Source organism: Oncorhynchus mykiss, chromosome 11 (assembly GCF_057628025.1).
Source record: "Oncorhynchus mykiss isolate SJ-2025 chromosome 11, ASM5762802v1, whole genome shotgun sequence".
Taxonomy (NCBI): Eukaryota; Metazoa; Chordata; class Actinopteri; order Salmoniformes; family Salmonidae; genus Oncorhynchus; species Oncorhynchus mykiss.
Window position 1 is genome coordinate 11,012,505 of NC_143032.1, and position 288,358 is coordinate 11,300,862.

Sequence of the window (288,358 nt, forward strand, 5' to 3'; positions counted from 1 at the left end):
GAAATGTTTTTGTATCCAAATCCGGCTTTAAACTTCTTCACAACAGTATCTCGGACCTGCCTGGTGTGTTCCTTGTTCTTCATGATGCTCTCTGCGCTTTTAACGGACCTCTGAGACTATCACAGTGCAGGTGCATTTATATGGACACTTCATTACACACAGGTGGATTGTATTTATCATCATTAGTCATTTAGGTCAACATTGGATCATTCAGAGATCCTCACTGAACTTCTGGAGAGAGTTTGCTGCACTGAAAGTAAAGGGGCTGAATAATTTTGCACGCCCAATTTTACAGTTTTTGATTTGTTAAAAAAGTTTGAAATATCCAATAAATGTCGTTCCACTTCATGATTGTGTCCCACTTGTTGTTGATTCTTCACAAAAAAATACAGTTTTATATCTTTATGTTTGAAGCCTGAATTGTGGCAAAAGGTCGCAAAGTTCAAGGGGGCCGAATACTTTCGCAAGGCACTGTATCCAGGTGTTAGAATGGCCAAGTCAAAGTCCAGACCTGAATCCAATCGAGAATCTGTGTAAAGAACTGAAAACTGCTGTTCACAAATGCTCTCCATCCAACCTCACTGAGCTTGAGCTGTTTTGCAATGAGGAATGGGAAAGAATTTCAGTCTCTCGATGTGCAAAACTGATAGAGACATACCCCAAGCGACTTACAGCTGTAATCGCATCAAAAGGTGGCGCTACAAAGTATTAACTTAAGGGGGCTGAATAATTTTGCACGCCCAATTTTTACGTTTTTGATTTGTTAAAAAAGTTTGAAATATCCAATAAATGTCGTTCCACTTCATGATTGTGTCCCACTTGTTGTTGATTCTTCACAAAAAAATACAGTTTTATATCTTTATGTTTGAAGCCTGAAATGTGACACAAGGTCGCAAAGTTCAAGGGGGCCGAATACTTTCGCAAGGCACTGTATTTTTATTATACTGGCAGTGGTAATATCCCTGAACAATATGGCTATAATGGGTCGGATTGTGACAACCAACCTGACATTGTTTTATAATGGAGTTGATAGTGACAACCAACCCCACATTCCATGTGACATCCATCCCCAACCACCCCCCAATGCTAATGAAGATGCTAGTAACCACATGGCTTGACTTAGTAACTCAGAAATAGGTTTGAAATACAGCACTCCCTTTCCTATTTTCAACAAACATAGTTGTTCATAGATACTCCCATAAAGTAAACATATAAAAAGAAAATACCAATATATGTTTATATATTTTCTTTTACCTTTGAAAAACAAATTCCCCTCACTTCAATATTTTGTCACGCTCACATGAATTGAGTTCTTTCAAAGAATTCATCAATTTTAACCTTCAAAATATTACACAGCTCCATTTAGATTGGAAGTAATTAGCACTGTGAGACAACCAACCCAGGTCTCCCCTATGCACATCGACCAGGCATGGTAAACTTTGATAGGAGTGGGGGCCACAACATTTTTCATTAATCATTGAGGGGCTGCAGTTGCTCCCGGGTCTGTGTACCCACATCCATACTCCCACACTGCGAGCAAAACATTTTAGTGGCCCCTTATTGACAGCGCAGAATTTGAAAAAACATTTTAGTGGCCCCTTATTGACAGCGCAGAATTTTTAAAAACATTTTAGTGGCCCCTTATTGACAGCGCAGAATTTTTAAAAACATTTTAGACTTCATTTTGTGCAATTCTACTCACGTTGTCTTGGAGTGTAGAGAAAATGTTGCAGTTTTAAAGCAAGTTTTCTACAATTCAACACAGCAGGGCAGGGTTAGCCTAGTGGTTAGAGCGTTGGACTAGTAACCGGAAGGTTGCGAGTTCAAACCCCTGAGCTGACATGGTACAAATCTGTCGTTCTGCCCCTGAACAGGCAGTTAACCCACTGTTCCCAGGCCGTCATTGAAAATAAGAATTTGTTCTTAACTGACTTGCCTGGTTAAATAAAGGTTAAAAAAAAATAAAAAATTTGCCATGTGGCAGAGAGAAGGGTTAACAATTTTATAACTAAATTCATGCAATTCTACATATTTTGAAATAGGGTGGAGAAAAATGTTTGCAGTTTTATTTAATATGATATCTGAGTGAGACTGACTAACAAAATCAGTGGGTGTCACCCCAGCCGGTACTTCAACCATGATAACAAGTTTAGATAGCTGGCTGCTAAACTAATTTAGCAATCTAAAAAATGTTAGCTGACATGAGCTATCAGTGTGTCATGACCGTTGGCCTGGGGGTAGGTTTATGACAGTCATAAATAGCTCTCCCCCCTTTTTCCTCTCTCTACCCTACTGATGTTACATTTGAAAACCCCTTGGTTAACATAGAGATTCTGGGAACATCAGAAGGTGGGGGGAAATGAACTATATTCTGGTAATCCGACCAATTGAACAGAGACATAGGTTGTAAACTATGAAACACACCCCTTTTCTCCCTCCACTATATAAGCCCTTGACGAAAATTTAACCTCCTGTTCCGAGGATGTGAGGACGACGGTCCGATGTCAGAATGGTTCAGATAATAACTACAGAACGAAGCCAACATCAGCGTGAGCTTTGGTTGCGAATGGTATGAACTTTGAACTCTTATTCACTACAGAAGTGATACCTCCTAGCCGTTGAGTTAGCAACAGCAGCTGCAAACGAGGGTTAGGAAGGAACAGACAGAGTATCCCGTCTATCACACAACGACGTTAATACAACGTATTCAATTGACCAGCAGAGACGTTCTTCAAAGGACAAAGGACTCGGTTTGGCAACACGGCCTTCCATCTACCACCAACCTACCGAAGCGCAGCTCAGAGTAAATATGTATTGCATTTTCCTTTTCCAAATGGGCGGTAATTTAGAATGCATAAAATACTGTATTTATGATAGCACAGCTTCTTCCTTTGGTCCTCAGTCTTCCCGCTCTTTCACTCAACCCCAGCCCTTTTCTTTTGTGTATCCAGCTGTCATATCTGTTCCGCCCGCTAGGGACGTTTTCCTTTATGACGTCATTTCTAATCAAGGTATGATTAATTCTGTGTATATGTAATTCTGTGTGATTAGTTAGGTATTTACTAAATAAATAATGAAACCCAATTTTGTATTGCTGATTCAACTTGTTAGCCAGGGTTAGTGCAGATAACCAAGAATTTACAACTTTCAGATGAGACTGAATTAATGTGACGATTAATATTGACTGCTATTGATGTAAAATATTACTAGGTCTTTAAGAGTTTATTCGGAAGATAACACCTCTATACAAATTATTTAGTGGTGCCCCGACTCTCTAGTTAATTACATTTACATGATTAGCTCAATCAGGTAATATTAATTGCGGATAAATTATTTTATAGAATAGCATGTCATATCACTTAATCCGGCATAGCCAAAGACACGACAAGTGTAACAAGGGGAAAAGTGTTGATGCACAACCACATTTTGAAACTCTGTGAATTCTTACAGAGTGTACTCAAGTGTAAGGATCTGAATGGAGTACACATTTAAATGTTTCTTCACGGACGATCATAATAATTTTAGCCTGCCAGTGTCAGTAGCCCAGTATTCCATTGTCAGTATCCCATGAGTCGAATAGAAACCCATCACATCGCCAATCACACTTTAGATGAGTGTGTGTGTGTGTGTGTGTGTGTGTGTGTGTATGTGTGTGTGTGTGTGTGTGTGTGTGTGTGTGTGTGTGTGTGTGTGTGTGTGTGTGTGTGTGTGTAGCAAGTGAGTGAGCGAAATAAAGGAAGAGAGAAGATGAAGGGAGCCCTGAATCCTGTTATTACGGGCTGTTCTGGCAGGCAATATAACCAGACGTGATAATGACTGTACAGACAAAATGTACGACTGTTTCCTGAGAGCAAGTCAGCATGGCACTATGTTCGTTTAGAAAACACTTGATGAATTTCATATCGTAAGCATTCCATGTCATGCTATTGATGTATTGCTGATGGGGTCGTATCCATCTGCTGCCAGCAGGATACTGCCATGTAATAGTGTGAAGAGGCTGTGGGAGAGAGGCTAAATCAGATTGTGCTGAAGTGGTGCCCAAGGCTAAGAGAGCCACTCTCCAGGGTCAACCTATAACAGGGCTAAAACACCATCACTTTCTCTTACCTGAGAGTATAGGCCGGGTAATCGTCACTTAGCCTCTCCAAAAAAAAAGCCCTATACACAAATCATCTGTTATCAACGAAATACATCAATTATGTCTCAAATTCCTCAACGTGTTAGTGTGGTCCAAGCACAGATACAGTATCCCGCTGTCAACAACATTCTATCAACATTCAATCAACATTCAATACCTCCCAACTGCCCTAGAAGCTGCCCTTTCCCTTGATGATTACACTGTCTCTTCACACCCTGCAGAATCTGTCCAGCCTATGACCAATCCAGACACACATTGTCCAAAACTGTGATTTAGCCATTGGATTACAGCTAATCTGGATGACTGTAGTAAACCCCCAATCCCTCGCCACCAACAGATTAGTGTTCCATTTCAAATGAACACAGTCACCTGCATTACTGTTGCACACTACTGTGCCCTTAATGTCAAGGATGGAAGCAAGAATGAAATGAAAAACACATCAGTGTGTCAGTAATACCAAGATTTGTCTGATAAACCAGGAGGACTAGGATCCATTTTGTTAGACTAAAACCTTTTGACACAAACAGTGACAAAAACTATTTGTGGCCCATGAGGGAATCAAACCCACAGGCCTGGCATTACCAGCACAATGCTTTAACCCACAGGCTTGGTTACCAGCACCATGATCTAACCCACAGGCCTGGTTACCAGCACCCTAATCTAACCCATATGCGTGGTTACCAGCACTATGATCTAACCCACAGGCCTGGTTACCAGCACTCTGATCTAACCCACAGGCCTGGTTACCAGCACTCTGATCTAACCCACAGGCCTGGTTACCAGCACACTGATCTAACCCACAGTCCTGGTTACCAGCACTCTGATCTAACCCACAGGCCTGGTTACCAGCACTCTGATCTAACCCACAGGCCTGGTTACCAGCACTCTGATCTAACCCACAGGCCTGGTTACCAGCACTCTGACCTAACCCACAGGCCTGGTTACCAGCACTCTGATCTAACCCACAGGCCTGGCATTACCAGCACCATGATCTAACCCACAGGCCTGGCATTACCAACACCATGATCTAACCCACAGGCCTGGTTACCAGCACCATGATCTAACCCACAGGCCTGGCATTACCAGCATCCTGATCTAACCCATATGCCTGGTTACCAGGATCCTGATCTAACCCACAGGCCTGGTTACCAGCATCCTGATCTAACCCATATGCCTGGTTACCAGCATCCTGATCTAACCCATATGCCTGGTTACAAGCACCATGATCTAACCCACAGGCCTGGTTACCAGCACCATGATCTAACCCACAGTCTTGGTTACCAGCATCCTGATCTAACCCATATGCCTGGTTACCAGCACCATGATCTAACCCACATGCCTGGTTACCAGCATCATGATCTAAACCATATGCCTGGTTACCAGCATCCTGATCTAACCCACAGGCCTGGTTACCAGCATCCTGATCTAACCCACAGGCCTGGCATTACCAGCATCCTGATCTAACCCACAGGCCTGGTTACCAGCATCCTGATCTAACCCACAGGCCTGGCATTACCAGCATCCTGATCTAACCCATATGCCTGGTTACCAGCATCCTGATCTAACCCACAGGCCTGGTTACCAGCATCCTGATCTAACCCATATGCCTGGTTACCAGCATCCTGATCTAACCCATATGCCTGGTTACCAGCACCATGATCTAACCCACAGGCCTGGTTACCAGCACCATGATCTAACCCATATGCCTGGTTACCAGCACCATGATCTAACCCATATGCCTGGTTACCAGCATCCTGATCTAGCCCATATGCCTGGTTACCAGCACCATGATCTAACCCACAGTCCTAGTTACCAGCACCATGATCTAACCCACAGGCCTGGTTACCAGCACCATGATCTAACCCACAGGCCTGGTTACCAGCACCATGATCTAACCCATATGCCTGGTTACCAGCACCATGATCTAACCCACAGGCCTGGTTACCAGCACCATGATCTAACCCACATGCCTGGTTACCAGCATCATGATCTAACCCACAGTCCTGGTTACCAGCACCATGATCTAAACCATATGCCTGGTTACCAGCATCCTGATCTAACCCACAGTCCTGGTTACCAGCACCATGATCTAACCCACAGTCCTGGTTACCAGCACCATGATCTAACCCACAGTCCTGGTTACCAGCACCATGATCTAACCCATATGCCTGGTTACCAGCATCCTGATCTAACCCACAGTCCTGGTTACCAGCACCATGATCTAACCCACAGTCCTGGTTACCAGCACCATGATCTAACCCACAGTCCTAGTTACCAGCACCATGATCTAACCCACAATCCTAGTTACCAGCACCATGATCTAACCCACAGGCCTGGTTACCAGCACCATGATCTAACCCATATGCCTGGTTACCAGCACCATGATCTAACCCACAGTCCTGGTTACCAGCACCATGATCTAACCCACAGTCCTGGTTACCAGCACCATGATCTAACCCATATGCCTGGTTACCAGCACCATGATCTAACCCATATGCCTGGTTACCAGCACCATGATCTAACCCATATGCCTGGTTACCAGCACCATGATCTAACCCATATGCCTGGTTACCAGCACCATGATCTAACCCACAGTCATTTAAACCACAACTAATACAAAAAAATGAAGAATCGGTAAGAAAGTGTAATATCAGGAGCGACAGATTGATTCGCTAGATGAAGGGAAGGGAAAGCCACAGGGCCATAAAACAACATTACAGACTGGTCTGCTTCTCCCATCCATCCTCTTTATGGACCCAGCAGCTGAACTGGTGTGTTAGAATTCTCCTCCTGTCTTCACGAGACTGGACTCCATTCAACCAACACACCACCACCACCACCATGCTTAATTCACGAGTTCAATGTCCCATTAAGTAATGCATTACACTGACTGTACATGGCTATTTACATACTGTTAGACTGATAAAGCATCACTCCTTGTCTCCTCTCCTTGTCTCCTCTCCTTCATGTTGACTGAAAAACACAGGATAAGTCAAAGGAATATCGAGAATGATCACCAATTTACTTTCACCTATCTTGTGCTTGAATGTCACTGCAGAGGAAAGGACTGGTTAAATAGATCCTCAATTATTCACAGCGTGGGGCGAGTCCAGCACAAAGCAGACACGTGTCTTCATTCAACAAAGAGAGAGATGATAGCTACTGGCTGATAGTGATGTAATCGGTAATCTGTCTGTCTGTCTGTCTGTCTGTCTGCATGGTGCGTACAGAAGAGATGACACTGTCTGTCTGTCTGTCTGTCTGCATGGTGCGTACAGAAGAGATGACACTGTCTGTCTGTCTGTCTGTCTGTCTGCATGGTGCGTACAGAAGAGATGACACTGTCTGTCTGTCTGTCTGACTGTCTGCATGGTGCGTGCAGAAGAGATGACACTGTCTGTCTGTCTGTCTGTCTGTCTGTCCGACTGTCTGCATGGTATGTACAGAAGAGATGACACTGTCTGTCTGTCTGTCTGTCTGTCTGTCTGTCTGTCTGACTGTCTGCATGGTGCGTACAGAAGAGATGACACTGTCTGTCTGTCTGTCTGACTGTCTGTCTGTCTGACTGTCTGCATGGTGCGTACAGAAGAGATGACACTGTCTGTCTGACTGTCTGTCTGACTGTCTGCATGGTGCGTACAGAAGAGATGACACTGTCTGTCTGTCTGACTGTCTGTCTGTGTGTCTGTCTGCATGGTGCGTACAGAAGAGATGACACTGTCTGTCTGTCTGTCTGACTGTCTGTCTGTCTGCATGGTGTGTACAGAAGAGATGACACTGTCTGTCTGTCTGACTGTCTGCATGGTGCGTACAGAAGAGATGACACTGTCTGTCTGTCTGACTGTCTGTCTGTCTGACTGTCTGCATGGTGCGTACAGTAGAGATGACACTGTCTGTCTGTCTGTCTGTCTGTCTGCATGGTGCGTACAGAAGAGATGACACTGTCTGTCTGTCTGTCTGTCTGACTGTCTGTCTGCATGGTGCGTACAGAAGAGATGGGACTGTCTGTCTGTCTGTCTGACTGTCTGTCTGCATGGTGCGTACAGAAGAGATGACACTGTCTGTCTGTCTGTCTGTCTGTCTGTCTGACTGTCTGTCTGTCTGTCTGTCTGACTGTCTGTCTGACTGTCTGTCTGTCTGACTGTCTGCATGGTGCGTACAGAAGGGATGACACTGTCTGTCTGTCTGTCTGTCTGTCTGCATGTGCGTACAGAAGAGATGACACTGTCTGTCTGTCTGTCTGACTGTCTGTCTGTCTGACTGTGTGTATGGTGCGTACAGAAGAGATGACACTGTCTGTCTGTCTGTCTGACTGTCTGGCTGTCTGCATGGTGCATACAGAAGAGATGACACTGTCTGTCTGACTGTCTGTCTGTCTGCATGATGCGTACAGAAGAAATTACACTGTCTGTCTGTCTGCATGGTGCGTACAGAAGAGATGACACTGTCTGTCTGTCTGACTGTCTGTCTGCATGGTGCGTACAGAAGAGATGACACTGTAGGTCTGTCTGTCTGTCTGTCTGTCTGTCTGTCTGTCTGTCTGTCTGTCTGTCTGTCTGTCTGTCTGTCTGTCTGTGTGTGTGTGTGTGTGTGTGTTTGTGTGGTCCCCCCATGTAGGTACTGCTGTTGAGTCAGTCAGAGCAGACATGGCCCATGGTGAGGAGGAGTGGAGTAGCTCAGTGTCACGTTCTAGGGATGGTTACACACACAAGCTTAGTCCCACACACACTGACTGAGGTGATGGAACACTCCTCTTCCATGCTCCAGACTTCCTTTTATTTCTCCCGGCACTCTATCTAATAAGACAGAGACTATAATTGCTTTGCTGAGCAAATGGGCTCTGGCTCTGGCAGCCCCTCAACACAGACCACCTTTAATGATGTCTGAAACCTCCAACAGACTTTTACAGTGGACTCAATGTGAAGAGTGGGCACAATTTGTTGGAGAGAAAGCCAATCACAGCACAGCCAGCCAAATGAGAAGTGGAACCTACAGAGGATCGTCAAAACGCCACGACGTGTGTGTCTCGACAAAGTAGGCTACCCCATCCTCTTTCTGTATTAATAAAATATCTATTAAAAAGTAAAGTCCACGAGGACTGCCACTCCTAAAAGAAAAGTGTGTTTTTGTCACGAACATCCATCTAGAGTACCTATTTGCATTCATTATGTAAGCTCTCCAAGCAGCTGAACTGACGCTGAAAAGCTTTTTGAGTTGATCTAGTCCACAGCTAAGGATACCAATGTTTACCCATTCACCACTAAATACACAACAGGCTACCCAGGCATCATTCTACAGACAGGGGCACGTCGACAGTGGGGTTATGTCATTAGTGCTTCCCTGTACTTTTCTGTTTCTCACGCGCGATTCCTGTTTTAACACAATAATCCCAGCTGTTGGTGAAACCTTCGGCCCTGATGTCAGACCCAGGGGCTTGAGATTTAGTGAGGTCAAGAGCTCATTCGCAAAATCCCTAAACAGTTCAAGAACTTTCACATGCTATTTGGAGAACGGCAAAAAACAAGCAAAAATCACCATTACCACCTTGGCTGATGTAGGTTCCTTCACCTCAGTCCATCTATAAACACATAGCCTATTACCTACACAATTGTGATGTTGTACCGCTGAAAAGGAGGGGGAAATAGGAGAAATTATTCACATCAGCGAAGAAACGAAAACATCGGAGATTTTTACGACTGTGTTATTTGCGTGTTGATTGGATTGTAATGTCGACCTATAGGGAAGATAGGCTGGAGATGTTCATATTGAAACATACAGTAGCTTATTTTCTTAAGGTCCTGAAATGTTTATTAAGTTTGAGAACCACTGTACTAACCTCTCTCTCTGTGTCTCCTCTGCTTCCTCCTACATGCATCGCAGCTTCACCACTGAGCGCCACATCACTGTCTGTCTCAATAGCCTCAGTAGTATTATGAGATATCATTAGCGTATTTCTTGCTCCCGCTGAGGTGGGCTTTGTTTAACATTAGCTTCTTACCTCATCCTTCTAGCTGGCTACAGGGCCTTCAGAAAGTATTGATACCCCTTGATATATTCCACATGTTGTTCAAAATGGATAAAACAAATGTATAATCATCTCTAACCCATCTACACACAATACCCCATAATGACATCACAATACCCCATAATGACATCACAATACCCCATAATGTCATCACAATACCCCCATAATGACATCACAATACCCCATAATGACATCACAATACCCCATAATGACATCACAATACCCCATAATGACATCACAATACCCCATAATGACATCACAATACCCCCATAATGATATCACAATACCCCATAATGACAAAGTGAAACATGTTTTTAGACATTTTAGCACATTTATTGAAAATTAAATACAGAAATATCTAATTTACTTAATAAGTATTCACACCCTTTAGCTATGACACTCCAAATTTAGCTCAGGTGCATCCAATGTCTTTTGATCATCCTTGAGATGTCATGACAACTTGATTGGAGTCAATTCCATTGTTTGAACATGATTTTTTTTTAAACACACCTGTCTATATAAGGTCCCACAGTTGACAGTGTATGTCAGAGCAGAATCTATACCATGAAGTATAAGGAACTGTCCGTAGTTCTCCAAGATAGACATGTGATGAGGCATATATCTGGGGAAGGGTATAAAATCATTTCTAGAGTGTTTAAAGTTTCTAAGAGCAAGGTGTCTGCATCATTGGGAAACGGAAAATATGGAACTACCCAGACTGCCTAGAGCTGTCCGTCCGACTAACTGAGCACGTGGGCAAGAATGACCTTGGTCAGGGAGTTGACCAATAACCCAATGACCACTCTGACAGAACTACAGAGTTCTTTGGCTAAAATGGGAAAACCTGCCAGAAGGTCAACAGTTTCTATAGCAATTCACCAATCTGGGCTTAATGGGAGAGTGGCCAGATGGAACCCACTCCTGAGAAAAGGGCACTTGACAGCACACCTGGAGTTTGCAAAAAGGCATGTGAAAGACTCTGTGGTCTGATAAGACAAACTTTTAACTCTTTAGTCTGAATGCAAAACGCTGTCTGGAGAAAACCAGACACAGCTCATCACCCGTCTAACACCATGGTGGTGGCAGCATCACACTATGAGGACGCTTTTCAGCAGCAGGGACTGGGAGACTGGTAACAATAGGGGGAACAACGAACAGAGCCAAATACAGGCAAATCCATGATGAGAACCTGCTTCAGAGTGCAAACGACCTCAGACTGGGGTGAAGATTTACGTTCCAGCAGGACAATGACCCCAAACATACAGCCAAAGAAACGCTGGAATGGCTTCAGAACAAGAATATGAAAGTCCTTGAGTGGCTCAGCCAAAGCCCAGACCTGAATCCCAATGAAAATATGTGGAAAGAGTTGAAGATTGCTATTCCCCACCACTCCCCATCTAACTTCAGCTTGAGAAAATCTGCAAGGAAGAAAATCCTCAAATCCAGATGTGCACAGCTGATACAGACAAACCCAAGACAACTCACAGCTGATACAGACAAACCCAAGACAACTCACAGCTGATACAGACAAACCCAAGACAACTCACAGCTGATACAGACAAACCCAAGACAACTCACAGCTGATACAGACAAACCCAAGACAACTCACAGCTGATACAGACAAACCCAAGACAACTCACAGCTGATACAGACAAACCCACGACAACTCACAGCTGATACAGACAAACCCACGACAACTCACAGCTGATACAGACAAACCCAAGACAACTCACAGCTGATACAGACAAACCCAAGACAACTCACAGCTGATACAGACAAACCCAAGACAACTCACAGCTGATACAGACATACCCAAGACAACTCACAGCTGATACAGACATACCCAAGACAACTCACAGCTGATACAGACAAACCCACGACAACTCACAGCTGATACAGACATACCCAAGACAACTCACAGCTGATACAGACAAACCCAAGACAACTCACAGCTGATACAGACAAACCCAAGACAACTCACAGCTGATACAGACAAACCCAAGACAACTCACAGCTGATACAGACATACCCAAGACAACTCACAGCTGTAGTCACCACCAAAGGTGCTTCTACAAAATATTGACTCAGGGGTGTGAATACCTATGTAAATGAGATATTTCTGCATTTCATGTACAAACATTTATAAAAACAGTGTAGATGGGTAAGAATAAATGCATATTTAATCCATTTAGAATTTAGGCTGTAACACAACAAAATGTGGAATAAACCAAGGGGTATGAATACTTTCTGAAGGCACTGTAAGTAATACTAGCCAGAGCCCATCAACATTACTGCAATAGAGGTCTCTGCCAGCAGCTAGCCACCTGACTGACAGACATATCTAGAAGCGACTATTTACCAGCTGTGCAGTCATTCTCCAAAAGCCAGGTTTGGTTTGTTTGGGGGATGTCTGTAGACACGGCAGGAATCCCAGGACGGTTTTAAAATGGCCTTTTGTCCATCATCTCGCAAACACACTGTCAGCCCCATCTCAAGTTGCTTAATGCAAGCTGGGGCGGTTTGTTTTAACAGCTCAGACTCTCGTCCTGTGCGGCGAGAGGGCGGAGCTAGCCAGCTGAGAGGGCGGTGAACGTGCTGCTAAAAAGGCCAATCCGGGGGACGCAGCCAAACATAATGAACAAACCCCTGTTCATGTTTCCACTAGTTTGTAAAGAGGCAGGAGCTATTAGGACTCAGTCAGATCGATAATAGAAGGGTTCTAAGCATTGATCAATGCTGGGAGCAATATGTACATGTGACCCGTCATTTATTTTCTTTATTGTGTACTAAATATATTTTTTATAATGTTATGTATTTTTTCAAATTAGAAAAGAAAGTACAGCGGTCCGGACCTTGGTATCCGGACCTTGGTATCCGGACCTTGGTATCCGGTCCTTGGTATCCGGACCTTGGTGTCCTCATATGTAGCAACGGCCATGGTCAGACCTCCAGTGTGAATGACAAGTCAAAAGACCCAAAATCAATGAGCAAGTCGGGCTACTTATTCTTACCCTGTTAAGCATCATCATTGAGACCGCTGACACCAATTGTTCGCTTGACTTGGAACAATATTCTTTCAGTCAATGATATAAAATCCCAGAGACAGCAGAAGGACCAATATCGACTCAGGAGATGAGCTTTTCATCATGGCCGAGTACATCGACAGAAGAGAAGAGCTTTTCATCAAAGCCGAGTACATCGACAGAAGAGAAGAGCTTTTCATCATGGCCGAGTACATCAATAGTAGAGAAGAGCTTTTCATCATGGTCGAGTACATCAATAGAAGAGAAGAGCGTTTCATCATGGTCGAGTACATCGATAGAAGAGCTTTTCAATCATGGCCGAGTACATCAATAGAAGAGAAGAGCTTTTCATCATGGCCGAGTACATCAATAGAAGAGAAGAGCTTTTCATCATGGTCGAGTACATCGACAGAAGAGAAGAGCTTTTCATCATGGTCGAGTACATCGATAGAAGAGCTTTTCAATCATGGCCGAGTACATCAATAGAAGAGAAGAGCTTTTCATCATGGCCGAGTACATCAATAGAAGAGAAGAGCTTTTCATCATGGCCGAGTACATCGATAGAAGAGAAGAGCTTTTCATCATGGCCGAGTACATCAATAGAAGAGCTTTTAAGGTCCAAAAACGGCAGACATGGTCAATGAACAAACAAATAATTATTACTGTTACAGTCAATGTGCAACACTCATCACACAGTGTATGACAAGGACCTCCACTGAGTCAGCTGAGAGCACCTACCCACTGGGCACATTTGTCAGTTCAATGTTCACTTTTGATAAAGATTTGATAAGACTTAAAACTGAGTCAAATTATTGTTGCTCTTTGGTTTGATGCTGGGGGGGTGGAAAAAGGTCTGTTGATGAGCATTTCGTTTTCCATTAGTAGCCGAAATGTGTAAAACATGAACCCCTCCCTCCGCAACTGGATACTGACTTCCTGACGGGTTGCCCCCAGGTGAGGGTAGGCAACAACACATCCGCCACGCTGACCCTCAACACGGGGGCCCCTCAGGGGTGCGTGCTTAGTCCCCTCATGTACTCCCTGCTCACTCACGACTGCACGGCGCACACGACTCCAACACCATCACTACGTTTGTTGACTACTCAACGATGATTGGCCTGATCACCGACGACAATGAGACAGCCTATAGGGAGAAGGTCAGAGACCTGGCAGTGTGGTGACAGGACAACAACCTCTCCCACGATGTCAGCAAGACAAAGGAGCTGATCGTGGACTACAGGAAAAGAAGGGTCGAGCACACCCCTTCCACATCGACTGGGGTGTAGTGGAACGAGTCGAGAACTTCCAGTAAGGAGTTATCATGGTTCACACACATGGACCATGATAATATAGAGGTCCCTACCATCCAGGATCTCTATACCAGCCAGTGTCAGAGGAAGGCCCCTTAAAATTGTCAGACTCCAGCCAACCAAGTCGTAGACTGTTCTCTCTGCTACTGAATAGGAAGTAGACTGTTCTCTCTGCTACTGCACAGGAAGTGGGACCGATGCACCAAGTCCAGAACCAACTAAATAATTAGTTAAATAGTTAACCAAATAGCTACCAGGACTTTCTGCATTGACATTTTTTGCACAAATTATTTTAACTCATCACATACGCTGCTGATACTGTTTATTATCTATCCTGTTGCCTAGTAACATTTTCCCTACCTACAGTATATGTACATATCTACCTCAATTACCTCGTGCCCCTGCACATCGACTTGATACTGGTACCCCGTGTATATAACCAATTTATTGTTACTCATTTTGTATTTATTCTTTGTTATTATTTTCCTATTCGTCTCTCTGCGTTGTGGGGAAGGGCCCATCAGTAAGCATTTCACTGTTAGTCTACACCTGTTGTTTACGTAGACAGGTCCCCCTAAACATGTAATTTTATCCAGAATGATCACAAAGGCTAAACTGATACTATATCAGCACTCTTACTCTGAGACCCTTTGTGAATATGGCCCTTACCTCTATTCATTGCAGTTTTGTTCACCTTTTTAAATGGACTCATCGATGCAACATGCATATAGCCCCGAGTCCAGGGTGAGAGGAAGTCGACTTTCAGTGTACAATAGTCACTAGTAGATCTATGATTCATTGAGTAGACCAGTGTATTGTGAATGGAATGATCTTGTCTAGTGTGAGATGTGGCAGATTTTATAATATCAAACAACACGTGGAGGCCTTCTCTGGGTGCTGCTGGTGCCGACTGTCATCATTTCTGAGTGTTAGTGTGTGTGTCTGTGTCTGTGTCTGTGTGTGTGTGTGTGTGTGTGTGTGTGTGTGTGTGTGTGTGTGTGTGTGTGTGTGTGTGTGTGTATGTGTTTGAAAGCTAAGATGACAGGAGAGATGAGGGAGTTGGTTTGTGCATAGCTTTGTGCATAGCCCTGCTGGTTCTTCTAACTTTGATGAGGGAGAGCGCAGTGCAAACTGAGATTTTATGTTACAATCTTAAAAAGGAAATAGAACTATTTCATCAGTGTATAACGATCTTGCACTCAGAAGCTCAGGTTACCATACAGTATATTACTTTACCAAAAGTAATCATTTGAGTACAGAAGGCCTTGCACCAGAGTTGAATTACAAAGAATACAGGCACAACAGTGGTTGTTTTCTCCCAATCTACAAGGCAGGGAGCAGGAACACTGGAATAGGCCTAGCCAGGGTATACCAGTGTAATATTTACATCATGCTGAACCGGCACTTTGACAGCACTTGAGCATTCAGAATCATCCCATAGGTTTTGCTATATTAAAAATGTCTGTTCAGTCATTCAAGTAATGGAGCGCTTTATGACTTACTGCTGGGAAAGAAGACTAAGTCTGATTTATACCTGCAGATAAATAAGGATTACAGGAAAACACTGTTCTGGGAGAAAGAGAGAGAGAAAGAGAGAGAGAGAGAGACAGAGAGAGAGAGAGAGAGAGAGAGAGAGAGAGAGAGAGAGAAATGGTAGGGAATAAGTTACAGGGAAACTGGAGAGAGAGAGAGTAAGAGAGAGAGAGAGAGAGATGGTAGGGAACAGAGAGAGACAGAGAGAGAGGGAAATATTGGAGAGAGAGAGAGAGACATGGGAGGGAACAAGTTACAGGGTAATATTGCCGAGAGAGAGAGAGAGAGAGAGAGAGAGAGAGAGAGAGAGAGATCGTTGTGCAGTTGTACCCTACAGTATATCCCACAATTTGTTGACAGGTGACAAGGGCTGACTCCTCAACCAGGTAGTTCATTTTGTGAGTAAATGTAGGAAGTATGTATTTGTACTCACCATGACAGGTCATATACAGCACATCCAGATTCCATCCACAATTCCATTCAGGTTGATCCGGAGCAGTGTGGGGGAGAAAATGGCATAACAACTCAGTAGTCCAACACTCAAAGTGTAACATGTCATAACATGCCAACAACATAACCCAGAGATCAAATATACCAGTATAATTTTTTGTCAAACAGTTATAATTTAGTCTACACCAATATTTGTACAGCAGTGCTTATTCCAAGCTGCAACCAGAACACCAATGTTTTTGATAGTGTGCACAACAATCACGGCATGTCAACATTCTTGCCTGCGCAGAGACTAATATTCTAATCTAATATTTTCTCTACAGTCTACTGCCAAAGACCATTGTGCTGTGGCTGATATTAAAGGGATACTTCAGTATTTTAGCAATGAGGCCCTTTATCTACTTCCCCAGAGTCGGATGAACTTGTGGATACACATTTTATGTCTCTGTGCCCATTACGAAGGAAGTTAGAGGTAGTTTCGTAAGCCAACGCTAACTGGCATTAGCACAATGCCTGGATGGGTAGCCTAGTGGTTAGAGCATTGGACCAGAAATGCTCTGGATCGAATCCCCGAGCTAACAAGGTAAAAATCTGTCATACTGCCCCTGAACAAGGAAGTTAACCCACTGTTCCCTGGGTGACGCAAGATGTGGATGTGGATTAAGGCAGCCCCCCGAACCTCTCTGATTCAGAGGGGATGGGTTAACTGCGGAAGACACATTTCAGTTCAAGGCATTCAGTTGTACAACTGACGAGGTATCCCCTTTCCCCTTTCTAAACATAGATGTCTATGTTTGGGCCAAATCAAGGCTGGTCCAGTCTGTGGAAATGGAAATCAAAGTCGGTCTGGACAGGACCAAAAAAAGACTGCTAGTCTGGACAGGACCAAAAAAAGACTGCTAGTCTGGACTGGACCAAAAAAAGACTGCTAGTCTGGACAGGACCAAAAAAAGACTGCTAGTCTGGACAGGACCAAAAAAAGACTGCTAGTCTGGACAGGACCAAAAAAAGACTGCTAGTCTGGACAGGACCAAAAAAAGACTGCTAGTCTGGACTGGACCAAAAAAGACGGCCAAAAGACCATCTGTCTGGGGTGTAGCCTACCATGTCGGCCTGCAATGGAATGTTATGAATGCCCATCCATGTGGTAGGACCACCGTTTGTAAAACAGGCTGTTGCATTGGCTTAATTAATTAGTCCTAATTCCTGTGACTTAATTAATTTGGCTATTTAAGCTCTGAATATCAGCTACCCGACTTTATCAGGAGTTATCCTGAGACGATTTGCAACGGGAAATGCAGAAGTTTTTTCTTCTCCGCTCATTTTGACAGATACAAACTTGAAACCACTGATCATGACAATTTAGCCGATGGGGTGAAACTCCTGGACAGCAGCTGTGAGTAGCCTGATCATCCATTCCGTATGGTCCTATTTAGTTTGACCGGTCCTGTTTATAGGATATGTTGTTTGTTAACATGTCAGCACATTTTTTTTATTTGATTGGGAGCGATGCAGCATACCCGCAGCATACCACCCTGCATACCACTGCTGGCTTGCTTCTGAAGCTAAGCAGGGTTGGTCCTGGTCAGTTCCTGGATGGGAGACCAGATGCTGCTGGAAGTGGTGTTGGAGGGCAAGTAGGAGGCAATCTTTCCTCTGGTCTAAAAAAATATCCCAATGCCCCAGGGCAGTGATTGGGGACACTCCCCTGTGTAGGGTGCTGTCCTTTGGATGGGATGTTAAATGGGTGTCCTGACTCTCTGAGGTCATTAAAGATCCCATGGCACTTATCGTAAGAGTAGTGGTGTTAACCCCAGTGTCCTGGCTAAATTCCCAATCTGGCCCTCAAACCATCAAGGTCACCTAATAATCCCCAGTTTACAATTGGCTCATTCATCCCTGTAACTATTCCCCAGGTTGTTGCTGTAAACGAGAATGTGTTCTCAGTCAACTTACCTGGTAAAATAATGGATAAAAAAATGTAGGTTAGGCTAATTGATCGTAGCAACTTGCATGATGTAATTGTCATACATGTTATCTCCAGCCTGTAGGCTACTGAAAAAGCCACACTCTCTTTCTACCATATACTGTCTGCTACATGATTTATGTTAGATTATTTTGAGGACAGAACGTTGGTGGAGGGCTGCAGCAATAGGTCTCCAACAGCACCCTGGAGAGGCGCGCTGGGAATGGACACTAAATATTTTTGACAAATTGAGCACTGCTTATCACAGGGAGGCATCAGCACTCACTTTAAAAAAAAGCCCATATGCCACTGGTTGAGAGACGTTGTCGTTGTTTTTGGGCAGAATTATGTGGAGTTTTTTTGTGTTGTTGGTGTGTCTTGGTCAGTTTAGCTGCGCTGCAGAGGTCTATATCGGTCCGCTAATGGCTTTTTACAATACCTTTGGATTCCTCAAGTCTAACTCATTGTTGGAAAAGTTTAGTACAAATCGGATGTTGGGTACTAGATTTATTGAGTATTATATGAATCATATACATTAAAATGGCCAAATTGGGTGCAAACAATTAGCTTAATTTCTCAGCAAAATAATGTTGCAGGAATGCTATCGTATCTTTCTCTAATAACAGAAAGAATTTCACAACAGCCTGTGATGGTGGGTGTCGAAATCCTGACCCAGTAGCCAGTCTATTCTCAAGGCATTAAAGCAAATTATCTGCGACGTTACGCACAGAATACTTTGTATAACCAGCTGTTGACGTCATGGAGACAGGATACGGTCAAATACAGTAGCATATCAATACAATTATCAGTCAAGAGAAAAAATGGCATTTTCCTCGCGTACGGATGTGGGATATTGTTTTATCAACAAGTCATTTTAGCAAATAACGAAATCCGCAATAGGCAATACAGTTACCTCGAAAATGGTTTGACTACTTCTAAAATAAAACTGCAACAAAGTACACTTTTAAAACAACAGTTGATCTTCACAGTAAAAACACTACTGTGCAGTGACCAAAACAAAACCGAACAGATGTTACTCTCATTCATGCACTGAAGTCCGTCCCGAATAAAACAAGCATAGGGACACTTCATTTGTAAAGATATGTTTACCTGATTCCTATAGATGTACTGTCCTTTCCAGCCCTCTGATACGATCCTCTAAGATAAATAGCGTTATTTCTGAAACGTCTGGTTGGCGGGACGACGTAAATCCAGTCCAGGACAGCGTAGAGCGCCTCTCACACCTGCACAACAGTCCTCTCGCTGTCCACTAACAGTCGACGCTACAACCGAACCATCGCTCCTCACAGACACGCCCCTCTATTGCGCAATTGGTCATCTTCCACACAAGCCATTCCCAGCAAGAGAAGTCACACCCATTCTGGGCAAAGCCTCTTTCCATAACGGGATAGGTCAATCCTCATAGGTCAATGTTACTGTCAGTTAAAATATTAATCACATATGTGGGCTGGCTGTTGGCTCTCCAATCCAGTGGCTTTTATTGAGTGAGATAAATGCTGCTTAGTGTCCCTCTGAGCAAGCCTAATGCTGCTACTGTCCCTCTGAGCTAGCCTAATGCTGCTACTGTCCCTCTGAGCTAGCCTAATGCTGATACTGTCCCTCTGAGCTAGCCTAATGCTGATACTGTCCCTCTGAGCTAGCCTACTGCTGCTACTGTCCCTCTGAGCTAGCCTACTGTAGTCAGAAAAATGTCACTGCTGCTTCTTTCTGCCTAATGCAATGGCTGGAAGGATAGTCTCTGTAATGGCTATTATAATGGGTTTGCATGCACCAATGAATAACTAACCCAAGATAGTAGGCCAGCTGGTTTATTGCATGGCAAATGTTTATTTCAGTCTCTATCTCTGATTGTATAGTCTTCCAATGGGACATAATCAGATTAGACCCTATCTCTGAATGTCAATCATCATTGGAGAAGGCACACAGAAGTACTGATTTTCTGATGAGTTTACGGCTTGATTTTCAGCCACTGATTTAGAGGGAAATTCAGAGGCAAAATGCTGGGAGTTGATAAAAAATATGTTTAGGCTATTAACAGACCAACTTGCTCTGGGTATGATAATATATTGGCCATATACCACAAACTCCCGAGGTGCCTTATTGCTATTATAAACTGGTTACCAATGTCACCACGGCTGTCAGCCAATCAACATTCAGGGCTCGAACCACCCATTTAATAATTCCCTTTAGACAATTAGAATGTGATGAGAATTACAAAGGCTGTCACCAGGACACATACTGTCAGTAGGGCTACATCTTCTTAGTACACCTCAGACCACACTCATCTTTACCCGCATCCCTTTGAAGGGTGTGTTCCAACTTTCGTACGAATTATTGAAAGTAAATCTGTCACCTGGAATAAATTGATGCCTCTCGGCCCCCTCCCACAGCACAGACGTGGTCTGCAAAAGACAAGAGAGAGATTTAATCTCTCGAAGTACAAAACTTCTCCCGTCATGTGGGGCCTAGATACAATGTGATGCAACTTTATTAATCCAATGAAACAGTGATGTGATCTCTGGAAAGTAATTATTTATATGACGGATCACTACAGTAGCCATAATAGTCTGACCTGAAATGTCAGTCCAGTATACTCTTTTATTAGGACGTACCACAAGGAGTTCTGGTATATAAATGGCTGTAGTGTGACAAATGAAATCAGTGTTGTAACAGAAGATAGATTCAGCCGGTATAAATCATGTGCGGTCATTTTGCAGTCACATACTCATTGGAGCACATTGTGCTTTACTGGCATTGTGTCTTACAGACTCACACTATGGTGTGAAGTGTAATACTGTCTTCATGTGGCTACGATTGGAAGTGCAACTGCAAACAACTTTTCACACAGACAATTCTGATTTATATTCATGAATTATATACATAGAACAAAAGACAGCTCTTCAATAACATTGACACCAGTTTAATAGATCATTAAGCAGCATACCATCCTGCGTCCCACTGCTGGCTTGCCTCGGAAGCTAAGCATGTTTGGTCCTGGATGGGAGACCAGATGCTGCTGACAGTGGTGTTGGAAGGCCAGTAGGAGGCACTATTTCCTCTGACAATTATTATTTTTATCCCAAGGCAGTGTTTGGGAACATTGCCCTGTGTAAGTTGCTATCTTTCAGATGGGACTTTAAACAGGTGTCCTGACTCTCTGTGGTCACTAAAGATCCCATGGCACTTATTGTAAGAGTAGTGGTGTTAACCCCGGGGTCCTGGCTAAATTCACAATCTGGCCCTAAATACCCTCATTGCCACCTAATCGTCCCCAGCTTCCAATTGGTTCATTCCTCTGCCCTGTAACTATTCCCCAGGTTGCTGGTGTAAATGAGAAAGTGTTCTTAGTCAACTTACCTGGTAAAATAAGGGAGAAAGAAAAGAAAACAAGAAAATACCAGTCAAAGGAAAAATAAAGATACAAATCTGTGCGGAGAAAAAGTATTTGATACACTTCAGGGTTCACAGGTCACAATTTTACCACAGGTACACTTTTTTTATTATTTATTTTTGTACGTTTATGTAACCAGGCAAGTCAGTTAAGAACAAATTCTTATTTTCAATGACGGCCTGTTCAGGGGCAGAACGACAGATTTGTACCTTTTCAGCTCAGGGGTTTGAACTTGCAACCCTCCAGTTACGAGTCCAACGCTAACCACTAGGCTACCCTGCCGCCTCACTTCAACTGTGAGAGACGGAATCTAAAACAAACATCCAGAAAATCACATTGTATGATTTTTAAGTAATTGATTTGAATTTTATTGCATGACATAAGTATTTGATCACCTACCAACCAGTAAGATTTCCAGCTCTCACAGACCTGTTAGTTTTTCTTGAAGAATCCCTCCTGTTCTCCACTCAACCTGTATTAACTGCACCTGTTTGAACTCGTTACCTGTATAAAAGACACCTGTCCACACACTCAATCAAACAGACTCCAACCTCTCCAACATGGCCAGGACCAGAGAGCTGTGTAAGAACATCAGGGATAAAATTGTATACCTGCACAAGGCTGGGATGGGCTACAGGACAATAGGCAAGCAGCTTGGTGAGAAGGCAACAACTGTTGGCGCAATTATTAGAAAATGGAAGAAGTTCAAGATGACGGTCAATCACCTGGGGGCTCCAAGCAGATCTCACCTCGTTAGGCATCAATGATCATGAGGAAGGTGAGGGATCAGCCCAGAACTACACGGCAGGACCTGGTCAATGACCTGAAGAGAGCTGGGACCACAGTCTCAAAGAAAACCATTAGTAACACACTACACCGTCATGGATTAAAATCCTGCAGCGCACGCAAGGTCCCCCAGCTCAAGCCAGCGCATGTCCAGGTCCGTCTGAAGTTTGCCAATGACCATCTGGATGATCCAGAGGAGGAATGGGAGAAGGTCATGTGGTCTGATGAGACAAAAATAGAGCTTTTTGGTCTAAACTCCACTCGCCGTGTTTGGAGGGAGAAGAACGATTAGTACAACCCCAAGAATACCATCCCAACCGTGAAGCATGGAGGTGGAAACATCATCCTTTGGGGATGCTTTTCTGCAAAGGGGACAGGACGACTGCACCGTACCTCCTTCCCTCAGTAAGAGCATTGAAGATGGGTCGTGGCTGGGTCTTCCAGCATGACAACGACCCAAAACACACAGCCAAGGCAACTAAGGAGTGGCTCCGTAAGAAGCATCTCAAAGTCCTGGAGTGGCCTAGCCAGTCTCCAGACCTGAACCCAATAGAAAATCTTTGGAGGGAGCTGAAAGTCCGTATTGCCCAGCGACAGCCCCGAAACCTGAAGGATCTGGAGAAGGTCTGTATGGAGGAGTGGGCCAAAATCCCTGCTGCAGTGTGTGCAAACCTGGTCAAGAACTACAGGAAACGTATGATCTCTGTAATTGCAAACAAAGGTTTCTGTACCAAATATTAAATTCTGCTTTTCTGATGTATCAAATACTTATGTCATGCAATAAAATACAAATTATTTACTTAAAAATCATAAAATGTGATTTTCTGGATTATTGTTTTAGATTCCGTCTCTCACAGTTGAAGTGTGCCTATGATAAAAATTACAGACCTCTACATGCTTTGTAGGTAGGAAAACCTGCAAAATCTGCAGTGTATCAAATACTTGTTCTCCCCACTGTACTTAGCATTATAAACTGTGTGGTTCGAGCCCTGAATGCTGATTGGCTGACAGCCGTGGTATATCAGACCATGTAGCATGGGTATGACAAAACATTTTTTACTGCTCTAATTACATTGGTAATCCGTTTATAATAGCAATAAGGCACCTCAGGGGTTTGTGGTATATGACCAATATACCATACCTTCTTCAGGTCTTATTGCTTAAGCAAAGTATAGCTTCAATAGTCTTCCCCGTCTCCCTGCATTGTTCATTCAAATATAAACCCCTTTATGTCTCATCACTGGCTTTTATTCCCAGTTCAGTTTCTCCAATCAGGTTGCACAGAGAGTGAGGCAGCACGTACGCAGCGCTGCCAGGTTCTTTGTCCTGGTCAAAGTGTGGTGTTATACCCATTACAATGCAAAGCTATTCTCTGAGAAACAGCCAATGTGGTGCATCGCTGGAGGAGACCTGCTGCTCAGTGGATAGTGATAGCATCGTGCAGTGGGGAAAATCACCATGAATAAAACATGTTATTAGTGTGGCTTCTCTTACTATTTTGGTCAAAGTGAGTCAGACAAAGCAATAGCTCTTTTGTGAAACTAGGAGAAAATCCAAACACAGATGTGGCTGAAAGTGTTAGGTATATAATTTTGCACGCCCAATTTTTCAGTTTTTGATTTGTTAAAAAAGTTTGAAATATCCAATAAATGTCGTTCCACTTCATGATTGTGTCCCACTTGTTGATTCTTCACAAAAACACAAAGTTTTATATCTTTATGTTTGAAGCCTGAAATGTGGCAAAAGGTCGCAAAGTTCAAGGGGGCCGAATACTTTAGCAATGCACTGTATATTAACCTTAGAGAGGACCCAGCCACAGAGAGACTCCTTACAGAAAGGACATTACTTATTACAGACAGGTTTGCCATGTCCGCGGATTTACCGCGAAATTTGGATACTTTAAAAACGATGTCACATCCACGTGAAATATCAGAGAGCTTTGTAAGGGCTAGATACTAGTATCCACTGGGCATCTATTTGTTGAGTCAATTTGTATCGAAAGGGGAAAATCTAATCCCTTGTGCTACATTCCCGTTCGTGACTCATTTAGACTCACACTTTATAAAAGAAGCTAGGATTAGCTGGTTAACGTGAAAGAGCTTCAGACATCAGATAAACAGGAAATAGTACATGGACATGTAGGCTGGTAAAATAACTCAGTGTGGAAGAAAATGTGGTGATCCTGCCCCCCTGTGGTCAACACCCAAACAAATACGGTCCCTGTCTGTGCTGAGTGTGGTTTGAAGTTACCCCCACTAATGATTAAGGTTAGGATTGGGTGAGGAGAAGTTGAAACTTCCCCCAGGAGCGCATGGCTGCAGTGCACATTTGTGACACGATCACAACAGCTGAAACAGGCGAGGCCACTAGAACAGGCTCTTTATGTGTATGATTTCTTCAATGGTGCAGTTGATTGGACTTGTTAGGAGAAATTCTGCAAGCATTTCATTTAACCGAAATTAATGATGTCCCGAAAGGCAATGTTAGATACGTAACGTTTGCCTTTTAATCCAGGTTTATCCAAATGTAGTTCATCTGTAACGTCTTTTAATCAAATTAATCAGAATAATGATTATGATATGCGTTAGCATTTTGTATTTTGTGCATTAGGACAGGGTGCTGCTTGTGTTTTATGGTTTAGGACAGGGTGCTTTAGGAAAGAATGTTGTATTTTATGGTTTAGGACAGGGTGCTGCTTGTATTTTATGGTTTAGGACAGGGTGCGTTAGGACAGAGTGTTGTATTTTATGGTTTAGGACAGGGTGCTGCTTGTATTTTATGGTTTAGGACAGGGTGCGTTAGGAAAGAATGTTGTATTTTATGGTTTAGGACAGGGTGCTGCTTGTATTTTATGGTTTAGGACAGGGTGCGTTAGGAAAGAATGTTGTATTTTATGGTTTATGACAGGGTACGTTAGGAAAGAATGTTGTATTTTATGGTTTAGGACAGAGTGTTGTATTTTATGGTTTAGGACAGGGTGCGTTAGGAAAGAATGTTGTATTTTATGGTTTAGGACAGGGTGCGTTAGGAAAGAATGTTGTATTTTATGGTTTAGGACAGGGTGCGTTAGGAAATAATGTTGTATTTTATGGTTTAGGACAGGGTGCGTTAGGACAGAGTGTTGTATTTTATGGTTTAGGACAGGGTGCGTTAGGACAGAGTGTTGTATTTTATGGTTTAAGACAGGGTGCTGCTTGTATTTTATGCGTTATGACAGGGTTGTTGTGTCTTTGGCTATGCCAGATTAAGTGATATGACATGCTATTCTATAAAATAATTTCTCCGTAATTAATATTACCTGATTGAACTAATCCTGTAAATGTAATTAACTAGAGAGTTGGGCACCACGAAATAATATTTATAGAGCTGTTATCTTCAGAATAAACTCTTAAAGACCTAGTAATATTTTACATCAATAGCAGTCAATATTAATCGTCATCTTAATTCAGTCTCATCTGAAAGTTGTAAATTCTTGGTTATCTGCACGAACCCTGGCTAACAAGTTGAATCAGCAATACAAAATTGGGTTTCATTATTTATTTACTAAATACCTAACTAATCACACCAAATTACACATACACAGAATTAATCATACCTTGATTACAAATTACGTCATAAAGGAAAACGTCCCTTGTGGAACAGATATGACAGCTGGTTACACAAAAGAAAAGGGGCTGGGTTTGAGTGAAAGAGTGGGAAGACTGAGGAACAAAAGGCGAAGCTGTGCTATCGTAAATACAGTATCTTATGCATTCTAAATTACCGCCCATTTGGAAAAGGAAAATGCAATACATATTTACTCTGAGCTGCGCTTCGGTATGTTGGTGGTAGATGGAAGGCCGTGTTGCCCAACCAAGTCCTTTGTCCTTTGAAGAATGTCTCTGCTGGTAAATTTAATATGTTGTAGTAGCGTCGTTGTGTGGTAGACGGGATACTCTGTCTGTTCCTTCCTAACCCTCATTTGCAGAGGCTGTTGCTAACTCAACGGCTAGGAGGTATCACTTCTGTAGTGAATAAAAGTTGAAAGTTCATACCATTCACAACCAAAGCGCACGCTGATTGTTTTCTGTTGTGTCTGTCACCTTACAGAACTGTTTAGTTTCTCCTTTGTTAGTTTGTTTTGTGTTCTGTGTTTAATAAATATAATGATGAACACTTACCACGCTGCGATTTGGTCCTCACCTCATTCCAATGACGAGCGTTACAGACAGGGTGTGTCTAGTATTTTCTGCATTACAACAGGGTGCGGCCCGTATTTTATGTGTTAGGACAGAGTGTTGCTCGCAAATGTGTTAGGACACAGTGTTGCTAGTATTTGTTAAGACAGAGTATCGCTAGTATTTTATGTGTTAGGACAGATTGTTGCTAGTATTGTATGTGTTAGGACAGTGTTGCTCGCATATTTTGTGTTAGGACAGAGTGTTTAGTATTGTATGTGTTAGGACAGTGTTGCTCTCATGTGTTAGTTGCTTGTATTGCTTGTGCTTGCTTGTATTGCTTGTTTAACATATTGCTTGTGTTAGTTGCTTGTTGCTTGTATTTTGTGTTAGGACAGGTTGAAGCTAGTATTTTATGTGTTAGGACAGTGTTGCTAGTATTTTATGTGTTAGGACAGAGTGTCGCTAGTATTTTATGTGTTTGGACAGAGTGTTGCTAGTATTTTGTGTTAGGACAGTGTTGCTAGTATTTTATGTGTTAGGACTGTGTTGCTAGTATTTTATGTGTTAGGACAGAGTGTTGCTAGTATTTTATGTGTTAGGACAGAATGTTGCTAGTATTTTATGTGGTAGGACAGAGTGTTGCTAGTATTTTATGTGTTTGGACAGAGTGTTGCTAGTATTTTATGTGTTAGGACAGAGTGTTGCTAGTATTTTATGTGTTAGGACAGAATGTTGCTAGTATTTTATGTGTTAGGACAGAGTGTTGCTAGTATTTTATGTGTTTGGACAGAGTGTCGCTAGTATTTTGTGTTAGGACTGTGTTGCTAGTATTTTATGTGTTAGGACAGAGTGTTGCTAGTATTTTATGTGTTAGGACAGAGTGTTGCTAGTATTTTATGTGTTAGGACAGAGTGTTGCTAGTATTTTATGTGTTAGGACAGAATGTTGCTAGTATTTTATGTGTTAGGACAGTGTCGCTAGTATTTTATGTGTTTGGACAGAATGTTGCTAGTATTTTATGTTAGGACAGAATGTTGCTAGTATTTTATGTTAGGACAGAATGTTGCTAGTATTTTATGTTAGGACAGAATGTTGCTAATATTTTATGTTAGGACAGAATGTTGCTAGTATTTTATGTTAGGACAGAATGTTGCTAGTATTTTATGTTAGGACAGAATGTTGCTAGTATTTTATGTTAGGACAGAATGTTGCTAGTATTTTATGTTAGGACAGAATGTTGCTAGTATTTTATGTTAGGACAGAATGTTGCTAGTATTTTATGTTAGGACAGAATGTTGCTAGTATTTTATGTTAGGACAGAATGTTTCTAGTATTTTATGTAGTAGGCCATTAAATGAAAAAACAAAGAGACACTTATTTTCAAAAGTCACAACTAGCCATTAGGGCAACTAGTACCAACTTCTTTTTTGTTTTTTTATTTGTAGTTCACATCAATGAAAATAATTCAATTTACTGTCTTTGACTGCGGAGGATGGGCTCACTTTAATGGCTGGAAAAGTATGAATGCATCAAACACATGCAAATGAAACTAAAATTATCATTACGCGCACGCACACACGCACACACGCACACACAAATACTATTATCCATGAGCGCTGTAAAGGTAAAGATGACACCATGACAGCAGCTTGGGAATATATAGTAGGCCCACTTGAAGCGCTGCATGAAAAAATCCTATATATATATATATATATATTCTTTAACATACCACTAGATGGTGCAAAAAGACAGCATTGTGTATTTATCGGAGCCTACACAGCCATTTGATACAGCAGCCAATGCATGGTCATGAGGTGATCTCAAAATGTCATGCTTTACCTCCCAATTACTAGGCCACATGTGACTCACATCATTAGATGTCCACATGTCATTCTGTGCGCACACCTTGTCACATTGATATGGGTTATACAGTAATGGAGCTGGGTATGACTAAGACGAGGAGTCATATATCTTATTTGTGGACCTGGGGGGAGGGGGCGCCCCGGCTCACTGATTGTTATTCAAGTTAATGTGTGGGATGCTGAACGGCTTTTTCACCTCCGAAAATGGAAGCTGTAAGCTGTGCTTGGACAGACCTACGAGCTGTTGCGCTGCACTGATGCGCAAGTGATGGTGACAGGGAGAGAGAGCGGTACAGAGAGATGCTGCTAGATGTTTGGGCGTGTTATATAAACGGCATCTGTCGTTACATAATCCAACTCCGGTCTTAGCAGAAACATCACTCTGCATCTAACCCCTTTTCCTTTTAAAGGTGAACATGGGTTAACTCCTTCCACGGTTAACACTTTCTCACTAAGCGACTGTTTTGATGATGCATAGGTTGTTGATTCTACTCGCCCGAAGTCTTAAGTGTCACATTCCTGATGGTAACACAGTTCCCTGAAAAAAATATTCTATTAACATAAACACTAACAACACACTGGTGTGGGTGGAAATCTCAGGTGGAAATGCCCACTTAGTGAACTGTTCTGATGTTTTTAAAGTTGTCTTGGCCTACAAAAATATGACAGGCGGGCCTACCACTGGAAAACAGGGCTACATACCTAATCAGACCCATATCTGTGGTTCAGAGCCTACCTTATAGTAAGTCATGTGATCATACTGTAATATATTCATGCTTCCTAATTTATTCAGACTTGATTTCCTCTGAGTCACTGACACTAAATAGTTGAATGCAAATGTTTACCAGGCTTTCCTAATACTGTCAACATGAGGAATCCAGGCTTATTTTATTTTTCAGCACGATGTGCCTGCTATGATGATAAAATGTCTAAAACATTTTGATTGGTCCAAGCAGATCCTCAATGTCATTTACAACAAGTGCAGTAAACTTGATTTGGCATGTCAGTGGCATGTCAGACAATCTGTCATGTAGATCAGATGTTCCTGACAGACATGGGATGTAAAACAATGTGACTGTCGATACTCTCATTGCGTCACGTCAAATTTACTGAGACGAGCTGAACGTGGGATAGATGTGCCGCTTTTATCAGTGTCAAATAAATTCAGATGTAGAGATTCTCGAAGGAAATGTATTACAAATCCAGAATAGTAGGTTTAATGAAGACAATAGTATATAGTATAGTAAGGATTACCTGTGTGCTGTCCCTGTATACCTTGGTGAACATTAAGATGAAGTACTTTTGTTTGTATATCTTATCTGAACATAAACGGGGCCAGGGAGAGGATGTTGGAAAGGGGTGGCAATAAGCCTACGGTTGAGATAAAAATGTAACATGAGGAATGTATTTCTCTTCCAGGTGAAGAAGCCTATATGCCATCGGTCTACACTCTATGTATTTCTCTTCCAGGTGAAGAAGCCTATATGCCATCGGTCTACACTCTATGTATTTCTCTTCCAGGTGAAGAAGCCTATATGCCATCGGTCTACACTCTATGGCATTGGATTTGGTCTTCAAATTGGTATTAATGCTAGACATCACTTGAGAAGTTGTTGTAAGTAGGCTCACTTTAAAAACAATCGTCAAGAGGACTCACAGCTCATTATCTTAATGAGCAAAGAATCACCACATCAGCTGAAAAACTCTAAGGGAAGACTAGAGGAAAGCCGTCACCTGAAGAGAGGAACAGGAGACTGACTACACCAAGTACATATCACCTGAAGAGAGGAAAAGGAGACTGACTACACCAAGTACATATCACCTGAAGAGAGGAACAGGAGATTGACTATACCAAGTACATCTCACCTGAAGAGAGGAACAGGAGACTGACTATACCAAGTACATCTCACCTGAAGAGAGGAACAGGAGACTGACTACACCAAGTACATATCACCTGAAGAGAGGAACAGGAGACTGACTATACCAAGTACATATCACCTGAAGAGAGGAACAGGAGACTGACTACACCAAGTACATATCACCTGAAGAGAGGAACAGGAGACTGACTATACCAAGTACATATCACCTGAAGAGAGGAACAGGAGACTGACTACACCAAGTACATATCACCTGAAGAGAGGAACAGGAGACTGACTACACCAAGTACATATCACCTGAAGAGAGGAACAGGAGACTGACTATACCAAGTACATATCACCTGAAGAGAGGAACAGGAGACTGACTACACCAAGTACATATCACCTGAAGAGAGGAACAGGAGACTGACTATACCAAGTACATATCACCTGAAGAGAGGAACAGGAGACTGACTACACCAAGTACATCTCACCTGAAGAGAGGAACAGGAGACTGACTACACCAAGTACATATCACCTGAAGAGAGGAACAGGAGACTGACTATACCAAGTACATATCACCTGAAGAGAGGAACAGGAGACTGACTACACCAAGTACATATCACCTGAAGAGAGGAACAGGAGACTGACTACACCAAGTACATATCACCTGAAGAGAGGAACAGGAGACTGACTATACCAAGTACATATCACCTGAAGAGAGAAACAGGAGACTGACTATACCAAGTACATATCACCTGAAGAGAGGAACAGGAGACTGACTATACCAAGTACATATCACCTGAAGAGAGGAACAGGAGACTGACTACACCAAGTACATATCACCTGAAGAGAGGAACAGGAGACTGACTACACCAAGTACATATCACCTGAAGAGAGGAACAGGAGACTGACTACACCAAGTACATATCACCTGAAGAGAGGAACAGGAGACTGACTATACCAAGTACATCTCACCTGAAGAGAGGAACAGGAGACTGACTACACCAAGTACATATCACCTGAAGAGAGGAACAGGAGACTGACTACACCAAGTACATATCACCTGAAGAGAGGAACAGGAGACTGACTATACCAAGTACATATCACCTGCCGTTGGAAGACAACTGAGCATTTCCACTGTTAATTAGAAGTAGTAATTAAACATTGATGAGAAACCCAGTTTAATCTGAACCATAAGGGAATAGGTGATGCTATGACATTGAGAATAAGGAAGAGTTCTGTGATATGTGAGTTAGAGGCGGAGGGTTTAAAAGAGATGTTGAAAGATTCAGAGCTCACTGCAGGCCATAGAGCGAGAGCGGGAGAGAGGGGAAAAAAAACCTTCAAGCCTTCACACATCTGCCTTGGCTGGCTGAGAGAAAGGTCAGACAGGTAAAAAAAAAAAGGAGAGAAGTCAAGTCAGAATTTGGCGGCATAAATGGGTTCAGTGTATATAATCCGTTTCAGGGTTGAATTTATGTTGCTCTAGGATTCCCATGAACTATAGTAAATGAATACATGTTCGAAGAGCACACACAAAGACCCTGGAAAGACTGCAGAGAAGAAACGTTAGGTGTCCTATCCACAGGAAGGTTACATTCAATCCATAATGATCATTCATAAAACTGAGTGGCCACGTTTACATAAGACGCCGACAGCTTGACGATTGGCACTAAAACACAGGGAATTAGTTTGCTTGTAATGGAATACACGCTGCCTTTTTTTTCTGTCTATATTAAAGCTCCTTCTCCCCATAAACAGATGGAAACCTCGCTCTCCCGACTCCCAAGAACCAGAATTCTATACCAAATGGGTTTCACTTACACTCTACTCTCTATCATGTTCTCTCTCTCTCTCTCTCTCTCTCTCTCTCTCTCCCCCTTGGGTTGATAACTTGATTGACAGAATGTCAGAAGGTCACCAATTACAGATGGTACAGATAATGAGACAGCCTAGTATGTTTATTTGAAGACTGATTGACCCATAGGACGACCATGGGATGTTTGACGTGACCATGGTAACCAGCAACAATTGGAATACAATACATACTGCAGGTTTGTCATTGAACAACAGCCAACTACAAAAACAACCCAGCTGCTTTTGCACAGGAGAACATTGATTTGATATTTGTTTTCTACACGGATGGTTACTTGTGGTAAGGTAGTTATGCTACTTGTACCGAGATACAAGTATTGTGCTGTGAATTGTGCTAGTCAGTGTGTGGTTCTCAGTTTCCCTCAGGCAATAGCGATGGCAAAGATATAGATTCCTTAACAAGCAAGTCAAAACTGTTCTAAAAAACTAAACAATAACATATGTCTTGTTCAGAGAATTTTAAGAGACTGGCAAATATGCCAACACTGTGATTACCCACAAGCAAACAGAGATGGTCAATTATGTATTGCTATTAAAGTTTGAATTCAAACCTTCCTCTGGCAACTGACAAAAACGGTGCAAGGACATTGCAGTATAAAATACATGCTGTTGAGACAGCAACTCTCAATCAATATACTACCACAGTATCAGTAGTGACAGTGGGTGGAACAGCCACAATTATATTTCTACACATTATATAAACTATTACATCTAGTGGATGGTACAGTATCTGTACAGTCACCATTTAAAAACGGGCCCTTTTTGGTTAACGTTATCTTTTTGCTGTGAAACTCATTCTGTTGGGCGCGATGCTTCCAACCTACACAAACAAACGCTTGACAAAATACTACTCACACACAGTCTTTACTTTTCATAGCCCACCAAAGACCATGTTAGTTTTTTTGGTCATGTATCGATAATTGCATTTGCAATGAACAGCAAGATACTCTAGATTTCAGATCCTATACAGTTTGTTGTAATAGTCATAATTGCTTGAGCCTGTTGTCAGGTGTCTTTGATCAACACCCTGCCAGTTATCCCGTGTTCATTTTGTTCAAGTAAACTCATTACGCTATTCAGTAATCCGCCAATCAGCAATTATCTAATCAGCAATCGTCCAATCATATGTCTGTGCTCTCCACCTCCTCATCATCCAAAACGGAGTCTGACTGAGAGATCATAAAAAGTTTATCTTTGTTTGAGTATCGCCTTGAGCCCCTGTCCTGTGGTTCCCCGGATCTGATCTCCTGTTCATTGGCTTCTCCTCCATCCCTCTGACACTTAGCCAGAGCCTCCTCTGAGGTCACTTGGCTGAAGGCAGTCATCTCACATGACTCCCTTGACTCAAATGACTCCCCCCCTAGGTTGCCCAGTTTGATGTACCCACCGCCTCCCAGTACTTCTAGGCGAGGGCAGCTGAGTCGCCGAGAACGTTCCACTTTCCAATCGGTGGGGGTGGATGGAGTGATGCCCAGGTCGATGGACCGGGAGTATTCCGTCAGTGCGCTGAGGGACAGGTGGGAGCCTGTCACTCTGTGTCCGGTGGGGGAAGAGGGGAGTAGCTGCACCTGTGAGCCCTGCGGCGCCCCCTGGAGGCTACCACTGCTCTTGTATACTTCTACCGAGTCTTGAGGCAAGAACATGGCCGTCCGCAAAGTCTCTACCTTGGCCTGAGTGGTGGTTTCTGGAACTACGTACCCCACCCGAGCCTCATTGTCTTCCTCCCCAGAGTCGCACAGCGCGGCTCTGCTCCTGCCTGCCTCTGCTTTGGCCGAGGGCCTGCGCTGGTGCTGGTTGGCCCGGTGGTTGGGTTTGGTCATGGGGAGAGTGAAGGCGTTGACCGAGGAGGCCACTATTGTCTTGGTCTCCCACTGTTTGGGGATGGGAATAGGGCTGCTCTGCTGGCCGGCCCCGCTGTGTCTGGAGATAGTGTAGACTGTGTCGGTGAACGTCTGCCTCTCGAGTGACGAGACCCTTGACCTGGTCAGGGAGTGGCATCTGGAGGGGCCCCGACTGCCCTCATCCGGCGAGCCCCCTGAGGGCCAGGTTCCTTTGGCCAGCAGGGCGGCGGTATACGCAGCACTAGGGTTCCCTTCCACGCCTTTGGACTGCACATAATTCACAAAGCCATTGAGCGGCGTGTTCTCCTTAGTCCGCAAGCTGTGGATGTCGATGACTGTGGAGTAGATGTCCCTCAGGTTGATGACTTTGGTCTTCTTGTCGCGGTTCTCGTGGAGCACCGCGTTGGCGCAGATGAACAGAAAGATGCCAATGCCCATGATGAGGGGCCCGAACACCTTCAGCTTGTCTGAGTACAGATAATTATCCAAGAACTCGGCCAGGAAGCCCATAGGAGGCTGCTCTAAACCTGTGCCGTTGGAACGATTGTTACTGACCAAATCCCTATCCATGTGAAATCCGACCTTTGCGTTGTTTGTCCAGTTGCCTGTCAGCCCTGACTCTTCCTTCTTGTCGTAAATCCTTTGGGTATGGCGCGGCGCAGGGTATAGTGGGCTCTCCCTAGGCCAGTAGCCCAGTATGGCCATGGAAATGCCCACCAGTAGGATCAGAATCCCAATGGCCGCCACTACCCCCGAGATGGAGCATAGATTCAGCTTGCCCTTGACCACCACCACCTCGTTCTTCTGCTTCTTCTTGGCTTTCCTCTTGCGCTTGTTCTCGGCGCGGCTCTTGGAGCGCAGTGAGTCCTGCCTCCTGTTGATCCGCAGCAGGCCTCCGGTGGCGATCATGGTTGGGATGCAACGGATGGACGGACAGCTCACTCACTCATCCTGAGGCCAGAGAGAGAGAGGTGAGGGGGAGAGATAAAGGGGGGAGGAAGAGAGGAGGGGAAGAGTGAGAGATAGGCAGGGAGAGAAAGAGGAAAGGTTTGATAATAGCTCTAGATTAACAATATCGATGATGATACTCAAGCAGTCCATAATAGTTAATGCACTGCTGAATTTGCCAGTCCTATTCAGTTGAATAGAGCTACACCTCTGCTGTGCTCTGACTAATTTAGATCATCCCAGGGAAATATGCTAAGTTCTGCTCTTTCAGGATGAAGGAGGAGGGAAACAATAAGAATCAATGCAAAGTGAAGCCTGTTTCCCAGAGGCACTTGCTCACTGGGTGACAGCTCGAGATGTGTGGGAGTGATGACATTTCTGCCACAGCACAGGGAACAGAGTAACAGAAATTAATGTGCACACACAAGTCTGGACACACACACACACACACACACACACACACACACACACACACACACACACACACACACGCTCTGGGGTGAATGCACCAAAATGACAAGGCGGCATGGCAGAGCGGGCGAGGTAGACATTCTGTGGCTTCACAATACACTGTTCTAAGATCAACAGGGGATATAAATACACACATCTTAAAGCCTAGCGGACTGTGAAGAATGAAAACAACTGGCCATCCCACACTGCCACACCTCTCCTCTTTCTAATGTAAGGGGCGAGAGAGCAGAAACGCCAGGTAGCACCGTTACTAAGCTGCATAGAGAATCAGGATCACCCTATAGAAAACACTGAATACAGGAAGAAGACTGTCCCTTAAAAGTCTTCACAGTGTGTGTAGTGTACTTGCTGGATCTTGCTATGCACAGCACATCAGGAACGGATTTGAGACTAAACCTTGGGGGACTCCTGGAGTTGAATGATAATTTTTTATTTAACCTTTAACTAGGCAAGTCAGAACAAATTCTTATTTACAATGATGGCCTACCGGGGGAACAATGGGTTAACTGCCTTGTTCAGAGGCAGAACGACAGATTTTTACCTTGTCAGCTCGGGGATTCAATCCAGCAACCTTTCGGTTACTGGTCCAACACTCTAACCACTAGGCTACCTGCCGCCCCATTGGGCCGGACAAGTTTTAAAACTTTGAACTAGGTACATCGTCACTATCAATAGCGATACCAAAAACAATGCCAATACCTAAACAATGAGAGGAGGAAAATCCCCTTGAGATAGAGGCAGATAAGGAGATAAGTAAAAGCATCCAGTGACCAGCAATGTGCCTGTAAAGGTGTTCTAAAGAGTGTTGTGTTACAAGATTGAGATTATATTGATGTTATTGTGCAATGAGTGATGATGGTACACATATGGTGAGCTAATGCACCACCTTGAAGCAGCCAAGCAGCTCTCCATTGAAGAAGGTGACTACAGATCTCCTCACCTAAACCAGAGAGGAGTGAGAGAGGAGAGGAAACTCAGACATGGCTGCTGCGGCAGACCTAGCCCCTCGGCAGACCTAGCCCATCTGACCTGGATGTGAGTCTGATACACTTTGATACAAAGAGCTTTACCATCTGTGGGAGTCGTTAAAAAGATTCTCTCTGCTCTCTGACTACTCTGCTGACTACTCGGAAGAGCCAGTCGAAGCGTGATTCTCCATAACACTGGCACATCTACCACCCCAGGAGGGCATATTCTGATACATAATCCAAGACCTAAATCTTGACCACAAATGTTAATTGAGATGCATGGAGATTGGTGCGCAATGCAGTTACCAGCTGGAGCGAGTGACTCTCTCATGGCGTGAAACAGCCAGTAGCCTCATATTTACTCAACAGCGACCCCCAGCGTTGAGCTGAGTGCAACTGTATATCCGGACCACGGCACCACTCTAAAGGATGTTGCGCTGCTTGCTTAGCGAGTACCGCTTCCTCCTGATTCGGCTCACACGAGGCTCAAACCCAGGACCTCTACCTTGCTAGCACAGGTGACTGCCCTCCTGAAGCATCTCACCAGTCGGCACCATGCGAAAAGCTAGCTATACGCTGGCGCAAGTGGGGACACTTCCGGCTGAGGAGTAAGTTTCACACACCCCCAATGTGTTACATGCACACTTCCCTCTGCTCCCAGGTGTTTCGTTGGCTCACAGACACAGCTGATTATTGATGGCTACCAATTATGACATTGGAACAATGGCTTCAGTGTAACTAATGACCAATAGTCCACGAAAAAACAAACCAAGATATAAGGGTTCAATAAATCAATCACAAATAAATAATTAAATTGTGCAATACACCCTGCATGTGCAACACAAAATATGTTGATTGCTCATCCTCTATCATAAAATGATTATCTTACAAAAAATAGTGAGAGAAATAAAAACACACCACATCCCTGACATATGATCATTTGGTAAAGTGTACCTTAATAATAAAGACTTAAGAGGAAACAGCTCTTTAGAGGGCTAATAAAAAAACAAGCTCCTGGGTGAAAACTAAGCCTCTTTTAATACTCCCCTGGCTGGCAAACAGACGGAGCAGAAAGAAGCACCTGGTGTCAGAGATAATTCAAAGAGACAAGCCAAATGGCTGCTGGGCCCACAGGAGCACTTTCAGGGCTGTACCCCTGCACGCGGCATCCACCCAGCTGAGACTTCTACACACAGCTAGCATAGCGACTAGTGGATGGAGGAGAGAAGAAGCTAGCTGGTAGCTAACAATTTCAGGCAGGCACAAGTGTTTGTGTTGGCATTTTTGCATTAACCCTTGATCATAGAAGGTCAGTCCAATTAAAAAGGGCTAGCTGTGTGTAGGCTAGCTCATTTAGCTTCATATGATGGCTTCAATGTTAGCATCGGAGGGAAAAACTGCCTTTTTTCTCGCAACTCACAAATGATGAGGACAAGGAACTGTCCAGTGAGTTTGACAGCTCACAAATGATGAGGACAAGGAACTGTCCAGTGAGTTTGACAGCTCACAAATGATGAGGACAAGGAACTGTCCAGTGAGTTTGATCAGATTGGCGCTATTACCGGTGAATGGCAGTAATATTTAAATCCATTTTGTTTTATGCGTAGCTTGCAAGTGTAGAGCACACAGGGGGGGGGGGGTATGCCATAAAATGTAAATATCCATCAATCCTAAATCAGCAGGGAGAGAGAGAGAACAGACAGTGCTGACATTTGGCCGGTGACATTTGGCCAGGAATAGCCTCCTGGTTATACATTGCAGCTATAATTCTTCATTTGTGATGACAAATGTACTGTCCAGTTGCAGGTCTAATTAAACCGTTGTTGCCTGAGCATTTCTCTCACTTAGACTAATGAATGGACTGCATAAAGGCACAGGCCTACATCTTACAATAGGGAAAATATACAGTAAGGTTGAAGGCATGCTTTGTTCATTGTGTGTGAGCCACTGTTGCCTGGTGCCTAGGGGTGTAGCTAAAGCAGTGTGATCAAGCTGGGTATTGTGTCAATCCATTAACTAATGTACTGTAACCCTTCACCACATTCACATCACCAGTTACTTTCTGTTCCTGCTCTTTCACGTCACAATAACCCTCAGTAAATCCTATTTCATACCACAGGATAATTCAGTCTTGACCATAATGTCAAGCGCATTATTGAGGGCGGGTGTGGATTGCAGTCTCTGCAAAATGCCAAGTGGAATCCAAGGCAACCCCAGATGAACGCCCACAGCTAGCTGAAATGGATTTGTCTCGGCCAGAATCATTGGCTATTGATGGATCACCGTGTTATATGAATTATAGTACAGTTTTACTCCTGGCAATATATTTATTCTCTGGTATCCAACTGAATTGCTGTCTGCTTCAAAGAAAAATGACAAGTATTTCTCCTCTTTTGTTGAAGGATGCTAGATGGTGTAAAGAACATGGGTTCTCTGTCAGGAGGAAGAAGAATGTCCAGTAGCGATTTGCTTTTTTACAGGCCACAGTTGCCATTTTTAATTATCACTGGCAGTGGCCAATCATTAGAGAGAGCATGAAGTAGCAATCAATTACGTATATACTTGTTAACGCAGTTATAGTTGACAACTTTGAGCTAATTAAAAGCTACAATACAAGTCAACCAATTTTTCTGGGATTTAATTAAACCTGCATTGTGGAAAGTAACATTGCTTTATCTTATGTTGAAACCCCCTATTTCAAATAAGACATTACGTGCATTGTGTTTTTCATGGAGTGTGCTTTCTGCAGTGGGGGTTTGATTGAAATTCAAACTAAAACTGGTGTGACTAAAAAGATACATCATGTCAGTTAAATTAACAACCCCAAGAAAATATCAACACAACCCCTGACTCCTGATTACATTTTTGTACATTTACCAAAGAAATAATTGGACATGCACTGTGGACAGCAAAATGTATTGAGGAACCGAAGCATAACAGGGTTGTATTGTCATCCTCCTGCGAAGTCGATAAGGCATTTATGATCAATGAATTAACCTTTGAACTGTAAGCTGACATGTAACCTCAGTGTCACACACACACACACACACACACACACGAGGGACCTATTCTATGCTTAATGTAAAATAAGAGAGTAGATAACCGTTTACTCCTGCCGTACGGCGGCCTGGCTTCACACACATTCTCAGGGCTGTAGAGGCACGCTGAGGCAGTAGTAACCATTGGATACATCTCTCCATCATCAATCTTGAATGACTCTATAACAACGGCATCATAACTTGATCTCTCCTCCGTTCTCCCAGGACTGGTACATAAGCATGGTGAAATAGTACATACACATGATGATCTCATAAATGGTACATACACATGATGATCTCAGAAATGGTACATACACACGATGATCTCAGAAATGGTACATACACATGATGATCTCAGAAATGGCCACTGAAGTGTTGAAATTAATGATCAGCGCCGGCATGGACTCACTTAGGCTGTGGTAAATTTCAATGACTCGGGGAAAGTTAACAGGCTTGAAGTAAAAATGACATTCTGGTGATGTGGCAATAGCAACGAGGTGCAATTGAGTTGCTCCTTTGATTCTGCCGACCTCCTGGGCAGCACTATTCTCTACCTGTCTCTCCAGTACACCTTAGGGGCCTTCATAATTGGTTATTTTTATATATACATCAATACACACTACCGTTCAAAAGTTTGGGGTCAATTAGAAATGTCCTTGTTTTCCATGAAATTAGTTGCAAAAGGAATAGGAAATATAGTCAAGACGTTGACAAGGTTATAAACAATGATTTCATTTAAATAATAACTGTATCCTTCAAACTTTGTTTTTGTCAAAGAATCCTCCATTTGCAGCAATTACAACCTTGCAGACCTTTGGTATTCTAGTGATTCTATTCTAGAGATTCTATTCACCCCATACTTCCTGAAGCACCTCCCACAAGTTGGATTGGCTTGATGGGCACTTCTTACGTACCATACGGTCAAGCTGCTCCCACAACAGCTCAATAGGGTTGAGATCCAGTGACTCTGCTGGCCACTCCATTATAGACAGAATACCAGCTGACTGCTTCTTCCCTAAATAGTTATTGCATAGTTTGGAGCTGTGCTTTGGTTATTGTCCTGTTGTAGGAGGAAACTGGCTCCATTTAAGCGCCGTCCACAAGCTGTGGAATGGTGTTGCAAATAGGAGTGATAGTCTTCCTTCTTCAAGATCCCTTTTACCCTGTACACATCTCAAACTATACCATCACCAAAGCACCGCCAGATCATCACATTGCCTCCACCAGGCTTGACAGATGGCGTCAAGCACTGCTCCAGCATCTTTTCATTTTTTCTGCATCTCACGAATGTTCTTCTTTGTGATCCGAACACCTCAAACTTAGATTAGTCTGTCCATAACACTTTTTTTCAAATCTCCTCTGTCCAGTGTCCGTGTTATTTTGCCCATCTTAATCTTTTCTCTTTATTGGCCAGTGATATATGGCTTTTTCTTTGCAACTCTGCCTAGAAGGCCAGCATCCCGGAGTCGCCTCTTCACTGTTGACATTGAGACTGGTGTTTTGCGGGTATTATTTAATGAAGCTGCCAGTTGAGGACATGTGAGGCGCCTGTTTCTCAAACTAGACACTCTAATGTACTTGTCCTCTTGCTCTGTTGTGCACCGAGGCCTCCCACTCCTCTTTCTATTCTGGTTAGAGACAGTTTGCGCTATTCTGTGAAGGGAGTAGTACACAGCGTTGTACAAGATCTTCAGTTTCTTGGCAATTTCTCGCATTGGAATAGCCATCATTTCTCGGAACATAAATAGACTGACGAGTTTCAGAAGAAAGTGCTTTGTTTCTGGCCATTTTGAGCCTGTAATCGAACACACAAATGCTGATGCTCCAGATACTCAACTAACTAAAGAAGGACAGTTTTATTGCTTCTTCAATCAGAAAACAGTTTTCAGCTGTGCTAACATAATTGCAAAAGGATTTTCTAATAATCAATTATCCTTTTAAAATTATAAACTTGGATTAGCTAACACAACGTGCCATTGGAACACAGGAGTGATAGTTGCTGATAATGGGCCTCTGTACACCTATGTAGACTTTACATTAAAAAAAGGTGCCATTTCCAGCTACAATAGTCATTTACAACATTAACAATGTCTACATGGTATTTCTGATCAATTCGATGTTTTTTACTGGACCAAAAAAATGCTTAAAAAAAAAAATAAAAAAATAAAAAAAGGACATTTCTAAGTGACCCCAAACTTTTGAACAGTAGTGTGTGTATATACAGTATGTACAGTTTATTTAAGGTCTGCTATTTATACCCACCTCTAAACTCCTCTTCGCAGATAGACATAACCACCTTTAAACTCCTCTTCACAGATAGACATAACCACCCCTAAACTCCTCTTCACAGATAGACATAACCACCAACACACCTCTTATCCTCCATCTCTACATAAATAGCAAAATACCTCGACAGCCCTCAGCTTTTCTACTGCAGTATATTGGTCTTTCTACCATGTCTCCTCAATAGAGTTGGATACAGTAGATGTATCACTATGGTATCATCCCCCTCTGACGAACACAGAGACTACTGTACTGTGCCCTCAAACTAATTCTCATCCCCCTCTGACAAACACAGAGATGGCTGTACTGTGCCCTCAAACTAATTCTATGAACATCCTTCCCCATTTGGTGCCGTGCGTCAGGGTCACTATAGGTCCACAACTCTATCCATCCTCATAGTGGTGAAGTATCAAGCTCTATCAGACTAGAAAACTCTCAACACTCCACATTTCGGTTCCTGGACTCTGCTTGTCTGTTGAAAAGCACATTAGCCAGCTAATTTCTGACCCAGAGCAACTCTTCAGGTCTAAGGAAAGCTAAGGTCACCAAACCACCTCTGTTACAGGAGCATGCTGAAACATGCCCTGGGGTTCTACAGGAGTCATTGTGATGGGGAGGTGAAGTGTCACAACCTGTGTTGTAGAATAGGAAGAAACCTGTTTCTCAGAATTCTTTATCTGTGTCTGTGCTTTCTGTTTATCTGAGGGATGTTCAACATGCTTTTACTTATGATCCCTGAGGCAATGACCAAACACAATTGCCTATCTTATCAGAATTATATTTACCATAGGAGAACATTTGATAACCATGCATTGACATTGCACCAATTTATAACTATTTAGCAGGTTATAGAATCATAAGATTTCAATGTCAGCTGTTTTCCAAACATAATCCTAATATTCTTGTTTATGTTCAAAAGACAATTTCAACAGACAACTGAAGCACATTTGAATAATTGATTACATAATCAGCGTTATAATGACGAGTTTAGTGCAGGGGAAGTACTGCAGGGGCTCCATGGCCAGATAAAAAATGATAATTTACATGAATATTACACACAGATTAAACAACTATTGACAAAGGGATTGTTTAATAAGTTTAAAGTGTGGAATACAATGTGCTATTATGTTGTTAACCCTGGGAAACATGGGTCTGGGAGGTTCACAGGGATATTACTGTAATCCAGCAATTATACATTTCCGTAGTTCAAAGCTATCCCCAAAAATGTTTTTTAAAATGCACTGTAATTTAAGCTTAAAAACGGCAAAGTTTTCTCTCTGCCTCATCGCAAAATGTGTAGAATTGAAGGATATTAGGTTTAAAGCTGCAAAAACAACAATGTCTGCTCCATGACAAAATGTGTAGAATTGAAGGATATTAGCTTAAACTGCTAAATGTTCTCTCCAATACTAAGAGGTGACCTTTTAAATATTATTTCCCCGGGTCTGACACTTGGTTCGTCCAGCCACTGCATACATCATAGTAAAACTATATATTTTTTATTGCACTCGAGTTGTGTTGTAATTATGAGGGGTACTTTATGAATTTGCTATCAAAGGGGTCCCAGAACAATTTTGGGGGAAGAACCCTGGTTTAGCACACTCAGTTGGTAACTGATCTACAAATTGCTGTTAACAAAAGTGAGGTTTCTGATTATGTGAATGCCCCCTCTTACCTTTCAACTGCCTTCAGTCACAATGTATAGTGAACCTTTAAACCCCGCTAAACCTTCACTGCCCCCCCCCCCCCCGCACGCACGCGCGCACACACACACACACAGAGCGACACAGAGGCAGGCACACACACGCACAGAGACACAGAGGCAGGCACACACACGCACACAGACACAGATGATGATGATAATAACAGTTTCAGTTAAGAGGAACACTCAGGTGCCCATGGCAAGGCATATCTATGACCATGCCACAGAAACAGACTGATGAGAAATGCACCTATTGTGCCATTAAACGATGTTCACTTGATGCTGAATAGGAATTTAAATGTAAACTAAACACAGAACAGACATGTCTACTGTAGCAGAATTAAGATTTTAAAAACTATTCAGTAGCCTACATAAAAAATGACGAGGACAGTTATTTAGGCTCGTCGATTTCTGAGTAGGCTATGCAATAATAACAGATGCGCAATGGCCAGTGTTTTTACTGTCTCCACATCTAAACGCATGACGTGTGTCAATTATTCATTCATCCAGTCCTTGGACAGGCAACTGAGTATTCATAAGTGCAGTTGATTAATGTTCAGTAGGCTATTCAAGGATATGATAACATTACAGGTATTGATAGACATGTATGAATTGTCAGATATTGATATGGTGCATTAGGTCCAATACATAGATAAACCCCCCCCCCCACCACCACCATCACAGAACAGGAGCAATTAAATTATGTTCAATTTATGCGGTCGTGACAGGAGCCATCTACAGTATAACGCATAAACAAGCACAGTGAAATTGCATGAAATTCAGATGAGACGCTTATTCTAGCCCTAGTTCTTCAATATTATATCAAAACACCTATAACGAAAAGCTTACCATAGAAGACAGGCAAAAACAACCACATCTTAAACACTAAAATAAAGTTTAGATTCCTGGGCGTGGATATCTCATGTCCTAAAAGGAAACTCTGTTCATTCCATGTAATTCCATTTTGGCATAGGTTTAGCGATCTTCAGCAAGGACAACCAGTCACAGTCACTAGGCGCTGTAGTTTTCATCGAGGCTCAAGCTTTTCCAAGTCATCCTGCATCTGGGTGAAAAGCGTATCCCTTTTATTCGGCGTACTCGCGCTCCTCTCCAGGGAGTGTCTTTTCAGCGAGCAGCGCGCCGAGTTTCTAACGGACAGTTTTGAGCTTGCAAGGCAGTGGGTGAGAATGCTGATGTTTCTCTAATTCTTGGGTGTTGTTGCTATGCTACCACCACAGCAGTCATCGACTGAAATTTCGGCAGGATTTTAATAATTGTGTTCTTAACTATCCTCTCGTTAACATAAAGTCCCCATCCATGGTTGGATGTGCAGGTGCGCTGAAAGCGAAGACCAGTCGTGCTGTGCTGCGGTCAGAGCGCGTATGGTGAGACCTTTCCAACGTTTTCGGCTAGAAGTAGGACCAGTGGACTATTGTTAGTGACGCCAACTAAAATGCGCAAGGCACCTGGCGCATTTAGAAACATAATCTATCCAGAAACATAATATATCCAGAACCTTGTATATCTGCCGCATCACATATGCTTCCAAAATTCCTGCAAAAAAACATACCTGTAAATTGCGCGCCTTATTTATGCCAGATACAACGGTAATTATTTTCTGCCATTGAATCTGATTCCACTGGTCACACACTGGTTCAATCAATGAAATGACGTTGAACCAACGTGAAATAGACGTTGAATTGACGTCTGTGCCCATTGGGGTAGGTCTAACTGTCCATCAAAATGTTAAATGAAAAATGATGTTTATATGGGAAGAATGGCTAGGTTAGTGGCTTACCAATAACAGAGACCAAACAGAAATGTGCATTGCACATACAGTATAGTATCTCTTCTCATTCCCAAACAGATTCTGGGGATGAGGAGTACACATTTTGATCCAACATAATCTCACACTCAATTCGTGCAAATATGTACAAAAAGTATTAAAGCAGATGTAATGTGTTTTTGTGGATATTTTCTCTGCAGGTGGAGAAAGTATCTTACTGAATGAACAATTGCACCTGAGGTGTTAGGCTATGTAACAGTAATGAGTATTTCCCAGCACCATGCCGTGCCTACCTACAACATGCACTATGATTTTGATGAATTCATTCTGTAATTATGTGATGTAGCATATATCTTAAAGAAATGCATCCATCAAATGCATATGATATATATATTTTTTTAAATACAGGAAAATTTACTTCATATGTTGCCTTCTATAAACGGGTTTGCTGACAACGTCAGGAAAATGATACACACGCAACAATGTGGCCAGAATGTGTGCATTGTGCCTTCAGAACAGTGCCTTCAGTCAGTAAGTATTCAACCTCTTTGTTATGGCAAGCCTAAATAAGTTCACGAGTAAAAATGTGCTTAACAAGTGTTGAATATGATTTTTGAATTACTACCTCAGCTCTGTACCCCACACATATCATGATCTATAAGATCTCTCAGTTGAGCAGGGAATTTCAAACACATTCAACCACAAAGACCAGGGAGGTTTTCCAATGCCTTGCAAAGAAGGGCACCTATTGGTAGATGGGGGGGAAAGACAGACATTAAATATCCCTTTAGCATGGTGAAGTTATTCATTACACACAAAACTTGTGACAAAGCAATTCACTTTTTGTCCTGAATACAAAGTGTTATGTTTGGGGCAAATCCAATACAACACATTACTGAGTACCACTCTCCATATTTTCAAGCATGATGGCTGCATCATGTTATGGTTATGCTTGTAATCGTTAATGACTGGGGAGTTTTTCAGGATAAAAAAAGAGTGGCGCTAAAGATAGGAAAAATCCTAGAGGAAAACCTGGTTCAATCTGCTTTCCACCAGACACTGGGACATGAATTCACCTTTAGGCAGGACAATAACCTAAAACACAAGGCCGAATCTACACTGAAGTTGCTTACCAAGAAGACATTGAATGTTGGCCAAGTTACAGTTTTGACTAAAATCTACTTGAAAGACCTGAAAAGACCTGAAAATGGTTGTTTAGCAATGATTAACAACCAATTTGACAGAGCTTGAAGAATTTGGAAAAGAATAATGGGCAAATGATGCACAATCCAAGTGTGGAAAGCTCTTAGAGATTTACCCAGAAAGACTTACAGCTGCAATAGCTTCCAAAAGTGCCTCTACAAAGTATTGACTCAGGGGTGTGAATAGTTATGTAAATTTGATATTTCTGTGTTTAATTTTCAATCATTTACCAAAAATGTCAAAACACCTGTTTTCACTTTGTCATTATGGCGTATTGTTTTTTTATTTTATTTTTTATTTCACCTTTATTTAACCAGGTAGGCCAGTTGAGAAAAGTTCTCATTTACAACTGTGAACTGGCCAAGATAAAGCAAAGCAGTGCGACAAAAACAACACAGAGTTACACATGGGATAAACAAATGTACAGTAGATAACACAATAGAAAAATCTGTATGCAGTGTGTGCAAATGAAGTAAGGAGGTAAGGCCATAGTGGCAAAGTAATTACAATTTAGCAATTAACACTGGAGTGATAGATCTGCAGATGAGGATGTGCAAGTAGAACTACTGGTGTGCAAAAGAGCAGAAAAACAAATATGGGGATGATGAAGATAGTTGGTTGGATGAGCTTTTTAAAGATGGGCTGTGTACAGCTGTAGCGATTGGTAAGCTGCTCTGACAGCTGATGGTTAAAGTTAGTGAGGTAGATGTACAGTTGAAGTCAGAAGTTTACATACACTTAGGTTGGAATCATTGAAACTCGTTTTTCAACCACTCCACAAATTTCTTGTTAAAACAAACTATAGGTTTGGCAAGTCGGTTAGGACATCTACTTTGTGCATGACACAGGTAATTTTTACAACAATTGTTTACAGACAGATTATTTCTCTTATAAATCACTTGATCACAATTCCATTGGGTCAGAAGTTTAAATACACTAAGTTGACTGTGCCTTTAAACAACTTGTAAAATTCCAGAAAATTATGTCATGGCTTTAGAAGCTTCTGATAGGCTAAGTGACATCATTTGAGTCAATTGGAGGTGTACCTGTGGATGTATTTCAAGGCCTACCTTCAAACTCAGGGAGTCTTTGCTTGACATCATGGGAAAATCAAAATAAATCAGCCAAGACCTCAGAAAAAAATTGTAGACCTCCACAAGTCTGGTTCATCCTTGGGAGCAATTTCCAAATGCCTGAAGGTACCACGTTCATCTGTACAAACAATAGTACGCAAGTATAAACACCATGGGACCACACAGCCATCATACCCCTCAAGAAGGAGACGCGTTCTGTCTTCTAGAGGTTAACGTACTTTGGTGTGAAAAGTGCAAGTCAATCCCAGAACAACAGCAAAGGACCTTGTGAACATGCTGGAGGAAACAGGTACAAAAGTGTCTACATCCACAGTAAAACGAGTCCTATATCGACATAACCTGAAAAGCTGTTCAGCAAAGGAAGAAGCCACTGTTCCAAAACCGACATAAAAAAAGCCAGATTACGGTATGCAACTGCACATGGGGACAAAGATTGTACTTTTTGGAGAAATGTCCTCTGGTCAGATTAAACAAAAATAGAACTGTTTGGCCATAATGACCATCGTTATGTTTGGAAGAAAAAGGGGGATGCTTGCAAGCCGAAGAACACCATCCCAACCGTGAAGCACGGGGGTGGCAGCATCATGTTGTGGGGTTGCTTTGCTGCAGGAGGGACTTGTGCACTTCACAAAATAGATGGCATCATGAGGTCGGAAAATTGTGGGTATATTGAAGCAACATCTCAAGACATCAGTCAGGAAGTTAAAGCTTGGTCGCAAATGGGTCTTCCAAATGGACAATGACCCCAAGCATACTTCCAAAGTTGTTGCAAAATGGATTAAGGGCAACAAAGTCCAGGTATTGGAGTGGCCATCACAAAGCCCTGACCACAATCCTATTGAAAAATGTGTGGGCAGAACTGAAAAAGCATGTGCTAGCAAGAAGGCCTACAAACCTGACTCAGTTACACCATCTCTGTCAGGAGGAATGGGCCAAAATTCACCCAACTTATTGTGGGAAGCTTGTGGAAGGCGACCCGAAACGTTTGACCCAAGTTAAACAATTTAAAGGCAATGTTACCAAGTACCAATTGAGTGTATGTAAACTTCTGACCCACTGGGAATGTGATGAAATAAATAAAAGCTGAAATAAATCCCTCTACTATTATTCTGACATTTTACATTCTTAAAATAAAGTGATGATCCTAACTGACCTAAGACAGGGAATTTTTACGTGGAATAAATGTCAGGAATTGTGAAAAACTGAGTTCAAATGTATTTAGCTAAGGTGTATGTAAACTTCCGACTTCAACTGTAAGTCTCCAACTTCAGTGATTTTTGCAATTTCTTCCAGTCATTGGCAGCAGAGCACGTGTAGGAAAGGCAGCCAAAGGAGGAGTTGGCTTTGGGGGTGACCATTGAAATATACCTGCTGGTGCGCATGCTACGGTTGGGCGATTCTATGGTGACCAGTGAGCTGAGATAAGGGGGAGCTTTACCTAGCAAATACTTATAGATGACCTGGAGCCAGTGGGTTTGGCGATGAATATGTAGCGAGGGTCAGCCAACGAGAGCATACAGGTCGCAGTGGTGGGTAGTGTATGGGGCTTTGGTGATAGAACGGACGGCATTGTGATAGACTGCATCCAATTTGCTGAGTGGAGTGTTGGAGGCCATTTTGTAAATGACATCGCCGAAGTCAAGGATCGGTAGGATAGTCCGTTTTTTATGAGGGTATATTTGGCAGCATGAGTGAAGGAGGCTTTGTTGGGAAATAGGAAGCCGATTCTAGATTTAATTTTGGATGGAGATGCTTAATATGAGTCTGGAAGGAGAGTTTACAGTCTAGCCAGACACCGAGGTATTTATAGTTGTGCACATATTCTAAGTCAGAACCGTCCAGAGTAGTGATGCTAGTCGGGCGGGCGGGTGCGCGCAGTGATCGGTTGAAGAGCATGCATTTCATTTTACGTGTGTAGACGGGTGAGAAAAATGATCAATTGAATCCAATTTTAATTCAGGCTATAACGCAACCAAATGTGGAATAAGCCAAGGAGTAACAATAATTCCTGAAGGCACTGTAGCTAGCAACAATGACAAGAAGCTGCCTTCTGGGGAATCGTATGTGACTCGTTTCATCTCAGTATATCTTGTTATTGATACCATGTCTCGTATTGAGGTTTTTTGACTGATGTCATGTCTATGCTAATATCAGCTAGCTAGCTGACCAACAACTGTTACGATATATTTCAGACACAACAAGTGCTCATTGTGCAAATGTATTTATGTTTTCAATAAACATTGAGACTAAATATAGTTTAGATATTGTCAACAGTCTAAGCCAACCCCGTCTGTTTTGCCCCATAGTTAAGCAGGTGTAGGTTTTTGTTGCTCGACATCATACCCGTCTACTGGTATTGCAGTATATAGCCATTGGAATCCATTGGTGTACAGCTAAACATGTGATCGCTAATTAGTTTAATCATTCATATGCACTACCATGATGGCATAGCAGTCAGACGTCCTTTGTCCTCGTCTTGTCGTGTCCTGTGTATATATACAGTGCCTTGCGAAAGTATTCGGCCCCCTTGAACTTTGCGACCTTTTGCCACATTTCAGGCTTCAAATATAAAGATATAAAACTGTATTTTTTTGTGAAGAATCAACAACAAGTGGGACACAATCATGAAGTGGAACGACATTTATTGGATATTTCAAACTTTTTTAACAAATCAAAAACTGAAAAATTGGGCGTGCAAAATTATTCAGCCCCTTTACTTTCAGTGCAGCAAACTCTCCAGAAGTTCAGTGAGGATCTCTGAATGATCCAATGTTGACCTAAATGACTAATGATGATAAATACAATCCACCTGTGTGTAATCAAGTCTCCGTATAAATGCACCTGCACTGTGATAGTCTCAGAGGTCCGTTAAAAGCGCAGAGAGCATCATGAAGAACAAGGAACACACCAGGCAGGTCCGAGATACTGTTACAAAAATATTTCCCAAGCTTTAAACATCCCAAGGAGCACTGTGCAAGTGATAATATTGAAATGGAAGGAGTATCAGACCACTGCAAATCTACCAAGACCTGGCCGTCCCGCTAAACTTTCAGCTCATACAAGGAGAAGACTGATCAGAGATGCAGCCAAGAGGCCCATGATCACTCTGGATGAACTGCAGAGATCTACAGCTGAGGTGAGAGACTCTGTCCATAGGACAACAATCAGTCGTATATTGCACAAATCTGGCCTTTATGGAAGAGTGGCAAGAAGAAAGCCATTTCTTAAAGATATCCATAAAAAGTGTCGTTTAAAGTTTGCCACAAGCCACCTGGGAGACACACCAAACATGTGGAAGAAGGTGCTCTGGTCAGATGAAACCAAAATTGAACTTTTTGGCAACAATGCAAAACGTTATGTTTGGCGTAAAAGCAACACAGCTGAACACACCATCCCCACTGTCAAACATGGTGGTGGCAGCATCATGGTTTGGGCCTGCTTTTTTTTCAGCAGGGACAGGGAAGATGGTTAAAATTGATGGGAAGATGGATAGAGCCAAATACAGGACCATTCTGGAAGAAAACCTGATGGAGTCTGCAAAATACCTGAGACTGGGATGGAGATTTGTCTTCCAACAAGACAATGATCCAAAACATAAAGCAACATCTACAATGGAATGGTTCAAAAATAAACATATCCAGGTGTTAGAATGGCCAAGTCAAAGTCCAGACCTGAATCCAATCGAGAATCTGTGGAAAGAACTGAAAACTGCTGTTCACAAATGCTCTCCATCCAACCTCTCTGAGCTCGAGCTGTTTTGCAAGGAGGAATGGGAAAAAATGTCAGTCTCTCGATGTGCAAAACTGATAGAGACATACCCCAAGCGACTTACAGCTGTAATCGCAGCAAAAGGTGGCGCTACAAAGGATTAATTTAAGGGGGCTGAATAATTTTGCAAACCCAATTTTTCAGTTTTTGATTTGTTAAAAAAGTTTGAAATAGCCAATAAATGTCGTTCCACTTCATGATTGTGTCCCACTTGTTGTTGATTCTTCACAAAAAAATACAGTTTTATATCTTTATGTTTGAAGCCTGAAATGTGGCAAAAGGTCGCAAAGTTCAAGGGGGCCGAATACTTTCGCAAGGCACTGTATATTTACATCTTTCTTCACATATCTTTTATATATTTTATTTTCCAAAAACTCAACTTCAAAACACTCTCCTGCAACCCGCCTCACTAATTAAAAAAAAAGTATTATTTACCTCAAATCTGAAATCCACAATAGAAGCTAGCCAGAAGCTAGCCAGAAGCTAACCAGAAGCTAACCAGAAGCTAGCCAGAAGGTAAACAGTTTACTGGTTAACGTTAGTATTCAGCTAACCATGGTTTGTGGTCATCAGCTATCCTTTAGCTCGAGAAGCTATTGCCAGATCTATTTTTCTCTCCATATCCCCGGATTTCAACCGCAAGCTCTGGACATTTATACCTGGATCTTGCAGCTAGCTAGCTTCTATCCGTGTGACTATTGGCTTACGTCGATCCCTGAGCAAACATCAATTTTTCTGGAGCTAGCCAGCTGAAGAGTTCCATCAGCCACTCCTGGGCTACAATCACCTATTCGGACCCGTTTTACTGCCGATGCAGAGCCCCACCGGGCCTTCACGACTGAACAACCGACGTTATCTGCCCAAGGGAGTTATCCAACTGGCCCCTCCGTCACAACGTTACCTGAACGCCAATCTGCAGCCCAATAATCGTTAGCTGTCTTATTGGCTGCTATCTGAATAGGTCTATCGGAAAATCTTTCTTGGGTCACTATAACTATATCTATTTTGCCAATTGGATTGATCCCCTCTACCACAAGGAAACCCACTAATCTACAGACGGAAACGCACGAGGTGGCTAAACACAGATCTCCAGCCTATGCTAGCTTGCTACCGATGGCCCGGCTAGCTGTCTGAATCGCCGTGACCCCAACCAACCTCACTACTCACTGGACCCTTATGATCACTCGACTAAGCATGCCTCTCCTTAATGTCAATATGCCTTGTCCATTGCTGTTCTGGTTAGTATTTATGGGCTTATTTCACTGTAGAGCCTCCAGCCCTGCTCATATATCTCAATATCTCTCTCATCATCACTCAATACCTTATCCAACCTTTCAGTTCCACCACCCACACATGCGATGACATCACCTGGTTTCAATGATGTTTCTAGAGACAATATCTCTCTCATCATCACTCAATACATAGGTTTACCTCCACTGTATTCACATCCTACCACACCTTTGTCTGTACATTATACCTTGAAGCTATTTCATCGCTCCCAGAAACCTCCTTTACTCTCTGTTCCGGACGTTATAGACAACCAATTCTCATAGCTTTTAGCCGTACCATTATCCTACTCCTCCTCTGTTCCTCTAGTGATGTAGAGGTGAATCCAGGCCCTGCAGTGCCTAGCTCCACTCCAATTCCACAGGCGCTCTCTTTTGATGACTTCTGTAACCGTAATAGCCTTGGTTTCATGCATGTTAACATTAGAAGTCTCCTCCCTAAGTTTGTTTTATTCACTGCTTTAGCACACTCGCCGTGTCTGAATCCTGGCTTAGGAAGACCACCAGAAATTCTGAAATCTCCATCCCTAACTACAACATTTTCAGACAAGATAGAAAGGCCAATCTACTGTAAAGATAGCCTGCAGAGTTCTGTCCTACTATCCAGGTCTGTACCCAAACAATTTGTACTTCTACTTTTACAAATCCACCTCTCTAAAAACAAGTCTCTCACCGTTGCCGCCTGCTATAGACCACCCTCTGCCCCCAGCTGTGCTCTGGACACAATATGTGAACTGATTGCCCCCCATCTATCTTCAGAGCTCATGCTGCTAGGCGACCTAAACTGGAACATGCTTAACACCCCAGCCATCCTACAATCTAAGCTTGATGCCCTCAATCTCACACAAATTATCAATGAACCTACCAGGTACCAACACAAAGCCGTAAACACGGGCACCCTCATAGATATCATCCTAACCAACTTGCCCTCTAAATACACCTCTGCTATTTTCAACCAAGTTCTCAGCGATCACTGCCTCATTGCCTGCATCCGTAATGGGTCAGTGGTCAAACAACCTCCATTCATCACTGTCAAACGCTCCCTGAAACACTTCAGCGAGCAGGCCTTTCTAATCGACCTGGCCGGGGTATCCTGGAAGGATTTTGATCTCATCCCGTCAGTAGAGGATGCCTGGTTATTTTTTTAAATGCCTTCCTCACCATCTTAAATAAGCATGCCCCATTCAAGAAATTTAGAAACAGGAACAGATATAGCACTTGGTTCTCTCCAGACCTGACTGCCCTTAACTAACACAAAAACATCCTATGGCATTCTGCATTAGCATCGAACAGCCCCGTGATATGCAACTTTTCAGGGAAGCTAGAAACCAATATACACAGGCAGTTAGAAAAGCCAAGGCTAGCTTTTTCAAGCAGACATTTGCTTCCTACAACACAAACTCAAAAAAGTTCTGGGACACTATAAAGTCCATGGAGAATAAGAACACCTCCTCCCAGCTGCCCACTGCACTGAGGATAGGAAACCAATAAATCCACCATAATTGAGAATTTCAATAAGCATTTTTCTACGGCTGGCCATGCTTTCCACCTGGCTACCCCTATCCCGGTCAACAGCACTGCACCCCCCACAGCAACTCGCCCAAGCCTTCCCCATTTCTCCTTCTCCCAAATCCAGTCAGCTGATGTTCTGAAAGAGATGCAAAATCTGGACCCCTACAAATCAGCCGGGCCAAACAATCTGGACGCTTTTGAAATTGTTTCAACCCCTATAACTAGCCTGTTCAACCTCTCTTTCGTGTCATCTGAGATTCCCAAAGATTGGAAAGCAGCTGCGGTCATCCCCCTCTTCAAAGGGGGGGACACTCTTGACCCAAACTGCTACAGACCTATATCTATCCTTCCCTGCCTTTCCAAGGTCTTCGAAAGCCAAGTCAACAAACAGATTACCAACCATTTCGAATCCCACCATTCCTTATCCGCTATGCAATCTGGTTTCAGAGCTGGTCAGGGGTGTACCTCAGCCACACTCAAGGTCCTAAACGATATCTTAACCGCCATCGATAAGAAACAATACTGTGCAGCCGTATTCATTGACCTGGCCAAGGCTTTCGACACTGTCAATCACCACATCCTCATCGGCAGACTCGATAGCCTTGGTTTCTAAAATGATTGCCTCACCTGGGTCACCAACTACTTCTCTGAAAGACTTCAGTGTGTCAAATCGGAGGGCCTGTTGTCCGGTTCTCTGGCAGTCTCTATGGAGGTGCCACAGGGTTCAATTCTTGGATCGACTCTCTTCTCTGTATACGTCAATGATGTCGCTCTTGCTGCTGGTGAGTCTCTGATCCACCTCTACGCAGACGACACCATTCTGTATACTTTCTGGCCCTTCTTTGGACACTGTGTTTACAACCCTCCAGGCGAGCTTCAATGCCACACAACTCTCCTTCTGTGGCCTCCAATTGCTCTTAAATACAAGTGAAACTAAATGCATGCTCTTCAACCTATCGCTGCCTACACCTGCCCGCCCGTCCAGCATCACTACTCTGGACGGTTCTGACTTAGAATACAAATACCTAGGTGTCTGGTTAGACTGTAAACTCTCCTTCCAGGCTCACATCAAACATCTCCAATCTCCAAAAGTTAAATCTAGAATTGGCTTCCTATTTCGCAAAAAAGCATCCTTCACTCATGATGCCAAACATGCCCTCGTAAAACTAACCATCCTACCGATCCTCGACTTTGGGGATGTCATTTACAAAATAGCCTCCAATACCCTACTCAATATATTGGATGCAGTCTATCACAGTGCCATCCGTTGTGTCACCAAAGCCCCTTATACTACCCACCACTGCGACCTGTACGCTCTCGTTGGCTGGCTTTTTTTGCCTTTACCTCCCTTATCTCACCTCATTTGCTCACATTGTATATATACACTTACCTTTCTACTGTATTATTGACTGTATGTTTGTTTTACTCCATGTGTAACTCTGTGTTGTTGTGTGTCGAACTGCTTTGCTTTATCTTGGCCAGGTCGCAATTGTAAATGAGAACTTGTTCTCAACTTGCCTACCTGGTTAAATAAAGGTTAAATAAATAAAATAAAATGTATCTTGTTAATGTTGAGAACCCAGTTCTTCTCCAAGCACCATAATATAAAAAAGCACTCCATCAGATCAACGTATAGGCAACATATCTATGTAAATTGCGATGAGTGCAGCTAACTTCTAAGCAATTGATGGTATGTGTATGGTGTATGGTCAACTGGGGCAGCTGATATCTACTATACATAGATGATTGACTATTGGAGATGCATTACAATATCCATAGTTAAGACCTAATTGGGTAGGATGGAAATGGGTCTCCCATATCAACATCATATTAACACATTTGAAGTGGGGTCTCTCAATAGAATACATTAAAAAAAATCCATATTGATGCTTGTAGCCTATACTACTACACTTAACATGTTATCCACTGTGTGATAAAACATACAGCACCTACAGCGAAATAATTTTAAATTCATCTCCGCATAGCAGCAAGCCAGCAAATTTCTCAGATAAGCTTGGATTCAAAGATAAAGCAGTTTGCTACTAACAAGGCCCATCGTGTTGAACCAGCCACTCGTGCTGAGAAAGCCCCATGTGTGCCTGGAAAGATCTTTAATAAGGAGGAAACCTCCTCTGCCTTTGATGTGAGCAGCTTCTGCTGCAGCCTATATAGTGAGTGTACAAAACATTATGAACACCTGCTCTTTCCATGACAAACTGACCAGGTGAATCCAGGTGAAAGCTATCTTCCCTTATTGATATGACTTGTTAAATCCACTTAAAATCAGTGTAGGTGAAGGGAAGGAGACAGGTTAAATAGAGACATGGATTGTGTATGTGTGCCATTCAGAGGGTGAATGGGAAAGACAAAATATTGAAGTGCCTTTGAACAGGGTATGGTAGTAGGTGCCAGGTGCACTGGTTTGGGTCAAGAACTGCAACGCTGCTGGGTTTTTCACGTTCAAACGTTTCCCGTGTGTTTCCAGAATGGTAGGCCGTCATTATAAATAAGAATTTGTTCTTAACTGGTTAAATAAAATAAAATGGTTCACCACCCAAAGTACATCTAGCCAACTTGACACAACTGTGGGAAGCATTGGAGTCAACATGGGCCAGCAGAAGGGGGTGCAACTTGATATTAGGAAGGCGTTCTTAATGTTTTGTACACTGTGTATAGCCTCCGTCTGTTGGAACATACAGAGCCATGAATCCCTTTCATTTTCCTGCTCCCAGCAGCCCTCAATACCTCCAAGAACATGCTTGGGTACGCACGCACACACACAGCATTGCACACACACTCAAAGAGCATGTGTCACCACACACTATTATTTACCATGGGAGGTACGCTGTTAAAGAGGCAAAGAGAAAACCCTCTCGTCATCCGTTAGTGTCACAAGACATACAATGATTTGTTTGGGGAGCTCTTCTACAGGCACGCACGCACGCACGCACGCACACACACAATGGGTCCCTCTCCCTGAGGAGTTTTGTCTGCCTTGCCTTTCTTTCCACTAAAGCACCTGGGTCCATCCGGTCCAAGTTAAAATGTGCTTGGTCTGGTGCCTTATAGTACTGTTTGACTGCTGTACTCAAATCACTGGCTCTTTCCTCCACTTCCACACAACCATGGTAGAGAAGAGAGAATTAAAATGCTCTGCGACAAGAGTATCCCCATAACACTCCTAGAAAGAACTAAAGCAGCAGACCATCTGCTGATGACCAGGGCTGGAGCATTAGAGGGGTTTGCTTGCCCATAGGGAGGCTGCTGCTGTTGTTCATGTTTTAAAAACCAAGGGACTTTTGGCAGGGCGCTTGTCATATTCGGATGCCATTAATGGGTTGTTAATGTGGTGTGTGTGTGTGTGTGTGTGTGTGTAAGAGAATGAGAAAAAGTAGAGAGGGGGGAGAGAATAAGAGGACGGGGGGGAGAGAGAGAGTAAGAGGACGTGGGGGGACAGAGAGAGTAAGAGGACGGGGGGGAGAGAGAGTAAGAGGACGGGGGGACAGAGAGAGTAAGAGGACGTGGGGGGACAGAGAGAGTAACAGGACGTGGGGGGACAGAGAGAGTAAGAGGACGGGGGGAGAGAGAGAGAGAGAGAGAGTGTTCCCAGAGGCAACAACAGGGAATATTGCACTGAGCGAAATTGCACCAACAATTTCCCTACTTTACGCCCAGAGTCATTTATTTCCACTGTTATTATACCGCCGATCTTTAACCCACAGATGAAAAAAAAAAAGTGAAAACATTTCTGATCACTATAAAACCTACCCGTATATTTTCTACCAGTGGTAAGAATATATACTGGATCTGCATTCTCAGTTGTACATTAATCAAATGAACACTGCAGTAACTAGATCATTACCTGTAGTGCAGAGAGTTAAAAGGAACCTTCTAATTACAGTTTAAGTCAGTGGGGAGATGGTAATACATCACATAGACTTTGTTTCTCAAGCTACCATTTCCAGTACTGTGCAGAGCATAACTGCATCCAAACACACTTTAAGAGACACCCATCCACAATGTCTATAAGGGTTCGTTACAATGATCACATCAATATAGATTCGATACATAGGCTTACTGCGCACTCTACATCAAGAGACAGAACATAAAAGACGGATGGTTTAGAGGATGACGCCTGCACATGATGTGGGATGTGCCTCCATATACTCTGCTGGGTTACATCAAAACACTCCATACCAGCCATGATCACGTGCATCTATTTTGTTCAGTCAGTGTGTTTGCGTGTAGGTATTTACATATTCAATTATAATGGCGCCGTAGGGGATGGCTGACGTTTTACAGGCTCCTAACCAACTGTGCCATTTTGTTTGTTTTTTCGCATCGTTTGTAATTCATTTTGTACATGATGTTGCTGCTACCGTCTCTTATGACCGAAAATAACTTCTGGACATCAGAACAGCAATTACTCACCTCGAACTGGACAAAGATCAGTCTGACGTGAACGATATACCATTTGTCAAGACAAGGCCCAAATCACCGTTATCAGCGTGAAGAAAAGCCAGAGGAAAAGGGGAGGAGGACGGGGTGCCTTGTAAGAATTTGCCATCGAGTAGATAAACCACCACTACCCTCCGTATTATTGGCCAACGTGTAATCATTGGGGAACAAACTGGACAATCTACGATTAAGACTTTCCTACCAACGGGACATTAAAAACTGCAATATCTTATGTTTCATCGAGACGTGGCTGAACGACGACACAGATAATATAGAGCTGGCTGGCTTCTCCGTGCATCGGCAGGATAGAGCAGCTACGTCTGGTAAGACAAGGGCGGGGGTGTCTGTCTATTGTCAAGAACTGCTGGCGCGCGATGTCTAATATTAAAGAAGTCTTGAGGTATTGCTCGCCTGAGGTAGAATACCTCATGATAAGCTGTAGACCACATTATATACCAAGAGAGTTCTTATCTTTATTATTTGTAGCCGTCTCTTTACCACGACAAACAGATACTGGCACCAAGATCGCACTCAACGAGCTGTATAAGGCCATAAGCAACCAAGAAAATGCTCATCCAAAAGCAGCGCTCCTAGTGGTCGGGGACTTTAATGCAGTCAAACTTAAACCGTTTTACCTCATTTCTACCAGCATGTCACATGTGCAACCAGAGGGAAAAAAATATTCTAGACCACCTTTACTCCACACACAGAAACGCATACAAAGCTCTCCCTCGTCCTCCATTTGGCAAATCTGACCATATTTCTATCCCCCACTTGCTCAATACATCATGCCGGAAACTCTAGACCCTCTCCAATTCGCATACTGCCCCAACAGATCCACAGATGACGCAATCTCAATCACACTCCACACTGCCCTTTCCCACCTGGACAAAAGGAACACCTACAGTGCCTTGCGAAAGTATTCGGCCCCCTTGAACTTTGCGACCTTTTGCCACATTTCAGGCTTCAAACATAAAGATATAAAACTGTATTTTTTTGTGAAGAATCAACAACAAGTGAGACACAATCATGAAGTGGAACGACATTTATTGGATATTTCAAACTTTTTTAACAAATCAAAAACTGAAAAATTGGGCGTGCAAAATTATTCAGCCCCCTTAAGTTAATACTTTGTAGCGCCACCTTTTGCTGCGATTACAGTTGTAAGTCGCTTGGGGTATGTCTCTATCAGTTTTGCACATCGAGAGACCGACATTTTTTCCCATTCCTCCTTGCAAAACAGCTCGAGCTCAGTGAGGTTGGATGGAGAGCATTTGTGAACAGCAGTTTTCAGTTCTTTCCACAGATTCTCGATTGAATTCAGGTCTGGACTTTGACTTGGCCATTCTAACACCTGGATATGTTTATTTTTGAACCATTCCATTGTAGATTTTGCTTTATGTTTTGGATCATTGTCTTGTTGGAAGACAAATCACCGTCCCAGTCTCAGGTCTTTTGCAGACTCCATCAGGTTTTCTTCCAGAATGGTCCTGTATTTGGCTCCATCCATCTTCCCAGCAATTTTAACCATCTTCCCTGTCCCTGCTGAAGAAAAGCAGGCCCAAACCATGATGCTGCCACCACCATGTTTGACAGTGGGGATGGTGTGTTCAGCTGTGTTGCTTTTACGCCAAACATAACGTTTTGCATTGTTGCCAAAAAGTTCAATTTTGGTTTCATCTGACCAGAGCACCTTCTTCCACATGTTTGGTGTGTCTCCCAGGTGGCTTGTGGCAAACTTTAAACGACACTTTTTATGGATATCTTTAAGAAATGGCTTTCTTCTTGCCACTCTTCCATAAAGGCCAGATTTGTGCAATATACGACTGATTGTTGTCCTATGGACAGAGTCTCTCACCTCAGCTGTAGATCTCTGCAGTTCATCCAGAGTGATCATGGGCCTCTTGGCTGCATCTCTGATCAGTCTTCTCCTTGTATGAGCTGAAAGTTTAGCGGGACGGCCAGGTCTTGGTAGATTTGCAGTGGTCTGATACTCCTTCCATTTCAATATTATCACTTGCACAGTGCTCCTTGGGATGCTTAAAGCTTGGGAAATCTTTTTGTATCCGAATCCGGCTTTAAACTTCTTCACAACAGTATCTCGGACCTGCCTGGTGTGTTCCTTGTTCTTCATGATGCTTTCTGCGCTTTTAACGGACCTCTGAGACTATCACAGTGCAGGTGCATTTATACGGAGACTTGATTACACACAGGTGGATTGTATTTATCATCATTAGTCATTTAGGTCAACATTGGATCATTCAGAGATCCTCACTGAACTTCTGGAGAGTTTGCTGCACTGAAAGTAAAGGGGCTGAATAATTTTGCACGCCCAATTTTTCAGTTTTTGATTTGTTAAAAAAGTTTGAAATATCCAATAAATGTCGTTCCACTTCATGATTGTGTCCCACTTGTTGTTTATTCTTCACAAAAAAATACAGTTTTATATATTTATGTTTGAAGCCTGAAATGTGGCAAAAGGTCGCAAAGTTCAAGGGGGCCGAATACTTTCGCAAGGCACTGTATGTATGAATGCTGTTCATTGACTACAGCTCAGCGTTCAACACCATAGTGTCCACAAAGCTCATCACTAAGCTAAGGACCCTGGGACTGAACACCTCCCTCTGCAACTGGATCCTGGACATCCTGATGGGTTCCAGGTGGTAAGGGTAGGCAGCAATACATCCGCTACACTGACCCACAACATGTGGATCCATCTGGGGTGCATGCTCAGTCCCCTCCTGTACTCTCTGTTCACCCACGACTGAATTGGCACGATTCCAACACCATCATTAAGTTTTCTGACGACACAACGGTGGTTGGCCTGATCACCGACGACGATGAGACAGCTTATAGGTGGGTCAGAGACCTGGCAGTGTGGTGCCAGGACAACAACCTCTCCCTCAACGTCAGCAAGAAAAATGAGCTGATCGTGGACTACAGGAAACAAAGGGCCGAACACGCCACCATTCACATCAACGCGGCGGTAGTGGAGCGGGTCGAGCTTCAAGTTCCTCTGTGTCCACATCACTTAGCACCTATTCATGATCCAAGCACATAAACTCCGCTGTGAAGACGGTACAGCAACGCCTCTTCCCCCTCAGGAGGCTGAAAATAATTGGTATGGGTCCTCAAAGACTCAAAGTTCTACAGCTGCACCATTGAGAGAATCTTGATTGGCTGCATCACCGCTTGGTATGTCAACTGCTCGGCAACCGACCACAAGGCGCTACAGACGGTATTGTGTACGGCCCTGTACATCACTGGGGCCGAACTCCCTGCCATCTAGGACCTCTATACCAGGCGGTGTCAGAGGCAGGCCCTAAAAATGATCCAAGACTCCTGCTACCGAATCATAGACTGCTCTCTCTTCTACTGCACGGCAAGCGGTACCGGAGCGCCAAGTCTGGGACCAAAAGGCACCTGAACAGCTTCTACTCCCAAGCCATAAGACTGCTGAACAATTCATTAAATGGCTGCCCAAACTATTTACTTTTATTTATTTCATCACATTCCCAGTGGGTCAGAAGTTTACGTTCACTCAATTAGTATTTGGTAACATTGCCATTAAATTGTTTCACTTGCGTTAAACGTTTCAGGTAGCCTTCCACAAGCTTCCCACAATGAGTTGGGTTAATTTTGGCCCATTCCTCCTGACAGAGCTGGTGTAACTGAGCCAGGTTTGTAGGCCTCCTTGCTTGCTAATGCTTTTTCAGTTCTGCCCACACATTTTCTATAGGATTGAGGTCAGGGCTTTGTGATGGACACTCCAATACCTTGATTTTGTTGTCCTTAAGCCATTTTGCAACAACTTTAGAAGTATGCTTCGGGTCATTGTCCATTTGGAAGACCCATTTGCGACCAACTTCCTGACTGATGTCTTGAGATGTTGCTTCAATATATCCACATAATTTTACCTCCTCATGATGCCATCTATTTTGTGAAGTGCACCAGTCCCTCCTGCAGCAAAGCACCCCCACAACATGATGCTGCCACCCCCGTGCTTCACAGTTGGGATGGTATTCTTCGGCTTGCAAGCATCCCCCTTTTTCTTCCAAACATAACTATGGTCATTATGGCCAAACAGTTCTATTTTTGTTTCATCAGACCAGAGGATATTTCTCCAAAAAGTACAATCTTGTCCCCATGTGCAGTTACAAATCATAGTCTGGCATTTTTATGGCGGTTTTAGAGCAGTGGCTTCTTCCTTGCTGAGTGACCTTCAGGTTATGTCGATATAGGACTCGTTTTACTGTGGATATAGATACTTTTGTACCCGTTTCCTACAGCATCTTCGCAAGGTCATTTGCTGTTGTTCTGGGATTGATTTGCACTTTTCACACCAAAGTACGTTCATCTCTAGGAGACAGAACGCTTCTCCTTCCTGAGCGGTTTGACGGCTGCGTGGTCCCATGGTGTTTATACTTGCGTACTATTGTTTGTACAGATGAACGTGGTACCTTCAGGTGTTTGGAAATTGCTTCCATGGATGAACCAGACTTGTGGAGGTCTACAATTTTTTTCTGAAGTCTTGGCTGATTTCTTTTGATTTTTCCATTTCCTATTTCCCAGTTTGAAGTTAGGCCTTGAAATACATCCACAGGTACACCTCCAATTGACTCAAATTATGTCAATTAGCCTATCAGAAGCTTCTAAAGCCATGACATCCTTTTCTGGAATTTTCCAAGCTGTTTAAAGGCACAGTCAACTTAGTGTATGTAAAATTCTAACCCACTGGAATTGTGATCCAGTGAATTATAAGTGAAATAATCTAAATTTTGGGGAAAAATTATGTCCTTGTCGACTTGCCTAAACTATAGTTTGTTAACAAGAAATTTGTGGAGTGGTTGAAAAACAAGTTTTAATGACCAACCTAAGTGTATGTAAACTTTCGACTTCAACTGTACATACTGTATTACCTCAATTACCTCATACCCCTGCACATTGACTTGGTACTGGTACTCTTTGCATACAGCCACATTATTGTATTTGTGTTACTGTTTCCTTTTTTTATTTCGCAAATATTTGTCTTATTTTCTAACTCTGCATTGTTAGGAATGGGCTCGTAAGTAAGCATTTCACTGTCAAGTCTACGCCTGTTGTATTCGGTGCATGTGACCAATAACATTTGATTTGATTTGCACAGCAGTGTTTCATTGTCAGTCTGGTTGTGCAGCAGTGGATGACTCATTTGCTGTCAGAACTGAACGTGTCACACCACACAGGACTGCCAGTATCCAGATCAATTGTCGACTCCGTCCACCAGAACACGCTGCTGTGCAAATCAAATAGAAAGTGGTCTTCAAAATAGCACTATCTGCAGATGAATAACTCCCGGCCACAGTACATTTATTTCCATTTCAGTACATAACAATAATGTCAAAGGGGGACTTTGAAAGTTAGAATTCAGTTTGGGCTTGAGGCTTTGCACTGCGGTCGTCCAAAAAAGTATTTAAATAATGCTGAATTAGCTTGAGAAGAAAAAGTTCCAGAGACAACAGGGCCTTTGCACTGTTTATTTGGGTTGTGAAATCACGTAATATGAATCCATCGAGTTGTACAAAGTGTTAATTCCGTGTAAGAAACAGGGTTTACAAATATGTACAGCCCATATATTCACGGTTAAATTAGTTGTCATTTTCATAGATAAGGGAGCGATAAATGAAGGTAGATATCACCCCAAATAGATTGTGAGTCTCCTAAATATGTTTCGGTGGATATCTACCTCCATATTGGAGGTTGTACCAAAATTAAGCGGTATTTTCCATGCACTAAAACAGCAGTCTGACACATTAAAGCAGTAAGAAAGACAAGCAGCATCAGAATAAAATATACCTTTCTGTATGCTCAACATTTTGGGATAGAGAGAAAGTCCCTATAAGGAAAAAAAAAATAGCAGAAAGTACAGTGAAAAGTTTCTTCACATTCCTGAAGTTTCAATGGAGTTTGGTTGCATTTTAGTAGCAACATGTATATGAAGACTAGAGAGCAAATGATAGAGCATTTGTTTCAGTATATAGCTTAAATTCCAAGTTATAGCAAAATATAAGATTAAACTCTTAAATTGTGCAGAAGAGCAAGTATGCTGTTCTTCAATAATAAGAAAACACCTTCAACCTATTGTGACTGTGAGAGAACTTACCCCCAATGGTAAAATGTAAAAACTAAACAGACAATATTGGTCCTGGTCTATCCGAATGGAGCAAAGAGTTCATAAAGACAAACATACATGTTAACTGACTCTAGAGTTACAGTTTCCACAAAAAGTAAGTCTAAGATATCTCAACTAATAAAACATTATAATAACAGAAATTATACTTATTTAGATTATCTTCAGCTCAAAACTATCCCATGGTTTTACATTTTCCTTAAACGTAAATTATTTTTCATTCTTCTAATATGCAAATTAAATAATATTATCAAATTAAATAAATTCTGAATTTAAAACAAAAACCCTTTTGATATTTTCAAAAACAATTTGCTCATATATAATATATTAATTTCCTTCAACTATGCAAACACCTAGATATTTTTCACAATAAATATAGGTGAGTCCATACAAGTACTGTAACATATCATAATTAACATTCATACAAAATAGAATCAAAATGGCAGACACGTTTACAGTATGCATCTCAGTTTGAGTCGGTAGACAGAGATCGTAAACTGGTACCAGAGGTCAACTCCCGTACTGTGATGTAGACTGTTTGTATTCGGAATACACGTAGCACCGTGATGACCCAGAAAAAGCACAGGTTTGTCATGGCTTTATACTGTTGGTGGTGATTGTCACATCTGTAAGGGAAAGTAAAGAAGGGAGAAGTTACAGCGTAAAAGACATAGAAAACTTTGCTGTATATCTGGAAATGCGGGTTTTGTTGAGTTAACCTTCATGACACCTACGTTTGAGTATTAAAGGCAGATTGAGGCTGTGTCCAAGACACACACACACACACACACACACACACACACACACACAGTAACCTGAAAGTCCATAGGTCTGGACAGATCATGTATCGGCTTTAGTTTAAGTCCTTGAACTCAAGTGCCTGTAGGCCAAAGAGAAGGAGCAGGAACCTATGTGTTTGACAGACACATAAGATGGGTCTGGTGGGTGTGGCTTCCGATGCTTCATGTGTTGGCGTTGCCGGCTGCCGATTGGTTGTCCTCAGCGTGCTTGAACATTAAGATAGAGTTGTAGATCTTGAGGGCAGGGCCGAGTTTTACACTCATGATCTTGACGATGTCGAGCTGGGTCAGCAGCAACAAGGCCTTCCCGTCGATTTGCTGTTGGAAGACAACCAATCAGATTACAGCATGGGTCAACAGCTGATGTGCAGTCAATTGAACCCAGTGAGAGAGGTAAAAAAAAATCCCTCTCACTCTCTAAGGGCTACAGATGGCCCTATGTTATATGTCACTATATAGAGTATGAGCAGTTTGATCAGTGGACACTAGTCATACAATTCCTATTTAATTTATGAAATGGTAATCAAGTACTTATCAGTTGGATCAGATTGTGATGTCTTGTCCAACGACTAGACATGCCAGTCACAATACACATTTTACATTTGAGTCTTACAATGAGCGCATTCATCTTAAGATAACACATTACATCAAGTACATTTTTCCTCAAAGTATATATCAGCAAATACAGTACTAGTATTTGGGGGGGGGGGGGGGGGGGTGAGAGTTATTTACAATAACTCTTCAAAGAGGTAGGGTTTCACAACTGTGGAGCCTCAACTGGGATTGCTGAAAGAGGGATTTCAACAACCAAGAGACCAGTGGCAAATACTGTAGTCAGATTAGCTGAGGCAAATCAAATATGGCTGTGCTCGGAATGCTAATCACTACCGCTATTAGCTTCCAATGAATTGCTTTGTATTCCAGTGATGTCTCCTTACGTCAGTATAATTCTCAACGCAAACTAACCCTAACCAAACACAGGGGAGGGGGGGAAAAAAAGAGGGGAATCCATTCCTCTGGGTGTTTTGTTGCAGACAACTGTAACAGCAAAGGCTACTCCGCACGTTTCCCCTCATTTACTTAGCCTTACGGAGGAAGACAAGCCTTAAAACTCTTAGATGACTCCAGACTGGGAGACTAGAGGAGGTCCAGATGTTGTGTCCTCTTACCTCCTCTTTGAACTGATTGGCTTGTTCATCGCAGCCGGGGAGAGAGTGGATGAAGTCAGCCACCTGGACAAAGACAAGCAGAGGACAGACAGTTTAGCGTCTGGGAGACCGTCTCAATGGCAGATACAGTTGAAGTCGGAAGTTTACATACACTTAGGTTGGAGTCATTAAAACTCGTTTTTCAACCACTCCACAAATGTCTTGTTAACAAACAATAGTTTGACAAGTCAATTAGAACATCTACTTTGTGCATGACACAAGTAATTTTTCCAACAATTGTTTACAGACAGATTATTTCACTTGTAATTCACTGGATCACAATTCCAGTGGGTCAGAAGTTTACATACACTAAATTGACTGGGCCTTTATTCAGCTTGGAAAACTCCAGAAAATGATCTCATATCTTTAGAAGCTTCTGATAGGCTAATTGACATAATTTGAGTCAATTGGAGGTGTACCTGTGGATGTATTTCAAGGCCTACCTTCAAACTCAGTGCCTCTTTCCTTGACATCATAGAAAATCAAAAGAAATCAGCCAAGACCTCAGAAAAATAATTAGAGACCACCACAAGTCTGGTTCATCCTTGGGAGCAATTTCCAAATGCCTGAAGGTACCACGTTCATCTGTACAAACAATAGTACGCAAGTATAAACACCATGGGACCACACAGCCATCATACCGCTCAGGAAGGAGACGTGTTTGGTCTCCTAGAGATGAACGTACTTTGGTGTGAGATGTGCAAATCAATCCCAGAACAACAGCAAAGGACCTTGTGAAGATGCTGGAGGAAACAGGTACAAAAGTATCTATATCCACAGTAAAAACGAGTCCTATATTGACATCAGCAAGCAAGAAGCCACTGCTCTAAAACCGCCATAAAAATGCCAGACTACGGTTTGCAACTGCATATGGGGACAAACATCATACTTTTTGGAGAAATGTCCTCTGGTCTGATGAAACAAAAATAACACTGTTTGGCCATAATGACCATCATTATGTTTAGAGGAAAAAGGGGGATGCTTGCTTGCCAGACAAAGAACACCATCCCAACCGTGAAGCACAGGGGTGGCAGCATCATGTTGTAGGGGTGCTTTGCTGCAGGAGGGACTGGTGCACTTCCCAAAATAGATGGCTTCATGAGGAAGGAAAATGATGTGGATATATTGAAGCAACATCTCAAGACATCAGTCAGGAAGTTAACTTCTTTGGGATAGGGGGTGGTATTTTGACGTCCGGATGAAAAGCGTGCCCAAAGTAAACTGCCTGCTACTCAGGCCCAGAAGCTAGGATATGCATATAATTGGTAGATTTGGATAGAAAACACTCTAAAGTTTCTAAAACTGTTAAAATAATAACCCCGAGGACAAACCATTCAAAAAACTTTTTTTCGTCCTACCACTGATTTCAATGGCTGGGACTTTTATAATAGGGAGAAATCGTGCCTGATTGCAGTTCCTAGGGCTTCCACTAGATGTCAACAGTCTTTAGAAAGAGTTTCAGGCTGGAGTTTGGAAAAATTAGCCAGAAATTGTAGTCTTTCTAGGTGGCTCCCATTTTGGCTGTAGTGTTTCCAAGCGCGTGAATGAGAGCGTGTATTTTGGTATTTTTCTCTGGTAAAGACAATAACGATTCTTTAAGACGATTCTCCGTCTTAAACGTTATCGTTTATTTATTTATTTGCATAGGGTACCTAAGGTGTGATTATAAACATTGATTGACTTGTTTGGATAAGTTTATTTGTAATGTTTGGGATTAATTTTGTATGCATTTTGAAGGAAGGAAACGGAGTAGATTATTGACTGAAGCGTGACAGCTAAATTGAGTTTTTATGGATATAAAGGAGTTTATCAAACAAAAATGACCATTTGTAATGTACCTGGGACCTTTTGGAGTGCCAACAGAAGATCTTCAAAAGTAAGGCATATATTATATCGCTATTTCTGACTTTCGTGTCGCAACTCCCTGGTTGAAAATGATTTGTTATGGATTTGTGTGCTGGGCGCTGTCCTCAGATAATCGCATGGTTTGCTTTCGCCGTAAAGCCTTTTTGAAATCTGACATGACGGCTGGATTAACAACAAATAAAGCTTTATTTTGATGTATTGCACTTGTGATTTCACCAGCATCACACTGATCCGCAGGAAGTTAAACCTCGGTCGCAAATGGGTCTTCCAAATGGACAATGACCCCAAACATACTTCCAAAGTTGTGGCAAAATGGCTTAAGAACAACAAAGTCAAGGTATTGGATTGGCCATCACAAAGCCCCGACCTCAATCCTATTGAAAAATGTGTGGGCAGAACTGAAAAAAAGAGTATGCGAGCAAGGATGCCTACAAACCTGACTCAGTTACACCAGCTCTGTCAGGAGGAATGGGCCAAAATTAACCCAACTTATTGTGGGAAGGTTGTGGAAGTCTACCCGAAACATCTGACCCAAGTTAAACAATTTAAAGGCAATGTTACCAAGTACCAATTGAGTGAATGTGAACTTCTGACCAACTGGGAATGTGATGAATTCAATAAAAGCTGAAATAAATCACTCTCTCTACTATTATTCTTAAAATAAACTGGTGATCCTAACTGACCTAAGACAGGGAATTTTTACTAGGATTTCAGGAATTGTGAAAAACTGAGTTTAAATGTATTTGGCTACGGTGTATGTAAACTTCTGACTTCAACTGTATCTTGTGTAATTACCATAGTAACACTTTGCTTGAACTCTCCCAGTCATAAGGCCAACATAACATAACATAACATAACAAGTCATGACTGATCATGACATATGCTATGTCATTCCTTTAAAATTGTTATTTAGGCCTTAAGATGAAGGGTTTCAGTAAATAAAATCAGAGTAAGTGTTGACAGAAAAACAACATAACAGCTATCCCATAATAGCTGATCTCGCTGATGTCATGTTTTTTTTGCATTCATGCTACATGAGGGTGTGCTAAACAGCTGAGCTATAGGACTGATTATGAAACAGCAGTTTGGTCAAGTCTCAGACCCTTCAGACCTCACCTCGCTAACACACTGAAATAACACCTCCCAAAATCTATTACCTCAATGTGCATCACTGGCCAGTCCAAAAATAAACACAGATGTCCCTCTCCACTCAGACCCAGGCCCTGTTCTTAAAATGGATCCTTCCTGCCTTGAAGTAATCACGTATCTGACATGACTGGAAGGAAGAGTGCGTTTCAAGAGAATCTGAACAAGGCCACAGTGGCTAGAAGGCACAGCAATTGAATGTCAGTGTTCATAGATGTCAATGGAGCTAGAGGATGCTGTCGCTACAGGTTATGAGTCTGTGGAGACCAATAAGGTGTTTCCATCTCTGCTATGCAGAATCGTGAAAATGCAGCATCTGTACATGGCTCCTTGAAGGAACTGGCCAGTAGCCTGTACCGGGTTCAAATACTATTTGTTTTCTTTAAAATCATTTGAGCATTTGATTTAGCCTACCTGGAGTGCCAGATGGGTGGAGTTTGCACGCTTAATTCCATTGGTTAAGCTCAAGCTCAACCAAGCACAGCTTAAGTATCCGAAAGCAAACAGGTACCATTTGAATCCAGGTCTACCGTGGTAGGTCTAGCAAGGCTGAAACAGTCTGCTAGCACTAGCTGCAGCGGACTGCATGCTACCTGAGTGACATGTCAAATATCTGGCCTCGACATCAGACAGAGTAATGTCAGTGTCTGTCTACATTACAGTGAGGAGAGACATCTGAACTGCGACATACTGTAGTCCCTGGGTCATGATTAGCTAAATGCTATGTATGAAAGTTCTTTAAAAAAAAAACTGATCAAGACATATATTTCTATATATTTCTAAAGTGGGTTGGAGTTCAAATCGGGAAATCTAAATTTGTGCTGGAATTACTAAAGAATCAAAACAGTTATCCAGTTTCAAAAGCATCAGCCTGTGAGGATGTTATTACCAATGACAACACTTTACGTACACCATCACCCATTTACTACCAACAATATCAATTTGTAACTTTTGAAAACCTTTCCCAAACAATCATAAATCCTGGTTAACATCCATCCTCCTTGATCCAAGCTTCATCCTAACACACCATACAATTCCGAGTATGTGCTCCAGCGCCACAAATGCAAATGGCTCAGTAAGCGAAGTGTTTTCGTCAGCCATATTGGCATGGTAAACCTCTCCAGCCAGTGTGTGTTAAAGTGTGGCAGGAGTGGTTCACGCATTAGAAGCCTGTTACAGTCCTGGGTGCGAGAGCAGCACACTTAGACCAGAGCCTTTGCGAGGCTGGTCCCATGGCAATTTAGTGAGACTCCCAGCACTACTCCCACGGAGGGTGGCACAAGAGGACATTCTCCTCTCCTCCACGTCGGCTGCTGACACCCTCTCTTCTTTCGCCCCTTAGGAAAATATGATGGGCTATAATTGGCCTCGCAGGAGTCCAGGCAAAGGGGCCTGAAACATTGACCTTTCCGTTTGAAAGCGCCGCTTTTGAAGAACTCTCTCTCTCTTTGATAGAGAGGGGGGTTGTGGGAGTTGAATGCCAGATGGGTTATAGTCATTGTAGTGTCACTGTAGTGGAATGAGTCAATAGATATGATCGGGATCAAGAGCTGGCAGGATAATGAACCCCATGAATGAAAGATTCAGCCTGAGTTTCTAGTACCTTAACTACAGTATGTCCCAGCTGAATGCTGAAAGGAGATGGGAAATGCACAGGACGTACCATCTTAATAGATATGTATGAGAGGGTTGATGAAGATACAGGAGATACTGATGCTCCAGGACTGTGGCTCAGTAGGTAAAAGTGTGATGCTAACAATGCCAAGGCTGTGGGTACAATTCCCAAAAGGATTGTAATATTATTTTTTATATGTTTGCACAGTGCTTTGGATGATAGTGTCTGCTATTACATGGTGCAATGCTAAAACCAATCAATTAGCTACTGGTTAGGTTGGAGAAGTGCTGGCTGATTGGTGATAGTGAACTGTGCCCATTCAGTACTGCTCTTGACTATCAAGCTATAGGCTTAAGCTATAGAACCTTGGCTAAGGACTTCCTGACTATGAGGGGCATGGGTGAAGTAGGGAAACATCTGTAGGCTGGGGGGGGGGGTGTTGGTGGGTGTTACTCAAGCAGTGCTCTTCTCCCTCTAGTCGATCCCTTTACAGTCCTCCTCTCTTTCTCTCTACTGCAATCTCACACCTTCCACTCAGCCATATCCCCACAACCGCCAAGACAAAACATCCACCTCCGATAAAACTTGATGACATTCTATCCTCCCCCTCTCTGCAGGTTTGCAGGTTGCTGTCATAAGACAAGCCTGGGCCATATTCGGCAGGCACAACACTGAACTTTGCAGATTGAAACGTCCAGAAAAGCCTACGTGATGCCTTATTCTAGACGTCAGAGGGGTGCGTTTGTTCAACGTAATGTTGCATCTTCGATGCTGGGTTTCTTTACTGATTATTTCACATTCACACAGGTAACACAGCTAGCCACCACTCTTCACTGCTTCAGCCCTACTAACCCTACTGCCGTCCCAGGTGACCCCCCTTGCCTCTCATTAGCCAAATCAAACTCTTTGGAGGACAGTAGCCCAAATTACCATTTGTTCATTCAAACTATAACCCTCTTTGGAATTAACGTGATTGGTTATGATGAATAATAACATTCCCAATATATATCTGAATGTCCCACAACACGTTGCGTTGCTGTTGTGAGTTCAGAGATAGTCTTGGTTACCTCTACTGTAGCATCTCTCTCTTCAATCTGTGCTGTGAGGGGGTCAGATCTTTCGCTCCTCTTCTCTCTTTCCTATCTTCCCTCCTCTCTTTCTTCCCCCTGGTGTGCCTCATTGGTGCCCGCATTAGTTGGAAAATACTCAAACCCGTAACACAGGTGTTTGACCTCGTTACCGTTGGAGATGCTCAGTGGCGGCAGTGAGGAGCGGAGAAGGTGTGTGTGTGTGTAGCGAAAGGGGAATAATCACATTAAGTCCGGTAGCCTCATTTCATGAATCAACAGAGATGAAGAGAGAGTGCTTAGCAACCGCAGGAGGATCGTGGCGTTGGCCGTATCGCGCACGCCGTTTAGACGGGTACGTAGGCATGTCAATTAATTCTTAAGAGTGGAGCGGCCTCGCTGAGGGATTCTGATATTTCATTTGAGTCTCGTACTCGAACCAGAGAGGCAAACATCCAAGGATTTTTCTTTTTCTCAAGTGACGGCTGACATTTCAATAGATTTGGATTGATATCAATTTGGCTTGACAAAGCAGGTTTAAACCACAATACAAAGGGACTAATAAATGATGCTAGTCTGTTCAATAGAGCAGACTGAGGGAACGGCGAGGACTAACCACATCAATAAAATGATTGAAAACATTATTCATACGCCTACACATTACCACTGCATATCTACCACTCTCTCCTTTATGTCCACAATGCATCAACTGTAAACAAACAGTCAAATCTCTGAGTCTATTTACCACGAGGCTCTCTGGTTGCTAGTGTCAAAGTTTACGGCCACACCTGGTTGCTATGGTGATGTGCCTTTGTCAAGCTCATGAAGCCTGATATCAACAGTAGAAGAGAAATGACAGCGTGGAGAGGAGACAGACTGGACAGTACTTTACATGAGGGAGGACGCTGGTTCCTATAAACCCAACTGACAGACAACTGGGTTACATAACAAACGTTCATATAAAGGGAATAATGTTTTCTATAAGTGAACTAAGGGAAAATAGAATCCTTAACACTGCAGCAAGCCACTTGTACAGCAAAGTCAACAATACAAGGGCCTGTACAATGGCTTATAATAACCTATAATAACCTATTTAAGGGCCTATAATAACCTGTACAAGATACAATACCAGATGAAGAAACAAACTAAGGTAAGACATCGGCTGAATCTCAAAATCACCCCCATCCCCTCACCCCTCCATTTGTTTCAGCAAGGAGGCCTATAAACCTGACTCAGTTACACCAGCTCTGTCAGGAGGAATGGGCTTCTGACCAACTGGGAATGTGATGGAATAAATAAAAGCTGAAATAAATAATTCTCTCTACTATTATTCTGACATTTCACATTCTTAAAATAAAGTGGTGATCTTAACTGACCTAAGACGGGGAATATTTACTAGGATTAAATGTCAGAAATTGTGAAAGACTGAGTTGAAATGTATTTGGCTAAGGTGTATGTAAACTTCCGACTTCAACTGTATGCGAGAGCGTGTGGATGTATGTGTGCTCTCACCTCATCCACGGTCCAGTGGGCCACGCAGCTGGCCTGCAATCCGGCCACCCCAGGCAGCAGCTTGCAGTGCTGCTCCCAGCACAGGGGTAGGTCCCGTCCGGGTTGAGCCGACATGGCCGACAGGAACACAGACTGGTGGAGGGCCTGCTGCAGGCTATCCAGACTGCTCTCTGGAGGGGGGAAAGAGAGAGGATGGGTAAACATGTTATTAATGTGTTGCCAATGTGACTGTTAGTGAATGAGTGAGATCACTTACAGACAGACAGACGGACAAACGGACAGACAGAGGGAGAGCGAGAGAGTGTTTATTCAAGTGTACAAAACGCACAGTAGTAAAGTCAAGCGACAGGTCTAAGACTTGAGTTATTTTTTCCTTTTGATTTTGCAGTGCATCAACGAACAAAGCATTTTGCTTTCAGCTTCCTTTCCTTATTTTCCAATAATCTTACATATCTAATACTCTTATGCCATTGTGCCAAAACAGAGGAGTAAAGGAATAATCCATTACTTAGTCCCATTTGACAGCACAGTGCAGATGCATCTCTCTTCATTATCCGTAGCACACAGCGGTAGATAAGAAGGATGAAGTGCTCCTGATTTGTTAGTAGGCCAATGGACTAGGGGATGCACTAATGGTTGTCATGACTGACTGATGAAGAGACCAGCTAAAATGCCCTTTCTATAACCAAGATCCACCCTGAGTTTTGGCAGGCAGCACAAAGTGGGGCGAGCTTTGAGTGTGTGTTTGTGTGTGAGTGGGTCTGTGTGTCAGTATGTATGGGAGAAAGAGAGTGTGTGTGTGTGTGTGTGTGTCAGTATGTATGGGAGAAAGAGAGTGTGTGTGTGTGTCTCAGTATGTATGGGAGAAAGAGAGTGTGTGTGTGTGTCAGTATGTATGGGAGAAAGAGAGTGTGTGTGTGTCAGTATGTATGGGAGAAAGAGAGTGTGTGTGTGTCTCAGTATGTATGGGAGAAAGAGTGTGTGTGTGTGTCTCAGTATGTATGGGAGAAAGAGTGTGTGTGTGTGTCTCTCTGTGTCTCTGGGTGTGTGAATGCGTGTTTCAGGTCTGTCTGTCCTGACAGCAGGAACAGGGTCAGATATAGGACATGCTGTTTTTCTTCTAGTTGTCTCCTAGCGATGTCTCAACGGAGCAGAGATGAGTTTGACACGCTTGTCAACTGTGACATTTGTCTAGGTTTGCTGCTCCGGTGACCAAATATAACTAAAGTCTTGAGCCTACGCTAAAGGGTTTTTAATAGTTAAAGATGATTATTATGATTAAGATTGAAATCAGTGTGTCATCAGTGTTATATTGCACACAATATGGTATAGTGTGAGGGGATTTCTGTGAGAACTGGAATACATGCAGACAATGTGAACAGATATAGTATCCTTTCGACTGCTAGTCTCAACTAAAATTGCCTTTCTATTGCCTTTCTGCTCTTACCTTTTGAAGCTGTCGTCCAATTACATTTTACGGTGTTGTTTGGTATTATTACGAACAATCTAATAACTTGCATAGACAATGCAATAGATTTGAAGTGCTGTCCAATTAACATGTTTTTTTTTTTAGTTAGATAATGGCTAAATTACAGTTTAAGGTTCTAAAAAGGTAACAGTATAAAGTCACTTAAATTTGTGGATTTTGAGATGACAAGACCTAATACATTTTTTTTTGTATACAATTATTGTCAATTAAACAACTCTAGAGCTCCCTCCATTTAGTTGACTTCCTGCCGACAGCAGACACAGCCACAAACCCTGCCACAGTCTGAATATCACCTCCTTCCTGTTTGTGAAAAAAAAAACAGGCGCGACACAGAAAGCTTTAATGTCATTACAGGAACACAGGCCTACTTTGATCATACAACTTTGATCATTGTGCCATGGTACAGCGCCCTTAGAGAAAGGAAGTTCACAGCACAGCCCCGTAATGGGGAGCGCACAATTACGCCACAACAAAATATAGGGCCGAGAAACTAGACAGGGAACACGGATTGGATCACCTTAGCACAGGGTCTGCAACCTTTATGAATGGAAGAGACATTTTGTTTCCACGCACACAAAAAAATAAAAAGGTGTTGAGGGAGCCACACAAGAAATTACAGCCCTTTTCAAGTGCAATAGTGACAATATCTGATATTCAGCACCACGGATAGCAGTCGGATCAAATAAGCATGAAATCTGGCGTTCAGGGTCACAGAGCAGTGAACACAGCAGCAGCCTGGTGAAGTTGCAGGGAGAATTGAATCTCGTGAACATACAGTAAAATATAACATATGCTGTAGGAGTGATGTTACTTTTTGATTTAAAAACCTACCAAAGAAGGAAATATTGTTTTCCAGTGATTCATTGAAACACACACATCAAGTTCCACAAGAAGCTGATTAACAAAACATTGATTTTATACACAAGTTTTTATAATGCAAAAATAAGGTTTGATTGTAATCAATATTTATTATAATGCTTTAACTGATAACAAAGTGTCTTGTGTTTCTTTGCTTTTATAAATTATTATTGTTATTTTTGGTACATTTCAAAAACAGAATAGAAATAAGAGACTGCGATTTGAAGTTGCCACGAGCAGCACTGCACAGATATTAAGATGAGAGAGATGCAAGACTTGGCTCTCACACAGTACTGCGCATGTGCACGGGTTCGCTTCACGCTGTTACAGCATGGTAGCCACGGGACCAAAACAGCAAAGATGTTGAGCATTGCGCTTCAATCCTCTTAGTTGTTGCATAAATTTACCCACAATGCTGTTTACTTTCTGCATCGATGGAATATCCCTGATTCTACCTTTAACATGTATTGTCCTGTAGATTGTAACGTAGCCTATCTTTCCAAACCCAAATATAATTTTTGTCAATAAATTTAAAAAAAGACAAATATGTGTCTTTCGGAGGCGGAAATCTAACCAGGGAACCACAATGGGCAGTATGCAGCCGACAGCATTTGACCCTCCTATTCTAGAACCAACATCCTCCCCCTGTGTTTTCTACAAATAAAACAATAAAGCGTACCATCACCATGCTATTTGATTGGACGACAGAAGAGATCAAACTGAAAAGGTTTTAATCGATGTGAAAAGAACGCGAACATTATTATGTACGTATTTTTAGACAAACAAATTCAATTACCCTGCCCTATTTTGCTCCATCAAAATAACAAGCTCAGGAGAAAATTGACAACGGTACAGTAGTTACCATGGCAATGTTTCTATCTAAAGCAGGGGCTTTACTGTGTTGCAGTGTTTTGGATCTGTCTGCTTTGTTTCAACGACACACACCCCTCCATCTGAGTGAAACTGCGATTTCCCAGCCTTCAGGCTACGGGGGGAGAGAGAGAGCAGAGGAAAACATAAAGGGCCTTTTAAAGCGCCCCCACCCTTCCCCCTCCCTTTCCCTGTGGGCATAGCCGAGGAAGCGTCTTGCTCAAATGTTACTGGAGAGAAGAGATGAATTTCAAACGTGTGGAGAGCCAGCAGACAGGAGCACTGGAGATATGTTAATGTCTGGTGGTGTCCATCTTCTGGGGCGGTATAGGAGTGAGGCAGTGGGCTGCAGGGGGACAGAGCAGACATGGTGTGTCTCACTAGGGAGACATCCTGGCTCCAGGGATGGCTTCTCCCTCATTACTAAATCATCTCAACTTGTGTGTGTAATAATAATAATCCAAATTAATGTGTGTGTGGGTGTGTGTATGTATGTGTGTGTGTGTGTGTGTGTATGTGTGTGTGTGTTACTGCTAAGAAATAATATCAGACAGCTTGACAACGCGTCAGGAGACTGACACTCCACCGTGTGATAATAATTATAATACAAAATAATAATGTGTGTGTGTGTGTGAGAGACTGCATAAGAAATACCAGACAGCTTGACAATGCGTCAGAAGACTGACACTCTACCGGTGTCCCATGATCTGTGACAGTAGGACCGTGAAGCCTCGTCAAGTTATTTACGTATTTAAATGATTGAGTGTTCCTGATCGATTTACCGACACCTGAATGCGAGAGTTATGGAGTCCAGTGAACAAGTCAGGGCAGTTTGATTCTGTAATGCTGCGAGCCCCAGGACTTCAAACACTGCGCTAACAGACCAAAAACAAATGGATTTCCTGGCAAACACTTCTTAAAACATTCTGAGAATCCCCCGTGGCGGTTGCATTTTTTCCATCCCCCAGGGAGCATGAAACTCCTGTCAGTACAAAACAGACCGCTGCTACCAAAGCCTGCATGCGTTTTAACCATATACGGACTACCTGCACACCTCCCCCGAGAAACCAATTTGCTTACTGCCGGGTTAGCGCTAGAGCTAACAAAAGCTAATCTAATCTAACGTGTCAGTAACAGCAGACCTCCGGTTTCACATTGAAGCACACAAACTACATCCACTATCATGCCCCCAGTGATGAAGGCACTCTTGTGGTCACTGGATTGATGGTAGCAGCACCGCCAGGAAGAAACCAGAACATTTAGTAATGTTTCGCAGCATTAATGACACGATAGCGCTGACCTCACACTGTGTATTTGAGTGGAACTATTAAATCATGATTAGTAGAATAAGATAAGATTTTTGTTTTGAAAATGCTTTGATGTTACTTATGATAAATTAGATGGATTCCTATGGTTATTAGTAAGCATAATCAATTGTGATTAATGATAAACCGCCATTCAATCTTCAAACTTTTTTTTTTTTACAACTTAAGTGGGGAAGCTTAAAAGAGTCTTTACATCCTCAGCTCATACGGTTTCAAAATGTCACGGACCAGTGGAGTCTACCGACGTTGGGGATGTCCTCTGCAGTTCAGGACCACATCTGACCCATGTCCATGTTCGAGGAGAATACAGTGACGTACAGAAGTTTAATTATCACTGTCCAGACCTGGGATAACTATAGTTTTATGCTTTGTTGAAAGCAACTCATTTTCCAGGGGAACAAATAGTAACTTTGGAGGTGACTAAAAACTAATTGAATACAGATCTCTGAAAGTGTCTACTTTTCAAAACAGATCTCTGAAGTGAATACTTTTCTAAACTATTTGAATACAGATCTCAGGAAGTGACTACTTTTCTGAAACTATTGGATTGGCTGCCTTCAACTTATGGCAGGGCTACATTTGGAACTGCATGTTGAAGATAGAAACATAATGAATAGAGAACATACAATATCCTATACTATTCCACTCTATTTGACAATCATATTTGAGCTACACAATATATATTTTTTTACATATACAGTGTACTAGACTAATTCAAATGTAATGGTTGTAGTTTTTGTTTCTTCAAATATTATTTGTTTTTTTGAGACATGGAGTTGAAACTATATACAACTTCATTTGACTACCTTGAATATTTGAAAAGTTGGTATTTTCAAATAAACTACAAAATATAACTATTTTCTGCCAAGGTATGCCACAGTCATCTCTGTTAAATCCATCTCTGCTCCTCCTCCAACTTGCTCACAAAACAGGCCTGATCGGTCATTACAATGGAAGAGAGGGAAGAAGAATCCATTCTGCCATGTGCTTCAGCCAATATACAGCAGTGTCCGTGGCTTCATATTGTCAGTCAAAATTCAAATGGCTCTTAACCACAGTTCTGAAAGGCTGTGTCGCTGAAGACTCATGTGCGGATGATAAGTAATAATGTGAAGGTGGTATAACTGAAGGTAGAATGAAGGTTGAATGAAGGTTGAAAGTCTTCACGTGGCAAAGGGAAGACCTCCAAACAGCAGCACCTCAAATACAGATTGGCATTAATAAATAAATAAATAACTCACCTCATAAAAATAAATGTTGTGTTGTTTTCCTTTAAATGTGAAACTGATGATGCAACAATGAATAACAAATGATGAGTGCCCCTCTTTCCACTGGGATTCTCTGCCTCTAACCCTATTACAGGGGCTGAGTCACTGGCTTACTAGGGCTCTTTCATACCATCCCTAGGAGGGGTGCGTCACTTGAGTGGGTTGAGTCACTGATGTGATCTTCCTGTCTGGGTTGGCGCCCCCCCTTGGGTTGTGCCGTGGCGGAGAACTTTGTGGGCTATACTCGGCCTGGTCTCAGGATGGTAAGTTGGTGGTTGAAGATATCCCTCTAGTGGTGTGGGGGCTGTGCTTTGGCAAAGTGGGTGGGGTTATATCCTTCCTGTTTTGCCCTGTCCGGGGGTGTCCTCGGTTGGAGCCACAGTGTCTCCTGACCCCTCCTGTCTCAGCCTCCAGTATTTATGCTGCAGTAGTGTATGTGTCGGGGGGCTAGGGTCAGTTTGTTATATCTGGAGTACTTCTCCTGTCCTATCCGGTGTCCTGTGTGAATTTAAGTATGCTCTCTCTAATTCTCTCTTTCTCTCTCTCAGAGGACCTGAGCCCTAGGACCATACCTCAGGACTACCTGACATGATGACTCCTTGCTGTCCCCAGTCCACCTGGCAGTGCTGCTGCTCCAGTTTCAACTGTTCTGCCTGTGATTATTATTATTTGACCATGCTGGTCAGTTATGAACATTTGAACATCTTGGCCATGTTCTGTTACAATCTCCACCCGGCACAGCCAGAAGAGGACTGGCCACCCCTCATAGCCTGGTTCCTCTCTAGGTTTCTTCCTAGGTTTTGTCCTTTCTAGGGAGTTTTTCCTAGCCACCGTGCTTCTACACCTGCATTGCTTGCTGTTTGGGGTTTTAGGCTGGGTTTCTGTACAGCACTTTGAGATATCAGCTGATGTACGAAGGGTTATATAAATACATTTGATTTGATTCGCTGCGACCAAATGACTTTAAAGCTCAATATTCACCGCGAAACATGACACGCCATTAGCGTAGAGGACTCCACTTAAAGGCAGAGTGCAGTGAAAAACATGATTTGTCTGTGTTATATATATATATATATACACAGTGCCTTGCGAAAGTATTCGGCCCCCTTGAACTTTGCGACCTTTTGCCACATTTCAGGCTTCAAACATAAAGATATAAAATTGTCTTTTTTTGTGGAGAATCAACAACAAGTGGGACACAATCATGAAGTGGAACGGCATTCATTGGATATTTCATAAACTCAAAAACTGAAAAATTGGGCGTGCAAAATTATTCAGCCCCCTTAAGTTAATACTTTGTAGCGCCACCTTTTGCTGCGATTACAGCTGTAAGTCGCTTGGGGTATGTCTATCAGTTTTGCACATCGAGAGACTGACATTTTTTCCCATTCCTCCTTGCAAAACAGCTCGAGCTCAGTGAGGTTGGATGGAGAGCATTTGTGAACAGCAGTTTTCAGTTCTTTCCACAGATTCTCGATTGGATTCAGGTCTGGACTTTGACTTGGCCATTCTAACACCTGGATATGTTTATTTTTGAACCATTCCATTGTAGATTTTGCTTTATGTTTTGGATCACTGTCTTGTTGGAAGACAAATCTCCGTCCCAGTCTCAGGTCTTTTGCAGACTCCATCAGGTTTTCTTCCAGAATGGTCCTGTATTTGGCTCCATCCATCTTCCCATCAATTTTAACCATCTTCCCTGTCCCTGCTGAAGAAAAGCAGGCCCAAACCATGATGCTGCCACCACCATGTTTGACAGTGGGGATGGTGTGTTCAGCTGTGTTGCTTTTACGCCAAACATAACGTTTTGCATTGTTACCAAAAAGTTCAATTTTGGTTTCATCTGACCAGAGCACCTTCTTCCAAATGTTTAGTATGTCTCCCAGGTGGCTTGTGGCAAACTTTAAACGACACTTTTTATGGATATCTTTAAGAAATGGCTTTCTTCTTGCCACTATTCCATAAAGGCCAGATTTGTGCAATACATGACTGATTGTTGTCCTATGGACAGAGTCTCCCACCTCAGCAGTAGATCTCTGCAGTTCATCCAGAGTGATCATGGGCCTCTTGGCTGCATCTCTGATCAGTCTTCTCCTTGTATGAGCTGAAAGTTTAGATGGACGGCCAGGTCTTGATAGATTTGCAGTGGTCTGATACTCCTTCCATTTCAATATTATCGCTTGCACAGTGCTCCTTGGGATGTTTAAAGCGTGGGAAATCTTTTTGTATCCAAATCCGACTTTAAACTTCTTCACAACAGTATCTCGGACCTGCCTGGTGTGTTCCTTGTTCTTCATGATGCTCTCTGCGCTTTTAACGGACCTCTGAGACTATCACAGTGCAGGTGCATTTATACGGAGACTTGATTACACACAGGTGGATTGTATTTATCATCATTAGTCATTTAGGTCAACATTGGATCGTTCAGAGATCCTCACTGAACTTCTGGAGAGAGTTTGCTGCACTGAAAGTAAAGGGGCTGAATAATTTTGCACGCCCAATTTTTCAGTTTTTGATTTGTTAAAAAAGTTTGAAATATCCAATAAATGTCGTTCCACTTCATGATTGTGTCCCACTTGTTGTTGATTCCTCACAAAAAAATACAGTTTTATATCTTTATGTGTGAAGCCTGAAATGTGGCAAAAGGTCGCAAAGTTCAAGGGGGCCGAATACTTTCGCAAGGCACTGTATATATATATATATATATATAAATAAATAAAAGATAATCATAATCATGATAAGAGCTAGAAAAGACAGCCTGAAACGTCAACCTGTTTTGGTGGGATTGTTTTGGACTGCCTGATGACATCACCAGGTGGTAAATTGGTTGTTAGATCAACAAGAGAGCTCCATACCTCTTTTCCAATAACAGCTAGTTTTCCCCACTCCTAGACAGTCCAAGCAAAATTCTTGCTTGCTATTTTTGTTTGTTTTCAATTAAAATGGTCAAAAACAAATCACAGTAAGTTTTTGTTACCCAGAAATGATTTGATATTGATATCTCATATAGAGAGGCAATGCAAACAGTTAACGCTTTTGAAGACAGTATCGTTATATTACATATGCAACCATTTGCATATACCATGGCCAGCATGTAGCCCCAAGGGATCTGCATCCGCTGTGTAACAGCATTGATCTTTCTTCTTTTCTACAAAGAAACACTGCCAACTGTAGATTCATTGCCGAGTCATTGGCTGGTTCCAGGTGATTAATCATTGGTAGTACTCTGGCTCGTTTATAAAATGTTATAAGAAAAGAAAACAAAGTAAAGTGGCCTGTACTGTGATTGTGATGTGAGCTATTATACACATTTAGATACGTAACTCGTCTAGACCTGAACACAAGCACGCTTCAAACTAAGAAGCAGAGGTCATCACATTCAGCTATTTGGTCCTTCAAATCGGTGTCCAGAATTTTTACAAGCAGGATAATGAGATAATAGCCACAGCTGAAAATAAAAGATCTGCGCATGACTCATCGTTGAGCAGCGTCTGAGAGCCATTGTGTGTGTGTGTGTGTGTTCTGAGTGGCCAGCTGGGACATTGTGACCCTGCATGCTCCTCAGGGGAAGCAGATCAGACGCGTATGTGAAGTGAAGATGCTCCGTCGCCCTCTGTGGGTCCTCCTGGGTCCTCTCAGCTGGGTACTGGGGTCCCGTGAGACGGCCCTGTCACATATTACACACACTGTGGTGCTGGCTGAGGCCTCCAACTATACTCTAGTTTAGGGCTCTCCAACCCTAAGCGCTACAGGGCAACCCTAATCTAGCACACCCGATTCTAATAATTAGCTGGTTGATAAACTGAATCAGGTTAGTTACAACTTGGGTTGGACGCAAAAACCTACAGGATGGTAGCTCTCCAGGAACAGGTTTGGAGAGCCCTGCGTCTAGCTGCTAGAGGCTGGGCAGAGAGAGAGAGAGTAGAGAGGGATAGTTTTGTGCCAGCCTGCCAGGCAGCACCAGTGGAATCCTAGGTTTGCTACCACCGCACTGCTAGCAGGCACATACAGAGAGACCCGGGATACAAATGCCATGGCAATGGTCACAGCGTATTACATGGGAGACTACGGGAGACTGGCGGCTTGTCAAGGCTGTTTTTTGTATGCATAGGTCTGTGCCTCCCCAGGCAAAGGAGTCACTCCGTACCTCCCCAGCAAAGGAGTCCCGCCGTACCTCCCCAGGAAAAGGAGTCCCGCCGTACCTCCCCAGGAAAAGGAGTCCCGCCGTACCCCCCCAGGAAAAGGAGTCCCGCCGTACCCCCCCAGGCAAAGGAGTCACGCTGTACCCCCCCAGGCAAAGGAGTCACGCTGTACCTCCCCAGGCAAAGGAGTCACGCTGTACCTCCCCAGGCAAAGGAGTCACGCTGTACCTCCCCAGGCAAAGGAGTCACGCTGTACCTCCCCAGGCAAAGGAGTCACGTTGTCCCTCCCCAGGCAAAGGAGTCACGCTGTACCTCCCCAGGCAAAGGAGTCACGCTGTACCTCCCCAGGCAAAGGAGTCACGTTGTACCTCCCCAGGCAAAGGAGTCACGCTGTGCCTCCCCAGGCAAAGGAGTCGCGCTGTGCCTCCCCAGGCAAAGGAGTCACGCTGTACCTCCCCAGGCAAAGGAGTCACGCTGTGCCTCCCCAGGCAAAGGAGTCACGCTGTGCCTCCACAGGGAATGGGTCACTGAGTAGCTAATACAACGATGAATGGCTATGTAGGTCTCGTATGGCTAAGTTGGTACAGCATGGTGCTTGCAGTCAGGCTTGTGGGTTCGATTCCCACGGGGACCAGTACAAAAAAAGTTTGAAAAAATAATGAAAATGTATGAACTCTACTGTAAGTCACTCTGGATAAGACTGGCGTCTGCTAAATGACTAACATGTATTATGGTGAATCACACACAAACATCGTCATGATTATACACACAAAGCAGCAGTGAAAAAACAAAGTTATTTTGACTGAAAAATGTTTCTTCAGAAAATGTATTCAAGAATGACAGCAAACGACAGACAGCGAAATATGCCAGCTTTTCTTCCAACAAACTGCTGCGTATCCTCAAAATGCAATCCTTAAGGAATGGGTGTTTCAAATCAATGAGATATCACCTCAGCCAAGTGCCATCTTTAAAAGAGGCCTCTGCTGCAAATGGGGAATGACTTGATTGCAAAGTTCCTCTTTGCCATGCAAATGAACTGAATCCCCCCAAAATATTTCCACCGCATTTCAGCCCTGCCACAAAAGGACCAGCTGACATCATGTCAGTGATTCTCTCGTTAACACAGGTGTGAGTGTTGACGAGGACAAGGCTGGAGATCACTCTGGCATGCTGATTGAATTTGAATAACAGACTGGAAGCTTCAAAAGGAGGGTGGTGCTTGGAATCATTGTTCTTCCTCTATCAATCATGGTTACCTGCAAGGAAACACGTGCCGTCATCATTGCTTTGCACAAAAAGGGCTTCACAGGCAAGGATATTGCTGCCAGTAAGATTGTACCTAAATCAACCATTTATCAGATCATCAAAAACTTCAAGGAGAGTGGTTCAATTGTTGTGAAGAAGGCTTCATGGCACCCAAGAAAGTCCAGCAAGCGCCAGGACCATCTCCTAAAGTTGATTCAGCTGCAGGATCGGGGCACCACCAATACAGAGCTTGCTCAGGAACGGCAGCAGGCAGGTGTGAGTGCATCTGTACGCACAGTGAGGCGAAGACTTTTGGAGGATGGCCTGGTGTCAAGAAGGGCAGCAAAGAAGCCACTTTTCTCCAGGAAAAACGTCAGGGACAGACTGATATTCTGCAAAAGGGACAGGGTTTGGACTGCTGAGGACTGGGGTAAAGTCATTTTCTCTGATGAAGCCCCTTTCCGATTGTATGGGGAATCCGGAAAAAAGCTTGCCTGGAGAAGACAAGGTGAGCGCTACCATCAGTCCTGTCATGCCAACAGTAAAGCATCCTGAGACCATTCATATGTGGGGGTGCTTCTCAGCCAAGGGAGTGGGCTCACTCACAATTTTGCCTAAGAACACAGCCATGAACAAAGAATGGTACCAACACATCCTCTGAGAGCAACTTCTCCCAACCATCCAGGAACAGTTTGGTGACGAACAATGCCTTTTCCAGCATGATGGAGCACCTTGCCATAAGGTAAAAGTGATAACTAAGTGGCTCGGGAACAAAACATTGATATTTTGGGTCCATGGCCAGGAAACTCCCCAGACCTTAATCCCATTGAGAACTTGTGTGTCCACCCGCCACAAACAAAAACCCACAAATTCTGACAAACTCCAAGTATTGACTATGCAAGAATGGGCTGCCATCAGTCAGGATGTGACCCAGAAGTTACAGTGCCTTGCGAAAGTATTCGGCCCCCTTGAACTTTGCGACCTTTTGCCACATTTCAGGCTTCAAACATAAAGATATAAAACTGTATTTTTTTGTGAAGAATCAACAACAAGTGGGACACAATCATGAAGTGGAACGACATTTATTGGATATTTCAAACTTTTTTAACAAATCAAAAACTGAAAAATTGGGCGTGCAAAATTATTCAGCCCCTTTACTTTCAGTGCAGCAAACTCTCTCCAGAAGTTCAGTGAGGATCTCTGAATGATCCAATGTTGACCTAAATGACTAATGATGATAAATACAATCTACCTGTGTGTAATCAAGTCTCCGTATAAATGCACCTGCACTGTGATAGTCTCAGAGGTCCGTTAAAAGCGCAGAGAGCATCATGAAGAACAAGGAACACACCAGGCAGGTCCGAGATACTGTTGTGAAGAAGTTTAAAGCCGGATTTGGATACAAAAAGATTTCCCAAGCTTTAAACATCCCAAGGATCACTGTGCAAGCGATAATATTGAAATGGAAGGAGTATCAGACCACTGCAAATCTACCAAGACCTGGCCGTCCCTCTAAACGTTCAGCTTATACAAGGAGAAGACTGATCAGAGATGCAGCAAAGAGGCCCATGATTACTCTGGATGAACTGCAGAGATCTACAGCTGAGGTGGGAGACTCTGTCCATAGGACAACAATATGTCGTATATTGCACAAATCTGGCCTTTATGGAAGAGTGGCAAGAAGAAAGCCATTTCTTAAAGATATCCATAAAAAGTGTTGTTTAAAGTTTGCCACAAGCCACCTGGGAGACACACCAAACATGTGGAAGAAGGTGCTCTGGTCAGATGAAACCAAAATTGAACTTTTTGGCAACAATGCAAAACGTTATGTTTGGCGTAAAAGCAACACAGCTCATCACCCTGAACACTGTCAAACATGGTGGTGGCAGCATCATGGTTTGGGCCTGCTTTTCTTCAGCAGGGACAGGGAAGATGGTTAAAATTTATGGGAAGATGGATGGAGCCAAATACAGGACCATTCTGGAAGAAAACCTGATGGAGTCTGCAAAAGACCTGAGACTGGGACGGAGATGTGTCTTCCAACAAGACAATGATCCAAAACATAAAGCAAAATCTACAATGGAATGGTTCAAAAATAAACATATCCAGGTGTTAGAATGGCCAAGTCAAAGTCCAGACCTGAATCCAATCGAGAATCTGTGGAAAGAACTGAAAACTGCTGTTCACAAATGCTCTCCATCCAACCTCACTGAGCTCGAGCTGTTTTGCAAGGAGGAATGGGAAAAAATTTCAGTCTCTCGATGTGCAAAACTGATAGACACATACCCCAAGCGACTTACAGCTGTAATCGCAGCAAAAGGTGGCGCTACAAAGTATTAACTTAAGGGGGCTGAATAATTTTGCACGCCCAATTTTTCAGTTTTTGATTTGTTAAAAAAGTTTGAAATATCCAATAAATGTCGTTCCACTTCATGATTGTGTCCCACTTGTTGTTGATTCTTCACAAAAAAATACAGTTTTATATCTTTATGTTTGAAGCCTGAAATGTGGCAAAAGGTCGCAAAGTTCAAGGGGGCCGAATACTTTCGCAAAGCACTGTAATTGACAGCATGCCAGGGCGGACTGCAGAGGTCTTGAAAAAGAAGGGTCAACACTGCAAATATTGACTCTTTGGATCAACTTCATGTATTTGTCAATAAAAGCCTTTGACACTTATGAAATACTTGTAATTATACGTCAGTATTCCATAGTAACATCTGACAAAAATATCTAAAGACACTGAAGCAGCAAACTTTGTGAAAACTAATATGTGTGTCATTCTCAAAACATTTGGCCACGACTGTACAACAGTGGAGATACATGCAGTTTGGCCCCTTCAGGCAGCTCCCAAACGGAGCGACAAATTCAAAACCTAGTTCATCAAATGAATTACTCCCACATACATGATTGACGCCGCAAGTTTATAGTCAACGTTTCCACTGATTTTTCCCCCCAAGCAAACACAGACTCAAGCCGTTGGGCTATTTGAAGTTGCACCTGGCTTAACAGAGAGACCGTCTGTACACTTGTCTGTTTGAATGAGGCCGTCTGTACAATTACAATGCTGAATAAAGTGAGTTTGTACCCTCAACAAGCCATAACAAGTCCCTTTCTGAGTGGGATGAAACCTTTGTGTGCCAAGCCCAGATCCAGTTTAAATAGCCTACAAAAAAAACTGAGCTCTCATTTATCAGCTTGGGAAATCTACTTTTTTTTAAAAATGACTCGACACAATATCTAAGATGAAAATACAGCAATAGTGAGTGAACACTTCCAATTAGCCACTTGCTTTTTGGAAATGACATCTGTAGTCATGGTACATTATGAACTGACTGGCTCCTTTAAGAATGTACTCTTAGTGAGTTGTGACACATCCCCTCAACACAGCAATTCCCCAGGGATATCACGTTCCATAAATGCCATGAAAGGCACTTCGGAGTCTAGTGTACCTTGGGGTCTGAAATGATTGACATCCTAGATAAAGGCGAGTTATAATGACTGTACAAAATCAATAATTAAAGTACTGAGCTATTTTGTATGCCCAAAGAAAATTGTTTTCTAGTAACTCAATTGCTCAGAGAAAAACTGTTACTGGCTATTTGTGCAAATCAACTAAACTAAAAACTAGACATGCTAACCTCTGACCTTTAACAATAACGGGGGAGGTTAGCATGTCTTGGGGATGTGGTCTTTGTGTGAATAATTTTGGACCCCGCTATATATCTAGGGGCATTGATCAGTTCAGAATGGTGTCACCATACATTTTTCAGCAGTGTCTCTGAAATGGTTGTCTCGATCGATCTTTCCTGATTGTTTTTTTTGTCACAGTCTTCAACCTGTTACTGTCAGTCCTTGTCCTTTCATTCATCATGACGATGGAGAAAAACAAAAGGGTATCAAAAGGATTTCTCCACCTTTTGTTGCCGTCCATAAATATGTTAAATGAACAACCACTTGACTTGAGTTGCTGAGAGTCATGAAATTAATATTTACCAGAGAGCCTGAAGCAAGGCTTCCAAAATGCATGAGCAGTTCTGAGAAAAGACAATGAATCATTCAGCTAAGCAGAAAGACTCGTCGGCAGGTGGGAGAAGAGAAATATCCCTGTTTCACAAGATACGTAGGCTTTTTTAACCCCCTGCATTGTATTAACCAGCATGGGAAGTTTATAGAGGGTCACGAGAACCATCAGTGACTACTTGATGTGCGTCTTTCTTAACTTCTATTCAAAGGCTTCATCTAAATTGAGGCGCTGCCTACCGCCAAAAATATAGTAACTGGCTAAGGAGTCCAGAAACGAGGAAGGGAACGACATACAATAAGATCACGACTAAAATAACTTCACCTATAAAACATCGTTGTCTCATCATCATCCTCCATAGTGTAGTTGATGACTTGCCAGGTATCCATGGAATAACACTGTTAATCTGTTTAAGAAAGAACATGGAGGAGGAGGAGTAGAAGCAATTCAATTAAATGTGGCTAGCTGAGGGGCATGGTTAGCATTAAGACACTAAACCTAATGACATGCAATCATACATCCAGGTACCAAAATGACTCATTCATTTGACAATGACTGAATTGCATATTAGTACTGAATGGTGGCAATTCCAACATTCATAATTCTGAACATTGTTGATAATTTACGAGGTAACGGTTGTAAATAAATCCTACATTATTTGGAGTGACTTTGAATGATTCAGTCTGGTCAAGTCTCCTCTCTTAATACTCACTCACCTCTTAATAGGCAAATTAATGCACTAATTTATGGACTCATTAACTGATTGGATCAAGAACTGACATTTCGAGATCAGGATGTGAGAAAAGGGCACAGAACAAGAATGTCCTGCCCTGTAATACCAGTCAAGTGAAAGTGACAAATGTCACCTGAGAGATCCTTCAGACAAAATGTATGGGTTGCTACTTTGAGAATCTTTCACTTTGACCTACAACTAATTGATAGATGGCGTTGGGGAACTAACACACCCAGAAAGAAACATTGGGAAGGGAGAGATTGATGGACACACTGATTAATAGGCACCAGCTCATGAACTAAAACTCTGTTGGGTGCTTTAACAAATGACATTCACTTGATGACGCATGCTTACCTTTGTCAATAACATCGCTTTTTAACCAAATTTGTTTCACAAGCCCCAAAACTGGTGTCCCTGAACAACAGATATAAACGTTAATGATTTGAGGGATGCTTGAGGGGGTAGGAAAATGTGTCAAGAAACAAAGTATTTGAATATTGGGGCATCTACAAACTCAGTCAACCAAAGTCAACAATCTGCTATTGGGGCTCCCGAGTGGAGCAGCGGTCTAAGGCACTACGTCTCAGGGCTAGAATCATCATTACAGACACTGGTTCGATTCCAAGCTGTATCACAACCGGCTGTGATTGGGAGTCCCGTAGGGCGGCGCACAATTGGCCCAGCGTCGTCCGGGTTAGGGCTTGGCCGGGGTAGGCCGTCATTGTAAGTAAGAATTTGTTCTTAACTGACTTGCCTAGTTAAATTTATTTTTTATTTTTATTTCACCTTTATTTAACCAGGTAGGCTAGTTGAGAACAAGTTCTCATTTGCAACTGCGACCTGGCCAAGATAAAGCATAGCAGTATAAGCAGACAACACAGAGTTACACATGGAGTAAACAATTAACAAGTCAATAACACAGTAGAAAACAAAGGGGGAGTCTATATACAATGTGTGCAAAAGGCATGAGGTAGGCGAATAATTACAATTTTGCAGATTAACACTGGAGTGATAACTGATCAGATGGTCATGTACAGGTATAGATATTGGTGTGCAAAAGAGCAGAAAAATAAATAAATAAAAACAGTATGGGGATGAGGTAGGTGAAAATGGGTGGGCTATTTACCAATAGACTATGTACAGCTGCAGCGATCGGTTAGCTGCTCAGATAGCTGATGTTTGAAGTTGGTGAGGGAGATAAAAGTCTCCAACTTCAGCGATTTTTGCAATTCGTTCCAGTCACAGGCAGCAGAGTACTGGAACGAAAGGCGGCCAAATGAGGTGTTGGCTTTAGGGATGATCAGTGAGATACACCTGCTGGAGCGCGTGCTACGGATGGGTGTTGCCATCGTGACCAGTGAGCTGAGATAAGGCGGAGCTTTACCTAGCATGGACTTGTAGATGACCTGGAGCCAGTGGGTCTGGCGACGAATATGTAGCGAGGGCCAGCCGACTAGCGCATACAAGTCGCAGTGGTGGGTGGTATAAGGTGCTTTAGTGACAAAACGGATGGCACTGTGATAGACTGCATCCAGTTTGCTGAGTAGAGTGTTGGAAGCCATTTTGTAGATGACATCGCCGAAGTCGAGGATCGGTAGGATAGTCAGTTTTACTAGGGTAAGCTTGGCGGCGTGAGTGAAGGAGGCTTTGTTGCGGAATAGAAAGCCGACTCTTGATTTGATTTTCGATTGGAGATGTTTGATATGAGTCTGGAAGGAGAGTTTGCAGTCTAGCCAGACACCTAGGTACTTATAGATGTCCACATATTCTAGGTCGGAACCATCCAGGGTGGTGATGCTAGGCGGGCATGCGGGTGCAGGCAGCGATCGGTTGAAAAGCATGCATTTGGTTTTACTAGCGTTTAAGAGCAGTCGGAGGCCACGGAAGGAGTGTTGTATGGCATTGAAGCTTGTTTGGAGGTTAGATAGCACAGTGTCCAATGACGGGCCGAAAGTATATAGAATGGTGTCGTCTGCGTAGAGGTGGATCAGGGAATCGCCCGCAGCAAGAGCAACATCATTGATGTATACAGAGAAAAGAGTCGGCCCGAGAATTGAACCCTGTGGCACCCCCATAGAGACTGCCAGAGGACCGGACAGCATGCCCTCCGATTTGACACACTGAACTCTGTCTGCAAAGTAATTGGTGAACCAGGCAAGGCAGTCATCCGAAAAACCGAGGCTACTGAGTCTGCCGATAAGAATATGGTGATTGACAGAGTCGAAAGCCTTGGCAAGGTCGATGAAGACGGCTGCACAGTACTGTCTTTTATCGATGGCGGTTATGATATCGTTTAGTACCTTGAGTGTGGCTGAGGTGCACCCGTGACCGGCTCGGAAACCAGATTGCACAGCGGAGAAGGTACAGTGGGATTCGAGATGGTCAGTGACCTGTTTGTTGACTTGGCTTTCGAAGACCTTAGATAGGCAGGGCAGGATGGATATAGGTCTGTAACAGTTTGGGTCCAGGGTGTCTCCCCCTTTGAAGAGGGGGATGACTGCAGCAGCTTTCCAATCCTTGGGGATCTCAGACGATATGAAAGAGAGGTTGAACAGGCTGGTAATAGGGGTTGCGACAATGGTGGCGGATAGTTTCAGAAATAGAGGGTCCAGATTGTCAAGCCCAGCTGATTTGTACAGGTCCAGGTTTTGCAGCTCTTTCAGAACATCTGCTATCTGGATTTGGGTAAAGGAGAACCTGGAGAGGCTTGGGCGAGGAGCAGCGGGGGGGGCGGGGCTGTTGGCCGAGGTTGAAGTAGCCAGGCGGAAGGCATGGCCAGCCGTTGAGAAATGCTCATTGAAGTTTTCGATAATCATGGATTTATCGGTGGTGACCGTGTTACCTAGCCTCAGTGCAGTGGGCAGCTGGGATAAATAAAAGGTGAAATAAATAAAAAGTGGACCTGCTATTCTGTTCTACTATTGCTAGAACCATGCAGTCTACATACACGGAGTGTATAAAACATAATAAACAGCTGCTCTTTCCATGGCAGACTGACCAGGTGAATCTAGAATTTGAATGTGTCAAGAACTGCAATGCTGCTAGGTTTTTCACGCCCAACAGTTTCCCGTGTGTATCAAGAATGGTCCACCACACAAAAGGACATCCAGCCAACTTGACACAACTGTGGGAACCTTCGGAGTCAACACGGGCCAGCATTCCTCTGGAACGCTTTCGACACCTTGTAGATTCCCCATGCCCTGACAAATTTAGGCTATTTTGGAGGGCAATAGGGGAGGAAACTCATTATTAAGAAGGGCTAATGAAAGGATCATTTGGCAGAGTTTGTTGCCCCACTCAAGATCCAGAGCTAAACCTTGGATAACTGTTCTTTGGACAGGGGCCAGACATAACTAATCATAAATAGACATTTTATTATTGTCACAGCCAAGTCACAAAGGGGGTTTCAGATCTTAAACACGTTACCCTCTCTGCTGATAGTTCCTCATCAGTTAACTGGATTCAACAGACATGGATATTATCGTTGTGACATGTGTTGATTATTATGGGCTAGCTAGCCCATCAGGGGTTTGGCTGTAACTGCCATTGGACAGACTGACAGACAGTAAGGGGGAAATACAGACTTCCTCGCCATTTCACTTCTGTGTAGTTGGAGTCAGATGAGAACAGTGACACACTCTATTCCTATCTACAACTTCACTCCAGTTCCCGTAGCACATCTTTCAACAGCAACCCAGGTTCTTCCTCCCTCAGCTCAGAGCACTTACAAAACAAGATGAAATGAAAGCCACAGCCCCTCGATCCCTGGAGATGATGACGACAACTTTGATAATGATGCATTTTTACTAAACGTGCCCCAAAGGACATCAAACTGGCTGTAATTCTGAGGCTGCTCTGTGGCCTGTAGATTTGCATAATGTATTCCTGTGGTTTCTACATGAGGGCTCAGTTCTGGGCTTTGATGCAGGGGACAGGGCCTGATGGGATCGTTGTCTCCACCTTTTATCTAGGCTAAATGCAGGCTAAACTGGAGAATGGAGGAGACAGCCTCCACAAAGATGTCGCAGACATGTTGAGGTTTACAATTACTGCAGACCGAGCAATTGACTGTAATGAACATGATGGGAGACAGAGAGCTGGTTTCAAGTGCAGGGCGCAGCAGGTGTTTATTTGTAAAGGACCACAGGAAGAGGCAGGTAGCTGGGTCCAGGGGCAGGTAGAAGGTCATTCACAGGAGGAGGCAGGTAGCTGGGTCCAGGGGAAGGTAGAAGGTCATACACAGGAGGAGGCAGGTAGCTGGGTCCAGGGGCAGGTAGAAGGTCATTCACAGGAGGAGGCAGGTAGCTGGGTCCAGGGGCAGGCAGAAGGTCATACACAGGAGGAGGCAGGTAGCTGGGTCCAGGGGCAGGTAGAAGGTCATTCACAGGAGGAGGCAGGTAGCTGGGTCCAGGGGCAGGTAGAAGGTCATTCACAGGAGGAGGCAGGTAGCTGGGTCCAGGGGCAGGTAGAAGGTCATACACAGGAGGAGGCAGGTAGCTGGGTCCAGGGGCAGGTAGAAGGTCATACACAGGAGGAGGCAGGTAGCTGGGTCCAGGGGCAGGTAGAAGGTCATACACAGGAGGAGGCAGGTAGCTGGGTCCAGGGGCAGGTAGAAGGTCATACACAGGAGGAGGCAGGTAGCTGGGTCCAGGGGCAGGTAGAAGGTCATACACAGGAGGAGGCAGGTAGCTGGGTCCAGGGGCAGGCAGAAGGTCATACACAGGAGGAGGCAGGTAGCTGGGTCCAGGGGCAGGTAGAAGGTCATACACAGGAGGAGGCAGGTAGCTGGGTCCAGGGGCAGGTAGAAGGTCATTCACAGGAGGAGGCAGGTAGCTGGGTCCAGGGGCGGGCAGAAGGTCATACACAGGAGGAGGCAGGTAGCTGGGTCCAGGGGCAGGTAGAAGGTCATACACAGGAGGAGGCAGGTAGCTGGGTCCAGGGGCAGGTAGAAGGTCATTCACAGGAGGAGGCAGGTAGCTGGGTCCAGGGGCAGGCAGAAGGTCATACAGAGGAGGAGGCCGGTAGCTGGGTCCAGGGGCAGGCAGAAGGTCATACACAGGAGGAGGCAGGTAGCTGGGTCCAGGGGCAGGTAGAAGGTCATTCACAGGAGGAGGCAGGTAGCTGGGTCCAGGGGCAGGTAGAAGGTCATTCACAGGAGGAGGCAGGTAGCTGGGTCCAGGGGCAGGCAGAAGGTCATACACAGGAGGAGGCAGGTAGCTGGGTCCAGGGGCAGGTAGAAGGTCATTCACAGGAGGAGGCAGGTAGCTGGGTCCAGGGGCAGGCAGAAGGTCATACACAGGAGGAGGCAGGTAGCTGGGTCCAGGGGCAGGCAGAAGGTCATACACAGGAGGAGGCAGGTAGCTGGGTCCAGGGGCAGGCAGAAGGTCATACACAGGAAGAGGCAGGTAGCTGGGTCCAGGGGCAGGTAGAAGGTAATTCACAGGAGGAGGCAGGTAGCTGGGTCCAGGGGCAGGCAGAAGGTCATACACAGGAGGAGGCAGGTAGCTGGGTCCAGGGGCAGGTAGAAGGTCATACACAGGAGGAGGCAGGTAGCTGGGTCCAGGGGCAGGTAGAAGGTCATACACAGGAGGAGGCAGGTAGCTGGGTCCAGGGGCAGGCAGAAGGTCATACACAGGAGGAGGCAAGTAGCTGGGTCCAGGGGCAGGAAAGAAGGTCATACACAGGAGGAGGCAGGTAGCTGGGTCCAGGGGTAGGTAGAAGGTCATACACAGGAGGAGGCAGGTAGTTGGGTCCAGGGGCAGGTAGAAGGTCATACACAGGAGGAGGCAGGTAGCTGGGTCCAGGGGCAGGTAGAAGGTCATACACAGGGGGTCCAAAAAGGCAACAGTACAGGCAGGGAAGAGGCTAGTAACATCGTCCGGGAGATCAGGCAATAGGTTGATAACAGGAAATCCGAGTACAGGCAGGGAATAGGCAAAAGGCATCGTTAGTGAGACAGGCCAAAACTGTCATACATGGGAGGATTAAATTATGGGAAAACCAGAGCTCCCGAATAGAAGTGTGTCACAAAACAATCAATACTTACAATGATGGGGTGCAAAGAACTGAACCAAATAGTGTGTGATAATGACATACAGGTGTGTGAACAGGTGATCAGAATTCAGGTGATTGGGATCTGGAGAGTGAGCTCCAGGGGATCTATGTGTTGGAGAGTGTGAGTTGGAAGCAGACTTTACATCAACACCCAAGTTAGCAAATGGAGGGTGAATGGGTAGACTAGAGGGTAAAGGATGATCAACAATTCTTCACAGAAGCTTTAGTGTAAATATAACAGTGAAATGTGAACAACGCAGAGCGAAAGAAAACAGAAGAAAAGTTTTTTTTTTAAATAAAAAAAGTTTAACTTGTAATAATAGATACATAATGAGTAAGGATAACTTGGCTATATACAAGGGGTACCAGTACCGAGTCCATGTGTGAGGTCATTTAATTAGATATGTACATATAACTAAGAATAAAGTCCGGGTAGCTATTTGTATAAATTGGAAATGCTGTAAATGCCAATACAAAATGTCCGACATTTTTCTTCTCTGGGGCTGAAGAGAAAACAATACCATACCACAAAAAAAAATCTACAAATCAGCCTGTTGCATTTGTTCAGTGACTTTATATTTCTTCTTCCAAATGTGCCCTGTTTACTATTTGCCACTCAAATAACAAATAAAAAGTTTGGAGAAGTTTTTAAATGTTTGCTTTCCATAATCAAACAAACAGAGACCAATTGTGTTGAAAGTACTAAAAGGTAGCCATTGTTACCACATTTACTACACTGAACAAAAATATATACACAACTTGTAAAGGTTTGGTCCCATGTTTCATGAACTAAAAACAAAATCCCAGAAATGTTTCAAATGCACAAAAAGCTTATATCAAATTTGGTGCACAAATTAGTTTACATCCCTGTTAGTGAGCATTTCCCATTTGCCAAGATAATCCACCCACCTGACATGTGTGGCATATCAAGAAGCTGATTAAAAAGCATGCTCATTACACTTCCTTATGCTGGGGACAATAAAAGGCCAGTCTAAAACACAATGCCACAGATGTCTCAAGTTGAGGGAGCGTGCAATTGGCATGCTGACTGCAGGAATATCAACAAGAGTTGTTGCCAGAAAATGTAATGTTCATTCCTCTACCATAAGCTGCCTCCAACAGCGTTTCAGAGAATTTGGCAGTATGTCCAACCGGCCTCACAACAGCAGACCACGTGTAACTACGCCAGCTCATTTCCTGGGGGATCGTTTGAGGCCAGCCACCCGGACAGCTGATGAAATTGATGAGTATTTCTGTTGGTAATAAAGACCTTTTGTGGGGAAAAACCAATTCTGATTGGCTGGGCCTGGCTCCCCAGTGGGTGGGCCAATGCCCTCCCAGGCCCACCCATGGCCGTCAACCCTGCCCAGTCATGTGAAATCTTTTGATTAGGCCCTAATGAATTTATTTAAATTGACAGATTTCCTTATATGAACTAACTCAGTAAAATCGTTGTATTTATATTTTTGTTTAGTATAGTTAATAAATACCATTGAAAACAGTATTTGTAATATTACGTGCTACCCAAAAACTTGATTCTTTCATGATGTGAAACGTCTTCTCAGATGCTGGGGGAGACACAGGTCCCTGTAGTGCGATAATCCATGGACAGATCCTCTTTATAAGATCCATCAGTCTTGTCAGAGAGAAGTCAGATAGCGGCCCTTCTGATAGGGGCCCTCTGCTCCACCAGAGGCTCCCGGACAATCCTTCAATCATCTCTTGCGCTCCCCGCAAACGAGAAGGGAGCTAATCTGATTGGTTTACACAACGGCCCTCTCACCCTCTGGAGTGTGCGAAAGAGGCAGGTAGTGTGGGGGGGGTCACATTTGACTGACAATAGGATCTAATAAAATAAAAATGCTGAACATGTTCCTTCGGAGACGGCTCTGGGCAAGATGGTGAGTGAGATAGGCCGGTGATATGTGTGTGCGTGAGCAGTCTCTCTTATCTGAAAGGTTTAAGTGTACAGCCCCTTTATGAAAAACCCTTTTATAAAAGTGCTGACAGGCTTTTATAGAGTACTTGTTCCAGCACACGGAGGCTGTGTGTTCCATAGATGATACTGTGTGTTCCATACATGATACTGCTTTTAGCACAGAGAGACAGTGGCAGAGAGAGTGAAAGGAAGATACCTGTACATTGACCCCACAATCCTGGCATTGCAAATGCCACGCTTTACCAACTGAGCCATACAGAACCACAGAGAGGGGCGAGAATACATTTACACACAATATATTCAAATCGAGAAAAAAAATCTAAATTGCGTAACTAGTGCTATCTGTCACGCCCTGATCTGTTTCACCGGTCTTTGTGCTCATCTCCACCCCCCTGCAGGTGTCGCCCATCTTCCCCATTATCCCAAGTACTAATACCTGTGTTTTCTGGTTTGTCTGTTGCCAGTTTGTCTTGTTTGAAAAGCTTCGTTTGTCCTGTCAGCTCCTGTCTTTTCCCAGCCTCTCTTTTTCCTCACCCTCCTGGTTTTTGACCCTTGCCTGTCCTGACCCTGAACCCGCCCCTCCTGACCACTCTGCCTGAGCCTGCCTGTCGTCCTGTACCTTTGCCTCTGTTGCTGTAATAAACATTGTTACTTTGACACGGTCCGCATCTGGATCTTACCTTGTCCTGATAGTTATCACTACATTCAGGAGGTGTGTGTCACCGAGGCTAATAGTTTCTAAAATTGGTTTAGGTGAATAAAATGTTTTGGAGGGTAGCGTAACAACCACATTATACACTCTGATCTACTGGAGCCATTTATGATATCTTGTAACATCCTAATATGACACAGGCATGTTCCATATAGGGATTAATGACACGGAGGATATTGGGTACAGAAGTCTGGCTATGCACAGATAAAACATTCAAATCAAGGCAGCAGACTGCAATTACATTTTCTATAAGCCACTATGTCAAAACAAACAACTGTTCTGAATCACTGCACATGCACACTAACCCCCCCACAAAGACACAAAGGGCTTGAGCAATCATTCATGCACACTAACCCCTCACAAAGACACAAAGGGCTTGAGCAATCATTCATGCACACACACACACACGATGCACTGACAAATACAGGTCAGCAGAGAGCCTAGTCATTACTAAGCACACCCAGTGCATAACCTTCTCTGCCTCCCTCCTTCTCCCTCCTCCCCTTCCCACCCCCAAATCAGCAGTTGGTAAGACATGAGGACCCTGTGTAGGAAGTGAGCGGGCAGGGGCGCGACGGACTCGCCCTAGTTATCGGCCGAGCTGGCCATACAGCTTCTTCCTCAGCTGCTATGGCAACAGACAGATTATACGCTGTCAGGACTGTTTACTGCCCCCTAAAGCCAAAATAACGGTAATTAAAAATGGCACCGATTCGCCACTGATAACACCCATGTCCTCACAACAGTGACTGGCAATGACATCAAAACCAACTTGATATTTAAACAAGGATTATTGTGGATGGCATAGCACTAAACCAACCCAAAAAGATCCATTCAGGCTTTCACCTCTACCCTGAAATTCCAACTGCCTCAAAAGCTCTGCTGTTTCATACCAGCGTGATATGTAAATAAAGATATGTGAGAAGACAGAAAAGATTGCAGCAGCTTTAGCCCATATTCAACAGCAACAGGGAAATGTGAGCAGGCCACGGGAGGTGGGGGCCACTTGGGCACTAGAAAATGATTGTGTCTGGGGTGCATCTCTCCCCAGCCAGTATCAGATAGGGACCATCTGTTTCCCTGCACAGTTAGGAGACTGAGATATGACCTGCTCTTCAATATTCAGTATAGAGAGAGCGAGAGAGAGCGAAAGAGAGCAGGCGAGAGAGAGAGAGAGCAAGAGGAGACTCTGGGGCTACGACAGATTGCCATCCAAAGAGAAAGAGAGCTGTGCATCACATAGTGAATCCTCAAAAAGGTGCAGAGTAGTGAGAGTTATATAGAGTTGTGTGTCATGCTGCATCTATGGGAGGCCCAATCAGGCTCATGCACACACTCTTCTACTGTTATTCCACAGTGGGAACTGGAAACGCAAGTCACGAGTCAAGATATTTCAATTGCAGTTGGCGAGGATGACCTGATTACAATAACACAATCATTTATCACATTAAAATAATTCACATTATTTCATACAGATGGATTGCCCTGACACCGAGTGTATTCAACCATAAGACGGTTATGAATGAATCAAAACCAGAATATGATTGTCTTCTAGAGCGGGACAAGAAATGTAAACTACAGAGCCGTACTGATCATTGCAGTGTCACAGTACACAAATGTTTTAACTATACTACAGTGTTGCGGTACTCGAGTCCAGGATTCAAGTCATGATTTTCATGACTCGTCTCAGACTAAACCAGTGGTGACTCGGAAGCCACCAGTTGTAACTTTGTTGTCAGAAAATCTCTCTTTTGCATATTTCAACATGCTAGCTTAGGGGTTCCCATGACCCCATTTAGATTCCATGTGAAAAAATTACATAATTTAACAGCCAATGTTTATTTTTTATTTGCGGCTATGACAGTCAATGCAAATTAGTCTGACGTAATGTATCTTATCTCGCCACCACTAATGAGATGGGTGTGCTTGACGCATGTCGCGCCGGAGCTTCTCAAAGTCAGGAGGCGTGGTTGACAGTGCGCACCTCATCTCTGCTGTCACATCCAACCTGGATGGATATTTGGTTTTAATACAGACGAGAGCACTGAATCCAGCTTCACACAGATATGAAGGGTAGCATGACTTTTATGGTGCTTTAAAGACAACTGGGAACTCTAATAAAAAATATGGAGGTCAAATCATGACATCAGTGATCTTCAGGTCAGAAAGTCAGAACTTTAGAAAGAGACCAGAGTTCCCGAGTTGGAAGTCAGAGTTGGAAGTCCGAGTTGGATGACGGGTCAAAGCGATTTTTTCCAGTCAGAACATTTTTTTTTTTAGTTCCCAGTTGTCTTGAACGCACTGAAGTTGGATCCGAGTTCGTAGTTCCCAGTTCCCAGTTGTCTTGAACGCACTGAAGTTGGATCTGAGTTCGTAGTTCCCAGTTGTCTTGAACGCACTGAAGTTGGATCTGAGTTCGTAGTTCCGAGTTCCCAGTTGTTTTGAATGCGACATTAATGCTCAAAAGTATATATTATTCCCTTTGAGTCAAGAACCAAAAACACCTCTGTAGTGACCCGTGAATGCTTTCGGTCACATGACAGCTCAATCAGCTGTTCGATATCACTTACTGGCATGTCAACTGAGCCAGGATCACAGTCAAACTTATTGGGAATTAGGTCCCAAAGTGCTCTTCCAAGCGTTAGAGGTGAGCAGTCTGTGCTCAGCTCTTTTGCCGCCAGCTGTTCTCAGTGTATCATACAATGTGTCCATATGGCAGAGGGAGACACATTCATAGAATGCAGAGGTCTGCCCGCCGTCCCGCCATAGATGGAGCCCCATCTGTGCAAAAGCCCACCATTCAATCCCACGGAATCAGTTTTTCGTCAATCTTGCCACGCAGCACACTGAACATCCCCTGTGCCGTTTCATGCTCGAGAATTGTGAGACAGAACAATAAGTCCTCGTGAATACCATCCAACATGTTTAGTTGACTTTTGTTCATGTCTGGCCATCTCGGCCCTCACAGCTAACATCCTTTTGGAGAGCATAAGCTGAGTCGTTCAGTCAGTTTCCTCTTGATTGCTAGCAATAACACGAAGAATGTATGCCATCTGACAAAAGTATCGATAGGAGTTTCTAGGTCTCTGCCTCCCCACACATTGTTTTCACCATATCAATTGTGGCCGGTAATATCAAAGTCTCTGCAACAGTGTGTGGTTTCATAGCTTAGCGGCCCTAGACGTTCACCATGAGAATTATTTAAGTACAACACTCAAGTGCTCTCTGGTTGAATTATGTCCTTTAGATTTGAAAACTTTTCATTTAGATTTTTAAGATTTACCACATTACAATGATTTTGAGATACAAAATATGATATCGCCTTTGTATATATTTTATTTCTTCAGGATTTTGAAAATTCTCCCGCGACCCCATGTTCATATTAGGTGACCCCACATGGGGTCATTTGGGCAGCGCTGTCCTAGCTACAGCAAATAGCTAGCAAATGTTTAGGTAACTGGATGATCTATTTAGCCTTACAAAATGTGCAACAGTAACTACGTTTCCACAACAGCTGTGATGGAAACAAGAGGTTTTGGTACAATGTCATAAATGCAGAAAGATCATTTGTTTGTTCCACATGGTGGGATCTTTTTGTGTCTGTAAAATTAATAATGCAAGAAATGGCAGTGGAAATGCCTATAATATGCAAGTATTGATATAATTACTTTAGTCAACTTTTAGTGATACTTAAGTACATTGTATCCCTGGCTATTTAAAAAATAAAAATACAATTGTGCCATCTGGTTTAACATAAGGAATTTGAAATGATCTATACTTTTACTCAAGTATGACAACTTAGTAATTTTTCCACCACTACAGCATTTCTTTCACATGACCCATCGATTTAGACAAGTGTGTCTGTGTGCGTCATCTATTTTTATCATCTGGACACTTTGTTTCCCTGGGAATTTTCTTTATTGTAGGCTACTACCACTTTGAGTCTTTATCACATGACCTCATGTGAATCCTTAAAGAGAGGGGTGGGGCTGGCTAAAGAGGGTGTGAACATGCTGAATAGGAGAGCTCTCTAGTAGGAGAGCTCTCTAGTAGGTTCCAAAATAAGGCCCTTTTCTGAAAAGGGAGTTTACAAGTTTATCAACTTTCAAAGTATAATTACTTTCCCATTGTTCCTCTGCTGTGTATGATATACCATTGTGTAGCTCCGAGTCTCTACTTTAATCCAATGTAAAACACTGAAATTCAAATTGTGCTACATAAGACCGAATCCAGGTGGAGAGTCACATGTGGAATCATGTAATAACCAAAGAAAAGTGTTAAACAAATCCAAATATATTTTATATTTGAGCTTTGCACACTCTTGGCATTCTCTCAACCAGCTTCACCTGGAATGCTTTTCCAACAGTCTTGGAGTTCCCACATATGCTGAGCACTTGTGTTTTTCCTTCGCTCTGTGGTCCAACTCATCCCAAACCATCTGAATTGGGTTGAGGTCGGGTGATTGTGGAGGCCAGGTCATCTGATGCAGCATTCCATCACTCTCTTTATTGGTCAAATAGCCCTTACACAGCCTGGAGGTGTGTTTCTGTCATTGTCCTGTTGAAAAACAAATGTCAGTCCCACTAAGCGCAAACCAGATGGGATGGCGTATCGCTGCAGAATGCTGTGGTAGCCATGCTGGTTAAGTGTGCCTTGAATTCTACATAAATCACTGACAATGTCACCAGCAAAGCCCCCCCCCCCCTCCCCACAAATTCACACAGTCTCCTCTGAACAGTTGATGTTGAGATGTGTCTGTTACTTGAACTCTGTGAAGCATTTATTTGGGCTGCAATTTCTGAGGCTGGTAACTCTAATGAACTTATCCTCTGCAGCAGTGGTAACTCTGGGTCTTCCTTTCCTGTGGTGGTCCTCATGACAGCCAGATTCATCATAACGCTTGATGATTTTTGTGACTGCAACTGAAGAAACTTTCAAAGTTCTTGACATTTTTCGGGATTAACTGACCATGTCGGAAAGAAGATGGACTATAATTTCTCTTTGCTTATTTGAGGTGTACTTGCTATAATATAGACTTGGTCCTTTATAGGGCTATCTTCTGTAAACCACCCCTACCTTGTCACAACACATCTGATTGGCTCAAACGCATTAAGGAAAGAAATTCCACAAATTAACCTTTAACAAGGCACACCTGTTAATTGAAATGCATTCCAGGTGACTACCTCATGAAGCTGGTTGAGAGAATGCCAAGAGATTGCAAAGCTGTCATCAGGGCATTCAGAGGCCACAAAAGGTGGAAAGGAAATCTAAATCCAAGCCCAGTCCATTTCATTAGTCCAGGACCTGTCTGCTAGGCTGAGAGAGAGACGCAAGGAATACATTCCAATCAGACAGTTCATTGGAGTAAAATTGGATCAAGTCTCAGTTCCGCTTCCCGGCAGTGCTGTGGGTATGGAAGGGAACGCAAAGCATGGAATTCAGAAGCCCTAATTAAAGCTACAAAAAGCCTTCCCAGTTGAAGGAGGAGAGCTCCCTGCTTTGAGAAGGAAAAAACCATCAGCTCACTAGGCTACATACAGTGATGCCCAATACAATCTATACTCTACTTTCCCCAAGTAACTGTTCTTCTCTATGAAGTAACAATACAAGTTGCCATTGGCAATGGGCTACATGGACACTGAAAAGACAATTCAAAGGGGCGAAATAAAGCTTCTGTCAATAACTGTTCTATGGATGTCCATGTGTGTGGAGTGTAGGTGTATATATGAATGGGAGTGTAGGTGTATATATGAATGGGAGTGTAGGTGTGTATATATGAATGGGAGTGTAGGTGTATATATGAATGGGAGTGTAGGTGTATATATGAATGGGAGTGTAGGTGTATATATGAATGGGAGTGTAGGTGTATATATGAATGGGAGTGTAGGTGTATATATGAATGGGAGTGTAGGTGTATATATGAATGGGAGTGTAGGTGTATATGTGAATGGAAGTGTAGGTGTATATATGAATGGAAGTGTAGGTGTATATATGAATGGAAGTGTAGGTGTATATATGAATGGAAGTGTAGGTGTATATGTGAATGGGAGTGTAGGTGTATATGTGAATGGGAGTGTAGGTGTATATATGAATGGGAGTGTAGGTGTATATATGAATGGGAGTGTGAGAGATGGTGAATATGAATATGTGTACGACGGTGGGAGAGAATGGGTGTGTGGATGCACAGGGTATATGTTGGGGGGGGGGGGGTGAATGAGAATGGATGAGTAAGTTGATGGATGGATGGATGGGTGTCAGAGGTAGGGAGGGTGGGAAGGATCGGAGGTAGGGACTAGAGGTCGACTGATTAATTAGAGACGATTTCAAGTTTTCATAATCGGTAATTGGCCTTTTTGGACGCCGATTACGGCCAATTACAAGCTTGGCTTGGGTGGGCAAGAATAGGATGTAGGGACTAGCTTAGCTTGCGTGGGCAGGGATGCAAGCTTAGTTTGGGTGGAGTAAAAGGGGGAGAAAATTCTAAATGCACTGAGTGTACAATTTTTTAAAAATAATTCCTCAATTTAGCTGACAGATAGTTAATCCAGAGATTCTAACCTTTGCCCGGATTCGGCAGTCCCGTCCAGATCATCACGGCATTTGTAGTTCTTTATGATAGCCACATCAGCAGCTAATTAGCATTTCATATTGGGGTGGGGGGGGGGGGAATACAGGCAAATGCATTGATAAAAGTCACTTTGCCCTAGAAAGATTTACACGGATTGCAAAACGTTATGCGTTTAGAAACACAGCCCTTTTTTAAAAAGTGTTTCTAAAATCCCCTATGGGAACAATTAAATGGTAGAAAAACGATTGGAACCATTTCCTTGTTATGGGTATTATGACTCATACTGTGGAACTCTATTTGATTTTTTTCGAAATAACTCATGACCTACAGCAGGGGTCTTCAACAGGTCAATTGCATGTACTCAAACTGTCATAAACAAATCTCAAATGAATCAGACAACGCAAGCTCCCAGCTACTATCTGTCTAATCAACACAACATTGATATTATCCTACCCCTGGTCAGCCCCTATTGGCTTAAAAAAAATACAAAATAACACAATATCTGCCAATTAATTTCCAGCAATATTGCCCCTGTCTGTCTGTCTGTGTGGTGCGTGCGTTTGTCTATCACTCTGTGTGTAGCCAGTTGATGTGATAACCATCTTGTGGGTTGACAGAAATACCTTCCCCAAAACCTTCTCAATTAAATGTTAACTGCAAAGTAGGCTTACCTGGAAGAAGTATATCATGAGTGAGAACAGTATATATATATATTGTATCTATTTGTTATTTGCAAACTTTGCCATGAAATGAGCAGCAAAAGTACAGAATCATTGCTAGACCTGCACATTAGACATCACACTCCTCACTTGCTACTGTAGATGCGCAATTAAAGTGCCAGAAGCGCAATTAATGGGGAATTTAAATTTGTTAGTGTTCTTCCAGACCTTTAAGATTTTTCTCCTGATGTGATTTAAGCATTGACATGGACTAAGAACATCTCAATTGTTTTTTGTCTAAAAATAAATCAATATCTAAAACCAGGAAAAATAAGGTGACAAAACAATTTGGGAAAATATAAAACAACATTTTATTGGGCCACCCTTAGAGTTGTTTATTTACCAGTTCTTTTGACAGAAAACAGCACTACTTTATATTGTACACTAAGGACACAGGGAAGAGGAGAAGAATGTGCCTATTTGCAGCTAGAAAAGTAGCTCTCGTGCTAGAAAAGGTTGGAACCCCTGATCTACAGCAATGCTTTAAAGTCGACGACAAAACATATCAGATACTTAGGATGCGTAATAAGTGACAACAAACAACAAATACAACTTTATCCCGTTACTAAACAATTTGAAAGCAGATGTAATTAAAATGGGAAATTTTCCCAAAATTCTTAAAGTAGAAAATATCTCTTCAGAATGGCATGGCTCCCAAAGTGTATTTATTTATTCCTCGGTAATACCAATTACCCCAATGAAGACATTCTTTAAGAAAGTATACTTGGTCATAACAGACTGTATATGTGACTCGTTTCAGGAAACTAGGCGTATGTCGCACGCCACTACTTCACAGGAGAGCCATTTTTTGGCAGAAATGCCTTCTGGAACATGTGAACTTTCATGTGCTTTAATAACAAACCTGTATTCTATCCATAAATTAGAAGAATTTTTTTTTTCAATTATGAGCCTAGTTGGTTTAGCCATGGAAGACAGGAACCTTCCCGCTAGCCATGATTGGCTGAGATAATGGATGAGCTGGACATGACGGGAGATGAGCTTGGATTGGTCTGCAATGTAGCATGTTTCTGTCTATAACATGAGTTGTTCAGTACGTGTTGACAGTCCTTTCTACTGCGCCGTTTTTTAAAGATATAACGTTTGCCATCGAGAACGATAAAAGCTTTGATATTTTTCTCAACAATATTGATAACCTGAATTTAGCAGGCGCTGTCGACAGATCAGTTGGAAAAAGTGATGGGCTACTTTCAGCACACAACACGGTCAGAGTGAACCGGAGTGACTTGACACAATGCCGGCCAAACAAGATACAGCTACAAACTAAACGGAGTTAAATGATTCCAGTCTGCCGTGAAGCGTTCATCCATGTATATGGGCAAGAGTCTAGCTACATTTTCAGATACGTTTCATTTTTATTAGTTAGCTAGGAAACATTGCTTGCTGGCTAGCTAGCTATGATCTGTGTAGTAATATTATTTGAATCAGAAAGCCATTTGCATTGCTAGTTGAACCTAGTTTGTTAGCGTTAGCTACCTGCAGATTCATACTACAGCTATGACAACGTTTGAACTTGGTAGTAGTATGAGTTTGGATTATGCCGGGTCATTGTTTAGCTAGGTAGCTATCTACATGTCTAAACAAAAGACTCCACATTGGCCGGATTATTACATGACCCATCAAATTAACCAGGTGTGTCTGGGGGGTGATTACGGCCATCTATTGTATTTCATGAAGATGTGTACATGTCTTGACAATAGTGACCCATCCACTTAGCTAGGTGTGGCTTGGGGGTAGTTATAGCGGTAATAATGGTAAAATATTCATAAAAACTTTCTGTTTTTGATATTGCTACTATGCAAGTAACCACTACAATGTACCGTTTACACCTTCTGTATCCTGTGCAAGTCACAAATAAATGTTGATTTTATTTGATATAGGTGCTTACCACATTGCCTCACATGTGAATCCTTAAAGAGATGGGTGAGGCTAATGCTTAAGAGAGTGTGAAGGATGCCAAATGGGTGTAGACAAAGAAGAGCTCTCCAGTAGGTACCAAAACATTCAAGGGCCATTTTCTCAGAAGAAGGGTTACAAGTTAATTCACTTTCAAAGCAGAATTATGTCCCATTGTTCCTCAACTGCAGTGTATGATATAACATTTTGTAGTTCGGAGTCTCTACTTTCATCCAATGTAAAAAACACAATTTCAAATTTTGCTACATAAGACCGAATCGAGGAGGACGGTCACAGATGGGCAAATAAAACTCATATGGAATAAAAAAGGAAAGTTTCACATCTTCCTAAGTCTGAGGCTGGTTATAGGGTTGAATATTTTCCCGGTATTTTAGAAATGTTCCTTACCGAGAATAAATCACTTTTCTCCCGGATAGCCCGATATTTCCCGCCAAAATCGGAAGAGCCATTCGAAAGCATTATAAAGCATTATAAAGCATATAAGTGTCTGGATTTTATTAGAGCTTTGATCAACATGACAATTCTAAACTGATGCTACCTGAGCCTGATGAGCCCTATATTAAATACATTCAATGAGAACCTACATTAACATTTAATAAGCCCAAAAAAGCCTATATGATTGTGCCGTTATCCAATACATAGCCTACATATATGATATGGGCTACTGCACATTGCACATGACAGAAAAAGCCCATAGATATAGCCCATAGCTATATGCTATCTTTGGTAAATAAAGGAAACTAGCTCCAGCAGGCTAATCTTTTTTGGGTGTAAACTGCATTACTGTACTGTATTATATGGACAGGAAGTACACACATCGTTCAAACCATGATAAAGCAGAAGAGAACATGCCATTCTGGTGCAGCACATGCGGCCTACGAAGTTACAAGTGTATAGGCTAGCGAATTTGATTTTAATTTTGAAATATAATAGGGCCTATTTATAATTAGTAGGCTGACGCATATATAGCCTACCTTTCATAATATTTCCCCTAATGTTATTAGCCTACCTCCTCTTTCTCTATTGTTGCTTCATTCATTCCCTGCTATCAACAGTTAAATGAAATACGTTTCGTTGTCCTTATCTTCATCATTCTAATGACATCCTTGAATAATATAGGACTAGAATTAGATGCAGAATGCTTTCACTTCTCTTCAATAAGATTGAATGGTTATGGGTCTGAATAAATAACTGCTATATCCTACAGCCGTTCGCTCTTCTTTCAAACTACGCGTGAGTTCTATTGGCTGCTGTATTTAACATTCAGCAACAAACAAAAAGAGTGATTGTGTTCCACTTCGAATAATCTATTGGTTTAAGAAATACTAAAATAAATAAATAAATGTCCAGCAAGCTATTCCAGTCTACCTTTTCCTGCATGGGATTCCAAGAGCTAAGGATCATTTTAAAAGGAGAGGCCAGCGGAGCTCAGGTGCTTGCGTATTGTGCAAGAGACAAAGCCTATGTTAGAAGCTTATTATGTAATAACCAATCATTAATTAGCTACAGTATATACAGTGCATTCAGAAAGTATTCAGAACCCTAGACTTCATCTACATTTTGTTACGTTACAGCCTTATTCTAAAATGGGTTAAATAGTTTCCCCCCCTCATCAATCTACACACAATACCCCATAATGACAAAGCAAAAACAGGTTTGTAGAATTTTTTGCATAAGTATTCAGACCCTTTACTCAGTACTTTGTTGAAGCCCCTAAGGCAGCGATTACAGCCTTGAGTCTTCTTGGGTATGAGGCTACAAGTTCGGCACTCCTGGTTTGTCTTGGCTGTGTGCTTAGGTTCGTTGTCATGATGGAATGTGAACCTTCGCCCCAGTCTGAGGTCCTGAGCACTCTGGAACAGGTTTCATCAAGGATCTCCCTGTACTTTGCCATGTTTATCTTTCCCTCGAGCCAGACTAGTCTCCCAGTTCCTGCCACTGAAAAACATCCCCACAGCATGATGCTGTCACCACCATGCTTCCCCGTAGGGATGGTGCCAGGTTTCCACCAGGTGTGACACTTGGCATTCAGGCCAAAGAGTTCAATCTAGATTTCATCAGACCAGAGAATCTTGTTTCTCACGGTCAGAGTCCTTTAGGTGCCTTTTGGCAAACTCCAAGAGGGCTGTCATGTGCCCTTCACTGAAGAGTGGCTTCTGTCTGGCCTTTCTACCATAAAAGCCTGATTGGTGGAGTGCTGCAGAGATGGTTGTCCTTCTGGAAGGTTTTCCCATCTTGACAGAGGAACTTTGTAGCTCTGTAAAAGTGACCTTACAGAGCCTTGGTCACCTCCCGAACGGAGAGAGGTGAGGAGAACAGAGAGAGGTGAGGAGAGATGAACGGAGAGGAGAACGGAGGAGGTGAGGAGAGGAGAACGGAGGAGGTGATGAGAGGAGAACGGAGAGAGGTGAGGAGAACGGAGGAGGTGAGGAGAGGAGAACGAAGAGAGGTGAGGAGAACAGAGAGAGGTGAGGAGATATGAACGGAGAGGAGAACGGAGGGAGGTGAGGACAAGAGAACAGAGAGAGGTGAGGAGAGGAGAACAGAGAGAGGTGAGAGAAAATCTAGAAGAGAAATCTCCGTGCCCTCTGCGGTCTGTCACCTGTCGGTGGCAGCGGGCGGGGCTCCACCACACATCACTCTCTCCCGTTCTCTCTCTCTAGCCACGGCCGAATCAAAGTGACTGAAGTAGTCCTAACAACAACCAAACGCTACCTTCACACCTGTCACTGTATCACAGTCTGTCACATCTGACCCTTTCAGAAGGGATTTCAGCTATGAGAGAGTCCACGGGTGGGGTGATCCGGCAAGTCTATTCTGTCAACTTGCCATCCGACAGCTGATGAGAAAAATAACAAAACATTTAAAAAGAGGAAACAAATGACAAGAATGGGCATTTCTGCTGCGGGGAGTGAGAAGTATGAGATTCCTGCGTATTCTTCAGTTTAATTTCTCTTTGTGTGTTGATCTCTCACCATCTTATCACATTGTCAGTACAGAATGTACTAAATTAAATCCAGGCCCCAGAATCAATCCTCCACAGTAGAGTAAGGATCAGTTTGTTCAGTGAGGCAGCAGAGAACAAACCCATGGCAGAAACAATTGGGGCCTTGTGGCCTGGAGGTAAGGCGAGTGTGGTGTGTGTGAAAGTGTGCGTGTTTGGCTCTCTGTGTGGGTGTGTTTACTATATGTGTGTGTTTGGCTCTCTGTGTGTGTGTGTTTACTATATGTGTGTGTTTGGCTCTCTGTGTGTGTGTGGGTGGTCTGGCTGGCAGCTGCTCCGGCCGTGGCAGTAATGCGTTCTGTCGTCACACCTAGAGCTCTTTCCCCTCCTCTTATCATCCTCACAGGAAGGGCTGCTGTCGCGGGAGCTAAAATTAGTATCGCACTCTGATAGGCCGTAGGAGAAATGCACTCGGCCCGAAAAGGGCTCCATTCAGGCGACGCCGTGTTTCTTTTTCCTTGGTAGAAACTGACAGCGTAACAAAGAAAAAGGCACACGTGCACATACACACTAACCCCCCCCCTACTTCTCTCCTGCTGACTGCGATTCAAAATGGGCCGTAGGCTCTGTTTTCCATGGAAACCACCCACCAATTCATAACAATCAATGAAGTTATCCGATGAAGGAATCTAGATGTTGTTGGGCCTCAAAATTGCTGAGTAGTGAAAAGAAAAACCTACAGTGTATTCGGAAAGTATTCTGACCCCTTGACTTGTTCCACATTTCGTTAGGTTACAGCCTTATTCTAAAAATGACCCCTCATCAATATACACACACACACACAATACCCCATAATGACAAAGTGAAAACAGGTTTAGACATTTTTGGAAATAGTCAATTCAATGGTACATTCAATTGATTGGACAGGATTTGGGAAGGCTCACACCTGTCTATATAAAGGTCCCACAGCTGACAGTGCGTGTCAGAGCAAAAACCAAGCCATGAGATCGAAGGAATTGTCAGGACTGAGGCAAAGATGAACAGAGCAAAGTACAGAGAGATCCTTGATGAAAACCTGCTCCAGAGCCCTCAGGACCTCAGACTGGGGAGAAGGTTCACCTTCCAACAAAACAACGACCCTAAGCACACAGCCAAGAAAATGCAGGGGTGGCTTCGAGAAAAGTCTCTGAATGTCCTTGAGTGTCCCAGCCGCCAGAGCCTGATCAAACATCTCTGAAAAGTACTGAAAATAGCTGTGCAGTGACACTCCCCATCCAACCTGACAGGGCTTGAGAAGATTTGCAGAGAAGAATGGGAGAAACTCCCAAATACAGGTGTGCCAAGCTTCATACCCAAGCAGACTCGAGGCTGTAATCGCTGCCAAAGGTGCTTCAACAAAGTACTGAGTAACGGGTCTGAATACTTATGTCAATGTATATTTTAGTTTAATAATTTATCAATTTGCAAAAGATTATAAAAACCTGTTTTTGCTTTGTCATTGTGGGGTATTTTGTATAGATTGATGTGGGGGAAAAAACAATTTAATCCATTTTAGAATAAGGCTGTAACGTAACAAAATGTGGAAGTAGTCAAGGGATCGGAATACTGTCTTAATGTCCTGTATCTAAAGGTTTGCGTTTTACTTGAGGTTTTTGAACCACTCTTGAACTCCATTACACATGTGCTCACAGTAATCAAAATGAGTGATTGCGGGGCCAGGTGATCCAGTGACTCATGACTAATACTGCCTTTCTACATGAAAACGACCAATTTCACAGAGAAATTGCCCCGTAACAACCGTGACTGACATCTAATACCTCAAGTCAAATTGGGTCTCCGACCCTCCAGTGATGTATATTGCTTGTTGGCAAAACCAGCCATCTTCGTAGAGAGCAACTACCTTTCAAATGCTATGCAGCAAGCAAGCTGCTTATACAATTAAAACCGGTCACTGGCTGAATCGCTTTTGGTGATGAGACTTAACTTGAAAAAGGGCATTCTGACCCCGTCCAGTGGTATAACAGAGCACAGGATTAAGTGTGTGTGTCTGTGTGTAACATGTTTTCATGTGTATCTGAGCTATTCCTCGTACAAGCAGAAATACAATCGCTATGACGCGTTTTGCATCATATGAACATACGATACTCCAGAGAGCCAGCGAAGCGAGGGAACGCATCCAAATGATGACAGCACATCGCTAATACCAATTAACGACAACCTGTGAACCATCTACCCCAGCTTTTTCAATTGAAACTCAGCCCACTCAATGAGGAGGAGGGGGAGAAAGCTGGAAATGGCCAAATCATGCCTTACCTTCGATCATGCTATTCAAGTCAATCTCTTCGTCCTCTTCTTTGACTCGCAGATATTTAGTTGTGAGTCTGGAGAGAAGAGAAAGAGAGAGAGAGGGGGAAAGAGAGAAAAAGAAATAAAGAAAGAGAAAAAGGAGAGAGAGAGAGAGAGAGAGAGAGAGAGAAAGAGAGAAAAAGAGAAAGAAAGCAAATATTATTTTACAGAGGAAGCAATTCACTTACAGGGCCAGCTTTGAAGAGGACCTGCTTTTAGGTCATAACAAAGGAGTGAATATACCCCTGGGATGGCTTACATCAAAGTACAGTATATCGCCATGATGAGAAGGCCTTACCAAGAAAACCTTCCAAAATGACTTATTCAAGGCAGGGGTTGGAGCACTTAACAAAACAAGCAGATTGATTTCTTTTAGCTCACTTTAATCCATTGTCCAGGATAAAAACCTGACTGGCGTTTCGACATCAAGCTGACGTTTCCCTCAGAGTGACCTGACCATGGCACTTAGCTCCTATGTATAGCCTAGTGGCCCATTGAGACAATAATAAGAAAATAATAATAATAATAATAATAATAATAATAATAATAATAATATGTTTAGGTAAATGGCACAAAATAATACTAATAAAAAAGTACATAGGTGATATTTGGGTGTCAGTGAATCTGGAGAGACACAGAGACCCTCAAAATCAAGGCAACAACACTATAGAATGAGGACAGAGAAATATCCTTGTTTAGCCCCACAGTGGTCACCAACATTTTCTGAGTCAAGATCACTTTGAGTCAAAATGCAAGCCGAGATCTACCGCTCTGATTTTTATAACATGACTTAAAAAAATATAAGCCTATGCAAAATTAACCAATTATAAACAGTACTGTAACAATGATGTTTGTGCAGTAAGCTATAGGTCCAATACATTTTCACAGCATACTGGCTTTGCTGGAATTTACCTGTCAATGCATTGTTTGGGGATTTAAAAAAAAGTATATTTCAAAATTTGAGGTAGGCTATATGATCACACCGGTAATAGATCCATTGTTGTATTACTTATTACACAGCTGAATGAGCATACATTTAAATAATTCGCTTTTTATTTTACTGGGCTGGTGGTGACTGCATCTGATGGTCCGTCTCAGCGGAGGGAGAGCGCAGCAGACTGAGGGTCCGCCTCTCAACATCCCTCCGCTCTCCCTTTCCTCCACTGACACTGACCAAAAAGGGACACCGTCTTCCAGCTGATGGCGAAACTCGATTAGCACCGCATGATTTCTGCCTCACGCACAAATTCATGTTGTTACTCCGATGAACAGAGAAAGTGAAATATTCCTCGATATTAAAAAAGACCCAAGCCGCTAATAATAACACAAGTCTACAGAGACACGTTCCTACTAATTCATTACTGCTGCAGTGCTTGTTGTAGCGCTGAGTGGAAATAGGAAGAACGGGAATTTTATGGTTTATAAAAGTGTTGACAATGCTGAGTAAGAACTTAAACATGAACTCACTCATAAAAACAGCAGCTCTTTGCTGAAATGCCTTGGAGATCGACAATCGCGATCGACTTGACCACTGGTCTAAGGAGTACTGCCAGATCTATAATTATTTTTCTGAGGTCTTGGCTGATTGCTTTTGATTTTCCCATGATGTCAAGCTAAGAGGCACTGAGTTTGAAGGTAGGCCTTGAAATACATCCACAGGTACACCTCCAATTGACTCAAATGATGTCAATTAGACTATCAGAAGCTTCTAAAGCCATGACATTATTTTACAAGCTGTTTAAAGGCAAAGTCAACTTAGTGTATGTAAACTTCTGACCCACTGGAATTGTGATACAGTGAATTATAAGTGAAATAAGGAATTGTCCGTAGAGCTCCGAGACAGGATTGTGTCCAGACAAAGATCTGTGGAAGGGTACCAAAACATTTCCGAAGCATTGATAGCATTGATAGTCCTCAAGAACACAGTGGCCTCCATCATTCTTAAATTGAATAAGTTTGACTTTTCCTAGAGCTGGCAGCCCGGCCAAACTGAGCAATCAGGAGAGAAGGGCCTTGGTTAGGAAGGTGACCAAGAACCCGAAAAAGCTCCAGAGTTCCTCTGTGGAGGTGGGAGAATCTTCCAGAAGGAGAACCATCTCTGCAGCACTCGGAAGTCACTCCTCAGTAAAAGACACATGACAGCCCACATGGAGTTTGCCAAAAGGCACCTAAAGACTCTCAGACCATGAGAAACAAGATTCTCTGGTCTGATAAAATCAAGATTGAACTCTTTGGCCTGAATGCCAAGCATCACGTCTGGAGGAAATCTGGCACCATACCTATGGCAAAGCATGGTGGAAGTAGCATCATGCTGTGGAGATGTTTTTCAGTGCAACGGACTGGGAGACTAGTCAGGATCGAGGGGAAGATAAGAGAAAAGTACAGAGGGATTGATGAAACCTGCTCCAGAGCACTCACGACCTCAGACTGGGGAGAAGGTTCACCTTCCAACAGGACAACAACCCTAAGCACACAGCAAAGACAACGCATGAGTGTCTCTGAATGTCCTCGAGTGGCCCAGCCAGAGCACGGTCTTGAACCCAATCTAACATCTCTGGAGAGACCTGAAAATAGCCTGTGCAGTGACGCTCCCCTTCCAACCAAGACAGAGCTTGAGAGGATCTGCAGAGAAGAATGAAGAGAAGAAACTCCCCAAATACAGGTGGGCCAAGCTTGTAGCGTCACACCCAAGAAGACTTGAGTCTGTGATCACTGTGAAAGGTGCTTCAACAAAGTACTGAGTAAAGAGTCTGAATACTTACAGTACCAGTCAAAAGTTTGGACACACCTACTCATTCAAGGGTTTTTCTTTATTTTTTATGTTTCCTACACTGTAGAATAATCGTGAATACATCAAAACTTTGAAATAACACATGTGGAATCATGTAGTAACCAAATAAAGTGTTAAATCAAAATACATTTTATATTGACGACTCTTGGCATTTACGTAGTGCTTATGAAGCCTTTATAAGATGGACATGGTTTAAAGTGGGACAGTTTTCTCAACGAGAAAGACCTGGACCAAGGTGTCTGTGGACAAACTACAGCAACACATCATTCAGGTGCACGCTTTCAAAAAGTTACGGCTACTGCAAAATTCTCTCGTCTTGTCATTTAGCTGCGAAACGTCTTCAATTACATGCTCAGAGGCAGTAGAATGAATGCATGATGCCTGGCCTGAATATATCTGGTGGCGCGATTGAGATTAGAGGGCCGCATCACTGTAGCATAACTAGAAAGGACACGGCTATGTACACATGATGACATTGACTTAAATAGGAATGTCTGTCTTAGTAAATCTATGGAGCATAACTCTATGGAGCATAACTTTGAATGCGTATCCTCCAAAAGGCATAACACCTGTCTGCTCCACTTCGGAGAAGTTCCCTCATTGTCATCTCCTGTCAGACAGTGATTTAAAGGAGATTATACTGAGCCTCTGCCCTTCTTCCTGGATGACGTTACTTCTACAAGAGGATATTGACAGATCTAGAAGCAGTCAGAGACCATAACTGAATCCCCAATCAAATCTACTGCAAATGTCACACAGAAAAGGAAATGTTAAACCCTGCTGTTTGTAGGTAGATCATTTCTGAAAATGATGTGAAAATAATTGTTGGACTGCTATCTCCTATGTAAACATGCAGTGCAAACTATTGAGAACCACTGAAAGGATTTTAATTCAGACCTTCAGACTACTGTATTGCCACCTCTTCTAGTGTGGGACTTACGTCTTCAATAATAAAGTGAGATAGTGAAAATATTTTATCGTTTGAATTGGTTACTTAATCCCAAAAGATTTTAGAGTGGCCTAACCTTAAATTCCCACAGTAAGAAATAACATTTTGAGTTGGCCAATTAATGTGCAGAAATTGCATGATGACTCATCCTGAATTTAATTCCGCTACAATATCGACCGCTCCATACATTTAGTCTGAAAACTGTTGTCCCGAAGTCGTTTGTGCTAATGCCAAAAGTGGAGTTGGACCAGAGCGATATGGCCTGGGTAGTCAGGCTCGTGCAGAAAAGCCATATACTGGCTTTGAGAATGGCCTGACTGTCAAAATGTCCCGTACAAATGTTTTGTAGTCAGTGTGCAGTATGACATGCAATGCTCTGAAAGAAGAGTTGGCTACAGCACATACAGTACAACAGTGGTCACCAAACCGGTCGAACGCATTCTCTCCATAATTTCTATTAAAAAAAAAACCACACCTGTTACAGATACAGGTATCCTGTGTGTATTTCTTTTCTCTCCTTCTCCCCTTACAGGTGACAATCATCATTCCCCAATCACATCCCCTTTCCCTTGGTTTAAAAACCCATTCAGTTGTTTTCTCTGTGTCTCAATCTCTCTCTTTGAGCTCTCGTTTGTTTACTCCTACATGTCACTTTGTCCCACTTGTGAGTATTGTTTTGGTTATGGTGTTTGACTGTTTGTTTGATGGTGGGAAAAGGGGGTACCAAGACATGTCGCCCATGGGCATACACAACCCGTAGGAATAATTTGTCTAAATACCCTAGTTAGAACTGGGCGGACCACCCACTGTATTTTATTGGTTAGTTAGCTAGCTGTTGTTGAAGCAGGTAGACTAGCTTAGCTTTGTTTTTGAATACTTGTGATTTTTTTCCTTGGGTCCAGCTCAGCCCCTTTTCCTGCCCCCCCTTTACCGTGTGTTTAAAAATAAACCATGAGTGTTTTACGGTAATTTAGTTGTGGTTTTTCGTTCTCACTGTTACTTTTTCACTATTATACTTTGCATGAGTTATGCTACGGGTCTCGTTGCCTTCCCCCCTAGACTGCAGGGCCAAAGGGATTCGTAACAGAAGTGGGGGCTCGTCCGGAATCTGTCTTTACGGACACCCATGCCGCTCGTGTTATAGTGGTCTAGTTCAGTGTTGAGCGTCATAGCTTATGTAGCATTAGTGTTTGCAATTTGTTGGCTATTGTGTAGTTGTTCAAAATTGATACTTTTGATTTGAATTCCTTTTTGGATAACCCTACGAGGGAGGTTTTCGACAAATGTCGTCGAGTTGATTTACTGACCTTGGCTGACCATTATTCTGTATTGATTCCGCAGAGTTAAGTTAAAGCGGAGGTTAAGCAACTAGTGTTAAATGTTTTGTTGGAAGAGCAGGTGCTTGTGTTACCGCTGCCTGAGCCTACTACCCCTGTAGGGGATGTTGCTGCTCCTCTAAGCCCGTTGGTGTCTGAGAACGAGGGCGAGGCTAAAGCTTTAGACACGTTTTGATCCCCTCTCCCCACAGTCAACCGGTGATGCCAGGATGTCCGTTCAATACAGTTCCAACTGGAGACGGAAGAGAGAGCCGATACAGCCTTGCTTACTTATTTAGCACTGTTGGCGGTAGGTGCACTTGATTCGGCTTGCTTTTGGACTCAGAAACTGATCTTGACTGAGGAAAGATTGGTGAGCCCTGCAGTACAGGTATGAGACAAGACTACTTCAGATTAGAGGTCGACCGATTATGAATTTTCAAATGCCGATACCGATTATTGGAGGACCAAAAAAAAGGCAGATGCCTATTAAATCGGCCAATTTTTATTTTATTTATTTGCAATAATGACAATTACAACAATACTGAATGAACACTTATTTTAACTTAATATAATACAAAAATAGAAATAATAATGAAACGTTCAATTTGGTTTAAATAATGCAAAAACAAAGTGTTGGAGAAGAAAGTAAAAGTGCAATATGTGCCATGTAAGAAAGCTAAAGTTTAAGTTCCTTGCTCAGAACATGAGAACATATGAAAGCTGGTGGTTCCTTTTAACATGAGTCTTCAATATTCCCAGGTAATAAGTTTTAAGTTGTAGCTATTATAGGAATTATAGGACTATTTCTCTCTATATCATTTGTATTTCATTAACCTTTGACTATTGGATGTTCTTATTGGCACTTTAGTATTGCCAGTGTAACAGTATAGCTTCAGTCCCTCTCCTCGCTCCTACCTGGGCTTGAACCAGGAACACATCGACAACAGCCACCCTCGAAGCAGCGTTAGCAGGCAATACTAATGCATGGCATTACCTATGCAGAGCAAGGGGAACAACCACTCCAAGTCTCAGCGCGAGTGATGTTTGAAACGCTATTAACGCGCACCCCGCTAACTAGCTAACCATTTCACATCGGTTACACCAGCCTAATCTCGGGAGTTGATAGGCTTGAAGTCATAAACAATGCAATTCTTGAAGCACAATGAGGAGCTGCTGGCAAAACGCACAAAAGTGCTGTTTGAAAGAATGCTTACGAGCCTGCTGGTGCCTACCACCGCTCAGTCAGACTGCTCTATAAAATCATAGACTTAATTATAACCTAATAACACACAGAAATACGAACCTTAGGTCATAAATATGGTCAAATCCGGAAAATATCATCTCAAAAACAAGATGATTATTCTTTCAGTGAAATACAAAACCGTTACGTATTTTATCTAATGGGTGGCATCCATAAGTCTAAATATTCCTGTTACATTGCACAACCTTCAATGTTATGTCATAATTACGTAAAATTCTGGCAAATTAGGCGGCCCAAACTGTTGCATATACACTGACTGCGTGCAATGAACGCGATATTGCCTGCTAACCTGGATTTCTTTTAGCTAAATATGCAGGTTTAAAAATATATACTTTGTGTATTGATTTTAAGAAAGGCATTGATGCTTATAGTTGGGTACAGTCGTGCAATGACTGTGCTTTTATCGCAAATACACTTTTGATAAATCATCCCCCTGCGTTGCATCGATTATATACAACGCAGGAAACGCTAGATAAACTAGTAATATCATCAGCCATGTGTAGTTAACTAGTGATTATGATTGATTGTTTTTTTATAAGATAAGTTTAATGCTAGCTAGCAACTTACCTTGGCTTACTGCATTCGCGTAACAGGCAGTCTCCTCGTGGAGTGCAATGTAATCAGGTGGTTAGAGCGTTGGACTAGTTAACTGTAAGGTTGCAAGATTGAATCCCCCGAGCTGACAAGGTGAAAATCTGTCGTTCTGCCCCTGAACAAGGCAGTTAACCCACCGTTCCTAGGCCGTCATTGAAAATAAGAATGTGTTCTTAACCGACTTGCCTAGTTAAATAAAGATTAAATAAAAGGTGTAAAAAATGTTTGTTTTTTAAAATAATAATAAATAAAATTGAAATCGCCCAAATCCAAAAATACCGATTTCCGATTGTTATGAAAACTTGAAATCGGCCCTAATTAATCGGTCGACCTCTACTTAAGATTATGACACTACATACAGTACCAGTCAAAGGTTTGGACACACCTACTCATTCTAGGGTTTTTCTTTATTTTTACAATTTTCTTCTATTCTGTAGAATAATAGTGAAGACAGCAACACTATGAAATAAAAAATATGGAATCATGTGGTAACCAGAAAAGTGTTAAACAAATCAAAATATATTTTATATTTGAGATTCTTCAAAGTAGCTACCCTTTGCCTTGATGACAGCTTTGCACACTCTTGGTATTCTCTCAACTAGCTTCATGAGGTAGTCACCTGGAATGCATTTCAAGCAACAGGTGTGCCTTGTTAAAAGTAAATTGTGGAATTTCTTTCCTTCTTAATCTGTTTGAGCCAATCAGTTGTGTTGTGACAAGGTAGGGTGGTATACAGAAGACAGCCCTATTTTGTAAAAGACCAAGTCCATATTATGGCAAGAACAGCTCAAATAAGCAAAGAGAAATAACATTCCATCATTACTTTAAGACATTAAGGTCAGTTGATACGGAAAATGTCAAGAACGTTTCCTCAAGTGCAGTCCCAAAAACCATGAAGCACTATGATGAAACTGGCTCTCATCAGAGTATAAGATCACTAGAGTTAGCAGCTTCAGAAATTGCAGCCTAAATAAATGCTTCACAGAGTTCAACTAACAGACACAGCTCAACATCAAATGTTCAGAGGAGATTGCATGAGTCAGGCCTTCATGGTCAAATTGCTGCAAAGAAACCACTACTAAAAGGACACCAATAAGAAGAGACTTTCTTGGGCCAATAAGCACGAGCAATGGACATTAGACCTGTGGATATCTGTCCTTTCGTCTGATGAGTCCAAATTTGAGATTTTTGATTCCAACCCCTGTGTCTTTGTGAGACGCAGAGTAGGTGAACAGATGATCTCCGCATGTGTGATTCCCACCGTGAAGCATGGAGGAGGAGGTGTGTGCGTGGGAGTGCTTTGCTGGTGACATCGTCAGTGATTTGTTTAGAATTCAAGGAAACACTTAACCAGTATGGCTACCACAGCATTCTGCAGCGATACACCATCCCATCTGGTTTGCGCTTAGTGGGACTATCATTTGTTTTTCAACAGGACAATGACCCAACAGACCTCCAGGCTGTGTAAGGGCTATTTTACCAAGGAGAGTAATGGATTGCTGCATCAGATGACCTGGCTTCCACAATCACCAGACTTCAACCCAATTGAGATGGTTTGGGATGAGTTGGACTGCAAAGCGAAGGAAAAGCAGCCAACAAGTGCTCAGTATATGTGGGAACTCCTTCAAGACTGTTCAAAAAGCATTCCTCATGAGGCTGGTTGAGACAATGCCAAGAGTGTGCAAAGCGGTCATCAAGGCAAAGGGAGGCTACTTTGTTTAACACTTTTTTGGTTACTACATGATTCCATATGTGTTATTTCATAGTTTTGATGTCTTCAATCTATTTTTACAATGTAGACAATAGTAAAAAATAAAGGAAAACCCTTGAATGAGCAGTTGTGTCCAAACGTTTGACTGGTACAGTAAAAACATCATGTACAGTAGCAGCTGTACTTTTGAATTGAGCCTGAAATCGAGGCACTAAAGGCAGTTCCCATGGAAGAAATGTCAGTATTTCCAAGACTGGCCCGAGACAGAAATAACCTTGAGGATCAGCCAAGTTGAGCAAACACCATCCCAGAGGAATAGTTTGTTGATGTTTCATAATATGCAAATCAGCTCAAAGAGCAGCAAGTTCATGACTTAAAATTCTCCAGGGGTCTCTTCTCCCCCCCAATTTAAAGTTGAGTCGACAAACATCCAACGATTAATGAGACGAAAAGAGGGCGAGGGGGTAGGACGGCCCAGGAAACTAATCAACGATTCATTATATATTCATTTTTTTAAAAAATGTAAACAAACGGATGAATGAGGGTGGTTCTACCAATTCTGTACCTTTTGAGAAGTGTAACTTGGTATAAAAAAAAACACATTTGATTTCACCTAATTTGTACACTGTCATAAATAGCATATGTCCAAAAAAAGTATAAAATCCCATCAAGATGTTAAGTTAAAAAATGACTATTGTAAGTGCCCATTAAGTGCCAAATAAGAGCAAACGGGGCTGACCCTAACAGAGTTGATGATTTCATCTTAAATCAGCCATAAATCCTATTGTGACAGGGGGAACGGAAGCTTGTTGTGTGCAACAGGGAGGGGCAATTGAATGCGAGCTTCATAAAAATGTTGAAATCGCTAAAAACATTTCTATCCTGTCTATCTATGGGTATCATAACACACCCGAAAATGGACAAAAAGAGTAGAACCAGCTCACCTACTTTTACACTATGGTCTCACTATTACATTTTCAATGTTTCTTTTGAAAAAAAATATTTTAAAAGGACTAGTTTCACCACATTAAAACAAGAGTTCAGTTCAGGTAAAAGTTGACCTTTAAAATGAGGCACAGACGTAAATGAATCACTCATCACATTAAATACATTATAATCTTCAGAAATGACTCTGTCAAAGCAACAAAAAAAACTTGCGCTTTATAATGATGGTAAAAACTTTGAGACGTTTTGAAGCTTAAGTGGGTTAAAATCTTCATATAAGTCACAGAGGGTACACAGAGGGACATGTCAAAATGCTGAATGAACCTGATTTATTGAATTCTCCATGTGGTCGATATTAAAAAGGTCACTTAATTTAAATAAAACAGGCTTTTAAAATAAATAAAAAATTGCACTCATTCCGTGGAAAGATGTATGAATCCTATAGAAAGTGATGCTGTGCATAATTTTTTTTATTTTTTGTTCTATGCCTTTACCGCCCTTTCTCAAGCAGATTATGGACAGAATAAGATAGAGAGGAGACAAAATATGACTGCTGCATTGCTGCAGAATAAAGGCATACTGGGATTTTATTTTTACTGCATCACGAGGGAGAGATGCCAGGTCAGGAAATATTGATACAGATGTCTTGCATAACAAACTCCAATGTATGTTTTTTGTCAAATACAGTCGGATCAGCTACAATCCTAATTTTAGGCTTAGGCACCTCTCTTTTTTATTTAACAGGAAACTTGCATAATCTTCAAGGCATGCGGTAATCTTTCACAAAGGGTTTAACCATCAGTTCCTCCTCTTAACAACAGGAGAACCTGTCTAGCCCCAACAACAGGAGAACCTGTCTAGCCCCAACAACAGGAGAACCTGTCTAGCCCCAACAACAGGAGAACCTGTCTAGCCCCAACAACAGGAGAACCTGTCTAGCCCCAACAACAGGAGAACCTGTCTAGCCCCAACAACAGGAGAACCTGTCTAGCCCCAACAACAGGAGAACCTGTCTAGCCCCAACAACAGGAGAACCTGTCTAGCCCCAACAACAGGAGAACCTGTCTAGCCCCAACAACAGGAGAACCTGTCTAGCCCCAACAACAGGAGAACCTGTCTAGCCCCAACAACAGGACAACCTGGCTAGTGTGTGCCTGGCTAGTGTGGGCTGTATGAGGGGAAAACCATTAAATATCAATCTCACTAGGATGCAGGGTTCTATAATCTGCTTGCTCTATATGATATTATTGTGCCCTCCCTCCCTCCTGCTGCTCTCTCAGGTAACATCTGCGACAGTACGGCTCTGTAATGACAGAGCATTTGCGTTTACATGAGCTTTGGACGAGGCGGGGATGTCTCTCCCATACCACATCAGTCTGCTGACAGGAGAGGGTAAATCATAGTGGCCGAGGTAGGGATAGGGATGAAAACACAATCTGTAGGGATCTGTAGCTATTTCATTTATGAATTTATGATTGCTTAGACTTTGGCTAGAAATGTCTTGGGGTAATATTTGGTTTGACTTGAATCAATACTGCAGATACAGTAGGGATCTGTTCTAATTTAAAATAGGTTTTGTGGGATTAGGGAGATTGGAGGTTTAATTGAATCAATCCAGCATTACGTGTGTGTGTGTGTGTGTGTGTGTGTGTAAACAAATGCCTCGTATTTAGTGACAGAGGGGAAGAAAAATAAAATGTTACAATTTTATTTTGGACTATATTATATTATAAAATCAATACTTTGACTCAAACTCGTTAGCTAGCGCTAGTCGGCTGTACCTGCGCCAGTATTGTTCATCTTATATCTTGTTCTCCATCGTCTTTTTATAGAGTCAGCCAACATGTTTACAACACTTTTATATCCCCGACTGATCAAAACACATTTTCTCTCTGCAGAAGACATATAGTGTGCAATATGTTGGATAAATATAGAATCGTATCGGCACCTAAGTATCATGGGAAGTATCGTATGGCGAGGTCCCTGGCCTCCGCATCCCTACTCGTGTCTCTGGGATCTGCACAGCATCGAAGTGCTCTGACCACACTCCAACCACAGAGACAGACTGAGACGAGTGGAGCCAGTGTAGCCCAGGGCCAGTTCTGGATCAGTGCCCCTGCATCAACACCCTGTCAACCCCACCGGCAACAGCCCCAGGGAGCCTCGCTAAAAGCCGGGTGGCAGCACAGGCGGCTGTATAAAAAGGCCCTGCTAGAAAGCACAGAGACCGATGTGACGGAGACGCAGAGCAGTCCCACACTGACTCAGAGAGAGGAGATGCAGGTGGTGCTATAAGATGATGCAGGTGGTGCTATAAGATGATGCAGGTGGTGCTATAAGATGAGATGCCTAACGCTTTCATATAATATTGACAGAGGAGGAAATTGGACTGGGAGGAGATACCGACGCACAAAAGTACAATTCAAAATGGCTGCCATTTGGAAGATACAGTACAGTACAAATGACCAGACCTCCTATTTACAAACAAAAATAAAATAATACAGATTTAATTTCAAGAAATTCAGCTCAGTAATTACCTCCTCTCACTCAAAAATCAATCACCTGTCGTACATATCCTAACAACATGGTCAACAACTACTATGGTTCACCAGAGTAACCGGTCTTATCCGAAGATGCAGAGTAGTGAAACCACACTACCTCATATTCTCCCAGCACGGTAGGGAGATCGGAGGGCCTCACAATACCATTTGCACATATTGTGTTGACCCGAACCATACAGTGCTGACTTGTAATATTCCTTTCACGTTGTCGTTTGCAGCATAGATACATATTCAGGCCAGCTCAGTACAGCTCAGATAGCTCAGTAGTCTAACAGGGCTCCCGAGTAGCGTAGCGGTCTAAGGCACTGCATCTCAATGCTAAAGGCGTCACTACAGACACCCTGGTTCAGATCTAGGCTGTATCACAACCGGCTGTGATTGGGCGTCCCATAGGGCGTCGCACAATTGGCCCAGCGTCGTCTGGGTTTGACCGGTGTAGGCCGTCATTGTAAATAAGAATTTGTTCTTAACTGACTTGCCTAGTTAAATAAAAGTTACACAAAAAAAGGTCTTATGGCCTGAGGTGTAGTGTATAGTCTACCTGCTGGGTAGCCGGCCTCTCTTCCCCAGAGAAAGCAGTTTCTGTCCCTGAGCCGTGGCTGGTTCCTCCCTGGGCTCTCTCTTCACCAGGGGGTTGGCTGGGGGGCGACCTCTGAGGCGAGAAGCCCCCTCGTACCCCGACAGCATTACCCTGAGAGAGAGAGAGAGAGGGTGAGTGGGAGGGAGAGAGAGAGAGATAGAGAGAGAGAGATGGGGGGGAGAGGGGGAGAGAGAGAGAGAGGGGGAGTGGAGAGGGAGAGAGAGGGGGAGTGGAGAGGGGGAGAGAGAGAGAGAGGGTGAGTGGGCAGGGGGAGAGAGGATAAGAGGGAGAGAGAGAGAGAGAGAGAGATCGAGAGGGTGAGTGGGCAGGGGGAGAGAGGATAAAAGGGAGAGGGAGAGATCGAGAGGGTGAGTGGGCAGGGGGGAGAGAGGATAAAAAGGGAGAGAGAGGATAAAGAGGGTGAGTGTGCAGGGGAGAGAGAGGATAAAAAGGGAGAGAGAGAGATCGAGAGGGTGAGTGGGCAGGGGAGAGAGGATAAAAAGGGAGAGAGTGAATGATGTAGAGAGAATGGGAGGATAAACATTAGAAAGACAGCTACACAGGCGGGCAGAAAATCAATAGGGACTGCAAATAGCCTTAGAGGAGATGTGGGACGTCTACATATAGTTGATTTTAATTATTTAAGATCAACATGTGTGTTTAACAGGAGGCATGAAGTTCAGGTGAGGATGCGCTCTGCTAAAGACAAGGATATGGGCTCAATTTCATACAACCACACGTTGCAGTGTTGCCATAGCATGAACAAATGTTTTTGTCAGTACTACAGTGGAATAATAACACAGAACTGTATTGGATGCTGTAAGAACAGTGTCTAGACACACCCAACAGCGAGATTCCTCCGTAGTCCGCACTGAGAGGTGCATGCAGGAGTACCAATGGTCTTGCTTTTGTACTATAGGCCCAGACCAAAGATAATAAAATACAAATTTAAGGAAGCATTTTCACATACTGTAAGCGATCTATAATCACTAAAACAAATGCTGACCTTGAACGTAACCACTAGTACAGCCTACTCTTATAGTCTTTGGCAGGTACCACAACTTGACACCATTCCAAATCATATCACAAACACAGCATTACTTTAATTAGCTTCTCTAAACAGCCCGACAAATGAAATTTTAATCTGACATTACATCCGAAACATTAAAGACGCCTCGGAGTTGATAATCAAGTTTGTTTTATATTAAAACTGTCCATCACGGCTCGGCTCCCGTTAGGCTATTAGACTTGAAAAGCTTCCTACTGTAAACTCTGGCAGGCTAGCCATCCACAGCCCGACCGGGCCTAGACGGATGGAGCAGACCCAATGCAATTGCAGAAAATCCCTCTGAGCAGCGTGTAAACTAAGCCGATCAGCGGTGCTGAGTCGGCGTTTAACCAAACACTTCTGATTCTAAACACTTATGTATCTGCTGTGGACACGGTGGGAAAATGCAATTCACCGCCCTTAAAAACGTATCTGACAGAGAAGTCAACAACACGTGATCTGGCTCGTCTCCATCGCTGGACAGAAACATTGTCACCTTGGAATTTGCAGAGAGCGGCGTGCGGTCCTCTCTTATGCCTTTTAGATAAAGCCTTAAAAATGTCATGACAGCTGCTCCTTTGCTAGATTAGAACAGAATCAGGTTCCTTCACTGGAATGGGAGACAATGGTTAAATTACATTGGATTGCATTTAGCCAAGTCTTCCCTCCTTCCAAGGCTGTAGGCAGTTTCAATTAGAAATCTCAGTTGGGTAGCGACACCGGCACAGTGTTTAAAGACTAAAAATGCATCCCTTCCTCCTCCACTCATCGCTTATATCTGACATGTCAGGATGGGTGAAAGCTTTCATTAGTGAGGATGGAAGGAAGAATTTTAACCCGTTTCAAACATGGCCAGCTAGCCACCCTGACGCGTCATCACAATGACATCACACCCCCTCACCTGTTCTCCATGGGAACATCCTGGGGTGGCGTGGCTTCCTCCTGATCATCGGCGGTGCACAGCCTCTTGGTCTTCTGGACAAAGTGCACAGGGACAAAGGTGATTTGCTTCTCGCCGCCCAGACGGTCGGGCAGCACGGCCTCCTTCTTCATGTTGATGTCAGAGTAGGGACAGCCAAAGGCACTGTGGAGAGGAAGGAGGAGGGAGGGGTGAGAGAGAGAAAGAGAGAGAGAGTGACAGAGACAGAGAAAAGTAGACAGAAAGATTGAGCAAGGAAGAAAGAGCGAGAAGAGAAAAGAAAGGGCGTCAAGCTCATGCACTTCTCAGTCGGCCAGCCCAGGAAGCAGCAGCAGGACAAGTTTGGCCCAGTCTGTCACAGCGTATTAGTCAAACCGGCCCTTCAAAATTACGATGCGGAGAAAACCAGTGTAAAAACTGCTCAGCGTGTGGTGCCGAGTTCCAGGCCATCAGACACAGTAAAGAGTAGAGACATATTGCTATTGTGTGGCTGTTCAAAGTATTTAATTATATGAATCTCTAGGCTTCGCTGGGCTAGAGCACATTTTCTGCAGCAAATCACTAGTTTAGAAATTCCGATGCTAGCTCTGTATGTCTGAGGATTCAAGTCCTTTCCCCGCTCTCTTCCTCTCCCACTCCCCCCTATTCCTCTCCCCTCCCTCCCATACTTATTTTAGTTCAGTGAATTTCCACTTTAGACCGTGACTCAAGCGGCAACAATGTTCCACAAAACAGCAAGAAGACAAACCTTGAAATAAACATGAAAAATACATTACAAACCACAATGAAGAGGCCAAAAAATGCGATGAAGAAATGAGAGAATGCAGCAAATGAAGTATGAAATGGAGTGAAAGATAGATAAAGAGAGGGAGACAGAGATACAGAGAGAGAGAGAGAGAGAGCGAGAGCACAAAGCTCTTCAATGTTTTCCCATTGATATTAGTCTAATACCTCTGAGGGTTCTGATACTAATTAGCTTGATGCCGTGTCATTGACAGGAGAGAACTGAGAAACTCTTTATTTTGGGGACTTAACGCATTCACATCTGGGGATGCAACTCCATCTGGCTGGCTGGGAAGGTGACGCTGTTCTCGTAACACACACATATATACACACACGCACACACCCCATGACTGACTAAGAGAACATTGGTGATGAAAGACTGAGTAATACCTAAAATATACTGCCCTTATAAACAGAGATGTGTAGCATCTCTTACCTTTCCACACAGAGCCGAGGGGACCTGCAGCCCCATCTGCAGAATTAGCAGACTCCACTTCTTTCAAGTTGAAGCTGTACTTATCTTTTAAAAGGGATACTTCGGGATTTGGGCATTTTTATGTCGCTGCGTCCAGTATGAGCCAATGCTAACTAGCGTTAGTGCAATGACTGAAAGTCTATGGTATCTGCTAGCAATAGTTAGCAATTGCGCTAACGTTAGTTAACAACCTCCTTCAAACTGCAGGCAGAGACATACAAGTGACATCCATGGGTTCATCTCTGGGGAAGTAGACAAAGGGGCCTCATTGCCAAAATCCTGAATTTTCCATTTAAGGCCTTGGCAAACAGTGGGAGAGTATAGATCTACAGATACAGCTGGCAACTCTCACATTCTTATGCCTGAAAAGCTGGCCAACCATGACCGACAAAAGACAGTAACGAGTGGAAGAGGGGTCCCCAAAAGTGTCACAGCAAGCAACTGAAGCAAGTCACTGGGGTGAGGGCCAACTGCTCTCGTTTGTTTTCCGCATTATTATTTTCAAGGGAGGACATCCCCAAAGCAACATATCCAGGCGTGCTTTGACATGACAACTGTCAACCAAGTGGCCAAACTCTGTCAGCTAGGGGGCCAACAGAGCTAAGTGGGCGGCCGTACCGCCTATATAAAATGGTAGAGGAAAGACTGGTACGTACAGCTAGTTTCAGGGCATAGGAGTGAGAGGTCAGACGACGAAGAGGAGTTCCTCTAACCCCATCATACAGTCTTCACGCTCCACTACAATCCATATGCTCCCTTTACGCATCTCAAGTCTGGCCATGAATTTGACGAAATTCCACTGGAAACAGGAGTAGATAAGAAGACTTACGAGCAGGAGAGCGAGAGAGAGAGAGAAAGAGTGAGAGCGAGAGAGCGAGAGAGAACCCTGTTGGAAGGATACTGGGGTAAATCTAGAAAATGTTGGACCGAGAAAGATACACAACGGCCAAATCGTTTTTTGTTATTTATGTACTTACAGATATAGTAATTAATCAAGTTATTATGCGTTTACTGCTGAGCTGCTAACACAATGCGTTTCTCCTCACACACACGTATCTGCTGCCATAACTTCACAAGCACACACAACTATCCCCGTCTTCCGCCTTGGGACCAACTAAACCGTAGCGTGGACCAAGGAGAAACACAGTTATGTAAATTTTTGATAAGGGTATTGGAACTGAGCCTTCTGCAGACTGGAGACTTTAAGCCCGGGACGAGACAATTTATGTTGACTCCCGCTGTGGAAATCCACAATGCTTGTGTTCATTAAAATGGAATGATGCATGATGGGACAGCAGAACCACTAGCAACTGAAGCAGGAGGAGCTCAGAAATAGACTGCAGCAGCAGAAGTGAGCATTGAGAAGAAGGAGATGGGTCTGTCACCATACTCTGTGTCCTTTCCTCCAATGCAGATAAAGATAAGATAAGAGATAAGGTCAATTTGAGGAAAGGGTCGTGCTGGATTGTTCTGAAATTCAGGAAAGAGCTAAAGCGGGCCCTTTCCAATCACGTTATCTCAAGGTGATCTCGATGGAAATTGACATGACTAGTTTTTGTGCGGGGTCATAAGCTGCCCCTTTAAGGTCTAAATGTTAAATAACAAATATAATGTATAAAAAGGTCAAAGGTCCCTCAACGCATACAACGCATAAATATTCACGTGGGGTAATGAGATTGCATAACTGCTCGCTCAAACAGTACATGAACTCCGGCAACCTCAGTTGAGCCACCTCAGGAGTTGTAGTGATGAGACAAGATAGTAGCTACTAAACAATTGGACACCACGGAATTGGGGAGAAAACGGGGTAAAAAAAAAAAAAAAAAGATTAAGGATTCTGGAGTGTACTGCCTTGCGGGGGTATTAAATACAGTAGCTTCCATGTACTGCTTTTGTGTTTTCCTTGTTTTAGTGTTGGTCAGGACGTGAGCTGGGTGGGCATTCTATGTTGTGTGTCTAGTTTGTCCGTTTCTATGTATGGCCTGATATGGTTCTCAATCAGAGGCAGGTGTTACTCATTGTCTCTGATTGGGAACCATATTTAGGTAGCTTGTTTTGTGTCGGGGGTTGTGGGTGGTTGTTTCCTGTCTGTGTTCTCTGCACCAGATAGGACTGTTTTGTGTTGGGGTTTGTGGCTGGTTGTTTCCTGTCTTTGTGTTCTCTGCACCAGATAGGACTGTTTTGTGTTGGGGTTTGTGGGTGGTTGTTTCCTGTCTTTGTGTTCTCTGTACCAGATAGGACTGTTTTGTGTCGGGGTTTGTGGGTGGTTGTTTCCTGTCTTTGTGTTCTCTGCACCAGAGGACTGTTTTGTGTCGGGGTTTGTGGGTGGTTGTTTCCTGTCTTTGTGTTCTCTGCACCAGATAGGACTTTTGTGTTGGGGGTTTGTGGGTGGTTGTTTCCTGTCTTTGTGTTCTCTGCACCAGATAGGGGGTTTGTGGGTGGTTGTTTCCTGTCTTTGTGTTCTCTGCACCAGATAGGACTTTTGTGTTGGGGTTTGTGGGTGGTTGTTTCCTGTCTTTGTGTCTCTGTACCAGATAGGACTGTTTCGGGTTTTGCCACGTTTGTTATTTTGTATGTGTGTAGTGTTCACGTTATCATCTTTTATTAAACATGTTGAACACTAACCACGCTGCATTTTGGTCCTCCTCTCCTTCCCAGGAAGAAAACCGTTACAACTGCAGAAATGACGGAATACACTTCTATGGGAGTGAGTGTTTTACTTTTTTTTTTGAATCATAAAGACAATAGGGAGAACTACTCTGAAGAGAACCTCAACCTTTCAGAGAGAAACATATTTAAGTCTGTCATAACAAAAGAGGCGATTACATTTCTACTTCATTTTAATGCATGCATATAGAATGCAAATGAGTTGCTAATGAGGTTGGGTTCGAGACGGGTTTTCTAAAATGTGGTGGATTTATTTTTTTCTGCAGCAGGGCTTATACGTAGAATGGTACTGTGGTTGAAGAGTCGGTCAGGAGCCATTGTAATCATTGGTCTTTCAGGAGGATCCCACAAGTGGAGAGGGCCGGAGACAGAAGAATATGCATGGTCTCATTACATTCAGCGTTGATTACATCCTTGGAAAAGGTGTGGTACAAAAATAGCAGAGGGCGAGTTGAATCCTCAGACAGATGCTCAGGGGGGAGAGAGAGAGCGTGCGCGAGAGAAAGAAAAATAGTGAGAGAGAAAGAAAGAAATTGAGAGCGAGAAAGAGATGCTCAGGGAGAGAGACACAAGATAGAAGGGTAGGCTACAGGGTAGATAGGAATCCTCAGACAGATGCTCAATGAGAGAGAGACAGCGAGAGAGACAGTGAGGAGGTTAGACTACAGGGTTGGCTTCACCAGGCTTCAACAGCCTCCCCTTTGTGGAGGCACTCCTACAACCTCACTGTTGTTGCATGGAGCCAACCAACCGGCAGCTTATCTATTACCCAATGACAACAGCGTCCAAGTCTCACCTTGCCAACCCCAGCTGCTGGTGGATAATACCTTAATTTGAGGTATTATACCTTCCTAATCTGGATCAATGGAACAAACAGCAAATTGAGCAAAAATAAATGATGCCCCTAAACAATGGTGACATTCTATCAGGAAAGCCAAGCTGGGCGTAGGTCTGGCCTAAACCATCCTTAGCTATACCAGAAAGGATTTGATAGGTATAAGCAATATGCTGAACGTCCTTCCAAGCCTATCAGGGGTTCGATACTGCAACCAAAACAGTTGCATTTTTAGTTCACAATAACCTTATTTGAAATGTTTACCATCATGATTTATTTAAAAAGCAGTAAAATGTAATTAACCAAAATAAAGCAACTTTCTGTAGAGGCAAATATGGCCCAAGACAGGAGAGGTTTAAGGAAACTCTCCAGGCCAGTCAATCATCCCCGTCAGTGGGCAGCTTAGGCCAGTGGAAAAATATTGTAATAATTCTATTTTCAAATCTAGGCCAGTGGTCATCAACCGGGTTGATCAAAAACAACAACTATAAAAGCCTTGCGTTTCTATTTGTTTTTATTCATCTCGTGCTGTTGGTGGTAGGTGCACCCGTTTCAGCTGCCCTGCTCGCTAAGTAGGTGAATTGTTCCCATTCTGAAGGTACAAAAACCACCTTCCCGGCGGTCCCGGAAAGCAAATCAAGTGCTCAATTGGAGGTGTACCTGTGGATGCATTTCAAGGCCTACCTTCAAACTCAGTGCCTCTTCGCTTGACATCATGTGAAAATCAAAAGAAATATGTCAAGACCTCAGAAAAACAATTGTAGATGGCATCATGTGGAAGGAAAATTATGTGGATATATTGAAGCAACATCTCAAGACATAAGTCAGGAATTTAAATCTTGGTCACAAACCAGCTCTGTCAGGAGGAATGGGCCAAAATTCACCCAACTTATTGCGGGAAGCTTGTGGAAGGCTACCTGAAACATTTGACCCAAGTGAAACAATTTAAAGGCAATTCTACCAAATACTAATTGAGTGTATGTATGTAAACTTCTGACCCAAAAGCTGAAATAAATCAATCACTCGACTATTATTCTGACATTTCACATTCTTAAAATAAAGTGGTGATCCTAACTGACTTAAGACAGGGAATTGTTACTAGGATTAAATGTCAGGAATAGTCTGGAATAGTGAAACTGAGTTTAAATGTATTTGGCTAAGGTGTATGTAAACTTCCGACTTCAACTGCATGTCTATCACTTTGTGTAGCCGTTAGCGATGCTAATGATAGACTAACCATTTTAGGGTAGATGGAAAGGTAATGAAAAGTGCCTGGCAGAAACATGATTATTTGCGTCCCTCCAGTTTTTTGGAAAACTCCATCACAGGTGCGCTACAGAAACACCGCTAACCAAACAACTGTCTGTCCGGTGCGCACCGGAATTACAAGGGTAAAATACATTTCTCAAATTTATCCCAGCCCCCCAAAAAATGGTCCCCTGACGTGGTTTAGTTTAGAGTATTTATTAGTCACATGCACAGGGTCACAGATGTAGTTGCGAAGTACAGTGAAATTCTTAAGGTACGAGCTCCAGTGCAGGTCAAGAGGAGTGAATGGGACAATAATATATCTGGTACATATTTACAACTGTAAATAAGCTTTGTTGTGGACTTAACATCAAATTTTGTTTGTTTTTCTATTAAAAAAAGTGATTGAGAGTGAACCTTAACTGGGGGAAATCAGTCCTCCCGTTTCTTTTTTCTCCGTGATATCATTTTGGTATTATTTTAACAGTCTATTTTCTTTGCTGTTCCAGTAACTATATCTAAATCAATGTAAGAACACAAGGGCTTGCTAATTTAAAAGATGGCTAGTTATTATTTGCCTGGTTCTTTATGAAATGCAGGCACATTACGGGACATAGGCAGGGCCATTATCAATTATTAAAAAAATATATATTTTTGGGCGACCAAATCATGTGCTGGTGCCACAAACTGAAACAGTTGGTAACACCAATGCCACCAGTGTAAAAAGTCAGTGTAGAATCCTGCTTTCAGAGAGCAAGGTGCTGCTAATAACACATTGCTCATCCCTTTCAATCCTTTCAGATCTCCGTGAAGTGCTTTAGAGATTAGGGTTGTTACTGGACCGGGCCATAGTGTCAGACAGTGTTGTCATCAACGGTTGTCTTACCTGTGGTGTCCTGTGTATTTGGCCCCTTTGATGTGGCCCACGCCCCTGCAGCCCGGGGTGGGACACACTCCCTGGGTCACGGAGCTCTTAAGGTCAGAAGATCCTGCATGTGCTGCATGGGGACGAAAACAAAACCAACAATCACAAGCCTTGCTTCATTTGAGGATAATGCTCAATTGTTTTTGGTGTTTGGTATTTTCTTAGGATCCCCATTAACTGTTGTGAAAGCAGCAGCTACTCTTTCTAGGGTCAACACAAAACATGACAACATTAAAAAACAAGAACAGCTCAAGGACAGAACGACATACTGTACATTTTAAAAAACGGCACACAACCTAAATATCAATACATACACACAACCTATATAGGTCAAATAGGGGAGAGGCGTTGTGCCGTGAGGTGTTGCTTTATCTGTTTTTTGAAACCAGGTCTGCTGTTCATTTGAGCAATATGAAGTGGAAGGGAGTTTGATGCAATAATGGCTCTATATAATACTGTACGTTTTCTTGAATTTGGGGACTGTGAAAAGACCCCTGGTGGTATGTCTGGTTGGGTAAGTGTGAAAATGTCAGATCTGTGCGTAAGTTGGAATTTAACACTTTCATGTTTCTGATATTAAAGAAGAAGTGATGCAGTCAGTCTCTCCTCAACTCTTAGCCAAGAGAGACTGGCAAAGAATCTGTATTAGCCCTCTGATTACAATGAAGAGCAAGATGTGCCGCACTGTTCTGGGCCAGCTACAGCTCACTAGGTCTTTCTTTGCAGCACTTGACCACATGGCTGGACAATAATCAAGATAAGACAAAACCAGACCCTGCAGGACTTGATTTTTGGAGTGTGGTGTTATAAAAGCAGAACATCTCTTTATTACAGACAGACCTCTCCCCAGCTTTACCTGTCAGCATCCACAGCTAATGATGCCACTGAATCTATAAGTTTTGACCATGACAGTTCACAATCTAAGGTAACGCCAAGTCATTTAGTCCCCTCAACTTGTTCAACAGCCACACCATTCATTACCCGATTCAGCTGAGGTCTAGAACTTCGGGAATGATTTGCACCAAATACAATGTTCTTAGTTTTAGAGATGTTCAGGACCAGTTTGATTACTGGCCACCCATTCCAAAACTGACTGGAACTCTTTGTTAAGGGTTTCAGTGGCATCATTAGCTGTGGATGCTGACAGGTATATGGTTGAATCATCAGCATAAATGGATACACAGGCTTTGTTTAATGCCAGTTGCCTGTCATTGGTCAAAATAGAAAAGAGGGCCTAGAGCGCTATCCTGCGGTACACCACACTTCACATTTTTGACATTAGAGAAGCTTCCATTAAAGAAAGATAGATAGCTCTGAATCCACGATATGGCAGAAGTTGAAAAGCCATAACACATACGTTTTATCAACAACAGGTTATGGTCAATAATTTAAAATGCTGCACTGAAATCTAACAGTACAGCTCCCACTATCTTCTTATTATCAATTTCCTTCAACCAATCATCAGTCATTTGTGTCAGTGCAGTACATGTTGAGCACCCTTCTCTATAAGCATGCTGAAAGTCTGTTGTCAATTTGTTTACAGAGAAATAGCATTGTATTTGGTAAAACACCATTATATCCAACAGTTTGCTTTGGCTTTAGAGTCAGCAACCATCTTCAGTAGCTTTCCATCTAAGTTGTCAATGCCAGGAGGTTTGTCATTATTGATCAATAACAATAATCATTCCACCTCTCCCACACCAACTTTACAAAATTCTAACTTAGTGCTTTTTTTCCCCATCATTAGTTTTTTTATGCATGAATACGATAGCTCACTGTCCGTTGTTGGCATTTGTTGCCTAAGTTTTCCCATTTTGCCAATGAAGTAATCATTCAAATAATTTGTAACATCAAATGGTTTTGTGATGAATAAGCCATCTGATTCAATGAAAAGATGGAGTTTAAAATGGTCTTTCTGCCAATAATTTCATTTAAAAGTAGTCCAAAGTTTTTTTCCATAATTCGTTCTATCATTGATCTTGGATTCATAATACATTTTCATTGTTTGATTTAGCCAATAGGCAAGTAGTAGGTTAACTTGTATCAGCAACTGCAGTCAGTGGTACAGGTATCAGTGGTACATGTAACCCATGAGTGATGAGTAACTAAAACTGAGTTACAATGCATGGAAAAGGCCTTACACAGGGTTAACTGGGGAAGACCAATACATACCAATACATAGTTTGTGTGTCAGGGTAGACAAATAGCCCTTATGGCTTTGCTTATGTGGTAGATTTTCAAAATGAAGAGATTAAGACCTCTAGAGTGACATCCAAAATGTATTTTGCCATAATACATCACCCACCAAACTTTTACCACAAACCAAAATAAGATCTACGGTATTCAAGTCAGGTTTATGGCCTGTATTGCTGTTGCCAAGATTAAACAACTTATTTCTCCCCGACATACTCATGTACACACAGACACATTTCATTGGTCGTCCCAGACGTGTTAACCCAAAGGGGGAAGTGAAGTGATTTGTTACAGTCTCTGAAGGAGATGAGTCCTCCACTTGGAATAAGATTAGACTTGTGTTTCTTATTTCTAAACTTGTTTTCCGTTGCAGTCATTTATATTCTACCCCTAAAAACAATTGGTCAGCGGTAAAACGTCAAGAAAAACTAATCACGGCCAACATTGAAAGAGAAAAACAGATGGCATTCTTTGAAGATCAAGACATTTTCAAGGTCAAGACATTTCATGCACTGTGGCAACCTGTCAATCACAACGAAGGACTACTTGGAAATGGAAAAAAAAGTTTGTTTTGGGGCTGTATATGAAGATTTGTAGCGCACTACAAATCCCTGTGCCATAGAAAATACTTTGCACCATTCTATCAGCTGTGCTCTAATGTCAGTGAGATTTACCTCTGAAAGGGACAGGGTCAATACATGGGCTATGGAATGGTCCTTGAGAAGAATGGAGTCTACTGGTTTGTGTGTAGGTGAGGGTGTTGGAACGGTTAGTGAAGAACGCACACTCGCAGATGTGCGCACACACACACAGAGAAAAACACAAGCTCATGCATGCACTGACGCGCACACACACACACACGCATGCACACACACAAAGGGGTTGTGAACTCACAGGGGGGGGGTTCCAGGGGGTGACCTGTCCGGGCACACCAGCCCACAGGGTGAAGGTCCGGCAGGTCAGAGTCCACCCAGAAGTCAAACTTCTCATGCCAGCCATCAAAATGGATCTGATTGATACAGAGAGAGAGACACCCACACATACACACACACACACACACACACACACAGAGAGAGCGAGACACAGACAAAGACCGAGAGAAAGAGAGAAATTGATACACACAGAGAGAGAAACAAACAACCACATTAGTATATCATTGTTCTTCATAAAGTGTGCTGTGATCATGTAGAGTAAAATTAAATTTGTATTGAATAAACTTGAAATATTTCAAGACCGAAGTAAACAAAAATTTTAGAACACCAAGTTTAATGATCATAGAGCTGGTTCAAAATACAGTACCTGCTCCTAGTAGAGGACTCTTTGAAACTACAATGGAATATATATATATATATATATATATATATATATATATATTCAGCTTTATTTAACCAGGTAGGCAAATTGAGAACAAGTGCTCATTTACAACTGCGACCTGCCCAAGATAATGCAAAGCAGTTCGACACATACAACAACAGAGTTACACATGGAGTAAAACAAACATACAGTCAATAATACAGTAGAAAAATAAGTCTATACACAATGTGAGCAAATGACGTGAGATAAGGGAGGTAAAGGCAAAAAAAGGGTAGTAAAATTAAAGTAAATACAATATAGCAAGTAAAACACTGGAACGGTAGATTTGCAGTGGAAGAATGTGCAAAGTAGAGAGATAATTGGGTGCAAAGGAGCAAAATAAATAAATAAATAAACAAATAAATAAATAAATAAATACAGTAGGGGAAGAGGTAGTTGTTTTGGCTAAATTATAGATGGGTTATGTACAGGTGCAGTAATCTGTGAGCTGCTCTGACAACTGGTGCTTAAAGCTAGTGAGGGAGATAAGTGTTTCCAGTTTCAGAGATTTTTGTAGTTCGTTCCAGTCATTGGCAGCAGAGAACTGGAAGGAGAGGCGGCCAAAGGAAGAATTGGTTTTGGGGGTGAGCAGAGAGATATACCTGCTGGAGCGAGTGCTACAGGTGGGTGCTGCTATGGTGACCAGCGAGCTGAGATAAGGGGGGACTTTACCTAGCAGGGTCTTGTAGATGATCTGGGGCCAGTGGGTTTGGCGACGAGTATGAAGCGAGGGCCAGCCAACGAGAGCATACAGGTCGCAGTGGTGGGTAGTATAAGGGGCTTTGGTGACAAAACGGATGGCACTGTGATAGACTGCATCCAATTTATTGAGTAGGGTATTGGAGGCTATTTTGTAAATGACATCGCCGAAGTCGAGGACCGGTAGGATGGTCAGTTTTACAAGGGTATGTTTGGCAGCATGAGTGAAGGATGCTTTGTTGCGAAATAGGAAGCCAATTCTAGATTTAACTTTGGATTGAAGATGTTGGATGTGAGTCTGGAAGGAGAGTTTACAGTCTAACCAGACACCTCGGTATTTGTAGTTGTCCACGTATTCTAAGTCAGAACCGTCCAGTGTAGTGATGTTGGACGGGAGGGCAGGTATCGATTGGTTGAAGAGCATGCATTTAGTTTTACGTGTATTTAAGAGTAATTGGAGGCCACGGAAGGAGAGTTGTATGGCATTGAAGCTCGTCTGGAGGGTTGTTAACACAGTGTCCAAAGAAGGGCCAGAAGTATACAGAATGGTGTCGTCTGCGTAGAGGTGGATCAGAGACTCACCAGCAGCAAGAGCGACATCATTGATGTATACAGAGAAGGGAGTCGATCCAAGAATTGAACCCTCTGGCACCCCCATAGAGACGGCCAGAAGCTCGGACAACAGGCCCTCCGATTTGACACACTGAAGTCTTTCAGAGAAGTAGTTGGTGAACCAGGCGAGGCAATCATTTGAGAAACCAAGGCTATCGAGTCTGCCGATGAGGATGTGGTGATTGACAGAGTCGAAAGCCTTGGCCAGGTCAATGAATACGGCTGCACAGTATTGTTTCTTATCGATGGAGGTTATGATATCGTTTAGGACCTTGAGCGTCATTGAGGTGCATCCCTGACCAGCTCTGAAACCAGATTGCATCGCGGAGAAGGTATGGTGGGATTCGAAATGGTCGGTAATCTGTTTGTTGACTTGGCTTTCGAAGACCTTAGAAAGGCAGGGTAGGATAGATATAGGTCTGTAGCAGTTTGGGTCAATTGTGTCCCCCCCTTTGAAGAGGGGGATGATCGCAACTGCTTTCCAATTTTGGGGAATCTCAGACGACATGAAAGACTGGTTGAACAGGCTAGTAATAGGAGTTGCAATAATTTTGACAGATCATTTTAGAAAGAAAGGGTCCAGATTTTGCAGCTCTTTCAGAACATCAACTGATTGGATTTGGGAGAAGGAGAAATGGGGAAGGCTTGGGCGAGTTGCTGTGGGGGGTGCAGTGCTGTTGACCGGGGTAGGGGTAGCCAGGTGGTAAGCATGGCCAGCTGTAGAAAAATGCTTATTGAAATGATCAATTATAGTGGATTTCTCAGTGGTGACAGTGTTTCCTATGCTCAGTGCAGTGAGCAGCTGGGAGGTGGTGTTCTTATTCTCCATGGACTTTAGTGTCCCAGAACCTTTTTGAGTTTGTGTTGCAGGAAGCAAATTTCTGCTTGAAAAAGTTAGCCTTGGCTTTTCTAACTGCCTGTGTATTTTGCTTTTTAGCTTCCCTGAAAAGTTGCATATCACGGGGGCTGTTCAATGCTAATGCAGAATGCCATATGATGTTTTTGTGTTGGTTAAGGGCAGTCAGATCTGGAGAGAACCAAGTGCTATATCTGTTCCTAGTTCTACATTTCTTGAATGGGGCATGCTTATTTAAGATGGTGAGGAAGGCGTTTAAAAAAAATAACCAGGCATCCTCTACTGACGGGATGAGATCAATATCCTTCCAGGATACCCCGGCCAGGTCGATTAGAAAGGCCTGCTCGCTGAAGTGTTTCAGGGAGTGTTTGACAGTGATGAGTGGAGGTTGTTTGACCGCTGACCCATTACGGATGCAGGCAATGAGGCAGTGATCGCTGAGATCTTGGTTGAAAACAGCAGAGGTGTATTTAGAGGGCAAGTTGGTTAGGATGATATCTATGAGGGTGTCCGTGTTTACGGCTTTAGGGTGGTACCTGGTAGGTTCATTGATAATTTGTGTGAGATTGAGGGCATCAAGCTTAGATTGTAGGATGGCTGGGGTGTTAAGCATGTTCCAGTTTAGGTTGCCTAGCAGCACGAGCTCTGAAGATAGATGGGGGAAAATCAGTTCACATATGGTGTCCAGAGCACAGCTGGGGGCAGAGGGTGGTCTATAGCAGGCGGCAACGGTGAGGGACTTGTTTTTAGAGAGATGGAGATATATATATATATCTATCTCCAACATAAACAACATTATACGCAAACTATACTGAACAAAAATATTAAATGCAACATGTAAAGTGTTGGTCCCATGTTTCATGAGAAAAAAAAAAATCCCAGAAATGTTCCATACGCACAAAAACATATTTCTCTCCAATTTTAGCCACAAATTTGTTTACATCCCTGCCAGTGAGCATTTCTCCTTTGCCAAGATAATCCAGCCACCTGACAGGTGTGACATATCAAGAAGCTGATTAAACAGCATGATCATTACGCAGGTGCACCTTGTGCTGCGGACAATAAAAGGCCACTTTAAAACGTGCAATTTGTCTCAAGTTGAGGGAGCGTGCAATTGGCAGGCTGACTGAAGGAATGTCCACCGAAGCTGTTGCCAGAGAATTGAATGTTCTCTAACATAAGACACCTCCAACATCATTTTAGAGAATTACGTCCAGCCGGCTTCACAACCGCAGACCACATGTAAAAAAGCCAGTCCAGGACCTCCACATCCAGGTTCTTCACCTGCAGGATCGTCTGAGACCAGCCACCCGGACAGCTGATGAAACTGAGGAGTATTTATGTCTGTATTCTGATTGGCTGGGCCTTGCTCCCCAGTTGGTGGGCAGGTCTCCCAAGTGGTTGGGCTTATGCACTCCCATGGCCGCACCTTTGACTGATTTCCTTATACGAAATCATCACAAATCAGCCGGTTACATTTCTCCACAAGTAAGTCCCCAATCAATACTTTACATTGCCAGAACGGCACAATAACATCCAGATGAAACGTATTTTGTTCCAGCAATACGGTGCATTAAAACTAAAAGCAGATCTACCTAGGTCGGTGGAGACCCAAGGAACCTGAAGAGTTAACCAATCCTGTGAACGGGTTAGGCAACTCAGGTGCCTATACTTCAAACAGCAAAGTTAGATAAGACTGAAGTTTATGAAATAGGGCCTTGATTACACCTCCTTATTTCAAGATGCATGAATTATACATCATGCTGCTTAAAGCTAATCAATGAATCTTTCTCATTAGCGGGCAAGGGTTCTCATAGTGCTACTTTCAGTGCAATATTAAAGTTTCCACCAAAATCCTAATTTATACTAACACCACCACCACTTCGACTGATGCCTCTCAAAACTCGCAGTGTTTTTAGATTCGTTTCCAAATCTATTAAAACCATGCTGACAAGCTGCAGCTCATAACCATGGTTCAGTGGTGCTATAGTACTGACAAGCTGCAGCTCATAACCATGGTTCAGTGGTGCTATAGTACTGACAAGCTGCAGCTCATAACCATGGTTCAGTGATGCTATAGTACTGACAAGCTGCAGCTCATAACCATGGTTCAGTGGTGCTATAGTACTGACAAGCTGCAGCTCATAACCATGGTTCAGTGGTGCTATAGTACTGACAAGCTGCAGCTCATAACCATGGTTCAGTGGTGCTATAGTACTGACAAGCTGCAGCTCATAACCATGGTTCAGTGATGCTATAGTACTGACAAGCTGCAGCTCATAACCATGGTTCAGTGATGCTATAGTACTGACAAGCTGCAGCTCATAACCATGGTTCAGTGGTGCTATAGTACTGACAAGCTGCAGCTCATAACCATGGTTCAGTGGTGCTATAGTACTGACAAGCTGCAGCTCATAACCATGGTTCAGTGGTGCTATAGTACTGACAAGCTGCAGCTCATAACCATGGTTCAGTGGTGCTATAGTACTGACAAGCTGCAGCTCATAACCATGGTTCAGTGATGCTATAGTACTGACAAGCTGCAGCTCATAACCATGGTTCAGTGGTGCTATAGTACTGACAAGCTGCAGCTCATAACCATGGTTCAGTGGTGCTATAGTACTGACAAGCTGCAGCTCATAACCATGGTTCAGTGGTGCTATAGTACTGACAAGCTGCAGCTCATAACCATGGTTCAGTGGTGCTATAGTACTGACAAGCTGCAGCTCATAACCATGGTTCAGTGGTGCTATAGTACTGACAAGCTGCAGCTCATAACCATGGTTCAGTGATGCTATAGTACTGACAAGCTGCAGCTCATAACCATGGTTCAGTGATGCTATAGTACTGACAAGCTGCAGCTCATAACCATGGTTCAGTGGTGCTATAGTACTGACAAGCTGCAGCTCATAACCATGGTTCAGTGGTGCTATAGTACTGACAAGCTGCAGCTCATAACCATGGTTCAGTGGTGCTATAGTACTGACAAGCTGCAGCTCATAACCATGGTTCAGTGGTGCTATAGTACTGACAAGCTGCAGCTCATAACCATGGTTCAGTGGTGCTATAGTACTGACAAGCTGCAGCTCATAACCATGGTTCAGTGGTGCTATAGTACTGACAAGCTGCAGCTCATAACCATGGTTCAGTGGCGCTATAGTACTGACAAGCTGCAGCTCATAACCATGGTTCAGTGATGCTATAGTACTGACAAGCTGCAGCTCATAACCATGGTTCAGTGGTGCTATAGTACTGACAAGCTGCAGCTCATAACCATGGTTCAGTGGTGCTATAGTACTGACAAGCTGCAGCTCATAACCATGGTTCAGTGGTGCTATAGTACTGACAAGCTGCAGCTCATAACCATGGTTCAGTGGTGCTATAGTACTGACAAGCTGCAGCTCATAACCATGGTTCAGTGGTGCTATAGTACTGACAAGCTGCAGCTCATAACCATGGTTCAGTGGTGCTATAGTACTGACAAGCTGCAGCTCATAACCATGGTTCAGTGGCGGTATAGTACTGACAAGCTGCAGCTCATAACCATGGTTCAGTGGCGCTATAGTACTGACAAGCTGCAGCTCATAACCATGGTTCAGTGGCGCTATAGTGTTCCACCAGGGAAGTTAGCAGGCTTGACCCCTGTGTGCTACACAAAGAAATCCTTGTATGTCTAATGTAGCACTAACCACGAATGGATGCCGAGAGGGTTCCGGTGAAGACGGATGTGACGCGATAGGACAAATATGGTGAGAAATAAGACACTCTGCTCTGTCAATCATCAACTGTATAAACACCCAATACACGCATCAGGCATGTGCGCAAACTCATTGGCATGCATTACAAACACACACAGGGCATGCGCTCTGGCACACACACTACCAAGTCTCAGTACAAGGCTTGTTAGTGGTTTAACAAGAGCAGCACCACCAAGTGGCTTCTGCAGACTCTCCAGCCTGCTCATTTCACAGAGACACAGTCTTGAACAGATGTGGTGTAGGAGCTGCCAGCTCAGTTTCATCTGCCATGTCACTCAGCAGGCCTCCTCACCCCCAATCCCTTACTGCTTTCCACATGCCCTCTTCTCATCCCCTCACCACCGCAATCATCCTTTAAATTTGGTTCACTATCAATCCTTCTCCTCTCACTACATCGTCCTCTCTTACCCCACCTCTTCACCTTCCTCCCCCTCACCTTGACCCTGTAGTCTTCAGTGTCTGAGACGGTGGCCACACGGACCAGCATGGGGTTCCTCCTGTCCACCGTCTCCAGCTTCATGTTCACCGGGAAACTGTGAGGAGCTCTCTGATGGGGAGGAGAAATGAGAAAGTGAGGGGAGCGAGAGAGACATAACGCAGGGGTGGAGATGGAAGACAGGAAAGGGCTGTCAGTCACACTGTACCCAGTTCTCTGAGACAGGAAAGCAGAGCATGCCGAGTGGATGAAAGCAGAGGTGAGGACAGGCCCCGTCAGCCAGAAACTCAGCCAGAGGAGAGGATTTGAGGGTGTGAAACTGTGCCGATGTCATGCAGGGAAGAGGAAGTTGACAGTGGAGATCTTAAGGGCAGAGAGGAAGTCTGAGTTTGACACAGGGAGTTTCTGAATGAGAATGACAGGGGCCGTATCCATAAATCGTCTCAGAGTCTAAAATTGGTCGTAAGTACTGAGAATAGAGACATTTTACACCTACTCTTATATGTAAAAAATAAAAGCTATGCAAGAAACATTTTAGTCATCCGACTAAGTAAACAGATATTTTAGGACACATCAAGAGCTGTCCTAACCAGTTAAGAGTTATGCAAGTATGTTGATAATAGAAAAAGGCATTGAGTCAGTGGTTCAAGCGCCACACGTGTCATGAATGTTTTGATATTACTATATGATCAATCTATAAATAATCTACACCTACATGCAACAGCATCTATAAATAATCTACACCCACATGCAACAGTATGTCTGGAGCTTTTGAAAATTATTTCACATGATATGCCCAAATACTTATAACCACAGGCCAAAAAAAATAATAGTATTTTTTTATTTTATTATTTAATTAACCTAAATCATGTTATTCGAAGTTATCCCTTTGGAGAGCAATATCATGTTGTTAAAAATATGCCTTAATTGGGCATGCCTATAAATTGGTAAATCGAAGCCATCTAGGGCCCACGTTAACTTTGAATGTGTTCAATGAAAATGGACCTTTCAAATGTTTTATACAACATTATCGGCAAGTGATTTGATGCCAACTGTGCCAAAGCAATTTAGAGTTGTTAAAACGGGAGCATCAGAATTGTTAAAAAATATTTAAAAAATGTATGCATGCCAACACGCCAAGAATTAAGAGTAGGCAAAGTGATCATGTCAGGTGAAAATTATATAAATCGTTTTAACATTGCAACATTTCATGTATAGTTACATAACCAACCGCGATGAGGCATCGCCAGCTGTGCATGCTTCGGACAACCACGAAAACAATGTCAATGAGCGTCATCACTATCTTTCCTTTGCGGTACCTCCAAAAGGTTGTGATTACCAGCTGAGATAAACTTTTATGAGTTGATTTTTTTGAGATGCTTTGTGGATACGGGCCCAGGTCTGGAAAAGTGACAAGCCGATGTCAAACTGAGGAAAACATGACTTGAGTCATTATTGTGAAAAGGAACCTAACCACAACCGTTATTAAACTGCCTTCAATTTCAATTGTTTGTAGGAGTTTTTTCAGACAATAAAGGATATCATTATGAAACACTAAAGAAGCCGTTAGATTGCAGCAGAGACTTGGAACAACAATGGTGCCGCGTGACTCTCTCTCTCTCTCACACACACACACACACAGCGCTGTCTGATACAAAGCTAGCCAGCTGTTCTGTGCCTAGCGCTTACTGCTTACCATACAGAAAGCCTGGCTTGGAACTGCCGTGGAACCATTGTCTTCTAAGTACTCCTCCCACAGGAAATGTTCTGGATTGGGGTGTCCTTGAACATAATCCAAAACACAATCCGATTAAAACACGGTGAATCGCGCACGCACATGCACACACAAACAACTTCAAACTGGGACCATAAACGCCATTACAAACGAATTAAAAAGACAAATGAGCTTGAAAACTTAGAATGTGACACACAAACACACACAATCCCCGAGCTGACATGGTACAAATATGCCGTTCTGCCCCTGAACAAGGCAGTTAACCCACTGTTCCTAGGCCATCATTGTAAATAAGAATTTGTTCTTAACTGATTTGCCTAGTTAAATAAAAAGTTGTTTTTTTTTTATTTAAAAAACATATCGCCTGGTTGCGGAGGGAAATTATGTTTAGCTAGCGGAGGTTGAGTTGTGGGAGGCTGCCATTAGTAAGTGATTAGTTCTACTGGCCACTGCCTCAGTAGTTCTTGTTAAATCTGCCAAATACAGGAGAGGAAAACTAGATTCCATTCTAGTAAAACATCAAGAGAAAATGCATGGGTGCATCTCAATAGACTAAAAGTGGCCTCCTGCTAGCAATATGGCAGATGCATCTGCTACAAGGAATTTATAACACATTAAGACAAAATATGTTCTGTGAATAGAAGCAGCTGGAAGTCTGGTAGTAAATCTCTTGGTAAAGAGCCTACAGATGGTTCAATATATGGGGTAATGAGCACTTTCACCTTCGCAGATTCTCAGGGCAAGATATAACATAATATGAGTAAGTACACCTGTCTCTTCCTTGACTATAGGAATACGTTCCAGAGCTGCAGTTGAGGAGGAATCATAATGTATAGGTCAGCAATGCTGAGTCCATATTAAGTTAAAGGATTTGGTTTGAACACATTCCCTTCATATTGATGTTTGATGCAATCAAAAGAGAGTCACAGACAACATTGGTGAAAACTGAAGTTCACAGAAAAAATTTAAACATTCAGGGCAATACCAGAAAAAATATACATTTTGTCCCAGATGCCATCATGTTGGTATTCACAACTTCAGCCCTGGGGGGACTGCACCCATCAAACGTTTGGACACACCTACTCATTCAAGGGTTTTTCTTTATTTTTACTACTTTCTACATTGTAGAATAATAGTGAAGACATCAAAACTATGAAATAACACATATGGAATCATGTGGTTTCCAAAAAAGGTATTAAACAAATCAGAATATATTGTTGATTCTTCAAAGTAGCCACCCTTTGCCTTGATGACAGCTTTGCACACTCTTGGCATTCTCTTAACCAGCTTCACTTGGAATGCTTTTCCAACAATCTTGAAGGAGTTCCCACATATGCTGAGCACTTGTTGGATACTTTTCCTTAACTCTGCGGTTCAACTCATCCCAAACCATCTCAATTGGGTTGAGGTCAGGTGATTGTGGAGGCCAGGTCATCTGATGCAGTACTCCATCACTCTCTTTATTGGTCAAATAGCCCTTACACAGGCTGGAGGTGTGTTGGGTCATTGTCCCGTTGAAAAACAAATGATAGTTCTACTAAGCGCAAATCAGATGGGATGGCGTATCACTGCAGAATGCTGTGGTAGGCATGCTGGTGAAGTGTGCCTTGAATTCCAAATAAATCAGACAGTGTTGCCAGAAAAGCAACCCCACACCATCTCCTCCATGCCTCACGGTGGGAACCACACATGCAGAGACCATCCGTTCACCTACTCTGCGTCTCACAAAGACACGGTGGTTGGAACCAAAAATCTCAAATTTGGACTCATCAGACAGATGGTGTCCATTGCTTGCGTTTCTTGGCCCAAGCAAGTATCTTATTGTTATTATTGGTGTCCTTCAAGGGAAAGGGGGACACCTAGTCAGTTGTACAACTGAATGCCGTCAACTGAAATGTGTCTTCCACATTTAACCCAACCCCTCTGAATCAGCTGCCGTTGAAATCAACATCCACGTCTTTGGCGCCCGGGGAACAGTGGGTTAACTGCCTTGATCAGGGGCAGAACGACAGATTTTTATCTTGTTAGCCTAAACAATTTGAATTTCTAGCTTTAAGTCTTACAACTAGGTTCTAATTCAAAAGTAACTGGTTCTGCAAGTCTACCGCCCTCCCTCCACAAAGAAATGTTTGTTTTATTTAACTAGGAAAGTCAGTTAAGAACAAATTATTATTTACAATGATGGCCTACCGGGGAGCAGTGGGTTCCCTGCCTTGTTCAGGGGCAGAATGACATATTTTTACCTAGTCAGCTCAGGGATTCAATCCAGCAACCTTTCGGGTTACTGGCCCAACGCTCTATCTACTAAGCTACCTGCCACCCCAGGTAACCTAGTTAACTAGTCTCACTATTTTTTTTACTTCTGAGATGTTTGTCATAGGTGACTTTAACCTGTCCTGGGGAACCCAAGACTCAGTCAGTTTAAAAGATTTGTAATAACCTAAACATCCCTCCGTTGATTACCAAACCCACACAACCAAATCTGAGGGACTCTAATAAATCAACATTAATTGACCATATCTTTACAAATACGGCAGAAAAATTTGTGGCTAGGGGTGTTTTCTCCCTGGATATTAGTGATCACTTTCTATTGTCTGCATTAGATATGTTTGGTACTCCTAAGGCAAAACCATGTACAAGGAGAAAATGTCAGAAATTGTGAACAAGCTTTTTTACCATAGCGACTTCAATGGTATCTTAGATATACCGCATTCTGACATGGCTCCAAATTCACTTTATTCATGTTTTTAACAACATTGCAGATTAGCATGGCTAAAAGTACTGACTACGGCCGGGACTGTCAATCCTTCCGAGAATTGAGAAATCTGTGTAAAACTTGTTTGAAAAGCAACATCTGATTATTATATTAACACTAGCTGACTGTACAGGAAATACATATAAATTCTGGAAACTGTGAAATCATTAAAGGGTTGCACTTCCTCTACTCTTCCCTTACAAATTAATGTAGAGTCTGGCCTTATTACTGATAACATTGATATCATGAATTAATTTAAATCAACATTTTAATTCTGCAGGCTCTCTCTTGGAAAAAACTCAAAAACCTACTCACTTTGACAATGTACTGGATGTTGCTGGGGGAATTATACTGAATAATTTTGAAAATGTCCGTCAGGGATTTTCCTTTTGGCAATTCACAGACAATTAAGTCCTTGATATGTTGTTGGCATTAGACATAAAGAAATCTACAGGGGCCCACCATTTGGATCCACGTCTGCTCAAGTGTGCAGCATCCCTCATTGTGGGCCTAATAACCTAATAAAATAACTAATTAATTTAGCATATCTACACTACCGTTCAAAGGTTTGGGGTCATTAGGAATGTCCTTGTTTTCCATGAAAACATACATGAAATGAGTTGCAAAATGAACAGGAAATATAGTCAAGACGTTGACAAGGTTATAAATAATGATTTTTTAAATTGAAATAATAATTGTATCCTTCAAACTTTGCTTTCGTAAAATAATCCTCAATTTGCAGCAATTACAGCCTTGCAGACTTTTGGCATTCTAGTTGTTAATTTGTTGAGGTAATCTGAAAAGATTTCACCCCATGCTTCCTGAAGCACCTCCCACAAGTTGGATTGGCTTGATGGGCCCTTCTTACATACCATACGGTCAAGCTGCTCCCACAACAGCTCAATAGGGTTGAGAACCAGTGAATGTGCTGGCCACTCCATTATAGACAGAATACCAGCTGACTGCTTCTTCCCTAAATAGTTATTGCATAGTTTGGAGCTGTGCTTTGGGTCATTGTCCTGTTGTATGAGGAAATTGGCTCCAATTCAGCGCCGTCCAAGGGGTATGGCATGGTGTTGCAAATAGGAGTGATAGTCTTCCTTCTTCAAGATCCCTTTTACCCTGTACACATCTCAAACTATACCATCACCAAAGCACCCCCAGAACATCACATTGCCTCCACCAGGCTTGACAGATGGCGTCAAGCACTGCTCCAGCATCTTTTCATTTTTTCTGCATCTCACGAATGTTCTTCTTTGTGATCCGAACACCTCAAACTTAGATTAGTCTGTCCATAACACTTTTTTTCAAATCTCCTCTGTCCAGTGTCTGTGTTATTTTGCCCATCTTAATCTTTTCATTGGCCAGTCTGACATATGGCTTTTTCTTTGCAACTCTGCCTAGAAGGCCAGCATCCCGGAGTCGCCTCTTCACTGTTGACATTGAGACTGGTGTTTTGCAGGTACTATTTAATGAAGCTGCCAGTTGAGGACTTGTGAAGCATCTGTTTCTCAAACTAGACACTAATGTACTTGTCCTCTTGCTCAGTTGTGCACCGGGGCCTGCCACTCCTCTTTCTATTCTGGTTATAGCCCGTTTGCGCTGTTTTGTGAAGGGAGTAGTACACAGCGTTATACGAGATTTTCAGTTTCTTGGCAATTTATCGCATGGAATAGCCTTCAATTCTCAGAACAACAATAGACTGACGAGTTTCAGAAGAACGTCCTTTGTTTCTGGACATTGAGCCCACAAATGCTGATGCTAAAAATACTCAACTAGTCTAAAGGCCAGTTTTATTGCTTCTTTAATCAGCACAAGTTTCCAGCTGTGTTAACATAATTGCAAAAGGGTTTTCTAATGATCAAATAGCTGATCCAAGTTTATCATTTTACAAAGGCTAACAACGTGCCATTGGAACACGAGTGATAGTTGCTGATAACGGGCCTCTGTACGCCTACGTAGATATTAAAAATGTAAATCAGCAGTTTCCTGCTACAATAGTCATTTACAACATTAACAATGTCTACACTGTATTTCTGATCAATTTTATGTTTTTTTTTTTTTTAAATGGACAAAAAGAAAAAAAGTGCTTTTCTTTCCATAACAAGGACATTTCTAAGTGAACCAAACTTTTGAACGGCAAGTTTCCAAATTGAGCAAGTTTCTCACTATAATTACTTATCTGGTATCTGGATTGATGACAAGTTGTCTTTTGAAACACACATTGAAAACTTGACAAAGAAGCTGAGATCTGATATATATATATATATATTTTTTTTTATATATAGAAATAAATCCTGCCTCAGTTCTGAAAACAGAAGTAAAATTGTTCAAAGAACACTTCTCTCTGTAATAGACTATGGTGACATTATTTATATGCATGCGGTAGCCTCGGTTTTGAAACCATTGGACTCAGTATTCCATTCAGCAATACATTTTATCACCGGGGATGGTTTTAGGACTCGTATTCTTTACTCTTCTGTCTGTAAGAAGAGAGCTGCACTCTTATTTATTTACAAAGCAGTCTTTCAGAAACTTCCTCCGCACATCACTTCATTGATTCGTTTTTAGACGTACAAACGACCAAACCCGTTCTCAGGGATGGTTAACTCTGGAGGTCCCTTTGGTCTGCACAGTATTGGGAAAATCTGCTTTTAGTTTAATTGCCCCTTGTGTGGAACAATACACAGAATTCCTTGCAATGAGATATTAAAAATTATTGATTGGAAACTTTTGTTACAGAATGAGATTGCTTTTCTTAAATATATGTTTAATGTTGTTTTATATGTAATGTTTATGCAGGGTTGTGTTTTATTTGTAAACGTACACAGGGATTTCTTGTTAGAGTTCTCATTGAGACTCACTGTTTAAATAAAAGGTTAATAAAAAATAAACGTTTTCTGAGCTATTTTTTCCCCGCTTTGTCATTATGGGGAATTTGTGAGTAGATTGAAGTTGAAAATGTTTTTATTGAATCAATTTTATAATAAGTCTTATGTGACAAAATCTGAATACTTTCTGAATGCACCGTGTATATAGAGCACCAATCAAAAGTTTGGACACACCTACTCATTTTTCTTTATTTTGACTATTTTCTACATTGTAGAACAATAGTTACGGACGTCAAAACTATGAAATAACACATATGGAAACATGTAGTAACCAAAAAAGTGTTAAACAAATACAAATATTTTTTAGATTCTTCAAAGTAGCCACCCGTTGCCTTGACGACAACTTTGCACACTATTGGCATTGTGTTTTATTACAAATTATGTAGTTGATGATCCCTGATAGACTGTTGGTATCTCTCAGCACCACATATACACCCCTAAAACTACTAAAGCTGAGCCAAGGACTATCGGGTCTGATAGGAGCTGAGAGAGCGAGAGAGAGAGCGCTAGCAAAAAGCAAAAGAGAAACCTTATTTCAAATGGTAAATTAATGCTCTCTGCACAAGGCATGGATCAAATAGTTAAAATAATGTTTTACCCAACAGCTGTGGTAACAGAAACTATAATGTCTCTCTCCCCCCGTTCTACCCCCTCTTCACCCCTATTTCCCTCGCTCTTCCCATTCGCTGATCTGATGTATGATGATTGTGCTACAGAATCCATTGAACAGCACATCACCCCGCTCGCTTTTAACTGGAAAAACAGATGCAGTTTTGCGACACACAGGAGAATGTTAGCCGAATGGCACAACCAAGCCGCCTATTAGATTGTAGAACAGGAGAGGGAACGAGGGAGAAGAAAATGGAGAAATAGAAATAGGAGAGCGAGAGATCCAGAGCAAATTATAGTTTGTGCTTTCATCTTACGATAGCTAGGTGGGACAACCACATATCACAGGAAATATGTAATTTATTGAGGAAAAGTGTATCAGCAAAGTCAGAGCTAGAAAGGAGGGGTTGGATTCAGGTGCTTTCAGAAGATGGGCAGGGTCTGCTGTCCTATCTTCAGGGGGAAGCTGGTTTCACCATTGGGGTGCCAGGACAGAGAAGAGCTCGGACTGGACTGAGCGGGAGCTGCCCTCCCGTAGGGGTGGCAGGGCCAAGAGACCAAAGGTGGCAGAACGGAGAGCTCAGGTTGGGGTTTAGGGTTTGAGCATAGCCTGAAGGTAGGGAGGGCAGTTCCTCTTGCTGCACTGTTGGCAAGCGCCATGTTCTAGTAGTGGATGTGAGCTTCAACTGGAAGCCAGTGGAGTGTGCAGAGGAGTAGGGTGACATGGGACAACTTGGGAATGTTGACCAGGTGGGCTGCAGCGTTCTGGTTAAGGTTCAGGGGTTTGATGGCACAAGCAGGGAGCCCAGCTAACAGCAATAGTCCAGACCGAAGATGACAAGGACCTGCACCGCTTCCTGTGTGAGGTAAGGTTGTACTCAATGGATGGTGTAGTAGAGCATGAGCCAGCAGGATTGAGTCACTGCTTTGATGTTTGCAGAGAACGACAAGGTGTTGTCCAGGGTCGCACAAAGGTTCTTTGCACTCTGGGAGAGCAACACTGTGGAGTTGTCAACCATGATGGAGAGGTCTTTGAGCGGGCAGGCCTTCCCCGGGAGGAAGAGAATCTCTGTCTTGTCGAGGTTGAGGTGATGGGCCGACATCCAAGCTGAGATATCTGCAAGGCACACAGAGATGCGTGCGTCACCTGGGTGTCAGAAGGGGGGGGGGGGGGGGGGGGGGGGGAGTAGTAGTTGAGTGTCATCCACATAGCAATGATAGGAGTGACCATGTGAGGATATGACAGATCCAAGTGACTTGGTGTATAGAGAGATGAGGAGAGGGCCTAGAACCGAGCACTAGGGGTACACCAGTAGTGATGCAGACACAGATCCTCTCCTCGTCACGTGGTAGGAGCGGCCTGCCAAGTAGAACGCAATCCAAGAGTGTGTAGAGCCTGAGTCGCCCAGCCCTGAGAGCGTGCAGAGGATCTGATAGTTCAGTGTCGAAGGCAGAGGATAGATCTTGCAGGATGAGAACACAGGAAAGAGAGCCAGCTTTGACAGTGCGGAGAGCCTCTGCGTTACAGAGAAGCAAAGTCTCGGTTGAGTGACCCGTCTTGAAGCCTGACTGGTTAGGGTCAAGAAGATCATTCTGAGAGAGATAACAAGAGAAGAAGGTAGCCTAGTGGTTAGAGTGTTGGGCCAGTAACCGAAAGGCTGCTAGATCGAATCCCTAAAAATCTGTCGTTCTGCCCCTGAACAAGGCAGTTAACCCACTGTTCCTAGGCCGTCATTGTAAATAAGAAATTGTTCTTAACTGACTTGCCTAATTAAATAAAGGTTCAATAATAATAATTAAGTGCCTCATTTTAGGATGATGCACGTTGGCAGTTTGAAGAGACTAAAATCTAATATTTTGGCATAAATCTGATTCAAATGTGTTTTTTTCCTGCAGTCTGAACAGCCAAAAAATACATGGAATCAGGTATTTTAAGGCACATTTCAAACCACCTTTGAAATGAGATACAAATCTGATTCATAGCCATGCAAGTTGTGTCTAAACAGTCTGATTTTTTTTTGCCATTGTGGTTTTTACACTGTTATTTGACATTTGTTGCTTGCTAGCTACTCTGTTAACAGTTTTGACAAGAACATGTGGGAGCAGGCTATCTTGTTAATTGTTTACAAACAAATTAGTGAATATGCTAGAAAGATCAACAGCTAGCGGACTGCTGTGGCTGGCTAGCTAGCTAGTGGACTGCTGTGGCTGGCTAGCTAGCTAGTGGACTGCTGTGGCTGGCTAGCTAGCTAGTGGACTGCTGTGGCTGGCTAGCTAGCTAGCTAGTGGACTGCTGTGGCTGGCTAGCTAGCTAGTGGACTGCTGTGGCTGGCTAGCTAGCTAGTGGACTGCTGTGACTGGCTAGCTAGCTAGTGGACTGCTGTGACTGGCTAGCTAGCTAGTGGACTGCTGTGACTGGCTAGCTAGCTGGTGGACTGCTGTGGCTGGCTAGCTAGCTGGTGGACTGCTGTGGCTGGCTAGCTGGTGGACTGCTGTGGCTGGCTAGCTGGTGGACTGCTGTGGCTGGCCAAAAATGACTCATTTTGAAAGTTGGATCATCTTATCCTTTGAGGCTTTAAAAGTGTTCTTACCACTATGATTTTGAACATTCAAAACAACTGGGAAATGTCCACGACAGGCATTATTGTGACCTTAGCTTGCTACAGAAGTGAGTGATAGGAAGCACAAGTACCACCACCAATCACTCTAGATCACTGCACACACCCCCCTCGTTACTATGACAACTAGTGTAGCCTTGTCAGCACATGACTGCTGTCTGAACACATACAATTTGGTCACTGTTTGTACAGTCAGTATTCCAAAATGGATCCCTGCCCGTTTCGCTATAAAGCTAAGGGATGGGGCTGGAGAAATGTAACCCAGCTCAAATTCAAACAGCGCTAAGGACTGACCATCCATGATATCAAATGTATAGTTTTAACCATGTTTTGAGGCTATAGTGTTTGTTTACATACATACGTACATATTTTGGGTTCTGTTGGGGTACATCAGATGAACTAAGCTCATAAGGCATTTATAAGTAAAATTCTTCAAGAATCAATGGGCATATATAATTATGTCCAAAAATGGATGCAGCAACCAAGAATTCTAGCTTTAAATAAGTAGGGGGTGGAAGGGGACAATTACCAGCAAATTAGAGGGGAAATGAAATTGATTACTCGAGTATTGGGGCGGCAGGGTAGACTAGTGGTTTTAGAGCGTTGCACTTGTAACGAAAGGTTGCAAGATCGAATCCCCGAGCTGACAACGTAAAAATCTACTGTTCTGCCCCTGAACAAGGCAGTTAAACCCACTGATCATAGACCATCATTGGAAATAAAATGTTGTTCTAAACTGACTTGCCTAGTTAGATAAAAGGTAAAATAAATAAATATGGGGACTAAAGTAAGGAATGACTAAAGGCCTTTTTGACAGACATTAGCCACACCGCATCCAAAGTGACTTTCACACAACACATATATACAGTATTGTATCTACTGGGCAAGCTACTCACCCTGAGGTGCAGTGAGAGGTCGTCCGTGGTCCTGGCACCAGCCCACTGGGTGGATGTGAGGGCTGCTGGCATCACACCTAAAATGCACATCACACTATAACTCTAAATGTGTTTCTTATTGATTTTGAATTTAATGTAATATTGTTCTTGACAAAGTACAGAACAGTAATAGACATAGAATTGTACATTTATGTGGACCCCAGGAAGAGTAGCTGATGGAGGTCCCAACAAAATAAACCAAACACACCACTAAACCACAGCATACAGTACATTATCTTCCTACATACACACACTTCCTCAACTAAACACACACACACACACACACGTATTTCAATCCTCCTGGGGTAGCACATAACAATAACCTCAACATGCAATTTGCATTTAAAATACAAAGTTTGTGACCAGGAGAATTTTGCAATAGGGCTCTGACGAGAGGTTCTGGGAATGGATTCTCAATCCTTGTAACCCGTGCGGTTATTAAATATTAGCGATAGCGATGTTTCTGTGCAACTTTGACGTTCAATTTTCTCTCAAGATTGCCAAACAATTTGTATGTTGATGTAGTGCCCATCGGTTATGAATGTTTCCACTTCCTGTGTTGAGAAGTCGTGTTTTTACAGTCGGTTCCTGATTTTAACCCCCTAGTCGATTGACGCACTGGTGCATCATTTAAAAAAAATACCCTGGGTCTGTTCTAAAGTGACTGCAAAATTTGGTCAGATGCACCTGTGACAGTGTGCTATTGAGTGCCATTGTGTGTTTGCGAACAGATCTCATGGTTTATTTTAGGGCTGTGTCTGATAACTTTGCTAGCTAACAGAAATTAGAAATGCAACATCACACCTAACCAACAACCGCCATGTTTCTCAATTTCAAAGGAAAGATTCCATTGGTCACGTGACTTGTATATGCTCTGTGATTGGACAATACAGAGCACAACGCTGTATGGGATAAGTAGTTTGTTTACACCCCAACTCTGAAATGTACACAGTCTTGTTGACTTTTTTCAAATATCACAGTTCTTTAAATGCGATTACTAATCTTTTGAATTAATGCTTAATCCGGGAGATTGTTGTACCTAATCAATGTTTGGAACACCGCAACCAGCATGTTGTTGAAATGTGTATGCTAAAAATGAGTGGGTGTGTCAGTTCCGGAACCATAACTGCGAAAAAGAGGGGCGGGCCCATCTGAGGCCTATTTCACTTACTGTACAGGCCGGCTAGATTAACATCTACCTACATACACATGCAATCACACAACAAGTGCAATTCCATTAGATTTCTGTGTGCTTTGAAATGATACAGCAGCGGTGCGATTCTGCTGAATAGCCCAGTTGCACAGAGTGGAGGCTTGCCTGACTGCTGTCCCTTGGGCACTATAATTTGACCAAGAATCCCACAAATCCTCTTTGGTGAGCGTAGCGGAGTGGCTGAGAGAGTGAATGTGTGTGCGTATGTGTGTGTGTGTGTGTGAGAATAACCAATCATGGGGTGCACCGAGTGAACGATTTCCAGATTGCTGTCCCTTGGGCACTATAAATTGACCAAGAATCCCATACATGCTCTCTGGTGAGTGTAACGGACTGGCTGAGAGTGAATCTGTGTGTGTGTGTGTGTGTGTACATGCAAGTGTTTTGTGCTTGTGTGCAAGTTAAACTGTGAGTGTAGGTGTACATCTGGGTGCGTGTGAATGCAATGAGCTGTGGCGACCCATGCTTTCTGTGAAACAAGGAGGCTAGGAAGCTAGCAGATTCTCCTCTTGGAAAGTCTCCGTAAGACATGAAAAAAGGAGGGGAAAAAGGACAAATAAAATCACCACTGCAAAATATCTCCGCCAGGCAACTCTGAGAACAAAACGGAGAAGACTGGCAGTTCTCCTCTTCAACTATTACATCTAGTGACACTGACTTCTGTTTTTCTCCCACATCAGGCTTTCACTGGATGAATTGGGCCATGCGTCACATGACATGTAAATCAAACTCCTCTTGAAAATAAGCGGGCAAATCACCACTGATTCACTGACATCGGTACGAGAGAGAGAGAGAGAGATGCGGAATTGAAGATCATACATGTACACACACGTGCGCACCCGCACGCACACACCCTTTACTGTTGATCTATACGTCACTCTTTATGTAACAAAGCTACGTATATGCACTGAGTGCACAAAATAGTCCATGCTCTATGACAGACGGAACAGGTGAATCTACGTGAAAGCTATGATCCCTTATTGACGTCACTTGTTTAATCTACTTCAAATCAGTGTAGATGAAGGGGATGAAGCATTGAGACAACTGAGACATGGATTGCGTATGTGTGCCATTCAGAGGGTGAATGGGAAAGACAAAAGATTTAAGTGCCTTTGAACCGGGTATGGTAGTAGGTGCCAGGCACACCAGTTTGTGTCAAGAACTGCAATGCTGCTGGGTTTTCACGCTCAACAGTTTCCCGTGTGTTAAGAATGGTCCACGACCCAAAGGACATCCAGCCAACTTGACAACTATGGGAAGCATAAGAGTCAACATGGGCCAGCATTCCTGTGGAATGATTGACACCTTGTAGAGTCCTTGCCCCGACAAATTGAGGCTGTTCTGAGGGCAAAAGGGGGGATGCAACTGTGTTCTTAATGTTTTGTACACTCATATATATATATATATATATATATATATATGTACGTACGTACAGTGCCTTGCGAAAGTATTCGGCCCCCTTGAACTTTGCGACCTTTTGACACATTTCAGGCTTCAAACATAAAGATATAAAACTGTATTTTTTTGTGAAGAATCAACAACAAGTGGGACACAATCATGAAGTGGAACGACATTTATTGGATATTTGAAACTTTTTTAACAACTCAAAAACTGAAAAATTGGGCGTGCAAAATGATTTAGCCCCTTTACTTTCAGTGCAGCAAACTCTCTCCAGAAGTTCAGTGAGGATCTCTGAATGATCCAATGTTGACCTAAATGACTAATGATGATAAATACAATCCACCTGTGTGTAATTAATCAAGTCTCCGTATAAATGCACCTGCACTGTGATAGTCTCAGAGGTCTGTTAAAAGCGCAGAGAGCATCATGAAGAACAAGGAACACACCAGGCAGGTCCGAGATACTGTTGTGAAGAAGTTTAAAGCCGGATTTGGATACAAAAAGATTTCCCAAGCTTTAAACATCCCAAGGAGCACTGTGCAAGCGATAATATTGAAATGGAAGGAGTATCAGACCACTGCAAATCTACCAAGACCTGGCCGTCCCTCTAAACTTTCAGCTCATACAAGGAGAAGACTGAGATGCAGCCAAGAGGCCCATGATCACTCTGGATGAACTGCAGAGATCTACAGCTGAGGTGGGAGACTCTGTCCATAGGACAACAATCAGTCGTATATTGCACAAATCTGGCCTTTATGGAAGAGTGGCAAGAAGAAAGCCATTTCTTAAAGATATCCATAAAAAGTGTCATTTAAAGTTTGCCACAAGCCACCTGGGAGACACCAAACATATGATTTATTTATTTATTTATGTTACCTTTATTTAAGCAGGCAAGTCAGTTAAGAACAAAATCTTATTTTCAATGACGGCCTAGGAACAGTGGGTTAACTGCCTGTTCAGGGGCAGAACGGGGTTTGAACTTGCAACCTTCCGGTTCCTAGTCCAACTCTCTAACCACTAGGCTACTCTGCCGCCCCGACATGTGGAAGAAGGTGCTCTGGTCAGATGAAACCAAAATGTAACTTTTTGGCAACAATGCAAAACGTTATGTTTGGCGTAAAAGCAACACAGCTCATCACCCTGAACACACCATCCCCACTGTCAAACATGGTGGTGGCAGCATCATGGTTTGGGCCTGCTTTTCTTCAGCAGGGACAGGGAAGATGGTTAAAATTGATGGGAAGATGGATGGAGCCAACTACAGGACCATTCTGGAAGAAAACCTGATGGAGTCTGCAAAAGACCTGAGACTGGGACGGAGATTTGTCTTCCAACAAGACAATGATCCAAAACATAAAGCAAAATCTACAATGGAATGGTTCAAAAATAAACATATCCAGGTGTTAGAATGGCCAAGTCAAAGTCCAGACCTGAATCCAATCGAGAATCTGTGGAAAGAACTGAAAACTGCTGTTCACAAATGCTCTCCATCCAACCTCACTGAGCTCGAGCTGTTTTGCAAGTAGGAATGGGAAAAAATGTCAGTCTCTCGATGTGCAAAACTGATAGAGACATACCCCAAGCGACTTACAGCTGTAATCGCAGCAAAAGGTGGCACTACAAAGTATTAACTTAAGGGGGCTGAATAATTTTGCACGCCCAATTTTTCAGTTTTTGATTTGTTAAAGTTTGAAATATCCAATAAATGTCGTTCCACTTCATGATTGTGTCCCACTTGTTGATTTTTCACAAAAAAAATACAGTTTTATATCTTTATGTTTGAAGCCTGAAATGTGGCAAAAGGTCGCAAAGTTCAAGGGGGCCGAATACTTTCGCAAGGCACTGTATATACACACACACACAAAATAGTACATCAGTTACAAAACAACATTAAGGTGTAATCTATCAATTACTGACACTAAACATCAGTAAGCATATGGCCCTGTCTGGGGGTGTCATCAGATGGGGTCACAGTGTCTCCTGACCCCTCCCGTCTCAGCCTCCAGTATTTATGCTGCAGTAGTGTATGTGTCGGGGGGCAAGGGTCAGTTTGTTATATCTGGAGTACTTCTTCTGTCCTATCCGGTGTCCTGTGTGAATTTAAGTATGCTCTCTCTAATTCTCTCTCTCGGAGGACCTGAGCCCTAGGACCATGCCCCAGGACTACCTGACATGATGACTCCTTGCTGTCCCCAGTCCACCTGACCATGCTGCTGCTCCAGTTTCAACTGTTCTGCCTGTGATTATTATTATTTGGCCATGCTGGACATTTATGAACATTTGAACATCTTGGCCATGTTCTGTTATAATCTCCACCCGGCACAGCCAGAAGAGGACTGGCCACCCCACATAGCCTGGTTCCTCTCTAGGTTTCTTCCTAGGTTTTGGCCTTTCTAGGGAGTTTTTCCTAGCCACCGTGCTTCTACACCTGCATTGCTTGCTTGTTTGGGGTTTTAGGCTGGGTTTCTGTACAGCACTTTGAGATATCAGCTGATGTACGAAGGGCTATATAAATAGATTTGATTTGAGTTGATTGCATGTCTCATCTGGCTAGAACTTGATGAAAACACCTTCTCAACCTCAGGTTTGATTTCCACAACGGACTTAGTTTAACAGTCAAGGTAGAAACGAGGAAGCCAACATACAAAAGCTGGACACGTTTCAAACCGAGGTGACAAAATTAATTATTCTGTCATTTCCCCCCCCCCACACACACACACAGTGTGGACATTTAATTTTCCAATTTCTCATCAACTTACAAAAATCTAATTTCAAAAGAATGGAAAACAGTTAGAACTGAATGACTGGTGTCTCACCAGTAGTCATAGGTGTCATCCCAGTTGTCAAAGTGAACCAGGAAGCGATTGTCCACGATGTCGGCCACCGAGGCCACACACACCAGGCACGGGTTCTTCCTGTCCACTGCCTCCAGTTTCATGCCCACCTGAAACTTAGAGGTGCTCGTGGTCTGTGGACACACACAGAGACACATCAGTAAGGGCTCAATTATTTGACGACGTAGAAATCATGCATTCATGTCAATCGAGGGTTTGAGTAAAAATTCAAATAGCATACACTGATTCTGACCTAAAGGCTTGAGGGCACCAACTTTGAGCTTTAAGATAACATTTGATCATATCACATACACTGATTGGACAAAACATTAACAAAACCGGCTCTTTCTATGACACTGACTGATCAGGTGAATCCAGGTGAAAGATATGATCCCTTAATGATGTCACTTGTTAAATCTACTTCAAATCAATTGAGACATGGATTGTGTACAGCACTTTGAGATATCAGCTGATGTACGAAGGGCTATATAAATAAATTTTATTTTATTTGAATGTGTGCCATTCAGAGGGTGAATGGGAAAGACAAAATATTTAAGTGCCGTTGCACGGGGTAAGGTAGTAGGTGCCAGGCGCACCAGTTTGTGTCAAGAACTGCAAACGCTGCTGGGTTTTTCACGCTCAACAGTTTCCCGTGTTTATCAAGAATGGTCCACGACCCAAAGGACAGCCAGCCAACTTGACACAACTGTGGGAAGCATTGGAGTCAACATGGGCCAACATCTCTGAAGAACGCTTTCGACCCCTTGTAGAGCTCATGCCCTGATTAATTGAGGCTGGTCTGAAGGAAAAAGGTGGAGTACAACTCAATATCAGGAAGGTGTTCTTAATGATTTGAACACTCAGTGTATATTGTCCTATACGCCAATCAATTCCCTTCATTAAAGTCATACAGTACCTCTCAGTCAATCTTTATTTGAGCTTTTGCCACTAAAAACAAAACTACAGAAAGTAAAGCAGTGTTTATTTTAAGCATTGTGGGAGGAGCTTTACAACAGCCACTGGGACACATTGTTCTGTTCTGCTGTGTGAATGAAGGTCAGCTTTTGGCCCCAGGCGTCCTTTCAGGAGAAAGAAGCACTGAGCTTATGTTGACTCCCACAACCTGACCAAGCACTTACACTGTGATGAGATTCAAACAGATTCTGTGGTGCAGCTGGAGCGTTACAAGACTCTTGGTATTTATCCCAGTTAAACTCGACTTCGTTGTAGCCTGGGAAAAAAAAAGACAAAAAAAAATGTGCAGGAAAATAGGAAGGGGGTGAAGAAAGGAGAGAGAAAATAAAATGCGATTAGGGTTGTGAAAAATATTGCTGTGCCAGGCACATTACATGATTCCCAACAGACTGCCGTGTATTAGCACTAAATGCTGATGGTGTGGAAATAAGATGAGGCCCTTGTAAGAAAAATTAACCATGCATAGTTTAAAGATCATTCTCCTGTTATGTGTTGAAGTCTATTCCGTTAGAATCAAACAAGCACAAGCTCTTACACAGAAGCAATACAATTCTATCAAAACAGACAAAAGTGAACAGCTGAAGGGACCTTTCACACTACTGAGCAAAGACAAACCGAGCTGTACTGAGCTGGCCTGGCTATGCATCCACCATAGTTGCTTGCCTTGAACCATGTTGATAAGGACCATGTGAAAAAAATTATATATTGGTTTGGGTCAGCATGATTAGTTACCGTGAAACGGGAAAAGAGAAAAAGTGTAACACTGTGCCGATCTGCTGTAGATCACCTTTTGGTGGGTGGAGCTTGTGTCCTGTCGACTCGCACCATCCGGCTGGCCTGATGTCGGCAGAGTCTGCGTTTAACCAGAAGTCATAGCATTCAGAGTAGCCGTCGATGTGGAGCCGCAATCGGTAGCCAATCACCTTTGAAAAACAAAATGCAGTAAATATATGTATGGATGTACATGCAGTCCATATCCCAAAACACCAATCCACAGCACGATGTCTTTCCGCATATATATATATATATATATATATATATATATATATATATATATATATATATATATATATGAGGAGACTTTCCATACAATTCAATTTTTGCTGATGGAAATACAACAGCGACAGCTAACGTACATCTTGTATATTTGGAAAGTGGTCGATGTGATACGCAGATTCCAAGAGCTTAGGTAATGACTCGTGACAATTTCAACACAAAAGGGATGGCATAAAAAGATAATTTAAAACACAAAACTACCAAGGCCCTCGTCAGTAACAGTTATGGACTATAATTTCCCCCACCCACAACAGTGCTGTCTGGACTTCAAATCACAGACCCAGTTAAAGTGTGTGACACGCCCAGTGTGCTGGGAGAGCCCTTGGTGTGACACGCCCAGTGTGCTGGGAGAGCCCTCCCTCTACCCTGCAGCTCACCTCTGCCACAGACAGGACACAGAACATGGAGGGGTGGAGAGGGTCGATCCCCTCCAGCCTCATCCCAGCCTTGAAGCCACTTCTGCTCGAGGGGAACGACTGGGCCTGGGATGGAGGGAGAGAGAGGAAGATAAAGGGAGAGAGAGTGGGAGAACATAAGAATGAGAAAGTGTGAGGGAGACAGCAATGGACATACAGAGAGAAAAGTAAATGAGAGGAGGATGGGAGAGAGAGAAAGTGAGAGACAATACGGATAGAGAGTATAGGACAGAGCAGAGCTAGCAAAAAAGGAGATAACGAAACGACCAATAGGAGACCAGGAGAATAAACCCAAATGTTGATAAATAAAATATCCTCACTAGAAAACCCAAACCTGTAGTAGGAAATATAACTCTAGAAAATCCAAACCTATACATTTACTATGAAACATAACATTATTGTGCTTCCATTCTCATGGAGGCTGAACCCCCACGCTCAAGTGTGTCGCGGCAGCTCAGTTGCCGTGGAAATGGGTGTTTGTGCCTCCAACGGAACAGATGTCAAATCCCTTCATAGAAAAATGCATACAGTATGCTGCACAGAGTGTTTGTAGCAAAGGACTTAGTCCAGCGTAAATGATTGTTATGGAGCGAGAGATGGGGGAGGGGGGGCATAGGCAACACTTGGGGGGAGGGGGGTGTCTTGATACTGTAAACATTTAAGGGTCTTAAGGAGAGAGATATGGGGGAGGGGGGGGGCATAGGCAACACTGGGGGGGGGGTCTTGATACTGTAAACATTTAAGGGTCTTATGGGGGAGGGGTGGCATAGGCAACACTGGGGGGGGGGGGGGGTCTTGATACTGTAAACATTTAAGGGTCTTAAGGAGAGAGATATGGGGGAGGGGGGGCATAGGCAACACGGGGGGGGGGGGGGTCTTGATAATTTAAACATTTAAGGTTTAAACATTCAAGTCTCAAATCCTTGCTTAATCTACACTGCGGTCTAATAGTTGTGCTGTGTCCGTTCTCAAATTCACAGTAATTAGAAACAATGGGGACATCCTGGTGTCCACCACCACCCACCCACGCGCATGAGCACACACACAAAGTGTGATTTTCATCTATTTTGCAGGCCCTTGTCGACCCATTAGAAATAAGTCCTGCAGAAAAGCAGTAGGAAAGGGGAGGATCTGTGATTTCTCTGCAGTTTTAGCACATGGTCCTCCCCCTCTCATCTGAAATCTGGCTGTGTGATCTACAACTCCAGCTACTGCGATAGGGAAACTATTTCATCAAGGACAACTGGTTGCAATTTGCTTTGTTCTAAAATAAATTAAATAAAACATTAAATCACTTGGAGAAAATACACAACATGAACAAAAGTATGTGGACACCTGCTCAGCCAACATCTCAATTCAAAATCATAGGCATTAATATGGAATTGGTCCCCCCTTTGCTGCTATAACAGCCTCCACTCTTCTGGGAAGGCTTTCCACTAGATGTTGGAAAATTGCTGCAGGGACTTGCTTCCATTCAGTCACGAGAGCATTAATGAGGTCGGGCACTGATGTTGGGCAATTAGGCCTGGCTTGCAGTCGGCGTTCCAATTCATCCCTAAGGTGTTCGATGGGTTTGAGGTCAGGGCTCTGTGCAGGCCAGTCAAGTTCTTCCACACTGATCTCAATAAACCATTTCTTTATGGACCTCGCTTTGGGCACGGGAGCATTGTCATTCTGAAACAGCAAAGGGCCTTCCCCAAAGTATGTGGACACACATTCAAAACAATGTGTTGCCGCAATGTTGCAAGCACAGAATCGTCTAGAATGTCATCGAATGGTATAGCGTTTAGATTTCCCTAGCCCAAAACCATGAAAAACAGACCCAGACTATAAATTTGTCCTCCACCAAACTTTACAGTTAGCACTATGCATTGGGGCAGGTAGCGTTCTCCTGGCATCCACCAAACCCAGATTTTTCTGTCAAACTGCCAGATGGTGAAGCGTTTCCTTCTGCTTCGGAGTCTAATGGCGGCAAGCTTTACATCACTCCAGCCGATGCTTGACTGAACTTGGGCTTATGTGCGGCTGCTCTGCATCTTTTGAAGGGGTGTCCACATACTTTTGTATATAATCTACCTTCGCATAGTCCCGTAAACTATATACTGTACAGTAGGTCCTTAACATTCTTCCTTTCAAATCAACAGACCATGTTTAACATCAAGCAGCTGGCTTATGGCCTTTAAATACAAATCATAGCTTTGGTGGCCTGTATTCTAGTTTAGTAAATTACATCTCGGACTGAATACAGACAAATGGGGAACTACCTGGACATTTTCATTTTCTGTTGCAAAATTTTACGTTGTTACGGTGTGCCTTAATGTATAGGGCTCTCGTGTCAAGCTTTAGTAGTAGATAAACCTACTGGTTGATGAAGGTGATGCTTACCTCAGTGAACAGTCTGAGGGGAACTGCTATGGCCTTCTCCTCTCCCAGGTACTGTTCCCACGACCAGGCCTTCTTCTTACCAATCACTGCTACCACACCACACTGAGTTACATCTCTACTTATGATAGCACAAGCCAGATTCCAGGACACACATTAAACCTAGTCCTAGTCTAAAAACTTCACTCAATGGAGAATCCCTGTGTGTAAATATACATCCGTACTCTACAGTACATAGCATATGCCAGCCATTATCATTTGATATCACTTTAAACATACTCAGTGCATTCATATCAATAACCAGTAGTATTTTAGTATTCAGTTATGATCTGATTGTTGTTATTAGCAGCATTTCCAGAGTTTACCTTGTGTGCTGGTCACTTTGTTCTTCATTTTTGCTGCGTCCTCTTTTGGTCGCTCCTGAAATAACACAGTTGTTACAGGTATAGAATCTTAATTCGATCACTGTCGTCTTAATTTGATCACTCGGTTGTCACAGAGAATTTTCCTGCAGAGCAGGAAATGCAACAACAACAAAAAATACTAACTAAAAATGCATCAACCCATACAAAAATGTCCATTAATTATAATCTACATAATAATTCACATTTCCTGTTGCTGCAGGATTATTTTTTTGCTGTGAGAAACTGGGAAAATGAAGATAGGACATCTATAGTTGGTGAAAGAAACTTGAGTAACACTTCACTACAAAAGTGCAGTCAAAAACGTGATTGTCCTGTGATTAAAATAGTATTCAGACCCCTTGACATTTTCCACATTTTGTTATGTTACAGCCTTATTCTAATTGATTCACTTGTTTTTTGCTAAATCATAAAAAAAATCAACTGAAATACACATTTACTTAAGTATTCAGACCCTTTACTCAGTACTTTGTTGAAGCACCTTTGGCAGTGATTACAGCATCGAGTCTTCCCGGGTATGATGTTACAAGCTTGGCACACCTGTATTAGGGGAGTTTCTTCAGTTTTTTATTTTATTTGAAATATTTTCTACATAATAATAGTGAAGACATCAAAACTATGAAATAACACCTATGGAATCATGTAGTAACCCCCAAAAAAGTGTTAAACAAAACAAAATATATTTTATATTTGAGATTCTTCAAATAGCCTCCCTTTGCCTTGACAGCTTTGCACACTCTTGGCATTTTTTAATAAATTTGCAAAAATGTCATTATGGGGTGTTGTGTGTAGATAATTTTTTTAAAACAATTTAATCAATTTTAGAATAAGGCTGTAACGTAACAAAATGTGGAAAAAGTCAAGGGGTCTGAATACTTTCCGAATGCACTTCCCAAAGTTGGGTTTGCATCTAAAAAGGTGAAAATAAATGATGTAGCTATTGAGGCTACCTGCCACTTTATATGAGATTCATTTCTGTTAATTTCAAAAAGAGACATGAATTTAGAACATAATTCTCCCGAGATGTCAATCACAATTTGAAATGTGGCAGGGTCACCCCCATCCCTGCCTCCAAATTACAGAAAAGCTGTTGCAATTTAGAATTTTCTTCAGAGGTGGAGAAGAGTAGCTGAGGATGAGGAGAAGAGCAGCTGCCAAAAATATTCCTCATGCCAGGTGACAGAAAAGGAAGAAGATAATTTTCTTCAACTGCTTACAAAGCAAGAGTTCTCACAGAGCAAACACAGCTTTGTAGTTGGTCTGGGTTCATCTGGCAATATAGCTAGAACTGGCTTGCTTGATAGATGATTTCTAGTTAAAAAATTATCACATTTTCCCTGCCTATGGACAGACCCCAAACAATGTACTGTAAGTTAGGATTTTGTAGTCTTTTGCTAGGTAGTTCCTGGACATTAACCTCTTACTCTTCATCTTGTGTGGAATTATTTCACTGATTTTCTGTCTCGGCATTATCCACAGGGTAACTGTCAACTTGAGTCTGAAAATGGACACTGGAGGTAAAGGAATCTGCGGTGTAAGCATCCATTTGATGTTCATGAACATTTGTCACGACCTGATTAGGTCAGGCTACCTGATTTGGTAGGGTGCATTGTAGCTAAGCCTTACCCTAACCTGGCACATCAATGCGCATCAATGCGCCTAACTTGCTACGTTAATTATCCTGACCTGACGATTTAGTTATCCTAACCTGTAATTTCCCTAACCTGTCATCGATGTAGACAGAACCGTTGCTAACTTTGGAGCCCGGACTCATAGGCTAGTCACACATTAACCCCTAATTCTTCACCTTGTGTGAATTTTTTTCCCCCACAGAGACTCTTTCACATTATCCTCAGGGTAACGGTTTACTTGTTTAAATACCTTATTTTCAAATACAGATAAGCGCACAGAAGTAATCCGTACATTATATCTTTAAGAAATGGCTTTCTTCTTGCCACTCTTCCATAAAGGCCAGATTTGTGCAATATACAACTGATTGTTGTCCTATGGACAGAGTCTCCCACCTCAGCTGTAGATCTCTGCAGTTCATCCAGAGTGATCATGGGCCTCTTGGCTGCATCTCTGATCAGTCTTCTCCTTGTATGAGCTGAAAGTTTAGAGGGTCGGCCAGGTCTTGGTAGATTTGAAGTGGTCTGATACTCCTTCCATTTCAATATTATCGTTTGCACAGTGCTCCTTGGGATGTTTAAAGCTTGGGAAATCTTTTTGTATCCAAATCCGGCTTTAAACTTCTTCACAACAGTATCTCGGACCTGCCTGGTGTGTTCCTTGTTCTTCATGATGCTCTCTGCGCTTTTAACAGACCTCTGAGACTATCACAGTGCAGGTGCATTTATACGGAGACTTGATTAATTACACACAGGTGGATTGTATTTATCATCATTAGTCATTTAGGTCAACATTGGATCATTCAGAGATCCTCACTGAACTTCTGGAGAGAGTTTGCTGCACTGAAAGTAAAGGGGCTGAATAATTTTGCAAGCCCAATATTTCAGTTTTTGATTTGTTAAAAAAGTTTGAAATATCCAATAAATGTCGTTCCACTTCATGATTGTGTCCCACTTGTTGTTGATTCTTCACAAAAAAAATACAGTTTTATATCTTTATGTTTACTTTCGCAAGGCACTGTATATTTATTTCAAATATTAGTACATGCAGTTGAAGTGAGAACTCTACATACACCTCAGCCAAATACATATAAACTCAGTTTCACAATTCCTGACACTTAATCCTAGTAAAGATTCCCTGTCTTAGGTCAGTTAGGATCACCACTTTATTAGAAGAATGTGAAATGTCAGAATAATAGTAGAGAGAATGATTTATTTCAGCTTTAATTTATTTCATCACATTCCCAGTGAGTCAGAAGTTTACATACACTCAATTAGTATTTGGTAGCAACACGCTTAAATTGTTTAACTTGGGTCAAACATTTTGGGTAGCCTTCCACAAGCTTCCCACAATAGGTTGGGTGAATTTTAGCCCATTCCTCCTGACAGAGATGGTGTAACTGAGTCAGGTTTGTAGGCCTCCTTGCTCGCACATGCTTTTTCAGTTCTGCCCACAAATTTTCAATAGGATTGAGGTCAGGGTTTTGTGATGGACACTCCCAATACCTTGACTTTGTTGTCCTTAAGCCATTTTGCAACAACTTTAGAAGTATGCATGGGGTCATTGTCCATTTGGAAGACCCATTTGTGACCAAGCTTTAACGTCCTGACTGATGTCTTGAGATGTTGCTTCAATATATCCACATAATTTTCCTCCTTCATGATGCCATCTATTTTGTGAAGTTCACCAGTGCCTCCTGCAGCAAAGCACCCCCACAACATGATGCTGCCACCCCCGTGCCTCACGGTTGGGAGGGTGTTCTTCAGCTTGCAAGCCTCCCCCTTTTTCCTTCAAACATAACGATGGCCATTCCTTCCATTTTTGTTTCATCAGACCAGAGGACATTTCTCCAAAAAGTACAATCGTTGTCCCAATGTGCAGTTGCAAACCGTAGTCTGGCTTTTTTATGGCGGTTTTGGAGCAGTGGCTTCTTCCTTGCTTAGTGGCCTTTCAGGTTATGTCGATATAGGACTCGTTTTACTGTGGATATAGATACGTTTGTACTGGTTTCCTCCAGCATCTTCACAAGGTCCTTTGCTGTTGTTCTGGGATTGATTCTCACTTTTCGGACCAAAGTACGTTCAGCTCTGGGAGACAGAAGGCATGTCCTTTCTGCGTGGTATGACGGCTGCGTGGTCCCATGGTGTTTATACTTGTTCATCTGTACAAACAATAGTACACGTGGTACCTTCAGGCTTTGGAAATTGCTCCCAAGGATGAACCAGACTTGAGGTGTACAATGTTTTTTCTGAGGTCTTGGCTGATATCTCCATGATGTCAAGCAAAGAGGCACTGAGTTTGAAGGTAGGCCTTGAAATACATACACAGATACACCTCCAGATACAGATACACCTCCAGTTGACTCATGATGATGTCACTTAGCATATCAGAAGCTTCTAAAGCCATGACACCATTTTCTGGAATTTTCCAAGCTGTTTAAAGGCACAGTCAACTTAGTGTATGGAAACTTCTGACCCACTGGAATTGTGATAGTCAATTATAACTTATGTAATCTGTCTGTAAACAATTGTTGGAAAAATGACTTGTGTCATGCACAAAGTAGATGTCCTAACAGACTCGCCAAAACTATAGTTTGTTAACAAGAAAATTGTGGAGTGGTTGAAAAACGAGTTTTAATGACGCCAACCTAAGTGTATGTAAACTTCCGACTTCAACTGTATATGTATTTAAAATATATGTCAATATATCAGGCTTCTGTATGGGGTTAGGATATGATCAAGAGCTCAGGTTCGGTCGGTCCAGGCCTACTCACTCTCAGACAATATTCCTCCACCACGCCTTTGCTGGAACTCACACTCAGTTTTATTTTCTTCCTATCCTCTGCCTGCATCATTCGAGACAGGATCGATTCTACAACCACATAGGGGGAAAAAAGCAACATGAAACACACACACATAGGCCAACAGAATGCAAAAAAATCTAATCAATTGCCATTTAAAATTGTGCATTGCGTTAAGTTGAGACATCTCAATTTATTCCTACATGTAATTTTCCTTCTGAACAGAGTGAATGAAAAAGCCCCCACATTCCTTCTATAAAAACATGAAAGCACTCTGAAGTATCCCCCTTTCAAACAAAGCAGATTACATTCCTAGTCTTATGTGCACTTCAATTGTTCGCCTGAGACGTAAGCAGCTGGACCGCCTCATTGCCTGTAGTAGGAGACAAAGGCGGAATTGCCCCCCCCCCCCCCCCCCCCAAGTACAGTAACCCATGTGTATTGTGTATAGAGGACATGAATGCATCTCTTTCCCTGGTACATTATGTAAATTGATGTCTGATGGAATTTGGATTGAGTTCCTGGTAAGAGATAAAGACAGCTTCGCATGAAAGTCAAATGAAGTGAAATGGGGTCTGTGGTAGAGGGGGTGGCCGCCACTGGAGGGGCCCGGATTTTCACAGAAAGGCAGAGAGAAGCAGCGCCTGTGAGCCTTCCGAAGCAGATTAATGGATTGTACTTTAGTTACCCGGAAACAAAATGGATTCACTATATAACTGTAATACTTCCTGCTCTAACACAAAATGGTTGCCCTCGGGCCTTGTCGCACTCTAACTAAAGATTATCTGTGTTGAAATATCATAAAGGAAATCTCAGGGCTACAGAGCAAAATAATCACAGTGTAACCTTAACACACCACAAAACGGACTGAAATCATCATTTTGACCATTGACCACAGCTACCCTACTGTTAAGTGAACTCTTTAGTGTTTCAGTGAACCTCCATAGTGACTCACCGTTTGGTATTTCCTTCTGCCCAGTCCTTCGGCCAATCAGGGACTCAGTCTCCCAGTTTCCATTCCAATCACATTCTATGTCTTCAGCAGATCTATTCGAGGCATAGCTATAGACAAAACAAATCAAATAAACAATGGATCAAAATGACAGCCAAACATGCCAGTCAATGAATGCAAATTATTTAACTTTGTTTACACAACAATTCATGTATGCATGTGCCATACTCTGAAAAGTTGAAATTAGATTTCTCTGTGTAAACAGCGTCCCCAAAACCACCCAGATATTTAGTTTAGTTTTAAATTACAGCTTAAATACTGCAATGAGGATTTGATTGAATGGCTCCCATATTCTCCATCTAAAAGCTACTGCTTCTCAGGCAGTCAATATCACCTTCCATATTATATTAGGGGGCCTATTAATTGGTTGAAGGTTTCCAGGAGGTGTGACAGAGAGGGGGAGGGGAGCCAGTGCTCGAGGTCCCTGAGGGTGAGTGGAGGTGGGGCTGGTCTGACTGCAGTCTGCAGGCCATCTGATTAACTGGGAGGAGTGGCTGCAAAGGCTCTGGGCATTAGGGATAGGCATTTGAAATTATTTCAGTATTATAAAAATATTGTATATCTGGATACTGTCATTTCTGGACTATTAATATGTATTTTGTACATGTTTTTTTTTGTATTTCACCTTTATTTAACTAGGTAGGCTAGTTGAGAACAAGTTCTCATTTACAACTGCGACCTGGCCAAGATAAAGCATAGCAGTGTGAACAGACAACACAGAGTTACACATGGAGTAAACAATTAACAAGTCAATAACACAGTGGGGAAAAAAATAGTCTATATACATTGTGTGCAAAAGGCATGAGGTAGGCGAATAATTACAATTTTGCAGATTAACACTGGAGAGATAAATGTACATAAATAAGCCGCACATGTCTATAAGCCGCAGGTGCCTACCGGTACATTGAAACAAATGAACTTTACACAGCCTTTAAACGAAACACGGCTTGTAACAAAAATAAAAAAAATTGCAGTAAACAGTAGCCTACCAAGAAAGTCATTGGTCACTATCTTCCTCCTGTTAGAGTTGCGTCAATTCGAATCTGGTATCAGGATAAATATGACAACGAGTCACCGATTGTATGCTATGTATTTTTTATTAGCTAAGCAATATAGTGGTAAATGCAATTGCACTGAAACCACTGAAGTCATCTCCTTCGGTGTCGGAGTTGAATAGTCTCAGAATTGCTTCATCCGATGTTGGATCGCTGCCCTCTTCAACACGCAGCAGTACAGCCTTTCAAAACCTGTTGATGATAGTGGATTTTTTGACAATGCTCCACGCTGTCAGCAGCTCTATTTCCTTTTCCAACAGCGAGATCGATCGCCTTCAACTTGAAAGCTGCATCATTAGCATTTATCCGTGTCTTTGCCATGATGAGGGTGACAAAATGACTACCGTAATCAGAATGATGGGAAGTTTGAGCGGGCTCGATTTACGTCACATTATGTGATGGTGCTCAGTTTTTTGGAGGCATGAATCTTGTGAAAGCGGGAAAAATCGATAAATTAGCCGCGTCATTGTATAAACCGCGATGTTCAAAGCGTGGGGAAAAAAGTAGCGGCTTATAGTCCGGAAATTACAGTAGTCAAAATGTGTTTTAAAAATACACTAGACGACCAAAATTCTGTGGACATCTGCACATCGAACATCACATTCCAAAATCAGGGGCATTAATATAGGGTTAATGTAACAGCCTCCACTCTTCTGGGAAGGCTTTCCACTAGATGTTGGAACATTGTTGCGGGGACAAGAGCATTAGTGAGGTCGAGCACTGATGTTGGGCGATTAGGCCTGGCTCGCAGTCGGCGCTCCAATTCATCCCAAAGATGTTTTGATAGAGCCCTGACCTCAACCTCTCTGTGCAGGCCAGTCAAGTTCTTCCACACCGATCTCAACTAGCCATTTCTGTATGGACCTTGCACGGGGGCATTGTCATGCTGAAAACAGGTAAGGGCCTTCCCCATACTGTTGCCATAAAGTTGGAAGCACAGAATCGTCTAGAATGTTGTAGGCTGTAGCGTTTCCCTTCACTTGATCGAAGGGGCCTAGCCCGAACCATTATTTGTCCCCCATTAAAACATTACAGTTGGCACTATGCATTGAGGCAGGTAGCGTTCTCCTGGTATCCACCAAAACTGCCTGATGGCGACGCATGATTCATCCCTCCATTGAACACGTTTGCTCTGCTCCAGAGTCCAATGGCGGCAAGCTTTACACCCCTCCAGCCAACGCTTAGGAATTGCGCATGGTGATCTTAGGTTTGTGTGCAGCTGCTCGTCCATGGAAACCCATTTCATGAAGCTCCCGACAAACAGTTCTAGTGCTGGCGTTGTTTCCAGAGGCAGTTTGGAACTCGGTAGTCAGTGTTGCAACCGGGGACAGATGATTTTTACGTGCTTCAGCACTCGGCGGTCCCGTTCTGTGAGCTTGTGTGGCCTACCTTTTGACGGCTGAGCCGTTGTTGCCCCTAGACATTTCCACAGTTGCCAATGTTTGTCTATGGAGCTTGCATGGCTGTGTGCTAGATTGTATACACCTGTCAGCAAAGGGTGTGGCTTAAATAGCCGAATCCACTAATTTGAAGGGGTGTCCTCATACAGTGAGGGAAAAAAGTATTTGATCCCCTGCTGATTTTGTATGTTTGCCCACTGACAAAGAAATGATCAGTGAATGGTAGGTTTATTTGAACAGTGAGAGACAGAATAACAACAACAATATACAGAAAAACACATGTCAAAAATGTTATAAATTGATTTGCATTTTAAATGAGGAAAAAAAGTATTTGACCCCCTCTCAATCAGAAAGATTTCTGGCTCCCATGTGTCTTTTATACAGGTAACAAGCTGAGATTAGGAGCACACTCTTAAAGGGTGCTCCTAATCTCAGCTTGTTACCTGTATAAAAGACACCTGTCCACAGAAGCAATCAATCAATCAGATTCCAAACTCTCCACCATGGCCAAGACCAAAAAGCTCTCCAAGGGTTCTTGTCAGGGACAAGATTGTAGACCTACACAAGGCTGGAATGGGTTAAAAGACCATGGCAAGCAGCTTGTTGAGAAGGTGACAACAGTCACCATGAAGTCACCATGAAAACAATTGGTAACGCACTACGCCGTGAAGGACTGAAATCCTGCAGCGCCTGCAAGGTCCCCCTACTCAAGAAAGCACATATACATGCCCGTCTGAAGTTTGCCAATGAACATCTGAATGATTCAGAGGACAACTGGGTGAAAGTGTTGTGGTCAGATGAGACCAAAATGGAGCTCTTTGGCATCAACTCGACTCGCCGTGTTTGGAGGAGGAGGAATGCTGCCTATGACCCCAAGAACACCATCAAACATGGAGGTGGAACCATTATGCTTTGAGGGTGTTTTTCTGCTAAGGGGACAGGACAACTTCACCGTATCAAAGGGATGATGGACGGGGCTAATTGATCATTAAAAAACAATTTTGTAATCATGTTAGCACAACTGAAAAATGTACGAGATCTTCAGTTTTTTGGAAATTTCTCACATGGAATAGCCTTCATTTCTCAGAACAAAAATAGACTGACGAGTTCAGAAGAATGGTCTTTGTTTCTGGCCATTTGGAGCCTGTAATCAAACCCAAATGCTGATGCTCCAGATACTAAACTAGTCAAAAGAAGGCCAGTTTTGTTGCTTCTTTAAATCAAAAGTTTTCAGTTGTGCTAACATAACTACAAAATTGTTTAATGATCAATTAGCCTTTTAAAATGATAAACTTGGATTATCTAAAATACGTGCAATTGGAACACAGGAGTGATGGTTGCTGATAATGGGCCTCTGTACGCCTTGGTAGATATTCCATTTTTATTTTTTTAAGTCTGCCGTTTCCAGCTGCAATAGTCATTTACAACATTAACAATGTCTACACTGTATTTCTGATCAATTTGATATTTTATTTGAAAAGGGACCAAAAAAATGTGCTTTTCTTTCAAAAACAAGGACATTTCTAAATGACCACAAACTTTTGAACGGTAGTGTAAATGAAACATCAATGGAGACTTGCTTGTGCTGGTGAACTGCACTGCTTGTTTCAGCAAAGGGCTGGTGGAGGGGCGAGAGATGAGCAGGAGCCGGTGTGTGCGACTCTGTGTGTGTGTTGTTCCAAACTGTTTGGTTACTTCTCTGTATCTTTTCAAGGTTAAGTTTAGGCATTTATTACGAATTAACTCTGAATGGTTATGATAAGGGTCAAGGTTTGGGATAGGCTTAAGTCGTCCAAGTAATTGAATATTAAACATCCGTTTGGATATTCGAATAATCGCAGTGCATCCCTACTGGGCAAGGGGTGGAGCTGTGTGTCCTAACCCTCCCCTCCCTCACTGGGATCCATTGATCGAATGGTTTCATTTGACAGTGAAAGAGCCACCAGGAGGTTTTTAGATGTGTGTGTGCCGTACAGAAGATAGCAAAGAAGACCAGGTTTGTGGGAGTAAAGACAAAGGGCTAAATCCTAACCTGTATGTGTGCATGTAAAGTACAGTAGGCCTAACTCTTCATGTAAATATTACACTGATGCCAATGGTAACTGTGTAAAAGTCTCATGATCTTTAGGCTTCATCCCATTGATGTCACAGTAAGACCTACAGTAAATAACGACATTGAAGTGGTTGGTATGGGTATGATGATAGTGTGAGGCTGACAGTCTTAAATAAGCACACCACTATAGCTGAAAAAATAAATACAAATTTTCCAGTGATCTCCACTGCAGTTATCCAAAAAGACAATTACGCCCCAGCAAATACACACCAGGCCTTAGCAATGCAGCGCAAACTGTGTACCTGAATTAATAAAATTGTCAACGGATGAATGCTGCCACCATGACACGATGAAAGAGACCCAGCGATTAGGGGAGCTAAACAATGGCCCGCAACCATAGTGTGGATTATGGGGGAGCCCGTGGGGGGAGGGGGGGGGGGGCTTTGGATGCTGGAATTATTTTGCCGTGGACGAACATGCTAACTTTTTGAAGTAATTTGTTTGACAAATCAGATGAAAGTATCTTGAATGGTTGTGTTCATGACACATTAAAAGTTAATAAATGTTCACAGTTTAAATGACATCTTTATTATTAGGCCCATAAAAATGTTTTGTGCTAGATTCCATTTACCTTGATGGCTTACACCAACTTTCTCCACACCCCAGAGACCCCTTTTTCACATTTGAAAAATGCCCCCGCCCCCTTTTTATGATTGTTTATTGAGCCTATATTAAATAAGGCACCAAAATCTTGATTTTGTTTAATTTGAGAGACCTAGAAAAATGCTGGTTTTGATGCTCATTTTCTGCAAGTTTAACAAAACTCATGTAATCTTTTAGGTAGCCTATTTAATAATAAAAACAAAGTCTAGACCTTATTTCCCCAAATGTTATTTCGCTACCAAATGTATTATAATTTATATGAACCCTCATTTCATTACACATATTCTCTTTTACAGAAAGTGAATAGATCAATTGATAGCAACAGAGACACACATTGTATAATATTACTTCCCAAGCAAATACTCCTAGACTTTAGAAGGCAGGTGCTCAGCTTTTGAATGTCACAGACAAATCAAAGATAGGTGCCACTCTAGCAGATGGGGGAGTACAGTGAGTGAGTGAGTGAGTGACAGACAAAGGGAGCAGGGAGGGAGAGACGGCAACTAACCAAGCCGACTCGCACTATAGTAGAGTAATAGCTGCCAAAGCTAGGTTATTCATCATCCAATAGGATTACGTAGTACTTGTCTTGACTGCATCAACCGGGAGAAGCTAGTTAAGATACTTGGCTATCATCGTTAGCTAGCTAGGCTAATTGAGGCTGCATGCAATTTCTCATCCTACAGTTGCAAATAACAACAACTTAATTCAGAATATTAAGCAGCTGACTAACTGTTGGCTCATGGTCGTTGTAGCCTATCCTTCTCCTTTAACTGTAAAATCTGTCATTTTAATTCCATCTTCCATTGATTAGATATCTCATAACTTCTGCCACACACGGAGGCTCTATGACTGCAGTCTATTGCCGCTTTGATGACTTATGATTGGCTAACAACAAGCTACACGTGGCACGCTCCACTCTCTTTACTGCAAGCAGTCGCATTCGGATCTGTAAGGGCCCTTCCGGACAAGTCAGTTAAAATAACACAAACCCGAGACAAGTGGCTGATCCGACCCAGACCTGTGACTCGAAAATTCGGTTACAGGTGGTTCCGTGAAGGTCACAAATGAGCGCTGTTACACACCCATGCAGGAATCTAATGAAGTTAATAGCAGGCCGTGCATGGGCAAATAACAGCATGCATCATTCTCCAGACAGAAAGGTGTGCGAGAGAATTTGAAAACAAATCCAATTTTGATGTGTCCATTTATTTTCCCTTTCGTACTTCCAACTATTTGGACAAGGTTACAACACTGTACCTACAGTTCCTTCGGAAAGTATTCAGAATCCTTGACTTTTTCCACATTACAGCCTTATTCTAAAATGGATGACTTTTTTTTTTATCCTGAGATATATACAGTGCCTTGCGAAAGTATTCGGCCCCTTGAACTTTGCGACCGTTTGCCACATTTCAGGCTTCAAACATAAAGAAATAAAACTGTATTTTTTTGTGAAGAATCAACAACAAGTGGGACACAATCATGAAGTGGAACAACATTTATTGGATATTTCAAACTTTTTTAACAAATCAAAAACTGAAAAATTGGGCTTGCAAAATTATTCAGCCCCTTTACTTTCAGTGCAGCAAACTCTCTCCAGAAGTTCAGTGAGGATCTCTGAATGATCCAACGTTGACCTAAATGACTAATGATGATAAATACAATCCACCTGTGTGTAATTAATCAAGTCTCCGTATAAATGCACCTGCACCTGTGATAGTCTCAGAGGTCTGTTAAAAGCGCAGAGAGCATCATGAAGAACAAGGAACACACCAGGCAGGTCCGAGATGCTGTTGTGAAGAAGTTTAAAGCCGGATTTGGATACAAAAAGATTTCCCAAGCTTTACACATCCTAATGAGCACTGTGCAAGCGATAATATTGAAATGGAAGGAGTATCAGACCACTGCAAATCTACCAAGACCTGGCCGTCCCGCTAAACTTTCAGCTCATACAAGGAGAAGACTGATCAGAGATGCAGCCAAGAAGCCCATGATCACTCTGGATGAACTGCAGAGATCTACAGCTGAGGTGGGAGACTCTGTCCATAGGACAACAATCAGTCGTATATTGCACAAATCTGGCCTTTATGGAAGAGTGGCAAGAAGAAAGCCATTTCTTAAAGATATCCATAAAAAGTGTTGTTTAAAGTTTGCCACAAGCCACCTGGGAGACACACCAAACATGTGGAAGAAGGTGCTCTGGTCAGATGAAACCAAAATTGAACTTTTTGGCAACAATGCAAAACGTTATGTTTGGCGTAAAAGCAACACAGCTGAACACACCATCCCCACTGTCAAACATGGTGGTGGCAGCATCATGGTTTGGGCCTGCTTTTCTTCAGCAGGGACAGGGAAGATGGTTAAAATTGATGGGAAGATGGATGGAGCCAAATACAGGACCATTCTGGAAGAAAACCTGATGGAGTCTGCAAAAGACCTGAGACTGGGACGGAGATTTGTCTTCCAACAAGACAATGATCCAAAACATAAAGCAAAATCTACAATGGAATGGTTCAAAAATAAACATATCCAGGTGTTAGAATGGCCAAGTCAAAGTCCAGACCTGAATCCAATCGAGAATCTGTGGAAAGAACTGAAAACTGCTGTTCACAAATGCTCTCCATCCAACCTCACTGAGCTCGAGCTGTTTTGCAAGGAGGAATGGGAAAAAATGTCAGTCTCTCGATGTGCAAAACTGATAGAGACATACCCCAAGCGACTTACAGCTGTAATCGCAGCAAAAGGTGGCGCTACAAAGTATTAACTTAAGGGGGCTGAATAGTTTTGCACGCCCAATTTTTCCGTTTTTGATTTGTTAAAAAAAGTTTGAAATATCCAATAAATGTCGTTCCACTTCATGATTGTGTCCCACTTGTTGTTGATTCTTCACAAAAAAATACAGTTTTATATCTTTATGTTTGAAGCCTGAAATGTGGCAAAAGTTCGCAAAGTTCAAGGGGGCCGAATACTTTCGCAAGGCACTGTACCACACACACACAATACCCCATAATGAAAACAGGTTTTAGAAAAGTTTACTAATTTATAAAAAAACATTTTTTTAAATACCTTATTTTTACATAAGTATTCAGAGCCTTTGCTATGAGACTCAAAATTGAGCTCAGGCGCATCCTGTTTCCATTGATCATCTTTGAGATGTTTCTACAACATGACTGGACTCCACCTGTGGTAAATTCAATTGTTTGGACATGATTTGGAAAGGCATACACACCTGTCTATATAAAAAGGTCCCAGAGTTGACAGTGCATGTCAGAGCAAAAACTAAGCCATGAGGTCGAAGGAATTGTCCGTGTCGAGGCACAGATCTGGGGAAGGGTACCAAAACATTTCTGCAGCATTGAACGTCCCCAAGTGCACAGTGGCCTCCATCATTCTTAAATGGAAGAAGTTTGGAACCACCAAGACTCTTCCTGAGCAATCGGGGGAGAAGGGCCTTTGTCAGGGAGGTGACCAAGAACTCGATGGTCACTCTGACAGAGCTCTAGAGTTCCTCTGTGGAGATGGGAGAACCTTCCAGAAGGACAACCATCTCTGCAGCACTCCACCAAATCAGGCCTTTATGGTAGAGTGGCCAGACGGCAGAAACTCCTCAGTAAAAAGGTACATGACAGCCCGCTTGGAGTTTGCCAAAAGGCACCTAAAGGACTCTCAGACTACGAGAAACACGATTCTCTGGTCTGATGAAACCAAGATTCAACTCTTTGGCCTGAATGCCAAGCATCACGTCTGGAGGAAACCTGGCACCATCCCTACGGTGAAGCATGGTGGAGGCAGCATCATGCTGTGGGGGTGGTTTTCAGCAGCAGGGACTGGGGTCTAGTCAGGACAGAGACAAAGATGAACGGAGTAAAATACAGAGAGATCCTTGATCCTTGAAAGCCTGCTCCAGAGCGCTCAGAACCTCGAACTGGGACAAAGGGTCACCTTCCAACAGGAAGCACACAGTCAAGACAAACAAGCTTGTAGCATCATACCAAAGAAGACTCATCGCTGATAAAGGTGTGTCAACAAAGTACTGAGTAAAGAGTCTGAATACTTATGTAAATGTGATATTTCTGTTTATAATAAATTAGCAAACATTTCTAAAGACATGTTTTTGCTTTGTCATTATGGTGTGTAGATTGATGAGATTTTTTTTTCATCCATTTTAGAATAATGCTGTAACCTAACAAAATGTGGAAAAAGTCAAGGGGTCGGAATATTTTCAGAAGGCTGATAATGTAAAACTTTAAATGTCTTCACAGGGCCTCCGGATTTAGCAGAAGTCTAAGGCAATGCATCGCAGTGTCGTCCGGGTTAGGGAGGGTTTGGTCGGCAGGGATATCCTTGTCTCATCGCGCACTAGCGACTTTTGTGGCTGGCCGGGCGCAGTGCACGCTGACACGGTCACCAGGTGTACGGTGTTTCCTCCGACACATTGGTGCGGCTGGCTTCCGGGTTGGATGTATGTGCATTGTGTCAAGAAGCAGTGCGGCTTGGTTGGGTTGTGTTTCGGAGGACGCATGGCTCTCAACCTTCGCCTCTCCCGAGTCTGCACGGGAGTTGCAGCGATGAGACAAGACTAATTACTACCAATTGGATACCACAAAATTGGGGAGAAAAAAAAGGGGTAAAAAATATATAAATAAAAAAATGTCTTCATTTTGAAACCATTGAGAGTGCAATGTTGACCGTTCATGTCGACTCTTTTTTTTTCTCACTTTTGTTTATTTCACTTGCTTTTGCAATCTAAAACACATTTCCCATGCCAATAAAGCCCTTTGAATTAAACAGAGAGAGAGAGAAAGAGACAGAGGATGACATGGTACTCAGCTGCAGGACATTGTGTTTATATACCCACTACGTGCTTTTAAAGTAAAGGTCATTATTATATGTTAAATTGAAAAAAATCCAACAGGTTTTTTTCTAGAACTGAATTGGTTGCCATTTTCACGCCTCCACAATAAATCAGTACAAGACATCTCCATCATGAGCCTGGCTCCTTTATGTCCCTTTTGAATGACAAGAAATTGAAATATCTGACACACAGAGGCAGGCCTGTTTGTGTTCACAATAACAGAGCTCGCTATGAGAATCCAATAAACACTGCATAAAAACACCATTCACATTATAATGGAGACTCCACAAAAATGTTCAGTAGAGGGAAAAAAGGAAGAGAGAGAGATAGACAGCAGTGACATATGCTCATGGTGAGCCAACACTTTCGGTGCATTCTTGGCAAAAGGAGGGAATTGAGTCGGTCCTTTCGCAACATTTCCTGATCTCTTCACAACATTATGAACATTTTATATTCTGCCTGTTATAGCTAGAATCTTTAATTGCTACATACATTTAACTGATAAATTAATGAAAAAATAATTTATTTTGAAAGAATATAACTTGCAAATGTCTCATGAGCCTAGTTCAACGGTCGTAAATTTGTAAACAATGTAAATGTAAACAAACACTGTGTAGCCTCAAAACATAATTAAACTATAATTGTATATCATGGATGGTCAGTCCTTGCGTCCATATCGTTGTCTATGAATTAGAGTGGTTACATTTCTCCAGACCCATCCCTCACCTTTTTACGAAAACAGAGGAAAGGCCTGGCGCTTGAAGACACGGCGTTTGTAGCCAATAAGAGCTTTTCACCCTACAGTTAAACTCTCCCTTTGTCAGAGCAGCTGGGCTCAGTCTCTCTCTATGTGCTCTGACAATGAAGAGCAAAACAAAAATCACTGTTCAACCGCCCGCGGGACAAAAAAACAATTGTAATCTGTCCTAATCTGACTGATGGCCAAGGCCTCTGCGTAGTCTGCCATCAGGGTGACATATCTCTGAGACATCTAGAATTGCTCACTAAATTCATCTGGGTTGTGACGACTGCTACAGGTGGATCCTCAATTATCTCCTGTACCATCTGAGAATACACCCACACCTGAGTTTGGGGATTAACACAACAGATAGAGAGTTACAGAACACTTGTTCTCTGTTCTATTATTTACAGAGAAGTGTCATCGCTGGCACATTAGAACCCAGGCTGAATTCAAATATACAGGTATTATTATGTGATGATGTCAAATGAATCCAAATGAAGTGTCAAATGAAGCCTGGTAACTACATACGGTCTGAAGAACAAACAAAAAAAAGGGGGGAGGGGAAATTTAAAGTCATTCATCAAAGCGAGGGAAGGGGAATTCATACAACTACACGTCTCGTCATGCTAGACACAGTTGGGTTGCGTCAAACCTTTTTTCAATAAACTCCTGTGGAAATTCCTCTAACTCACATCTTTTCCCCATTCAAAATGTAATTACTATCCATTTGCAATGCAAGGAAGAAAATGTCTAAAGCAGTGGAAGAAGACCAGAACAACCATTTTTGACCATTTTTTATAGGATTAAAACACATCTCCTATGGCTCCAACTGCTCCATCCTTCATTTCGATTTGAGGATTATCAGTAAACCCAGTTGTTTTTGTCTACGACAGTGTACAAACACTAACGCATGAGGGAACTTTGGCTAAGAGTTTTTGCAGCTTTAGTTGCAGCAATGTGGTATGTTAAGGGACTAGGGACCACACACTTCCCCCCCAACACAGCATGAGGTTTCACAAATTCACACATTTTTCTGTGACTTAGCAAATACCCACGTTGCTTCAACACAACAAAAGGGGACAGAGGCTGGAGAGCATAGAGGGTCATGGTGAGTCGGAGGATGTTTATTACGCCCTGGGTGTTCACATTTCATATAAACAAGCTTAAAGGAAATGCAGCAAACTGGGATTGGGAATTGCCTATCGGAAAAGCTGGGCAAGTGATGATTAGCACAACGACAAGTTGTGACAAAACGTGCCCAACTCTAATTGGGTTTCCAACAAAGAATGACTACAGGGTACGTCCTGTTCTATTCTGTTGCAAAGGGAAAAAGGCAATTTGTTCTCAAAGCTAAACAATGCTTCCAGATTGCATGCTGGTGGCACTCTCAATATAACCCTCAAGTCCAGTAAACTGTCTCCTGAATCAAAGTATGCTTGATCAATAGGCGCTCTGAAGCTGGTGAGAAGAACATAACACGAACACATTAACATTCTATTGAAACGAGAGACAGTTTTTTGTTATAAGCAATCTGCTTAGTCGATGCCACATAAGCTTATAGCACAGTAGAAAAGAATAAATTGGGCTTAAAATGCCCTAGACTTACAACGGCAACAAATGTCACCATGTTATCATATAGGCTACGTCAAAGTGCATATATGATGAGAATAGATATTATATATGCACAATTACACTCAAGATTTGGCTCTCTCAGTACACTATAAATATGTTCAAAAGAATTATCCTGAAACCAGTTTGTACCTCATCTAACTTTCTTTGATGTCAGACCAGCCTTGACACTGACAATAACTCAATTCGATGTCAAGTCATAATGAACAGGTCCGATATCTGACAAACGCATGGTATCCATGAATGAAAAACACATTCAGTTAATATGCATCATGTCGCTCTTATTCATCGAATTTCTGTGATATTTCCAATCATCAAGGTTTCATGGCTTGAGACAAGAGAAGAGCTAGATTTTCAAGATTCCTACAACATGTCTGCTGTTTTTTTTTTTTTTTTTATGGATCTTGATCAATTGATATAACTTGACAACATCTGTTATCATTTTGCATATTGATAAATAACCATTAAGGCCATTAAAACTGAAAGTCAGTCACTCTCTTAGATAATACCTTAGTGTTTAATTCATAACCAGAGAATGTTTTTCTATTTCAGTTTTAAAATCACATTTCCAACTACAGTGTATCTAGCTACCCATTTCATTGAGATAAAATATCACAGATTTAATGCAGGGATTTGACTGAAACGATAAACTTGTGTCACATAACTAGTAATGACTGGTTGTTATAAGTGAAGGCTATATGCAGAATTCAAAGTGACAGTGTTTCTTTCCGATTGAGGCATGGACTTTCATGTTGCTGAAATGGCAGTGTGCCCCCGATCTGTGACTTGCTTTCCTCCTATTGAAATCTAAAACAATGGACAACTTGCGCCATGTCAAAAATGTACATAGAGTGTTTTGTCCTTTAAAAGTTGCAGCGTACTGCGGCGCAGCTTGCATGGCACGTTATTTAAGTGTGAACCACTGGTACCATTAATGCTAGTTAGTGCTACTTTGACCACCAAAGGGCATCTTTGAAAAGCATTTGATAGCCTTCAATAATGGCTGTACTAGAGAATTTAAAACCTTTTTTGTAAGAACATAGTATATGGGACTGATTTTTAAGAAATGTTGCTTAATACTATGGTGTTTATATTCAAAGAAAAACCCTCTGGGTTTCCATTAAGATGGAACGGAAAATATGGCACTGTACAGTGTGATGGTCGGTGGTAGGCTACAGTACTTTGCTATTTAGCTGAAGAATCCCTGTGTCGTGCGGGCACGCGGGAGACCGGGGTTCAATTCCCCGACGGGGAGGAAGGAGTAGGTTGTCCTTATAAATAAGAATTTGTTCTTAACTGACTTGCCTAGTTACATAAAGGTTATACTAAGAGCATGACATTTCTACACCCTAATTGTAGTCTAACCAATACCCAAACGGAGATTAAATGAAAATAAAAATCTCATTGATTTATCAAGACCAGTCCCCATGCTTCTCTTAGAGCAGGGCGAAACAGTGATAAAATAGTTGTAGGCTTTTGCTTCAAATCCTATTGCTTCTAACTTCAATATGCTACGCCACTTTTAACAGCACATTACTCAACACTAGTGAGAATCATGTCGCCTACGTTAGGCCTACAGTATATCGAAAAATATGACTCTCTGCCAATAATTACATATAGAGGATTCTAAATTAAAACCAAAAGCCACCTCATGGGTCTCCCGGTGGCGGCCGGCACGGGTATTGAACCTGCATCTGCAACAATGCATTTTGCACTGCGGGAGCCCCCATCCACAAAGTATCAAAATACAGAGAGGTGTTGGTAAAGGTATATTGTCCTGCTAATAGCTCATAATGGTCTATTATAATACTGTACATGGTGTCCAGGTCAGGATAACCAAAACATTACTTTATTAAAAGAGTATCAGAAAGAATGTTGGTACTTATTTATTTTGATCCCAAAGCCATGAATGAGTGTGTCACTCAGCTTTATATAGGTGCCGGCTAGACAACTGTGCCATCAACTTGAGAATATATAACGATATTTTAGGTTGTTTCGTTTAAAAAAAAACTAAAGTGAGCGATTGTAATTTGAAAAGGCCAAAATCATTTTGGTAAAGGACAAAAAATGTATTTCTGTTTTTAGAAGGAGAGAAACACTGGGCCAATTGTGCACCGCCCTATGGGACTCCCGTCACGATTGGATGTGAAACATGAAAATACTTTTTGTGGTATTATTCATTTGTCTTTTCTGGTGGGTTAAACTGAAATTGCAACCGATGACAGCCGGTTGTGATACAGCCAACCAAACATAGAAATACATTTGACTATAGAATTCTCCCCCAACCTCCTTCTAGGCAAGTCTATCGTCCAGTTACCTGCTAATAGCCATGTTGGCGCAGTACAACATGACCGTGTGTGTTTGAAAGAGTATTTTCCAGTAAGAAACCATTTGTTTCCCTTCATTGGACTAATTTGTCCAAATATTTCTGTAATTCAGTGATATTTATTCCCATAGTAATTCACTATGATAAACGGGAATCCCACCATTACCCCTGGTGAAACAAAACCGCAACTCTTCAGTGAAGAGCACTTTTTGCCAGTCCTGTCTGGTCCAGCAACGGTGGGTTTGTGCCCATAGGCAATGTTGTTGCCGGTGATGCCTGGTGAGGACCTGCCTTACAACAGGCCTACAAGCCCTCAGTCCAGCCTCTCTCTGCCTAATACGAACAGTCTGAGCACTGGTGGAAGGATAGTGCTTTCCTGGTGTAACTTGGGCAGTTGGTGTTGCCATCCTGTACCTGTCCCGCAGGTGTGATGTTCGGATGTACCGATCCTGTGCAGGTGTTGTTACACGTGGTCTGCCACTGCGAGGACGATCAGCTGTCTGTCCTGTCTCCCTGTAGCGCTGTCTTAGGCATCTCACAGTACGGATATCGCAATTTATTTCCCTGGCCACATCTGCAGTCCTCATGCCTCCTTGCAGCATGCCTAAGGCATGTTCACGCAGATGAGCAGGGACCCTGGGCATCTTTCATTTTCTGTTTTTCAGAGTCAGTACAAAGGCCTCTTTAGTGTCCTACGTTTTCATAATTGTGACCTTAATTGCCTACCGTCTGTAAGCTGTTAGTGTCTTAACGACCATTCCACAGGCACATGTTCATTAATTGTTTATGATTCATTGAACAAGCATGGGAAACAGTGTTTAAACCCTTTACAATGAAGATCTGTGAAGTTATTTGGATTTTCTGTCCTGAAAAAGAGACGTTTATTTTTTTGCCTAATTTATATTGCCCTGCTAATAACAGGGTTAATAATATATCTGTGAGAATAGGGAGGCATTTATAGTTCTAAATTAATAATAAATCACTGTTTTAAAAAAACACATTTTTGAGATGATTTCATTTTCAAATAACGTAAGATTAGCGAGAAAGGGGCCATTCTTGAACATGGGGTGAGACATTGTTACTCATTTGTAAATAAAGCTAGTTTGTTATTTAGAATTATTTCTTTCCGTTTTTAGAGGGGGAAACCAAAAACATTCAGTCATCTCATGGGTCTCCCAGTCGAGGCCGGCATGGGTATTGAATCAGCATCTGTAGCAACACAGCTTGACATGATATGCAGTATCTTAGACTGTGGCACCACTCAGGCGCTGTCCAACTTGACCGGTCGGGAGTAGCCTACACTACTACAGTAAGAGCAAAATAAAATAAAAAAGCCTTTTAGTAAGTAATACTGAAGTTGTGCACACTTTTCAGTTTCTATTGAGGTTTATGTCGCCCATTCACAGTCAGAGACACAGTAGGACCCAAAAGCATAATCAGTGTTCTAACTCCCCCTTGCGCTGGTCTGCAGTGATGAAGTGGTGACGCAGGGTACCGTACTAAACCACAAATTATCTCTAAGTCCCGCAGCATAATCGCAAAACCTTTCAGTGGAGCAAACGCTTCACGCAAAGAATTACAAACCATTCAACATTGTTAAAAACGAACACGACACAACTAAAACTATACACTTAAAACAGACGAGGTCACTGAAATGTTTTGCCAAGAGCGAAAGCCAAGCCAGTACTGCAATACTGAAGTAATTAAGTTAGAAAGATGATATTCATGATAGAAACCACTGTCAAACTTAAAGGGATAGATAAACAAGTCTTACAACGCATTATAACTGCATCGTAATGCATTTTACCTGCAGAATTTAAGACAAGTGTAACAGCATTGTTTTGAATGCTTTACAGTCAGTAGAATATGTAAAATGACTGTACAAAAAGTCTCTCTTAACCGGACTGTAGACTATACAATGTGCAAGCCAACTGTAAAGACGAATAGTTGACTTCTGATATCAAGTGTTCATGAAAATAGATAAAACATACGCTCAGCTTCCAAATAACCCCTCATCCATCAGCAATAAGCATTTACCATTCAGAAAGGGGGGAGGAAAAAGTGTTCCCTTCGCTCATATCACATGACATGTTCACATCCAAGTCCAAGTTACAAACTGACATTTTACAGTTCGGGACAATGATATCAGGTCTCCACCAATCTCCTTTTAATGTGAGATGACATACCGGCTTCACTTGACAGCAGAAGCAAAATGGAAAAACTTAGCAATGACTTTACCAAGCCAGTGCAACATTCTCTATAATAGAGATATTGAAGGCACAGCGTAGATTAGAATATGGTTCCATGCATGTTGTCAGTTAAGATATAATTTACTAAACTCAACCGAGGCAATAAAAGTCACAGTTTAGCCAATTTGTTATCATTGAATAGGTTCTTCCACTGGTACACAAACTGAAGAGGCTTCTCAAGCCAAAACACTTTATTCATGTTTTATCTGTGTGCTACAACAGGAAGTGTTATGTGGCAGCTATATTGCGGCGTGAAAGGCAGAAAGCATATGAACTACTTCCCGACACTGACATCAAAATAAACACCTCAACAATATAACCTTTAATCTGACTTTTTGACAATCACAAGACAAGATACAACATCAGACACCTTCAAAGCAAATGGAAATTAAGTATTGAATATAAATAATTAAATATATAACAGCAGCAAGTCCATGTAGCAGTGATGATATAGAACAGGGTTATTCAACTCCTACCCTACGAGGTCCAGAGCCTGCTGATTTTCTGGTCTACCTGATAATTAATTGCACCCACCTGATGTTCCAGGTTTAAATCAGTCCCTGATTAGAGGGGAACAATGAAAAAAAAATTCCAGTGGGACTGGCTTAGAGGTCCAGTTGAGTTTGAGGGCTCTATGAAATAATATACATTAGGGTCTATTTTCTTAGAAATACGACTAACAAGTAGTGTTTCACTAAGTAATAATAATTGAATGACCAGAGAACTAAAGGGGGGAAAACCTGTTTGACAAAGCAACAATACATTGTTTAAGGCAGCCCCCGCATCTCTCAGATTCAGAAAGGGTTGGGTTAAATGCTTTACCACACACTGATTAGGAATCCCCTTTTCCTTTTCCTTGTTTGTGAAAAAGGGTTGGGTCTTCTGGGGGTGTGTGTGCTGGGGGTGTGTCTGCTACTATTTTGGTTTAGGCATATGTATTCTTATTTTGTTACTTTAGTGAAGTTTGACTGTGGTAACATTTTACTGCATTACAGTCATACAAACAAGACCTTACATTCTTTACTCAACAGGTGTATTTTATTCCCAATTTACAATTTCTTTTCTTCAAGTAAATTATGAGTGTGCATCTACTTGTATCTAATCATTTAATAGGATAAGGGTTTGACAATTATTAGTAGGGGTGAATGATTGTTAGAATAAGAACACAATTTTAATCATTAAGAATCAGATATTATTTTATATTTTACATTTTCTGGATAGTTTGTGTTACAGTGACATTTAGAAAACACGAAACAAGTTGCCATTTAGGCCTAAGGTTTTATAAACAAAATATGAGAAGCTTTATAGGCTACATACACCTGGTCAGTTCAAATAAACAGAAAACGATTGTTGTTAAACAAAATGTCGAGGTAATCTAAAATGTTAGAGCCAAGACCACTTTGTAAGGTGCCAAGATGAAACTGAAACTCCAGCCAACTAGAAAACAGCTTGAAAGAGAAAACAGTTCTGAAGTCAAGGAAATAAAAACAATGTAGCGAAGCTTCATCAAACAACTTCTTACCATTGTTTACATGTCTCCTCGCACAAGGACAGATGCAACTCATCACGTAGCTACCAAAAACGCTAACGCGCGGAGGAAACATTTCCGAGAACAGTCAGAAAATTATAGTTTCACTTAGCTTGACTGCCGTGCTACGCATTGTGTTTACACTATCTCGTATCACTTGTTTGGAAAATGTTTCAGCAATAAATTGACGAATACATAGACATAGTTGATTTTACTTAATTTAGTGGGTCAGTAGTTGACGGAAGGGGCATATTATATGTTCGTTTGCTTAATAGGAGAAAACATGAGAGATTAGCGCGAGAATAGCCATCTCAACACATCTGAAAACGATGGGAAAACCCGACACGCCATTCGAATAGTTTTCGTCCTACAAAATGCAGCTCTTCCATAGTGTGTGCTTGGTCAAATTTAAAAAACAAAGTACAGTAACCCAGCGGTTGTATGAAATTATGAATTCCTTACCAACACGGCTGTCGTTTTGCCCCTCAATGTTGTGACAGGAGGAATAGTGTTCTCTCGCTGCGGTTGTGCGCATGCTCTCGAACAGCCCTCTACTGGAAGACTCATAACTAAATATTAGATGGCGATTGAACAGGTGTGAAATATGGTGGCTGGGCAGACGATAAGGAAAAGGTGGGCTGCAAGACAAGGATTGTATAACAGTCCATACTTTCTTGTAAATATAATTGGATATTAATTAAAAAATACTCACCTACTGTCAATAAATCAATAAAAAATTGACAATTTCATGTAATGGAATTGAATTTCATGCAATCCTGAAATTCCTAACATTTTTAGCAGAGTGGTCTATACATTACACCCGAGTTAAGAATAGAATAGACAGAGTTAGAATAAACATAATTCATATAATTGGTGAAGAATTTCACGGAATTCCTATTACTCAAATTTTACTCAGATTTTTAAATCTGGCCTCTCTTCGGCTTCCTCTTATTTTGATTCAAACTTGAACTATTGAATCTATTCCTGGACACAAAGATGGGTTCATAAGGAAGATAGAATGGGTTCATAAGAAGATAGACTGGGTTCAAAAGAAGATATAATGGGTTCAAAAGATGATAGAATGGGTTCAAAAGGAAGAAGATAGAATGAGTTCATAAGAAGATAGAATGAGTTCATAAGAAGATAGAATGAGTTCATAAGAAGATAGAATGAGTTCATAAGAAGATAGAATGGGTTCATAAGAAGAGAGAATGGGTTCAAAAGAAGATAGAATGAGTTCATAAGAAGATAGAATGAGTTCATAAGAAGATAGAATGGGTTCATAAGGAAGAAGATAGAATGAGTTCATAAGGAAGAAGATAGAATGGGTTCATAAGGAAGAAGATAGAATGAGTTCATAAGGAAGAAGATAGAATGGGTTCATAAGGAAGAAGATAGAATGAGTTCATAAGAAGATAGAATGGGTTCATAAGGAAGAAGATAGAATGAGTTCATAAGAAGATAGATTGGGTTCAAAAGATGATAGAATGGGTTCATAAGGAAGAAGATAGAATGGGTTCACAAGAAGATAGAATGAGTTCATAAGGAGATATAATGGGCTCATAAGGAGATAGAATGGGCTCATAAGGATATAGAATGGGTTCATAAGGAAGAACATATAATGGGTTCAAAAGAAGATAGAATGGGTTCATAAGAAGATAGAATGGGTTCATAAGAAGATAGAATGGGTTCATAAGAAGACAGAATGGGTTCCTAAGGAGATATAATGGGCTCATAAGGAGATAGAATGGGCTCATAAGGATATAGAATGGGTTCATAAGGAAGAACATAGGATGGGTTCATAAAGAATAAGATAGAATGGGTCCATAAGGAGATATAATGGGTTCATAAGGAAGACGATAAAATGGGTTCATAAAAATATAGGTTGGGCACATTTGCACATAATGACCTGTGGCTAGACTCCTGTTACGTTGTGAACTAGATAAGTCATGTAACCTCCACACAACGACTGATGTAGCTAGTGTAAATTATATTTGTATGACTCTGCTCTTTCTATCTCCATACAAACACCTCAACAACATCCCTGATGTATTTCTGCCAGGTCGCATAAGTAATTAATGATCACTCTCCCTGTTCTGTTCGTAAAGCAAGGGTTGCCCTGGTGACTGGCTGCAGAGGCCTGAATAAAATATTATGCTACAGTTATTTTAAATAAATAACGGAATTTGACATGTTCTCTTATGTAACTCTCTATTGTAGCTTCTGGTTCTGTGCCCTTGTTGCCAATTTAAACAACGCTCGTCATCATGATCTGACTGACTGTTCCAATCAAGTCCAATTGATGGCCCATGGAGCTGTCATTTAAAGCTTTTCCTTTCCTTCTAGTGGGCAGTGGTGTAAAGTACTTAAGTAAAAATACTTTAAAGTACTACTTAAGTAGTTTTTGGGGTATCTGTACATTACTTTACTATTAATATTTTTGACAACTTTTACTTTTACTTCACTACATTCCTAAAGAAAAATAATACACTTTTTATTCCATACATTTTTCCTGACACCCAAAAGTACTCATTGCATTTTTAATGCTTAGCAAAACAAGAAAATGGCCCAATTCACATACTAATCAAGACAACATCCCTGGTCATCTCTACTGCCTCTGATCTGTTGGACTCACTAAACAAAAATGCTTCATTTGTAACTGATGTCTGAGTGTTGGAGTGTGCCCCTGGCTATCTGTAAATAAATAAATATAATAATAACAAATTGTGGGGTCTGGTTTGCTTAATATAAGTCATTAGAAATTATTTGTACCTCTACTTTTGAATACTTAAGTATATTTAAAACCAAATATTTTAGATTTTTTGTCAAGTAGTATTTTACTGGGTGACTTTAACTTCTATTTGAGTCATTTTCTATTAAGGTATCTTTACTTTTAGTCAAGTATGACAATTGGGTACTTTTTCCACCACTGCTGGTAGGTGTATCAACCATAGAAATATAAGTACTAGAAGAGGAAAAAACCCTCAGACCACCGACCATGGATGTTCTAGTTTTTCTATTTCTATCCTGTCGGCTCACACCTCAATGCTTATTACATCAGTGCCTCACCTTGCACCAGAGTACCATGAATATTTCAATTTAGAGAAATCCAGAGAAAATAAGGAGTTCTCTAGTTAACACTGTTGGATAGATTTACTGCTGTCGCTCCTCTCTTGAGCTCAATAGAGGGGTGAGTACAAAGCCCAGTTAAATGCACTAAACATCCATTTTGCACTATACTTAATTCCGGGCTCCCTCTAGGATCTATGGAGAAAATCAGCACACTCAGTGTTTGTTTTGTGGAATATAGCCAATTGCTTGAACTTGCTTATCAAACAGATACATAGGCCTTCAAAAAGACCAAGGCACTCTTCATATAATTAATTAAAATGCCTTTATTTGTATGGCATGTAACATGTAACATGTAACATGTAACATGCCATACTAATAAAGGCATTTTAATGAATTATATGAAGAGTGCCTTGGTCCTCCTTTCTTTTTGATGACCAATTCACCCCTTTTACCAAAGAGCACCTTGTGTCTACCAAAATGTATTTCTGTGTACCTTAGTAGCACTTCCCTTCCTCCTCTTTCTACTAGATACACAGGCCTAGTGGTTTTCAACCATAGACCAAACAACTACTGCCAAGAAAGAGTAGGCTTAGAGATCAAGAAGTGTTCTAGCTTCTTCTCTGAGCAAAACTGATAGTTTAGGTTACACATCGATTGTAGTATCTGCACTTAGCAAAATCTATTGATCCTCTCCCTCACAGGGAATAATGAATTATGCAAGGATGTTTCCCCAAGGGTTCTGACACAGCCGGACCCTGTGGAGTTCACACTGGTAATGGACAAAAGACATGCCTAGGATTCCCCTCAACTTTCCCAGTTGCTTTGAATGTTCAAAATCATAGTGTAAGTACACTTCAAAGGATGATCCAACTTTCAAAACAAGACCTTTTTGGATAGCCACAACCGTAAAACAACATGCCAGCTGTTTACCTCGATAGCACACTCAGTAATTTGTTGTTCCAAATATAATTTGTGACATGGAATCTACGTGGAAAATACAGTGCCTTGCGAAAGTATTCGGCCCCCTTGAACTTTGCGACCTTTTGACACATTTCAGGCTTCAAACATAAAGATATAAAACTGTATTTTTTTGTGAAGAATCAACAACAAGTGGGACACAATCATGAAGTGGAACGACATTTATTGGATATTTCAAACTTTTTTAACAAATCAAAAACTGAAAAATTGGGCGTGCAAAATTATTCAGCCCCTTTACTTTCAGTGCAGCAAACTCTCTCCAGAAGTTCAGTGAGGATCTCTGAATGATCCAATGTTGACCTAAATGACTAATGATGATAAATACAATCCACCTGTGTGTAATTAATCAAGTCTCCGTATAAATGCACCTGCACTGTGATAGTCTCAGAGGTCTGTTAAAAGCGTAGAGAGCATCATGAAGAACAAGGAACACACCAGGCAGGTCCGAGATACTGTTGTGAAGAAGTTTAAAGCCGGATTTGGATACAAAAAGATTTCCCAAGCTTTAAACATCCCAAGGAGCACTGTGCAAGCGATAATATTGAAATGGAAGGAGTATCAGACCACTTCAAATCTACCAAGACCTGGCCGTCCCTCTAAACTTTCAGCTCATACAAGGAGAAGACTGATCAGAGATGCAGCCAAGAGGCCCATGATCACTCTGGATGATCTGCAGAGATCTACAGCTGAGGTGGGAGACTGTCCATAGGACAACAATCAGTCGTATATTGCACAAATCTGGCCTTTATGGAAGAGTGGCAAGAAGAAAGCCATTTCTTAAAGATATCCATAAAAAGTGTCATTTAAAGTTTGCCACAAGCCACCTGGGAGACACACCAAACATGTGGAAGAAGGTGCTCTGGTCAGATGAAACCAAAATTGAACTTTTTGGCAACAATGCAAAACGTTATGTTTGGCGTAAAAGCAACACAGCTCATCACCCTGAACACACCATCCCCACTGTCAAACATGGTGGTGGCAGCATCATGGTTTGGGCCTGCTTTTCTTCAGCAGGGACAGGGAAGATGGTTAAAATTGATGGGAAGATGGATGGAGCCAAATACAGGACCATTCTGGAAGAAAACCTGATGGAGTCTGCAAAAGACCTGAGACTGGGACAGAGATTTGTCTTCCAACAAGACAATGATCCAAAACATAAAGCAAAATCTACAATGGAATGGTTCAAAAATAAACATATCCAGGTGTTAGAATGGCCAAGTCAAAGTCCAGACCTGAATCCAATCGAGAATCTGTGGAAAGAACTGAAAACTGCTGTTCACAAATGCTCTCCATCCAACCTCACTGAGCTCGAGCTGTTTTGCAATGAGGAATGGGAAAAAATTTCAGTCTCTCGATGTGCAAAACTGATAGAGACATACCCCAAGCGACTTACAGCTGTAATCGCAGCAAAAGGTGGCGCTACAAAGTATTAACTTAAGGGGGCTGAATAATTTTGCACGCCCAATTTTTCAGTTTTTGATTTGTTAAAAAAGTTTGAAATATCCAATAAATGTCGTTCCACTTCATGATTGTGTCCCACTTGTTGTTGATTCTTCACAAAAAAATACAGTTTTATATCTTTATGTTTGAAGCCTGAAATGTGGCAAAAGGTCGCAAAGTTCAAGGGGGCCGCATACTTTCGCAAGGCACTGTACATGTGATTTTTTTTTAAGTAATCACCATTAAACTGTTGTTTCGAGTGTGAAATTTCCACCGCAGTATTGTGTCACCATGGTAATCAATTTTCAACATCAACAAACCTTGTAAAAAATCTTTAGAAGTTGTACCTTTGAAACAACGTCAGACCTTCAACGTAATATCCACTATAAGAAAAAAAAACTATAGGCTGGGCATTACCTCCTACTGGAGAGGTGATCTTTCTACAGCTATCCCTTTGGTCTCACTGTCAATTACCACATTTTTATCTGCAGACTCAAACAGCCTTGGTTTCTCAAATGACTGCCTCGCCTGGTTCACCAACTACTTCTCAGATAGATTTCAGTGTGTCAAATCGGAGGGCCTCTTGTCCGGACCTCTGGCAGTCTCTATGGGGGTGCCACAGGGTTCAGTTCTTGGGCCAGCTCTTTTCTCTGTATACATCAATGATGTCACTCTTGCTGCAGGTGATTCTCTGATCCACCTCTACGCAGATGACACCATTCTGTATAATTCTGGCCCTTCTTCAGATACTGTGTTAACAAGCCTCCAGACGAGCTTCAATGCCGTACAACTCTCCTTCCGTGGCCTCCAACTGCTCTTAAATGCAAGTAAACTGTAAACTCTACTTCAAGACTCACATTAAACATCTCCAATCCAAAATGAAATCTAGAATTGGCTTCCTATTTCGCAACAAAGCATCCTTCACTCTTGCTGCCAAACATACCCTCGTAAAACTGACTATCCTACCAATCCTTGACTTCGGCGATGCCATTTACAAAATAGCCTCCAACACACTACTCAGCAAATTGGATGCAGTCTATCACAGTGCCATCCGTTCTGTCACCAAAGCCCCATATACTACCCACCACTGCGACCTGTATGTCCTCGTTGGCTGGCCATCGCATCATATTCGTCGCCAAACCCACTGGCTCCAGGTCGTCTATAAGTCTTTGCTACGTAAAGCCCCGCCTTATCTCAGCTCACTGGTCACCAAAGCAGAACCCACCCGTAGCACATGCTCCAGCAGGTATATTTCACTGGTCACCCCCAAAGCCAATTCCTCCTTTGGCCGCCTCTCCTTCCAGTTCTCTGCTGCCAATGACTGGAACGAATTGCAAAAATCACTGAGGCTGGAGACCCATATCTCCCTCACTAACTTTAAGCACCAGCTGTCAGAGCAGCCCAGCCAACTACCTCATCTCCATACTGTTTTCTTTTTTGCTTCTTTGCACCCCAGTATCTCTACTTGCACATTCACCTTCTGCACATCTATCACTCCAGTGTTTAATTGCTAAATTTTAATTATTTCGCCACTAAGGCCTATTTATTGTCTTGCCTCCCTTATCTACCTCATTTGCACACACTGTATATAAACTTTTTTTTCTCAATTGTGTTATTGATTGTATGTTTGTTTATTCCATGAGTAACTCTGTGTTGTTGTTTGTGTCGCACTGCTTTGCTTTATCTTGGCCAGGTCGCAGTTGTAAATGAGAACTTGTTCTCAACTAGCTTACCTGGTTAAATAAAGGTGAAAAAAACATCCAGGGCTTTTAACCAAGCCCAGCGCTGCTTAGCTTTGATATTTGCCACTGACTATTATCAATGCGCTACAGTGAGAAGGATTGTTGAGAAATCTCCACTTCATAGATTCACTGTTGCTTTCGAAGTCATTCCAAAGGGTAGGTTTAACACAAGGGTTCCCAAACTTTTTCACTTAGTTCAGTTCTTTGCACCCCATCACTGTGAGGTATGGTTTGTTTTGTGACACATTTATTTCGGGGCGCTGGTTTTCCTGTAATTTAAGCTTCCCGTCTATGATAGTTTTTTCCTGCCTCACTAGCAACGCCTGTTCCCTGCCTGTACTTTAGCCAGGATTTCCTGTTATCCACCTATTGCTTGATCTCCCGGACTACTTTTTTGTACCCCCTGTGTATGGCCTTCTGCCTGCCCCTGGACCCAGCTACCTGCCTCTTCCTGTGTATGACCTTCTGCCTGCCCCTGGACCCAGCTACCTGCCTCTTCCTGTGTATGACTTTCTGCCTACCCCTGGACCCAGCTACCTGCCTCCTCCTGTGTATGACCTTCTGCCCGCCCCTGGAACCAGCTACCTGCCTCCTCCTGTGTATGACCTTCTGCCTGCCCCTGGACCCAGCTACCTGCCTCTTCCTGTGTATGACCTTCTGCCCGTCCCTGGACCCAGCTACCTGCCTCCTCCTGTGTATGACCTTCTGCCTGCCCCTGGACCCAGCTACCTGCCTCTTCCTGTGTATGACCTTCTGCCTGCCCCTGGACCCAGCTACCTGCCTCCTCCTCTGTATGACCTTCTGCCTGCCCCTGGACCCAGCTACCTGCCTCTTCCTGTGGTCCTTTACAATAAACACCTGCTGCGCCCTGCACTTGAAACCAGCTCTGTCTCCCCTCATGTTCATTACACTCTCTAACATATGCAATGACAAACATGACAAGAGGAACTGATGATGCACTACCAGATTTAGAAATTGCACCTTGTGCATTCTACTATTACAGCTTTCAAGAATCAATTTAAAGCCGGACTGAGTTCCTTTAAAAATTCCATCAACAGCTACAGTTTAAACAAACAAAAAAACAGTCGATTGATATACCAATGCGTCAATCTAGTAAGTAACATAGTAAAAAAAAAAAAAAAAAATACCCTTCAAACTCTGTAAAATAAAGATATCTGGTATTTTCATTCCGTGTCATAGCTCTAATTTCCTTGTTAAATTAAATTACCTCAAGCACAACATCCGTAAACTATACATCTGGGCCCTTTTGTAAAAGTATCAGAGCGATGGAGTGTAATGAAGTTGGAGTGTTGGGTTTTCTGTCAGTCAGTGCAAAACACACTGTTCTCTGCCAAGAGATCGCAGATCGACGCACTTTGGTCTATCAAATGTGATTTTGTCTTTGTATGGGGTGACAGAGATAGATGGGGTAGGGTATGTACAGTGGGGCAAAAAAGTATTTAGTCAGCCACCAATTGTGCAAGTTCTCCCACTTAAAAAGATGAGAGAGGCCTGTAATTTTCATCATAGGTACACTTCAACTATGACAGACAAAATGAGAAAAAAAATCCAGAAAATCACATTGTAGGATTTTTAATGAATTTATTTGCAAATTATGGTGGAAAATAAGTATTTGGTCAATAACAAAAGTTTATCTCAATACTTTGTTATATACCATTTGTTGACAATAACAGAGGTCAAACATTTTCTGTAAGTCTTCACAAGGTTTTCACACACTGTTGCTGGTATTTTGGACCATTTCTCCATGCAGATCTCTTCTAGAGCAGTGATGTATTGGGACTGTTGCTGGGCAACACGGACTTTCAACTCCCTCCAGAGATATTCTATGGGGTTGAGATCTGGAGACTGGCTAGGCCACTCCAGGACCTTGAAATGCTTCTTATGAAGCCACTCCTTCGTTACCCGGGGCGGTGTGTTTGGGATCATTGTCATGCTGAAAGACCCAGCCACGTTTCATCTTCAATGCCCTTGCTGATGGAAGGAGGTTTTCAATCAAAATCTCACAATACATGGCCCCATTCATTCTTTCCTTTACACGGATCAGTCGTCCTGGTCCCTTTGCATGAAAACAGCCCCAAAGCATGATGTTTCCACCCCCATGCTTCACAGTAGGTATGGTGTTCTTTGGATGCAACTCAGCATTCTTTGTCCTCCAAACACGACGAGCTGAGTTTTTACCAAAAATTTATATTTTGGTTTCATCTGACCATATGACATTCTCCCAATCTTCTTCTGGATCATCCAAATGCTCTCTAGCAAACTTCAGACGGGCCTGGACATGTACTGGCTTAAGCAGGGGGACACGTCTGGCACTGCAGGATTTGAGTCCCTGGCGGCGTAGTGTGTTACTGATGGTAGGCTTTGTTACTTTGGTCCCAGCTCTCTGCAGGTCATTCACTAGGTCCCCCCGTGTGGTTCTGGGATTTTTGCTCACCGTTCTTGTGATCATTTTGACCCCACGGGGTGAGATCTTGCGTGGAGCCCCAGATCAAGGGAGATTATCAGTGGTCTTGTATGTCTTCCATTTCCTAATAATTGCTCCCACAGTTGATTTCTTCAAACCAAGCTGCTTACCTATTGCAGATTCAGTCTTCCCAGCCTGGTGCAGGTCTACAATTTTGTTTCTGGTGTCCTTTGACAGCTCTTTGGTCTTGGCCATAGTGGAGTTTGGAGTGTGACTGTTTGAGGTTGTGGACAGGTGTCTTTTATACTGATAACAAGTTCAAACAGGTGCCATTAATACAGGTAATGAGTGGAGGACAGAGGAGCCTCTTAAAGAAGAAGTTACAGGTCTGTGAGAACCAGAAATCTTGCTTGTTTGTAGGTGACCAAATACTTATTTTCCACCATAATTTGCAAATAAATTCATAAAAAATCCTACAATGTGATTTAAAAAAAATGTTTTCCTAATTTTGTCTGTCATAGTTGAATGGTACTTATGGTGAAAATTACAGGCCTCTCTCATCTTTTTAAGTGGGAGAACTTGCACAATTGGTGGCTGACTAAATACTTTTTTGCCCCACTGTATGTGGGTCAAGTATCGTGACCGATGTGACAAATCTCATTTTTTTTCTTCGACTGTAGCTGCCGCACGATGACGCAGTATTTGAATGAATCATCACTCATGGTAATTCTGTTGCCATCACTGCTGTGCTCAGTGTAGGCCACAGACATATAAACACCAACCAAAACAACTATGATAATAACAGGGACACATTGTACTAAAAGCACAGTACTACATAGTGTAGTGAAGTCACTGCAGCCATACACGGCAGTTAACAATAATGGTCAGATTAAATATCATGGCATCAAATATTTTTCTCAAGGGTAGATAGGAAAATACATGTGGATATAGGACAAACAATGTAATACAATTATTGTACAAATATTTTAAGTACTATAAAAGACATTGTCTGCATGGACAGCCCATGACAAATGTTTTCCTTGACCCTGAATAAAAGGCAAGGCACAAAGACCACAGTATGAAACTCCCTCTGAATTGTATGTCTGGCATCCTTACTCACAATTAAGATTAGATCACATTATTGGTCAATTGCACACAAGGTCCAACACATTTAACCCAACCCCTCTGAAAGACACACATACAGGACATACACACACATATAGAGGTTTTGGAGAGGTGCGGGGGGCTGCCACACTGGGCGCCCGGGGAGCTGTTGTTGTGGGGGGTTAAGTGTCTTGCTCAAGGGCACAACGGTAGGCAATGGCATCTAGGATTTGATACCAACAACCCTCCGGTTGCCAGCTCACTTCCTGACTGATTTTTCCTACAATCCTCCTGAGCTTTATGCTACAAAGCTCCCCTTCCCTAACCTTTGAAGCTTATTGAGGTCAACTATTGCCAAACAGAAAAGCCAACAATGGACCAGTAAAGGAAGAGTGACAATATACATTTGACCTTTTGCACATGCCTCGAGCCTGCCTGTGTCTGTGGACTTTAAAACCACAGCGAAATATGAGCCCTTGTAATCTTGTAAACTATTTGGGTCAAATGAGAGTAAAAGGCTATATGGACACCCCTGAACTGCAAACCGATACATCATTTCAGAATTGGTGAAAATGAGGTTAGGGTTAAGGGTTTGGTTATGGTAAGGGTCAGTTTACGGTTTTGGTTAGGCATTTTGCAGGTCAGCAGTGTCGTTATAGCCTCTCCCCAACTAGGGCTCCTGTGTGGCGCAGTAGTGTAAGGCTCTGCATCTCAGTTTTGTCCCTGGTTCGATTCCAGGCTGCATCACATCTGGCTGTGCTTGGGAGTCCCACAGGGCGGCGCATAATTGGCCCATCGTCATCCGGGTTTGTCTGATGTAGACCGTCATTGTAAATAAAATAATAGTACCAAGGAGGGCCAAAACATGTCAAGCAGTTGGCACTGCTGTCACCTCTTTTGACCACTAGTTGGTGCCAAGGCCCCAGGGTTGCGGTCTGGAAGCACCATTTCGACAGTGCCCAGTGGATAGCTTCGGTATTGCAGTTTGACTGAAATCTGTCCCAGAAAGAACATCATTGAATTATTAAAATAATTGTTGCTGAGGCAACAATTATTTTTCCATCACTCACAGCCGAAGATATTAAACATTTTTATTCATGCTCTAACGTCATGATAGGAAGTGGTGGTTGGTTTATTTAGCTGTCCATGTGCTGGTAGAGTTCCCCGCAGCATGTTCGCACGATACTGCTGTCTGTCCTGTGCACACTGAATGCTAGCAGGCACGTGTGTAATCTCAGTAAAACCATATATACAGTAGTAAGATGGCAGCTACGTATGCAAATGTGAGTAGATTAGCCCTGAAAACAACGGGCACTGTCTCCAGTTCATATATACCTCAATGGTTGGAGTTCCAATACTGCTTCGAGCAGAATAATGCTGCTGTATGTCTCTGCTCTGGTTGCTAGCTTGATCAGAGTTGAGAAAGTTATTGGCTCTGCTTACAATAACACAACACAAGGTTGAGGAAGGCAAACCAATGACACCACAGGAAGTAGAATCATATTTTTACATCTCTGTGTCCAGTATGAAGGAAGTAGGTAGATTCCTTCATACTGGACACAGACATAAAAATGGTATGCTCGAGTTCATCTGACTCTGGAGAAGTAGATAAAGGGCCTCATTGCCAAAATCCCAAAGTAGCCCTTTAATCAAAATGGTCAATAATGAATTAAAATGGTATCTAGGAACTGAAAAACATAATGTAGAATCAAATTATAAGACAGAGTCCCATGGCAACATGCTTATTCACATACAATCTGAAACAACACAGTCAAATCATATTTACTGTATATCCCTCAAACTCAACTCTGAACCTCGAAGCCAGTTCCACTGCATTTTTTCATTGTTCCCCTCTAATCATGGACTGCTTTTTGACCAGGGACACCAGGTGTGTGCAATTTATTTATTAGGAAGAACAGACCAGCAGGCTCCGGACCTCGTAGGGTAAGAGTTGAGTACCCCTGCTGTATATGATAAACAATCAAGCATAGGCAACAATATAAGGTGTCTGAAAACCCACATATCACAAACCTAATTACTACAAAACCTATTTTACTATGACAATATTGGACATCCAATGTGTGACAACCCAGTGTCAGACAGCCTACTAAGGATGATTAGTCACCAGGAGATGGCAGTATGTACACTGGTAATATTCACCATAATACTGGTTTGCATCTATTCAAATATAGGCCTGTATTGTTAGAGGCAGCATAATTAATAATTTATTAACTTTTAATTGCATGTGTTTGTGTAATTCCATTCTAGACATTAAAATGAGCCTTTCCTCCCAATTTTCTCTCCATCAGCCTCCACTAGTTTGGCTAGCCAATCAGAGACGAAGGGTGACCAACCAAGCAAACACCAAATGTGAAGACCCAGGCACATTAAACCAATCAATAATTCCATGAAAAAAACAATCCATCAAATGATGTGGTATAACTATAAATCCGTTCTTTGAACGTTGACAGAAAGATACAATACAGAAAATGCATTGTTTGCTGTCCATGTGACAGTGGGAACGCTTGACCCAAACACTGTTGTTCCTCAAACACAAAGAACAAGTGCCCAAGAAACATATTAATTCAGTCTGAAACGTTATATTGGACTGACAACCAAACATTACCTTGCCGCTAAGATTTAGTGATACAGCAAAAAACAGCCTAGCCTATGAGCACGTTAAATTATCCAGGAGTGTTTCTGATGCCTTCGTCGCCATGCTGTTGCTTTGGGGACAATAATTACCTTTCAGTTTCAAGCCGATAAAATTAGATCAGACGAGGGATGCAACACAAATGGCGCCCAATTCACTGGTCAAAAGTAGTGCACTATATAGAGAATAGGGTGCCCGCCATTGGGAACGCACCCTAGTTATGCTGTTGTGCCTCTGCCTATGCTGCCATGGGTTTAATTTCCTCTGACTGACACAGTCCATTTGCAATTTCCACTGCCGCTTTTATGAAACTGGTTCAACTGTCAGACTGCATTGGAAGGTGTCATTTACAGTAAGAAGTTGTAGAAAAGTAATAGTGGGAGAGAGAGGACTATCTTTGAAAGTGTACAAATCTTGTAAAGTGTTATTTATGTGACTTTCAGGTCATTTACACCTAGGCCTGTACTACACAGATAATTTTTTGTCATAGTGTAAAAAAACTGTAAATTGCTTCTTCTGTCAGTGTTCACCTGTAATATATTATTTCCCTGTCAACCATCACCCATAGTGCCATAGAACATCTAGTACACTCTACACCACCTAAGCTTAGTACGATGTATAGATGTTATAAGACCTGATTTTACTGTAGGTCCATTCCTCGTATAAGGCACGGATGTGGCGTGTGGCGTGTGGCGTGTGGCGTGTGGCGTGTGGCGTGTGGGTAAATCATGTCACATGAACTGGATTTGAACCTACCATTTTAAACCTTATTTTATCAAACTGTCATCTTTTTATTTTTACGCCAGACAAGATGGTCCAGCACCACATTCAGAGAATTGTTTTTATTTTTGGTCTTATTCTCATTTCTGTAAAGTTTAAAATAAAGGTTGAAATCCAGGTCATGTGACATGATTAACCAAAACACAGGACCCTACGCATATCCTAGGGTTTAACCTTACTCCTTTAATAGCCAGTAAATACCGTATACTGTATGTCATAGACCTAAATACGGAAAAACTATATTCCCACAACACCTCACCAAAAGCAACTACATTTATTTAGAGATTAGATTGAAATACAGTACCAGTCAAAAGTTTGGACACAGCTACTCATTCAAGGGTTATTCTTTATATTGACTTTTTTCTACATTGTAGAATAATAGCGAAGACATTAAAAATATAAAAGAACACATGGAATCATGTAGCCACGCTTTGCCTTGATGACAGCTTTGCACACTCTTAGCATTCTCTCAACCAGCTTCACCTGGAATACTTTTCCAACAGTCTTGAAGGAGTTCCCACATATGCTGAGCACTTGTTGGCTCAATTGGGTTGAGGTCGGGTGATTGTGGAGGCCAGGTCATCTGATACAGCACTCCATTACTCTCCTTCTTGGTTAAATAGCCCTTACACAGCCTGGAGGTGTGTTGGGTCATTGTTCTGTTTAAAAACAAATGACAGTCCCACTAAGAGCTAACCAGATGGGATGGCGTATTGCTGCAGACTTGCCTAGTTAAATAAAGGTTAAATAAATAAACAAAAAGAATGCTGTGGTAGCCATGCTGGTTAAGTGTGCCTTGAATTCTAAATAAATCACTGACCGTGTCACCAGCAAAGCACCATCACACCACCTCCTCCATGCTTCACGGTGAGATCATCCGTTCACCTACTCTGCGTCTCACAAAGACATTGGAACCAAAAATCTCAAATTTGGACTCATCAGACCAGATTTCCACCAGTCTAATGTCCATTTCTTGTGTTTCTTTGCCCAAGCAAGTCTCTTCTTATTATTATTGGTGTCCTTTAGTAGTGGTTTCTTTGCAGCAATTCGACCATGAAGGCCTAATTTACACAGTCTCCTGAACAGTTGATATCCGTTAGTTGAACTCTGTGAAGCATTTATTTGGGCTGCAATAGCTGAGGCTGGTAACTCTAATGAACTTATCCTCTGCAGCAGAGGTAACTCTGGGATTTCCTTTCCTGTGGCGGTCCTCATGAGAGCCAGTTTCATCATAGCGCTTGACGGTTTTTACGACTGAAATTTTCCAGATTGACTGACCTTCATGTCTTAAAATAATGATGGACTGTTGGTTCTCTTACCGTATTTGAGCTGTTCATTCCACAATATGGACTTAGTCTTTTACCAAATAGGGCTATCTTCTGTATACCAACACCACCTTGTCACAACACAACTGATTGGTTAAAATGCATTAAGAAGGAAAGAAATTCCACAAATTAACTTTTAACAAGGCACACCTGTTCATTGAAATGAATTCCAGGTGACTACCTCATGAAGCTGGTTGAGAGAATGCCAAGGCTGTGCAAAGCTGTCATAAAGGCAAAGGGTGGCTACTTTGAAGATTCTCAAATATAAGATATATTTTGATTTGTTTAACACTTTTCTGGTTACGACGTGATTCCATATGTGTTATTTCATATTTGTGATATGAAATATCTATTACTCAACAATGTAGAAAATAGTCCAAAACTCTTGAATGAGTAGGTCTGTCCAAGCTTTTGACTGGTACTGCATATAAACGATATGAGCTGCTCTCTCTGTAGTTTTACAAGACAAAAACATTGTGAATGTAATTTTAGGTCAGCACTCCTTTCAAACCCTTTCCACTGATATCAGTCTAATTAAAAGCTTGATCAGATATCTGCCTGTGTTAAATTACTAATGTGTTCTACAGAGGTGAACTAGTGGATAGACGTTATAACAGCACTCAACTTATCTATTGAACAATTAAATACATGAACATTAAAATAAACTTGATGACTATCACGCTCATAACTCCACTATACTTTCAATATGCTGCTTTCAAATAAAACAAAATACCCTGCTCTTGTTTCAGCTTTTAGAATGCATTTGTTTGTCTTCCTTGTCTTCCCGAGTCTTCAATCGTTCAAGAAGCAAGCAGATCCGTGGAAAGGAGAGACATTTTTCACATAAACAAAGTAAAGGTTCTCCCTGTGCTGGTTGGCCTGTGGAGAGTATCCTTGTCTCTCGACAGAGGATGTACTGCTACACACTTTCCATGCCAAAAACAACTCTGTGTACCAAACGATCCTCGCCAGGAGGACTCTTGCTAACAGTAAGTGTGTGTGGTGTGTGTGCGTGAGTGGGGGAGGGAGGGAGGGAGCAACCTTCAAAATGTCACAACAACAAAATAACACATCTTCCTACAGTATTTTAATTAGAAGAACATGTCACTGTAGACCTGTGAAATCCTCCGCTTCTTCAATCTAATTCTAACCTTCCTGGAATGTCAAATAACTGCCATTGAGCACAACAGACTACACACACCGCTCTATCATGATGACAGAGCTGTTCCTTTTCTAAGGCGTTGTGAGGGCACTTGGCACTAGACCGGGCACCACAGTGCCCTTCACAGTAAAAAAAAGGTGGAAATGACATGCATTCCCCCTCTGAACCCCTTATTCTACACCCCCACATTAGGAATGTGTTCAGTAAGTCACACCGTGTCAAAATATGTTGCAACGGGAAAATATATATATATATATATATCTTATTAGTCAGGTTCAGGTAGTACCTCCCCTTGTCAAATCGTTTCCCCCCCCCCCCCCCCCCCCCCGACTGAACAGGACCATGATTCAGCCCACACACAATAACAGGGGCATCACCAATACACCCCCTTGTAGCCTGTGGAACAGTAACACTTCCACCCTAATATTACCGTATAGCTGTAATTATAGCTGTGAGGATAATATGTGTCAGGTGGATGACAGTAATGGTACAGTAAATGGACACCTTGGGGGCAGACTGCCTTCAGAAACTCTCCAGGAAACGACTGTTTTCATTGTAAATAATTCTCACTTATCTGAGAGAAAGAATGAAAAAAGAACACTGGTAAAGAACCGGCCATTTTGAGTCATTTGAAACATTTGCTATAGAGATACTGTATATGACAAATTTGAGACATACAGTCGTGGCCAAAAGTTTTGAGAATGACACAAATATTAATTTTCACAAAGTTTGCTGCTTCAGTGTCTTTAGATATTTTTGTCAGATGTTACTATGGAATACTGAAGTATAATTACAAGCATTTCATAAGTGTCAAAGGCTTTTATTGACAATTACATGAAGTTGATACAAAGTCAATATTTGCAGTGTTAACCCTTCTTTTTCAAGACCTCTGCAATCTGCCCTGGTATGCTGTCAATTAACTTCTGGGCCACATCCTGACTGATGGCAGCCCATTCTTGCATAATCAATGCTTGGAGTTTGTCAGAATTTGTGGGTTTTTGTTTGTCCACCCGCCTCTTGAGGCTTGACCACAAGTTCTCAATGTGATTAAGGTCTGGGGAGTTTCCTGGCCATGGACCCAAAATATCAATGTTTTGTTCCCGAGCCACTTAGTTATCACTTTTGCCTTATGGCAAGGTGCTCCATCATGCTGGAAAAGGCATTGTTCGTCTCCAAACTGTTCCTGGATGGTTGGGAGAAGTTGCTCTCAGAGGATGTGTTGGTACCATTCTTTGTTCATGGCTGTGTTCTTAGGCAAAATTGTGAGTGAGCCCACTCCCTTGGCTGAGAAGCAACCTCACACATGAATGGTCTCAGGATGCTTTACCATTGGCATGACACAGGACTGATGGTAGCGCTCATCTTGTCTTCTCAAGACAAGCTTTTTTTCCAGGTGCCCCAAACAATCGGAAAGGGGATTCATCAGAGAAAATGACTTTACCCCAGTCCAATCCCTGTTCCTGTTGCAGAGTATCAGTCTGTCCCTGATGTTTTTCCTGGGGAGAAGTGGCTTCTTTGCTGCCCTTCTTGACACCAGGCCATCCTCCAAAAGTCTTCGCCTCACTGTGCGTGCTTGGGCGCCATGAAGCCTTCTTCACAACAATTGAACCGCTCTCCTTGAAGTTCTTGATGATCCGATAAATGGTTGATTTAGGTGCAATCTTACTGGCAGCAATATCCTTGCCTGTGAAGCCCTTTTTGTGCAAAGCAATGATGACGGCACGTGTTTCCTTGCAGGTAACCATGGCTGACAGAGGAAGAACAATGATTCCAAGCACCACCATGATTCCAAGCTTCCAGTCTGTTATTCAAATTCAATCAGCATGACAGAGTGATCTCCAGCCTTATCCTCGTCAACACTCACACCTGAGTTGACGAGAGAATCACTGACATGATGTCAGCTGGTCCTTTTGTGTTAGGGCTGAAATGCAGTGGAAATATTGTTGGGGGATTCAGTTCATTTGCATGGCAAAGAGGGACTTTGAAACCAATTGCAATTAATCTGATCACTCTTTATAACATTCTGGAGTATGTGCAAATTGCCATCATACAAACTGAGGCAGCAGGCTTTGTGAAAATGTATATTTATGTCATTCTCAAAACTTTTGGCCACGAATATACATGCTTATAACAAGTAGTGAAGTGTTACAGATTCGTCATAAAGAACGGACTTTGAGAGATGTCAAGTCTTGACCTGTCTGAACAACATGTCAACACCAAGCCAACTGAGCTAACACATTTTGTTTGTCAGTTCTTCAAATAGACAGATCAAGCACCGCTCTTGTTTTTATGAACTTAGATATTCATATGCAATGAGTGTCTCTGGTCATGATAGGTTCAATGGTTGGGATGCTTAGACAAGACAGTATGTTCGTGAGACAAGAAACACAAACAGTCTATTTGTCATATACATACATTTTACTTGGTGATGTTGTATGAGTGATGTGACTCGTGATACAACTCCTAGAAATTGAGATAAAAGTTTGCATGCATATATATATATATATATATATATGCATGCAAACTTTTATCTTGCATACAGTGAGGGAAAAAAGTATTTGATCCCCTGCTGATTTTGTACGTTTGCCCACTGACAAAGAAATGATCAGTCTATAATTTTAATGGTAGGTTTATTTGAACAGTGAGAGACAGAACAACAACAACAAAAATCCAGAAAAACACATGTCAAAAATGTTATAAATTGATTTGCATATATATATATATATCATTAAATCGTGACAATATTAAAACTATCCAAACACATACAGATGAGTCAACTATGATTACTGCACAGAAAAGGTCATCACTCTCCCATCAATGTAAACAGTAGGCATCCGTATTAGTGGAGTTTTCTCTCATCACATGGTGCCTTCAACGCCATACGTCTGCAAACCTTCTATAGCCTGAAGCAGAAGCAGTAGGAGTTTGATGGTGATAAATAGACCTGCCATCGTTTCTGAAAACATGTTTTCGAGACAAGCTGAGCTCCCACTGCTTGGGTCAGGGAAAGCAAATCACTCTGCAATGTGGACATATTTATGTCTGTGAAAAACCAGAGCTCTTCATATTTTCTGATACTGATTACCTCAAAGACGTGTGTGTGTGTGTGTGTGTGTGTGTGTGTGTGTGTGTGTGTGTGGTAGATTTCCGATAAAGATGTGACTGTGTTTACTGCAATACTGAACAAACACAGACAAATCGTAGGCAAAAGAACGACTGCCTTAATCAAACAGGGATTTAAACAGACTGCAACAATATAGCATGCTTATTACAAGAAATTCCAATTCCAAGTAACCTACCAGTTTTGTGGTCTTGAGACCTGACAGATGTTCCTTCACTGAACCTCATGTTGGTCAATCATTGGATGATAGAATGAACTTTGACAGCAAAATGTAAGCTACGTGTAAGAGTTGAAACCAGATTACGTTCAGTATGTTGTTTCAACCATGTAAGGGCATTGTTTAGCTAGTAAAAGCCTCGTGCTTACAAAGAAAAACAAGCCCTGACATCTAGACACTTTTAAGCTCTGTGCAATCAGAAATGTCATCCTAAGACGGAAAATCCTGGTTGGCTTGTTTACATTAGTCTGTACGAAACTGGATCTCTGTGTTTGGTGGGTGGCAAGTACATACAAGTCATAGGGCCTAAGCTGAGGAGTAACCTTTTTATCCCTGAGCTTGGAGGGTCTGCTGATTTGTAAAGACAGGTGAAACACAGACAGAAGATATGGGGGGAAACTTCATTTGTCACCATTGAACTGACCAGGACCAAACATATCACAAGATGGCGTCACTCCAAACAAGAGATCAATCTGTTGGAATTGCAGATGACGTAGGGAGGTAATCAAAGATTAAACGCAAACAGCCCTGAGATATGGCTCCAATTAATACATTTTTTTCAAAAGTACTTGTTACAAAACAGTGTGAAAGTGAGAGACGAGACATGGCTACTTCCTCTACTCTTACTCTACTCTGATTGCTAATTGTTTTGTCTGTGTCCAAGTAGCCTACTCCAGTGTTGAAATGTCTTCAAACCCTGTGGTTACCAATTTTAATTTATTTTGACATATTGTTCTGATATATAATCAAACACAGGCCTACCAACTGGACACAGACATCAGCTCAACAGCTAGATATGATTTACATTTGAATGAGTTGTCAGCTGACATAAATTCAACGTGAATTAAACCAAACATACAGCATAACCATGTCATTGGATTTAGGTTGAAGGTTTGGTGACAAAAAAGACAAACATTCTCGAAATTCCTTTACGTTTTACACATTGATTCAACGTCATCACATTGAATTGATTGAATTTTGGGGTTGAAATTATGTGGAAACAACAGTGATTCAACCAGTTTGTGCCCAGCTTGAATGTTTTTCAGCAAATGAAAGGAACTCCGTATTTAGGAATGTCTGTCCATGGAATGAAGGGTCAGGGTCCAGAGAAGGAGCGTTGGAAAATCTGAACATTCCTGAGGGGAAAAATAGTCTCACATCAAGGAGTGTCCACTCTGTGCCGACCCTCCAATACCTCTCCTCTCCCCTTCCCTGTCTTCACACCCCTTCCCTCTCCTCTCCTCTCCTCTCCCCTTACCCTCCCTGTCTTCATACCCCTTCCCTCTCCTCTCCTCTCCCCTTCCCTGTCTTCACACCCCTTCCCTCTCCTCTTCTCTCCCCTTACCCTCCCTGTCTTCACACCCCTTCCCTCTCCTCTCCTCTCCCCTTACCCTCCCTGTCTTCACACCCCTCTCCTCTCCTCTCCCCTTACCCTCCCTGTCTTCACACTCCTTCCCTCTCCTCTCCCCTCCCCTCCCCTCCCCTCCCTGTCTTCATACCCCTTCCCTCTCCTCTCCCCTCCCTGTCTTCACACCCCTTTCCTCTCCTCTCCTTTCCCCTCCCTGTCTTCACACCCCTTCCCTCTCCTCTCTCCTCCCCTCCCTGTCTTCATACCCCTTCCCTCTCCTCTCCCCTCCCCTCCCCTCCCTCCCTGTCTTCACACCCCTTCCCACTCCTCTCAGCTCCCTGTGTTCACACCCCTTCCCTCTCCTCTCCCCTTCCCTCCCCTTCCCAGTCTTCACACCCCTTCCCTCTCCCCTCCCCTCCCCGTCTTCACACCCCTTCCCTCTCCTCTCCTCTCCTCTCCTCTCCTCTCATCTCATCTCATCTCATCTCCTCTCCTCTCCCCTTCCCTGTCTTCACACCCCTTCCCTCTCCTCTCCTCTCCCCCTCCCTGTCTTCACACCCCTCTCCTCTCCTCTCCCCTTACCCTCCCTGTCTTCACACCCCTTCCCTCTCCTCTCCTCTCCCCTTACCCTCCCTGTCTTCACACCCCTTCCCTCTCCTCTCCCCTCCTCTCCTCTTCCCTCCCTGTCTTCACACCCCTTCCCTCTCCTCTCCCCTCCCTCACCCCCCTATCCTACTGTGACACCATCTGCTGTTTCCGCTTCCACAACTGCCACTGTGTGTCACAAGAGACAGCACTGCCAGCACAGCCACACATTAATACACATCAATACTGCATAGCCAGACATCAAATTCCCTGTCTTTCTGTTAAATAACTGTGTTTTTAGTAGATATGCATGATGCCATCATGTAAGCATTTTATGTATCAAAATGTATGCAGTCACTACTTACTGTAAGTCACCATGTGTAAGAGCTAAATGACCCCAAAAAATTATACAAGTACAATTTTGAAAAATATAAAATTTGAACTGCCTTTTTGTAGGCATATATGAAGGATTGCCTGAGTTTTCCTTAAATTTGAGCATTTTCCTGTTTTCCCACTTAACTAATCAAGAAACAGCATTTTAGTTCATTAACAATAATCAACATCTTTGGACGAGAATATGCTAACAAACCCATTCTTTTCATGCACTTTTTTGGGGTCAATGAAACCCAAACTATCCTTTTGAAACGAGCTTTCAACTGAGTTGCCCGGTGTTTATGTAGTTTTGCTATGCAACTACTGTGTTTTCCTAGTGGGAGGACTGTCAGAAAGGAAAGGTCTGGTTTCCCCAACCTATAAAGAAAGCTGGCTTTAGTGTTCCTACTATGGTCTGACGTGGATACACTGGATTGAGAGTCCGTAAGGTTGCTCTGCTAAGCGATACCCTTCTGGGTTGGCTTGGCTGCACGGTCAGCTCGAGTTTCCCAGCTTCTTTCATTCGCCTAGTTTCCAGCACGTTACGAGGTGCTGCATTATCTCTTGTCTAAATCACCATGGCAGTGGATCGGCCCATGTCAACCCCTAATCCCCAGAAATATGACGTGATTAATAACAGCTCTCATGCTGCAGCAGCGGCTCCTCAAACGCCCATCTCTCATCATTAGGCTTACTAAAACAACAACTCGTCTTATGGCATACATTACGGACATGGTGTTCAAGCAATCAATTACAGTGACAGTAACATAATAAGCTGCTCTGCCTCTGAATATGTGGGGAACGGATGTGAAAACTGTGGAGGGATAGCTGATTACATACAGTGGGGAGAACAAGTATTTCATACACTGCTGATTTTGCAGGTTTTCCTACTTACAAAGCATGTAGAGGTCTGTAATTTTTTATCATAGGTGCACTTCAACTGTGAGAGACGGAATCTAAAACAAAAATCCAGAAAATCACATTGTATGATTTTTAAGTAATTAATTTGCATTTTATTTCATGACATAAGTATTTGATTACCTACCAACCAGTAAGAATTCCGGCTCTCACAGACCTGTTAGTTTTTCTTGAAGAATCCCTCCTGTTCTCCACTCATTACCTGTATTAACTGCACCTGTTTGAACTCATGAGAAAAATGACAGACCAAATTACATGCTTTGTAAGTAGGAAAACCTGCAAAATCGGTAGTGTATCAAATACTTGTTCCACCCACTGTATGTCTACTCCAGGTGTCTTCATCCTAACAGAATGTGCCGGACACAGATGTTCTGTGATACAGATATATAAACCACATCGGTGTTCTGTGAAACAGATATATAAACCACATTGGTGTTCTGTGATACAGATATATAAACCACACCGGTGTTCTGTGATACAGATATAAACTCAGCAAAAGCAAAAAAATAAACACCCTCTCACTGTAAACTGCATTTATTTTCAGCAAACTTAACATGTGTAAATATTTGTATGAACATAACAAGATTCAACAACTGAGACATAAACTGAACAAGTTCCACAGACATGTGACTAACAGAAATGTAATAATGTGTCCCTGAACAAAGGGGGGGTGGGGGTCAAAATCAAAAGTAACAGTCAGTATCTGGTGTGGCCACCAGCTGCATTAAGTACTGCAGTGAATCTCCTCCTCATGATTTGCCAGATTTGCCAGTTCTTGCTGTGAGATGTTACCCCACTCTCCCACCAAGGCACATGCAAGTTCCCAAACATTTCTGGGGGGAATGGCCCTAGCCCTCTGATCCAACAGCTCCCAAACGTGCTCAATGGGATTGAGATCCGAGATCTTTGCTGGCCATGGCAGAACACTGACATTCCTGTCTTGCAGGAAATCACGCACAGATTCAACCCTTTACAATGAAGATCTGTGACGTTATTTGGATTTTTACGAATTATCTTTGAAGACAGCGTCCTGAAAAAGGGACGTTTATTTTTTTGCAGAGTTTATATAAACCACAGCGGTGTTTTGTGAGGGGATGTTTATGGAATGATTACACTGGGGGTCTTTTCCCCATTTTTAGTTAGCAAGGGGCAAGATTGGACAGACTGTTTGGGATATTTGCATTTTGTATTTATTAAGGATCCACATTAGATCCTGCCAAGGTAGCAGCTACTCTTCCTGGGGTTTATTAAGGATCCACATTAGATCCTGCCAAGGCAGCAGCTACTCTTCCTGGAGTTTATTAAGGATCCACATTAGATCCTGCCAAGGCAGCAGCTACTCTTCCTGGGGTTTATTAAGGATCCACATTAGATCCTGCCAAGGTAGCAGCTACTCTTCCTGGGGTTTATTAAGGATCCACATTAGATCCTGCCAAGGCAGCAGCTACTCTTCCTGGAGTTTATTAAGGATCCACATTAGTTCCTGCCAAGGTAGCAGCTACTCTTCCTGGAGTTTATTAAGGATCCACATTAGTTCCTGCCAAGGCAGCAGCTACTCTTCCTGGAGTTTATTAAGGATCCACATTAGATCCTGCCAAGGTAGCATCTACTCTTCCTTGAGTTTATTAATGATCCCCATTAGATCCTGCCAAGGCAGCAGCTATTTTTCCTAGTGTCCCGCAACATTAAAGCAGTTATGTACAATAAAAAATATTACATGACATTACATGGGGCTGGCAAAATGGAAAGTGTGTGTGTGTGGTGTGTGTGATTGTGTGTGTGTAACTTGCACCCAGATGCTACTTGGAACAGGAAAACCCCTTAGATTTGGGACACAAAATATATTGACAAACTATGTTTCCCTTTGCATTCATAACATGTACATTTCTGTGAAGAAAAAAACAGACTTCCCGCTGGATCCTATACCTAAAAATAGTAGTCCCCTTTACTGGCTCAAATAGCCAACCAATCAGCCTGTTACCAACCCTTCGTAAAATTTTGGAAAAAAATGTGTTTGACCAGATACAATGCTATTTTACAATAAACAAATTGACAAACTTTCAGCATGATTATAGGGAAGGACAGTCAACAAGCACTGCACTTACACAAATGACTGATGATTGGCTGAGAGAAATTGATGATAAAAAGATTGAGGGGTTGTTTTGTTAGACTTGCGGCTTATGACATTATTGATCATAGTCTGCTGCTGGAAAAAAGTATGTGTTATGGCTTTACACCCCCCCCCCCCCCCCCCCCCATGCTATATTGTGGATAAAGAGTTACATGTCTAACAGAACACAGAGGGTGTTCTCCAACATAGTCCAGGTAGAATCAGGAATTCCCTACGGCAGCTGTCTAGGCCCCTTACTTTTTAAAATCTTTATTAATGACCTGCCACTGGCTTTGAGTAAAGTGTGTCTATGCATTCGGATGACTCAACGCTATACATGTCAGCTACTACAGCGACTGAAATAACAAAGCGTTGCTTTTAGAGTGGGTGGCAAGGAATAAATTTGTCCTAAATATTTCTAAAACTAAAAACATTGTAGTTGGGACAAATCATTCACTAAACCTTAAACTTCAACTAAATCTTGTAATAAATAATGTGGAAATTGAGCATGTTGAGGTGACTAAACTGGTTGGAGTAACAGTAGCTAAGATGGGGAGAAGTATGTCCATAATAAAGCACTGCTCTACCTTCTTAACAGCACTATCAGCAAGGTAGGTCCTACAGGCCCTAGTTTCTATCTTCTTAACAGCACTATCAACAAGGCAGGTCCTACAGGCCCTAGTTTCTACCTTCTTAACAGCACTATCAACAAGGCAGGTCCTACAGGCCCTAGTTTCTACCTTCTTAACAGCACTATCAACAAGGCGGTCCTACAGGCCCTAGTTTAGTCGCAATTGGACTATTGTTCAGTCTTGTGGTCAGGTGCCACAAAAAGCGACTCTGAAAAATTGCAATTGGCACACACGTACACAGGAATTTTGTACTACAGGTCGTGGTGGAGTATGGGCTTGAGGGCACACAGTGTGTTGTGAAAACTGTGAATGTATTGTAATGTTTTTAAAAATTTATAAACTGCGTTAATTTTTCTGGACCACAGGAAGAGTAGCTGCTGCCTTGGTAGCAGCTAATGGGGATCCATAATGAATACAAAATACAAATATAGACAAGCACAGATTTAGATGACTCACACAGTCGAGCACGTCAGATGGGCTGTGGTTTAATTGCAATCAAAACCATTTGTCTGAATAATTTATGTGCTGGCTCACAATTTGTGCTCTCCACGACATGTCAACAAAGACATTAATATTCTCTCCACCCGAAAACGGTTGACATTTTAAGCTGCCTGATCGAATAAATCTCAAGAACTGAGAAATGAACGTAGCTGGCCTAAAAACACATCTTGGAATGTACATATCCTCATGTCCTAAAGTAATATTTTCCCCTACTTTATTTCAAAAGTCACTTGTTGGTACTTTACAGTATGGTCATATTTGTCTATGTTGGCAGCTTAGTCTGACCAAGGGCCACTGTCTCAACGATTTATCATGTCTGTGGCTTATGTTCGGTTTTCTACACTCCCAGTTCTCTCAACACCATAGTAGCTCTGACACAGTCAGCAGCTTGTTCGTCTCCAGCTGTCCTCGACTTGCGGCCCTCTATCATTACCCACAAACCACTGCCTCGTACAGGGCAGGGCGACAGACGGGTCGCACATCAATGGACATGTTTTTACTGAGGCGTTGCTCAGCCCTAAAAGGAAATGTTTTGGTTTGAATGAATGAAGGGGGGGATCAGTGAGGCTCCTCTTCGCCTGCTGGGACAAAAATGGGGGAGGTTGAAGTTAAACAAAACTAACGTTACACCTTGAGACTGAAACAGGTTGAGTTACCGCAAAACACCAGATAGCATCTTTGCTCTACAGAACATTTTTTTTATTTTTTTACTGCGCCTCATCGTCGTATGGCTTTCAGTGCCTAAAAATGTTGCTCTATCCTGTTACCCGTTGGATAGCAGAGATTAAATACCCGGACTGTCTCTCCCTGCCATAGATACACTGAGAAACGTTGAAATGATCTTACACTTTATCTTTTCACTATCCCCAATAAGTCAACAAGGTACATGCCAATCTTTATTGCCCAAGACCTTTGAACTCCATCAGCATGAGGACAACAATGTCTTAGGAAACGTGATGGGAGCTCAGAAACACACCAACCAAGATGACTTATTTTCCACTAACATCAACTGGGACTCCTGCCAAATCCTCGGATTGTCAGATAGGAGGGCTATCTATCCACTTAAATGGGATCTGTCTACAGTTCACATTAAGATTTCAACAGGGATTATAAGGGTTGTTGTGGAGGCTAGGGTGGCTGACAATTACAATGTATCTCAATCTACAGTGTCATTGAAGGTATTGCAAAAATGATTAGTAGGATTCCTTTGTACAATACTGACTCTCGAGACACTCACTGTAACTTCCAGTTTTTACATGCATTCCAATGACTGTATAAACATTAATGATCCTACTCCTGCAAATAGCACATTCATAGGCTACATTGAATCTCTTCAGAGGGAAGCAAAGATGAGGGCTCTTAGGTGAATGAGGAAATGTGCTAATCAGCCAATGTGCCTCACTGCGATAGTCCTCCACTTCCCTGAATTCCCCTGCATAGTGCCTCAGTTATGTAAGTCACCGGGCTACAGAAGATGTGTTTGTTAGTTGTTTTTTTTTTTTTATCACTTTGGTACTGTTTTCACAATGATGTGGTACATTTAAAAAAATAAATGTTGTACAAAACTCCAAACTGGTCACAATTGTAATGCAGCCAGTATTTCATTCAAAACCTGTAATTGTGCGTTCATTTGGATTGCAAACATCTCTCATCAAACAACCATTGATTTAAAATATACATCTATTGTGAAATGTAATGAGAACATTGGTTAAATCACCAAAACACAACATAGTGATATGTTTAAATGGTTGTTGTTTTAACTACCAGTTAATCCAATAGCAAACAATGCAACACACGCGTTTCAAATCACCCTTATAAGTACAGTACTATAAATTACAGTTATCCCATTAGGCGATAGACTTACCCAACAAATCTATAATTTCCACAATATCTTTCCAATGTGTAATCAAGGTGTGCTCAATGAAGACATCCTCTACAAGCATACATGCAAATCAAATGTTATTTTTCAGATTTAATCACAACATGGGTGTACTGTCTGTAATGAAATGTAAGAAATTAAATTTAAGAAATTAAATTCATGAAAATAAAACAATGTTTAGCACACATTCATTTGCATCAAGCCTGTCTTGAGCATTTGGCCATAAATTCTCATCCACATCCCAGTGAATGTCCTCATTGTTCATGCACTGCGCGAAAAACCTTTGGCAGCGCGAATCCAAGCTTGACATTGGTCTGCATTGATGTCCTCGCATGCCCATCCATGGCCAGGAGGGTGGCACACTCATGGGGACGGGACGGCGCTCGTACACCTCCCACCTCCGTGCTGTAAAAAACTCCTCAATAGGGTTAAGGAAAGGAGAGTATGGGGGCAGGTATAGGGTCACGAATCGGGAATGGGCCCGAAACCATGCCTGAACCACCTGTGCATGGTGGAACCTGACATTGTCCCACACAATGACATAGGTGACCCCCTCACCTTGACAGGCCTGCTCAATTTCCTTGAGAAAGTGTGCAATGTTGTAGGATCCAAGTAATGACCTAAGTCCTACCACACCATCTTCAGTGAAAGCTGTGCACATGGAGATGTTTCCCTCACGTTTTCCAGGCACTTGGATGGTCGCCCGTTAGCCGATGAGGTTCGCCCATGGCGCAGAGTTTTTGCCAGGTTGAAGCCCGCTTCATCAACAAAGATATCTGTGTGGTGGTTCACAGCAAAATCAAGCACCATCACTAGGATCTAGGACCTGTCTGCTCGACTGACATGTCGAGAAGGCAGAGCAACGCCCTATCATGGACAGACCTCTTCCCATTTTAGCAACCATTGAGCCTATATGTTTTGACCATAAAGGCTTGCTATCTAGGGATACACCCAGCAGTCTCCTCAACTTGCTCAATAGACACACTATTACATCTAAAAGAGGTTTAGCATTGAGCGAGTGATTTGTCCCAAAAATTATGATATTTTAGTTTTAATGATAAGAGAATCACATGAAAAATATTGTGAGCATTTTCATTGTGAAAGGCAATTACTTTATATGAAAGGTATTTCTAGATGAAACACTGATTAGGTTTGGTGAAAACATTGCTGTGTGATTTTGTGTGTTGTACTTATCAATTGAAAATGTTCTTAAAGTAAAAAAAATAGCCTTTTGATGATCTGTTTTTTGTACTAAGAGTTGTGAAATTTCACCACCTACTTGTGAAAATAGTACCATAGCGATAACATTAAAATAAATACAAATCTAACCCCTATACTATGTAGCGAGCGTGGAGACTCTCTCCCTCCCAACAGAAATGCCAAAGCACAAGACGCCTGTTAACCCTTTCATTTCTATTCAGAACATGGCAAAACGCCAGCATTACTCAGTTGGGATGAAAATACACACAGTGTAATGAGAAGATTCAGAGAATATTCAATTATAACTTTTTACATTGTTACAACACATGGCCCAGGTTAGCTCATAAGAAATGACTACTTCATTTGGTAGAGACAAATTGAGGTCATTAGGGCTGTCTCCCCATTGTTGAGGTCTGTACATTCAAAATTGACCAGGTTATATGAGTTATACTGTATGAATTCACTGTTGGTCACTACCTATCAGATCAGTGTGCTGAATGAGGGGAACCACCCCAACATGGACCTCTCATTATGACACCATTGGACAGATTATAGGCTATGCAAGGCCCTGTGTTTTGTGCAATCATGTGACAAAGCAAGATTTTATCCTGTATTTTAAACGTTATACAGAAATGAGAATTACACCAAAAATGAAAGCAATTGTCTGAGGACGGTGCTGAACCATCTGACTGAAAAAGGAAAGGGGACAGTTTGATGAACATCTCTAAAGAAAAGGTTCAAATCCAAGCATGTCACATTATTGCACAAAACACAGGGCTCTAGATGTCACTGTTGGTCAGTACCATTGACACAAAGGTTACTACCTATCAGGTAACTTGAGTGAGAACTTCACCACTCCTTATTCAACTTGTATGGGATGGTGGAGACTTTCCTCGTTACCTGAGCTCTAGCAGCACAATGACAGTGATTGGGGTGAATTAATTCGTCGAATTCCATTGGTAAATGTTTTGTTTGCCATTTACTTGAGGAACCGAACAGAAACAAACTGTGAGGGACCTTGCTACATGAATTTTTCCAATATAAACTATTTTTTTGTTGTAAAACATTTTCCATTTGGAGTAAATGGTTTCGATTGCAAACCGTTTTGCAACAGAGGAAACGCTTTACAAGGGAATCTGACTAATGAATATTCCTCTGGTGAGGTGGTCAGTTTCTATAATCTCTCAACTGACAATGTCAACAAAGCAACTATACACATAAAAACATAATGAAGATGGGAACGATGGAGACAAGGGGGCATACAAAATCACCACTGACCTTTCAAATTCTGTCACTCAGTGAATTATTTTATTTAGCTATTTGGTTTAGAACAATACAAGGCTGAAGAATGAGATAAAATAAACACGTTTAATAATGTTGACATTTGCCCAAAGGCCTATTTCATTTACATATGGAAGTGAGATGTTTTATGCAAATAAGGCCGACTTCCACTGGGTCGTCCTCTCGAGCCGTGGTGTCGGGTTTCACCGCGAGCAGGCATGAGAGTAGGAGCGGTCGATTGCTTCATTCATTTTCTGACAAGAGTAGCGCAGCGTGTGCCAATGCAAAGTAGGCAACACTCAACCCCGCTGGTTAAAAGTAGCTAGGCGCTTACTTTGGTATGATATTTTGGCGGTGAGCGATGGAAATGAAAGACTCGTGCAGTGTCATTTTAACAGCATACCATTCATACGCACAGTCCAGGATACATTTGGTGGATGAGGGCTATGCGCCTCCAAGACACTCTCCTTGCAGGTAACTGGCACTTTATTGATGGAAAAGCTGCAAGATAAATGAACAAAATGTATGTTTACCTGTTTAACTAGTTTGTTATTGTGTATCCATTGATATAACGTTCAAACATATGACTGGGTAAAGCGCTTTGAGAGCGAGAGCGTGGGAAATTGGGACTTTAAATTATAGTGTCTGCTGTCAGAAGTTTACTGCCTCGCTACTGGCGGTGATGGTGAGTAGCCTAGCTCTATACAAAAAGCTTTGAAGATGTTTATGGAATTAGTGCGTTGGTTTCTGCTGAAGTGTCTTGTTGGTTTCTGCATAGCACCACATACGGTATGTGACACAATTCTGACACGCTTAAGACTTGAAGTGATTTTCAAGTGTAGCCTATCAAACAAAGATGTGCCTTTGAAAATACGTTCTTAGCCTATTGGATGCATTAACTGCACATTTGCAGGATGATGTTGCCTGCTGGCACTGATCTGACGTCAGTTTTACATTATAGCTTCTGATGGGTCACGAGATCAGGATTTGAGCATTTCTACATCAGGAAAGCCTGAAAACATTGTTTGGGTATCTCAGATTGTTCTGGCAATTCTCTGATAGAATCAAACTTGGTAGGAAGCATGTTTGATATGTTGTTTCTTTCATTTGAGTCACAAACCATTTAAGAAAATCATGATGAAAGTGGCCATTTTAATCCCCGTTTAAGACCTATAAGACCTATAAAAAAAAAAAGATTAATTAACTGTACATGATAGACATATTGGTGTCAGTGACAAGATGGAATATGTCAAGATTCAGAGTATTTTTTTGTTTACATTAATTTATTCAACATAAATATTAACATGAAGTACCCCTTTTTTTAAAATTTAGTATATTTTTAGACATTGTTTTTAACAATATACTCTACAAGTACCTTACATTTCCAGAGTGGGTGCTCAGCTACTTTTGAAGGTATGATCCAGTTTATGACCACCACACACACGGTGAATGGGAAAATGGATTCAAAGGAAACTCCCTCTGCAGGTGATTGGTTAATGACCTATTAGTAATGGGCGAGTTGGGTTTTTTTTATGGCCCAGTGCCCCCGGTGGGTGGAGATTTCACTTAAGGACCTATTGAAGGGTCTAAAATGTATAAATTCTGCCCACCTGGGACATTCAAATGAACTTGCCTATTGTTCAGATGGAGAGGTATAGCTCACTCTGGCTGGGTTGACTTTCAGGTGAGTCAAACAAAACTCTCAATTTGCAGGCAGTCACTTGGCAGGCACTGCACAGAGCACAAGGGGACATTTATAAAGCCGATTATGTCTGGGTACGGCCATTGAACATAACAACTGTCATTATGTGTAATTATAAATAGCTATTTATTTTTTATATAGACACACACAAACAAAAGGAATAAGACATTGTTCAGGTTTCACCATGTCTCCCGTGGTGGATTTAACAAGCCAATCATCTAGGATTGCGGAGTCGTATTAATTAGGGCACACCGTAGCAAAACATTTTGCAACAGAAAACAACAATGTGTGTTTGTTATTAGATAAGTTCTGGTAGGCCTTGTTTAAGTCTGTTTTCCTCTGTTTTGTGCCTAGTGAATACGACTGTAGACTGATTGATTGAACTGCCAGGTCACTTCACCTAGCTGTGTGTGTGTTAAGGTTTGCAGGGCTACACTCATCTGGCATTGAACTGGAATGTTTATTGATGGAGTCCCCTGTTTATTATGGTTCTTGGGAAGTAACCACTGTGCTGTAAATTTAGACTTCACACAACATTTCACAGCCTCTTTCCTCCATTATAACCATTAATTCATTACATAAAGGGAAATATATACCACATTAGACCTATAGAAATGTTAGGCTAAAATAATATAGGTAAAATATCCTTACAATTATTTTTAAAGTCTTATGTATATCTAAATCTGTTCTTGAGTAAGAAATTAACTCTCACACGCCATTGACTAGATGTTCTGTTATTTGAACACTTTCTTAACAATTCACTCTATTTCCAATGATATGTGAGATCGCTGTTGACTTGTACTGTAGTAGGTACGATACGGTCTATGGTCTGTACTGACCGTATGTTCCACGGTGTTGCCCCACCTGAACAACCTCAGAACAGCTGTCCTCCCAGCATGCCCAGTTGTGGCCAGTTTGCCCAGACGCTCGGTGTGGCTACTTGTCCCGTGTGTGTACTTGTGCGTGTCATTGACGGGTGATGTCAGCCACGAGCTACCCGGGGTCAGGCACCGACAGGGGAGCTAATCTCTTTTTGTGTGCCATGCCAAAAAGATGTTTACCCTTGGGATATTATGGCTTCTCAGTATTGCTCTTGAATTAATTTACGTTTAAATATTTTTTTTTTAGTGTGAAAGTTTATCAAATGTTTCTGTGGTGAAAATTGTAAGAATATTTTGGGTGAACATAATAATCTGATGTCAGTAATGTGTTAAGACAAAACGGGCCACATGTTTTCACATGGAATGATGCTTTGACTACCAGTACAAGGTTAGATAAGCATGGAGAACATGGTGGTTCTCTCCCTCTGCTGTTTTATAAAAGGGTATCAGAACATACATACAACATCACTTATAGTAATGGCCCTTATGATGTACGTTACAGTACTTTCACTGATCAGACTGACATTATTACAACTTTCATCCAAAATATGAGCTTGTTTTACTCCAATGATTGTAAACAACGTTCATGTAAACAAACACCGTATAGCCTCAAATTTCAAAATCGTGGATGGTCAGTCCTTGCATCCTTCTTTGTCTATACATTTGAGCGGTTACATTTCTGCAGCCCCATCCTTAATTATTTTGTTGTTGTACATTTGTTATGTTAGAGTCACTCAGATAACATACGAGTACAGCATAAAACCAATGTGTAGAATTGCAGGAAATTAGCTTTAAAACCGCAAAATGTAAAACACGCTAACTTTGCCTCCACTGCTGAAAAAAATCCTCGGGGAAATACTGAAATGACAAGTCATCTGAAGATCTGAGCAATAACTTTAAGGAAGGACTGAAGGTTTGTCTAAGAACAGAATTCTCTCTGGAATCAGGTTTTGCCAGATTAACTGGTGACAACATCAGGACAATTCATTGACATTTTAAGGACACACTTACTGCTTCAGCTGTTTAAACTGTTCTAGTTGTATTTATCCAGGTCACTAAAGCCTGTGCTTTTGGGAGTGGGTTAATTTATTTTAATGAGAGCTCAGCTTTCTTTATTAATTAGTCCACTTTAGTAATCATTAATCATCATTTGACCCATAAAATAATTTCATAATTTTTTAATCTCCCAATCTAGCACCATTTGAAGTGAATGTTGAGTCAAAGCTTCTTGATTGTTGAGGGCACAGCTGGTCACACCACCACAACTGATGATTAAAAAACAGAAAGGTGGCACAAAATAATTGAACACAGAGAAATCAGATGGACACAGAGAGGATCCACCTTCACCACACTGAGAGCGCTACTGTACACTGGGATCATGTGTCTCTCACTCCCGGGTGACATCATTCCCTCCCACAGGCTAGAGCTGTGTGTGTGCGTACGCACCATCATGCACTCTGTGTTTTGGCGTGTGTGCACCTTTTTCGTTTCGGGACCGGCACGTGGGTTTGTGCATTTGGGTCACTGGCAGGATTATTTTCAAAGCTTACCCTCCATTGAGTTGTCAGACACACAATGGTAACCCTTGGCACACGGGTGTCTCCCCATCAATGTGCCTATTGTAGCTGGTGAAAGACGGGCTCTTTGCTGTCTTGCAACCGCTGCTGTGGTAATTAGGGTTATTGCTATATTGGTAGACTGTGCTGTTAGGCTAACGGAGATGTTTTGGAACAAACACGACTGAAATCTATAAACATCGATATTGGGTGACTGTTTATGGGTGGCTATTTATGGGTGACTGTTGGTGGTTTGACTGTTTGGAATGGATGGCTAGTTACATGTAGGATTTTTGGTAATTCCATGATTTTTATTTACCTTTATTTAACTAGGCAAGTCAGTTAAGAACAAATTCTTATTTTCAATGAAGGCCTAGGAACAGTGGGTTAACTTGTTCAGGGGCAGAACGACAGATTTGTACCTTGGGGGTTTGAACTTGCAACTTGAACTTCCGGTTACTAGTCCAACACTCTAACCACAAGGCTACCCTGCCGCCCCAGGGTAGCCTAGTCGTGGTGGTGTGTCCAGCTGTGGCCTCTAGATTGGGAGATTTAATTTGAAATTATGGGTCAAATGATTACTAAAGTGGGCTAATTAATAAAGAAAGCTGAGCTCTCATTAAAATAAATTAACCCACTCCCAAAAGCACAGGCTTTAGTGACCTGGATAAATACAACTAGAACAGTTGATAACGGAGACTCAGATTTTTCGCTTTAAAATGAATGCCAAACAAAAACCATTGATTTTCAAACTCTATGGACAAGGATTACATTAAACAATTTACACTGAACATTTCACAAAAACATATTTACTGGAAGTACTGTGCAGATGTGTATTTTGCTAACAGAATTACGGTAAAATCTCTTTTTTTTTTTTTTTAAGCGACCACGCTTTCCAAAAACTCTTGGCTCTTATTTTTCTCATGGAATTTACCATATCCACATTCAGTGACTTCACTTGTGAAGTGTGTTGATGTCACAGGAGAAGTCTGTTGTGGATGGTAGCTTAGTCTGTTGTGGATGGTAGCTTAGTCTGTTGTGGATGGTAGCTTAGTCTGTTGTGGATGGTAGCTTAGTCTGTTGTGGATGGTAGCTTAGTCTGTTGTGGATGGTAGCTTAGTCTGTTGTGGATGGTAGCATAGTCTGTTGTGGATGGTAGCTTTTCTATAAATCACTTCCCATTTCACTGTAGTGTTTTTACAGCATGTTTTGTATTTGGGCAACGTGACGAGGAACTACAGTGACCAGCCTGAGGAAGTTGTTCTTCTGCCTGACTAAATGGACCAGCAAAACCCATTTGAGAGTTTCAAGAATTTTCTGTTTCTATCGACACATTTTTATCACCTTTTGACATGCACCTGTGATGAGAAATGCATGAGAAATGCATGGGAAATGCATGCCTTGTTGAAATGGAAATATCACTGTATCACTGCAGTCTGTTATTTTGTGGTAAGGGAGATACACTTGATTGACGGGTCAGATACGTGTGCCCATTTATTTCTGAGGTCATACAGCTCATGACTTTTATTACCTAGTGAGTGAACATGTCCCCTAAAGGCACTCATAACCTGACAGGTTACAAGGAAACCACAATGGAAGGAAAGGTTCGGTAGTTCATAATGGGGATTATCAGAAACGAGAATGAGGTTTGTCTCTAACCTGTCTCCTCCCCTTAAGGGATCATAGCTTTCACCTGGTCAGTTTGTCATGGAAAGGGCAGGTGTTCCTAATGTTTTGTCCACTCAGCAGGTTAGGTGAACTGAATTTTAAGTGTGCGTGCGTGCGTGGTCACTGAAAATGTAGTGAATTTGAACTTTACCACTTAAGATGTGACCGAAACGAAGCACACTACTCAAGTACTTCCCACGTTGACTCAGTGTTGACATAGTGGAATTGAAACCCCCTTCCTACGGTGAAGATGTTGGGACGGAAATACCTGCCATAAATCCTTTTTAAATAAAACACCTGAATGTGCAGTGGGATCATTCCATATGAATTCAATAACTTTCTGACTACATACATGGACAAACGTGTATGTAAAGGCTTGGTTCAAATCCAAAGGGGTGCAGTCAAAGTTATTCATATGGAACGACCCAGTGATAAAATGCGATAGGTTAGCAATAAATAGGACGATGACTGAGACAAATGAGCGAGTGACTGCCTGGTCTGGCATTTTTGTCAATGCTGCCTGTCCACATTCCACTCCTCCGCTCTCTGGTAGGACTGAGTGAGAGATGGATGCTGTACATGCTGACTGATGTTTAGGCATTCATCATCTTCCGGAGGTAGAGAACCAAGCCATCCAGAACAGTTGATCTACTTTGTTGTTGCTCTCCATACCTGAGGGGCTTGGGGTTGGAGAGAGGCACTGTAATGTTATACCTGAGTGGACTGGAGAAAGACTGATCTACTCTGCTGTGTTTCTATACCTGAAGGGCTTGGAACACAGAGAGAGGGGCTGCCACTATACACAAGTAAACAATTTTTTTTTTTTTTTAAATGTAACATTTATTTAACTAGGTAAGTCAGTTAAGAAAAAAAATCTTATTTACAATGACAACCCACTGTTCCCCGGAAGGCTAACTGTCTTGTTCAGGGGAAGAACAACAGATTTTTACCTTGTCAGCTCGGGGATTTGATCCAGCAACCTTTCGGTTACCAGTCCAACACTCTAACCACTAGGCTATCTGCCGCCCTGCACACCTGTAACCGGTGTGAAATGGCTAACTAGTTAGCGGTGGCATCACTCGCTCTGAAACCTTGAAGTAGTTGTTTCCCTTGCTCTGCAAGGACAAGCTGCTTTTGTGGAGCGATAGTTAATGATGCTTTGTGGGATTGTTGATGTGTTCAGAGGGTCTCTGGTTTGAGCCCAGGTTGGGGCAAGGAGAGCGACGGAAGCAACACACAGATTATTATAAAAGCTGTTCTGTCCTGATAAAGGGGAAGAGGTTGGACAGTTGACAGCGACTCTATTGTAAACCGTTGAGGGTGAGCGGCTGCTTTATCAGCTGAAGAATTGTTTATTTGCTGTGGAGGATTTATTGTTTTATCATTCTATGCTGCACGTGAATGATCGATTACGCAATCCTCCCATCTCTGTATTCAGAACTTTGTTGTCAGGAAAGTAGTTTTGATTTTACTGCAATTTGAGTTAACTGACTGATGTGACAGGATTACTGGAACGTCTTATTTAAAAATAAAAAAATGACAATAAGAAGACCGTGATTTGTGAGACTAATGACTACTTTGTACCTAGATCCATTTTTCATGGAGAGATGTTGGTTGTTACTGTAGTGCTGACCTTTGGCTGGAAACAGCCTCTGAAGTCATAACATTGCACCTGACAACTATAACAATGTAAAGATGATCTTTCAACCAGAATAATTCTGTGGATAATATCAAATGAACACGATTATCTCTCTAAAGTAGAAAAAAAGATACGGCTGATATGAGTGTTAATTTTGTCCTCGTTTCACTGCCTCTTCCTACAATAATTGCTTTGTATAGCACGGCAGGAGGCAGTGTCAATTTGAAAGGGAAATTATCACTATGGAGTTGACATACGCTCTGCTCTCTCTCTCTCTTTCACACACTCACACTGTAGTCAGTTGTGTTGTGTAGTCCACACTGAGATGGAGTTGGACATGCAAGCCTGACAAAAACGGTAGGCAACTCTCATGGTTGAAAGTCTTTTAAAGGCTGTGCCCCACTACAATGGGGCCTCTCAAGCATCATTTGATGTTCTGAATCTGTTTGGGCAACAGATGGTCACCTGTGCCCCAGCAAACAGCAGCTCTTTTAAAACTATGAATGTTGTCACCCTAAAATACTCCAAATGTCATTCCAGGGTATATATAACCTGTTCTTTTTGAGCCTGTTGGCCAGATGTTAGATTTAATTTCTATATTATGTGAACTATTTTTAAAGTCAGTTTTTAGTTCTACTGAATGCACTTGGCTCGGTTTAAAGAGCTCATGTGCCTAACTTGATAGAAACTTCCAGTGTAGTGAGGGAGACTTTATCACGTTGCTGTGTCATACTGGCTGGATGTCTGCCTGCTTGAACGCCAATAAAACATGAAATGACCCAGGGCATCGATACATCACTCAGAGATGCACAAAAACAATTTAACATTACGAAATGGGTGAACCTTTCCTTAAACGTTGTCACATTTACAGTGCATTCGGAAAGTATTCAGACCCCTTGACTTTTTCCACGTTTTGTTACGTTACAGCCTTAATGTCCCCTCGTCAATATACACACAATACCCCATAATGACAAAGCAAAAACAGGTTTTTATAATTTTTCTGCAAATAAAACCCATTTAAATCTGAAATCACATTTAACATAAGTTTTCAGACCCTTTACTTTGTCGAAGCACCTTTTGGCAGCGATTACAGCCTTGAGTCTTCTTGGGTATGACGCAACAAGCTTGGCACACTTGTATTTGGGGAGTTTCTTCCATTATTCTCTGCAGATCCTCTCAAGCTTAGTCAGTTTGGATGGGGAGCGTCGTTGCACAGGTATTTTCAGGTCTCTCATGAGATGTTCGATCAGGTTCAAGTCCGGGCTCTGGCTGGGTCACTCAAGGATATTCAGAGACTTGTCCCGAAGCCACTCCTGCGTTGTCTTGGCTGTGTGCTTAGGGTCGTTGTCATGTTGGAAGGTGAACCTTGACCCCAGTCTGAGGTCCTGAGAGCCCTGGAGCAGGTTTTCATCAGGGATCTTTCTTTACTTTGCTCGGTTCATCTTTCTCTCAATCCTGACTAGTCTCCCAGTCCCTGCTGCTGAAAAAAACACCCCCACAGCATGATGCTGCCACCACCATGCTTCACTGTAGGGATGGTGCCAGATTTCCTATAGATGTGACGCTTGGCATTCAGGTTAACTTCTTGGTGACGGGGGCAGTATTGAGCAGCTTGGATGAATAAGGTGCCCAGAGTAAACTGCCTGCTACTCTGTCCCAGATGCTAATATATGCATATTATTAGTAGTATTGGATAGAAAACACTCTGAAGTTTCTAAAACTGTTTTAGTGATGTCTGTGAGTATAATAGAACTCATATGGCAGGTGAAAACCTGAGACAAATCCAACCAGGAAGTGGGAAATCTGAGGTTTGTAGTTTCATTTAAGTGATTGCCTATCCAATATGCTATGTCAATGGGGCCAGATTTTCCCACGGCTTCCCACGGCTTCCAGCCTTTAGAAAGTTGTTTGAGGCTTCTATTGTGGAAGGGTGTCGAATAAGAGCTGTTTCAACAAGTGTACTAGGCTGAGGCCAATCAGTTGTTTACTGCGTGGTCACGCGGCGCGCTGTTCCATTTTCCTCTAATGAATACGCTATTGTCCGGTTGGAATATTATTGAAGATGTATTAATAAAATACCTAAAGATTGATTGTAAACATCGTTTGACATGTTTCTACAAACTGTATTTCTCCGGATGTTTTGGAGGCATCTCCTTTTTTTTTTTTTTTTACACCTCTCTTTGGTTGGAAAATGGCTGAATGATTTCTGTGACTAGTTGCTGACCTAACATAATGATATGTTCTGCTTTTGCCGAAAAGCCTTTTTGAAATCGGACACTGGTTGGATTAACGAGAAGTGTATCTTTAAAATGGTGTAAACTACTTGTATGGTTGAGGAATTTTAATTATGAGATTTCTGTTGTTTTGAATTTCGCGCCCTGCAATTTCACTGGCTGTTGGCGAGGTGGGATGCTAGTGTCCCGAACGATCCCAGAGAGGTTAAAGAGTAAAATCTTGGTTTCATCAGATCAGAGAATCTTGTTTCTTTTGGTCTGAGAGTCCTTTAGGTGCCTTTTTGGCAAACTCTAAGCGGGCTGTTATGTGCTTTTTACTGAGGAGTGGATTCCGTCTAGCCAATCTACCATAGGCCTGATTGGTGGAGTGCTGCAGAGGTGGTTATCCTTCTGGAAGGTTCTAATCTCCACACAGAAACTATGGAGCTCTTTCAGAGTGACCATTGGGTTCTTGGTCACCTCCCTAACCAAGGCCCTTCTCCCCCAATTGCTCAGTTTGGCCCGGCGGCCAGCTATAGGAAGAGTCTTGGTGGTACCAAACTTCTTCCATTTAAGAATGATGGAGGCCACTGTGTTCTCGGAACTTCAATGCTGCAGAAATATTTTGGTACCCTTCCCCAGATCTGTGCCTCAACACCATCCTGTCTCAGCGCTCTACGGGCAATTCCTTCGACCTCATGGCTTGGTTTTTATCAACTGTGGGACCTTCTATAGACAGGTGTGTGTGCCTTTCCAAATCATGTCCAATCAATTTGAATTTTCCACAGGTGGACTCCAATCAAGTTGTAGAAACATCTTGAGGATGATCAGGATGTACCTGAGCTCCATTTTTGAGTCTCATAGCAGAGGATCTGAATACTTATGTAATTAAGGTGTTATTGTTTTTTAATAAAGTTGCAAAAAAAAAAAGCTTTCTCTTTTATGTGTTATTGTGTCTAGATTGAGGAAAATGTATTTAATTAATTTTAGAATAAGGCTTTTGAATATTTTCAGAATACACTGTAAATGGGGGGGGGGGGGGGGGGGTTCTAATGTTTACCTAAATATATGGTTTGGTTGTTTATGTGATTATGGCAAATTTCAACGACTTCACTTTTTTTCATTCACCATTTCTTTTTTTTTTGTTTGTCAACAGGTCAGGAGTTTACAGTCCAATAACATTCATATAATAGTACATCTCTAGTCTAGATAGATATGTTTTGTATGTCTAGTTGCTCTTTGGCCATTTGGTAATGATGGCGTACCAGGCTCCAGCTATCTTTTAAAAGGCCAAACAGGATGTAACTGCTGCAGTCAAGAGTAGCCTGTTTCTCACAATGGACCTTCATTCCATGAACAATAACACACACAACATGCACTGCTTTCCCTTCCAAATAACTGACATCAACTTGTGATGTTACAGGCTGTTTGTAATGTAACTACCAGGTTTGAAAATACAGTTAAGGTACTTTGTTGAAGAAGGATGAGTTGCCATTTTACAGTATTATTGGCGGCCATTTTCAATTTGTACTGCAGATTTGACAGTGACGTAATGCTAGGCTAATCAACAAAACAGATGGTGTGCCACACACTTCATGCCACACACACTACATGAGCTATTTTGGCTGCGGGAGTCTAAAACACGAGTTCTGGACAAAGTGGAGACAACACAAGATGGTATTCCATTGAATTTCCATAGATGGACATTAGTCATGGGCAGCGACGTTAGTCAACATATGATGACACTTTGTTATGTCATGACCAGCATTTGACCACTGACCAGGGCCTATCATCCTTTTATCAAGGTTCTGGACCAAAACATCCCCATACAACTCATGAATCGTTACTGATGTTTTGGGTCGTATCCCACTCTTCATACAAACCCCCATCCGTCCACTAACGCCACTCAAGCAACCTATACATTCCCAATCAAGTGTATTAATCAGTGAGGCAGCCATTACATCCTTGTTTTTACTTATCTGTAGTTGGAGGATGTAGCCTGCTGTTATGTTGTTAATGCCCCTGCTTTTTACCAGACCTGTACTAAAAAGGGCACTCTGTGCTCACAGCCCCTCCTTTTTAGTGTGTTGTGTGTATGTATGCGTGTGTATCTATTTTCTTTGAGGCCATAATGACCTTAGTGAACCCAGGTAGATCTGAGGGTGTTGAGGGTCTGCAAACTAAATAGTGGCTCCTGACCCGCGGCGCTAGACCGGACTCTCTGTGTGACCGGTAGGAGGGGAATTGGCTCTTGCTCTTCACTAACCTGTAACAGGGGCCTTGTATGCATCTTCTGATGAGAGCAGGGGGGGGGGGGGGCTTGCTGATGAGAGCAGGGGGGGCTCACTGATGAGGGCAGGTGGGGGGTCTGGTGATGAGGGGGTGTTATGATAATGGCAGGTGGATGAACTGGCGATCAGTCGTCTAGCTAGCCCCACTCAGATAATCAGATGTGTAGGAAGGGAAAGTCCCATTTTTGTCTTTTAATGTCACCTGAAGAAAGTGTTCAAGAAAGAGACAGAGGTCAGGCCCATAGTACGACTGGTCAAGGAAAAGATTGATAGCGGACTGACTTTGGATCAGTTGTTGGTTGGGCTTTAGCCTACAAACCAAAATGAATGTAATGCTAGCTGTGACCAGGTCTGGACCATATGCACCAGACCCCCATGTGTATTTTTGGAAAGCCAGATGTTCCAGCCCCTAGCCAGGGGCTTATTAAGGAAAATGAGTTTTAGTTTTGACCGTCACACTGATTTAAGATCAACATGTGTTGTTGTTATTTGCACAGTTTTAAAGTTGTTAGGTTTTAGACACATGCGCTACAGTCAGCAATTTGGAACGTGCACTATTTTGATTTCATCGCTTCGTAAAGTGTATGGCCAATTGAATCAGTAGGAGATCTGGGAGAAGGTTTTAGCTGATTCACTTATGAAGAAAGGGGATGCCAAAGTGGCTTTGGCAGGTTTTGAAGGGCGCGCTTCCAATACTTTACTTTCCAGCAGTGGGCCACTGGCTGCACAGGAGAGCGGTCTTGGTCGGACATGTTTTAAAGCTGCAGTGAGTGAGTCGAAACACGTGTAAATGGTTATGCTTTTCGGGGGTATTGTTGTTGGACTCTGGCCTTGGCTCTCAGGCCCTGGTGTTGACATTCTTGGAGGAATTAGGTCATGATTGGAGGGCTCTTGGTTTTCTACTCCGATTACAGACCTCCGTACCCACTCCCTGCCCTCGCTCTGCTTTCTATCCATCAAGACCAGGCCAGCTCCACATGTTTCCAGTTTCTCCATCACCATTGACCTACATATGTTTGGGGAGGGGGGCGGGGGGGGTCATTTAAGGAAATATTCATATTTTATCTTTGATTTTGCTCCAGTAATGATCTGATGTAAAAACAATCAAAATATATTTAATTGAAATGATTGTTTTGAGCAGAGCTTTTTGTAAGTTTTTCACTTATAACAGGACAGCTGGGATGCACAGCAAGAGTTATTTGAAGTTGTTTGTATTCCAGGTTTGTCACATTTTAAGAGGGATCTGTATTTATACTATTCCTAATTAGACTCATTATGGGTTAGGTTTGCCCTTAATAGAGCCATTTCTTAAATGTACCACAAGTTAACTGCCATGTCCTCTCTCTCTTTCTCCCTCACTGTCTTTCTGACTCTTTCTCCCTCACTGTCTTTCTGACTCTTTCTCCCTCACTGTCTTTCTGACTCTTTCTCCCTCACTGTCTTTCTGACTCTTTCTCCACTGGATCTGTCAGAAAGAGAGGGAGCGTGAAAGAGGTGCAGAGATGTGGGCATGTAATGACCTTTAAAGAGGCAGTTGAGGCTTGGCGAAGATTAAAGCAGAGAAGAGGAATTGTAAGCAGTAAATATGTCGGCAGGGGGGCCGGGGAGCGGAGAAGGGGAGGGGTGGAAGAGAGACTGGGAGAGAGGGAGTGAGGGAAGGAGGGGAGAAAGCTGGACGCTGGAAACTTGTGTGCCGCGGAGTGGGAATGGGATGGAGGGAGAGCGCGAGAGAGGAGGTGTGTGTGTGTGTGTGTGTGTGTGTGCGCGGGTGGGAGGAGAGATGAGTCTCTGTGGAACCCAAGCTCTGTCTGTAGGAGGATATCCTGAGATAGTTGTCTCTGTCTCTCGCTCCCTGCCTGGCTTCAAACAGATTTGTTTATATACTCTAGACAGGCACCTCTCTCTTTTAGATCACTAGAGTTCACTCGCTCCCCTCTTCTCTCGAGCTGGATGAGGAACTGAAAGGTAATGTGATTTTTCCTCCTGAAGTGTGAGTGTGTGAGTGATTCTTGTGAAGTGGAACATTAACACATGGACTGTCTGTATTGATGGTGGTGTGAATGAATACACATTGTATTTACTAAGATATTTCCTTAAAGGAACATTCAGTACCTTTTAGCCAGAGGTCATGGATTATGACTTCTAATTCCATTTAGTTATTTGTATGAATGTTTTGATTTTTGTGAGGGGCAAAGATATTTCGGAGCAACTTTTTATTTAAGATATCCTACCAAGAAGCACACCTGAAGACTTAGGGATTGTAGTACATTCATTATATCTGAATTGACTGTAGTGGAACGGTACCCACATGATGGACGAGAAAGGTTTTTGAACGGAATGATGGTTCTATAGGTTTCCTAAGCTGTGGTATGACTACTGTATGTATCCGCTGTGGTATGACTACTGTATGTATCCGCTGTGGTATGTGTACTGTATGTATCCGCTGTGGTATGACTACTGTATGTATCCGCTGTGGTATGACTACTGTATGTATCCACTGTGGTATGACTACTGTATGTATCCGCTGTGGTATGACTACTGTATGTATTCACTGTGGTATGTGTACTGTATGTATCCGCTGTGGTATGTGTACTGTATGTATCCGCTGTGGTATGACTACTGTATGTATCCACTGTGGTATGTGTACTGCATGTATCCGCTGTGGTGTGACTACTGTATGTATCCGCTGTGGTATGACTACTGTATGTATCCGCTGTGGTATGACTACTGTATGTATCCCCTGTGGTATGGGTACTGTATGTATCCCCTGTGGTATGGGTACTGTATGTATCCCCTGTGGAATGGGCACTGTATGTATGGGTACTGTATGTATTCACTGTGGTATGTGTACTGCATGTATCCGCTGTGGTATGACTACTGTATGTATCCGCTGTGGTATGACTACTGTATGTATCCGCTGTGGTATGACTACTGTATGTATGGGTACTGTATGTATCCGCTGTGGTATGACTACTGTATGTATCCGCTGTGGTATGACTACTGTATGTATGGGTACTGTATGTATCCCCTGTGGTATGGGTACTGTATGTATCCCCTGTGGTATGACTACTGTATGTATGGGTACTGTATGTATCCCCTGTGGTATGACTACTGTATGTATGGGTACTGTATGTATCCCCTGTGGTATGGGTACTGTATGTATCCCCTGTGGTATGGGTACTGTATGTATCCGCTGGCGTATGGGCACTGTATGTATCCGCTGGCGTATGGGCACTGTATGTATCCGCTGGCGTATGGGCACTGTATGTATCCGCTGGCGTATGGGCACTGTATGTATCCGCTGGCGTATGGGTACTGTATGTATCCCCTGTGGTATGGGCACTGTATGTATGGGTACTGTATGTATCCCCTGTGGTATGGGCACTGTATGTATTTGCTGGCGTATAGGTACTGTATGTATCCGCTGGCGTATGGGTACTGTATGTATCCGCTGTGGTATGGGTACTGTATGTATCCCCTGTGGTATGGGCACTGTATGTATCCGCTGGCGTATGGGCACTGTATGTATCCGCTGGCGTATGGGCACTGTATGTATCTGCTGGCGTATGGGTACTGTATGTATCCCCTGTGGTATGGGTACTGTATGTATCCGCTGGCGTATGGGTACTGTCAGTATGGGTACTGTATGTATCCACTGGCGTATAGTGAATCACAGGAAGCCATAGTGACTGTAGTATAGCCTACCGTACATAATGGGTCACTGGAATGGTGTCACCCTGTCCCTACACTACCAGCACCTGAGTTAGGAATCTCTCCATCTAAAACTCTTTACTCTTCAACTTGAATTTATTTGAATAAACCTCCTTAACATGACCTGAGGGGAAATGGCTGGGTAGAACTAAGTGTGTCTGTGTCATACATACCTTAACTGTTCTGTATTTCACCTAATAAGGCTTCTTTCATTTTGGGGTTGAACCAGATGTTTCTTGATATTTTAGAGACTGGAGATTAACCACTGTGAATCAACTGAGGTGTCTTAGTGTGTCTACTATTGACTCTGTTCTTGGAAAAACAACCTGGGCCAGTATTCACAAAGTGTCTCAGAGTAGAAGTACTTATCTAGGATACATTTTTTTTTTTTTTTTTTAAGATCATAAGATTTCTAAGATGTTTTGTGTATACTGGTCCTGACCTATGCCCCCTCAGTTGCCAGCATCATAGCAGGTGACGTCGCTGTTGTTCAGAGACGGTGAAGAGTTGTTTTCAAGTTGTATTAGTACGGGAATGAATGGTATACATCCTCCAAACGAAATGCTTCTGTGCTGAACAGCTGTCACCCACACACACACATCCAAACCTGCTCTTCAACAAGCACAGCATATTTCTTTGTGTCAACAAACCAACCTTACACATGGAATTGTTGTTTTATTCTGCACACATGGATTCCTAGAAAAAGGTTGTGTTCATTTGAATTGTCATGATATGTGCATGAGGAGGCCTGCGTTTCTAAACCTATATCAATAGGGATAGTCATAAGCTCAAAGTGTTCTTAGCTTATTCTTTGCCTCTACAGCCCATCATACTAGCTACTCTTCCTGTAATGAACGGCATACTGTAGACCTGTATGTTATTCTGTGAAATCTCATGTGATAGCATGAGGGGTGTGAGGGTGGAGGGGTACCCAGGGGAACAAAAACCCATTAAAACAAAGTTCTGCGCCATCCACACGCCCAGCATGCATCATTCTAATCAATAACATCCCCCCTAAGTGTGGCCAGGGCCAGCTTCCTGGCACACACACACACACACACACACACTTATCAATATTTGAATACAAACAAGCAGGCATACCTTTTTCCCTGAATACTGATGTGCTTTTGGCCCTACGTGAGCTTGCAAACAAAATTGTTCATTGTGCAGCAAATTTAATTTGAACAGAATTGAATGACATTGAGATGGTTTCCATGCTGAATAGATAGTAGGAAATCCCTTACAGTCCTAGGGAAGACCCCTTTAACCTTCCCCTTGACTCCTATTCATGTCCCTCCTCCAGCTGTAGAGGGGGAGAGAAGGGTGTGTATGACACTGCCCTCAGTACTCTGCCACGTTCCTTTCCCAACCTATCATTCTTTGGACCAGGAACCTCCTATCCCAGCATTGACCTGGTCCATCAGACTCCATCGGACCGGACCGCATCAGACACGGGCCCAGCCATACAGGTTTAAGGGGCCAACAAGCCACAACAAGGTGCTGCTCTCCTGACCACTCATAACTCTGCCTGTCTGAAATGAAAAGGCCTGTGATGTCACGAGGCCTCTCTGTAATTAGGAGTTGTAATGGGAACCCGGCTGTGACTGGAAGCAGGCAGACCTGTGGGAAGAGATGGCTTTATAGGAGGCTGGATGGACTCCGCATGATGATGGACAGTGCATTCTGAATGTATTCAGACCACATTTTTCACATTTTGTTACTTATTCTAAAATGTATTAAATGTTTTTTGTTTCTCATCAATGTACACACAATAGTCCAAAATGACAAAGCAAAAACAGGTATTAAGATATTATTGTATAAAAAAATATATATATATTTTTGACATTGACATAAGTATTCAGACCCTTTACTCAGTAAAGCCCCTTTGGCAGCGATTACAGCCTTGAGTCTTCTTGGGTATGAAGCTACAAGCTTAGCACACCTGTACTTGGGGAGTTTCTCCCATTTCTTCTCTACAGATCCTTTCAGGCTGGATGGGAAGCGTCCCTGCACAGCTATTTTAGGTCTCTCCAGAGATGTTCGATCGGGTTCAAAGTCCAGGCTCTGCCTGGGCTACTCAAGGACATTCATAGACTTTTCCTAAAGGCACTGCTGCATTGTCTTGGCTGTGTGGTTAGGGTCGTTGTCCTGTTGGAAGGTGAACCTTCACCCCAGTCTGATAACCTGTTTCAGAGCGCTCAGGACTTCATCAAGGATCTCTGTACTTTTCTCCGTAAATTTTTCCCTCTCCTGACTAGTCTCCCAGTCCCTGCCGCTGAAAAACATCCTCACAGCATGATGCTGCCACCACCATGCTTCACCGTAGGTATGGTGCCAGGTCTCCTCCAGATGTGACTCCTGTCATTCAGGCCAAAGAGTTCAATCTTGGTTTCATCAGACCAGGGAATCTTGTTTCTCTTCGTCTGAGAGCCCTTTAGGTGCCTTTTGGCAAACTCCAAGCGGGTGAAGGCTGTCATGTGCCTTTTACTGAGGAGCGGCTTCTGTCTGGCCACTCTACCATAAAGGCCTGATTTGTGGAGTTCTGCAGAGATGGTTATCCTTCTGGAAAGTTCTCCCATCTCCACAGAGGAACTCTGGAGCTCTGTCAGAGTGACCATTGGGTTCTTGGTCACCTCCCTGACCAAGGCCCTTCTCCCCCGATTGCTCAGTTTGGCCGGGCGGCCAGCTCTAGGAAGAGTCATGGTGGTTCCAAACTTCTTCCATTTTAAGAAGGATGGAGGCCATTGGGTTCTTGGAGACCTTCAATGCTGCAGACATTTTTTGGTACCCTTCCCCAGGGTAGCAGTTTTCCCTCCTGTATCAGTCACTGATTGGTAAATTAGTCTAGCCAGCTATCTAAATTTGTTGTCAAATTACAGATGGGGGGACCCCCATTGATTTTGTATTTTCTCTGCCCCATGGCAAAATGTGTAGATTACAAGAAATGTGAAAATAAATATCTCCACTGTTGAGAGGAGGGCCTCTAAAATGTTTTACTCGCAAGTTGGGACCCCCGCAACAATTTTACTTAATGCCCCCAATAGGCTACGGCCGGCACTGACTGCATGTGTGGGTATGGATACACAGACCCGCGAGCCACTGCGGTCCCTCATGATGAGTTGTGATTTTTATGTGGCCCCCCCCACTCCCATCAAGGTTGCCCATCTCTGCCTAACATGCTCATACATGTGAAGTGGAGCACAAGCACCCTCATTCACAGGGGTGTTACAAGTACCCAATTTCATACTTGAGTAAAAGTAAAGACACTGTACCTAAATACAGAATTACTCAAGTAAAGGTTACCCAGTAAAATACTAGTAAAAGTCTCAAAGTATCTGGTTTTAACATGTGCTTAAGTACAGTGGTTGAAAAAGTACTCATTTGTCAAAATTGAGTAGAAGTATTTAGTTATAGTAAATGTTATACATAAAATTCCAACACTCAGACGTAATTTACAAATGCAGTATTTGTGTTTAGTGAGTCTGCCAGATGACAAAGTGTTATAGGTGTGTGTGAATTCGACCAGATTGCTGTCCTGCCTGAACATTCTAACTGTAACTAGTACTTTTTGATGTCAGGAATTTAATGGAGTGAAAGTTGTCAATAATATAAATAGTAAAGTACAAATAACCCCCAAAAAGGACTTAAGAATACTTTAAAGTACTACATAAGTATTTTACCCCACTGTGCATTCGTGTACATGCACGGCTTATAGCAGCTCCAGCCGCAACTCGCGTTTCTCCTAATGAATAGTTTCATGCTGGGTCTTATTGTCTGTTTATTACCCCCCCCCCCCCCCCCCCCCACCCCGCAAGTTTTATGTATTTATCGTTGTTTTCCAAAGTTCAGAGGTTAATTACAGCCCAGTTTCATGTTAAGTTACATGGTTTCACTTCACTATTATTTACAGTTTGTTTAGAAACATTTGCTTCTTTCGTTATTTCATGAAGCTAAAGAATCTGCTGTTTTGATTCTCTGAGTGGATGCAGTGTTTAGGAGGGAATAAGGGAGAACTCTCTCCAGAAAGATGTTTATCACAGATATAAACTGTGGTCGAGTGCCTAAAGTAGTTTTCTTCTTTATTAGGAATGGTGATTCAGCCCCCCCCAATTCATTTCTGAATGCGTAATGGTTTCTATGATTCACAGTGTGACATGCTGGCCTAAGTGATACTGGGCTCATTTTGCAATGAAAGATAAGATAATCATTCTTAGACTAGCCCCCTAGCTCCTCCAGTCCAGTGTCTTCAGTAGGGGCGTGGTGAGTTAAATTCCCCTCCTGTCAGTCCTACCAGTCAACAGTTTAGACACACCTACTCATTCAAGGGTTTTTCTTTATTTGTACTATTTTCCACATTGAATGTAGAAAATGTCATCAAGGCAAAAAGTGGCTACTTTGAAGAATTTCAAATATATAATATAACACTTTTTTTGGTAACATGATTCCATATGTTATGTCATTGATGATGTCTTTACTATTATTCCACAATGTAGAAAATAGTAAAAATAAAGAAAAACCCTGGTACTGTAGTTTCTAGTGTCTGATCTAGGTGTATCCGGTGTGTATATGGTTTATAAAGTACAGGGGTTTTGAGAAGTGTAGTTTCTAGTGTCTGATCTAGGTGTATCCGGTGTGTATATGGTTTATAAAGTACAGGGGTTTTGAGAAGTGTAGTTTCTAGTGTCTGATCTAGGTGTATCCGGTGTGTATATGGTTTATAAAGTACAGGGGTTTTGAGAAGTGTAGTTTCTAGTGTCTGATCTAGGTGTATCCGGTGTGTATATGGTTTATAAAGTACAGGGGTTTTGAGAAGTGTAGTTTCTAGTGTCTTATCTAGGTGTATCCGGTGTGTATATGGTTTATAAAGTACAGGGGTTTTGAGAAGTGTAGTTTCTAGTGTCTGATCTAGGTGTATCCGGTGTGTATATGGTTTATAAAGTACAGGGGTTTTGAGAAGTGTAGTTTCTAGTGTCTGATCTAGGTGTATCCGGTGTGTATATGGTTTATAAAGTACAGGGGTTTTGAGAAGTGTAGTTTCTAGTGTCTGATCTAGGTGTATCCGGTGTGTGTATATGGTTTATAAAGTACAGGGGTTTTAAGAAGTGTATGTCTGACGTAGCCTATTCTTTTCCCCTCAATGTGTGAATCTGGTATTTTGAAATTGAAATGTTTTTCACAGTTAAACCAATTCTGGTATGACAAACGGCCTACAATCTCCTCCCCACCTCCCAATACCAACCTATTGACTTACTGACCTCCTCCCTCCCCACCCCAGGAAGGTGCAGTACCAGGGGATAGACCTACTAGGCAGGATGAGTTCTAGGGGGACCAGGCCCTCTCCCCCTCCCAGCCCACCGGAGCGGCCGGCGTCACGGGACTCCCAGGACTCCATGGAGGACTACTGGAGCGAAGTGAAGAACATCGAGGAAGATGGCCAGCGGGGCCACGAGGACTTGCTGGAGAGGGGCAGTATGGACGGTAGGCTACATACTTACCAGGAAATTGTGCTTTTAGCCATTTATAGACCTAGGGTGTGTTGAGTTGGGCTCAATTCTAGTTAAATTCCATTAAACTCTGGAAATATTAAATGGAATGGACACCAACACTTGATGTGCTCTTTTGATGTCCTTCCCATAGAGATGGAGACACATTTAGATTCTGATAAATGCTATGGATACTGATTTATCTCTGACTCTTCTGCATTCCAGAGGCGGAGCTTGAAGAGGCGTGGCTGCAGGATGCGGGTCTTTCCACGCTGGTGTCGGGGGCGTTGGGGGAGGGGCCTGCGGAGGCGCTGCTCTCCACGCTAACGCGCTCGCAGGCAGCCATGGTGAAGAAGCGTGTGGATAATTACACCTTGACCGTGAGGAAGAGGAGCAAGCAGCCGACTAGACACGTCCGAGACATCTTCTCCACGCCAGACACATCGGTGAGACAGATGGCTTCAAAGAGATAAAGGGAACACTTTTTGTTGTTTATGATCCATCTACGGTGAGGGTGCTTTGGGTTAAGCATTCAGCAATTGCGTTTATGGAGTTGGAGTCTGTATATTTCCCATTGAAATCCTAAAATGAAACGAGTTGACATGAAATCTGTCTCATGTCTGGCCCTTTGTCGGCTATAACTGGTGCCTCTGACCCTCAGTGCCCCTATGACCTCAGTTCATCTGGATATAACCATCTCATCTGGCATACTGATCCTCTGGCAGAGCCAGACAAGCCTCTGTAATCTCAGTACGTATCCTAATCCTGTGTGTCAGAGATGGAATAGAGTAAGGAGAGGAGTCCAGTAAACATGCTTCAGATACTCAGGATGTCACCCCCACCCCCCACCCCAGCATTGGTATGGGCCAGAACCATTATAGGCATAATACATGGCTTTGGCACGGGCCATTGTTAGAGGAGCGGTGTTGGATGGTGGAAACACGATGAGCTCTTGCTTAGCCCTATAATGCAGCTCTCAGCTGGTGTGGGCAGCTGTCCCCTCTTTCTCCAGAAATAGAATTGCCCCACTGACTGGCTGGGAGCTGGAATGTGAAGAAAGTTTTACATGAGAAGGGCAACAGGGAAGTCCCATACTGTTTTCAGATGGCGGTGTAATGCATGCACTGCTGAGATCAAATGGCATCCTATAGCACAGCAGCATTGTAATTCTGTAGAAGGGTTGGTCGTATATCAGGTAGCAAGCCCACAGATTGTGTTCGGCCTAGTGGTGTCTTTGCAGTTGTCTATCAAGGGAAGTTGAGGCAAGTATGCAGACTGCACCTCAGTATCTAGCTAGCTGATATGACTAAGACTAGCCCTCCCAAGGCTATTGTGTGGCTATGTAGTGTTGAAAGAGATTGAGATATTTACAGCATGAATGAATGGGAGGGGTGATAGGACCAATAACACCCCCAACCAAAGAGTGCCACGAGTGCCTCTGTCAGCACTGCTGTGTGGTGATGGCAGGAGCCTCTAGGGTGAGTCAGATGTGGAAGGGAGCACAGGGTTATGAGTCACACCACTTAGTCCGGGACACAGAGAAAGCCTTCACTCTACTTAAGGCCTCACAATCTACTGGCAGGCCCCATCGTTTACTGGCAGGCCCCACAGACTAGTGCAGGCTACTGGCAGGCCCCACAGCCTAGTACAGGCTACTGGCAGGCCCCATCGTTTACTGGCAGGCCCCACAGACTAGTGGCAGGCTACTGGCAGGCCCCACAGACTAGTGGCAGGCTACTGGCAGGCCCCACAGCCTAGTACAGGCTACTGGCAGGCCCCACAGCCTAGTGGCAGGCTACTGGCAGGCCCCACAGCCTAGTGGCGGGCTACTGGCAGGCCCCATTGTTTACTGGCAGGCCCCACAGACTAGTGGCAGGCTACTAGCAGGCCCCACAGACTAGTGGCAGGCTACTGGCAGGCCCCACAGACTAGTGGCAGGCGACTGGCAGGCCCCATATCCTAGTGCAGGCTACTGGCAGGCCCCATAGCCTAGTGCAGGCTACTGGCAGGCCCCATAGCCTAGTGACAGGCTACTGGCAGGCCCCATAGCCTAGTGACAGGCTACTGGCAGGCCCCATATCCTAGTGCAGGCTACTGGCAGGCCCCATAGCCTAGTGCAGGCTACTGGCAGGCCCCATATCCTAGTGCAGGCTACTGGCAGGCCCCACAGCCTAGTGGCAGGCTACTGGCAGGCCCCATATCCTAGTGCAGGCTACTGGCAGGCCCCACAGACAACTGTTTGTTTTAGTATGATTAGGGAAATGGATTAAGGTGTCCAGGGCATTGAGTCTGGGCTGTAAACCAATCTAGAAGCATAAAAACATCCATTCAGTCTGGGTGAGGAAAAATTAGACCGTAGCCTTTTTGTCATCTAATAGTGAAAGATGGTGGTAACTCCTTTTTTTGTGTTTGGTTGGTGGATTGTAAAAGGACATCGTTGAAAAGAAAAAGCATGTAGTTATTTTAATTGCTTAACATGACATTGTATTTGTCACGTACACCGTTTACAGCTGGCATAAAAGGTGCAGAGAAATGCTTGTGTGCTAGTTCCCTCAACATTGCAGTACAAGTATACCATGACGTATATGTACCATTGTGTATTTAGGCATACCGTAAGTATTTACCTGGATATATTATGGACTCAAGCTCTCTGTCTGTGCAATGGATATTTGGGTACATGTAACCTATAGTTTCTAGGCTGTATTTCTCTATTGCGGTGCTGCTGACGATGTGGTTTGGCTCCAGTCAATTCTGGCAGCGTTGTGCGTAACCGTTGACCATGCTCTTTTCACTGACTTGTATGTATACAACAGAACAAAACAGCTGGCTCCTGTTGAAACCTCCTTTGTTCCGTTGATATCCACTTTCCTCTCTCCCCGTGTCTGCAAATGAACCTGCGCAGCCGTAATATGGAAGTCAATTCACAGGAATTAAACTAGCACATCGCTGTTCTGACATCTGTTACTGTGTCTGATACTGCTGGTGTTCATTCGGTTCAGAAATGACTCCTAAATCCTTTCACCATAGTTGAATGCTGAAAGATCATCCGTCTTTTCATGTGTCCCACACGTTGAATGAGAATAAATGATGATCACGTATGTCTCCTCTCCTTTTAGCCAGTTGATCCCATACCCCCTGTCCCCCCCAAGTCACCCAATGGAGACATGCCTTCCAGATGCGTCCACCGGACGTCTTCTAGAGGTGAGTCGTCTCTCAATATGTTACCACCATTTATTGTTTGGTTTGATGTGGTTGGCTGTGGTTACCCCTCCCTGTGAAGGAACCCCTCCAATGGGTTGAATGCTTCTTATGATCGTTTCAATGTGAATAACACAATGGACTTGTATCATTCCCATCTGATTGGTTGGACTGATGTCTGTGCTTAAGGGGGAATATACTGGTGATGTAGCTATCATTGAGACTGGTGTGTGTGTGTGTTTTCCAGTGAGGCCTGCGTGTCCCAGCTTCTCCCAGAGCACAGAGAGACGTGTTTTAGAGTGCCCTCACTGCCCACCACCTCAGGACACCTCTGACTCCCTGTCTTTCGAGGTGCCCTACTCAGAGGGCACCACTGCCCACCACAGGGGCCGCCAGGGGGACTGCCAGGACTGCCAACGCATCCACAGAGATGACCATGACCTGCCAGTGAGTCTCACCTCTGACCTTTTTGTTTAAAGGGAAATGGAACTAAAAACAACAGTTATTTAGACAGTAGGAAATGAGAGGGAGAGACATATTGAAGGGGAAGGGGATGTATAGGACAGAAAGTGGCAGAGCGAGGATTTGAACTCCTGCCGTAGGCGGCTTTTTGTGGACTGGAGGCAGCTGTGTTAACCACTAGGCCGCCCTCCAGGAACCTGTTTGAATATGTAAAATGTGTGTTGTCTTCGGTCTTGTACAGACATTTCAGCTGCCCAGGCCTAAACTGGGCCTCACCCGCATCCAGGACCTGTCTTGTGAGGACATGAAGAAGATCGGCTACATCTCTTTGATTGAACTGACCACCTTCTACGACGGCCTGGGCATCGAGCTCAAACGCAACCGAGCGGCACGTAGCAAGGCCAGAGGTGGGTGGCTGGTTGACTGGGTCGTGTTCAATGTGCACCAAACAGCAGAAAACACATGTAAACATGGCGGGACTAGGCATTCTATGATGTTTTCAGATGCTTGCCATAATGAACACAACTCTGGTGTTGCACATCACGTTTTTACATGAACAGTCCCTCTGGTTTGAACGTTTCCCTCCCGCTCCACAGAAAGTGGTATATTTGGAGTTCCCCTGACCACTCTACTGGAGAATGACCAGAAGAAGTTTCCTGGGTCCAAGGTTCCTCTTGTGTTCAGAAAGGTACTGTTCCTGTTTTTAGTTCTATTCGTTTGCTTCAGCTGTCCTTTACTTTGGGGTTATTCTGCATTGCCATTTATGGGGGCCTTCTACTTAGCACTTCTATGGGTCAGTTAAACAGTCTCTCTCCCTCATTTCCTTACTCTCTCTCGTTCTCTCCTTCCCTCAGCTCTTCTCCCACCCTCTGATAACCCATAGTACACTGGCCCTCATCACGTCCATCATGATATTCCTACTGAACTAACCCTTTCCCAGAACCAACCCTTTCTCAGAACCATTGACTACAACACACTACCCATCTTCTCCTGTGTGTGTGTTTTAGTGAGATAGTTTGTGTTAATCCTAATGTGTGTCAGCACAAGCCAACTCACTGCCTGCCCTTCTCCAAGATCCTATTTCCCCTCCTGTTTCTCTCTATCAGCACTTGGCAGCCTGCTTAAGCATTGGTTTCTCACGTGTTATCACAAAGACATTCTGGAGAGACTAAATGTCAGAAATGTACCATATGCTCCTGTTAAACTTACCGATCGGGGGAGGAGTGTCAAGTGATTAATCATAAACTGAATTATATATTCATTTGTGTTGTCAAATCAGCTATGGATGTATGTTAGTTATTGTCTATTTCTATCATAGAATATGTTAGCTCTGATAACTCATATTTTTTTTATATACGCTACAGTTCAAAAGTTTGGGTTCACTTAAAAATGTCCTCGTTTTTGAAGGAAAAGCACTTTTTTTGTCCATTTTTAAAATAGCATCAAATTTATCAGAAATAAAGTGTAGACCTTGTTAATGTTGTAACTGACTATTGTAGCTGGAAACGGCAGATTTTTTAAGAAACAGCTCCATTAAATAGTAACTGCAAAACCCCAGTCTCAACGTCAACAGTGAAGAGATGACTCCAGGATGCTGGCCTTCTAGGTAGAGTTGCAAAGAAAAAGCCATCTCAGACTGGCCAATAAAAATAAAAGATTAAGATGGGGGCAAAATAACACAGACACTGGACAGAGGAACTCTGCCTAGAAGGCCAGCATCCCGGAGTCACCGCTTCACTGTTGACGTTGAGACTGGTGTTTTGCGGGTACTATTTAATGAAGCTGCCAGTTGAGGACTTGTGAAGCATCTGTTTCTCAAACTAGACACTCTAATGTACTTGTCCTCTTGCTCAGTTGTGCACCGGGGCCTCCAACTCTTTCTATTCTGGTTAGAGCCAGTATGCGCTGTTCTGTGACGGGGGTAGTACACAGCGTTGGATGAGATCTTCAGTTTCTTGGTAATTTTTCGCATAGAATAGTCTTCGTTTCTCAGAACAAGAATAGACTGACAAGTTTTAGAAGAAAATCTTTGTTTCTGGCCATTTTGAGCCTTTAATCGAACCCCCAAATGCTGATGCTCCAGATACTCAACTAGTCTAAAGAAGGCCTGCTTTATTGCTTCTTTAATCAGGACAACAGTTGCAAAAGGGGTTTCTAATGATCAATTAGCCTTTTTAAAAAAAATGATAAACTTGGATTAGCTAACACACAGTGCCATTGGAATACAGGAGTGATTGTTGCTGATAATGGTCCTCTACACGCCTATGTAGATATTCCTTTAAAATTCAGCGCCGTTTCCAACTACAATAGTAATTAACAACATGAACAATGTCTATACAGTATTTCTGATCAATTTGATGCTATTTTAAATGGACAGAAACATTTGATTTTCTTTCAAAAATGAAATTTCTAAGTAACCTCAAACTTTTGAACGGTAGTGTAGGTGGGACAGTAAATAAACTGTGCTGAAGAAAATAATGTCTTACTGTTTTAGAGTCTTAGCAGCTGCCAGTCAGTCAGCCAGTTAGGGGGATGACCCGAACCTTGGCATTGCCAGGATGCCATATGGTATCCTATTCGCAGCAGTCATTCCTGTCCAACCAGAATTAGACTTAAATACTCTTGTCACACTGACTGTCTAGTCTCACAGGGCGTGTATAGGACTAGAGTATGGGGTATCAAGGTGGTGTTTAAAAGATTTGGTAGATAACAGCAACTTCCGAAAGGGAATTATAGGACTTTTTTTTTCTTTTGAAGCGCAATGGTTATTTCACTGCTATGTCAGTGTTGCTATATATTTTTGCTGACCTGGAAATGGGTTTTTGCTGGATGACTTGATGAAGGAGGTTACTTCAGGATTATGATTTTGTTTGATCTAGTAAACAGGTGGTTATTACCACACAGTTTACTTGTGTGGTAAAAGTTACGGAGTGCACCTTTTTAAGGCGAATATTGTATCTCTTCAGTCCCCAGTAAGAGGCAGGAAACAGGAGGGTTGTCCCTTTGTTTTGGAGTGTACCACTTGTGTGAGAGACGGAGGGTTCTGATAGCGTTATCTCAGGGCGCTGACTTAGGCACATCTTTCCACTCCTGGAATGTAGAGGCAAAACGACTGAAGTCGCCAACCCAGACCTGAGTCTTGTTCAGTAGGGCAATGGAAAACAAACACATCAAGGGTCAGAGACTGAATCTGTGGACGCTTTTATCACTAGTTGTCAATATGAATTGAATGCTGTTTTTTTTTTGTGGTTTTGAAAACTTCCCTGTCACAAAAAAAGAACTTCCCATTAGGGTCTGACGGCTCTAAGTTGTTCTGTATGTTACCAACAATGCTTTGGCTGTGAAAACCGGAAGATGAAACAAATGCAGTCACGTTAGGTTGGTTTTGTTTACGGATGAGTCAGGTTCACATTGGAATGTCCCTCTTGGCTTGTTACATTTTTGTTTCATAAAACGTGTACTCTTGTGTGTTTACAGCTCTTGTCCAAGCTGGAGCAGACAGGACTACAGACTGAGGGGATTCTCAGAGTACCAGGGTCTGCCTCCAGAGTAAAGGTAAGACACCCTAGATACACACACACACACACACACTGGAGTTTGTCACCCTATAGCTGTCAACCACCAATCATAGCTCTGTGACATTGTAAAAACATTTCACAGAAGGGAAAGACAGCAATAAATCAAAACATTTTGTAATTGACTCTTTCTTGTATGAGCCCAGTGTAGAGGTTTACGGTATCCACATTCACGTTGTAAAGGACAGCTTCGTTTTCAGTGGCCTAGAAGAATGGTTGTTTTGGCAGGAAATGACATCATGCTCATAAACCATGTTAATGACTGACCTATTTCTGCTATCTAAAACACAAGGCAGTGTCCCTCCTCCCTACACTGATCTCTCCCCTTATCATTCCCACATTCCTTCTCTCTCATGCAGTCATTCTGTGTTGGTGAGATTGGTGCAGGTGTGTGTGTGTCTGTACACAGTGATTGAAAAAGTACCCAATTGCCATACTTGAGTAAAAGTAAATATACCTTTTTAATAGCAAATTACTCAAGTAAAAGTGAAAGTCACACAGTAAAATACCACTTGAGTAAAAGTCTAAAAGTATTTGCTTTTATGTATACTTAAGTATCAAAAGTAAAAGTATAAATAATTTCAACTTCCTTATATTAAGCAAACCAGACCACACAATGTTCTCGTTTTATTTATATTGACGAATAGCCAGGGGCACACCCCAACACTCAGACATCATTTACAAACAAAGCATTTGTGTTTAGAGAGTTCTCCAGATCAGAGGCATTAGGGATGACCAGGGATGTTCTCTGTTTAGTGAGTCCTCCAGATCAGAGGCATTAGGGATGACCAGGGATGTTCTCTTGTTAAGTCTGTGAATTGGACAATTTTCCTGTCAAAATATAACGAGTACTTTTGAGTGTCAGGGAAAATGTATGGAGTAAAAACTACATTATTTTCTTTAGGAATCTAGTGAAGTACAGATTGTCAAAAATATAATTAGTAAACTACAGATACACAACTACTTAAGTTGTACTTTAAAGTATTTTAACTTTACACCACTGTGTGTACATGCATGCATATCAATGTGCTTACGTGTGTGTAGCATGTCTCTGTGTGAAAGGGTGCACGTGCATGTGCTTTGCACTCTTCAACCAAAACATATTTTTTACTAGTAGATCCATACTGAGTCGAGGCCCCTGATACACAGCCAGCCCAGGGGCCCACAGATGAACCCTGTCCAGACAGAGTGAGCCTTCACTGACTCTCTGATTAAAATAAAAAAAATACATTTGAACCTTTATTTAACTAGGCAAGTTAGTTAAGAACAAATTCTTATTTTCAATGACGGCCTAGGAACTGAACTGCCTTGTTCAGGGGCAGATTGTTACCTTGTCAGCCCAGGGATTTGAACTTGCAACCTTTCAGTTACTAGTCCAACGCTCTAACCACTAGGCTACACTGCCGCCCCATTGTCATCTCCACTCCCCCAGCATCAATTCCAGGCTGCGGAAGACCACCCTCTCTACCTCTCCCTACCCTCTGGTCTGAATACCCTCCTTCCATTATTAGACCAACCCCCCCCTCCATTTTGATTTGTTAGGTGCCATGGCAGGTCAACCCAGGTGACCTATAGAGTTGAGTTTTACCAGAGGAGGAGCCATTTTGATTTGTTGTTGGTTATTGCAGCATCTGCGCCAGGAGCTGGAGCAGAAGCTCTATGAGGACCGGTTTGACTGGGAGCAGGTGAGGCACAATGACGCAGCGGGTCTGCTGAAGATGTTCATCAGAGAACTGCCTTATCCTCTGCTCACGCTCCAGCACGCTCCTGCCTTCTCCGCCGCACAGAGTGAGTACGCACACGCACGCAGGCCTACCTACACTCTTATGATGAAGTGGATACAGTACATATGTGACTAGACACCCTCAAACTGGTCAGCCCTTTATACACCCAGCGAAGGTTCATTAGCTGCCCAGTAGGCAGAGACTCTGTCCAATTCTACCGTCCTTCATACAGTATATCACCATGGTTAACATTCATTACAGTACATGTAACATTAATATGTATGATTAATTGACATGTTTTCTCTAAAGTATACTCTTAACACTTAACACTGATAAGAAAGGTTATGTGTGTGTGTATGAGAGATTAGTGTGTTTTCTGCTCTGTATCTTCTCAGATATCTCCTCTCCCAGACAGCAGATCCAGGCCCTGCACCTCCTCATCATGCTGCTACCTGAGCCCAACAGAGACACACTCAAGGTGAGCGTGACTATGACCCTAAAGGTCAAGTCAACATTTTATTCACCCTTGGTCTCTCTGCGCAGGGTTCGTCGCCTTTGTGGCTATTCTAGGACTCATGACCATGGACAGAGACACTACTCTGAACTATGAACTATGATCTCACAACCCAAAACACACACATACACACTTATCCTACCCAACCTTAAAATATCTGAGTTTTGTTTTTAATTGGGCAACTGTGTCCAACTATGCATTTCCGATGCATTCCTATGACTCATTAGCCAATCGTCACAACCACAAGTGACTGACATTCCATTCTAAGGAGCGTTTCGTAACATGTAAACAAACATCAAGTGTTGCTGAACCCTTGAGCCTCAGTCGAGGCAAAATATGATGAGTCATCTTGGCACACGTGAAGTGAACCGGAAGAACAACAGTCATGTTTAAATGTAGCTCCATGAAGGGGTTATTGTCTGAAGTTTAGGTGGGTGCTTTAGTTTATTAGGCTCCCCATTTAGATACTGTACATGCAGCAGCTACTCTTCCTGGGGTCCATTAGATAGTGTACATTCAGCAGCTACTCTTCCTGGGGTCCATTAGATACTGTACATTCAGCTACTCTTCCTGGGGTCCATTAGATACTGTACACTCAGCAGCTACTCTTCCTGGGGTCCATTAGATACTGTACATTCAGCAGCTACTCTTCCTGGGGTCCATTAGATACTGTACATGCAGCAGCTACTCTCCCTGGGGTCCATTAGATACTGTACACTCAGCAGCTACTCTTCCTGGGGTCCATTAGATACTGTACACTCAGCAGCTACTCTTCCTGGGGTCCATTAGATACTGTAGACTCAGCAGCTACTCTTCCTGGGGTCCATTAGATACTGTACATGTAGCAGCTACTCTTCCTGGGGTCCATTAGATACTGTACACTCAGCAGCTACTCTTCCTGGGGTCCATTAGATACTGTACACTCAGCAGCTACTCTTCCTGGGGTCCATTAGATACTGTACACTCAGCAGCTACTCTTCCTGGGGTCCATTAGATACTGTACACTCAGCAGCTACTCTTCCTGGGGTCCATTAGATACTGTACACAGCAGCTACTCTTCCTGGGGTCCATTAGATACTGTACACTCAGCAGCTACTCTTCCTGGGGTCCATTAGATACTGTACATTCAGCAGCTACTCTTCCTGGGGTCCACATAAAATGAACAAATACATGACAAAGTACCGAACAGTAATAGACCCGAACAAAATAAGATATTAAATATACCAAGAGATAAAAAGATTACACACTATTCAAATCTACATATTCATATTGTTATATACAGTAGAGTTAAAATATATATTTAGAAAGAGGAGATGTGTTGTGATGCAAGATGTTTTTTTTTTAATCAAAACAATTTTTTTTGGCCTGAGCTGGTTGTTTGAAGGTGTGGAGTGAACCGGTTTGATAACCCAATGATGTCATCTCTTCCTGAGTGTACATAGACAGTGTGTTGTATAAGGTATCAGTGTGTTTAGTTTGTCAACACATTTTGAATCCGCAGGCCAGATATACCCAGTGACGTGCCAGTGCAAAGGCTGAACGCACACAAACGCATACACACCCACACCACACACACAAACGCATACATATATATATATATATATATATATACACACCACACACACAGACGCATACACACCCACACGTATACGCATACACACAATAACTACACGCACACACCCACTCTTACTCCTCTCTCTGCAGGCGCTGTTGGAGTTCCTGAGGAAGGTGGTTGCCTATGAGGAGAAGAACAGGATGGGTCTGTGGAACGTGTCCATGATTGTGGCTCCCAACCTCTTCACCTACCGGGGCAAGAACGCCAAACAGGAGGAGATACAGGGCGCCGCAGGGGCAGCCCACCTCGTACGGCTACTCATCACACACCAGGACCTGCTCTGGACCGTGAGTTGGCTACTATTTACACACACACACACACACACGTGTACAGATACGTACAAACACACACACACTCCCCCAATTTAGCTCGTCAAAGTATAAGGCGTTAATCTACTGAGGCTGTACATTTGGAAATGACTGGTTAATAAATTACATCTAAACTTCCCAAACTGTTCCAGTGTCGCATCTGAAATTTTACGACTTCCAGTAATTCAATAAGGTTAGTAGGCTAGTAGACAGGCTAAATGAACCTGTCTCAAAACCCCTCAAGGACAGTGATCCGGGCACTTTGTGTGAAACGCAAAGAGCAGCTTGACCCAAATCTTGTGACTGGTGCCTGGCTTCTTAGAAAGCATATAGCCTGTATAGCCCCAACCCTTAAGCCTCTGGGCAGGGAGATTAACAGGTCTATTGTTCTCTCCTCAGGTGCCCTGCTTTCTCATCTCCCACGTGAGGAAGTTAAATGAGGCTGGTGCCAGCAAGAAGCCGCCCAGCTCAGAGAAGACCAAGAGGAAGCTGCTACAGATGAGGAGGAAGACCACTGAACGAGAGAAGACTGAGAGGAGCGAGGTAATGATTACTGACTGTAAAGTACTTTTACCCCAAAACAATTCAGATGTATTCTCAATGTTAGTTTGACTAGACAACCATATCATAAGTTATTAGGTGTATGTTTGCGCCTGACAGAACTTATTTGGATGAGGTCGCTAGTACCTTTCAGAATGAGATTCAGTCACGTAATGGGACTTGAATTATCTTATCTTGGTCCACAGCTCACTGACCTCCGACAAGGGGTCATCAGGGTTCACGCCCCACTACACGCCAAGATCTCCATGGCGATCCAGCTTGACAACGAGACCAAGGCCAAAGACGTTATGGCGCGCTTCGATTACGAGAACGGGTCAGTGGGGGACGAGGATTACTTTTTTCTGTCCCAGACAGTACCTCTGTTTTTTTTCTAATGCATACTATAGAGATGTCTGGGTTTATTCAAATCATTCTCTTTTCTCTCTTAGTCGTGGCACCAGAAACAGTAGCCGGAGGCCACGTCAGTATTTGTTTGAGGTCGGAGGAAACATAGGTACGTACCATTAAATCACAGACTCTTTCAAACACAGATTCTGATTTATGTCTTTTATCGAACTAAAGAAGGTTTCTCTCTCCTCCAGGTGAACGCAGCTTGGACCCTGAGACTCACCTTCTAGACGTGTACCACGTGAATCCCCACTGCGAATGGGTCTTAAAACCCACAACCACATGAGAACTGAGGAATCACTCACTCAACACAGAGCACAAGCAGACTGAACCACTGCTCTCGAGGTCAACCTGGTGAACTGACCATGCATGGAGGCCTGGTTGAATTGAGGTTTCATCCCCAACTACAGACCACTAAAAAGAGAGACAGCACTTAAAAAGGGACTATGGAGAGGTACATTCTCCTGCTGAAGGATAGATGTTCCTGTTTTGTGGGATTAAACCTTTTTTAACAAATTACTCAAAAAAAGGACGGAAACACTGTACTCTGAAAATCCGGGTTCTGTATGGAAGTATTTGGAGGAGCAGCAGCTTTGTGAAGACGTGCCACACACGTGACCAACAGCATACTATTTCTGGACATTCGAATTGTTTGATGCCAAATATGTGCGCAGCAAGGTTCACCCACTACAGAGGCCATGGACACAGTAACAGACAAGGATGGGTCCGATAATCAAATAATGTTTACCACTTCATGCAAGACCCAGTTAACATATATTTGCTATATTTATACCACTAATTGATCCTGCTTTTAGTATTGTCACACATACTACATGTAACTTTTGTGTCATTTTGTAATTGCAGCATGTTGATTGCAAAACCATTGGGAGTGAGGAGATTCAGAACATGTGCATGATGGGAAGGAACAAGCGGAGATGGGATGATCTTATACTGAATACAGACATTGTTTCCATCTCCAACGTTGAAACAACTTCCTTTTCACGGTCTCTGATCAGGACTAGGCAGGTGATAACAATTTAGTGAAAGCCTATCCAGTCCCTTCACCTGTCAGTGGTCATGAAGGAAAGGTGGTGAGGAGAGGAAGCTGTGTCAAGAGTATTGAAACACAGCCCCACATCAGAAACTTTGAACAAGGATTCCAACCATTGTCAAACCCACCTTCTTCTCTGCTTTTTGGGTTTGCATGTTGAACACTTAAACCTCTCCCTCCTAATACATCTCCTCACCCCAGTGGACTGTACACACTACAGTATGACTTAACACACTCAACCAATCCTGTGTCTAGTCTACATAAGGGACTTGAATTACATGGCTGGAGAGTGTTTACAATCCCTCCTCTAATGAAGAAGAGAAAAGGCCATGAAAAAAAGGAGCTTCGTAGCAGTTAGCCTGACATGCTTCCAAACTGATTTTACTTCGTTTCACTTCAAACCACAGTGTTCAGTCGGTTTTAACCAGGCTAGCCTTTGCCTGCTTACAGTGTTTGAACTTGCGAATAATGTTTACTTTCAGGGCATGTATGTACAGCATGTATGTATGTATGTATGTATTAGCCCAACCAACCTCTCTCCACTTTGTTCTGGGTCGTTCCACCAACTTTGTGCCTTTTTGAGAAGTGTACCTTAGTCAAAAATACTGAATTCACCTAATTTGAACATTCTGTCCTAAAGAGCACATGTTAAACTTAATAAAATACCTGTTTTCCCATCAAGGTAAAATAAAAAAATAAGTTCCTATTAAGTGCCAAACAAAGTAACATGGCTGACTGTAACAGGGTTGATGATTTAATCTTTAAACAGCCATAAATCCCCTTGTTGTGAGAAATTTGAAAGTAAGCTTCAAAATGTTTTTTAAAATTTTTTTTATTGTTAAAAAAATGTCGTTATGTTCGACCCCCCCCCCCCCCCCCCCCACACTTTTCCATCACAAAACACCAGAACATGGTAAAAAAAAGAGTAGAACCAACTCATCTGCTTTTACACCATGGGTTTGACATTTAACATTTACTAGTTTCTTTTGAAAAATACATTTATAAATGAAACGAGTTCAGTTCACGTAACCGGGTTGACCTTGAGGGACAGACGTACATGAATCACTCATCACGTTAAATAAATCTTCAGAAATGACTTTCAGAGAAATAAAATAACTAGGACTTTATAATGATGGTGAAAACCTGGGAGATATTTTGGGGTTAAGGGGGTTAAAGTCTTTCTAGAAGTCAGAGTTGACATTCAGAGTTGCTGAATTTTGGCACTATTAAAATACTTATTGGATTCTTCATGTGGTCTATATTAAAGGGCACTTAATTTAACATAACAGGCTTTTAAAATGCCTTATTGGTGCTCGATTTCTACTTAGCATATTAAAGGCACTCTTTGTGGAACGACCAGCAGTGTTAGCCTAGCCTGGCTTCCAAACTGGTTTCACTTCAAACCATAGTAAATTCAGTCTGGTCTAACCAGGCTAATCGTAGCCTGCTTGCAGCATTTGAACTTGTGACTGTTTACTTGCAGCTCATGTACGTATTAGTCAAACCAACCTCTCTCTACTTCTACTATGCTTTTACTGTAGTTCGGTGTTTGCCTGTGCCATGATTGTCAGCCTTTTGTTGTTACAAGTATTCTGTGGTCCCAAAAATGAACCTGTAGAAAATGCATTGAAAAGATTGTTCTGCTCAGGATTATTTAATTTATCCTTCCAAAGCTATTGTGTGAAAGATTAATTTGTACCATAGACTTACTACAATGTGTGTATTGTCTGTATATAGAATACTGCATTTTGCACGTTTTTATTTTGTTTTATTTGCTTTCTTTTATTTGACCACTGCCGACAGTTTTGGCCAAGTGGCACAATGTCTCACTGACACAGTAACAATTGAATATAACGTAAAGTAAAACATGTCCTTCTCACCTCAGAATCATATCTTGCCTGAGCTGTGTTGTGAACAAATAGTTTTCAGTTCAGTTTCTCCTCAGAAATAGCATTCAAACAGTCTTCTGATTAGTACTCCCGGGGGAAAATGCAGACTGACAGTCATGGCAAAAGGATAAAGGGTTTGATGTGTTATGGCCGGTTTAATACGTAGGTATGTGGGCAGCCCTATACTGGAGCCAACAGATCAGGTATGTCTAGACTTAAAACTATTGCACTGACAGAATGCAGATGGCTTACTTATTTTATTAACAAATATACATTTTCTAGAACATAAGACATTCTACTGTCCAATTCATTTGGGGGGAGTCAAAAGTACACAGTAATTTCATTGGTCACTTTTTTTTTTTTTTTAGGGTCATAGCATTAGATATGGTTTGGCATAGTTGTGGTATTATCGTGGTAAGATTATGTGGCGGGGCAGGAGTGTGGAGACACTCCTTGGAGGGTGAATGCGGTACTGAAGTCCAGGATGTCGATCACGTGGCCCTTGATCAGGCGGATGTTACGCATACAACCACGGAATGGCGATCTGGTAGTCAGGCAGTTCTGTTTCACTCCGACTGTAAAAGAAAGACGGAGGTCAATATATTCAGTTACTGGACACTGAAATTGATCGACGTCAAAGCAAAGTGGTGACAAAGGCCCAGTTCAGTGAAGTTTCTAGATTTTAGGGTCTAGGGGTTGTTTCTGGACAGAGACTGAAGGTTTTCTTCTAGAGAGGGGCATACCAGGGAAGCCTCCCACGTAGATTGGGTCCTTCGTCTCAGCGGAGGTTGACTGGGGGTGGGGGTTGTCAGTGAGCACCGTGACCCCGTCTACGCTCAGACTAAGAGCGTTCTTGGTCTTCTTGGCCAGCAAGGTGTGCCAGCGGCCGTCACACAGCCACCGGCCCAGCCGCGACGTGGCCGACACCCGCCCGGCGCCGTTGTTCACGTGGAACACCGCCTGTCCGCTGGCAAGCTCCAGGCCGATGGCGTCCACCTTGGCGCTGCTGACCCCCAGGAGGACCCCGTCAGGCGCCGTGCTGCGGAACTCCAGCGCCACCGTCACGTCTGAGCCCACCTTGTACCCCTCCTTCACTGCAAGGGACAAACCACTTCATACCACTGTCACATCTGAGCCCACCTTGTACCCCTCCTTCACTGCAAGGGACAAACCACTTCATACCACTGTCACATCTGAGCCCACCTTGTACCCCTCCTTCACTGCAAGGGACAAACCACTTCATACCACTGTCACATCTGAGCCCACCTTGTACCCCTCCTTCACTGCAAGGGACAAACCACTTCATACCACTGTCACATCTGAGCCCACCTTGTACCCCTCCTTCACTGCAAGGGACAAACCACTTCATACCACTGTCACATCTGAGCCCACCTTGTACCCCTCCTTCACTGCAAGGGACAAACCACTTCATACCACTGTCACATCTGAGCCCACCTTGTACCCCTCCTTCACTGCAAGGGACAAACCACTTCATACCACTGTCACATCTGAGCCCACCTTGTACCCCTCCTTCACTGCAAGGGACAAACCACTTCATACCACCATCACGTCTGAGCCCACCTTGTACCCCTCCTTCACTGCAAGGGACAAACCACTTCATACCACTGTCACGTCTGAGCCCACCTTGTACCCCTCCTTCACTGCAAGGGACAAACCACTTCATACCACCATCACATCTGAGCCCACCTTGTACCCCTCCTTTACTGCAAGGGACAAACCACTTCATACCACTGTCACATCTGAGCCCACCTTGTACCCCTCCTTCACTGCAAGGGACAAACCACTTCATACCACCGTCACGTCTGAGCCCACCTTGTACCCCTCCTTCACTGCAAGGGACAAACCACTTCATACCACTGTCACATCTGAGCCCACCTTGTACCCCTCCTTCACTGCAAGGAACAAACCACTTCATACCACTGTCACATCTGAGCCCACCTTGTACCCCTCCTTCACTGCAAGGGACAAACCACTTCATACCACTGTCACGTCTGAGCCCACCTTGTACCCCTCCTTCACTGCAAGGGACAAACCACTTCATACCACCATCACATCTGAGCCCACCTTGTACCCCTCCTTCACTGCAAGGGACAAACCACTTCATACCACTGTCACATCTGAGCCCACCTTGTACCCCTCCTTCACTGCAAGGGACAAACCACTTCATACCACTGTCATGCAGTCAGGACACACATGTCCCGTAGACACTCACATACGTGTTATAAAACATGGTCATCTATGTACTGAGCTTGTTGGTATCTTCCTAAGCATTATTCCGGTTGAAAATGGAACAGAAATTATGACGATGTTGGATTTTCCTGACGTTTAGGGACATATTTTATTTTACATATAGTTTGCATTTGAATCTAAAACGATGTCTGAGTATTTGAGTATTTGCCTTAAAGTGCAGCATGTAATGGTGGTAGACTCACTCAGAGCAGCATATCCGCTCCCACTGAAGAAGGTCCCGTCCTGGGCTGCAGTGAAACAGTGAGCAGTCGAGTGTTCAGACACTGGACTCTGGGTGTCAAGTTCAACGCTGTTCAGGATCACCTTCTGGATGCAGCCCGCCAAGCTGTGGGTCACCTAGATGAGGGAATATAAATATTCACATTTGGGGTTATGGATAAACATTTACTAGGAAATGTACCACCTGCTTCCAAGACCGAAACAATAATCAAAAAACAATTTTGGCATGAATAGAAAATAAAATCAAATGGTATTTGTCACATGCTCCGAATACAGTGAAATGCTTACTTAAGCAATAATGCAGTTTTAAGAATAAAGAATGTGGTGTAGTGTGACATACGTTGCCTATCTTCTTGGCAGTGTAGGAATGGGGCAGTCCTCCCAGGTACAGCTTGTTCTCCACATCCAGGGTGTTGCCTTTAGCCAGCACTGGAGCTGACGCCTGGCTGTCTACACTGATTACCACACTCTTCTTATTGAAGTCTGTCTTCACCTGCACATGGAGACACACACACGTTACAGGGTTGGGGAGAGTCGAGTCCTGACAACCTACCTGGTAATATCACTGCTTTCAGTCATGGTTTCTCACTATCTTGAATTGTCGCAGTTTTGTTATGCATCCCCTGAATCGACCAAAATGCCATTTGACCCAAACAAACACTGCAATCTACTATCACTTTTGGCCCAGAAGGGTGTGGTCACTAACTGTGTGCCACTGGCCGTCGTTGACCGGCACAGGGAAGGAGGCGGTGGCGGGGCCGCTGCCCTTGTCACAGGTGAAGAACAGACGACCCCCTAGCAGCTGCAGAGTGGCGTAGTCCATCTGGTTGGCGTGGGCCATGTAGTAGATCAAACCACTCTGGGCAAAGGTACGCACAGACAGCTCCAGAGAGAAACTGTCAGGGAGAGAAACGAGAAGACATAGGAAGCGTTTCAGCCACTGACGAGGCTATTTGGAGTTATCCATGATTTGCTGTAAGATAAAGACGTTTGTTAAAGGTTAGTTAAACTTCTATATTTATTTATTTTATTCCACCTTTATTTAACCAGGTAGGCAAGTTGAGAACAAGTTCTCATTTACAATTGCGACCTGGCCAAGATAAAGCAAAGCAGTTCGACACATACAACGACACAGTTACACATGGAGTAAAACAAACATACAGTCAATAATACAGTACAAACAAGTCTATATACGATGTGAGCAAATGAGGTGAGATAAGGGAGGTAAAGGCAAAAAAAAAAGGCCATGGAAAGAATGTGCAAAAAAGGCCATGGAAGAATGTGCAAAGTAGAAATAAAAATAATGGGGTGCAAAGGAGCAAAATAAATAAATAAATTAAATACAGTAGGGAAAGAGGTAGTTGTTTGGGCTAAATTATAGGTGGGCTATGTACAGGTGCAGTAATCTGTGAGCTGCTCTGACAGTTGGTGCTTAAAGCTAGTGAGGGAGATAAGTGTTTCCAGTTTCAGAGATTTTTGTAGTTCGTTCCAGTCATTGGCAGCAGAGAACTTGAAGGAGAGGCGGCCAAAGAAATAATTGGTTTTGGGGGTGACTAGAGAGATATACCTGCTGGAGCGTGTGCTACAGGTGGGAGATGCTATGGTGACCAGCGAGCTGAGATAAGGGGGGACTTTACCTAGCAGGGTCTTGTAGATGACATGGAGCCAGTGGGTTTGGCGACGAGTATGAAGCGAGGGCCAGCCAACGAGAGCGTACAGGTCGCAATGGTGGGTAGTATATGGGGCTTTGGTGACAAAACGGATTGCACTGTGATAGACTGCATCCAATTTGTTGAGTAGGGTATTGGAGGCTATTTTATAAATGACATCGCCAAAGTCGAGGATTGGTAGGATGGTCAGTTTTACAAGGGTATGTTTGGTAGCATGTGTGAAGGATGCTTTGTTGCGAAATAGGAAGCCAATTCTAGATTTAACTTTGGATTGGAGATGTTTGATATGGGTCTGGAAGGAGAGTTTACAGTCTAACCAGACACCTAAGTATTTGTAGTTGTCCACGTATTCTAAGTCAGAGCCGTCCAGAGTAGTGATGTTGGACAGGCGGGCAGGTGCAGGTAGCGATCGGTTGAAGAGCATGCATTTAGTTTTACTTGTATTTAAGAGCAATTGGAGGCCACGGAAGGAGAGTTGTATGGCATTGAAGCTTGCCTGGAGGGTTGTTAACACAGTGTCTAAAGAAGGGCCAGAAGTATACAGAATGGTGTCGTCTGCGTAGAGGTGGATCAGAGACTCACCAGCAGCAAGAGCGACCTCATTGATGTATACAGAGAAGAGTCGGTCCAAGAATTGAACCCTGTGGCACCCCCATAGAGACTGCCAGAGGTCTGGACAGCAGACCCTCCGATTTGACACACTGAACTCTATCAGAGAAGTAGTTGGTGAACCAGGCGAGGCAATCATTTGAGAAACCAAGGCTGTCGAGTCTGCCGATGAGGATGTGGTGATTGACAGAGTCGAAAGCCTTGGCCAGATCAATGAATACGGCTGCACAGTAATGTTTCTTATCGATGGCGGTTAAGATATCGTTTAGGACCTTGAGCGTGGCTGAGGTGCACCCATGACCAGCTCTGAAACCAGATTGCATAGCAGAGAAGGTATGGTGAGATTCGAAATGGTCGGTAATCTGTTTGTTGACTTGGCTTTCGAAAACCTTAGAAAGGCATGGTAGGATAGATATAGGTCTGTAGCAGTTTGGGTCAAGAGTGTCCCCCCCTTTGAAGAGGGGGATAACCGCAGCTGCTTTCCAATCTTTGGGAATCTCAGACGACACGAAAGAGAGGTTGAACAGGCTAGTAATAGGGGTGGCAACAATTTCGGCAGATAATTTTAGAAAGAAAGGATCCAGATTGTCTAGCCCAGCTGATTTGTAGGGGTCCAGATTTTGCAGCTCTTTCAGAACATCAGCTGAACGGATTTGGGAGAAGGAGAAATGGGGAAGGCTTGGGCGAGTTGCTGTGGGGGGTGCAGTGCTGTTGACCGGGGTAGGAGTAGCCAGGTGGAAAGCATGGCCAGCCGTAGAAAAATGCTTATTGAAATTCTCAATTATAGTGGATTTATCAGTGGTGACAGTGTTTCCTATCTTCAGTGCAGTGGGCAGCTGGGAGGAGGTGTTCTTATTCTCCATGGACTTTACAGTGTCTATATAGGCAATGACGAAGTGGATATGACATTTGTATTGCTGTGACCATCTCATAATAATCCTAATCCTTGTTGAATAAATCCACCAACCAAAAACCTAGCCTGGTCCCAGATCTTTGCGTGCTGTATAGCACAGCATGTTTGGCATGACAATGACCATAGGAGTTGGCAACCGATCTGGGACCAGGCTATAGAAGGAGACAACAGATCTGGGACCAGGCTATAGAAGGAGACAACAGATCTGGGACCAGGCTATAGAAGGAGGCAACCGATCTGGGACCAGGCTATAGAAGAAGACAACAGATCTGGGACCAGGCTATAGAAGGAGACAACAGATCTGGGACCAGGCTATAGAAGGAGGCAACCGATCTGGGACCAGGCTATAGAAGAAGACAACAGATCTGGGACCAGGCTGTAGAAGGAGACAACAGATCTGGGACCAGGCTATAGAAGAAGACAACAGATATGGGACCAGGCTATAGAAGGAGACAACAGATCTGGATCCAGGCTATAGACGGAGACAACAGATCTGGGACCAGGCTATAGAAGGAGACAACAGATCTGGGACCAGGTTATAGACGGAGACAACAGATCTGGGACCAGGCTATAGAAGGAGACAACAGATCTGGGATTGGGCTATAGAAGGAGACTACAGATATGGGACCAGGCTATAGAAGAAGACAACAGATCTGGGACCAGGCTATAGACGGAGACAACAGATCTGGGACCAGGCAAACGACGGAGACAACAGATCTGGGACCAGGCTATAGACGGAGACAACAGATCTGGGACCAGGCAAACGACGGAGACAACAGATCTGGGACCAGGCTGTAGAAGGAGACAACAGATCTGGGCTTATTGAACTGTGCCTTCCTCTCAATTACACATAATGTAGGCTACAGTGGAACACTTGAAAAGACTTCAAGCTAAGTCAATGGGAATGTGTAACATTAGCCCTGCTCGTTTCCAAGCAGAGCCAGAGTGCCTCGTGAATTATAGATACTTACTGGGACAGCAATTAAAAAATTCCTATCTTTAATGAAGAGATACAATATGCACTCAGGCTCAGAGAAAAGGAATCGACGATTAAGGCCTTAAGAGTGCTTTTTGCTACGCACTATACTGAATCTTACCTTCCTACGCCACTTCAATGTACTGGAATGTTGGCTTGACCCTGTTTTACACATGTAGCTATGGGCCAACTGATATCAAGGCTAAAATGTAAAAAATGAGATACAACACTATGTAAGCCTATAGAACCATAGACGTGTGAATCTGTAATATGCCATATAGAATTATAGCATATAGAATATTGCATATAGAATTATAGCATATTTCATATAGAATATAGAATTATAGCATATAGAATATTGCATATAGAATTATAGCATATTGCATATAGAATTATAGCATATAGAATTATAGCATATAGAATATTGCATATAGAATTATAGCATATATAATATTGCATATAGAATTATAGCATATATAATATTGCATATAGAATTGTGACAATCATTGAAATATCATATGTTCTGTTTGTGAAAAAGTAAGTTGTGAGATGTTGATAAAGGGAGACGGTAGTTGAATGAGCCAGGTCTTAGTACTGACCTCCTCCTCACTGTGTTGGGGTTGATGTTGAGGACCTTATGACTGTGTCTGGAGATGCCAAACTGATTGGCCTCTGGGAGGGATGTGCTGTTGTCCATCGATGCACACTGGAGAGAGACACAGAGTGACCAAAGAACAATGAAGGAAAAGTCGAGGAACTATCGATGACGACAGGGTGACCTGTTGGAAGGTGGAAGAGCTGCTGTTTATCCTAATAATAAGAGCTGTGTGTATTTTAGTGGGTGTTACCGTGAGCGTGCCGGGGGTGAGAGCGCTGAGCTGAGTGGGGGGTGGTGGAGGGGGTCTGGAAGGGTCCAGCGTGGGATCGGCCTCCAGGTCAGTGTCATCAGGTAGGAGGACCCTCTTAGGCCTCTCCTCCAATAGACAGCTGTCCATGTCCACGTTGTGGTACTTCACTGCAGCTGACAGGTCCAACAACCTATAGGGACACAGCACTGGTCAGAGCCTTGGGTTACTATGGATACCATCCATCTCCTGACAGTACCATGGCAATGACATCAAAGGTAGTAGCGAGATAAACACACCGAAGTTCCCTGTGGGAAAATCAAGTTGTTCTATCTACCTGCTATTGTATAACATATCTATCTCCAGAACATAATGACTCTAGTCACGCCACAACTACTCATGTGTCTTTCAAGTCAAAACACATAAGCAAACCACAACACCATTTAGCTAACATTGCCTTCAAATGGCATACACTTTGACAGGGCGTATGATTCTGATATAAATTGCACTAAACATGGTTTCATAGTGTATTGGGTGTGTGACTCACTTGGCATCCAGGGCCAGGTTCCTGATGCAGCCGTAGAAGGAGGAAGTGGTTCGTAGCAGTCCGACGCCCTCTTCTGGTGGGAGGCCACCCATGTACAGAGAGGAGAAGGTCAGAGAGGCCTTCTCCGAGGACAGGCGCACTGTCTCCTGGTGGTCCTCATCCACCAGTACCGTCATCGTCCTGGATAGACGAGACACACACAGAGAACTGTCAGTAATAACTCTGCAGTGCTATTCCCCTTGGAAAAGGCTTCCTGTATATTATTCCACACTGGAATATATGATTCTTGAAAAGGTACAATATGCAATATTTACTGCTGTTCAACGGTCATTTCAAAGTGACTGTAATCCCATGGCAGTTGATTGTTATATATCCATCCTTTTATCAACCATGTGTAGGCCTATGTATAACATCAGCATACAACGATCTGATGGAGGATCATTTCAAATGAATGTTATCATTTAGAACCATCCATCAGCATGAAATCATCATCTGTGTTACAGCTTAATCAGTCCCTCTTCCTGGTGCCACTCACTTCCTGTTCCTCTGTAGGATGACAGAGTGCTCCTGTCCGTCACTGAAGCTCCCAGAGCGTGATTTGACCACAACCTTGTGGACGCTCCCGCCCTCCACCATGTTGACGTGAACCTCCAAGTGCCCCGACACCAGCATGACCGCCAGGAAGGGCTGGTTGGAAACCCAGAGAAGGCTGTCAATATACACTCTAATCTTAAGTAATTTTCTTGGTTAGAGAACTCCAACTAAATCATGCTACAGTCACCATAAAGCTCTCTTTACTCCTGCTATGGTGAAAAACATGGGCATACACACCAGTGGAGGCTGGTAGGAGGAGCTATAAGAGGACTCTGGCTGCAATGGAATCAATGGAACGGTATCAATCACATCAAACATCTGGAAACCACGTTTGACTCTGTGCCATGTATTCCATTACAATGAGCCCGTCCTCCTATAGCTCCTTCCACCAGTCTCCACTGATACACACTTACCTGGCGTGCCTGTCTGCGTCTGCGGGTGCCTGCCTTGCTGAAGCCTGCCAGGATGATGCCAGTGTGGTTGCGGGTGGAGAAGGAGGCCAGCAGCTCCCCCTGGTAGCCAAGAGACATTGATGGCAGCTCCACATAGCCCTCTCTCAGTACAGACACACTGCGGATTGGCTGGAACACACACGTTTTTTTATTTTATTTAACTTTCTTATTTACAATGACGGCCTACCAAAGGCAAAAGGCCTCCTGTAGGGACGGGGGCCTGGGATTAAAAAATAAAAAAATAAATACAATATAAATATAGGACAGAACACACATCACAACAAGAGTGTCACGTTAGTTCCTTTTTTATGTCTCTGTTTTAGTTTGGTCAGGGTGTGAGTTGGGGTGGGCATTCTATGTTCTGTATTCTATGTTTGTATTTCTGTGTTTGGCCTGGTAGGGTTCCCAATCAGTGGCAGCTGTTTATCGTTGTCTCTGATTGAGAACCATACTTAGACAGCCTGTTTTCCCACTATGATTTGTGGGTAGTTGTTTTCTGTGTCTGTGTTTTCCATACGGAACTGTTTCGGTTTATATTTATTTATCTTGTTCTTTTGTTTTCTGTGTTCAGTTTAATAAATATATTATGGACACTTACCACGCTGCGCATTGGTCCGATATTTCATACTCCTCATCAGAGGAAAAAGAAAATCGTAACAAAGAGAGATGACACAACATAAAGACAGACCTAAGACAACAACATGACAAGGCAGCAACATATGACAACACAGCATAGTAGCAACACAAAATGGTAGCAGCACAAAAACATAGTACAAACATTATTGGGCAAAGTCAACAGCACAAAGGGCAAGAAGGTAGAGACAACAATACATCACACAAAGCAGCCACAACTGTCAGTAAGAGTGTCCATGATTTGAGTCTTTGAATGAAGAGATGGAGATAAAACTGTCCAGTTTGAGTGTTTGTTGCAGCTCGTTCCAGTCGCAAGCTGTAGCGAACTGAAAAGACGAGCGACCCAGGGATGTGTGTGCTTTGGGGACCTTTCACAGAATGTGACGGGTGTTGTATGTGGAGGATGAGGGCTATTGTAGGTATCTCAGATAGGGGGGAGTGAAGCCTACGAGTTTTATAAATAAGCATCAACCAGTGCGTCTTGCGACGGGTATACAGAGATGACCAGTTTACAGAGTGAGGCTGTTACTCATAGGGAATATGGGAAGGCTTTTTCTATTCTGTGCAACAATATGCCATCATCATGTACTGCTGGGCAACTTCCTCTTTACAAAAATCAACAGCAAAAATCAAATGCCACAACTGTCACTGTCACTATTCACTCTTCCCAATACCCCTGTCTACCTTTCATTTGTTTAGAGAGGATAAGGCCCATTAAGGAAGAAATATATAAATTAAGGTTCTTTACTTTCAGTTCTCTAGCCTCTAACACACAGCCTTTCTAGCCTCTAACACACAGCCATTGTTACCTCTAACACACAGCCATTGTTACCTCTAACACACAGCCTTTCTTACGTCTAACACACAGCCATTGTTACCTCTAACACACAGCCTTTCTTACCTCTAACACACAGCCTTTCTTACCTCTAACACAGCCTTTCTTACCTCTAACACACAGTCTTTCTTACCTCTAACACACAGTCTTTCTTACCTCTAACACACAGCCTTTCTTGACACCATAGGAGTCTCGGAGAAGGTCAAAGTTGGAGCGGGCGATCTCCATGTTTTTGATGCAGCCCACATAGGACCGTGCTACTACTTGTCTCCTGCAAAGATAATTCAATTCACAATTTACCTTATGTTAATTTACTTAATGTAGAAAAAAATTAAATACAACAACTCAAACACTAAGCTCAATATTGACATTATGCAGAAGACTAAAGGCATCCAAATACTAGCTTTGATCCTAGCAGATCTTGGCTAGGCAATGTGAACGTCTGTGCCTTGCAAACTCCCTTAAAAGCCGCAATATTACTGTTTGTCCTTCTTGACATGCCGTAGCAACAAGTACACTCCCTCAAAATAGTCTGAATTAATCTAAGATAACTCAAGAAATGTTTATTTCACTTTGACATTTTTGCCGAGGTCTTACATTCAACTAAGATGTCTGGTGCAGTATATCTCAAGTGAGAAAATGTGCATGAAAACTAGTCATTTGTCATTGAATGACAACATACACTTCATTGAAGAATCCTTACTGTTGACCAATCACTGACGAAGGGGCATAGACTTTGGCTACCGAACCTCAACAAGCCCCAAGAAAAAAATGTAGGTGCTCAAACAGCCGAAAAATCCCCTGCTGAATGCTACCCAACACCAAAATAAACAAAAACGTCAATACATTTTATGATAATATATATGCAAACTGTTTAGACTGAGAAGCATACAGTAACCTTAAGAAGCTACACCAAAAATATATGAATCACAGCAACACAATTGCATATCAACTAGGAGTATTTAGCAGGTAGGTGAAGTATGCGCCAAAGTACTTCCAGTACCTGATAGGTCGAGACATGGGCAGTCCCCCGATGTAGATTGGGTCCAGGTCGGAGCGGTTGAGATCAGAGGCGGACCCAGGAGACTCTGCCTCTATAATCTCTTTGTCTGATGAGTTGTCTGCAGCCATCACAGATATATAAGCTGGGAGGATGGAAAGAAATACAACAGTTTACTTTACATCAGACCTGGTTTCAAATACATGTATATTTAAGTATCTGCTTATTTAAAATACTTTTTTCTGTGTATTTGAGTATTTTCAAATACACAGCCGTGCCTGAAACATGTGCTTTTATTTGAGTATTTGAATCGTTATTTGTAAAAACAAAATAGTGTATTTTCAAATAATTATTTCAAATACTATTTCCAAATACCTGGGTTAAATGGATGGCAGTGTGTTTGAGTCAGTGTATTTGAGTATTTTCAAATACTTTCCATGTGTATTTCCTACTTGTCTTTTCAAATAAAAGATATCTGAATACTTACTTTGAATGTATGTGAAAGTAATTTAGATATTTTAAATAGTATTTGAACCCAGGTCTGGTTACATACATACTATAGGCATTTCTCCAGGACAACCACTACAAAATAATAGGGATATACACAGTCTCAATAAAGCTCCAGGGGAAAAAAGCTGACTGTGACCCAGAAAATTGTGGTTGCCCGACTATACCCTATATAACTCTTAGCCTATAACCTATGAACTATGACCTTTGCGTTTGTTCCTCTGCAGGGTGATCTTGTACCAGCTGCCAGTGTTATAGGCTTTGTTGGAGGAGAGGGTCAGAGGACCAGAGCCAAGTTCAAAGGTTAGATGCACTTGGCCCTCCACCAGCTCAATGGACAGGAAGTCCCTCTGAAATAACAAGTAAATACATCAGTCAATCTTTATAGTCCCCAGAAGGTCATTTGACTTGCCACAGCAGAGGACGATAGCTTTCCACTACAGTATGTACATCTAGAAAACAAATACAGACTGTTCAGTGTGGTTGTAGTGTGTGTGTGGGCCAGCAGGGGGCGTACCGTGGCATTGGAGGCCAGGTAGAGCAGCAGGCCGTTGGGGGAGAGGGTCTTGAACAGCATGACGATGGAGGTGGAGGTGGAGCGGAGGGGTTTCTCTACAACCGAGTAGCCACTGCCATCAAAGTGGAAGGACGTCTCCTCCGTCTGCGGACTCATGAAGCAGCCGCGACACTGGCCCTCCCTCTCGGCATAGTTCCACAGCCCGATGTTCTTCTCGTTGAGCGACGCCTCCCCCATACAGCCCTTGAACTGGGTCATCTTCACTGCGGAGGACTTCTGTGTAAAAGAGATTGAATAAATGGTTTCAGATTATCTCAGTGCTTTGCATGTCCTTTGTAATTTTGTGTCAAGCGACTTGAATGTTTTTTAAAAGTTTTATTGGGGGAGAATACAGAATGATACGCGTTGTTGACGTAACCATAGGTGTAGGAAGATGTTTTGGGGGTGAGGGTGCAGCGATTCTTTCGCCAATGGTGTAAGGGTGCTGAGAATGTTTTGTCGAGGGGGCTATACCGGTCCACTAATACAAGGACTAGAACATCTTTTTTATAGTGATTTGTGGTTATGGATGTAACTTGAATTGAACCAGTTCAAGCTCTCAAGGACCCAAGGTGGTGGCTGGAACCGTGTCTGAGTGAAAATGACCCAGCCAGGTGTGACTGTACCTTGATCTGGCGTCCCAGGCCACCAACAAATATGAGGGTAAACTTGTTGACATCCAGGATCGTAGCAGAGCGTGGTGAGGTGGTCTTGACCGCGGGCAGGGGGTCTGACTCCAGCTGGTGGACTGACAGCGTGCCGTGCTTCCCAAAGCGTGTGGCGTTGATGCGATGCCACTTATTGTTGTTGATCTGGATGTCGGGGTACTCCAGTTTGGCGTGGCCTGAACCCGCATCCCACAAGAACCCCACCTTGCCACGATGCATCTCCACTGCCATGAAGTCCACCTGATATACAGCACCAGTCAAACGTTGGGACAAACCTAATCATTCAAAGGTTTTTCTTTATTTGTACTATTTTCTACATTGTAGAATAATAGCGAAGATATCAAAACTATGAAATAACACGTATGGATCATGTAGTAACCAAAAAGTGTTACTTTACACATGTAGTTATAGCAGTAACATTGACATACATTATAAAGGGTTTATGAAGGGTAGTTTATAGATTATTTATAACTCTCTGGTTGAATGTAGATTATATAGACTTTAGTTTAAAACAGACTTATGGGTAATCATTACGAGGTACTTTCGGTGGGGGACTCACGCTGGAGCTGCTGCCCATATAGAAGAGCAGGTTGTCAGGCTCGCTGGTCTTGACGGTCATAGTTAGAGTGTTGAAGTTACTGGAGGACATCTCAGGCTTGTAGGCCCTCACACAGTCTTTGTCTGCCAGCACTGACACCTTGATCTGTATCGGCGAGAAAAGGACAATATCAGTATGTCAGTTGAGGACAGAGTGTGTTGGTCCATGTGCAGCAGGGTTCCCAAATGGCGGCCCGCGGGATGGTGGTTCTATTTGGCCACCCCAAGTTTTCGGAGTAAAAATCAAATAGTTGGACACCAGGAAATCTGAGACACGTGATTGTAATTTTGTAAATCTGAGACATTCAAATGTATGCAAGACCCGCTCCTCTAGTTGATGATCCCTGGTGTACAGTGTGTGCGTGTGTGTTTTGAGTCTGTGTGTGTAGTCCAGCAGCAGTGACGAACCGAGGCAGCCTGTTTGCGGGCCTGGTTGATCATCTCTCTGATCTCAGACAGGTTTCTGCTCAGGTTTTCCCGCAGGGTCTTCAGGGGTTTAAGACGGTCATACAGCCTCTCGGTACGACTCTCTGCCTCATTCAGCTTAGACTCAGCAGTCCTGGCTAAGAGGGACAACAGATAGGACAGGTTAGTAATGCTAATGTCATCTTACTCATCTATGTCAGTCACATAATATGTCTAGAAATGAGCCTGTAATTGATATGTCACGATAACATGGTAATAACATTTGACTAACATTAAACAGGTATTTGGGACACTACTTGGCTTCTAATGTGGTGTGGTTGAAAGCTGGAGTCCTTAGATGCTACATACATTTTTGGACTTATAAATGAATGATTATATACCATTGCATCTTGAAGAATATAACTTGTAAATGCCTCCTGAGCATAGTTCAACTGTCACACCCCATCAAGTCGCTAACTATCAGCTTGTTTTACTCCAATGTTTGTAAAACAACATTTATAAATGTAAACAAACACTGTATATCATGGATGGTCAGTCCTTGCATCCATAGCTCTGTCTATGAATTTGTCCTGTGGTTACCTTTCTCAAGCCTCCTCCTTCAGATTTTTACCAAAATAGAGGCAAGGTTTTTGCTTTGTTATTGTTTCAACTCCGGATTCTAGATTTATTGTGGAAAGGGTGGAAGCAAAGGTGAAAAACACTGTAGAACACACTGGCATGACAAAGCTGCTAGCTATAATCTAGCTAGAACCATATTTGGTTGTCAGAAGTATATGTTAGCCCCACCGGTTGAGTGTGAGTCAGAGAACAGCTGGTTTGTGTTGGAGACGCTGATTTTGGCCTGGGCCACTGCCTTGCTGGACTCCTCCAGTCTGACCCTGAGCTCCTCCAGGTACTCCAGTGCCCTCTGCAGGGAGGAGTTGGCCATGGCAGCCTGCTCTTTGGCCTCCAGCACCTGCTCACTGGTGCCTACAGGGGGCAGCACAGTCAATGTGAGTGATGTACTGAGGTACCACATTTCATGCTGTTCTCTGTTTTCCCACTGTTTAGGGTGTCTTTGAGTCTGTGATGAAGTGTTCAATATATGACTTATGTGATAATCATTAGTTGATATCTACTATTTTCATCCAGTGTTTGAGACATTTTTCAAGTGAGAAAAAGCAGCTCAGAAAGTTGTAAAGTACAACATTGTGTTATTGTTGGTTTTAATGACTTAATGACTTGTTGTTTTTATGACTTAACACAGGGAAGAGATCAGGAAAGTACTAGAGTGTGATGTAGGAGAAATGACACATAAAAGGACAATTATTAGGGCATCATTTGGCAGCACCACTCACCGTTGGGCAGGCTATGGAGCAGGAAGGCTGGCTGTGGGATCCGTCTGCTGGTGTTATGAAGGTTATTTATCAACAAGGCCATTCTGTCTGTCACATCACTGATGTTAGCGAGGAGACCTAGGAGAGACAGAGACATGTCACGTTTACTACAATGCAGTGCATTCGGAAAATATTTAAACCCCTTAACCCTTTCCACATTTTGTTACGTTACATCCTTATTCTAAAATTTAAAAAAATTAAAGTCATCAATCTACACACAATACACCATAATAACAACGAGAAAACAGGTTTTTCTAAATGTTTACAAATGTATACAAATTTAAAATAGATAAAAACAATAAATATTTAGCCCCAATGCTATGAGACTCGAAATTTAGCTCAGTTGCATCCTGTTTCCATTGATTGCCCTCGAAATGTTTCTACAACTTGATCGGAGTCCACCTGTGGTATATTCAATTGATTGGACATGATTTGGAAAGGCACACACTTGTCTATATAAGGTCTCACAGTTGACAGTGCATGTCAGAGCAAAAACCAAGCCATGGGGTCGAAGTAATTGTCCATAGCTTTAAAGGTCCCCAAGAACACAGTGGGCTCCATCATTCTTAAATGGAAGAAGTTTGGAACCACCAAGACTCTTCCGAGAGCTGTCCACCCTGCCAAACTGAGCAATCGGGGAAGAAGTGCATTAGTCAGGGAGGTGACTAAGATCCTGATGGTCACTCTGACAGAGCTCCAGAGTTCCTCTGTGGAGATGGGAGAACCTTCCAGAAGGACAACCATCACTGCAGCACTCCACCAATCAGGACTTTATGGCAAAGTTGCCAGACAGAAGACACTCCTCAGTAAAAGGTACATGACAGCCAGCTTGGAGTTTGACAAAAGGCACCTAAAGGACTCTCAGACTATGAGAAATAAGATTCTCTGGTCTAGTGAAACCAAGATTCAACTCTTTAACCTGAATGCCAAGCATCACGTCTGGAGGAAACCTGGCACCATCCCTACGGTGAAGCATGGTGGTGGTGGCATCATGTAGTGGTGATGTTTTTTCAGCGGCAGGGAGACTAGTCAGGATTGAGGCAAAGATGAACGGAGTAAAGTATAGAGAGATCCTTGATGAAAACCTGCTCCAGAGCAGTGCTCAGGACCTCAGACTGGGGCGAAGGTTCCTCTTCCAACAGGACAATGATGCAAAACTTTCTAAAAAACAGTTTTTGCTCCGTTATTATGGGGTATTCTGTGTAGATGGATGAGGGGAAAAAACTATTGAACCCATTTTAGAATAAGGCTAAAATGTGACAAAATGTGGATAAAGTCAAGGGGTCTGAATACTTTCCGAATCCACTTTAGTGTGTGTGTGTGTGTTTGTGTGGATGTGTTTAACTATACTTGTGTTGACCAGAAGTCCCCACAAGAATAGCAAACAAACAAAAATTTGACCAACTGAGAACATTTTGTTAGTCCCCACAAGGTCAAATGCTATTTCTAGGGGGTTTAGGGTTAAGGTTAGCATTAGTGTTATGGTTAGAATTACATTAAGGGTTAGGAGCTAGGGTTAGTAAGGTTAGCATTAGTGTTAAGGTTAGAATTACATTAAGGGTTAGGAGCTAGGGTTAGTTTTAGGGTTAGGAGCTAGGGTTAGTTTTAGGGTTAGGAGCTAGGGTTAGGGTTAGGGTACGGGTTAGGTTTAGAGTTAAGGTTAGGTTTTCGGGTTAGTGTAAGGGTACGGGTTAAGTTTAGAGTTAGGGTTAAGGTTAGGTTTTCGGGTTAGGGTACGGGTTAGGTTTAGAGTTAGGGTTAAGGTTAGGTTTAGAGTTAGGGTTAGGTTTTCGGGTTAGGGTAAGGGTACGGGTTAGGTTTAGGGGTTAGAGAAAATAGGATTTTGAATGGCACTGAATGGGTTAGTTGGGTACAAGACGAATGGGTAGACTGTGTGTGTGTGTGTTTGTGTGTGTGTGTGTGTGTGTGTGTGTGTGTGCGTCCTCCAACTCACCCCCAGTGCTGTTGTTCAGGGCCAGACACTCAGCCAGTATCTTAGCACTACACTGCACAGCCTCAGATCCCAGATCAGTAAGTGACACCTCTTGCTGGGCCGTCTACAGTCAACACACACACACACACACACACAGAAAGACAGTTATTTACGGCACTACTCGTTTTCAGGTTTCTGACCCCCAGCACACTGCATATCCAGTGTATTAAAAAAAATGGCCAAAGATTCCAGTCTCCCAAGTCATAGACGGTTCTCTGTGCTACCGCACGGCAAGCGGTACCGGAGCGCCGAGTCTAGGACCAAAAGGCTCCTTAACAACTTCTACCCCCAACCCATAAGACTCCTGAACAATTAATCAAATGGCCACCGGACTATTTACATTGACCCTCCCCCCATTTATTTTTTACACTGCAGCTACTCCCTGTTTTATTATCTATGCATAGTCACTTCACCCTACCTATATATACAAATTATCTCAACTAACCCTGACCCCCGCACATTGACTTGGTATTGGTACCCCCTGTATATAGCCTCGTTATTGTTATCTTATTGTGTTACTTTTTATAATACTTTACTTTAATTTACTTGGTAAATATGTTCTTAACTCTTTCTTGAACTGCATTGTTGGTTAAGGGTTTGTAAGTCAGCATTTCACGGTAAGGTCTACACCTGTTGTATTTGGCACATCAAAGTTTCATTTGATTTGAGTTGAGAAGTTCTCTAGCCTGGTCCCAGATCTGTTTGTGCTGTCTTTCCAACTCTTATGGTGTTCGGCCATAGGAGTTGACAGGACAGCCCAGACAGATCTGGGACCAGTCTAGTTATTCCATGATCTGATATTAATAGTGAAGGGACACTAAATGAGCGGCGACTCACCATGTTGAGGGCCATAGCAGCAGTCAGGATGGCTCGGTTAGCCATCTCCTCTGCAGGCTGGATGTTAACTCTGATGTTAGAGTTGGCATGCGCAGCACTGGTGGCTTTCAGAGTGGTATTCATCACCTCCGCTAGAGAACTACATACAGGAAGACAAGGTGAGGCTGATGTACTACATATAGATATTTAGTCCTATTTCAAGCGCCTAATGTTTGTGATGACGAGGGATTTTGAAATACCCATAAAACCCCTTTGAAATGGTACATATGTAGAAGTTTACACACACACACACACACACACACACACACACACACACACACACACACACACACACACACACACACACACACACACACACACACACACACCAGCCCACCCGCCGGCACACACACACACACACACCAGCCCGCCGGCACACACACACACACCTCTGCAGAGCCTGGGCCTTCATGCTCAGTTCTTGGGCGTGGTCCTCAGCCTTGTAGACCAGCTCCAGAGCCTCTTGCTTCCTCAGCTCCATCACCAGAGCATCCACATGCTTCCTCAACATGGGGTTCCACTGCTCCAGCTGTTCCTTGGCCCCCTCCAGTTGCTTTACAAGTCGCATATAACCAAAATAAACAGTTAGAATGGACTCTGTTGCCTAAACTACATGTACCCAAATTATTTATATATATTTTTACACTGGCCAGGTTTCCTAAAAAATTTGTACAATCGCTACTGACCTCTACTGACCTTGAAATATAACGTTTAAATCAACTAATAAAAGTTATTGACGCACAACACATGTATTTGACATGGATATGGTGGTAATATGGCGTTATGGTGTGACTTACAGAGGTGACGTTGCTCATGTCCTCTGCCAGATTGACAGCATCAGCCAGGATGTCCTGAGTCTCCTCCAGTTGTGTTTCTGCCGTCTGGTTCAGCCGGCTCACATTTTGCCTCAGACCCTACACACGCACACACGCACACACACACACACACACACACACACACACACACACACACACAGTCTAAATACTTCTACTGAAAAACTGTATAGCCCCTATATAACTAAGTTGTTTGAAAATGAGTGAAATTCTAAATAAATTAACTTCACCAACCTACATTTGACATTTATATGCTTATATGTGACTAAAAATGACCAGATATAATTTGGCCTTTCTGCACGTCAACAGTAATGACAAACTGTACTACATGTAAAGTACTTGAGTAATGTGAGTGTCCTGACCTGGTACTGTGGCAGATTGGTGTTGATGCTGCCAAGCAGGGTGTGTGTGTGGTTGTTGTTCTCCCTGGCAGTGTTCAGAAGGGCCTGGGCGTCCACTAGCTGCTGTTGTTGTTGGGTCAGACTGCTGGAGATGTTGAGGGTCTGGGACTCTATCACTCCCTGGGGCTCCTGGAGGTGCTTCTGCACCCTCTGGAGGAGAGCCTCGGCAGCCCTGCAGTTCACATAACACACAGGAGGGTTACAATACAGTACACTACAGTCACTTCAACTATAGTACACACATAACACACAGGAGGGTTATAATACAGTACACTACAGTCACTTCAACTATAGTACACACATAACACACAGGAGGGTTAGAATCACTTCAACTATAGTACACATAACACACAGGAGGGTTACAATACAGTACACTACAGTCACTTCAACTATAGTACACACATAACACACAGGAGGGTTACAATACAGTACACTACAGTCACTTCAACTATAGTACACACATAACACACAGGAGGGTTACAATACAGTACACTACAGTCACTTCAACTATAGTACACACATAACACACAGGAGGGTTAGAATCACTTCAACTATAGTACACATAACACACAGGAGGGTTACAATACAGTACACTACAGTCACTTCAACTATAGTACACACATAACACACAGGAGGGTTATAATACAGTACACTACAGTCACTTCAACTATAGTACACACATAACACAGGAGGGTTAGTCAGCAATACACATTCATGTACTATAGTCTAGTAACTACACTCTAATACAACTTGACTACACCAATAGAGCCCAGAGCAGTGTTCCAGTACACTCAATCACTGTAGTATAACAGGGAACAGTGTTACTTAGACCCTACAGAGCTTTTCTAGTTAAGTGGTATTAACAGTTGACTTCTGAGTGCAGAGAGCTGGTGGTTGTATGGGACTGAATCCAGAAAGGGTAGACTACTTAAAATATACGGCTAACCAACCAGAGTTCTGTAGAGACGCTGGCGTTGGCCTGGGCTAAGTCGACCACTCTGATTGTTTCCAACATGGCCGCCACCTGCTTCATTAGCCGTCTGCTCTTAGCCTCGTTCATCTCCACGTTGTCTGTCCTGTTCAGACGGCCAGCTTGCTCCGCCAGGGCTGAGCCAATCACAGAGAGGGAAGGGCTTACAGGTTAACAGCCTTTGTAAACATAAATTAAAACAGTAGGCAGCATCAACAAGGATCATTTTTGACCCCATTAGCAATGGAACCCTTTTCATATAGCATGATGTCCTGTGGCAGCACCTTGTATAGCAGTCTGAATGGTGTTGATGTACTCCAGAAGCTTGGCCCCCTGGGTAACGCTGTTCTCTGTGGACCGGGCCACTTCCTCTCCATCAGCAGACACACCCATAGCCTTCTGTAGCAGTCCGTCTATGTCCTGGGTGAGGTTTGTCATGTCCTCCTCATCCCTGGTCAGGTGATAGTCTGGGCTCCTATACGAAGACATCAGAATCTAGGAGAGAAATGACGACATAAGTGTTTTACAACAGTCTTTCTCTCACTGAATGTGTACTGAGTACTTCTTAACTTAAGACAAGGCAGGAGACGGGATTCAAAAGATGATTTCAAAACCTACTGGACAGAGAGGTATAATATGACTCCTCTTTTACCTTGACCTCTTGTGTGTCGTTCTCCAAGTTGACCAGTGTGCTGTAGGGTGACAGGATGACCCCGGTCAGGTTGACAGACAGGAAGGAGCACTCTACTGCATCCAGGTCATCCAGGAGCACCCTGGTACACTCATCATCACACACTGAGGGGAGGGGGGGAGCAAGGACATATTGTAAAGTTGCAGTTACTTGTGTGTGTGTGTGTGTGCGCGCGCGCGCGCGTGTTTGTGTGTGTGTGTGTGTGTGTGTGTGTGTGTGTGTGTGTGTACAGTGCATTAAAAAATGATTCAGACCCCTTGACATCTTGACATTTTCTACATTTTGCTATGTTACAGTCTTATTCTAAAATGGATGAAACAGTTTTTTTCCCCCCTCATCAATCTACACAGAATAGCCCATAATGACAAAGCAAAAACACGTTTTTAGATTTGTTTTCAAATGTATTCAAAAATAAATATCACATTTACATCAGTATTTAGACCCTTTACTCAGTACTTTGTTGAAGCACCTTTGGCAGTGATTACAGCCTAGAGTCTTCTTGGGTATGATGCTACAAGCTTGGCACACCTGTATTTGGGGAGTTTCTCCCATTCTTCTCTGCAGATTGTCTCAAGCTCTGTCAGGTTGGATGGGGAGTGTTGCTGCACAGCTATTTTCAGGTCTCTCTAGAGATGTATGATCGGGTTCAAGTCCGGGCTCTGGCTAGGCCACTCATAGACAGGCCACTCGAAGCCACTCCTGCGTTGAATGGTCGTTGTCTTGATGGAACGTGAACATTCACCCCAGTCTGAGGTTTTCATCAAGGATCTCGCTGTACTTTGCTCCGTTCAGCTTTCCCTCAATACTGACTAGTCTCCCAGTCCCAGCCGCTGAAAACCAACCCCTTAGCATGATGCTGCCACCACCATGCTTCATCGTAGGGATGGTGCCAGGTTTCCTCCAGACGTAATGCCTGGCATTCAGGCCAAAGAGTTCAATCTTGGTTTCATCAGACCAGAGAATCTTGTTTCTCATGGTCAGAGTATTTTAGGTGCCTTTTGGCAAACTCCAAGCGGGCTGTCATGTGCCTTTTACTGAGGAGCGGCTTCTGTCTGGCCACTCTACCATAAAGGCCCGAATGGTGGAGTGCTGCATAGAAGGTTGTCCTTCTGGAAGGTTCTCCCAACTCCACAGAGGAACTCTGGAGCTCTGTCAGAGCGACCATCAGGTTTTTAGTCACCTCCCTGACCATGGACCTTCTTCCCCGATTGCTCAGTTTGGCCGAGTGGCCAGCTCTAGGAAGAGTCTTGGTGGTTCCAAATTATTCTATTTAAGAATAATGGAGGCCAGTCTGCTCTTGGGGACCTTCAATGCTGCAGAAATGTTTTGGTACCCTACCCCAGATCTGTGCCTTAACACAATCCTGTCTTGGAGCTCTACGGACAGTTCCTTCAACCTCATGGCTTGGTTTTTGCTCTGACATGCACTCTCAACTGTGGGACCTTCTATAGACAGGTGTGTGCCTTTCCAAATCATGTCCATTCAATTGAATTTACCACAGGTGGACTCCAATCAAGTTGTAGATAAATCTCAAGGATGATCAATGTGTTAGGTTCTGTTATTAGAGTAGGAACTCAACTGACAATGTGAAAGCTTAAACCAAGTTTATTCTTCCCAGAGGGTCAATACAGCCGCATTAGACAAAGACATGTTCCACCCGTGGTAGTATACATACCCCACATTGGGTGGAGTCTCCTCCTCATCGCTAAACAGTGCATCATTATTGCTAGGCAGGGAGCTGAGTGATATGAGCCTTAAACGGTTCCTCCCCTTGTCAGTACTGCCACATGTGACCGTGTTCCCTGCACTCAGCCCCTCCCCAGCTTCATTATGGCAGCCCTCATGTCTCTTTATAACTAATGATTAATAATAGTTCAAGCTCAGAAACCAAACCTATCAAATGGAAACAGGATGCACCTGAGCTCAATTTCGAGTCTTCTAGGAAAGGGTCTTAATACTTATAAAGGTTGTTTTATTTTTTTATACATTTCTAAAAACCTGTTTTTGCTTAGACATTATGGGGTATTGTGTGTAGATTGATGAGGAAATGTATTTAATTTAAACATTTAATTTAAACATTTATTTCATCCATTTTAGAATATGGCTGTAAGGTAAGAAATGTGGAAAAGGGGGAAGGGTCTGTATATCTTCCGAATGCACTGTCTGTCTGTCCAAGCCCTGCACAAATCAAAGAGTAGGATACTCACAGACACACTGGTCCCCGTCCAGGACGTGTCTCGCCTCGCACTGGTCACACAGGCGTCCCCTGACCCCGGCTTTACATTCACACTGGCCCGTCAGAGAGTCACACGCTGGATGGAGAGAACCTGCAGTACTACACAGACACTCTTCACACTTCCCTCCTGGACCAGACGGGTTCCCATAGTAACCCACTGAACACCTGAGAGAGGGGGAGAGAGAGAGAGAAAGAAATAAACACATAGAGAGAGAATAAAATGGTTGTCTTAAGAGTTGTATTGATGGTATGTAATGACACACTTGACATCCAACAGGCGACACTGTAGTACTCTCTCTTACCTCTCACAGTAGCGCCCCTCATAGCCGGGCTTGCAGGCGTTGCAGCGGAAGTCTCCCACCACTCCCTCTAGAGCACAGGTAGGACTGAAGCTGACACACAACAATACACCCACTATGTCAGACAGTGTTATACAGACTACAATATCTCCTCACTGCCCCCTGCTGGCTAAGACCTCTATTATCAGAGGACACTCACTGAATCCTGCTTGAACTCTACTGTAGACCAAATTAGCTTCAGCCTTCTAAGGAAAACACATTTACTTATGAGATTTGATATGTGCTCTTTACAATAGTGTGTAATCAATATGTGTGTATCAATCTCTTTAAAATACACTCTATGTGTGGAATGAGACATTTAAACTCAAGAACACCTCACTTATCAGAACAGGTGTGGCTGAGAGGAGAGTGAGACAGGTACCTGTTCTCTTTGAGGGGGCAGGCACACAGCGAGCAGTCCCTGACTGAGCCTTTCACGTCGCCATAGTACCCCGAGGAACACACGCTACAGTGCTCCCCTGCTGTGTTGTGTTGGCAGCCCAGACATTCTCCTGTGTCCAGGTCACAGGCCTGGCTGTGGTTGTTACAACGGCAGGGCACGCAGGGCTGGATCAGGGGTCTCTTCCCCCGCTTGTTCAGCTCAGTCACTGGTTGGCGGTAGTAGCCCGGGGCACACTCCTACACACAACACAAGTTAGCAGCAATGGACAACACCACAATACAGAACATACACTACATGGCCAAAAGTATGTGGATACCTGCTTGTCGAACATCTTATTCCAAAATCATGGGCATTAATAGGGAGTTGGGATCTCCCTTTGCTGCTCTAACAGCCTACACTCTTCTGGGAAGCCTTTCCACTAGATGTTGGAACATTGCTGCGTGGACTTGTTTCCATTCAGCCACAAGAGCATTAGTGAGGTAGGCCTGGCTAGCCTTTCAATTAATCCCAAAGGTGTTCGATGGGGTTAAGGTCAGGACCTCGCTTTGTGCATGGGGTATTGTCATGTTGAAACTGTTGCCACAAAGTTGGAAAAACATAATAGTCTAGATTGTCATTGGATGCTGTAGCATTAAGATTTCCCTTCACTGGAACTAAGGGGCCTAGCCCAAACCATGTAAAACAGCCCCATACCATTATACCACCTCCACCAAACTTTACAGTTGGCACTATGCATTGGGGCAGGTAGAGTTCTTCTGGCATCCACCAAACCCAGATTCGTCCGTCGGACTGCCAGATGGTGAGCGTGATTCATCACTCCAGAAAACATGTTTCCACTGCTCCAGAGTTCAATGGCGGCCAGCTTTACACCACTCCAGCCAACACTTGGCATTGCGCATGGTAATCTTATGCTTGTGTGTGGCTGCTCAGCCATGGAAACCTGTTTCATGAAGTTCCCCCCAAAAAAGTTATTGTGCTGATGTTGCTTCCAGAGGCAATGTTGAAGTCATTAGTGATTGTTGCAACCAAGGGTGCTGAAGCTACGCGCTTCAGCACTCGGCGGTCCTGTTCTGTGAGCTTGTGAGACCGTTGTTGCTCCTAGACGTTTCCACTTCACAATAACAGCACTTCCAGTTGACCGAGGCAGCTCTAGCGGGGCATACATTTGACGAACTGAAAGTCACTGAGTTCTTCAGTAAGGCCATTCTACTGCCAACTCTACAGCCGAATCCACTCATTTGAAGGGGTGTCCACATGCTTTTGTTTATTTTTTATTTTATCTTTATTTAACCAGGTAGGCCAGTTGAGAACAAGTTCTCATTTACAACTGAGACCTGGAAATAGTGTATATGGAAATGACATGCTATCGCTACAATGGAAGGAAGACTGGTGTTGAGGGAAGAAAGACTGGTGTTGAGGGAAGAAAGACTGGTGTCGAGGGAAGAAAGACTGGTGTTGAGGGAAGAAAGACTGGTGTTGAGGAAGAAAGACTGGTGTCGAGGGAAGAAAGACTGGTGTCGAGGGAAGAAAGACTGGTGTTGAGGGAAGAAAGACGGGAAGAAAGACTGGTGTTGAGGGAAGAAAGACTGGTGTTGAGGAAGAAAGACTGGTGTTGAGGGAAGAAAGACTGGTGTTGAGGGAAGAAAGACTGGTGTTGAAGGAAGAAAGACTGGTGTTGAGGAAGAAAGACTGGTGTTGAGGGAAGAAAGACTGGTGTTGAGGGAAGAAAGACTGGTGTTGAGGGAAGAAAGACTGGTGTTGAGGGAAGAAAGACTGGTGTCGAGGGAAGAAAGACTGGTGTTGAGGGAAGAAAGACTGGTGTTGAGGGAAGAAAGACGGGAAGAAAGACTGGTGTTGAGGGAAGAAAGACTGGTGTTGAGGAAGAAAGACTGGTGTTGAGGGAAGAAAGACTGGTGTTGAGGGAAGAAAGACTGGTGTTGAAGGAAGAAAGACTGGTGTTGAGGAAGAAAGACTGGTGTTGAGGGAAGAAAGACTGGTGTTGAGGGAAGAAAGACTGGTGTCGAGGGAAGAAAGACTGGTGTTGAGGGAAGAAAGACTGGTGTTGAGGAAGAAAGACTGGTGTCGAGGGAAGAAAGACTGGTGTCGAGGGAAGAAAGACTGGTGTTGAGGGAAGAAAGACGGGAAGAAAGACTGGTGTTGAGGGAAGAAAGACTGGTGTTGAGGAAGAAAGACTGGTGTTGAGGGAAGAAAGACTGGTGTTGAGGGAAGAAAGACTGGTGTTGAAGGAAGAAAGACTGGTGTTGAGGAAGAAAGACTGGTGTTGAGGGAAGAAAGACTGGTGTTGAGGGAAGAAAGACTGGTGTCGAGGGAAGAAAGACTGGTGTTGAGGGAAGAAAGACTGGTGTTGAGGAAGAAAGACTGGTGTTGAGGGAAGAAAGACTGGTGTTGAGGGAAGAAAGACTGGTGTTGAGGGAAGAAAGACTGGTGTTGAGGGAAGAACGACTGGTGTTGAGGGAAGAAAGACTGGTGTTGAGGGAAGAAAGACTGGTGTTGAGGGATGAAAGACTGGTGTTGAGGGAAGAAAGACTGGTGTTGAGGGAAGAAAGACTGGTGTTGAGGGAAGAAAGACTGGTGTTGAGGGAAGAAAGACTGGTGTTGAGGGAAGAAATTGTGGATAAGAAGATAAGATGTCTGTCAAATCACAGACGATTGTACAACCCCAAGAGAGATGTGGAAAAACTGTCTCAAAGCAGTCTGACCTGGCAGGACAGTCCGGCGTAGCCAGCTGGACATTCACAGATCTCGATCAGACTCGCCAACTCCATATCCTCCAACCCTTGCTCCGCCTCTAGGGCCGTATCCATAGTGATATTGGATATTCTAACGAAAGACAAATACAATATTGATATGATAGTCATGTTATCGTGCTGACACAAAAATAGTATGTATGTGTGTGTGTGTATATGTATGTGTGTGTGTGTGTGTGTGTGTGTATGAATGTGTGTGTGTATGAATGTGTGTGTGTATAAGTGTGTGTGTGTGTGTATGTGTGTGTGTGTGTGTGTGTCAAATCGAAATCAAATCAAATTTATTTGTCACATACACATGGTTAGCAGATGTTAATGCGAGTGTAGCGAACTGCTTGTGTGTGTGTGCGTGTGTGTGTGTGTGCGTGCGTGTGTGTATGAATGCGTGTGTGTGTGTGTGTGTGTGTGTGTGTGTGTGCGTGCGTGTGTGTGTTTGTGTGTGAATGCGTGTGTGTGTGTGTGTGTGTGTGTTCTAACCTGCTCTGCTGTAGCCCTGTACCATACGATGCCTTGATGGTGATGTACTCGATGTGGCTCAGGACTGCCATGAAGTCAGAGTGACTCACAGCTTTCTCTGACACAGAGTTGAAATACTTCCACTTGTGCTGCTCAAGATAAATCAAAGCATTATATTAGTTATATTATAATATATCATTTTTTATAATTATATGAAATTATTAGTAGGATTTGTAGGCTTTAGCTCAGCCGAATAAAACATTATTTTAGCATGCAGGCCTTGTGGGTTCGAACTCCAGATAGTCAGACTACTCCAGCTTTAGGTCTTCTTCTCCTTTTTACCTCAGTCAGTGGGACGTCCTGACGGGTTGTTACCCCGTTGTCAGGGGCAGGCATGTCTATGTAGATGACCTGCTTCCCCAGATGACCCCCCCTCATCAGGACCTGAGGCTCGTAGTTGGCCAGGCCGGCCCCGTCCATAGCATAGAACGCCACCACGTAGGATAGATTCCCTCCATACGACAACAACTAGAAAGAGAAAGGATGCATATATTTTAGATATTATATGTACCAAATGGAAAGGGTTTGTACTTGTGTGACTATTCCATTGGTTCTATTGCACCAGGCAAGCTCAGTCAACTGCAGCTATTTGAAAGAAAACAAATACTATTGGAATCCAGGTCTGACCCTTGGTAAATATGAACAAAACGGGCTGTAAACAAAATGTCTTTATTGTTTATCTTCTTGGTCTTTCATTCAAAATATTCACAAAAATCTAACCTTCAATTAAAGTAAAATAATTGAAAATTATGAGCATAAAACAAATATTTTTCTCAAATATATGTGTGCCACAATTGGCACCCCTTCAAACAATACTTTGTGCAACCTCCCTTTGCCAAGACAACAGAGTCTTCTCCTATAACGCCCAATGAGGTTGGAGAACACATGGCAGCAAGGGATCTGAGACCATTCCTCCATACAGAATCTCTCCAGATCCTTCAGATTCCCAGGTCCACACTTGTGGACTCTCCTCTTCAGCTCATCCCACAGGTTTTCTATGGGGTTTAGGTGAGGGGACTGGGATGGCCACGGAAAAACCTTGATTCTGAGGTCAGTGAACCATTTTTGTGTTGATTTTGAGGTGTGCTTTGGATCATTGTCCTGCTGGAAGATCCAACCACAGCCCAGTTTAAGCTTCCTAGCAGAGGCAGTCTAGTTTTGATTTAATATCTGCTGGTACTTGATAAGAGTCCATGATAACATGTATCCTAACAAGTTGTCCAGGACCGTTGGGAGTTTGATGACAGCGAAGGCTTTTTTATGGCAACCCTCCCAAACAACTTGTGGTTACGTAGGTGATGTCTGATCGTAGTTTGGAGACTTTCTGACCCCAAAACCCAACTAACGTCTGCAATTCGCCAGCTGTGATCCTTGGATATGTTTTGTCCATTGGAACCATCCTCCTCACAGTGCGTGGTGTCAATATAGACACACGTTCTCTTCCCGGGCTGATTGTTAACATCTCCAGTTGCTTTAAACTTCACTATTGCCCTGATAGTGGAAATGGGCATTTTCAACAATTGAGCTATTTTCTTGAGGCCATTTCCTGATTTGTGCGTCTCAACAACCTTTTGTCGCACATCATTACTGTATTCTCGGGTCATTCCCATAGTGATGGATGATTATGGGAACTTGGTCTGTGTGTCACCTCATATTTATACCCCAGTGAAACAGGAAGTCAAGGCTTACCACTTAAGTGTTCCTAATCACTCAGGTGAACTTAAAAATGTAACATATGAATGGAAATATACTTCAGTTAGATTTTACTCGTGAGAATTTCTAGCTGTGCCAATAATTGTGGCACACATGTTTCGGAGAAAAATATTTATTTCACTTTTTCCCCCAATCATTTTACTTAAATGAAACGTTTAATATTTGTGAATATTTTGAATGAAAGAGCAACAGGATAAACAGAAAATACATTTTCTTCACAGCACATTTTGCTTATATTTATCAAGGGTGCCAATATTAGTGGAGGGCACTGTAGTCACTTCATGAGGTAACAGTGATGTGAGGTGTAGTGCACCTTGTTTCCCTGGTAGTGTTTAGGCAGCCTCCAGTAGTAGGGTCCAGCCAGGCTGGGGGTCTCTATGTCCCTAGTGTCTAGCAGCATGTCTGGGTTCTGGTAGTAGACCCCCACTACACTGCCCTGGAGGTCACTCTGACTGACCACACGCAGCAGCTCTGGGTCAGAACCCAGTGTGATCTGTATGCAGATAGGTACACACAAACACATGAGTACGTGCATAGACAAACACACACACACACACACACACACACACACACACACACACACACACACACACACACACACACACGAGTATGTGCATAGACAAACACACACACACACACACACA

The 288,358-nt window shown here is 42.8% G+C and overlaps 5 protein-coding genes across 46 annotated transcripts in view; 1 reads left to right on the plus strand and 4 right to left on the minus strand.

Annotated features, from left to right (window-relative positions):
• Positions 1 to 19,767, minus strand: part of LOC110535257 (band 4.1-like protein 3) — a 117,201-nt gene extending 97,434 nt beyond the window's left edge. For 9 of the 18 annotated variants that reach the window (XM_090189373.1, XM_090189371.1, XM_090189369.1 and 6 more), the window contains exon 1: positions 19,556 to 19,764. The gene's annotated coding sequence lies outside the window, so the exon portion shown is untranslated. Of the gene's footprint in view, positions 1 to 19,555 lie in introns of all 18 variants that reach the window. The other 9 variants (XM_090189363.1, XM_090189360.1, XM_090189346.1 and 6 more) reach the window with 2 other exon arrangements.
• A 12,700-nt stretch (positions 19,768 to 32,467) lies between these two features.
• LOC110535259 (transmembrane protein 200C) lies at positions 32,468 to 45,323 on the minus strand. The gene is made up of 2 exons (XM_021620149.3): positions 44,500 to 45,323; positions 32,468 to 35,191 (listed from the first exon to the last, which is right to left on the minus strand). The coding sequence occupies exon 2, from the start codon at positions 35,147 to 35,149 to the stop codon at positions 33,521 to 33,523; it is 1,629 nt and encodes a 542-aa protein (XP_021475824.1). The 5' UTR covers positions 35,150 to 35,191; positions 44,500 to 45,323; the 3' UTR covers positions 32,468 to 33,520.
• Positions 45,324 to 64,259: 18,936 nt separating this feature from the next.
• LOC110535260 (lethal(3)malignant brain tumor-like protein 4) lies at positions 64,260 to 191,574 on the minus strand. 21 transcript variants are annotated; one of them, XR_016484360.1, is made up of 21 exons: positions 191,472 to 191,574; positions 172,453 to 172,559; positions 171,471 to 171,568; positions 167,012 to 167,066; positions 166,650 to 166,735; positions 164,226 to 164,330; positions 163,580 to 163,715; positions 162,957 to 163,048; positions 161,800 to 161,951; positions 156,331 to 156,407; positions 146,523 to 146,608; positions 144,827 to 144,937; positions 138,007 to 138,121; positions 134,881 to 134,992; positions 127,969 to 128,151; positions 125,981 to 126,130; positions 113,276 to 113,343; positions 74,141 to 74,310; positions 66,896 to 66,958; positions 65,835 to 66,044; positions 64,260 to 65,552 (listed from the first exon to the last, which is right to left on the minus strand). XR_016484360.1 is itself a non-coding variant. In XM_036934842.2 (20 exons), exons 3-20 carry the CDS (start codon positions 171,549 to 171,551, stop codon positions 65,889 to 65,891), a joined length of 1,998 nt encoding a protein of 665 aa, XP_036790737.2. In that variant the 5' UTR covers positions 171,552 to 171,568; positions 172,453 to 172,559; positions 191,472 to 191,574; the 3' UTR covers positions 64,260 to 65,888. The 21 variants fall into 21 exon arrangements, 11 of the variants coding, with proteins under 11 accessions (XP_036790737.2, XP_036790735.2, XP_090045500.1 ...); XR_016484359.1 differs by having other exon boundaries at positions 65,742 to 66,044; XR_005034557.2 differs by having other exon boundaries at positions 166,650 to 166,738.
• A 30,465-nt stretch (positions 191,575 to 222,039) lies between these two features.
• LOC110535262 (rho GTPase-activating protein 18) lies at positions 222,040 to 258,568 on the plus strand. Of its 3 annotated transcripts, XR_016484367.1 has the most exons (16): positions 222,059 to 222,328; positions 242,791 to 242,993; positions 243,224 to 243,444; positions 246,115 to 246,199; positions 246,444 to 246,643; positions 246,900 to 247,065; positions 247,255 to 247,346; positions 250,136 to 250,213; positions 251,862 to 252,021; positions 252,353 to 252,435; positions 254,176 to 254,373; positions 254,794 to 254,937; positions 255,141 to 255,268; positions 255,384 to 255,448; positions 255,537 to 256,066; positions 256,207 to 258,568. XR_016484367.1 is itself a non-coding variant. In XM_021620151.3 (15 exons), the coding sequence occupies exons 1-15, from the start codon at positions 222,216 to 222,218 to the stop codon at positions 255,626 to 255,628; spliced, it is 2,028 nt and encodes a 675-aa protein (XP_021475826.1). In that variant the 5' UTR covers positions 222,040 to 222,215; the 3' UTR covers positions 255,629 to 258,568. The 3 variants fall into 3 exon arrangements, 2 of the variants coding, with proteins under 2 accessions (XP_021475826.1, XP_021475827.1); XM_021620151.3 differs by having other exon boundaries at positions 222,040 to 222,328; positions 255,537 to 258,568; XM_021620152.3 differs by lacking the exon at positions 222,059 to 222,328 and adding an exon at positions 235,478 to 235,769 and having other exon boundaries at positions 255,537 to 258,568.
• The window catches only part of LOC110536548 (laminin subunit alpha-1), a 79,985-nt gene continuing 50,151 nt past the window's right edge, over positions 258,525 to 288,358 (minus strand). Inside the window, exons 24-57 of one of the 3 annotated variants that reach the window (XM_036934849.2) lie at positions 288,028 to 288,207; positions 286,284 to 286,469; positions 285,963 to 286,090; positions 285,438 to 285,558; positions 282,697 to 282,953; positions 282,279 to 282,368; positions 281,948 to 282,141; positions 279,702 to 279,844; positions 279,334 to 279,544; positions 279,030 to 279,186; positions 278,041 to 278,251; positions 277,643 to 277,759; positions 277,235 to 277,398; positions 276,807 to 276,945; positions 275,931 to 276,033; positions 273,938 to 274,054; positions 273,387 to 273,569; positions 272,583 to 272,737; positions 272,137 to 272,280; positions 271,536 to 271,817; positions 270,871 to 271,146; positions 270,559 to 270,703; positions 269,850 to 269,991; positions 269,003 to 269,117; positions 267,340 to 267,507; positions 266,868 to 267,019; positions 266,333 to 266,512; positions 265,789 to 265,978; positions 265,540 to 265,646; positions 261,479 to 261,668; positions 261,113 to 261,265; positions 260,736 to 260,889; positions 259,026 to 259,376; positions 258,525 to 258,857 (exon numbers count right to left, since the gene is read on the minus strand). In XM_036934849.2, the coding sequence (XP_036790744.2) occupies positions 258,703 to 258,857; positions 259,026 to 259,376; positions 260,736 to 260,889; positions 261,113 to 261,265; positions 261,479 to 261,668; positions 265,540 to 265,646; positions 265,789 to 265,978; positions 266,333 to 266,512; positions 266,868 to 267,019; positions 267,340 to 267,507; positions 269,003 to 269,117; positions 269,850 to 269,991; positions 270,559 to 270,703; positions 270,871 to 271,146; positions 271,536 to 271,817; positions 272,137 to 272,280; positions 272,583 to 272,737; positions 273,387 to 273,569; positions 273,938 to 274,054; positions 275,931 to 276,033; positions 276,807 to 276,945; positions 277,235 to 277,398; positions 277,643 to 277,759; positions 278,041 to 278,251; positions 279,030 to 279,186; positions 279,334 to 279,544; positions 279,702 to 279,844; positions 281,948 to 282,141; positions 282,279 to 282,368; positions 282,697 to 282,953; positions 285,438 to 285,558; positions 285,963 to 286,090; positions 286,284 to 286,469; positions 288,028 to 288,207 (5,760 nt within the window). In that variant the 3' untranslated portion in view covers positions 258,525 to 258,702. Of the gene's footprint in view, positions 258,858 to 259,025; positions 259,377 to 260,181; positions 260,448 to 260,735; positions 260,890 to 261,112; positions 261,266 to 261,478; positions 261,669 to 265,539; positions 265,647 to 265,788; positions 265,979 to 266,332; positions 266,513 to 266,867; positions 267,020 to 267,339; positions 267,508 to 269,002; positions 269,118 to 269,849; positions 269,992 to 270,558; positions 270,704 to 270,870; positions 271,147 to 271,535; positions 271,818 to 272,136; positions 272,281 to 272,582; positions 272,738 to 273,386; positions 273,570 to 273,937; positions 274,055 to 275,930; positions 276,034 to 276,806; positions 276,946 to 277,234; positions 277,399 to 277,642; positions 277,760 to 278,040; positions 278,252 to 279,029; positions 279,187 to 279,333; positions 279,545 to 279,701; positions 279,845 to 281,947; positions 282,142 to 282,278; positions 282,369 to 282,696; positions 282,954 to 285,437; positions 285,559 to 285,962; positions 286,091 to 286,283; positions 286,470 to 288,027; positions 288,208 to 288,358 lie in introns of those variants that run through there. The other 2 variants (XM_090189380.1, XM_036934850.2) reach the window with 2 other exon arrangements.

Coding starts and splice junctions, on each gene's coding strand:
- LOC110535259 (XM_021620149.3), bottom strand. CDS start 35,149: ATGATCGCCACCGGAGGCCTGCTGCGGATCAACAGGAGGCAGGACTCA.
- LOC110535260 (XM_036934840.2), bottom strand. CDS start 171,551: ATGATGCAGGCAGAGGATAGGAAGAAAATAAAACTGAGTGTGAGTTCC. Junction 144,938..146,522: donor CAAGCCAGGCTTTCTGTATG/GTAAGCAGTAAG, acceptor CCTCCCCATCAG/AGAGCTCCTCACAGTTTCCC. Junction 128,152..134,880: donor AAATACACAGGACACCACAG/GTAAGACAACCG, acceptor TCCTCTCCACAG/TGCCTTTGGCTGTCCCTACT.
- LOC110535262 (XM_021620151.3), top strand. CDS start 222,216: ATGGAAATGAAAGACTCGTGCAGTGTCATTTTAACAGCATACCATTCA. Junction 252,022..252,352: donor TGCCTTCTCCGCCGCACAGA/GTGAGTACGCAC, acceptor GTATCTTCTCAG/ATATCTCCTCTCCCAGACAG. Junction 254,938..255,140: donor AGAAGACTGAGAGGAGCGAG/GTAATGATTACT, acceptor CTTGGTCCACAG/CTCACTGACCTCCGACAAGG.